General features: G+C 40.5%; 13 protein-coding genes, 2 long non-coding RNA genes and 1 other non-coding gene across 27 annotated transcripts; 10 read left to right on the forward strand and 6 right to left on the reverse strand.

Moving 5' to 3' along the window:
• Positions 1-2,886: 2,886 nt before the first annotated feature.
• Positions 2,887-4,816, reverse strand: LOC116714904 (uncharacterized). The gene is made up of 2 exons (XM_032555703.1): positions 4,625-4,816; positions 2,887-3,612 (listed from the first exon to the last, which is right to left on the reverse strand). The coding sequence occupies exons 1-2, from the start codon at positions 4,814-4,816 to the stop codon at positions 2,995-2,997; spliced, it is 810 nt and encodes a 269-aa protein (XP_032411594.1). The 3' UTR covers positions 2,887-2,994.
• A 20,256-nt stretch (positions 4,817-25,072) lies between these two features.
• LOC116714178 (uncharacterized) lies at positions 25,073-27,644 on the forward strand. The gene is made up of 3 exons (XM_032554546.1): positions 25,073-25,802; positions 25,897-26,067; positions 26,274-27,644. The coding sequence occupies exons 1-3, from the start codon at positions 25,517-25,519 to the stop codon at positions 27,299-27,301; spliced, it is 1,485 nt and encodes a 494-aa protein (XP_032410437.1). The 5' UTR covers positions 25,073-25,516; the 3' UTR covers positions 27,302-27,644.
• On the reverse strand, positions 27,558-30,075 carry LOC116714181 (uncharacterized). Its single transcript, XM_032554550.1, has 3 exons — positions 29,096-30,075; positions 28,899-29,007; positions 27,558-28,688 (listed from the first exon to the last, which is right to left on the reverse strand). The coding sequence occupies exons 1-3, from the start codon at positions 29,249-29,251 to the stop codon at positions 27,745-27,747; spliced, it is 1,209 nt and encodes a 402-aa protein (XP_032410441.1). The 5' UTR covers positions 29,252-30,075; the 3' UTR covers positions 27,558-27,744.
• A 5,650-nt stretch (positions 30,076-35,725) lies between these two features.
• LOC116714183 (uncharacterized) lies at positions 35,726-39,474 on the reverse strand. The gene is made up of 3 exons (XR_004338020.1): positions 39,429-39,474; positions 35,925-36,019; positions 35,726-35,848 (listed from the first exon to the last, which is right to left on the reverse strand). It is a non-coding gene; the product is annotated as an uncharacterized LOC116714183 (long non-coding RNA).
• A 6,101-nt stretch (positions 39,475-45,575) lies between these two features.
• Positions 45,576-49,018, forward strand: LOC116714182 (short coiled-coil protein B-like). The gene is made up of 4 exons (XM_032554552.1): positions 45,576-45,722; positions 46,129-46,197; positions 46,293-46,373; positions 47,327-49,018. Exons 2-4 carry the CDS (start codon positions 46,182-46,184, stop codon positions 47,467-47,469), a joined length of 240 nt encoding a protein of 79 aa, XP_032410443.1. The 5' UTR covers positions 45,576-45,722; positions 46,129-46,181; the 3' UTR covers positions 47,470-49,018.
• Positions 49,019-49,223: 205 nt separating this feature from the next.
• On the reverse strand, positions 49,224-72,944 carry LOC116714177 (alpha-1,3-mannosyl-glycoprotein 4-beta-N-acetylglucosaminyltransferase B-like). 2 transcript variants are annotated; one of them, XM_032554545.1, is made up of 15 exons: positions 72,725-72,944; positions 70,280-70,438; positions 68,958-69,089; positions 68,338-68,471; positions 66,821-66,867; positions 64,814-64,927; positions 62,582-62,657; positions 61,016-61,130; positions 60,792-60,922; positions 58,176-58,283; positions 57,221-57,414; positions 55,375-55,453; positions 54,039-54,114; positions 52,267-52,379; positions 49,224-50,177 (listed from the first exon to the last, which is right to left on the reverse strand). In XM_032554545.1, the coding sequence occupies exons 1-15, from the start codon at positions 72,813-72,815 to the stop codon at positions 50,160-50,162; spliced, it is 1,587 nt and encodes a 528-aa protein (XP_032410436.1). In that variant the 5' UTR covers positions 72,816-72,944; the 3' UTR covers positions 49,224-50,159. The 2 variants fall into 2 exon arrangements, with proteins under 2 accessions (XP_032410436.1, XP_032410434.1); XM_032554543.1 differs by having other exon boundaries at positions 70,280-70,441; positions 72,725-72,942.
• A 537-nt stretch (positions 72,945-73,481) lies between these two features.
• On the forward strand, positions 73,482-73,553 carry trnaa-ugc (transfer RNA alanine (anticodon UGC)). Its single transcript has one exon. It is a non-coding gene; the product is annotated as a tRNA-Ala (tRNA).
• Positions 73,554-76,889: 3,336 nt separating this feature from the next.
• Positions 76,890-96,924, forward strand: mmp17b (matrix metallopeptidase 17b). Its single transcript, XM_032554539.1, has 12 exons — positions 76,890-76,976; positions 85,517-85,735; positions 86,167-86,299; positions 86,395-86,545; positions 88,342-88,450; positions 88,720-88,897; positions 90,266-90,442; positions 91,836-91,929; positions 92,372-92,445; positions 93,228-93,377; positions 93,677-93,958; positions 94,692-96,924. The coding sequence occupies exons 2-12, from the start codon at positions 85,607-85,609 to the stop codon at positions 95,075-95,077; spliced, it is 1,863 nt and encodes a 620-aa protein (XP_032410430.1). The 5' UTR covers positions 76,890-76,976; positions 85,517-85,606; the 3' UTR covers positions 95,078-96,924.
• Positions 96,925-113,344: 16,420 nt separating this feature from the next.
• On the forward strand, positions 113,345-115,230 carry LOC116714184 (uncharacterized). Its single transcript, XR_004338021.1, has 3 exons — positions 113,345-113,473; positions 113,904-114,056; positions 114,360-115,230. It is a non-coding gene; the product is annotated as an uncharacterized LOC116714184 (long non-coding RNA).
• A 693-nt stretch (positions 115,231-115,923) lies between these two features.
• On the forward strand, positions 115,924-138,925 carry LOC116714174 (F-BAR and double SH3 domains protein 1-like). Its single transcript, XM_032554538.1, has 21 exons — positions 115,924-116,123; positions 121,384-121,481; positions 121,632-121,677; positions 123,701-123,774; positions 124,524-124,668; positions 124,759-124,895; positions 125,591-125,654; positions 126,062-126,190; positions 126,370-126,492; positions 128,282-128,377; positions 130,178-130,294; positions 131,573-131,677; positions 132,454-132,609; positions 135,313-135,441; positions 135,899-135,982; positions 136,084-136,228; positions 136,817-136,917; positions 137,091-137,198; positions 137,279-137,426; positions 137,506-137,561; positions 137,670-138,925. Exons 1-21 carry the CDS (start codon positions 116,103-116,105, stop codon positions 137,715-137,717), a joined length of 2,130 nt encoding a protein of 709 aa, XP_032410429.1. The 5' UTR covers positions 115,924-116,102; the 3' UTR covers positions 137,718-138,925.
• Positions 138,926-139,540: 615 nt separating this feature from the next.
• rell2 (RELT like 2) lies at positions 139,541-157,609 on the reverse strand. Of its 4 annotated transcripts, XM_032554536.1 has the most exons (8): positions 157,473-157,609; positions 147,353-147,401; positions 145,038-145,241; positions 144,532-144,594; positions 144,284-144,347; positions 143,005-143,181; positions 142,537-142,914; positions 139,541-141,311 (listed from the first exon to the last, which is right to left on the reverse strand). In XM_032554536.1, exons 3-8 carry the CDS (start codon positions 145,225-145,227, stop codon positions 141,194-141,196), a joined length of 990 nt encoding a protein of 329 aa, XP_032410427.1. In that variant the 5' UTR covers positions 145,228-145,241; positions 147,353-147,401; positions 157,473-157,609; the 3' UTR covers positions 139,541-141,193. The 4 variants fall into 4 exon arrangements, with proteins under 4 accessions (XP_032410427.1, XP_032410424.1, XP_032410425.1 ...); XM_032554533.1 differs by having other exon boundaries at positions 139,541-142,914; XM_032554534.1 differs by lacking the exon at positions 157,473-157,609 and adding an exon at positions 147,797-148,245 and having other exon boundaries at positions 139,541-142,914.
• Positions 157,610-157,656: 47 nt separating this feature from the next.
• Positions 157,657-176,160, forward strand: trappc11 (trafficking protein particle complex subunit 11). Of its 3 annotated transcripts, none has more exons than XM_032554528.1 (30): positions 157,657-157,767; positions 161,743-161,968; positions 162,794-162,963; positions 163,104-163,174; positions 163,391-163,505; positions 163,588-163,687; positions 164,176-164,249; positions 164,392-164,488; positions 164,612-164,745; positions 165,482-165,623; positions 166,002-166,095; positions 166,480-166,559; positions 167,134-167,212; positions 168,588-168,642; positions 168,723-168,868; positions 168,952-169,013; positions 169,688-169,820; positions 170,197-170,327; positions 171,045-171,170; positions 171,253-171,446; positions 171,524-171,672; positions 172,466-172,587; positions 172,668-172,787; positions 173,900-173,965; positions 174,157-174,313; positions 174,398-174,509; positions 174,587-174,678; positions 174,776-174,909; positions 175,400-175,567; positions 175,664-175,713. In XM_032554528.1, exons 2-30 carry the CDS (start codon positions 161,765-161,767, stop codon positions 175,706-175,708), a joined length of 3,372 nt encoding a protein of 1,123 aa, XP_032410419.1. In that variant the 5' UTR covers positions 157,657-157,767; positions 161,743-161,764; the 3' UTR covers positions 175,709-175,713. The 3 variants fall into 3 exon arrangements, with proteins under 3 accessions (XP_032410419.1, XP_032410420.1, XP_032410418.1); XM_032554529.1 differs by lacking the exon at positions 157,657-157,767 and adding an exon at positions 160,298-160,617 and having other exon boundaries at positions 175,664-176,160; XM_032554527.1 differs by lacking the exon at positions 157,657-157,767 and adding an exon at positions 160,638-160,874.
• Positions 176,161-177,581: 1,421 nt separating this feature from the next.
• spdl1 (spindle apparatus coiled-coil protein 1) lies at positions 177,582-186,303 on the forward strand. Of its 3 annotated transcripts, none has more exons than XM_032554540.1 (15): positions 177,582-177,860; positions 178,590-178,634; positions 178,789-178,950; positions 179,545-179,712; positions 179,798-179,992; positions 180,079-180,228; positions 181,020-181,118; positions 181,570-181,680; positions 181,757-181,897; positions 182,848-182,954; positions 183,413-183,533; positions 184,073-184,139; positions 184,226-184,408; positions 184,553-184,727; positions 185,971-186,303. In XM_032554540.1, exons 3-15 carry the CDS (start codon positions 178,789-178,791, stop codon positions 186,107-186,109), a joined length of 1,818 nt encoding a protein of 605 aa, XP_032410431.1. In that variant the 5' UTR covers positions 177,582-177,860; positions 178,590-178,634; the 3' UTR covers positions 186,110-186,303. The 3 variants fall into 3 exon arrangements, with proteins under 3 accessions (XP_032410431.1, XP_032410432.1, XP_032410433.1); XM_032554542.1 differs by having other exon boundaries at positions 177,704-177,860; positions 184,553-184,634; XM_032554541.1 differs by lacking the exon at positions 178,590-178,634.
• Positions 186,304-187,317: 1,014 nt separating this feature from the next.
• Positions 187,318-192,573, forward strand: sil1 (SIL1 nucleotide exchange factor). 2 transcript variants are annotated; one of them, XM_032554547.1, is made up of 12 exons: positions 187,318-187,523; positions 187,660-187,754; positions 189,484-189,640; positions 190,006-190,111; positions 190,207-190,291; positions 190,368-190,454; positions 190,582-190,677; positions 190,757-190,878; positions 190,983-191,079; positions 191,149-191,313; positions 191,567-191,731; positions 191,839-192,573. In XM_032554547.1, exons 2-12 carry the CDS (start codon positions 187,665-187,667, stop codon positions 192,034-192,036), a joined length of 1,368 nt encoding a protein of 455 aa, XP_032410438.1. In that variant the 5' UTR covers positions 187,318-187,523; positions 187,660-187,664; the 3' UTR covers positions 192,037-192,573. The 2 variants fall into 2 exon arrangements, with proteins under 2 accessions (XP_032410438.1, XP_032410439.1); XM_032554548.1 differs by having other exon boundaries at positions 187,319-187,414.
• Positions 192,574-193,444: 871 nt separating this feature from the next.
• Positions 193,445-228,135, forward strand: uvssa (UV-stimulated scaffold protein A). Of its 3 annotated transcripts, none has more exons than XM_032554530.1 (15): positions 193,445-193,726; positions 193,962-194,079; positions 194,655-194,808; positions 194,896-195,072; positions 195,768-195,888; positions 195,963-196,385; positions 196,472-196,581; positions 197,280-197,408; positions 213,339-213,450; positions 218,590-218,797; positions 218,918-219,043; positions 219,598-219,781; positions 219,866-219,977; positions 227,014-227,191; positions 227,297-228,135. In XM_032554530.1, exons 2-15 carry the CDS (start codon positions 193,970-193,972, stop codon positions 227,388-227,390), a joined length of 2,238 nt encoding a protein of 745 aa, XP_032410421.1. In that variant the 5' UTR covers positions 193,445-193,726; positions 193,962-193,969; the 3' UTR covers positions 227,391-228,135. The 3 variants fall into 3 exon arrangements, with proteins under 3 accessions (XP_032410421.1, XP_032410423.1, XP_032410422.1); XM_032554532.1 differs by having other exon boundaries at positions 218,590-218,794; positions 218,921-219,043; XM_032554531.1 differs by having other exon boundaries at positions 193,448-193,726; positions 218,590-218,794.
• A 1,553-nt stretch (positions 228,136-229,688) lies between these two features.
• On the reverse strand, positions 229,689-237,679 carry nkx1.2lb (NK1 transcription factor related 2-like,b). The gene is made up of 3 exons (XM_032554549.1): positions 236,839-237,679; positions 234,862-235,090; positions 229,689-230,821 (listed from the first exon to the last, which is right to left on the reverse strand). Exons 1-3 carry the CDS (start codon positions 237,133-237,135, stop codon positions 230,088-230,090), a joined length of 1,260 nt encoding a protein of 419 aa, XP_032410440.1. The 5' UTR covers positions 237,136-237,679; the 3' UTR covers positions 229,689-230,087.
• Positions 237,680-288,358: the final 50,679 nt, after the last annotated feature.

The raw sequence follows: 288,358 nt of genomic DNA on the forward strand, positions 1-288,358 counted from the left end.
TCTTTCCTTTCATCAATGTCACATTGCAGCAAACCCATGAACACAAACCGCACTAGACACATCTGCTCATAACTGCCACTAAAGACGTGTCTTTGCTTCAGATCATCCAGAACTGGGACTAACAACAAAGCAAAATTATAACAAATGAAGGAAAATTTCAGCAGGAAAGACAAACAGTCTAGAATGGCATCATTGGTTTCCATAAAATTGATACTTTCTTTCATTTGCTCTTCACCTTGTGCCAAGAACTGCACATTTTACCCACATGAAAAACAGAACACTTGAACTGTCCTGGATGTTGACCACAGAAGTCACAAAACATGGAACATGGCCACCTTAAAAAAAAAAAAAAAAGATACAGTTGAAACAGATATTTATACACCAAGAGAAAGATACAAACATCTCTCTCTGTGTCTGTATAGATAGATTCACATCCATCTATATGCCTGGTACGGCATGACCTCAGGTCATCTCCTCTCTCGACCAGAGTCAGAGAGCGTTAGGGCGGTGGTCAAGACTAGATGAGAGGAGTAGAGCTTGTGAGTTTTAGGTCTGGTTCACACGGCACGATTTAACTCAGCCTGTTGAATGTGACAGGTAGCCAATCAGAAAGAGTGGATTCTAGTCAGTGCTTTCTGAGGGGAAATGACGTCGGGGAATCCCAAACAGCTGACACGGCGCAACCCGAAGTCCAGCGGACATTGGAGATGATATGTGGAAACAACATTAATGTTTATTCAACATGTTGTCCAAACAATACAGAAATGACAAGGGGAGGAGTTGGAGCTAAATTGCTACTGCAGTTGATAAACCCGGTAACTTTTCAGCTGTTCTTCGTTAACGTGACATTAATAGGTTCTAATGATTTTCATTCAGTCAGGACTTTACGCTGACACTAGCCACATGCATTGCAGGTAGATTGTAGTAAAGCATTGATTAATGCCTGGTTTTAAAATTAGTTCACTGAACTTGTAGCCATTATTTTGTGCCCATTGTTGGACACCACATGTCAGGAACGAACCGTTATACCTAGGATTTCTGTCAGCTAATAATGTGTTGTCTCTCAGGTTTCGAAAATGGGCAGCTCTAAGATCGTGTGTCCGCTGGGCTTTACACTAAGGAAATGAGGAAGGGAGGAGTCAGTGGAGAGCACCGGAGTTGAGCCTTTTTTCATTTAGTGTCATTAACAGAAAGAGACGATAGTGCCGATAATTAAAATGATGTCGATGGTTTTAATTTATCGTATGATTAATTGATTTATCGTTTATGCAACAGGCCTAATCATAGTATTAATTATTACCGCAATTAACTATGAAAACTCAACTTTCATGATTGAAAATTTTCATAATTTTCAATTTAATATGTGTCTGGGCTGAGGCCACATTTCATGAACACTGTGACTTTAAACAGATCAAATGCTGTTTAAAAGTATATCATCCAAGGTTATTTAACATGTTAATGGCTGTGTAGGGATTAACTCCTGTAGCAGTCTGTATTACTGCAGATCTGAAGAAGCCTCTGACTGAAGACACTGTTGTATGATAGTTTGATGATGAGGATGCTCCAGGTTGTTCATAATGTTCATCATTTCGTAAAGAATCTCCACACGTCCCGTTACGACGGTTGGAAGAGATGATTTGAACTTCCTCCTCCTCCTCCTGGATAAACGGCGTAACAGCAGGTACAGTACCATCAGTGAGTCCACCTCTGCTGTTTCTCTTCCTATTTCATCTTTGTGTGTGGTCAGAACATTGGCTCCATTGTGTCCTCAAAAATTACTTTTTTGTTTTTGGGTGGGGTGGGGGGCAGTTTTGGAAATTCAAGCATTCCCCATGATAGTTAAACTACATCCAGAATATGTCGGATTGTTGATGAATTTTTATTTCTCTGGAGGCATAGTTACAGATTTATTGTTCAAACTTTGGTCCAACTTAACCAAAATCTAGATTCTTTTTTAAACGAATACAATTGTCTGTTTAGTCATGTTTTCAATATCTTTACAGTGACTATTCATGGTTCAGATTTTGGGGTTCAATATTTGCAGATATTTCCATAGAATGCTATTTCAAATTATTTGTGAAAACCACAAATATTTTTTTTCTGTAAAGCCCAACTAAGTTATTATGAAGAAAATGCAGCTAGAGAAGTTGAAATGTCTTGATGCAACGCTGCTTAGCAAACAATTGGCTGTCGATTACAAAACTGTCAATCCAAGAGCACCGTTAAATTACACAGTATTGATCGTAAACTTCAAAGTGGAAATACGGAAGACTGGATGTTAGCTTCTGTGGTAGTGTCAACATGGCTTCCACTGTGTGTATTAATGCATATTAAGGTATATTTGATGTTTGAACTATTAAGATGCAGTTACAAGTGTTTTATGAAGGGGTCTCAAGTATTTATAGATTTTAGCCATTCGCAGACAACTCTGGTTCTTAACACCCACAAATCCTGGAGGTTCACTGCATACCAAAAACACATTAACATATCCTTAACTATCATATTAAAAGTGGATTTTACATCAAATATCATTTTCTAAGTCAATTTGAGGATTTAGCTAGAATATTTATCTGGACATCAGTACAGGCTGGTGAAATTGTCAGATATTTAATAGTGATGATATCATATTCTCCAATAAGGAACGTTACCCTTTGACTGATTAAAAAACGTTACAAGTCAGTTAACTGAAAATTATTTTAATCACTAAAAAGAAAAAAATATTTTTTCTTTTTCTTTCGAAAAATATTTATTGTTACTGTAAGCATTTTAAAAAATTTACATTTTTTCAATTATACAGAAATTTTCAAGAACTTACAAATTCATCAGTTTAGACTAAAAGAAGCTAAGAACAAGAGTATAAAATACAAAATCTCTGTGTATTAAAAGTTGAGCAGGACCGGGGTGACTCCTTCCCAAGTCCGGAGCCGTCCCGACCTTCCAAACAGCGCTGGTGCTCAGAGGGGAAGCCTGCCCTGAAGCTCCTTCCCTCCTGCCTCACCCGGAGGGCCAGGCCGCCGCTGCTTGGACCTCTGTTCGTGGAGCGCCGGCTCCTTCGTCCACGGAGGCGCAGGCGATTCTTCTTGGTGGCTGTGTCCTTGGCGCGCCACCTGCAGCCCTTGATGTTCCTCTTTTTGCTGCCGCCATCCGGATCACAGCCACGGGGGGCATCTGCCTGCGCCTGCTCACCAGCAAGTTTCTGGAGGTCCAAATGGCGTCTTTTATGGTGGCGAGGGTGAGCCACATCTCAGCGAAGTCCTTTTTCGTTATTTTCTGCTGGCTCACCCCGTACAGCACTAGCTGCCCATGGAGGACCTCCCTTGCTAAGTGTGGGAATTGCAAGGAGCCGGCCTTCGCCCACAGGTCCACAGCAGCGCTGCACTCCCACAGCAGGTGCCTCACCGACTCCGGCGCGCCACAACCGGGTCGGGGGCAGATGGACGTTGCAGACATGCCGCGGGAGTGCATAACGGCTCTGACCGGCAGGATCCCATGAGCCACCATCCATGACAGGTCCTGGAGTCTGTTTGAAAGGACAGGATGGCTCACGTTGCGCCAAACGGTGGAGGCGTCTCCATACCGGAGGCCGCGCACTGGAGTCACTGGTTCCCGGTCCTGCACAACAGAAATAATAAAACGATGATTAGTTAAAATCTTGCTCTCCTCTCCTAGTTTAAAATGTTCTAAAAATTTCCGTATAAAAACATATGCAGGAGGAAGGTTAAAAGCTACTGGAGTTCTAAAATCACTTTTTATCATTTTTAATTTTCTAAGATAGGACCCGCACCAGAATCTGGTCATCTTGTTTGTTTTGTTATTGCTGGAAAGGTTCATAGCTTGTTTCAGGTGGGTGCTCGTATAGTGGCTGCCTAAAAACAAGTGAAGGTCTGGGACTCCTTTTCCTCCTTTTTCTTTAGGTTTGTACATAATTTCTCTTTTTAACCTTTCCCATTTGGAGTTCCATATGAAATAAAAAAATGGCTCGTTGTAGTTCTAAAAACACTCTCCTAGGAGGGATAAAAACAGCACTGGTGAGTAAAAACACTGGTAAAATCACAGCTTTAACTATTAAAATCTTTCCTTCTATTGTGAGGTTCCTCATCCCCCAGAATCCCAGTCGCTGTTTTACTCTTCTTGTTATTTCAATCCAGTTTGTCTTTCCCTCTCCATGTTTGTCAAATTTTACTCCCAGTATTTTTTTGTTCTTCTTCTGTTACTTGAAACTGACATCCTAATTTTTCATTCTCTTTCCATGGTCCATAAAATTGTGCTTTTGTTTTTTCTTTGTTTAATTTTGACCCTGATGCTTTCCCAAACCAATCGGTTAATTGAAAAATCCTATGTATTGATAAAAGATCTGTACATAAAATGTTAAAATCATCCATGTATAAAAGACATTTCGCTACCTGCCCTCCACTCCCCGGTATCGTTACACCTAAAATCTGTGGGTCCCTTCGACGCAGGCCACATAGAGAAGGGCGGATAACGGACAACCCTGACGGACACCGCAGTTCACTTTCACTGCTTTTGTCAGAAACCCGTTAACCATAAATCTGCTGGAGATGTCTCGGTACAGCAGTCCCACCCACGCTACGAACCTCCCAGGAAAACCCATTTTTTGCAGTACCTGGAAGAGGTACTGGTGCGAGACCCGATCAAACGCTTTCTCGAAATCTAGATTTAGGACTATCAGCCGAATGTTTCTGTCTCTCGCAAAACAGATGGTGTCTCGGATCAGTATCAGGCTGTCCGTGATCCTCCTTCCCGGGACGGCGCAGGCTTGATCCGGGTGGATTAGATCCCCCAACACTCGACGCATCCTGGCTTCTAAAAGTCTACTAAAAATCTTACAATCAACTGTCAGCTATTTTCAGATTTTTGCAGAGATATTCAGTCAGATTCAAGTCTGGATTATGAATTGGTCAGAATTGAGTTTTTAAATATAAAAAAATAGTAGAGAAGCTGGTCCTCGACCAGCCCTGAGCCAAGTGTCTTGATTTTTGATTTGCTTCTTACTTTTGCCTCTCTTGGTCTTCAAACCATGACCATAAGATTATGTGTAAACAACTGATATAAACCTGCCTATCAACCATCTTACAATTTTGGGAAAACTAAAATATGTTCTGTGGATATCTATTGTAAAATAAATATTTTTACAAGCGCAGTTATTCCGTTTCTATTTAGCTCACCCAAAATACTTCAAAATATTCTGCATCTCTGTGTGTACATTCAATGTCAGCGAATTAATTTCATCCTTTATTTATTGCCCTAGTAATTTCTTTGCTTTTGTCGATATATTCATTTTTCTCTGCAGGAGCAGTACCACATGTGCTACAGGGCAGCTTTGGAGTACCTGGGAAGTTTTGATGTCTACGCAATGTAACCTGTCCTATAAACACACAAAGCAAAAAGCTGGAACCAAAGCCAAAACTAATTTTTTTGCTTAATGAATAAGGAGTCAGTGAGGGGCCAGTGAGGAGATGACCACTGCAGGAAAACAAGACCATTACTTCTATGTGGACTGGTGGTAGACAGTCATTGCACCCATGCCTTCCCAAAAATAACCCTGAATCCCCATTTAGTCTTTCTACATATACAGAATATATATTTGTTTACAATCATCATTAACCTTCCTGAGATAGAACCTAAAGAAAGCCTAAAAGAAACAGTGGATATAGTGCTTGTTTATTTTAATTGTGCCAGACAAATTACTGGATAAGAAATGAGACAAGTTAGTCACTTCGAGGAATGTTAGAGTTGGTTTAACCAACAATTTTTTTCACTCCTACATTGTTTATGGATGGTGTCTGGACAGTGTCAACCAAAAGCTACAATATAACTGAGCAAGGTCTTTTGTCTATCTGCATCTAGGGATGATTACTTCAGACATAAAAATTGATAGTAATATTTTGTGGTATTTTCTTGGAATGATGAGATTCAAACCCCTGCAAACATAACTATGGGTCCTAAAAATAAAACTAAGTCATTATTAAAAACAACTACATACTTTTGCACACCAGGCCTGTGAAGTAGAGAAATTGTTTACTAAATAGCACATGCTAATTGTACTGACAAGACAGAGCAAATACTTGTTGCATGAATGAGTATTTGCTCATGGAACAAATACTTGTTTGGCAATGCCTTCTGGCAACAAATGGAAGGACTGAGATCTTACTGTCACCCCTCTCCAATGCAAAATAATTTTCCATTATTGTATGTATATTGCTTATGAGCATGTAGTAGCTCTGGTTTTTCAATAGAATCCATAGATTCTATATATGTATTTCATAAATGTTGAAAAAAGGAGAGCTGTTAAGAGATGTTGTAAAAAGTAGAAGAGAAAGAAAACTTCTAAATCTTGGGTGAATTCATGAACTATATTTGTAGTATATTTTGTACTTAGTTATTGAGATTTCATAGGATCTCAGACTATCCATCCATCTATCCATTTCCTTCAGGTTTATCCAGGGTCGGGTCGCGAGGGTAGCAGCTTCAGAAGGGAGGCCCAGACTTCCCTCTCCCCAGCCACTTGTTCCAGCTCCTCCGGGGGAATCCCAAGGTGTTCCCAGCACCCATAAATTTTCTGTATTTTACAGCCAACACTTAAAGTAGTTGGCTGTTCAATGCTGTTAAATTTCCGATATACACGCCTATATCAACACTAAGTGTAACAATAATAGATAGATAGCATTTATTGTCATTGAACAGAATTCAACGAAATTTCCATTGCATAATGACCAAAATAAAACACAGGAAACATTAACGTCAGCTAAATTGTTGTGGTGGGACCTTCACAGGACACCCCAGAATGCTATGGATCGACGCTGCCATCACGGTTGCCTAGAGACCTGTTTCCTTTTTAAATGTCCTCAACTCGATACTCCACCATGTCATTAGAAGCAAAAACTCTTGCAAAAGTACAGACGTGAGTGGGAAGACGTATATCTAATACTAAACAATTTCAGTGAGGATGAATACAGGCAATTAAAAAAAAAACATGTACCAGCGATGAGTATGATTTCGGACAGAATGGATCAGGAGAGAAACACTATAGACACAGCAGAACCTAGAAGAACCATAAATCAGGCTAGGGTTAGGGTTAGGGAGAACATTTTCAGTTTTTGTGCTCTTAGTCGACTACTATGGTTTTATTATTTGCTTATGTTGAGTTTGGATGGTACATTTTTTAGATATATAATAGTATTAGACAAAATGATATATATGGAAATTTAAATAAATCCTACTTATAGATTAACAGTAAATAAATAAATGTGAAGAAAAATTTTTGTTTGTCCTACATTTCACATTTTTTTAGGGATTTCTGTGTAGGAAATTTTTTATCTTTTATAAATAGTGTTCTGTGATCAATATTATTTCACTATTATTTTGTTAATGTGGGCTGCCAGTTAAGCTATAATATATTCCTATCTTATAAGTAGCATATCTTATAGGAATATTAAGCTATAAGAAAGAAGGAAGAACATGCTAACAAAAATGCACCTAACAAATTCTCTGTAAATGTGGGTATTTTAGTACAAAAAACTTCTCATGAATTCAATGCTTGAGTCTAACGCAACCTCACCTGTTCTTGGTCAGGTGCTTCTGTCATGACATGGGGGTGAAGATGGTGAGGATAAAGCGGAGAACCCATGTGATGTGGTTTAATGATGAAAAAAGGACAAAACTTCAGGCAGCACAGAGGAGCAAACGCTAGTACCTAGACTCTGGTAGCAACTGGTAAACAGTAATAGGCCGACAGCAGACACAAGACAACTACAGTTTAGACAAGGACCTGACAGAGAACAAGAAACACAGATGGGTATAAATACACAGGGGGTAATCAAGGGAACTAGACACAGTTGGGATTAATCAAGGGTAGACAGGACAACATGGGAACTCAACTGACACAGATACCTATATAAACACACAGAAAAACTAATCCTTTCACAAAATTGCTGATTTCTGCCACTAGTCTTTCTGACAAACTTCTTGGCTCCAGTCTCACAGCTGCTTGAATGGCCTTTCTCAGTTCCTCTAAGTTCTGTTGATTGGCTGCTGTCCAAACCCAGGGTCTTTTTCCCTCTTTCTCATCGTCCTCACTTTTCCTCAGGCAGTGGTACAAGGGTTTGGCATATTTCTGATAGTTGGGTACATGGTCCCTGACATAGTTACACAATCCCAATATTTTCTGCAAGTCATTTTCTGACTGAGGTGGTTGAATGTTTGCGAGCTTTTCTCTGTATCCATCCGAGAGTCCTAAGTCCGACGTGACTTCGAAACCCAGATAGTTCACTTGGAACTGTCCAAATTGACATTTCTTGAGGTTTAGTTTCAAACCTGCCTTGGTGAGGTTTTCAACTACTTTTTGTAGCCTTTCTAAGTGTTCTTCTTCTGTGTCATCAGCAATGAAAACATCATCAATGTACACAGTTGCCCCTACGTCCCCCAGTACTTCCATCACTGCTGACTGGAACACATTTGGAGAGTTCTTGTAGCCCTGGGGTAACCTTTGCCACACATAGCTTTTGCCTTTGTGGGTGAATGCAGTTTTACCTTGCGATTGTCTGGCGAGGCGTAGGGAGAAAAATCCATTAGCTAGGTCGATGCAAGACTTGAACTTCTTGACTCGGAGAGTTTTCAGCGCTCCTTGTGGATTGATTAGACTGGCTCGGTTTGCTATTGTTCTCCGATTCAGGGCCTTGAAGTTGATGACTGGCCTCCAACCCCCTCCAGCCGATTCAGGTTTCTTCACCGCCTGGATGGGGCTGTTGGTGATCGGGTTGAGTTCCTCTCTGATGATCTCCAGGGCACCCAGTTCCTTCACGATCTTGTCCATCTCCTCGACTGCTCCTGGGTTCAACGGGTACTGCCGAACAGGTGGATGAACCCCACCTTCGATGTGATGAACAAACTTTGGGCCCAAATCTCCACAATCGTTCTTGAACCGTGCCACCTGCGCCGTAACGATGATCTCACGCAGCTTCTCTTTCCCAGCCGGGGAGAAGTCACTCTCTTCAAGTTTCTGTTCTATCACCGTTGGTATGTCAACTGGTTTGTACCAGTCTTGCTTTTCCGATCCTGCTTGGGTCGGGCCGACTTTCACTAATCTTGCTTTCAAGCTCGTCAGCCTTCGCTCCAGTCGGCGATGTGTGCCTTTCTTTTTACTGAGTTCGTCTAAGTCTTTTACTGTGAGGAGATTGTAGGGACCTTTCACCCACACTACTCCTTTCCAGGTCCCATACGGCATTTCTTCTATTTTTCCATTAGCAAACTGAACCTTCAGGTGTCCTGCTGTTTTTAGGTCTTTGCGGGTCATAGACACCTCCGCTCCTGTGTCCACCAGGTAGGGTACTCCCTCCACTTTAGCGTAGATTTCGTCCCCCTCCCAGTAGGCATTTTCTAGAATGACCCGCGACCTGGACGCCATTACTTTGGTGACCCTCCGGCCCCGGCTTTACGGGACTCACGGAGGGCCGTCCTCTCTTCTGGGCTCAATTTCCTATACTCCTCATCTGTCAAGAACTGACCTTTTCCTGGCTGGTTTGATGAAGCCGGCGGGTTGGTCGGTTTCCCTTGTGGTCCTGGTGGTTTTTGCTGGAACGGCCGGTTCCGGAAGTTGGATGGCGGTGCTCCTTGTTGAAACGGTCTGCTCTGGAAGTTGGATGGCGGTGCTCCTTGCTGGAACGGTCTACCCTGGAAGTTAGATGGTGGTCTGATGTTAACCCGTCCAGGTGGCTTTGCCGGTTGGCTAGCCTCCTTCTTCCTTTTGTCCTCGTAGTACTGCTGTTCCAGGTCGAATCCTTGCACTGCTACATCCATCTGAGCGACTGTTGTGCTTCTTACTGGCAACTTCACGAACACGATCTCTCCTCTGCGTCCTTTTGTCACCTCACGCAGCACCTTCACATATCTCGCGGGGGAAACGGTCTGCTTAAGTGTGTGCCACAGCGGTTCCAACCTGCTTCCCTTGTCCAGCCGTCCTCTAGCTCTCTTCACCTGGGACTCTTCATCATCCATGTCCTCCAACACCAGCCTTTCATAGTTGCTCTGTGCTGAATCTGTTCCAACCATCGGGTCCGAGGTCACGCTGGTCAGCCACAACTTTTTGGCTCCCTCGTGGTTGGTGGTGGACAGCACGGTTGGCCAAACATCTTTCAGATACTCCTCATTGTTTTCGTCTGCGTTTTTACTCCTAATCACCAGCCTTAGATTCTTCAGCTCGGCGTAAGCGTCCTGTCCCGTATTAGTGGCAGGTAGCTGAGCTGACACCTCTGGTTGTCTCGCCGGGATCTGCGGTCCTGGCTCCGAAGACGTCGCCTGAGGTTCCTCTTCATCAGCCGACACTTCGTCCAGCTGCTGTTGAGTTTCTCTGGAGAACTTGTAGGCGGCTTTCTTCAGTCGTCGCAGCATCACATCATACATAATTCCAATGTACGCGTTCCTGAAGTTGGTAGTCAGGGAATAGTGTGCTGTCAGGGTGGAGCAGGATGGTGTCATCAGGATGTTAGCCCATTCTCCGATTGTTGCTTCCACCTCGAGCTGCACCCGGTCTCCCAACCTGCTGGCCCATCCTGCCGGGATCTGGTACTCGGTTTGGCCGATCTCTGGTACATACGTACGCCGTCCGTCCTTAGCCTGCACTGGACCCCAGGTCACGTCTCTCGCCAGTCTTTCAGAAGATTTCTCGATGTCAAAGGTCTCCATTTCTTTCTTCTTACCCCGGTGCTGTCCTGTTCGGAGTGTCTTGTACTCTGTCGGTGGTTGCTTCGGGTCGGAGAAGACGCTGCCGTGATCACTTTCCTCCTCCTTTCCTCCAGGATGTTCGATCTCCGGCTGCTCCTCTTCGTCCTCCGAGTCGCTGAAGTCCTCATACTGTTGTTGTCGAAGAGGTTCTCTCCCAGGGGAGTTCAGCGGTCGAATCTTAGCTGGTTCCATCGGTCCTTCTTCTTTCGGGACCGTCGGCTGCTCATTCTTGACTCTTCCCACATTGGGTTTTTTCGGTTCACTGCGGCTCTCTTCAAACGAGAACTCCTTAACGTACCTTGCTGCGGAGAACCCTGGTTCAACAGATGCCTCCTTTATCTTTATCCTGGGTGGCTGCACGGCCTTGGCTTTACCTTTCTGGGTGGTGTTTGAAACCTCACTCTGGGGAATTTTTAAGGGATATTTCCTGATCTCTTGTGATGGATGGCTAATGCGGCATTGCTCCTCCATCTCAGCTGCCAATTTCACCCCTTGCTCAGTGCGGAGTCGATGCAGACGGGGGTCAACCACCACCACCACTTCTTTGAGCACAAAGAAATGACTGTTGGTTCTGGCTATATTCACCACTCCGTTCTCCGCAATTGATCTGGCGGTGTCCCTCGGCAGATCCGGTGATCTCAGTCCCTGCACACTCACTATTACTCTTCTCATGCATTCGTTGCTGGCTGCCGTCAGGCCCCGCTCGAGTCCGTGCCACATTTTCTTCCGATATTCCTCCAGACTCTCTCCTTCTTGGTAAACGTCAATCGGGACTAGGATTACAGCACCATAAGGGAGATTATGGCCTTTCATTATTATTATGCCTCCTCGAGTTGCTGCACTACAGGAAGCTTCCAGCAATTTTGAGTCTGTTTTGTAACACTTTCCTGCCTGGCTCTTAAGGTTGCGTCGGAAGTTTTTATTGTGGATCTTGTACCTGTCGTTAGTGAACACAATTAGTCCATCACCCTCAAGATCCCATATCCCTCCAATAAACTGATAAATCATGAGCCCGGATTGCAGTCTTATGCTGACGGTCCCTGGTGGTATTTCGGCCAGTTCTCGGGCCATCCTCCAGGTATCCGATTTCTGAGTCTTCTTCTTGGGGCGGCCGGGGCCCCAATGCTCCTCGTCCGATTCCTCTTCGTCCTCGTCGGAACTGCTGGCCGCTGAAGTTTTCGTAGGTGGCTGTGGAGGCCTCCTCTCCGTGCTGTGGACTCGGGGATGAAACCCGAGCTCCGGGTTCCGTTGAGGGGACCATTCCTTGGCTGCCTCCTCCCACTGCTCCTCTGTGAGTCCGCCGACGAGCGCTCCCTCGGGGTCGTCTTCATTGGCCGGTGCAGGTGGGATGTCCTCGTTCCGCGATGGACCCGGTGGAGCTGAGGGACCCTCGTCGTTGTCGTTGCTGCTGTCGTAGCTGTCACCGCCGTCGTTGTCGTCGCTGCCGCCCGTCAGGTCTATCAGAACCCTCGAAGGTTGCTTCTGCTGGTGGGTCGGTGTCGTGGCTCTGCTGGGCAGTTGGGATGGAGCCTCAGCCACCTCCGACTCTGCCCTGTCCGGGGCTCGCTCTTTTTCCTTAATCTCCTTGTATAACTTAAGTCTCTGCAGGGCTTCGTTATATTCTTGAAACTTGCGCACCCCCTTGGCAAGATGGTCTACTAGAATCCCGTCAATGCCCGCTGCCAATGTAGCGGTTTTTACTACGCTGTCATACTTCTCGGAGGGACTGTAGACAGTCCGCAGCTCACCAGCCTCCCACTCTTCAAGGAGCTTGGCGAACCATTCCAGCCATTCTTTAACCTCCGTCTTCCTAGCAACCTTCACCGGGCATTTGACGACCCCCAGACGGTGACCGTGTTGAAGCTGGGTGCAAAAGTATATCCGAGTTTGCACTAAGTGCTTCATCATTCTCTGGGCCACCTCCTTGTCGAGGGTGTAGTGGGATCCATAGAAAGCTTTCTTGTTTATTTCAGTCCAGGAGTCCAATCCATCACCGAGCAATATCAGCTTCGTAGGAATTTGTGATATCGTGGATTGGGAAAGACTAGGTCGATGACTCCCCTCGTCTCGGCTGATGTTGCTCGCCCCTTGTCCCATTGCCGGCCCTTGCAGGGGATTCAGTTCCCCTCCTTCTTCGTCTTCACTCATAGTTGTCTTTGTCTTCGAGTCGCCTATCCCCCAAAGCCTCTCTTTGCGCTTTCGAGTAGGGATGGGTCCAGGCTGTATTGGCTACTGGCTTTACTGTCTGGATCTGGTCATTCTATCCTCAGTAGAAGCTTTCCCTCACCTGTATGCTATACAGTTACTGCGAGGGTTGTGACTGATGGCCTTATCAGTCACCACTAACTCTCTTCCCTAAGAGTTAGCAACCCAAGTGAGCTATTCAGAGTCTCACATCTGTTTTTACTGACTTGGTGTCTTTGGGGCCCGCCTACTCAGTTGTGCGCCGCCCCACGTTGGGCGCCATGTAGGTTATCCTGCAATAGTCAGCCCCGCCCACTCCTCACTACTCCCCAGGGCTGCCTACTGACCAGTTCTCCGTCTAACAGGTCCGGAAAATCTCTGAGTCCTGGGTATTACCCTAAGAGTACTCTATAAGAGATAATCTATTTAAACTGGTAGCGAAAGTGACTCGTCTAGCTCTAACTACCTCCAATCCAGAAGTTATGACCCTTTACAGTTTAAGAAACAATCAGCTGAGTAGCCCTCGCAGCTGCATAATTCCAATAACCACTTCTGTTAACGGTAGCCCACTTTCTAAATCATAACTTGCACTTGGAACCGGCTAGATTATGTTTAGTGACTTAGATGTAAGTCCCAGGGTCATTATTTACTCTCACCAAAGGAAATTATGAAGCCCCCTATTTACTGGAATCATGTACATTAGTTTTACCTTGATTAAAGGAACTGGACAAAGATTAAATGACTCTATTAATTCCAATGTCCACCAACCTCATTAGAATTTTGTGGTATAAATTTATTAAGCAAGCTTAAGCAGGGATATGCGACATACAAATCAATTATCAATCGTATATAGATCAAAAACAGTGTAATAAAATTTACATGTACAATCCCACTACTCTGTCTCCTTTCCCTAAGAATTAAGTCGCAAGTTCTGAAATGGAATTTCAATGAGCAGATTCAACTCATACCCAGACGATGATGGATCTTTTGGCAACAGGAATTTCTTGCATCCTTGGTTGAGGTCTTTGTCTCGTGTGGAAAAATCCTCCTTAGAAAGGAAACAAAGCAGAACGGGTCTGAATCCTTTTTGCAAGACCCAGTTCTTCCTCCTTGTGGGACCTTTGTCCTTCCTCCAAGTCCTGCTGCAGAGGTTGAAAGTGCTGAGTTGAGACGAGACCGTCTGTCAAATAAAGAACTAGAGATGGGGCAACGGGACCCAGTCCTTTCTTCGCGGTGTGAAGTCTGAGCTTCCCCGTAGTTCTGAAGTGCGGTCCGTGTTTCAATCTGCTCCTGCATGCTATTGCAGGTGTTGTCTCTTCTTCTCCGCCGCCGGACTGGGAACGGCTGGTTCCTCTTTTCAGCCCCTTTTTATGCCTCTCCTCACCATGTGTGTGTATGGGAAGGTTTGGCCTACGTGACTTTCTTCACGGCCGCTGTGTCTCATGAAAAAGTCCCCCTCATTTCTCAACCTGCTTGCTGACCACAGTGGAAGTTCCCGTACTTCCCCTTTCTTCCTGTGCTTCTTGGCCATCTGTTCAGAACTGCTTGCGACATTTCCTGTTCTCAGAGCTGTACTGCACATTCGTCTCTCCTATATTCTATAACTCACTTTATCTATTAACTCAGTAAACACATTCAACCTCTTGTTAAATTGATTTCAGATGATTATAACTTCATATTCATTAACAATACATCACATCTTTTCCATATTGTTAATTATTAACATAATCATTACATATTTAAATCATTACAGATCATTAATCAGAGATGCTTTGCAGAAAGTTATTGAGTGATTACTTATATTCATGTTATTCAGACTTATTCAACTTAATTAACTTTTAATCAAACTACAGGATTACTTTATTTCTTCCAAGCCATTATGCATCTTTTTCTGCGTGTGCCTGGAAAGATCTCATACCCTTATGCCAGTTTTCTTGACACTTGTTTCAGGTGGGTGCTCGTATAGTGGCTGCCTAAAAACAAGTGAAGGTCTAGGACTCCTTTTCCTCCTTTTTCTTTAGGTTTGTACATAATTGGGGCCTGCCATGCAAAGCAATGGCAGGAACCTATTGTTATTGTCGGAGAAAGTGTTTCTTTATTGGGGCCTGCCATGCAAAGCAATGGCAGGAACCTATTGTTATTGTCGGAGAAAGTGTTTCTTTATTCTTCTTTATTTTTCTTCCGTAACCGTTAATGCGGCTCATACCGCTTGGTGCACACCTACAAATGAGGTATCAAAACCTGCAGAAAATTCACGCCATTCCAGCTATTACTTCTGGTGGGATTTGGGCTTAACGTGGCGACATAATTCGCAAAAAACTACGAAAAAAACCCCATTATAAGTCAATGGGAAAAATCCTAGAAATACCCTATTTTTGAGGATTTTCTGTGTCGTCACAAATTCACCTAGAAATGCCATTCAAATGTCATTTTGTAGATACGTCTGTGATCTCTTCGAAAGTGAAGACGGCTCGTCGATACCAGTTACGGTTTGTCCACAATTTGCCTCTAAGCGACCCAAAGTTTCTCATTTTTCTTCAAATTAGAGTGACAGCCCATCTCGGTTCATATCTGGGCACAACATTTCTTTCTCTCATCACTGTAAATGCTCTGAGTGAGGTACAGATATGAATCTCGGGACTATCGCAGAAGACACATTGAACTGTCATACGCTTAAAACGCTTTTCGAATATGTATTACGGTTCCCGAACAAGAAGGATTTGTTTCCAATGCTTTTTTTCAGTAAAGTGTGTTTGCTCAAACACACTTGTGTGTTTGAGAGCTCAGAGCTCAGAGCTCACACCTGCTGAGACCATTATTTACCATAGCAACGGAACTCAAGAGGCTATTGGCTGCTGGTTAGGACTACGAATACGCATCGCTGTAGTTCTATCTATAGTGGAATACTCAGTTGAAACAGATCAGGACTGAACTGGCCTTTACAACTAATTGCTGCTTTGGGCTGTATATAACTGATTTAACTCAGTAACTGTTACACATGGGATTAGTTTTACACTTTAAAATTAAGCATATTGAAAATTTCACAATAAAAGCCCTGAATATTTTTACATGACGTAATTGCTCTTTTTTGGCTTTATTTGACTTTTTCATCCAAAGCACTGTTACACATGGTATTAGTTTGGCCCTTTAAAATGAGGCTTAACAAAAATTTCAAAATAAAAGCCTTGAATATTTTTACATGACATAATTGCTCTTTTTGGCTTTATTTGACTTTTTCATCCAAAGCACTGTTACACATGGTATTAGTTCAGAACTTTAAAATGAAGCATACTGAAAATTTCAAAATAAAAGCCTTGAATATTTTTACATCATGTAATTGCTCTTTTTGGCTTTATATGACTTTTTCATCCAAAGCACTGTTACACATGGGATTAGTTTGGAACTTTAAAATGAAGCATACTGAAAATTTCAAAATAAAAGCCTTGAATATTTTTACATCATGTAATTGCTCTTTTTGGCTTTATTTGACTTTTTCATCCAAAGCACTGTTACACATGGTATTAGTTTGGAACTTTAAAATGGAGCATAATAATAATTTCAAAATAAAAGCCTTGAATATTTTTACATCATGTAATTGCTGTTTTTGGCTTTGTATGACTTTTTCATCCAAAGCACTGTTACACATGGGATTAGTTCGGAACTTTAAAATGAAACATACTGAAAATTTCAAAATAAAAGCCTTGAATATTTTTACATCATGTAATTGCTCTTTTTGGCTTTATTTGACTTTTTCATCCAAAGCACTGTTACACATGGGATTAGTTTGGCCCTTTGAAATGAAGCATACTGAAAATTTTAAAATAAAAGCCTTGAATATTTTTACATGACGTAATTGCTGTTTGTGGCTTTATGTGACTTTTTCATCCAAAGCACTGTTACACATGGGATTAGTTTGGAACTTTAAAATTAAGCATACTGAAAATTTCAAAATAAAAGCCTTGAATATTTTACATGACGTAATTGCTTTTTTTGGCCGTATATGACTTTTTCATCCAAAGCACTGTTACACATGGGATTAGTTCGGAACTTTAAAATGGAGCATACTGAAAATTTCAAAATAAAAGCCTTGAATATTTTTACATCAGCTACTTGTGTTTTGAGCATTATATAACTATTTTAACCCAAGGACTATTACGCATGGGATTAGTTTGGCCCTTTGAAATGAAGTTTAACAAAACTTCCAAAATAAAAGCCTTGACAACATTTTAAATCGTACTGAATGGTGCACGTCCGCCTCGCTTAACGTTCTTGTGGTTCTCCGCGTGCCACTGGTTACGTTGCGGCGTCCTTTGGCGTCGACGCCGATTTGTGGCGTGACGACGCCGGGCCCAAGCCCGACGGGCGCGCCTTGGCAGGCCCCGGCTAAATTTCTTCAGAAATTTTGTTTTTCTAGTTTCTCTTTTTAACCTTTCCCATTTGGAGTTCCATATGAAATAAAAAAATGGCTCGTTGTAGTTCTAAAAACACTCTCCTAGGAGGGATAAAAACAGCACTGGTGAGTAAAAACACTGGTAAAATCACAGCTTTAACTATTAAAATCTTTCCTTCTATTGTGAGGTTCCTCATCCCCCAGAATCCCAGTCGCTGTTTTACTCTTCTTGTTATTTCAATCCAGTTTGTCTTTCCCTCTCCATGTTTGTCAAATTTTACTCCCAGTATTTTTTTGTTCTTCTTCTGTTACTTGAAACTGACATCCTAATTTTTCATTCTCTTTCCATGGTCCATAAAATTGTGCTTTTGTTTTTTCTTTGTTTAATTTTGACCCTGATGCTTTCCCAAACCAATCGGTTAATTGAAAAATCCTATGTATTGATAAAAGATCTGTACATAAAATGTTAAAATCATCCATGTATAAAAGACATTTCGCTACCTGCCCTCCACTCCCCGGTATCGTTACACCTAAAATCTGTGGGTCCCTTCGACGCAGGCCACATAGAGAAGGGCGGATAACGGACAACCCTGACGGACACCGCAGTTCACTTTCACTGCTTTTGTCAGAAACCCGTTAACCATAAATCTGCTGGAGATGTCTCGGTACAGCAGTCCCACCCACGCTACGAACCTCCCAGGAAAACCCATTTTTTGCAGTACCTGGAAGAGGTACTGGTGCGAGACCCGATCAAACGCTTTCTCGAAATCTAGATTTAGGACTATCAGCCGAATGTTTCTGTCTCTCGCAAAACAGATGGTGTCTCGGATCAGTATCAGGCTGTCCGTGATCCTCCTTCCCGGGACGGCGCAGGCTTGATCCGGGTGGATTAGATCCCCCAACACTCGACGCATCCTGGCTTCTAAAAGTCTACTAAAAATCTTACAATCAACTGTCAGCTATTTTCAGATTTTTGCAGAGATATTCAGTCAGATTCAAGTCTGGATTATGAATTGGTCAGAATTGAGTTTTTAAATATAAAAAAATAGTAGAGAAGCTGGTCCTCGACCAGCCCTGAGCCAAGTGTCTTGATTTTTGATTTGCTTCTTACTTTTGCCTCTCTTGGTCTTCAAACCATGACCATAAGATTATGTGTAAACAACTGATATAAACCTGCCTATCAACCATCTTACAATTTTGGGAAAACTAAAATATGTTCTGTGGATATCTATTGTAAAATAAATATTTTTACAAGCGCAGTTATTCCGTTTCTATTTAGCTCACCCAAAATACTTCAAAATATTCTGCATCTCTGTGTGTACATTCAATGTCAGCGAATTAATTTCATCCTTTATTTATTGCCCTAGTAATTTCTTTGCTTTTGTCGATATATTCATTTTTCTCTGCAGGAGCAGTACCACATGTGCTACAGGGCAGCTTTGGAGTACCTGGGAAGTTTTGATGTCTACGCAATGTAACCTGTCCTATAAACACACAAAGCAAAAAGCTGGAACCAAAGCCAAAACTAATTTTTTTGCTTAATGAATAAGGAGTCAGTGAGGGGCCAGTGAGGAGATGACCACTGCAGGAAAACAAGACCATTACTTCTATGTGGACTGGTGGTAGACAGTCATTGCACCCATGCCTTCCCAAAAATAACCCTGAATCCCCATTTAGTCTTTCTACATATACAGAATATATATTTGTTTACAATCATCATTAACCTTCCTGAGATAGAACCTAAAGAAAGCCTAAAAGAAACAGTGGATATAGTGCTTGTTTATTTTAATTGTGCCAGACAAATTACTGGATAAGAAATGAGACAAGTTAGTCACTTCGAGGAATGTTAGAGTTGGTTTAACCAACAATTTTTTTCACTCCTACATTGTTTATGGATGGTGTCTGGACAGTGTCAACCAAAAGCTACAATATAACTGAGCAAGGTCTTTTGTCTATCTGCATCTAGGGATGATTACTTCAGACATAAAAATTGATAGTAATATTTTGTGGTATTTTCTTGGAATGATGAGATTCAAACCCCTGCAAACATAACTATGGGTCCTAAAAATAAAACTAAGTCATTATTAAAAACAACTACATACTTTTGCACACCAGGCCTGTGAAGTAGAGAAATTGTTTACTAAATAGCACATGCTAATTGTACTGACAAGACAGAGCAAATACTTGTTGCATGAATGAGTATTTGCTCATGGAACAAATACTTGTTTGGCAATGCCTTCTGGCAACAAATGGAAGGACTGAGATCTTACTGTCACCCCTCTCCAATGCAAAATAATTTTCCATTATTGTATGTATATTGCTTATGAGCATGTAGTAGCTCTGGTTTTTCAATAGAATCCATAGATTCTATATATGTATTTCATAAATGTTGAAAAAAGGAGAGCTGTTAAGAGATGTTGTAAAAAGTAGAAGAGAAAGAAAACTTCTAAATCTTGGGTGAATTCATGAACTATATTTGTAGTATATTTTGTACTTAGTTATTGAGATTTCATAGGATCTCAGACTATCCATCCATCTATCCATTTCCTTCAGGTTTATCCAGGGTCGGGTCGCGAGGGTAGCAGCTTCAGAAGGGAGGCCCAGACTTCCCTCTCCCCAGCCACTTGTTCCAGCTCCTCCGGGGGAATCCCAAGGTGTTCCCAGCACCCATAAATTTTCTGTATTTTACAGCCAACACTTAAAGTAGTTGGCTGTTCAATGCTGTTAAATTTCCGATATACACGCCTATATCAACACTAAGTGTAACAATAATAGATAGATAGCATTTATTGTCATTGAACAGAATTCAACGAAATTTCCATTGCATAATGACCAAAATAAAACACAGGAAACATTAACGTCAGCTAAATTGTTGTGGTGGGACCTTCACAGGACACCCCAGAATGCTATGGATCGACGCTGCCATCACGGTTGCCTAGAGACCTGTTTCCTTTTTAAATGTCCTCAACTCGATACTCCACCATGTCATTAGAAGCAAAAACTCTTGCAAAAGTACAGACGTGAGTGGGAAGACGTATATCTAATACTAAACAATTTCAGTGAGGATGAATACAGGCAATTAAAAAAAAAACATGTACCAGCGATGAGTATGATTTCGGACAGAATGGATCAGGAGAGAAACACTATAGACACAGCAGAACCTAGAAGAACCATAAATCAGGCTAGGGTTAGGGTTAGGGAGAACATTTTCAGTTTTTGTGCTCTTAGTCGACTACTATGGTTTTATTATTTGCTTATGTTGAGTTTGGATGGTACATTTTTTAGATATATAATAGTATTAGACAAAATGATATATATGGAAATTTAAATAAATCCTACTTATAGATTAACAGTAAATAAATAAATGTGAAGAAAAATTTTTGTTTGTCCTACATTTCACATTTTTTTAGGGATTTCTGTGTAGGAAATTTTTTATCTTTTATAAATAGTGTTCTGTGATCAATATTATTTCACTATTATTTTGTTAATGTGGGCTGCCAGTTAAGCTATAATATATTCCTATCTTATAAGTAGCATATCTTATAGGAATATTAAGCTATAAGAAAGAAGGAAGAACATGCTAACAAAAATGCACCTAACAAATTCTCTGTAAATGTGGGTATTTTAGTACAAAAAACTTCTCATGAATTCAATGCTTGAGTCTAACGCAACCTCACCTGTTCTTGGTCAGGTGCTTCTGTCATGACATGGGGGTGAAGATGGTGAGGATAAAGCGGAGAACCCATGTGATGTGGTTTAATGATGAAAAAAGGACAAAACTTCAGGCAGCACAGAGGAGCAAACGCTAGTACCTAGACTCTGGTAGCAACTGGTAAACAGTAATAGGCCGACAGCAGACACAAGACAACTACAGTTTAGACAAGGACCTGACAGAGAACAAGAAACACAGATGGGTATAAATACACAGGGGGTAATCAAGGGAACTAGACACAGTTGGGATTAATCAAGGGTAGACAGGACAACATGGGAACTCAACTGACACAGATACCTATATAAACACACAGAAAAACTAATCCTTTCACAAAATTTATTTACAGAAAATGAGAAATGGTCAAAATAACGAAGAAGATGCAGTGCGTTCAGAACTCAAATAATGCAAAGAAAACAAGTTCATATTCATTTAGAAATAACTATATTAATGTTTTAATTCAAGAAGAGTTAATAAATCAATATCTGGTAGAATAACTAAGGTTTTCAATAGGGTTCAATGCAGTGATCTATGAATTTTTCCAGGGCTGTATATATATACACATTTACAATAAAAATCTTATAAGCTGGTATGTATATTTGATCATTTGAAACTCATCATCAGTAGTGAACCGCAGGATCCCGGGGTGTTTTGGCCATTACCACAATCACCCTCCCAATGATAGTCAAACCAAGATTGATCAAGGTTTATAACAAGCCACTTAGGGGTCTATACATTAAGTTAAAGCATTGTTTAACCCTCATGTGTATCAGTCTGAAGCAATATACACTGCTCAAAAAAATAAAGGGAACACTTAAACAGGTGTTTAACACTTAAAGTGTTCCCTTTATTTTTCTGAGCAGTATAGTTGATGCTGACTCAGGGTCCGAGCAGACCCCACCAAAGCGAAAACGACAGTTACTTCTGATGCTGGGTAGAGAAGTGGGGCATGGTTGAGCTCCTCACTGAAGTGAAAATGACACAGTTGATGCTGACGCTCTGGTGTAAGGGTCCGATTGGACTCTGAGGCGAAAACGAAACAGGAGCTCTTGCATCCCAAACAGTGAAAAAACGTACTACTACATCTTCTGTGTTACTGGCTGTAACACAGAGGAAGCCAATCTGCTGCTGCAACACTGATGTAGTGCAACACAAAATACAAAGACCAGAGTTTACGTTAGATGCCTTCATGCAGTCGAGTGAACACAGTTAGATAGCTCCTCTGTGTTCCTGGCTGTAACACAGAGGAAGCCAACCTGATCCTTGTTATGAATTAATACCACCACAACACATAACAGCATGCCAGTAGGCCGTGTTAAGTGGGGTTTGATACACCACCAGCATTGTTAAGTAGGATCTGACCCTCTGTAAAACAGAAGGAGACCTAACACAATCCCAAGTGGACGGATTAGGGTAAATACTGAAGAATTAAGCGGTTATGTGAGGATTTGGATTTTGTGTCTTTTCAGTTAATTGAGTCTCTTTGTTGTTGCGTCTTCCCCTTGATTGTTTCCAGCTGTCCCTTGTTTTTCCCGATTACCCCGTGTATTTAACCCTGCTTGTGTCACTTGCCCCTCGTCAGATCCATGTTTTGTGCATCTACTTGGGTCTATGTTCCGTGTTTCCTGCATTTTGTGTACTTTATCATTAAAATCAGAATTTCACACTACAACCTGGGTCCAACCATGTCAATCCTCAACACTACAACTCTGCCATTCATGACAGAAGGATCTGACCAAAAGTACTACGGTGAGGATTGCTGTGTCAAATGACCAGAAATGGATACAGACCGAGAGAGATGGATCCTGCAGCAGTTGGAGTTGGTCCAGAAGGATTTATACCAGGATGCTGAGATCTTGCCTTCTCCACTGCTGCTGGAGGAACTGGGACTGGAGTCAAATTATGATCAGCTGAAGAAAGTGTTTCCCACCCCTCAACAGGATTACTTCACCCCTTCAACAATCACGGCGGCTTCCACTGACATTTCCCCGGTGCATCAGAACATTTTTGATTTAGCTTCAGAGGAGGATTTTTGTCCACTCTTTGAACAGTTTAAAAATGACTCTTTTATGTTAGAAACAGTTTTCGAGTTCTATGACTGATTCGTTCAGCGAAAACTATTGAAGTGGAAAATTACAATAAGGTCACATCTGCTAGTTGTATTGCCATATGTTAATTCTAAGTTCCTGTATGGTCGAACTATTTGGGTTACATGTACAGGGTTGGGAGTTGTTTTCCACAGCTGCATTAGAACCAGACTGTCTTGCCTCTTGTTTTGGAACCTTTATCCTTGGTATAAAACTCATATGTTGTCTCTGCCTGGTAGAGCTTTTCATCCAGAATTGCTTCATTATTGATTGTCCTACGAGCTCTCTGAGTTGTGCACAATTCATAAGTAAACCTGATTGAGTGATTTTACCTGAACAGTGTTTGGCAATAGTTTTTTCCACAACTCTATCAACAACAGAAACCTCGTCTTCAACTGCTCCAGATTCCTCATCTCTTGCAGCTAAGGTCTCCGTGTCACCTGCAGCAGCAGAAACGCCAGCCCTGGTAAGCGGGCATCCAGCTAAGCTTCTTCCCAGCGTTCTTTCCGAGACCCCCAGCGCTCCTCCCAAGCCATCATTTTTGTTGTGCAGGCAGAGCCTGCGTTCTGCCTGCGGCTAGCTCCTCCGAGCCTTCCTGCGCTGGTTCAAACCAGCCTCCGGACTGCCTTCCAAGGCCCGAGCTCCTCCATCGCCAGCCACCAGAGCCGCCGACTACCCTCCACAAGCTGCCAGAGTAGTTAGCTACCCTCCACATGTCCGTGCATATACCTGTGCAGTCTGCCAGCATTCTAGGTCCTCCTAGAACCGGGGGGGACGTGTCCCCCACAATACTGGAGGCAGGCACATTTGTCCCCCCTAATAATTTCACAGCAGTTGCGAAAAATATTTGATTTTGAAATTTTACTGCTAACTTTGTCTAAAAACATAGCTACTCTAGCCACAATGTTCTATTTCATCACAAGGAAATGAAACAGCAGCAAAATTTGCCTTTTTTGTTGTTGTTTAAAGTTTAATGTCACTGTGAGCAATGGCCACACAACACCTGATAATACTGATCACTTAACATGTGAATTATATTGTATTATATTATATTTGATATTCAGGAGAATAGCAGTGCTAGAATAGTGATGCTGTTGAAGAAAGGTGAAGAGACCGAGGAAGCTCTGGTGAGGTCTTCAATTAGTTTATTGAATATTAACTGGTTTTAATTTTTAAATAAACTAAACTATTTTATTATGAGAAGAGCAGGTCAGGGATAGTTTGTGTGTATACGTTTCTGTGAGGCTGCTTATCTGAGCATTATAGTTTTCTGTACATTCTCCCTGCTAAGATATGGGGGAATTTTTCTGCCATAATTTGAGAGTCAATATTTTCAATTTGAAAGCAGGATTACATGTCTTTTTTTGTCAAAATGTGTAATGTTTGTACACCAACCTTTGTTCTTGTGCTCTCACAGAACTCTGCTCATCAACGAAACATTCTCTGCTTGCTTTTTGAACAAAGATGTAAGTGTTGTACTGGGTGCATTTGTTTCCTTCTAGTGGGTGTGCCTGTGTGGCTACTATAGACCCTTTTCACAGTGACGTCAGACAATGGCCGCCATAACTCAAAACTGGGTATCTTTACTTCCGGTGTGATTTTGCCTTGGGAACCAAGCTGAAAACTTCCCGCATTCTCATAATCTTAAGGATATAATAAAAGGTAAGTTTAATAATAACAGCATTTATGTGTTAGATAGCTGTTACTAATCATTGTAAATTCACCATTCTCTATCTGTGTATAAAATAAACAGCCTCCGATCGGAGAGTAAACCACCTAGCAGCAGCTTTAGCCACATTTAGGAAAAATATACTCTCTGTCAGCGCTGTAACGTTTAGAGGTTCACTTTCTGTGTTTTATAAAACAGTGTTTACGTGCTAGATAACCGTTATAAGTCATTGTCAATTTACCATTCTCCAACTGTATTCAAAGGAACCAGCCTCTGATCATGAGTAAACCAGCTAGCAGCAGCTTTAGCCACAGTTAGGAAAGATATACACGGCCGCCTGTCAGCGCTGTAACGTTAGAGGTTCACTCTCTGTATTTTATAAAACGGTGTTTACGTGTTAGATAACCGTTATCAGTCATTGTCAATTTACCATTCTCCAACTGTATTCAAAGGAACCAGCTTCCGATCATGAGTAAACCAGCTAGCAGCAGCTTTAGCCACAGTTAGGAAACATATACACCGCCGCCTGTCAGTGATGTAACGTTTAGAGGTTCATTTTCTGTATTAATGGAAAATAAAGGGCAGCTTCCAACAACGTTGTTTAGAATAGTATTTTAAATATTGACTTAAAAGATTTACATGCATCATTCACATATTCTGATGTGATTCATAATTTCTCTTTTTGTTTTGTTGTATTTTTCCATCTTTCTCAGCAACGACCCATCTATCAAACAAGCATGGCACAATCATCAAACCGTTGCTATTGTAGTGTGCCATGCTGTTCAAATAACAAACAAAAACAACCCTATTTGAGCTTCCATGACTTTCCTGTGGATGTGGAAAAACGTGCCCGCTGGGTAAGAGCAATCAGGAGAGATGAAGGAAAAATGTTTCAAATCCTCAGAGGGAGCACCTTTGTCTGCAGCCAGCACTTTACCCCAGAGGATATAAGTACAACAGCCAGTGGAAGAAAACGGATTAGTCAAGGAGCTGTGCCTTCTAGATTTCACTGGAATGATTGGGGTAAATGAAGGAGAACATTGTTGAACAGTTTTTAAAAATATAAACAAAAATGTATTATGATCATGAAGTGACTCAACATATTTTTCACATCTAGGGAGAAGTTCACAAGCTCATGAGTCTGTTTACAGGCGAACCAAAAAGTCTCTCAGTGCTGCTGTTCAGGATGACTCACATAAGATTGCTGACCCTGAGGACTCCTCAAAGGAAAAATTGCCTGCAGGTCCAATGGCAAAAGACCATGACTATGCCTGTCATTCTTTTCCGGGTTAGTATTACATAAAGTGTCTTGTAGAAAAATTATATGGCAATGAATCACATTGTAACCGTCTAGAAAATATAGTGTTTTTTGAGTTTAACACAAAAAATGCATATATACGTACACACACGCACACGTGTATCCTGTAATGAGGACAGTGAAAAATTATAGATGTTTGTGTGAAGTCTATTAACATTTATTTTTCTTTCCCTTAGGTGAACTACACGGTGCCATACAGAGAATTAAAGAGTTGGAGTTCCAAGTGTTATCACTTGAAATGGAAATCCAGGAGCTAACTCTTCAAAAGAAGCAGCCAGTGATTTTCAGGTTTTGTTTGACAGATGAAGATTTCCGTTATTACACCAAATTCACCTCAAAAGAGGTCTTCAATGTGTTTTGGGAGTCAGTTTACCCTTCTGCTTCAAGGCTAGTGTATTGGTCCAAGGCACAGCGGACTGCAGAAGAAATACCTAGTCCACAGCGAAAACTTCCACTCATTGATGAACTGTTTATGTTTCTTTGCCGTGTTGCAGCTGGACTTCAGGAGAAGACTTTGTCGACCATCTTTGAGGTCAGTTTGTCTACAGTTAGCCGCACCATTTTAACATGGACTAGTTACCTTTACCTGGTTCTTGGTTCGCTGTCATTGTGGATGACAAGAGAGCAAGTTCAGCGCACCATGCCTGACAAATTTAAACAGTACTGCCCTCACGTGCGTGCGATTATAGACTGCACTGAGATCCGTTGTGAAACTGCATCCTCACTCACACTACAGTCAGAAACCTTTTCAAACTACAAAAACCACACCACCTTTAAAGGTCTGATTGGCATTGCTCCTTGTGGGATTATAACATTTGTATCCAGACTGTACACAGGCTCCATCTCCGACATAGAAATAACTCGAAAATCACAGATATTAACGTTACTTCAGCCTGGAGATGGGGTTATGGCCGACAAGGGTTTCCAGATAGAGAAGATTCTGTCAGAGGTGGGAGCAACGCTTATCATTCCTCCACTTAAAAAATCCACCCAACTCAGCATGGAGGACACCCAGAAGACCCAGGCTATTGCTCGGCTGAGGATTTTAGTTGAAAGAGCCATACGAAGGGTGAAAGAGTACCATATCTGGGATGGTCTTGTTCCTCTTTCTATGGTAGGCTCAGTCAATCAGCTGTGGGTCATCTGCTGTCTACTTTCAAACTATCAGGGACCTCTGGATCTAAAAGGCGACAAACCTGTGTAGAGCCTCTTCTCCTGCAAGTCACAGCCCTTGGATGAGCATTAATGTAAACAGTTGTGTTATAAACAAAATCTCTCCATATATATGACCTGTATTTGTTTTTATTATTGAATAAATGAATAGATGTGTACAGTTCTATCAAATCTATTGTAAATAGCTTATCTTGAGGAAGCTACATATGTACAACCTTTACATTTAAATTGCACTTTCTTGTACATTTTACACATCTGTCAATGAAGTATTTGAATGAGAGAAAATGTTCAAATTAACGTTTTTATTGTGGAACAAAGAAGATTTGTGGCCATCAATTGCAAACATTAATAGAATAATTATATTACAAAATGAACATGGAGCATACACAAATGGCCTCAAGTTCACAACTTTAGCCCATTTGTGATAGGGAGAGTATTTACAAAAGGCCTATCAATTTTATAACAATCATTTTCTCAAGGTTTACCATTTAAGAAAACATCCATGTAGATGTCATGATAGAAATGATCAAGCCTCTGTCTCATTGAGAGGATAAGCTCCTCATCCCTAAATATTCTCTCAACTGTGAAGTCAGTGTGGGTATCTGTAATAAAATCACACCACTGAAGTCCGCTTACAGCCAATTGGCCCTGAACCTGATAATAGTATTTATGACTCTTCTTAAGGCAAGCCTGGCCTTTAATTGTAACTAGGTGATTAACTTGTGCCACATTGTCAACATTGCAACTCTTTACCTCAGCTAACCCAAATGGAGGCATTTCCTTAGGGTTGAAGACTTTAGCATCAGGGCTAGCTCCAAGGTGAGGTGCGTCAGGATGAATGATAAACCCACATTGCATCACAGAGACATCAAACAAATCAGAATATTGCTTCAGTATTTCAGGTTCCAGATCCAACCCTCTTTTCATAGCAGCTGTCTGGGGAGTTCTTCTGAGAATACGAGTTGCCAAGGCCTTGGCAGAAGACTGACCACGCACATGGCATACTTCACGGAACCTGCTGGCTGTAAGTCGGGGTTTGCGTACCTCTGTCCACAGCTGGCATTCTGATTGCTGTCTGGTTTCTGCTTCAATAGCAGCACAGATCTTACGTGATATCTTAAGGCTCTCTAAATGGCAAAGTTGCCTATAATTAGGCTCAAAATCTAGTGGAAACCTAAAGCTGTAGCCGTCAACAGGTAATTGAGGGAACTCAGGGGCATCTGGATGTTTGATTATGTCTCTGCTCATTTCAGGAGGACACTGATATGAGAGCACAGAACCAAATGGCACAGGACCAAATTTAGAGTCCACTAAAGTAAGGTTTTGCAGTCCATAAAGCAACTTGCATATTCCTGGTTGTGGACGGATTTCTTTTAGTTTCTCCCCGCTGGCTTCAATATGAGGATCTGGAAGAGGACCTGGCAAGTGAGAGACGTAAATTTTTATGTAGATTTAATTATGTCATGTGACCTTTCACACCATAATGAAAAAGCTGTTACAAATGTTAATAATAAAATGTTAATAATTATGTAAGCTAATATGAAATACAAAGCAATACATGCTATTCATTCTTATCTATGTTAGGAAGGCATTACCACCTTTGAATAGCAGGGGACTCATTCCCTCACCTGCATACGCTCTGTACAGTGTGCACTTCACGCTAGTCCTAATCCTGGTTTTTTCCCTTGCCACAGGTTTACACACTGTCATATCATTTGTAGCCTCTGGTGCAACTCCCTATAATCACAAATGATTTATTTAAAAATAAATCAATACAAGTGATTAGCCTAAAACCTAAAAAGTTAAAGAAATATTAATATCTGACCTTTGTCCTTGGACGGTGCCAGGTCTGCAGTGAACTGGTGCACGACAGAGGCAATGGTACGGTCTTGTAGCCCATTGTACTGTAGTGAGCAGTTTGAAACAGAAGACCCACCATGTGATTGCACAGGGCTTTCCCAGCTGTGCAAGAACATGACATGTACTTCAGTTCCACAGGCACCACAAAAGAATCAAGTGTAACCTGCCAATAGGGACATAAAAATTATTAATCCTGTTATGCTGTCATCAATTTTCTACTGCCAAGTGTGCAACTGCAGCAAAACAAAATAAAATAAAACTTAACCCTAATCAAAACATCTGATAATTATTCATCTGAGAAACCTGAAGGTAATGAGCTTCCTCCTTTTTCTTCATTGACCTGTGACATCGTCCTCTCACTGACACCTCTCCCTCAACTGCAGTCGAGACTGTTCCAACAGTGTTTGGGAAAAACATTTCATTAACACTACTCTCTCTTCTCTTGCTCAAATTTTTGTAGTTAACAGCAGAAAGGTGGTTGCACAAATAAGTTATAGTCTTTACTGGAGTTGCCACTTTCCAGATATACTCTCATGGTATGAGGACCCCACATTACATTGAGCTTTGCCAATACTTACTAATTGCTAGTTATTTTATAATCATAACATCAACAATCTATGTCCACTTATAAGTAAGTAAGTAAAGTTTATTTATAAAGCGCTTTTAACATGGAATCACAAAGGTTGAACTGAGGAGGAGATTGGTTTAAGATGATGGACAGGGAGAGTTTGACTGAAACTAAATAGATAGACATATTCTGGGGCTGATTATGTATCTCTGCTCATTTCCAAGCTCAAATGAGCAACTTCACGTTCAAACACAAGTCCCCCAAAAAACGCAACCGGTGAATCATTATTTTTTATAAGTTTAGAAAAAACAAGACAAAAGCCACAAATAACAGTTGGGCTTGACGATATTTCTGTTTTTCCAGCAACAAAATGCGCATCTCCATGCACTGTTCATGTTTCTGTCACTGCTAACTGTCACAGAGTCTCTCCCAAAGACGCAAAGAAGGAATAAAAATAAATACACAAGAAAATATTAATGTGCAATGATTTGGATAAATAACTTTAATCTGATTACTGGATTTGAAATACGAACTCGTTAGATTATTCGTTACCGAAAAAGTGGTCCGATTAAAGGCATTACAAAGCAGCGGCGGCACCGGACATCTCTGCTTATAACAAACAAATCCCTATTTTATGGGATGAGTGGCAACTCCAGTCTATAATTTAATAATCTGATCAAGATTAGAGCCTAAAACGTTATAGTTCAAAAACAGTAAAAAGTTCTGGTTAAGGAACAGTTATGTCACGTAGTTAGCTAGCTAACAAAATTCACTAATGCTAAGCTAACGGTTACGCAAAACAAAAATACCTACCTTCATAGTCAAACAGGTATTGTTCGGTGAAGAATTTGTAGCCTTTGTCTAATTTAGATTTTTTTGTCAGAGAGAACTGGTTTGCAAATCGTGATATATCTTCAAATCTTATTTTAGGCAAATGTTTTAGAGACTGTGTAAACTCCATGCTCCGGTGATCTGTCTGATCAACATATGCTGTCACATTTATACATCTCTCTCTCTCTCTCTCTCTATATATATATATATATATATATATATATATATGACATATATATATATATGAAATAGACAACTTTATCATTACTTACTATGTACACCGGAACTAAGGATACACAGCTTCGAGCCAAAACGGAAGTTGTGTGACGTCATGTGAAAAGGGTCTATTGATAGCCAATATTTTAAAGAGCACACATTTTCAGGTTGGCTTGATATCATGTCATGACTATGCTGTAACACAGTTGATCAGAATACTGTTAGCATCTGCTGGTGGGTGTTTAGTTTAACATGGAGCAGAAAGCGGAAGCTGTTTCTTCCTACATCTGGTGAGTGGTTCAGGTTGCTACAATTGAAAGTAGCCATATTCACCCATACACAGGCTCACCTGTGCTTGAAGGAAACAAATGCATCCAGTACACTTTTTTTCTATTCACTGAGAGGCTGCCAGGTGATGGTGCCTTTTTGTTCCAAAAGCAAGCAGAAAGTTTTGCGTATGCTAGCATAGAGTTTTGCAGGAGCTTGAGGAGCAAGGTTGGAGACCAAACACTACAAGTTTTGAGACAAAATACATGAAGTCCTGCTCTAGGTTCCTCTCACAGTCAGGTTAATTGGGTTTTCTAAATTTCTCGTTTGGTGTGAGTGTGCATGGTTGTGTTTCCTGTCTGTGATGCCCTGCAACAGACTTGTCCAGGGTGTACTGTGCCTGTTGCTAATTGGCTGCTGCAGATAGGCACCAGCAGCATTCCTGATCCTAGTGGGATAAAGGTGTAAGAGAATGAATGGATTAAATTAAACGCAAAGAGAAAAAGAAGAGGGAAATGGACAGGACTGAAAGGCAAGGGGTTCTTCCTGGATATCGAGGTGAGGAAAGTAGACAGAAGAAGGCGGCTCAGCAGAACCTGAAGACACAGAACAACGTTACTGAGCCAGGAAGAGCTGTTCATCATCAATCGGTCGTTCTAGATCGTGACAGTCACTGTGACATTGCTGACAACAACACAAGTCTTGAAATGCGTCAAAAAATCGTGTACGACCAACTTTCACTGATAAAGAAAAAAGAAGATATGAAAAGGACTTCTATGGAGGAAAAGTTAATGGAAGACATTAAACATCGGGAAGCTGCAGAGCAGAAGCTTGAAAAACTGGAGGAGAAAAAAGCTGCAGCTAACATTTGTCTGATTGATTCGTGGGGTTCCCAGATACGACGCAAACAGCAGGAGAAAAAGGAACTTCGTGAGGCTGAGAGGAGAGACATGCTGTCCTTAATTGAGCTGGACAGAGTGTGTGGAGGTGAAAGTAGAAAAATCAGCAATCAGAAATGCAAACAGCCTGTTCAGGGGACTCTGCCAGCAGCAAGACCAGGGAGAAGCAGCTCCAAGTCCTGTGCGGGAAGAACCAGCAATGCTTGCAGATCTTCAATGAGTCGTCAGAAGGTTAGCAGTACCACGCCTGTCAGACTTCCCTCACTGGACTCTAGCTCTATACACCTCCCTGAGGATTGCCAAGAGACTGAGAATGACATTGTAAAACTCCCATCCATTCCCATACAAAATGAATAATTGTTTCTCAGCTGGCCAAGGAATGTGAGGGGATTCCCCTGGAGCTGAGGAGAGGGAAGTCTGGGCCTCCATACTTAGGCTTCCGCCCCCACGACCCGACAAGCAGAAGAAAATGGATGGATGGATGGATGGATGGATGGATGGTTCTTCAATATAGTTGACCGAACACGGTACTATCACTTAGTAGAAGTTAAATTGGCTTGTTTTGTCTTTTTTTCCTTGTTTATCAGTTGGAAAATTGTCAGACTCGTCCGATTCCGACCCGGAGGTTGTTATTAGAAAAAACTCCGAGTTTGATCTTGCTGATACACTGGTAAGTACAACTTAAAATGTATTTGGTCTTTTGTTTGTATTTGGTTGAGTGACCACAACAAGAGCATTTTACCTAAGCTTCATAGGACTATGCCGATGTTTTTATGTGAAATTGTGTTTCATTTTCTTCAGCCATGGGAACCTATGGATGAAAGCAGTCCTTTGCAAAAGGTGGCAGAAACAGAGTAAGTTATATTTTAGGTACATGCCATAGCATGGTGTGTGTGTATCAAAAGTATTATAGCCTTCAGTGAATTTTCATACAGTACGTACTGGTGACATGTTGAATGTGGATATTTTTAAATTATGTGGTTATGGGAACATGTCCTGGGAAGCATTTGTATTTTTTTTCAAGATGTTTGTTTTTAAATGTTGAATATACTGGCGTGGAAATAATTATTACACTACCCTTGCTTTCTTCAATGTCTTATACATTTTACAAGTATACAGTTGTTTAGATAAATATAACAAAAAGGTTCACAAGAGTTTCAGCAAATAACTTTTGTCAAATAGTTTTGCATGTTTTTTGCGATAATGAGTAAAATCACTTTGCTTCTATAAAGATGGCATTGTACTGCCAAAACTGCTTTTAGGCATTCCATGTTTTAAATTATGTCTGTTTTAGTCAGATGACGGACAGAGGAGTTACAGTGCAATAAAATGATTGAGACATTGAAGAAAACTGGGTGATCCCATAATTTATACTTTGACAGCATATGCTCAAAATACCCATTAATATGTTTTTTCATTGTCCTCTAAGGAATGGCGTTGGGGATCTTGTACTTGCAAATGAAGTACAACAGGTACAAACTTTTTATTATCTCACACAACAATCCACAGATTTTTATCTCAAACCTTTAAGTAAAATATTTAAATATTAAAAGAACTGCAGGTTAGTCAATCATTAAGTTTTACTCTTGTCTTTTCTCTGTTTTCAGGTTATGGACTTGGATAACAATGGCAACAATCCAGGCACCAGTCAATGTCTCACTGTCCAGAGCTCCTGTTACAGGTGTGTAAGGGCTTCTGTCATAAAAAAGAAGTGTGTTTGTAGTGTCATCATGACAAAGTAATACTGATACATCTATTGTAAACTTATGTACTTTGGATGTTGTATATGTAATTTCTGACATAAATTGAATGTTTTGTGAAGGAAAGTTGGAAGTACACCTTTATGTTTTTTTTTTTTTTTTACCTCATCTATATTGTGCATGTTTTTTCTCCACAGAGACTACACCACTCTCTTTGAGCCCATTGTTATTGATGATGATGATGAGATTGAATATTTTACAGAAGACAAAAAGCAGGACCTGCCCCCAGAAGAACATTTGTTAGTAATTTCAATATTTTGTATTAAATTAATCTGCATCCTGGTCCTGAACGTAATTACATAATGCTAAGTGTAATCAATCAACTGTTTTAAAATAAGTTTATTTTTTTCTAGACAAACAAACGTGCAGCCACATGATATTATTGCAGAACTGGCCAAGAATATTGACCACAAGAAAGTCAGCCGGTTCAACATATGTCGTACTGATGTGTGGGATGGAGCTGAGCTGTTCGGGGCTTTCAGAGGAGCACATACTCCGACAAGAACGACATGTTCATCAAATTTAGCGATGATGCTGGCTGTTTGGAGGAAGGGTTGGACACAGGTGGCCCGAGGCGTGAGTTTCTCACACTTCTTATGGCCATTCTGAGAAATCGTCCTATCTTTGATGGACCCCCAGAAGCTCGTTACGTTGGGTGCAATTCGAGAGGCGAGTCATTTTTGGGTTAGTGAACCTAACTAACCTTAGTTAGTGAAGTGGTAGTACTTCTAAAATAAAAATTTGCAGAAACATGTGCTTATGTGTCTGTCATAAGCAGATCTAAGATTTAATTACCCACAGTAATAATTTGCTCTGTACAACAGCTGCCAGGGAAGATGAGTATTTTTTAGCAGGAAAGATGATTGCTGTATCAATTGTACATGGGGGACCGGCACCACATTTTCTCTCAAAGAACCTGGTCAACTACATGATAGGGAATCCAAGTTTCAGCGCCACTGTTGAAGATGTTCAAGATGAGGAGATAGGGAAAGTTCTAAAGCAGGTAGGAAATGACCTAGGTTTAGGAAATAGATTTATTGTATGCCAACTGGAGATTATTTTCACGTTCAGATTAAGATTAGGAAATTATTATAACAAAATAGTAATTTCGTTTTCTCAAAGCTTGACAAATCTTTTTGTTTTGAAAGGCCTGATTTCAGCCTATCTCAAGAAATGTGAAATCACAAATGAACAAAATGTTTATGCTATTTTTGTATTCATAACGAAGAAGTTGTCAAATTGATAGTTCTGTACTTCTTCTTATAATAAACTGCTTGTTTTATAGGTCCTGGAAGCTGAATCAGATGAATCTCTGCTAAATATAATTTTTCAAAACAGCGGGATGTTCCAAACTGCTGGTTGCTTCAGAAGTGTGAAGATTTCTGAGAAGAAAACTTTTGTAGAGGTCAGGTCTATGACATCAGCTCTGAAACCTCTCAAATAGTTTGTCACTTGTGTTCTAGAGCCAGACCTGCAGAACCCAGCGGATTTATAGTGAATTGTTCTCTTTGCACCGTGAGACAGAAACGGAAGATGGACTCCCCTCGTTTACCCAAGATTATTATTCCTATGGTAAGGACAAAGAAGATACAACCAAATGAAGAACTGTACCAAGCTTTGCGACTTCGAGAGCAGGAAGAATCTTCAAACACCGTTGTTTCATACTGGACCATACATACAAAACATGCAGAACATGAACGAAAAATGAGACAAAGAGCTGTGTCCACAGCTAATTGCAATGAGGTTACTGGGAAAGACAAACATGACAAACAGTTTAAGAAGCCTTTGTCATGTAAAAAAGAACAGAAACCCATCGTACAGGACCTGAAGAAAAAAGAACTTGCGAAAGACACTTTAGAGGAGAACATTTTTTCTAAAGAAATGGCTATGCGGGAGAAAAATGAAGACTTTCCTTCTATATCTGTGTTTCAACACCAGCGTGAGATGAGGCTTCCTGAAAAGGTCCTTTCTCAACAGGATTGTAAGAAGATTGTTTACGACAATTGTTACGACCTGACTCGTGAGCCGTAACAAAAGCCAGAGAAACATGGCCATCAAATAAAGAATATGTTCTTTATTGAACAACCCAAACACATAAACAAAGCTAAACAGCGACAAGCGGGTATCCCCCTCGGTGGTCGACGACATCTCTGAAGTCAGTGATAACCGGAGAAGTTCTGCAAAAGAAAAGAAAGGTCAAACAAACAAAACATAACCAGAACAGGGTGGCCAGACAGGTAAGGGAAGAGCCACCTCTGTAGAGCCTTGCTGGGTGGAGAAGCCGACTCCCTTTTATAGCGATGACGCGCTGTTCCTGGCGAATCCTGGTCCCGCCCACTCTGCTCCGCCTCAGGACAAAACACAATAACTGACCACGTCAAGTGGAGGGGGACGTCACAACAATCTAGACAAAATAAAGAGGAAAGAAGCTGCCAAATACATTCTTCTGGAGAACAAGCGTTGTGCAGAGAGGGCCAATCGGCAGTTACTCCAGAAGTTGCAAGAGGAAGAAGAAAGGAAGCAGAAAGATGAAATGAAACAGTCTCTGACTGATACCTGGGATGCTCAAATTCTATATAAACAACAGAAGGAGGAGAAACGAGCTAAACTTGAAAGGCAATACAGGGCTGCCATGATGGAGTCAGATAGACTCCATCAAACTGAGGAAATTGAGACGAGGAGACGGAAGAAAGAGCAATGCCGGAAATTTTTGAGACAGAATGAGACTCTGCGTACCAAAGAAAAAAAGAAATCTAGTGATTACAGTTTAGAGGACGTACTGAAGAAATGTGATGTTCTTTTACAGGAAAAGCGTTGTGACATGTTTTACGAGGATGAGACTGCCACATTGTCACATAAAATACAGCAGCAACAGAACACTCCAGCGCAAAACCCTCTGGCTGATGAATTGGTTGCCAGACATAAACGCAAAGAGAAAAAGAAGAGGGAAATGGACAGGGCTGAAAGGCAAGGGATTCTTCCTGGATACCGAGGTGAGGAAAGTAGACAGAAGAAGGCGGCTCAGCAGAACCTGAAGACTAGGCCTGTCGCGATAAACGATAAATCAATTAATCGTACGATAAATTAAAACCATCGACATCATTTTAATTATCGGCACTATCGTCTCTTTCTGTTAATGACACTAAATGAAAAAAGGCTCAACTCCGGTGCTCTCCACTGACTCCTCCCTTCCTCATTTCCTTAGTGTAAAGCCCAGCGGACACGACACGATCTTAGAGCTGCCCATTTTCGAAACCTGAGAGACAACACATTATTAGCCGACAGAAATCCTAGGTATAACGGTTCGTTCCTGCCATGTGGTGTCCAACAATGGGCACAAAATAATGGCTACAAGTTCAGTGAACTAATTTTAAAACCAGGCATTAATCAATGCTTTACTACAATCTACCTGCAATGCATGTGGCTAGTGTCAGCGTAAAGTCCTGACTGAATGAAAATCATTAGAACCTATTAATGTCACGTTAACGAAGAACAGCTGAAAAGTTACGGGGTTTATCAACTGCAGTAGCAATTTAGCTCCAACTCCTCCCCTTGTCATTTCTGTATTGTTTGGACAAAATGTTGAATAAACATTAATGTTGTTTCCACATATCATCTCCGATGTCCGCTGGACTTCGGGATGCGCCGTGTCAGCTGTTTGGGATTCCCCTCCGTAATTTCCCCTCAGAAAGCACTGAGTAGAATCCACTCTTTCTGATTGGCTACCTGTCACATTCAACAGGCTGAGTTAAAGCTCACGGTCGGTGAAAACCCCTGATTTAGATCGGAGCGGCAACGACGATCTACCGCAGGGTGCTCAAACTTTTCTAGACCAAGATCTACTTTTTCTCTCACCAGCCGGCTGAGATCTACCTCTCATGACAGGAAGACATAAAAATTGTAAATTAAACTTTATTGACTTATTTTATATGCGAATATACATCAGTTATAGCAGAAATAATAAAGTGATAGAAAACCTAATGCAGTATATTTCTTCCTCAGTGAGATTCTCCTACCGTTTTACACTCTCTCTCTCTTTTGTCGTTAAGCACGCCCGTTGCCGTGGCAACCGCCTGCGCCCCGCAAGCGGAGCTACGACGTTAAAAACATAACATTCAGTCCGTTACGATGTCAAGTTTCCAGGCTTGATATTTATTTCTCCATTATTGGTTGATTAGCTAATGTAAACTCCTGCTCTGCTAGTCAGTCGGTCTTTGAGTCGCTTTTTTTTTTGCTAATGGAACTGAAACGCACTGAATTGCGCAACACGTTGTTGAAACAATAATCACTGAGAATATAAATTTTAACAGGTTTTGTTGATTATTATTTGTTGATATAATTCTTTAATGAAGCTACAAACGTTTAGGACCTTAGTGAATATTTTGATAAACGTGTCAGAAGAGGAAGTTCTGGTCTCATCGTCCTGGCGGTGTTCAGTTTGTCACCAACTGTGGAGATCAACTCAAAACCTTCCAGTGATCGACGTATTGAGCCCCCTGATCTACCGTAACACACCAAACACTACAGGATGATCGGTTACGAAATCGTAAGCGACAATGTTAGAACGGCCGCCGTTCTAACATTGTCTTAAGGGGAAAAATAGGGGCAAAAAACCTTGTAGTGTGAATTATTGCATCAGGTAGTCGATGTGCCCATTTTCTCTATTTAAATCTAATTATTACTGAAGGGCAACACAGTATACAGACTTCATAATCTGCACTCTTTTGGTTGAATGCAGTATTTATTTCCACTTTGGCTTTATGTTGTTTAGTTTTTTTTCAAGTAAATTTTTTGTTAATGGAGACTGAGAATCCATTTTATTTTTGTTTTTGGTAGTTTTGTTTATTTTGTTTATCAGTTCCAGTGTTTAGTGTTCTTTTGAAATTAAAGTGTATCTATCTTTGGCAGGAAATCGCATGCATTATTACGTCATTTCCATTACATCAGTGTAAAAAGGTCTTCAAACAATATTATCGTTCATCGCAATAATTTCTGAGACAATTAATCGTTGAGCAAAATTTGTTATCGTGACAGGCCTAGGAATACCAAAGAATGACACGTGCCAGCTATGCTAACACTGATGTTTGAAAGCAGCCTAAAATGAACAGTAAAGCTCCTGTATCTGCGATGATAATAATGCTCCATACTCTAAAGTTCAACATTGAATTTCCGCCACTTCCTGGACACACAATTATCACGTTTAGACAAGGTACGTATCACGTCTAAGATAAGTATCACGCTATAGCGTGATAGCATTGAAAATATTTTTTTTCCTGTGTGATAGCAATGCGCTGCCATACAAATCAAACCAAAATTAATACTGTTCCATCTGAGGACAGTCGGGAATAAAACCCACTTCCGTTTTTCAGTTGAATGTGTTTGGCTCATTTGTCTACACTGGGCCACACATATATACAGGCATGAACAGCAGCACACGCCTAATAGGATTAAAGATAAAAAAAAGTGTGCAACACCCCCAGCCCCAAATGAAGGATTGTTTATTGGAAGTAAACCCTGAGTTTCACTGTAATAGCTGTATGCACAAACACACACACACACACGCACACACACACAAAAAGGACAGTGTAAGCTACAAAAACACACTCTTACAACCAGAACGTTTCAACTAAAAATAATGTTCACCTCTAAAAATATCAACTCTAATTCAAAACTATGCCCTAGTGTTTATATACAACAAATTCACAATTTCAATCGATTAAAAAATTAGAACCATCCTCATTTACAAAAGAAACATACCTTGTGCCTCTATCAATAGGGCCGCTAATCTTCTGTTCCTTTCTGCCGTTAAGCTGCCATTCTACAACATATATAGAGCAAAATAAAAATAAAATAACATCAAATCAAAAACTGGAAGTCATGTGTCATACAAAATAAAATGAGATAAAGGAACAAAGCGCTAAAGATGTCTAAATGAGAGACAGTTTAACCTGAGTTCATCCAACACTTTTCCTCATCAAAAATGTCTTTTGATGAGGAAAACACTGTTGAGCAGATTTAATGGGAAACCAGGTGATTGTGTTTTGCATTGTTAAGCCTATTTAAATTACAGCCACATTGGCAGAAACTAGTCTAAATTGTTGGGAAAAGTTTCATCTGTCTTAATATGAATGAATTTATTTGGAAATGTTTTAATGGTTTGAAACATCTCCTTTACTAGAAGGTCTGAATCACTTCAGAGCTTTTCCTGGTTACCATAGCAATAGCAACTAATGTTACACTTATACCTAACTGATGATGTCATTAGGATCAGATGCTTTGTGTCATAGGTCTATGACATCAGCTCTGAAACCTCTCAAATAGTTTGTCACTTGTGTTCTAGAGCCAGACCTGCAGAACCCAGCGGATTTATAGTGAATTGTTCTCTTTGCACCGTGAGACAGAAAAGGAAGATGGACTCCCCTCGTTTACCCAAGATTATTATTCCTATGGTAAGGACAAAGAAGATACAACCAAATGAAGAACTGTACCAAGCTTTGCGACTTCGAGAGCAGGAAGAATCTTCAAACACCGTTGTTTCATACTGGACCATACATACAAAACATGCAGAACATGAACGAAAAATGAGACAAAGAGCTGTGTCCACAGCTAATTGCAATGAGGTTACTGGGAAAGACAAACATGACAAACAGTTTAAGAAGCCTTTGTCATGTAAAAAAGAACAGAAACCCATCGTACAGGACCTGAAGAAAAAAGAAGTTGCGAAAGACACTTTAAAGGAGAACATTTTTTCTAAAGAAATGGCTATGCGGGAGAAAAATGAAGACTTTCCTTCTATATCTGTGTTTCAACACCAGCGTGAGATGAGGCTTCCTGAAAAGGTCCTTTCGCAACAGGATTGTAAGAAGATTGTTTACGACAATCTAGACAAAATAAAGAGGAAAGAAGCTGCCAATTACATTCTTCTGGAGAACAAGCGTTGTGCAGAGAGGGCCAATCAGCAGTTACTCCAGAAGTTGCAAGAGGAAGAAGAAAGGAAGCAGAAAGATGAAATGAAACAGTCTCTGACTGATACCTGGGATGCTCAAATTCTATATAAACAACAGAAGGAGGAGAAACGAGCTAAACTTGAAAGGCAATACAGGGCTGCCATGATGGAGTCAGATAGACTCCATCAAACTGAGGAAATTGAGACGATTAGACGGAAGAAAGAGCAATGCCGGAAATTTTTGAGACAGAATGAGACTCTGCGTACCAAAGAAAAAAAGAAATCTAGTGATTACAGTTTAGAGGACGTACTGAAGAAATGTGATGTTCTTTTACAGGAAAAGCGTTGTGACATGTTTTACGAGGATGAGACTGCCACATTGTCACATAAAATACAGAAGCAACAGAAAACTCCAACGCAAAACCCTCTGGCTGATGAATTGGCTGCCAGACATAAACGCAAAGAGAAAAAGAAGAGGGAAATGGACAGGGCTGAAAGGCAAGGGATTCTTCCTGGATACCGAGGTGAGGAAAGTAGACAGAAGAAGGCGGCTCAGCAGAACCTGAAGACACAGAACAACGTTACTGAGCCAGGAAGAGCTGTTCATCATCAATCGGTCGTTCTAGATCGTGACAGTCACTGTGACATTGCTGACAACAACACAAGTCTTGAAATACGTAAAAAAATCGTGTACGACCAACTTTCACTGATAAAGAAAAAAGAAGATATGAAAAGGACTTCTATGGAGGAAAAGTTAATGGAAGACATTAAACATCGGGAAGCTGCACAGCAGAAGGTTGAAAAACTGGAGAAGGAGAAAAAAGCTGCAGCTAACATGTGTCTGATTGATTCGTGGGGTTCCCAGATACGACGCAAACAGCAGGAGAAAAAGGAACTTCGTGAGGCTGAGAGGAGAGACATGCTGTCCTTAATTGAGCTGGACAGAGTGTGTGGAGGTGAAAGAAGAAAAATCAGCCATCAGAAATGCAAACAGCCTGTTCAGGGGACTCTGCCAGCAGCAAGACCAGGGAGAAGCAGCTCCAAGACCTGTGAGGGAAAAACCAGCAATGCTTGCAGATCTTCAATGAGTCGTCAGAAGGTTAGTAGTACCACGCCTGTCAGACTTCCCTCACTGGACTCTAGCTCTATACACCTCCCTGAGGATTGCCAAAAGACTGAGAATGACATTGTAAAACTCCCATCCATTCCCATACAAAATGAATAATTGTTTCTCAGCTGGCCAAGGAATGTGAGGGGATTCCCCTGGAGCTGAGGAGAGGGAAGTCTGGGCCTCCATACTTAGGCTTCCGCCCCCACGACCCGACAAGCAGAAGAAAATGGATGGATGGATGGATGGATGGATGGATGGATGGATGGTTCTTCAAATTTGTTTACATAACATCTTTGTAAGATTGTTAGCTACGTCAGACATATGAGGCCTTATCTTTGAAGGTAGCATACACGGTATTAGTAAGTTTAAGTTATTGGTCGTCATTTTAACAAAAGGTTTTCTCTGGGTGCTCCAGTTTTCCTACAAAAACGATAGACAGACTGATAGATAGATAGATAGATAGATAGATAGATAGATAGATAGATAGATAGATAGATAGATAGATAGATAGATAGATAGACAGATAGATAGACCGATAAATAGATAGATAGATAGATAGATAGATAGATAGATAGATAAATATAGATAGAGATAAATAATTGTCTTTATTAGTAAAATTAAGTAATCCTACTTCAAATATAAGTTTTCTCTGGGTGCTCCAGTTTCTCTAAAAACACAAGTCACAGACAGACATTGTAATTTGCTCTCTTAGTAAAATCAAATAATCTTGCTTTAAACAAAAGGTTTTCTCTGGGTGCTCCAGTTTTCCTACAAAAACGACAGATAGACAGATAGATAGACAGATAGACAGATAGATAGATAGATAGATAGATAGATAGATAGATAGATAGATAGATAGATAGATAGCAGTGGCGGGCCGTGCATTTCACACCTAGGCCTTCAGTAGTGCTCCGTCTGAATCAATCCAACCCTCAATAACTATTTTATGGCTATAAAACTTCTACTGCAGGTACAGCTGCGACACACATAAAAAAAGCATCAAAAATAACCTGATAAAATTGCAATATTATTTAGGAATATAGCAACATTTTACTCACCAAAAATCCTGATTATTTGTACACAAAATCCATCCTCCTTTCTTTCCTCAAGATTTCAATTACTCTGTTGTGCAGATTATCCTTGCGTTTCACTTCCATGAAGAAGTCCTTTTCTATCGCCATCGAAGCTAATGCTGAAAGTCGAGCCTCCCCGGTCCTATTTCTGGCATAAGTTTTAGTTAGTAGACTGAAAGTGGCGGACAAATCCTTTTCCCGGTTGTGACAGGCTTGCTAGCTTCGGAGTTACCCGACCTTGTTTAACAATGTCCAGCTTTTCTTGAAAAGTCCGTCTTGAAAATGGCTTTGACAGTAAATCTCCAACCAAATCCATTTCTTCTCCTCCTTCACCATTGTGGGTTGACAAAACAGCTATTAAATCAACACAACAATATCTTTGCTTGCGCAGCAGATGCAGTTTGCTAGCTCTGCCTAGTACACGCTTTGACTATCCAATCAGAGCGTGTGAATACGCTGACGTTTCCGCCAACTCAAAATCTGATTGGTTGAAGCAACAGTTTGATGGACATTTATTTTATTCTACAGGCCCAGCAGAACTGATTGTGAAGGCCTCCAGGCAGATTTCTTTGACCCTGGCAACAAATAGTGGCTGAAATGTGATTGGTTAAATGCTTAAATATGAAAATCAGTCTGTGATTCAGATATTTTTAGGCCAGCATAGATAGATAGATAGATAGATAGATAGATAGATAGATAGATAGATAGATAGATAGATAGATAGATAGATAGATAGATAGATAGATAGATAGATAGATAGATAGATAGATAGATAGATAGATAGATAGATAGATAGATAGATAGATAGATAGAGAGCGAGGGAGATAGATAGATAGATAGATAGATAGATAGATAGATAGATAGATAGATAGATAGATAGATAGATAGATAGATAGATAGATAGATAGATAGATAGATAGATAGATAGATAGATAGATAGATAGATAGATAGATAGATAGATAGATAGATAGATAGATAGATAGATAGATGTGAGGCCTTTTAATTGTTATAATTAAAAAGCCTCAAACTTTTTATTATGACATTAAAAGTGTCATAATAATGACACTTTTAATGTCATCATTATACATATTTATGTAGACATATATACATATAAGTCTTTCCAATTCAATATATATATATATATATATATATATATATATATATATATATATATATATATATATATATATATATATATATATATATGTGTGTATGTGTATTCTACAGGCCCAGCAGAACTGATTGTGAAGGCCTCCAGGCAGATTTCTTTGACCCTGGCAACAAATAGTGGCTGAAATGTGATTGGTTAAATGCTTAAATATGAAAATCAGTCTGTGATTCAGATATTTTTAGACCAGCATAGATAGATAGATAGATAGATAGATAGATAGATAGATAGATAGATAGATGGATAGACAGACAGACAGACAGACAGACAGACAGACAGACAGACAGACAGACAGACAGACAGACAGATGTTTTCTTTATTAGTAAAATTAAGTAATCCTACTTCAAATATAAGTTTTCTCTGGGTGCTCCAGTTTCTCTAAAAACACAAGTCACAGACAGACATTGTAATTTGCTCTCTTAGTAAAATCAAATAATCTTGATCATAATAATGACACTTTTAATGTCATCATTATACATATATATGTATACATATCACTCTTTCCAATTCAATACAAATGTGAGTGAAAAGACGCACATTATAAGCTGAACAATTTCAGTTAGGATGGATAGAAGAAAAGGATTGCAAATATTGTTTTTATGCACATAGCAATCCTGTGTTCTCCAAGTGAATAATCTGTAGACAGAAGCTGTTCTGGTTCATCTGAGTAATTATCAGTAATTGTCTAAAAGTGGTTTCTGACCAGTTTTCGCTGCTGCTGGGTTCTGAATGAGGGCAGACCGGTTGCAGTTTTCTGGCCGATTGTTGATCTATAGAAAGTCTGCCATGCCGATTCTGATTTTGGCCAGTGCCAAATTATTATTTTTGTCTGAAATGTTGCTAAATATAACAAAAAGTCGCTGAAGTGGTAACAGTGGAGTGACTATTGTTGACTGGGAATGTGCAGACATGATCTGGTGGATGGGTGCATCACTCAAACCTTTCAGATTAGTGAATAAGATTGGCTTCACATTTAAGTATCGGCCAATCACAATCCTCCAAAATTAGGTTTAATAGAGTGTAACTGACAAATTCGTATTAAAGTCAACTTTGTCAAAACCAATAAAGTTTTTTTTCCCCCTCATCCAAGTATGTCTTCTCATTTGAATTTGAATTATTGCTGTTAAAACATGATTCATATGCCTGGCAATTTTTGAATTCCTTTCATTCAGTGAAGAAGTCTCTTTAATTCTGACTGGAAATGAGACAGTCTTCTGTTAAAAGGTAACACAGTGTAAACAGATTGTAAGTTTAGAAAATAAAGTCTTTATTTAAATTTTCTTATCATGCATTAATACTAGTGGTGGGACTTTGCTAGAATTTTTTGTTGAGTTAATTGCAGGGTATGTAATTAATTGGGTTTTAAAAGAAAACTACATGTTGACAAAATAAGTAACATTTTCAATTAAAAAATCCATTTTGCAGTTTTTGAGCTCAACAACAAGAGTATTTATTGTATTTGTTCTGTTATTCAACCATCAGATTGGTGCAAAGTGCTATTATACCCATTCAGTCTGTGCTGCTGCAACACACACACAAAGATTCTTTTGTGTGTGTGTGTGTTCACGAAGTGAAATGTACCACCATTTCACTTCATGGTGCTGCATCGCCCTCCAGCGGCTAAGTTGAGTATAACTTGTCTAAATCAAACAGATGGTGTCAAACATCAGCTAAGCTAACACGTACCAGGCTTCAAATTTTCCTTCGACGCTTCGCAGTTTAGCGCAGCGCCTCTTCTTTTCCCGCCATAAGGTAGGTTTCCTGGACACTGCTACAGCAGAGGACATGTTGGTTTGTTGACACCGATGCTAAGCAGCCTGCAGCTAGCCTGTTAGCATGCTCACAGCTAGTTAGCAGCAGCAGGCAAAGCCCTGACAGCTGCCCTCTTCTTTAGCTTCGGCTACCAGGGAAGCTAACAGCTTTCAGACAGCGGGTTTTTAAAGGATGGTGACCGAGTTAGCTTGTAGACTGTCGGCCTACAATCGCACAGCGTTTAGTTAAATAACCCCCGTTTGTGTCAAGTTTTAAAAAGAATACTATAAACAGCAGTGATTTAACGGCATTTGGTTTGGTATTTAAATCACACCAGGGATAAATCTTCACATTCTGCTCCAACTGTAAACTCTTTGTAAATGGTTCATCTGAATGTGTGCTCCAGTGTCTCTGAGAGTCGCAGCCCTGCATTCCAAAAAGGAAGACGAGTACTTCACCATGAGCTCAGATGATGGTGAGAGAGCACACACTCACACACACACACACACACACAGATTATTAAGCTGAATGTAAAGAATTCAGTGTGTGAGTAAACTGCTTCAACTGCAGGTGACCTGGAGAACCAGGCTGAGCTGGAGGAGAAGACCAGGCTCATCAACCAGGTGCTGGAGCTCCAGCACACCTTGGAGGGTGAGAACGTCTCCCTGCACTCACTGCTAACTCAGGACAGCACCATGAGAACAAGCCTAACGCATCCATTCTGAGATTATGAGTCCACATGGTCCTGGTTGGCATGGTGACTGTGCAACATTACCTGAATCCTGAGTCAGTTATCCCTGGAATATTATTCCACATTTGTGTGGATCAGCCAGGAGGAAGTGAGGAGTTGAGAGCTGACAGAGTGATCTGGTTGGTGGCAGGCAGCGGCAAACAACGAAACGTGATCCAAACTCCAAAACACACAAATACAAAGGCTGCAAGCTCTCTGTAAAACAAGAGCTCCTGACCACTAGGGGGAGTCAACCAACAAATCACCTGGGATCAGACTCTCAGTGAAGATGGAAGGTAGAAAAGGTGCACTAGTCTTATTGAAATGCAATCTTTTACAATATTCTAGAACAGCAGGATATTTATGTACATAATATTAGCTACTCTAGACTGCCCCTAGTGGTAATGGGGGTCTGCAGTTTTTCATGTTTGCATTTGTTGAAGCCATTTGTCCCATTTTTCCCTTTTCTTTTATTTCCTGTGGTTGCAGTGTTTTCCTGTTCTATTTGTGTTTGTGTGTTTTGGAGTTTTCATCATCCATGTGTGTGCAGCAACACGTTTGGCTGTTTGCTGAGTGTTTGCTCCTATCGTCCTATGTAGATCTGAGTTTATTTATGAAGATCACATTCGGGCTAAAATACAACCTGGAAATGAGCATAAGATGTCTTTTTAATCCAGGTGATATTGCAAAGCACATTAATTGGTTATGTTTTTGTAACTCAAAATCTTTTCCTCCTCTCAATCAGTGCAGCTACTTTCACTATAGTTGCACATTTCCACCTGACATTATTTACTACCTAGTCAAAGTTTTTCTCCTGTAAGGCAAACAGCCTTGCAGACTGACGTCCTAGACCTGGACCATGTGTGTGTTCCAGACCTGTCTGCCCGGGTGGATGCAGTGAAGGAGGAGAACCTGAAGTTGAAGTCGGAGAACCAGGTTCTGGGCCAGTACATCGAGAACCTCATGTCTGCCTCTAGTGTCTTCCAGACGACCGACACCAAGAGTAAACGGAAGTAGGCAGAACTTCTGACATCACTGAGCCCAGTTGGACCCGGAAAGGTCGCAGCGTCTGGCCTCATGGACTCTTTAATAACAGCTAGTCTGGGACATAAAGCCAAGCCTGAATGTAAATATTGGTATTTATCTTCACTTGACCACTAGGGGACAGTGTTGCTGTGTTTCGATAGGTTCTGGAGAGGAGTCAGCCAGAGGATCAGCAGGGGATTGGACGAATCATGTTATGATGTAACGACCTGTCATTTCTCATAATTTTAGTTTACATGACTTTTTTTTTTCCTAGCATAGATTTCAAAACAAAGTTTGATCAATTTACACAATTATGCGAACGTTTTTTCAAACACAGGTGGAATTTAGGAAATCCAATCCATTTTTAATACCTGAAGCACTCAAATTGTAAATACTGCGTTATAACCAAGATAATGACATCACTCAGGTAAACTACACATTTGCTACAAAATTTAGTTACGAAGCAGAAAAAAGAAGGGATAAATATAAACCTGTCGCCTTTATGGCTGCTTTCAAAAATCTGCAGAGTTCATCTCATATGAGAAAGATGTAGGGCTGCAACTAATGACTATTTTAGTAATCGATTAATCTATCAATTATTCCGATGATTAATCAGACAAAAAATTGGCACATTCTACAGATTTTTCATTTAATCATGCAAACCTTTTTATACATTAAGAGACAATTAAACAATTCAATACATTTAAAAATAACTTTATTGCCACAGATGCAGTGCAGTAGCATTCCTTTAAATCTGAACCCGGTTGAAGCTAAAACACTTGAGGAGTTTTGTCTAAACATTTATAATGGTGCTTTTATCTTAAATTTAAAATGTATACATATTGTACAGCACGTTGTTTTAATAGCCATATTCACTTTTCTTGAGTCTGTAACTTCTAGTTAACGATTAGTTGACAATTATTTCAATTAATCACAATCAGTCCAATTAATCGTTTCAGTCCTAGAGAGATATCAATGGCAGAAAATCAACTGAAGATGCTGCTGAAGGTGAGTGCAGCTGGACAGCCTGTTTTCTTCATGCTGTCTGATCAGAGCGGCTCGGTCCGTTGCTTCCACGGTACCAGCTGCTCGCTCTGAAAGCACACAGCCTGAGATCTGCCCACATCATCCTGACGGTCTGCAGAGCGCTGCGGCTGCAGTGTTTGGAGGCGCAGGTGGCTGGAAGGGAGAGAGACGGTTTATCTGCTGGTTTCTCCACTCTGCTGCCGGACACCAGCAGAGACAACACTGCCCCCTGGTGGTCGCGCATTCCATTACGTTCTGTTGTCTGAAACATGGAGCCTCTGTCCGTGTTCAGGAACCGTCAGTGAGTCAGTATTAGTTCTGTTGTCCAGGTGAAGCAGTCAGTGTTTCCCGCTGTGCTCAGTAACGTCTCTGTCTGTGCTTCTTGTGACTGGCAGCCATGTTGGATTTAAAGCATCCAGACTCTGAGGTCATCCACCCTGTTGTGCTTGTGGATTGTTTTTATTATTTCTGATATTATTGACTGAATAAAGTTGTGATGGTTGTTTCTGATGAACATTTGTCAGGCTGTTTTTGTGGATTTAATAAAACATCAGGCTGCTGGTGCTGATGGTTCGACAGAGCTGCACATCATCTCAGCTTCCACTCATAAAACTTAAAGCATTTATTTTGGATTTCCTGTCTCAGACTGACACAGATTAGACAATTAAGCATGTTTTTCACTTTTTTAAAATAAAAATCTGTCAGAAAGGTGGTTGATGCAGATTGACTATTTTTCTTTAATTACAGCAAAGTATTACTGACAAAAGCTTACAACAAAAAATGTTAAGTACAACACAAATATCTTTTAAAAACCATGTTTTTTGCTTTCTCTTTCATAGTAAACAGATTCAGATTTATCGACTGACTTTAGATAACTCAAATCTGCTTTTAATTCTTTTGTTAAAAGTGGCTACATACAGTAAGTATTTATAAAAGCAGAGTGACCCAAATACTGTTCTTATGGCTCAGAAAAGACTTTTTGTTTTGCAAACTTGATCTATTTTTAATAAAGTGAAAACCTCGTTAAGATTTGGATCTACAATGATTTAAACTTCTATTTTCTGTTTGTGTCTAACTTGTTTGTAAGTAGATTTTAAATGATTTAATCTTGAATCATGGTCTCGTGGCTGCAAGAAAACAAACAAACAAAAAGGATCCAGGGGTTTCTAATTGCCCCTGGTCACTACTTTGAGCACCCTTACTTTAAATGCATGACTTCAGGTTGATTCTCATTGTTTGGCACATTTTCTGGGTCACTAACAGACTGGAAATCTGATCTGTGGGGAGTTAGTCTATATGAACACAGGCCTTTTGTTCACTAAAGGTCATTTTTAACATGGTAAACAAAAGTAAGTCTAGAAAAAGCCTAAAGACATGAAAGGGAACCCTGGTGAGGCAGTTTGATATTTCATACATGTTTATTTCATAGAATAAAAATCTGTCATAGTGCAAAAACATGTGTGACAGGTTATGTTGGTGTAAACCCGTCAGTGGGGGGAGTACTTCTTCCTCCACATGGTTACTCAACATGAGTCAGATTTCCGTCTGAAGCTCCTCTCAGATCACCAACAGGCGATCTGCTCGTCAGGCTTCAGAGCTGCTTCAAAATGTCCCTGTAGTTAGAGTCTTCGTCCAGCAGAGGGCGCGCCTTGTCTTCATACCTTGATGTGGATCTGACGGGCAGAGGAAACCAGAATGAGTGATCGTTTCAGTTTGGTTTCAGCATCACTAATGTTTGTTTCACATTTTTCACAGCTTTGCAACAGATCCGGGTAGAAACCTCCAGCCACCAGCAGACATTCAGAGAAGAAGACAATATAATGTGATATTTATCTGAAAATGATCAAATAATCTGGACCAGAGCAAATTTAGATATTTATGAGAACAAGTTGAACCGGTTTCTGCTGCTTTACCCGCAACTACTGTCTAAGTAGCAGCCAGGCATTTGCCAGAAGGTAACATTTCCTTATTTGTGCAGTATCTAGAACCTGCAGACCAAACAAGTCTGAGCTGAAAACATGGCAGGCAGGAGAGAAGTTGAGAGCCGTCTTCATCAGACACACTTCCTACATGTTTCTGAGCTCAGACATGTTGGATGTGTTTCTACTTGCCCATCTATGCATTATCTTTCATCCCAACAAATGATACCCTGCACAGCAAACGCAAGACAACAAAAACCCAACAGCAGCTGAAAAATGTTCATCTTCATTCTGCGTTTGGTTATTAAGTGACCAGACTTTCAGTGTGTCCGGTGTCTGGTGAGACGTAGAGAATAATTAGCTAGATTAACTCAGGAGTAGAAGAATGTAGGAGAGTAGGAGAGGGGGATTGTATCATAACAAAACATCAGTTGAAGTTCCAGTAAAACGATGGGCACCTTCTCTGTGGACTCCCTCAAAATACTGACAGCACAATGTGTCGGTTGTTATTACACAATCAACACATTTGTGGTTTGGTTGTGTAATCTGGTGAATGCAGATCTATCTGGGTAGATCGTTTATGTGTAGATCTATACCAAAGCTTATAGGGCTTCCTCAATCACTTTCAGTTAAGGATCAAAAATAAACGTTGTTGTAACTCATACCATTCAAGAAACTTCAAAACGTTGGGTAAGAAGGATCTCCAGTAGCAGTCGGAACCTGAAAGGCCTCTGACTGAAGGCAGCAGCTGTACGACAGCCTCATGACTGTCATGACATGCTAACAGCTCAGTCTCCAGGCAGACAGTAGAAACATGGCCTGGATGACATCATCAGTCGTTATCAGATCTGCTAAACCACCTCATTTGCCTTTGCTGCTCCACTTTAAACCATCTGGTTGGAGATGTTGGAGTAGGGGATAAGATCCCTGCTCATTATCAACTTCCTGCTCTGAATCCTGAAGCTTGGTCAGCTTCTCTGTGATTTGTCACTCAGTTTGAGTTTATAAGATGCTAGTTAGCTCCTCCTGTTTTCTAAAAACCATACGTTGTTGCCATGGTTACGCAACATAGCAACTGTCCAAGAGTAAAAAGAAATACTTCTAGTTACATAGCATCATAGAACTGAGGGAACATTAATCTAAACATTCAACAACTCAACCTGAAACTGATGAACAAAGTCCAGAAACAGAAGAAAGCAGAACTAAAGTCACAGAGCTGATTCAGCAACAGAAACTTTTAAAGGAAGCTGATTCTAACAGGAAAGATGATTTTGTGTTAAATTCAATGCCACCAGTATTATTGTTATCATCACACACCCAGCCGGTCTGAACAGGATGCTGAAATCTGATCACTCAGTGTTGATGTTGATGCCATGGCTGAACAAACTGAACAAACCTCTCTAACATTAGGTCTTCTTTTATTGTGTGTTTTTTTTTTTTTTGTACATTAATTACAGTATTGGCGGCTTGTATACTTGTAACGCCATAGTGGTGAATTAAATTAAACTTGTCTTTTGCTCTTGTCACTTGCATAATTTAAACACAAACTCCAGACTGTTTGGATAGAAACATTGGTTTGTGAGTTAATTCTGAATCGAATCGTGACCCTAAAGATCAGAATTGAATCACTAGACATTGAAAGGTTTGTATCTCTACGCCTCAGTCACCAGTCTGTGATGTCATCCTGTCAATGTGGGCCAAAACATCTCTATGCCAACAAAAACCAAAGGCGTATATGAAGGGAAAATCTTTGCACATCCTCTTTTTCTTTATATATATATTCCACAACCCAGGTTTGTTGATGAACAGTGACTCGGCGTTCCTATGGGAACCGGGTTCTGACCTCGCTCAGCAGAGCCCAGACGTCTGAGTCGGAGTGAACCACCAGGCGCAGAGCTGAGATGGGCTGCAGAACTTCAGCAATTTCTCCTTCAGCCACTCCATTGTAAAATTCACCTGCAACAAACACAGCTGGTTACCAACCACAGTGTGTCAGGACCACAGCTAACCGGGCTGCAGCTCAGGATTGACTAGTTAGCCATCATTCTGACAACTAGTCAGATAAGAAATCGGCACATTGTGCAGATTTTTAATTGAATTAAAAATATATAAATTATAAATATATTTAAATATGCAAATAAACAAATAATTCAGTTCCTATTTTAAATAAGAAAAATATTTTATTGAGTAGAAATACAATAGTAGCCTTTAGTACACGCTTGATCATTTGTAGATTAATTCAATCTGGAGAGACTCAGACGGAGATAAGAAGACAATTAGAAGAGTTTATTGACAAACAGAATTTAAAGTCTTTGGCGCTCGGGCCCCGGCTGGGGATAACGGTTATCGCAGCGTTAGCGATAGGCTTCAGATGAGCATTCCCGATGCTGTTAGGAACGTCATCCCCCAGGGCCCGGCCCTGGTGGTGGAGGTTGAAGAAGGGTGCGGGCCTCAGGACCGGGCGAATGGAGGAGAAGGGGTGGTGGTGGGTTGAGCTCGGCTGGAGAGCGAAGGACACCATGAATGAAGGTCCTTATCAGCTGGGACTTGGTCGATGATTGGACGTGACGTGGCTTGGTCCGGCGTTGATAGGTCGACGATTGTGGGCAGGTCGCTTCAATTAAAGGGTCCCGGTGGGGATAAAAGAGTCTTCCAGTTTGAATTTACGCCTAGGCTTCATTTGGTTAATTTTTGCATTAACCAATTATTAATTAGACAGCAAAAGGTTAATAGGAGATTTTTTTACAGGATTTTTGAATCCGTTTACTCCAGTTAATTAATAAATTACTAAATTAGTTGACAATTACTTAAATAATCGATTAATCATAACTAGTTGTGTCAGCCCTAGACTCTAGCAGGGTTTAGCTTTTCGTTTTTACACAATATTAATATCACTGCTCTTTGTATAGCCCACAGCAGTTACACAGACACCGTTTCCATGCCGATACTGAGCCTTTCTTTCTTTTTGGAGATGATAAATTACTCCTGATCAACAGCACCTCTAAAACAACGCTGGTCTGGAGGATATTTGGTGTAAATGTTGCTTTTATCCTCAAACTTCCACTTCCTGTCAGCTTATTCTTCTGGAACAGGAAACAGTATCCGTGGAGCAGGCCTGGCATCGGAAAGGTCCGACTCCATCCAGTATCACTGTTTACAAGCTGCTCTGCCTTCACAACATGCATTCCCACAAACTTCCTTCTGTCCACAGAAGAACCTCCATGGCAGGTGGCCTAACGCTGCTGAGTAATCAGTTATCAGGTCTGACTTATCCTGTGGATGAGGTTCATTAGAGGTTCAGGTCTGTGTTTTATAAAGGGGCATGCAAACGTGATGGCACCTATTCCATAAAGCCAGGCTGTTTATGATCTGCTGCACACCACAGAATATGACTGGAGGAAGTGTGTGTTCAGTAAATGCCGTGCTCAGAGACAACGGCTCCTTTCAGTTTAGTCTGCAGGTTGAATGCTGTCTGCTCCTAACACCTGGAGACAAATCAGCTTATTAACACTAATTCTGTCTTTCTTCCATACGTTTGCTTGCAGTGGTGCAGAGTAAGATCCACCTGACACATTAAGGCCACCATGTGATGGATTCAACATCTCATTTACTCACCAATAACAACGAAGTTGCTGTCAGACCGCTTGTATTTAGACGATGAGCCATCCAGGAGCTTCTCTGCAGCCGTTGTCTACGAGACGCAAACACAGAGGAGTCAGAGGCTGGAGAACAGAAAGATGCCTAGTAACCATGATCTAATCTACTACTGCGAAGTTATACACTATACCATTTTAATATTCACTGAGAAGGGTCTGACTGACAATCCCACCCATCAGATCACATCTACATATGTGCCCTTAATAACAGTCACCCCACTGTTGCTAGCATAGAAAATTTCTGTTCAGCCAAAACATTGGTGTTGATCAATGTTATAATCAGGCAGGTCAGGGTTTGTAAAGATCGGCGATCAGCCAGAAAACTGCAATCGGTGCACCTATAATCACCATGGTAACTAATAGTACTCCTGGACAGTTTAGTTTACAGATCAAACCCAAGAAAGCATGTCCTGATAAATGGTTAAGGACATTTTGTTTTTGTTCGATGTTGAAAGATCACATCGTTCATCCAACTAAAGTCGTTTTACCTGAGGCCTGGGTTGACTAAGTGCTTAATAGAACAACTTAAATATGATTGAACATTAGGATTTGTTAATCTGGATCTCTTAAAATGAGCCTGAACATTTTAAGAGAAGCAACATATCAGTATGCAGACAGACTGAATCCTCCGTCAGGCTGATAACGCCTCCATCTTCTCCATCGTCACCTCCAGGTATTTTTTTTGTTCAGAGGAAGATTCTCAGAATTTCCAATGTTTTCAGCAACTTCAATCAAAAGAAGCTTCACTAAACCGCTTTTTTTTCCTTTTTTGTTGTTGCTGATTTGGCCAAATTACTTTTGACTTAAGTTTTGTCACTTTTTTAAAAATACCCAATTTCTAGAATTATTTTAATATTCGGATGTAATAAATTTAGAGACCATAGTTTTCCTTGCCAGATGTTCCTGCCGTGCAGCAGTTCCCTTTGGCTGCAGTGCAACCTGAAGCCTGGGGACTAGACTTATCTCCTGTATTGTGGTTTCCCTCTTATCTTCCACTCAGGGATCCAGTGTCTGTCTAACTTTACTCAAAGGTCAGCTGTCACGTAAACACTTTTCCCTTTTAGCGTGCCTCAAGTGTGGCTGAACACACACACACAGTGCAGTGGGTGGTGCAGTGATAACAGATAGCTTGTTCTGGTGGGTGTTTCCTGTTACATTGCCACTTTTTCCTAAGGCATCAACACCTGCAATGAAAACCAAGACTCTGGGCGCCGTCAGCAGGTAGAGCAACCAGAGAACACGCATTCATATGGAGCACACACGCCCACGCCCACGCACGCACACGGGTTACTCACATAGCTGGAGAGGACTTCCACTGTTGTGTTGTGAAATTTATCCCCCACTGCCTGGCTGTTTCCACTACGAAACACATACCTACAGGAAAAAAACACACATTTTTATTGACTAATAACTCAGTAATAGTGGTGGACTAGATATTACCATAATGCTTAATTGAGTTTATTGAAGGGTCTGTAATTAATAAACTGCAATTAATCACATTTTATCACAAACTATCTCGACAAAATGAGCAACATTTTCATTCAAGTACCCTGTTTGCTGCTAAATTATTGAGTAATGTGACATCTCAACTCACCAACAAAGATATTCATTGTTTTTATTCTGTTATTTAGATTATTCCACCATCAGATTGGTGCAAATTTATTCTATCCATCCCAGAGTTTCAGGAACTCCTGATCATTCATGGAACGTCTTTAGAAATGTGGACTGTAGACGATGACATTAGCGTCTGTGCTACATGTTTAGCATTCAGATGTCATTGTAGGCTTGAATAGGTATGCTAATAAGCTAACTCATTTTAGCGCAAGCTGAACACAACAATAGTCTCTTCCAGCGTTTCATCAGATTGTTTTTTGAAGCAGAAATTAACCCCTAGTGGTCCAGGAGAAGCAACTTTGTCATCTATTGACGGATTTCTCCATGCATCCGATTCAAGGATGAATCAGAAACATGCAAGTAGTTTTATTCTTGTTTGTGGCCTTTGGCAGCAGCTTTGTGACCCTTCCACTGCATATGACCCTCTGCATCGTTAACCTCCATAGTGCCAAACTTTAATTTTTTCCTCCACAGAATGCACCTAGTGAGTCATTGGCAAAAACTATTTACACCCTTCATAGGTACCAAAAAAACGCTAGCTAACTAGCAAGGGTATGTTAGAGGTTGGCTAGCGGTAGCCTCAACTGCCTCAGGAAACAGAAATCATTGGCGGCATCTGCAAATCATTCAAAGTTTTGCCTGACAGAAAAAAAGAAAACAGAAAAAAAACTACGAGATTAAATAGTCCTGTCACGACAAAATTTAATAGATGATATTAATGTATCTAAGGCCAACATACAGATTTTTTTTTTTAAATGAATTTAAGACATTTTAAGGCATTACTTTTAGATACATGAAGACCTTTTAAGGATGTGCAGACTCTGAATACCAAAGAAATGCAATGTGTCATTTTACGTTTAAACCGTACAAATAACACTGATGGTATTAATTAATATGTTTGATGTATCAGACTGGGACTCTTAAGTGGCAAATGTTTTTTTTCAATGGCCCAGGTCAGTTTGTTGGAGATAAAAAGTCCTTATCCTTATCCCTACCTCAATATGCTCAGTTATGATACACATAAAGTACAAGAAGTAAATAAAAACCTAAAACAGTTGATTTATGATTAAATTGTTTTAGTTGAATCTTAAATCAACTGTTCAGTAAACACACAGTTTACTGAGAACTCACTAAACTGACTGTATGTTCACAGCAGGTAAATTGGGTTCAATTTAACAGGATCAATATTTTCTACTTGCTGTGTAGAGTTTGCCTTTAAACTTCTTGTCCTTGAGCATGAACACTAAAATTTTATATCAGAATCTTTATAAAACCATAAATCATTTTTTTCCCCACAGATTATATCTTTTATTTGTAATGTGTTATTTATTTATTTTTTGCTTTTTAAATTTTAATTCTGCTTTAAATTCAAGCAGAATTTAAAGTTCAGAAGCTTTAAATTCTGCTTCCAAGACTGGCTCAAAGTGCAGAAAGTATTATCTGCTCACACTTCCAAAGCTGTAGTGTATGAACTGGCTGTTAATCACCTCCCCATCAGGCTGATCAAAAGGCTAAAACACGACTGACCCAGCTATGCGGATGGGCCGAGAGAAGCTGAAGAGGATGTAGTCGCCCTGGACCGGCGTCAAAGCCCACATGAAGTCACTTCCTTTGTAAAGCCGCTCCAGGCTGTGCTGCTGGTAGTGTTTCATGCTGCTGTTCACCGCAGCAGCTGGGTTACTGTGAGCCTGAAACAAACTCTGCTTCCCAAAGTCCTTATCCTGCAGCGGAGGAGAGACAGGAGGGAATAAGATGAACGTGGTGTCAGACGACGAGGGCAGCATTTCCACAGTGTGAACTGTAACAGGGGAAACACTTCCTGCTGCCTTTTCGAACACCTGGAGTTCTGCTCTATAAAATATTTTGCAGAAAATTTGCAGCTATTTTTAAAAATTATTATTAGTATTTTGTTATTTTTGAAATTGTGTGAAACAAAGACAGACGGGTACCACAGATTTTTCCTAAGCTCAGCATCACTTTCCACAGATTGTAGGATGATAAAAGTTACAACAGGGGTTGCATCATGCAGCAGCCCTCCCCCTCCCCAAGTCCTGCCTACAGACCATTCTCCCACCAAGCCCTGGTAAACATAAACTACAACAAAAAAATCATCAAAAAGATAAGAGACAATGAGCTGAGTCACTGCTGTCCTTGTATAAACAGTCTGTGTTCTTTCTGGCAGTCATCCTCTAAATTACTGAATATGAGCAAAACTTTATCCACTCAAACATTTGCTCTCTTTGAGACTTCAGCTCTCTGTCAGGATTTTAATTTTTCATTCAGAAAATGGTTTTCTGATCAAGAGAGAGATATAAGTATTATTGGAGGTGTTTTACATTTTTGTGATTCTTTCTCTCCATGGAGTCATTTAAATGTAATCACTGCAGCTGTCTGCTGCTTTTACCAACTGTGGCACTCTGACGTTAGCTCCACACAGACGGCGCTCATCGTGACAGAGGTCAGAGGTCAGAGGTGCACTCACCTTCAGATGTTGTAGTTTTCCAGGCAAAGAGGAATGAAGACCAACATGCTGGAAGAGCGAGGGCTTATATCTCCTCCTCATCATTGCTTTCTGAAGATCACAGTGTTTCTGCAAATGAAACCCACTGATGATTAGTGAGAGCAGAGATCACGTGTTGGAACACCCATCACAGTCGTCATCATGCTGATATGCTGCATGCAGAATCTGAAGAAGAAATGAAAAACCTTCAAAAAGGGTGAATGTGCACATCTGGAGAGATCCAGGACTGGTAGTCTGAGACTCAGACGTGCTAACAAACGGCTAGCCAACCACATGCAGCTACTCTCTCTCTCTCTCTCTCTCTCTCTCTCTCTCTCTCTCTCTCTCTCTCTTTCTCTCTCTCTCTCTTGCGCCTCGCTGAGACCAATCTAAATAAATATTGACTGGTCTTATTTGGAAAAGTATCAACTTCCACCTCCGTTCGACTTCTTTCCAGCAAAGACACCTAGTGGTGCAGTCATTAGAGATGACTGCAGTTCAATCATTTATAATGCACTTACTTGAACTGAACCACTAGCACTACAGCTAAACCAGAAGGTTTAATCATTATCTAGGTCTTAGCAGCCTGCACTAGCGATTCACCTGTTTATACTTGGAGCATGTGGTGGGGTGAGCTGTCAATCAAGAAAACCCGGAGTGGAGTTTTATGGTATGAATATTCTATCAATAAAGCGGAATGGATTCTTCAACAAAGCTTTAGAAATGTGGTGGGAAGTCATACTTTATGTTAAATGTGGGCAGGGGGGATCCAAACAAACACCACTGGCACAAGAATTGTACCGGCGGAGCACAGCTAAAATCCACAAACTGGATCCTGGTGTCGGTTCCTGGGAAGACCAGATGCCAAGGGATGAAACGGAGTGCATTGGACCTGCTGGATCTGTTGGTAAAGGGTGAAGGAGGGCTGTGTTGGCTTTCAGGTGGGAGATAACCAGGCACTCACAAGACTTCATAAGAACAGAGGTTAGAGTAACAGGTTTGAAGTCCTGTGGTCCTCAGGTTCTGGGGACAGGGCTGATGGTGGAGGTCTTGTAGCAGACTGGAATATAGCAGGATTCAGTGAGGTATTAAAAATGCTGCTAAAGACTGAGAACACATTGCTTCAGGGTGGAACACAGACCAGCTGGGCTAAATAAAAGACTCAGGGTTTATACCCGAGTGGCCACAGGAGCCAAGAAGAGAGACGTTGCCATGTGGCTCCAAAGTTTTCCTGAAGATGATACATTTTCTGGCTTTAAGAGGAAGTTTTGTGATACAGCCATCCTGAGAACAAGGACAAGGATTTCTCTAGAATTGTTTTAACCACCAGACTTGCAGACAGAAGTGTTTTAGGCCCGGCGGAGAATATGGTGTAACATCCTGTTCTCTTGTTTCGGTTTACATCAGAGATGAGATATTTTGGGCTCAGTGTTATTTCTAAGCACCAAACCTTGCAGGAAGATTTACATCAGGGAGCCTTTGTCTTCTACAAGGACTGTTACATGTGGTGACTATGATCTGGTCTTTGTCCCTGCTCACACATGCATCTTCTTTTTCCCTTTTCTAGACATCTGAGTTTGGATGAAAACCAGGGTTTGTCATTGTTGGGACTCACCCTGGTGTGTGACGGTACACAGCAGTCCCTATCAACCAGCCTCTGTGTATTTCTCCAGGCTGCAGTCCTAAGCACATCCCAGTCAGAGCATGCCTGCAGGTCCTCCACTGCTGCTATGTCCTCACAACAGGTTTAGAAAGCTGGAAGTCTTGTCCGTATCAGGGCTGTACCCATAAACCGTCCCTGAATTCTTTCTTTGGGGAGAACAGGAGATATTGATCTTGTTCATCAATCTTCTCTACCTCCACAAAGGTCTGAAAATCAGCCACTGTTTCCTTCTGACAGACCCGCCCACCAGGTCTCATCCTCCATTAACAGTAGTTCGTCCACTGTTGCCAACTTAGTTGCTTAGACTTTGTTGCTATATTTAAGCAATTTCTCAGACCAAAAAAAAGAAAAATTAAAATTGGTAATTGGCAGGTCAGGCTTTTTATAAGCAGGCGATTGGCCAGAAATGTGCACTCTGCACCAGTACAGCAGGGTAAAACACAGAAACAGCGTCACAAGCATGGTCAAACATGTAGGAACAAGCTTTACTTGTTCAGTCAGTGCAGGTAGGAGTATAAACAGCTAATATTAATGTAAATAATAAGGAAACTGACAAAATAATAGATTGACTACTTTGGTCAAACATGCAAAAATAAACTACAACAAACCAAATGGTTCAGAAAGTGAAATTAGGAATTATAGATATAATGTAAAATAAATAATAGAGCATGACATCACTCAGAGCACAAAGCATAGAATTAGACTCTAGATATGCCCTTGTGGATCAGACACATTGTCACTGATGTGGAATATCTTTCCACATCAGGACCGATATAGATATTAATATTAGATTGGTGCCTCTCTAATAATCATGTAGTAAATGAGATCATTCTCAGCAGACTGACGGGACATTAATGTTTTAACAAAGTGAAAATAAACAGAGTATGACTAAAGTATCAAAGCTCTTGGGGTCTGGTTGGGGCCAGCAGACTTACGTTATCCTTCTCCGGGTTGCAAACCTTCACCCACAGAATGTGATCCAGCAACCAGTCGATGGGCTTGTCTTTGTGGAACATGAGGAAGAACTCGGCTATCATCGGGAGGTCTCTGGTCTTAAACATCTTACCTGGAAAAAAAACAAAAAAAAACACAGACGATGCTAGAACCAAGCCTCTGAGTTGGTTTCCCTCTGCAATGCTGTGTGGAAAAACAAACACACCTATGAACCCAAGCTGGGAGAATTCCAGGTAGAGCCATTCGTTAGAAGACGCCAGCGTGGCGAATGCCTTCATGTCGCTATAGTAACCGCTCTTTGCAAAGACGTCGTCTTCCAACTAGAAAACAAACACACAGATAGTTAGAGACTCACTTCCAGAACATTCTGCAGAGAAATGTAGTTAGTGCTGGAATAGAAGACAGTGTAGTATTAACTGATGAGTCGAAGAAACGCTGAGGGAAACATCACGCCACTTTTGGAATTCTAAAAGTCCCGTAGCTTTAAGAAAATGTTGACCGTCACCTCTTCAACTACATCACAATAGAGTTTTTCATTGCTCTGGGGTCAGAGGTCAGTGTGACGGGCCTGTCAGGTAATTAATTGTTTGAGCTGCTAAATGTTAGTCATTCAGGGCCACATTTGTTTGCCTTCTGGTTTGCTTTGGCCATTTTAATTCCCATACTAAATATTTGCAAAGTGTTATTTTGTGTCATTTCTTTTGTCATAACCCCAGAGCCAGGTTGTGACATCAACACACACCCTAATTTCAAATATTGATCAGCATAAGCCAGAAACTATTCCAATTTTTTCCTGTTTTTTTTCATGCTTTTGTCAAACGTCTCAAAGCTCTGCTTTGTGTGGCGTACTTTAACTGAAACGTGCGGACTGTTAGGAAGAAACATTGTTGGCTTACAACATTAAATCTATAGGCCCATTTAATAAATTAGGATATTATAAAAAAGCAAAATTATTTCAGAAACTTTAACACAAAGTGAAATTATATAGATTACACACAGATGGAAGCCTTTATTTCTGTTAATAATGATGAGTTAAAAGAAACATGAAATTTAGAGTCAGACTATTAAGTCAGACAATAAGAAAAACATTTTTAAAAGTATGTTCAATATCTAGTTAAAGGTTGTTTTATTCAAGAGATACTTTAAATTTGACAATCAGGCTTCCCTCATCTGAACTCATTCAAATTTATTGAATATGACTGTATGAGGCAGATCTACATTTTTTGTACAAATTTTTGAACAAACTGTAAAGTGTGGCATTTAGAAAACAAAGAAGTGTATATGGATGTTTGACTCTTAGACCTATTGCATATGGTCCGCTACGTTCAAACTGTCCGTTCCTTGGTTGATATTTGAAAAAAAATAATCTCATGTTTTTCTATAATTTTTTTTTATAGATGTGGTTTTTTGAAATTAGTGTGTTTCGCAAAACTGCAATGGAAACCCTTTTTTCGCATAACACAAGTCACATGATCAACAACCAGGTGTTACTACTGGCAGAAAAGATGAAGGCTTCATTTTTTAATGACTTATCACATGAACAAACATATTCATCTGTAATTTAAAATGTATTTCCTATTTAATGGAAACACCGCAATTGCAAAATTGCGTTTTTTCCAACAAACTTTTGTGCACATTTGTAATAGAAACGCAGCTGGTGAGTCCACAGCTTTTCCCACACCACTCACAGGCGACATAACTCCAGTCATGATGTTCAAAATGTCCCAGACATGAAATCTGAAGTTGCTTCATGGTAGAAGTCTAAAATCACCTGAACATAGTAAGTTCCTTTGTCCTGAGCGTACAGCATGAGGAAGCTGTAGTCCAAATTCTGCTTAGTTCGCCATCTGCAAAACAAAACAAAACAAATGACCGTGTTTTGTTTCTATCTGTGAGATAATGACACATCATTCTAACATTCTTATCAAACAGTAAAGTTTATGATCAGCCTAGCTGTGGCAAGACACAGGTATGCAGCAGAGCAGGAAGTGATGTAAGCAGACAGCGAACCTCCTCATCAGTGTAACCGTGCTCAGCTGAATGAAGTGACAAAATAAACAGCAGAAAAGGAAATTTTCCTTCTGATCAAATCAAACGGACATTACACCACTAACCATTGGGGGAAAATGTATGGAGAGGGTAGCTGATTTCCGTTTCCTGGGGGTCCACATTGAGCAGGGCCTCACATGGAACATGAACACCTTCGAGCTGATAAAAAAGGCCCAGCAAAGACTGAACTTCCTGAGGGTTCTCAGGAGGAACAACATCAAGGAGAAGCTGCTGGTGTCCTTCTACAAGTGCTCCATAGAGAGCATACTGACTTACTGTATCTGCGTATGGTATAACAGCAGCACTACGGCTCAAAGGAAAGCTCTCCAAAGGGTTGTGAATACAACCCAAAAAATCATTGGCTGCCCTCTCCCCTCACTGGAGGACCTGCACAGTGACCGCTGTCTAAGAAAAGCACAACACATCACAAAGGACACTTCTCACCCCGGACATTCTCTGTTCACACTGCTGCCTTCAGGCAGAAGATACAGAGCAATCAGAACAAGAACCAACCGTCTCAGAGACAGTTTTTACCCGATAGCAATAACAAAACTAAATGCAATCAAAAACAACCATTAATCATCATAAATGATGTATGTGAGAATGTGGCTGTTCTTACTTTTTTTTTTTGCCAGTTGTTTGTTGATTCTTGCGTTGTGTGTGAATTGTGGGACAGTTATTTTTTGCTTTTGGGCATGTGCACCGACTGATGGCACCCTTTGAATTTCGTTGTCCTTGTGACAATGACAATAAAGATTTATCTTATCTTATGCCTAACAGCAGAGCCACGCAGGAACGGGTGAAAGGTTAACAATATGCCATAGAAACGTGACTCAGGTTTTAACGTGGCATTTAATGTCGACTTAAAAAACAAAAATCTTTGGAAGTTAAAAAGTGAAAATGATTGAGAGTGGATATTTTCTCTGTATTGTTTGGCAGCCAACATTACTGTTACAGTATGAAAGCTGTCTGTGTGTCTAATAAAAATCCAGTTCACTCAACCATAACCCTGCAGAAACATTACATCTTACCAAGCATTTTTGGTAAGACTTGAATCTGTATATTTGAAATGAGACAACTAAATTACAAGTAATTTGTCAGTAAAAATTTCTTCTTTTAAGAGAAATAACCTGCCAGTGTTCAGGAAGGTGGAACATTTCACAGATTCAGCTGCACCAGAGGAACAAACTTGTTTCTATTTCTTTATTGTAAGTATTAAGTACAACCGTTGAGTTTTACAAACTGTTGGTAAAAACTGACTAAACATAAAACATTCATATTTAACCCTAACCTGTTCATGCAGACAGGATGCAAATACTTTACTGACACTATCAAGATACTGGAAATGGTAGGATTAGCATTAGGGCTGAATGATTAATCGTGATTAATTGATTATTACACTAAAGGAATGCTGTTATTGCATTACAGGCAATAAAATATATATTTTTTTATTTAAAAAAGGATTTGAATTACTTTGTTTATTTGCATATTTTGTGCTTAATATTTACAATAAAAAGGCATAAATGGTTAAATGAACATCTGCAGAATGTGCCAATTTGTGGCGTGTTCTGCAATTGATTAATCAATTAATCATCCAAATTGTGAATGACTAAAACAATCAATGCTTGCAGCCATAATTAACATAGAATTCAAGCATTTTGCTGGAATTTCAGTAATCATTCTCTTAAATTTGTTATTCAGTTGTTGTTTTTTTCGTTGTTTTTGTTTGGGGTTTTCTTAAATCGTGCTGACATCCAGACAGACTCAGTAACTGTTCAGAACCATCAGCAGGGGCTTCAGAATCAGACAGAGTTCACCATGACTTCGCTAAATGTCCTGTTTGATGTTTGATCTGTTGTATTTCATGTCAGAAAACACTCACATTCGTTATGTTTGTGTTTTTGTAGCAGGGAGGGAGTACGTATGTTTATGCACGTAGATTTTTGATGCATACTTGACTCTGTCCTTGGAGTCTCCAAACGTCTCTTTGAGGGTGTTGAAGTCGGGGTAGTAATGCTGCGATGGGGAGACCACCTCCAGTAAACCAGACTGCACCTCCTTTGGAAAACTGCAGAGGACAAAACACAACAGGAGTCAGATTTTCTTAAAGCAGTGCATTACTTTGAAGTCAAAAGGAATATGTTTGATGCGTTTTATTTTTAATTTGCGGAAACAAAATAAATGAACAGTGTGGTGAGCATATGTATTCAGCCCCTGTCATTTCCATCAGCATCAGTGATGTCTTCCCACTATATATTAAGACAGTGAGTAATGATTCCATATCCATGTTGGACTTGCAGAAGGCCTGCAGCTCCAGGTCACAGACAGATGCAGTGGAAATAATATGCAGGCCAGTGATTGTTATTATTCTGGGTACTTTTCCACTTTCTTCAGCTTCCTTTTGTTTAGTGTTGAACAGGCCCTCAGGCAGCAGCTCATATTTCCATAAAAGTATCGACTTATGTAACCATCACTCAGCAAATTTATGTATAATTTAAGAATCATACTTGGCATGTTGTACAGAAATAAAACTTTCTGTACTGGAGTTCAAAGCAATGATTCTGAAGGGATGACTTTACCGGCCATCACCTCTGAGATGGAGGTGACAGAACTCATCCACGTGACATAGGCACATTAAAACCACCCAACTAATACAAAAATAAAGCAACAGCTTCATAAACCTGAACTATTAAAACAATAAAATAATCACTAAGATCCCTGTATCAATAAAGAATAAAACTATGCTCTAGTGTGTTTCAGGTATTCCTTGTTCAGAAAGAGTTTGTGCAGCGTTTTGTTTTTATGAGTGGGACCATCAGTCCTCTGTGGGCTGCCTGCAGCTCAGAGGAGGATTAGCAATAAGCAATAAATCAATTAATCACATGATAAATGAAAACAAACTCAATAATTTTCATTTGCAAGATTTATTGTTTTTCTCTTTTCTCCCTTTCTACCAAAAACTGGATGACAAATGTCTTTAGTCTGGTGCTTTGCTCTCTACTAGCCCTCTGCTTGAAGGACAGTTTTGTCTACAGAGACTTCATTATTCATTTTATTTGTTTTGTTATTTTGTATATTTAAAAAAGTCCTCCAGTTCCAGTCTAAAATATCCATAAGAATTTAAAGTTTATAGATCTTTGAGAATGTGTTCTTGCATTGTTATGTCATTACCTTTATATTACTTGAAAATGGTTTCAAAACAACAATATTATTGTTCATCACAATAACTTCTGGGCCAAATGATTATCCAGCAGACTTATCTATTGTGTCAGGCTTAAGGAGGAAAGCTGTTGGGTCTTTGTAAATCTGGACACATTTTTTTTCATATGCGGTGCCTTCATATAAAATCAGGACAATACATTTTAAGATGGCTGATTACACTGGGTTACAGAAAATATGTTTTGAAAGTTGTTTATGTTTTTTCAACTGAATAAGGACAATTTTTGCACCACTGAACCCAAAAATGGCATCCATTTTTCTCAATGGTTTTCATTCTAATTTGATTTAGAGAAATTCAGTCTTCTGACTAAATTGATGACATTTTTGTGGCATTATCAGTTTATTTCGGTTAATATTTCTCATCCAAAAAATGGATGAGAAATGAATTGAACATTACGTCTTCATTGTGTCTCTTTTCTGTCCTGATGGAGTCTCTCCTCCTGCTCATCACTCATTGATCCAGATCGTCAGGAAACCGATCCAGATGTGAGAACAAGTCGTGCATTTTGATGCTCATGTTGCTCCATAGTTCAGAAAGTTGACCTGGTTGAGCAAAACCGATGTGATTTTTGCACTCAGCTCATGAAAATGACCCTAAAACAGTCGAAAAACCCCAGACAATCTTTTTGACTGTTGACCAGTGTCATTTTACAGCCTGTAAGATAATTGTCCATGAAAAATAAAAGAGGTTCTCGTTTTAGCAACGAGTTTCTCTCACTGGATGCAACTAGAAGCCACTCACTTCTCAGACAGGCTGCGTGCGATGCCCTCCACATACTGTAGTTCCGTCTTAATTAACAAAGAAAAAAAAAAACAGGTTAGTGAAGTTCATATATGAAAGGCATGAATAAAGCGAGGAACTGCTGTGCTGTGACGCGGCCGCCTCACCTTGGTCTGACCACACACAATGACTCTGTTCCTATTTAAATATATTCAACACTCCACAGCAAAACATTCCCCAGTGAACAATGGTTCGCACATCAAAACTGGTTTTACATGTTGAAACCTGTAGAACCAGCAGGAGGAGTGTGTGTATGCCTCCCTGCCAGCTCCGCTACACACCGACGGCTTCTGGACCTGCAGGCTGGAAGATTCTGAATCAGAAACGTTCACGTCATCACGCAGCGTCCGTCTCAACGGAGAGGGACACGTTATGTCCCAGAACCACTCTGTCCTCACACAGCATGAAGAGCAAAAATAATAAAACCTGAAGATGGACTTTGCTCCAGATGTTTCTTGGTGATAAAACATGTTTTATGAGAAGCAGGCTGGGAAAGTTCAAAGGTCTGAATACAAACACAAACGTGAGCAGAACCATGAATGGACCGGTACCAAGGTCTGTGTCAGTCCCTTCATGTGATGCCAGTGATGAGGTTTCTACACTGATCTGCTGCTCCACTGCTGGTCAGCTGGCTGAAAGAAGGCCTCTACACTCGACTGTCATGGAAACAAATTCAGCTGCTAGGGAATATTTTCAGTTGTGAAAAACACTGAGAGTCATAAGGTGGAATTATTTCTTTTTAAATATTTATTTTAAATATTTATAGAAAGTACTTATAATATATAAATAATTTATCTGAGGGCGACCCTGTTCTGTGCTACATAATATTATTTGCATTTTTTTAAATTTAAATTCATTAGCTAAGATTACTACAATTTTAATAATCAATATGTTGGATTATTTTAGCAGTGGTTGGGAAAAATTGCTCCTAAAATCAGTTGGATCATTAGAATTATTAATCTCACACCATCTATGCCTATTCTGGATATTTTAAGTGGGGTTGAAGCAGTTAATTGGATTAGTCATGATTAATTGATTATTCACATAATTGTCAACTAATTTAGTAATCGAGTAATCGTTAACTGGAGCATACAGACTCAAAAATGGACATTTGTTGAAAGAACAACACAGTCAGAGCAGCAATTGTACAAAATATTATAAATTTTGCATTAAAGATAAAAAAAATGTCTGTAAATTTGTTCCACCCAGAACTCTGTTATTGTATTTTAGGTAATAACATTTTTATTCTTCTATTTAAAAAAAGGAGCTGAAGGATTTGTTTATTTGCATCTTTTAATGGATTTCTAATACTGAATAAATAAAAAATCTGCAGAGTGCACCAAGTGTTTTATCCTACTAATTGTCAGATAATCGTTTGCTGCAGCCCGACTTTAAAACAATGTACTGGAGCCATAGTGGTAGGAAAAACAAGAAAAGGATTGGTTTAGCATTCGTTTGAATAAAAAGCTGCATGCAACCTCAGCGACAAAGACGATGATGAGGAGATCCTGCGTTTCTGAGGAGGTGAGGCCGGACAGCAGGGAGCTGAGGGTGTTGACCAGGTAGCTCTGCTTCTCACGCTTCACCGTGGGAATGCCCAGCACCATGCTCACTGTGGGAGGAGATGGACACCCAGTCAAACCCGATCACTGCCAAGCACACGTCACAGGACCTGTTCTCATGGAATGTTCAGAAACGTCATGCCAGAGACAGACAGAGCAGCCAAACATTATACTCAAGTAAGACTAAAAATACTTTATAATTAAATTACTCAAGTAGAAGTAAACTTCCTAAAAGTAAATTTTTTGAAAAATGTTACTCAAGTAAATGTAACTAGTTACTACCCAACTCTGTATAATTCTAGTTGGTAACATCCTGAGAACTAGAAATCGGTTCGAAACAAATAGGAAGTTTGGATCATAAAAAAGTCCTGATACATTTGACTTTATATGGATTATGTGGTATTGTGTGTGCATGGGGGTGCGCACGCATACTTGCACACCTATCAAGTGCACGCGGGCGTGTGTGTGTGTGTGTGTGTGCGTGTGGGTGTGTGTGTGTAGGTGGGTGGGTGTGCGTGTGTGTGTGTGCTCCGTACCTCCGCTGCGTCCCTTCCCCAGCACCACATTAGGCACCAGGCTGTTGGGATGCTCCCTGAGGTGAGGCATGTAGAAGTGAATGCTGGCCTGGGGCAGCGGCTGTCTGCTCAGGTCATCCATCAGATGCTTTACTGTTGTTGCCACACAGAAAGACCAAAAACAAAAACCACAGTATTTGAAAATCATTATATATCTACTGTATATATTATATTTATATAGATTGCTAGGATATATACTGTATATTTAGCAATTTTAGCCCTAATTGCTAAAAGTCACTCGCTACGTTTCCATCTAGTTGTCATGCAAAGTTTGAGTGAACTTTTAAAGTGTTGCAAAAATAGAGAAAGGAGGCGTGTTCCATCTTTTTGTTCGGAGACAATCAACCAGGCAACGCTGTTGACTAAACATGCTGTTGACTAAACATGCAGTAGAGGTTGCGAACTGGAGGAAAATGAAGACATTCGTTCCTTCCAAACTTGAGGTGTTGACTTAGATATTTTTCAGAGTTTTGTGCCTCTGGTAAGGCACCAGCCGGCCAGTGGATGGGAGAGTTTTCTATGTCAGAGTTTATCCGGTAAACACGTTTCCATCTCCCTGTTAGCATATGCACTCTTTTTCAATCAAGCCCAAAAACCACCAAAACTTTTTTCTTTTTTTTGCCAAACTGTGGAAGATAATTAAAAATCTTTCCATTTCCATCAAAATTTCTAAAGCAATACTTTAAAATGTGGATGAAAAAAAATGTTGATGGAACAATTGCTAGAGTGATGGAAGCACAAATGAGAGAGACTGAAGAAAACAGGCCACTGCTGTTATTGCAACAGTTGCCTATTAGACAACTGTTGGAATAATGTTTCCTAATGTTCCTAACAGTTACATTAGGAAAACATATTTCCTAATATTGTGCAGCCCAACCTGCATCCTAGCAATCTTTAATCAGTTAATACAGGCACTGCAGTTTGACTTTGTACCGTTAGCTAAGGAACAACCAAGTGTATTTTACCCAAACAATACACACCAGTTCACTGCAGGGAAGTAATCACAAGCAAACCCAGCATATACCAGGAAGTAGCCTGTGACTTGATACAAAGAGCCTCTTGGGTTAAATCGTTCATGCCATCTTTTGTCACCAGCTTCTGCAAAAGTGAGCTAACTCGTTCTGCTTCTACATTCTTTTCATTGTGTGTGTTCACACTGACCGAGAAACCTCGGCTGCGCTGGAGCAGAACCTGTTGGGTGCATTTGCTCTTCTACAACACGCCATGTATCTACTAGTGGCAGAATGTGATGGGCTGGTCCGGCTGAGTGCTCTGCTACCCACCCATGGTGTTGCTGCTGCTGGACATGTTGCTCCAGAGGTGGCTGACGTTAGCGGCGCGTGTCATGTTCCCCAGCTGCTCCAGGATGATGCTGAGGTCCTTGCTGACCTTTCCTCCCAGCTCTTCTGCCACCAACAGTCTCTTGTACAGCACCTGCAGTTCTGCTGTGGTGGGGATAGGAGTGTACTCTAGTGATTCTGCTGACTATATGGCAGAAGTTCTCATCTTCACTCAGACAAACCAGCCTGGACATTCACTAAGAATAATATACTTGTGTTTTGGGCCAGTTGTATTCTCTTTTCCTGCTTTAGCTTTTGAGTCTAAGTGAAGCTACAATGATAAGGTGCTCAAACTCATGTTATTATCAGACAGAGATAACCAGTGTGAATTTAAAAAAATGCAAAATGTAAAGGATTCCCTCAGTTAAGAGACAAAGCTACCCTATGTGGAAAACTAATTGCCTCCTGTTGTCACCCATGGCAGCAAAAACTCCCAAACATTCGCAAAAACTGACATTTTATTGCTGTGGAGGAATTGTGGCCATGACCACCACCATGCTTGACTGTAAGTGTGGGTTTTTTCTGAAAAGTTAGATTTACAATTTCCATAAGTTCCACTTTTGTCTCAGTTCTGTTGTTCTTTTGGGTCACTGCTGGTCAATCATTAAACCCCTGTCTTGTGATTGGTTGTTTAATATTTTTAGAGATAAATGCAGGATAAAATAAACCCAGGGATTTGTGACAATCTCAGTTAGCAATTGTCTTCATTTACATTTAAACTGAGTGATTTCTTAATTTCTACTTTTTTATATGTCTTCAAAATGTGACTTATCTAAAGACACAATAAGACTCGATTACTCTTGGTGGTTATTATGAGGAAAATAATCAAAAACTAGAGTGTGGCATAAAGTACGGAAGTCTGTGGGATTAGCAGGCAAAGGGGTTCAGCTTAGATTAGGTAAACTACCTGTTTTAATTAAAAAAAGGTTTAAAAACACATTGGAAAACCACATATCTGTGAAAGTATGTTATGGGAACAAGGCAAATCTTGGCCCGGAATAAGCCAGGAAATACATTCACAAGTTAGCAAAGAGTTCAGATGGTACAGTCACAGACAGAGAAGATTTACAGTAGTGACCAACTTAAAAGCTTCCTGTCACCAGTTTGACCCATCAGTCCCCTAAATGCCACTGTAACATTTTCTAATATTCATGTTCATCAGTCCACTGACAGAAAATAGAGAAAACTGGAGAGTTTCAGTCAGGGGCGCTGTATGGGGGGAAGTTATGACAATTCCAAGGGCCCCTGACCAGCAGGGGGCCCTCCGCAATTTTATTTTATCATTATTATTATTATTATTATTATTTATTTTTATTTTTTTTTGTTAATAGAAATTTTAAAAATGGGGCCCTGTCAATTACAAAATTAATTACATTGTGTTTTCTAAAATTGTTTTTAGTAGTAAAAATTCAATGTTGCCCCTCCCACTCCCAGACCAAAATCCCAGACTGGATCTGCATGAAATGGTTCGTTCCTGCCTGGAGCGCTTGACGGTGACGGTTACTATGCTGCTAAGAAAAATAATAAAGTTAGGTTTTCAAAAAATAGAGGGACAGAGAGAGAAAAAGGTAAAAGTGTCCATTTGTAACCCAGTTTTTCTCCAAGAGAGGTGGGTAGACTGTGAGATTATTAACCATTCAGCATAGTTAGCTTAGCTACAGAATACTGTTTGCCTCTTTTTTACTAGCATTTAATGAATTAAGGAAAGAAATGACCAACATATTCATATATTTAACTTGTCCCTGTAATTAATTTTTTTTTGGTCATGGGGCCCAAGATTCCTGGCAGCGCCCCTGGCTTCAGTAGCTACTATTGGCCGTTTCATGATCTGTTAATTTTTTAAACCTCAATGTATCATTTACAGTATTATTTAGCTGAGTTAGACATGTTTTTGGAGTGACATCTTTCCTGACATTTGATCAGCTTTGTCAGGAGAATGATGTCTCTGGGGTCTTCCCTGCCGCAGCTGTTCATTGGCTGAAATTGGGAAGATGAAACAGAAACCGATCAGGTAGAGAGGGGAAACAGTAACTGGGCAGCCAAGCACAACATGCAACGGTTATGAAGGACTGAAAAGTTTTACGTCACTCATTAAAAGTATAATTATGCCTAATAATTAGGGCTAATCGCTCTCGTGGGTCGTGGCTGTAAGAGAAAACAGTTGTGTTGGTCACTACACTCCGCTGCCGGGTGCAGAGAAAATACTTAAAGTCCGACACGGTTGAACAAAATCTAACTATTTTAGCATGAAGATCCCAATAATCCGTTTTATTTGATGTAATTTGCCGTCATACAAACCCGCACTACAGGGCAACGTAAAAATTAAGCTACTGTCTTTTTTCTTTTTTATGACTATTATCTTTGTTTTGGAAAAATAATTGGACCTACCTCCATCATCCGGAAATGATTTTATCCAAGAAAGTGACAGAAAACACACGATCACCAACAAACATCCAACTCGTAGGGGGTAAAACCTCATCTCATTTCGCACTAGCAGTCCTTCCTCTCAGCCACTGTACGTCTGCCCCCTTCACTTCCCATGGATAACAGGTGGACAGCTAAAGGTGAATGCTACAGGTTAGTGTTAGAGGCTTGTTATTGGCTCTTCACGGCTCGCAGCTGACCACGTCAAAAAGTACTAAACACACCTACTTCATGCGGGCCAGGTATAGACTAGACTTTCGCGTAAAATGTAAAGTTTTGGCAGAACTGTCATTACCTTCTAGGTAGGCAGGTGTGGACTAGAGCGACATCTTGTGGTTGATTATGCAATAACGTTCTCAAACATTTTAATGTAAGCACAGGTATGTCGTTTAGTGCTCAAACAGCAGGAGTTTGATTAAGTTTCTTTATTGTTCAGGCGATGTTTAGGAGACAAAGGGAATTTGTTCCGTGGGTGTTGGCAGTCTTGATAGTGCAGGGGAAGACGACGAAGATCAATTCTCCGTTTCATGTGATGTCACGTGATTTATTTTATTTAAATAAAAAAAAAGAAAGAAAGAAAGAAAGAAAGAATGGAAGGAAGGAAGAAGAAGACAAAAGCAGGAATCACATTGCATGGAACCAACACAGCCATATGAATTTTCGGCGTTACACACATGCTGTGTATCTTTATAATGCATGATTCCGCCATGTGCTTCCGCCAGGGGATGTAGCTCAGTGGTAGAGCGCATGCTTTGCATGTATGAGGCCCCGGGTTCAATCCCCGGCATCTCCAGCGGGAATTTTTTTTAAATGTTTTTTTATACATTTATTTTATTTTAATTTTTCGCACAGTAAATTATTCGACTATTAAAACACTTTATGTCATTAAATTACTATTGATAGTTCTTTTGGAGAACTTTATAACTTTATCCAGTACACTCTAACTCCAAGTGGATAAATAGCAAAAAGTAGAAGCCCATTGATGTCTGTTTTTTTTTAATTGGTCCGATGTTATGTTTTAACAACAATGTCGTTTATAGCGAATGAATGCATAACTAACAGAGCTAAAGGTGGAAACACCTCATTCTATGTGCAATAAATCTTTATAATGTGTGTCATTAAGTGAACTGAGTTGCTGAAATACGCTATGGAGAAAGTTACAAAAAATCTCTAAAAAATGTTCTTTCCAAGTTTTTTTTTTTTTTTTTTTTTTTTTTTAGCATTTAGCAAACAAAAATATGCTTGGTAATTCTAATTGACCTAAAACAAGAGAAGTTTGGTCAGATTTAACTTCAGACATTGAGAAAAAAATATATGTGTCTATTTATACTGAATATACATTTGAACTTTTAGTTGTATTTTTTACCTGTTTTCAATGTTTCAAGCTCTATTTTTTTGGCAAGGCTTTGCTCTGGACACACAATCAGGAGCTATGAGTTTTGAGTAGAACCAAATGCTTGTCCACATTGAACAGTCAGTTGAGATGGTTCTACCTAGAACTCAGGGAAAGAGGTTTCCATCTCTTCCCCTTCTCAGTTGGGAACATTTTGCTTTGGTCCAATGAGCAGAAGAGCTGGAGACGTCACTGGGGAGAGTCTGGGTTTTCCAGAACTTTCAGAGGGCAAAGACAACGAATAAATGGATGGATTAAACAGTTCTGACATGCACATTAATAATCACAGTTCAGTCCCACACTGCTCTTATTGTTGGTCTGAAGCCCTGACCCTGGTCCTCCCTGGCCCAGTGCATCACTGGTGGTTCACCAGCATTTGATCATCAGCCGCAGGGTTACATCATCACAGATCTGCGTAATTGTTACACCGATGGACACTGAGACAATATGCCGTCCTCTGACCCACCAGCGGCTTTATTAGTAAAATCGTCATGTGGCCCTCAGAAGGGATCCATCTGTGGTGAACTTGGGAGAGGGTCATTCAGAGCAACAGACGGAGTGTAAAAAAAAAAGGGCGGGGGAAAAGAGCATTTTCGTTGCTATGGGCAACAACTAAATGAGTCCTTCACAGTCACAGACACACAACTCCTTTCATATATATAACAAGATCCCCCATCCAGCTTCCATCACCCATTAACCCCAAGTCACCTTTGACCCTTCCCAGCAGCTGCATTCAGGAGGAAGTAGTCTGTTGTCACGGTGACAGAGGAAACGTTTAATAGACTTTTGACTTTCAAAAAGTTGCATTGTGAAAGGACCCAAGCATCCATCCTGATCAGGGGTTTTTTCACTGACATCTGTTTATGGCAATTTTACACCTGCATATGTGTGTTACATTGTCTGAGCAGCTAATATTTCAAAATTAACAAGCAAATCTAGTGCAATCCATCACTTTGTTACTGTTAAAGATGCATTAAGCATTTCCATATTTCTGTATGACTGGGTAAACTTTTTTCATGTAGCTGCTTTCACAAGTCAAAAATGACAAAGTTTTTTTTACAACAAAAACAAGCATGGAAAACGTAGAAGATTAAAACATAAAAAGAAATGATAAAACAGCAAATGCAATGGTTCTGGCTGAAATCTTTGTATGTAAGGAAAATTTAAAAAGCAATAATTATTTTTTACTCATTAAGATCAGATCAGCAAGTGACTTGATTTTTTTTAAGTAAGGTAAGTGTGCCACACATTTCTTAAGAAAATATGAAGTGTGGCAGCTGGAACCTGCAGCTGTACATTTCTTTATATTACTTGACAGGGTGACCAACAATAAGAGATGATTGAAAATGCAATAAAATCAGAGAAAGTCCAACTAACAGATAACCTGTTTTTCCAAGTGACAATTAAAATAACTGAATAGATTTGTAAGAACGTCAAACTTAAGTAAAAAAAAAAATTACTGTTTTAATATTGTGCAATTTCTGGAGTGAAAGTGTATGGCAATTTACATTGGGTAGAATTAATCTATTATTTGATATTGTTGACCTTACTGATCAAATATAATCTCATTCAACTTAGTCATTTTAAGCTGGTAGTATTTTTACAGAAGTAGGTAAAATGAATACATAAATACCCTGAATTTTACAAAAACAATATAATTAGTATCCATGGATAGGCTACTAGTATTTATTCTATAGACATAAATGTAGCCAGGTCAAACTTTTTTGAGTGCAGCATAAGCTCAAAGTATTACACTTAATATCCCAAAGATATACAAAGTCCAAAAAAGTCAGAGAGGATTGAAAAGTTTTTCAAGACTTTGTAAAATCTACGCTGAAGACGAGGATCTGTGTGTGAAGGAAACGTGTCAGATGTGTGTGTGAAGCTGCAGAAAGAGTCGGGTTTCCTGCTAAGCCACCATCCAGCTCCACACACAGATGAGATGGAGCGTAATGATCCCAGTGGGACTGGGCGGGAAGTTAATAGGCCAGGGAATCCAACAATGGAAGAAACAGTATTAGCATCGATGTGCCCCAATCTGTAGCAATAAAGAAAATACCAACCAGGAAAACCAGGAACAAACGTTTTTATTACAGAGACACACCCAGTCGAAATGGTTTTCCAGCTTTGCGTCGCGTTGCGATGCTTTCATAGAGAGAGGGAGCTGCATGCGAGCGGTGAATACAGAAGCAGGTCATGGCGCGTTGCCGTCTAACAGTTGGTTCAGTAGCTTAAACACGAAGAAGCAGCACGAGAGGCCGGAGCAGACAGGAAGGGATGGAGTGACAAATCTGTTCGACTTCATTTTACTTCTGTTTTAATCCTCACGTTAAGAGGATTGGGAGGAAAATGTTGATGGCATCATGAGCGAAGATACATGCAGATGTTGCACACACACTCACTCGCAAAGCCTATCTTTTCTGTGTAACACACACTAATCCTCCCTGCTGAATCCACCGTTTGTTCCTGCGTGCGGGGGAGCATTCTGCCTTCTAACTAATTGTTTCAGATTTTTTATTTCTATTTATTTATTTCATTTCTATATTGGTCAAATATGCTCTGATGTTCAGGAAAAGTCAATAGTGCAAAGTGACCAATGAAGGACACGAAGTGAGGCTACATTTGTCACCATGGTTTTGACAGTGGGTGGGTTAGAGGCAGAGGGGGGCAGTCAGGGTGTGTGTGTGTGGGGAGGGGGGTTAAAGATGAAGCTTTGACAGAAAGAAGAAGCTAGAGAAGAGAAAGGACCCATCTGTTCGTCCCTCAGCAGATAAAGAGAGCTGGAGAGGGGGTCAGACGCAGAGAATGAGCAGGAGCAGGAAGGTAAGCAGGAGAAACGATTCTGTAGCTTTCTGCTTTGGTTCAGGCTGGTTGCAGTGACCGGGGGGTGAGGGGAGCGGAGGGGGGTCTGGGGGACAGTTTGGAGTCTCTACAAGAACCAAGTTTATGTCTGATGGCAGCATGGTGTGTCTGGAAGACTCGGGCTGTGTGATGTGAGACTGCAGCGGCAGACGGTGACAGAACTGTTAGCGTCTGGGCAGATAAAGACAGAATCACTGCACAGCTGATTTACAGTGGCTGTCAGTCTGTTTGCATCATTTTATATTTCACTTCTTCACTTCCCCACATTTTAACCACACACTGAAAATGATGTCAAGTAATGCTAAGTATTGTAAAGCAGGTGCTACTTGGGCTGCCTTCAGTGGTGTGCAGCAGAATGTTTGGAATCAGTGGTTTACAAGTCAAAAACTAACAAATGAATTGTGACGGGGAGCAGAAAACCATGAGCCTCTCAGACAGCCAGCATGAACTGACAGGATTCAGGAACGAATGCTGGGGGCTGCTTCACCGCGTTCTGTTGATCTGTACAATCAGACTGGACCAGGGATCAACTCCAAGGTCAGGGTAGGACAGGAATCTCTGAGATCCAAGTTGGAGTTTGTAGTTGGAATACTGATGTTTATTTTGGACATGTGATTTCAGTTTTAAAAATTGAAACTTATTTTAATTCCAGCTTTTCATTTAAGTTGACTGTTTAATTCCAACTAATACTGCAGTGTTAGTAAAACCATTTAGACTGGAGCAGACTTAAAATTGTACAAAAATCTGGATGCTAACAAAAATCTGGATGCTAATTCTTTTTGTACATGGTAGAAAACATGACAGGACATTTTCTCCATGGCTACCAATGATTAGATATCATCTCCAAAATTCAATATTTGATTGCATCTTATCTAACTTATTTATGAAGTATATGAATGTTTATCTTACTTTGTAAAAAGTGTTTGCTGCTAAGCTGCAAATGCTCCTATGGTCTTCAGTTCTTGTGATTGATGGTTGCTGTCCGTCTTCTTTCCTCTTCAAAAGGTTTATGATAACGTGACAAGTTTGGTTTTTGTCCTCGTCTGTTTGGGAAGCCGACTATGCAGCTTCCTGTGACTGTTTTTACAGTGAAATTAACTAAATAAAAGCAATATTAGTCTACCAACTGTCTTTTTTGACAAGTTAATGTACACATGGGTAGTTTTACCGTCCATCATGGCGGAGTGGGCTACAGCACCAAACTCTTCTGTCCTTTTCCCCTGAACAAAATAATTACCTAAACCTGACAGACATTTTACTTCCCTCAATCTGTAAATCAAGTAAGAAGAGAACTTTGAACTAGTTTGAAACATGTTCTGTATTCCTCAGTAGCCTTTGCTAGATCATGAATGCATGACTTAGCGTGACGGGACCTTCACAGCAGCACAGGTCTGTGTGTTGTGTTTCAATGGGATGTTAGCTACCTTCTGACCTTCTCTCTGTTCGCCTTTGGATTCATTTTCTCAAAGCTGCACTCGTTCATTCATTCATCTTCTTTACCTCCCTCCCATCCTTTTTGAAACTGGGAACCCTCTAACTTAATTAAATGAAGCATCTTCAACCCGACACAGCCACACACACGCCCACACACACGCCCACTCAGCAGCACCCTCCCCTCTGTACTCTATGCTAATTCCCTTCCATCTTCTGATTGCATCCCCTTCGTTGTCGACCCCCCCCCCTCACTTCTCCGCCCCCAGTGGGGCTACAGTACAAATGTTTCCCGTCAGCTTCTTTCACTCGTAGCATTGACTCAATTGTGTTGGAGTGACATTGTGAGGTGAAGGTGTTCTAGCTGATATTTCCTGGGAAAAACGGAGACAAAGACGCAATAAAAGTTGGCATGAGATCAGGAGAGAAAGCAGTGATTGTTTTTTCATTTCTTTTAATCCTGCAGAGTGGAGCCAACTGAAAGGTGCTCCCTCTTTATCTGAACGGACAAAGCTGACACACAGACTGGGGCCAGAGGGGGCCAGGAGAGAGTAGATGAGTGGTCTCCTCCTGTTTTTGAACATGTTTCTCTGCTTCCAGGAGAGTCAACTCTGAGGACTTCAGTGAAGAACTCGTTATTTGGTCACTTTCGTATTAAAATATATTATTTAAAGTGGGGTTCTGCTTTCTGGTGCTATAGTCACATGACATTTTATTCAAATCAAATAATCATATCTAACATAAAAGTTACATTTTTGTGAATCCTTACAGAATATTTAGGCCAGGACCTACTTTGGCTTGGTTGATATATGATAGAGCCCTGCCTGTTTGCTTTCCATTTCTGCTGATTCAACCATTTGCAGATTTTTCTGCAGAACGCAACTCTAAATTATTCATAAAAAATTGTCCAGTTCCAGATTTTTGTGTAGCTGACCCCCCAAAATACTGACATGCTATTGGTGACATTTCATTGTCCTTTTGTACTGATGAGCTGTACACCCAAGCAGTAACCTTTGTTTGCTGCTGAATCAGGGATGTGCACCCGCTAAATTATTGAATAAATATACAGATAAACTCAACAACAAATATACTGAATCTTTTTAATCTGTTATTTAGATTCAAAGTGTTAGTCTACCCATTCTACTTTCCTGATCATTCATGGAACTTCTTTGGGAATGTGGACTGTAGCTGCTAACATTAGCGTTGGGGTTGTTTGTGCCGCGGCTGCATGTTTAGCATTGAGATGCTATTTTAGGCTTGAAGAGCTGACAGGCTAACTCCATCTAACACAATTTGAACACCATAGTCCAAACAGATCGTTTTTTGAAGCAACAATTAACCCCCAGTGGCTCAAAAGGAGAAGCTGTGACTTCCATCACTGTTGTTAGCGGATAACGCTTGTGAGTCAGATTTATGGGCGAATCAGAAACAACACAAAAGTTCAGAGGGGGCCAGTCAGATGTCAGGGAGGGCCAGTGAATTTTTTCACTGTGGCCCAGTCAGAACTAATTTTGTTTTGCTCTAAACTGAATCAACTTTGAACGCTCTCAGTTACATCATGGAGGGAATTACATCTATATTAACAATTTTTTAGTTTTCGGATGTCAAAAAGCTGAGGTTTGATGATTTGTTGATCTTAAGAAGTGACTAGAAAATTTCGGAAGAAATTTAGCCGGGGCCTGCCAAGGCGTGCCCGTCGGTTTGGGCCCGGCGTTGTCACGCTACAAATTGGCATCGATGCTAAAGAACGCTGCAACGTAATCAATAGCATGCTGAGAATCACAAGAACGTTAAGTAAGGTGGACGTGCACCATTCAGTATGATTTAAAATGTTGTCAAGGCTTTTATTTTGGAATTTTTGTTAAACTTCATTTCAAAGGGCCAACCTAATCCCATGAATAACAGTCATTGGATAAAATCAGTTATATAATGCTCAAAACACAAGTAGTTGATGTAAAAATATTAAAGGCTTTTATTTTGGAATTTTTGTTAAACTTCATTTCAAAGGGCCAAACTAATCCCATGTGTAACAGTCATTGGGTTAAATCAGTTATATATTGCCCAACAGAGCAAATATCTGATTTAAAAATATTCAAGGCTTTTATTTTGAAATTATTATTATGCTTAATTTTAAAGTTCCAAACTAATCCCATGTGTAACAGTTACTGAGTTAAATCAGTTATATACAGCCCATAGCAGCAAGTAGTTCTAAAGGCCAGTTCAGTCCTGATCTGTTTCAACTGAGGGTTCCACTATAGATAGAACTACAGCGATGCGTATTTGTAGTCCTAATCAGCAGCCAATAGCCTCTTGAGTTCCGTTGCTATGTTAAATAAGTTTCTCACCAAGGTGTGAACTGTTAGTGACAGAGCCTGAGACAGCCTAGAAAATCCTGTCGCATGACTTTGCTCTGAAGCACCGTGACAGAAAACCGTACGGTCTAGATAAATTTCGAAAACATTTTACCGGAGCAGACAGGCGTATCAATGTGAGGACCGATTTTGATACCAATCGTGCGATATTTGTGGGCGTGATGGCGATTTCAAAATTATTTTGGGCTCAAAAAATCTCTTCATTTCTCACTCTAGCCGAGATCTAAAGGCCCTGGCTCTCACTCTAATTTTCGGAAAAATGAGAAACTTTGGGTCGCTTAGAGACAAATTGTGGACAAACCGTAACTGGTATCGACGAGCCGTCTTCACTTTCGAAGAGATCACAGACGTATCTACAAAATGAAATTTGAATGGCATTTCTACGTGAATTCGTGACGACACAGAAAATCCTCAAAAATAGGGTATTTCTAGGATTTTTCCCATTGACTTATAATGGGGTTTTTTTCGTAGTTTTTTGCGAATTATGTCGCCACGTTAAGCCCAAATCCCACCAAAAGTAATAGCTCCAATGGCGTGAATTTTCTGCACGTTTTGATACCTCATTTGTAGGTGTGCACGCAGCGGTATGAGCCGCATTAACGGTTACGGATGAAAAATAAAGAATTGGGAGAATAGCAATAGGTTCCTGCCATTGCTTTGCATGGCAGGCCCCAAATATACTCCTAAGGAAAGACGTCACAACAGTGATGGTTCCACATCGTTACAGACAAAGTAGATGTTGATTTGGTGCAAAAAATAGAAAGAAAATATCGGTCCTGCAGTGGCTTTTTCCATTTTTTTCAGCTCCACCCTTCTCTTTGTCCTTTCCGGTTTTTGGCATATTGACTAATTGGGGCCTGCCATGCAAAGCAATGGCAGGAACCTATTACTATTCTCCCAATTCTTTATTTTTCATCCGTAACCGTTAATGCGGCTCATACCGCTGCATGCACACCTACAAATGAGGTATCAAAACGTGCAGAAAATTCACGCCATTGGAGCTATTACTTTTGGTGGGATTCGAGGTTAACATGGCGACATAATTCGCAAAAAACTACGAAAAAAACCCCATTATGTCAATGGGAAAAATCCTACAAATACCCTATTTTTGAGGATTTTCTGTGTCGTCATGAATTCACGTAGAAATGCCATTCAAATTTCATTTTGTAGATACGTCCGTGATCTCTTCGAAAGTGAAGACGGCTCGTCGATACCAGTTACGGTTTGTCCACAATTTGTCTCTAAGCAACCCAAAGTTTCTCATTTTTCCTAAAATTAGAGTGTCTCTGTCTGATTGCCCCTCTGCTAGAGTGAGAAATGAAGAGAATTTTTCACCCCAAAATAATTTTGAAATCGCCATCACGCCCACAAATATCGCACGATTGGTATCAAAATCGGTCCTGACATTGATACGCATGTCTGCTCCGGTAAAATGTTTTCGAAATTTATCTAGACCGTACGGTTTTCTGTCACGGTGCTTCAGAGCAAAGTCATGCGACAGGATTTTCTGAGGCTATCTCAGGCTCTCTCCCATGTATTTGACTAGAATTTCAGATCAGGGCACAACATTTCTTTCTCTCATCACTGTTATTGCTGTGAGTGACGTAGAGATATGAATCTCGGGACTATCGCAGAAGACACATAGGCCTCTCATACGCTTCAAACGGTTTTCGAATATGTATTACGGTTCCCGAACGGAAAGGACTTGTTCCCAATGCTTTTTTTCAGTTAAACTGGCTGGCTGAAACAGAGTATTCTCTGCCCCAGCCTCTCTCACTAACAGCTCACACTTTGCTGAGAAAATTATTTACCATAGCAACGGAACTCAAGAGGCTATTGGGTGGTGGTTAGGACTACAAATAAGCATCACTGTAGTTCTAACTATAGTGGAACACTCAGTTGAAACAGAGGATGACTGAACTGGCCTTTAGAACTACTTGCTGCTACGGGGTGTATATAACTGATTTAACTCAGTAACTGTTACACATGGTATTAGTTTGGCCTTTTGAAATGAAGCATACTGAAAATTTCAAAATAAAAGCCTTGAGAATTTTTACATGAGATTATTGCTCTTTTGAGCATTGTATAACTGATTTTATCCAATGACTGTTATACATGGGATTAGGTTGGCCCTTTGAAATGAAGCCTAACAAAAATTTCAAAATAAAAGCCTTGAATATTTTTACATCATGTAATTGCTCTTTTTGGCTTTATTTGACTTTTTCATCCAAAGCACTGTTACACATGGGATTAGTTCGGAACTTTAAAATGGAGCATAATAATAATTTCAAAATAAAAGCCTTGAATATTTTTACATCAGGTAATTGCTCTGTTGAGCATTATATAACTGATTTAACCCAATGACTGTTATACATGGGATTAGTTTGGACCTTTGAAATGAAGCTTAACTAAAAATTTCAAAATAAAAGCCTTGAATATTTTTACATCATGTAATTGCTCTTTTTGGCTTTATTTGACTTTTTCAGTCGAAGCAATGTTACACATGGATTTAGTTTGGCACTTTGAAATGAAGTTTTACAAAAATTTCAAAATAAAAGCCTTCACAAAAATTTTAAATCATACTGAATGGTGCATGTCCACCTTACTTAACGTTCTTGTGATTCTCCACATGCTATTGATTATGTTGCAGCGTTCTTTAGCATTGATGCTAATTTCTAGCATGACAACGCCGGGCCCAAACCGACGGGCACGGTTTGGCAGGCCCCGGTTAAATTTCTTCAGAAATTTTCTAGTTTGACACTCTTCTTTCTCAGCTTTCTTTTTTTCAAATTACGAGGGGATGTATATATCTCCCTCTAGTGGACAAAATATCGAACCCTGTCTGAGGTTTTGCTACATATGAAGCCCCATCCATCCATCCATCCATCCATCCATCCATCCATCCATCCATCCATCCATCCATCCATACATACATACATACATACATACATACATACATACATACATACATACATACATACATACATACATACATACATACATACATACATACATACATACATACATACATACATACATACAGTACATACATGTAGTAATTTTGTAAATTGGTTTCCCTTCAAAAAACACAACATAAGCTATTTGCGCAGTAGCTTGATCCACAAACACGTCTTAAAATGCCACTGAAACTTTAGATGATATCTGGGGTGCTGTGATGGCGCCGGGGTTAAGTACAACTCTCATAAGGAGGCCTTAGTCCTTGATGCAGCAGTCACAGGTTTGATTCCTGGAATGGTGACCTTTCCCACATGTCTTCCCTTTCTCTCTTTACCTACTCTCCTGTTTCAGCACTTTCAAATAAAGGCCACTAGTGCCAAAAAACATGATTTTTAGGGTTAGGGTTAGACCAAAGTGGTCAAGTTCAATTCCCCATATGGAAAATAGAAAATCATAACAATCCCTTTGGTAATATGCAGCATGTTACAAGCTTCTAAAATCAGCCTAAACTGCTGGAGCAGCTTCAGCATAATGCCAACAGCAGCTGACGACTTAAGTCATGCACCCAGAGGAAGAAGAGCTCTTTGGTAGATGAGATCTCAGCATCACCATGGCAGCAGTACTGGCAGATTGAAGCCAGACAATATGGATCACTGTGTGGATTAAAAAAGCAAGTTGACAAACAAACCAAACACTGTGCTGATGCTGCTAGCTTTAGCAGGCGCATGAACCTTGTAGCTTCTGATCTGAACTGTCAGTGAAAACCTGTCTGACAGTTTGATGGTACACCAGAGGGTTTAATACAACCATCCAAATGTTCAAGACCCTTCATAAACAAAATGTCCTGGTCCAAATTCAGACGGTGCTCAGATATGAGGTCATCTTAAAGTTTTAGACATTGCAAACGACTCAAATGTGTTTTTTCTTCCAAAGCCTCCCTGAAGATTAAAAGATTCTAAGCTTGCAAACAGACTTATGGAAAGTAATTTTGATTAAAAAAAGAGGCTTTGTCCTCATTTGACCCATAGATGACTTGTAATATGTGTACATGGATTTTCCCTGTTTTACAATGAAAGGGTTCATGTCTACTATAACTACATTAGCAAATCTGACCGAAAATACCAATTTGTATTTTGGGGCCATTTTAGAACATTGCTGATACCTTACTATACCATAATAAGAAAATGTTTTATTGTGCCACTCATGGTGGAAGCATGTTGGAGCAGCTAGGTGTTCAACCCTATGATATAGGACTGAGGCGATTAGTCAGATTAACCCTGATTAATCCTGATTAATTGATTTTTTTAAATGAGCATCAACTAATCCAGTAATCCATTAATCATGAACTGGCCTTTCTTTGAGTAGCCTCAAAAAAGACTATTTGCTACAAGTAACTAAGCAAACACGGTACAAAAATATATATACATTTAGATTTAAGATAAAAACTTTCTTTGTCTGTAAATCTGTTCTACCCAGAACTCCTCAAGTTGTAGTTTTAACTTCACCTGGTTTAAATTCTATAAAAAACAAAATCTCTTATTAAGCACATTTTGCTATACAATTAATTCTTGGTTAGGGCAAAAATTAATCAGTTAATCCTCCCTAAAATTGATAGAGTAATGGATTAATTAAATAATGGTTAGTTGCTAATATCTTATGTTATTTCACTTTATTTTGAGCCAAATAGCTGAATGATGAACATTCGGACATTAACGCTACAGTTGCTTTGTGTTCCACCAGGGATGGAGATCTGGCTGACAGTCCATGTGCTTCTTCCTGTCCTCTGAGAGTGAGCGCTGAGTCTTCCTGTACAAAAAACATGCAACCAAGATGAAAATGTGGATTTTCATCCTGTGCCTGAGTAATGAATGGATGCAGACAGCTTCTGCTGCCAGTGTGACCCCAACTCCCTCGTCTCAACCCGCTACACCCACCGAAGATGAGAGCACCCAGCTGGTGGTAAAATAACAGAGATAGTTTTTATTAAACAATATTTGATCTGTGAATTTAGGTCACATTATTTTGATACAGTGGCGCATTTATGAAATATATCTGAAGACAAATAGTTTCACCAATACAGACAAGAAGTACGTCTTATTTGGTAGATGTACAGCGTTCAAAGGTAATCTACTTGTTTTTGCAGGCTGCTATGGTAGCCTAGTTCACAAAGATAGACTTACACTGAGAAAAATGAACTCATTAAAGTGAGAAATAATCTGAGAATCACTTTCCACAAACAGATTTCTGACTTTAAATTGAAGTTTCAGTGATCCAAAGAGACATTGTCCTACCAAGTCTGGGGTGGCTCATTAACCAAAAGCGAAGACAAGGATTTTATACGAGAGGCCTAATTAAATAATTGAGGCAGAAACGACTGTTCTCTTCTGCAGGATTGGCTGATCAAGTATGGCTACCTGCCCCCGTCGGACTCCTCCACCGGGCAGCTGCAGGCCTGGACAGCTGTCACTGACGCTGTCAAAGCCATGCAAATATTTGCCGGCCTCAAAGACTCTGGAGTTTTAGGTGAGGACGACGCCCAATGTTGGACTGACGGTTGATCTGCTCCTCTGACCCAAGGTTTAAATGTGAATGTGTCTTTCTGTACTTGTACTGTCTAGATGAGGAGACACTGGCGCTGATGAAGAGCCCACGCTGCTCCCTTCCTGACCAAGACGGATCATCCAAGTTACTGGTCCTCCAGCAGGGGAAGGAGATACAGAGGAGGAGGAGATCTGTCTCCATGTGGACCCGCAGGAACATAAACTGGAGGTTGGATGGAAGTCTATTATAACTCTTCTTACTCTGCCTAATTGCACATTAGTGTGTATCATTCATGTCACCAAAAAAGTGGTAAATATCACATTTTTAGACCAATGGAAGGCATGCTAGGTCTGGCTTAAAAGAGAGTGTTAAGATTGCATTTCATGTTGGAGTCAAAAGGGTCTGATCAGATTAGAAATTGGGGGCTCGTCCAGGATACCAGAACTTGCAGTGTAGCCTAAATTTAAGAGCAGCAATAGAGTTGTGTCCTGTAGCTGTAGTGTTGGGTCTATTTTAGTTCCTAACCTGCAAGGAATCAACCAGAGACACAAATTACTTTTCTGCAGAAGAGGGGAGCAGAGCCAGACGCGGAGAACCGCCGTCAAACACTGTCTGTGATCAACTCCGCCGGCTCTTTGTCCCCAACTGCCTTTTATTATGATTACAAGGAAGGAGGTTGGGCTTTTTCACACAGTCACACAAAGAATTGATCAAAGACCTTTACTACAGGATATTCTGGAACCTTCTGTGGACATGCCCTTACAAGGCACGAGGCTGACCGTACTTAGATAATTTTTCTAACATGTAGTGAATTCCCAGCAGCTTGTGTGTCTCTACTTAACCTTTGCACTTGACATCACTCTCTTCAGAAAGCATCCCATTTCATCATGAAGGACGTCAAAACAACCCATGCCTGTGTTAACTCCTGTAATGATTGTCCAAAAACAGACAGTTGACTAATATTAATTTTATTTAGAAATGGTCGCAGGGTGCTCAACAGAGGCACAAACAGATGAGGATGCAAACCAAGCTTGTCATTTTATCATAAACCTTCTGATGAGGAAAGAAGACGGTGATGGATAACAGCTGTCAATCATAAGAACTGGCAGCCCTCGGGGTATTTGCAGATTTTCAGTAAACACTTTTCATAAAGTAAGAAGATTAATCTTCATATACTAAATGAGTCATCAAGATTAGTGAGATGCAATCATATATTGCATTATGGAGAAGGTACACATCTAATCAATAGTAAGAAAATGCCCCACTATCATGGTACTTCTACAGACTTGAACAATTAGAAGCCACGGCTAAACTGGCCATAACAACTTAGGAAAACAATTGCATTCTGTTCCCTGTCCATCATGGTGCTTCAACGTTAGGTGAAGTAGTTGCAAAGTGTCAATAGCTCATGACAACCAATGTTGCTTCATTAAAGAAACATGACAACGTCTATCACACTGTATGTTGTAGTTATGTGTGGTAGTGTTTATTTCATATTACCTTTGGTCTTTTCGAGAGGTCTGGACACATTTAGTCTTTTAGTGGACTCATGTTTGGATTTAGTTGTCTAGCTAGTAAAAGAGTGAAAAGTCCTGAACCCAGATGGAATAACATTATCCTGTAAACTAAAGCCTCTTCCTGGTCACTTTTAGTTACTTTACAAATAAAAACTACTTCTGTCTTTTGAAAAAATAGTGACTGAGGAAAAAAAATTAATGTCGATGTCATGTTGACCTCAAAATAATACAGAACTGACATTTGTGTTGTGTTGTGGTGGTGTGCTTTGAAGTACCGTTATTATTAATAAATCACAGTTGAGGCTGATACATTGTCCTTTCTGTTTATTTTGGTAGATGTTTGAATGGTTGATAACATTGCTGAGTCTATTACTGAACACAGATCCTGTGGCCTATGTTGTATGTAAAGAAAACATGTGCATTGTGAAGCTCTATAAAAGGGCAATTATTATTTTTCTTTCACTTTGCCCTTTTCTCCTACTCACATGAGTATTTTCACCTTCTTAGGTTGCACTCCTACCCTTCCTCTTCACACCTGTCCAGGGAGATGATTCGTTCTCTGGTCTTCTACGCTCTAAGAGTCTGGGCAGAGCCAACGCCGCTGGACTTCCATGAGGTTGGTACATTTGTTTAATGGTGCCTGTCTAAAATAAAATAAAATAGTAAATTCACCTCTTGGATTTTATGAAACAAATAGGGACGAACCTCTAATTGGATAATTAAAGCCTGGATTAGTAGGTTTCAGTGAAAGAATGTTTTACAGATTATGGAGGCAGGAGGCCGAAATATTTCTATCGACTAAAATGCCAGTGAAGTGCTAAAGTTTGTGGTTGCCATGGATACTTTTGTTGGGTGCTGTACTCTGCTTATTTGTCTTGCATCCAGGTGGGCAGCCCAGAGGCAGCTGACCTGCAGGTAGACTTTCTCCAAGGTTACCATGGTGATGGCTATCCCTTCGATGGAGCGGGCGGAGCAGTGGGTCATGCTTTCTTCCCTTCAGATCCTGCCAGGGCAGGAGGAGTTCATCTGGATGCAGAGGAGCAGTGGGCTTTCAGACAGCCAGGTCAGGCTGCACTTATTTATTAATAACAAAAACATAAATAATACCTTCATTTTAGAGTGTTTATGCTCTCCCCCAAGAGAATGGTGCCCTGGGCAGATGGCATTTTACACATATTAATCCGCCATTGCACACCTGTTGGCAAAAAGACTCCAGCAGTCTGGCTTTAAATAGAAATCTGCATGATTGTTTGAAGACCAGAGAAGTATTGTTTTACTATTACGTGCAAGTTAATTAGCTATATTTAAATATTTTTACCAGGGCTGGAACTTTAACACGTTCATTTTGATTTGAAGTTAGAAGCTTATAGTGTTAAAAATTTTAACGCAATTAATTGCATTTTTTTTTTTTTTACATACACACTGTATCATTTTTGGTACGCCATAAATTTGACGATCAAAACCATGTTGTTTGAAAACAACACAAGCCAAGCGCACTCGCTACACTTGGATCATATGATTAGTTTTAGCTTCAAAAATCGATCTGATTGGACGCTTGTGTTCAACTTGTGCTAAAAAGGAGTTAGCAGGCCAGTAAAGATACTCAAGCCTAAGATAGCATCTCAATGCTAACCACAGATGTCCCCAATGCTAACGTTCCCAACACAATGGCTTGTTCGGTTCAGTGTAGATGAAAAAAAGAGAACTAATTGATAATTTTTGAAATTTTCTAGAACGAACAAGGAAACATTTCTTTTTTCTAGCTATTTTTTCTGAGAATAATCTCAAGCTTGTTTTATGTAAGTGTACTGCTTTTTTTCTATCTACAGTGGCCCCAATATGCCGTTGGACCATCTACGGTTCACGCTTCCAAAGACAGATTTGTTCATGAAGTTCCATGAATGATCATGGAACCTCATTAATTTTGTTCGTATGACTCTAATACCACTTTGCACCAATTTGATGGTTGAACAAACACCATATTAAAATCAACAAATGTCTTGATTGTTGAGCTCATATGTATATTAATTCAATCATTTTTACAGCAAAAAGGGTTTTTTTTAATTGAGAATGTTGCTTGTTTTAACGTATCATTTTCAATTAAACAGCAAGTAATTAATTACAGACCCTGGAATTAACTAATTTTTACATTATTGGTTGTGAATATTTATGTGTGATTCGGAAACTGGAAATGTTTTGGAGGCACAGTTTAGTGGCTGTTAGTGGTATTGCGCATAAAAACAATCTCTCCACTCACTTCATGTGCAAAACCATATTTTTTTCTGTTGTCTGCCTTAGATGACCCCGAAGGTTCTTGATTTGTAGTTGGTTCATTTCTGTCCAACAGCACCATCTTGTGGTCAGAAACGAGCTTTAAGAGACACATCTACTTTGTAATAACTCTGGTTTATCTGTGTGTATTCCCCTCCAGCTTATGAGGGCACGGACCTGTTTACAGTGTTGGTCCATGAGTTTGGCCATGCTCTCGGACTGGCCCACTCTTCGTCCCGCCACTCGGTGATGAGGCCATACTACCAGGGTCCTGTTGGAGACCCTTTGCACTACCGCCTGGGACAGCAAGATCTGGAGCACATCACTCACATCTATGGTAGGAACATCACTGCATCACTACCATGACATGACGACCTTTAATGTGATTGTAAGGAAGCACAAGATAGATGAACCAAAGCATAACTTTACAACCTCTAGACCAGGGGTGCCCAAAGTGGGTCCTGGAGGGCCGGCATCCTGCGTGTTTTAGTTCTCTTCCTGGTTTAACGCAGCTGGATCAAATGATGGCTCATTAGAGGCCTAAGAAGAACATTGACATGCTGAAAAGGTTGTTACTACAGGGAGAGAACTAAAGCATGCAGGATGCTGGCCCTCGAGAACCGACTTTGGACACCCCTGCTCTAGATGGTATAAATATTATTATACTTGAATTATATCTGAGCATCTTCCTGCACTGGAATGAAAACAGGCAAGGGTTTAGACTACAATAAGGGTGCTTTCACTCCGAGTTCAGTTGTCAACTTTGGGACAAAAATTATGTTTGTTCCATTTTCAGCTGGTGCAGTTTGCTTTCACACTGCACTGAGTCAAACAAACCAAACCCTTTGAAGAACCTGTTTACCCCACCTGAGTGGTGACAGGAACCACTCAGAGAAGCAACACAAAAACCTCTGAAGGTTTTTGTTTGAAGACACTGAGAGCAACTTCCTTCTTTGCAAAATGTATATGAAAATAGAGTAGTGTCCGCTTTTCAGCGGCTATAGGATTTCTCTTTTGTCGTTGGTAAAACACCATGAGCCAATTCTAGTGCTAGACTTGCTTGTTTGTATTTTAGTTGTATTTACCCAGAATTCCCTGTGCTAGTCTGATTCCTGCTCTTACAGCGGTCTCCGGTTTGCTTAGTGTTCACATATGCATTTGAACCGCTGCACCAGATCACTTCAACTGAACCCAGATCTTGGTTTTTAGGTGGACCAGAATTCATGGTTTTGATCCTCATCAGAGTTCGATTATACATTCACACCTCCACAAATGTACCGAACTTTCTACGCAAATGAACTAAAGTTAAACTAAAAGGGGCTGATGTGAATGCATCCTAAGAGTTCAATAGAGTACGTTAGCGGATCTGACAGCTGCTGTTACTGACTGCTGTTTGCTGTCAGCTTTAACCTCCACATTACCCTGCCATCCCATGTCAAAGCCTTGTATTGTAAAGCATGAGAGGATCAGAGGAAGGGAAATGTCTGGTGAAATGTGGAACTGATTGCACCATTTCCTTTCCCAGAATACCCTGTAAGCTCTGCAGACACAGCTGCCTGTCTGCATGTTTTCTAGCTCAACATTCCCTTCTCTTCATTGCGGTTGCTTTTACCGTGTTTGCAGAAGGTGTTGGCTGAGTTTTTACTGTGGTTTTAAGGGTTTAATGTGAATAATCCCATCCCTGTTCTGTGAGGTTTAACAAGTTCAACATATTTTAAATTCTGCTGCAGGTAAAAGGAACCAGCTTCTGCCAACAGATGCTCCTCGTCTTACAACGGAGCCTAAGCTGCACCACAGAGCCCATCACCATCATCACAGACATGGGTACGACCTGTACAAAGACAAACTGGGAGACTGTCACAACGTGGAATCATGGAGTTGGGATCAGCCATTCATTCAAAATGCTTGCAGCGTTTACAGCTAAAATTCTATATAAGTTAATTTTTCATAGTCTTTCTTGAAGGTTAGTGATAGCACTGAGCTCAGAGGAAGTTGTACATTCAAGGCTTAAGTGAGTGTAAACGCAGCCAAGGAAACCCAGGGTGAGTTCATTGAAGTAGCTGTGTGTAACGCAGTATAGTAGAGCTGGAATGGAACTGAACGACACTTTGACAGTAACAGAAGTACTTTGCAGTGACCACTTGTAGGATCAGCACAGAGTCATGAAGTGTGTGAGTGATGGAAATGGACACAAAAGAAAGTTTACTTAATTTATGGCACCAAATGAATCACCATGAGTCCTTTGACTCTGTTTTTGTCCCTTCAGCCCTCCCATAGATCGCTGTAACACCAGCTTTGACGCTGTGGCAAAGATAAGAGGAGAGACTTTCTTCTTCAAAGGTTTGAAAGCTGCTGTGGCTCCATCAGAAATGTTGGAAACAATAAATAAATTCAACATGTCATTATCTCCTTAAATACAGTATATACAGCTCTTGAAGAAATGAAGATCCACTGCACTGAACGCCATTGAAAACCTCATGGTTATTCGACCAAATATTAATTTCTGAACTCTTCCTCAGTTAAAACATTAGCATTGTTGTTTCTAAAGGAACATGAACTTTTTTCTTTGCATTATTTGAGTTCTTTTTCATCATTTTGACCATTTCTCATTTTCTGCAAATAAATAAAAAAAATTTGATTGGAATTTCAGAGACATGTTGTCAGCAGTTCATAGAATAAAACAACAATGTTCATTTTACTCAAACATAAACCTGTAAAAAGTTAAAACAGAGAAGCTGATCATTTTAAAGTGGTCTCTTCATTTTTTCCAGAGCTGTACATTGAGCTTGTAGCTTATAGTTAGCTACAAGTTGTAGCTAAGTATACTTAACTACAACTTGCATGTGCTTCTGAAAACATTTATAGCACAAAAAGACAGAAAGACTAAAAAACAACAAACAACAGTAAATAAACCCTATATATCTTTTATATAAATCTCTGTCTTTATAAACATCATCCTTCAGTGTGCTGAAGCTAATATTTCCTATTTAAGCTGCTGAGCTGCTAATGTTGCATCCAATGAAGACCTTCTGGAGGGACAACTAGAAACTCTTTCTCCAGTTTTGTACCTTCCATAATAATAACATTTGTGTGACATCATGTGTCCGTTGGTGTCGCTGCAGGCCTGACGGTGTGGCGGGTGAACGGTGGGGGTTTGGTGTCAGGGCGTGGCGCTGCGGTCAGGAGGCTGTGGAGGGGTCTTCCCCCTGACCTGCTGCGCCTGGACGGCGTGTTGGAGAGGCATTCAGATCACGCCATCATCTTCATCAGCGGTACACCCCACCGTTTTAACATGTTTACTTGTACAGTGTTCTGTCCTGACCCTGTTCCTGATATCTGGACTGATCTGCTGAAATATATAATATGAATTATAGCTATATGTAGAAACATCAGTTGGTTCTTTATCACTTTTAGCCAAAGCTATTTAGAGCCATTGTGGGAGGTTCAAAGAGCCACTGGTCTGTGGTTGGCATGTGATAAAATGTTAGAAGGTTCAGTGGGTGTGAACTCTTTTACAATACACACATACTGCTTCTGCTGCCTTACCTGGCTACTGTGTGTGCTGCTGCAGGCTCCAAGTTCTGGCTGTTCAGGGATCTGGCCCTTCAGGACGGCTACCCTCGGCCCCTGACTGCTCTCCGGATGGGGGTGAGCCTGACCCGAGGAGAACCTGATGATGATGAGGATGATGAGGATGAGTCAGCGCCGGGATCTGGACAGTGGGCCCTGGTGTGGGATCCAGAGGAAGGACCTGTGTGGGGAAAAGTGGGAGATTTAGAGAAAGAGAAGCAGGAAGACAAGTGGAGTCAGCTGCTTAGGGACGGTGTCAGCGGCATCACCACCGACAATGACGGTGAGGAAGTGAATGGTCTTGGAACGTGTTGCAACCTCTGCTCTCATTTTAAATATGAATAGAAATCAATTGTAGTGGGATTCAGTTGGTTAAAGGGGCAGTATTATGTGTTATCCAGCCAGGCACGTGGTTTCATTTTATAGCACAATCAAGTAACTATGTTAACTTCAATTGTTAATAAAAAAAGCTTTATAATCAATTATGACTTAAAAGAAATTTGACTTCATAATTTAGCGCTTTGAAATTGGTCCTCTGTGTCTTTAAAGCTCCTGCTCTTTCTGAAACTTCAGAAACCTTCAGAAAGTCATCACATCATGGCTCTTCTATTAACCCTTTAGCAACCTTTTTTCTTTTTTTTTTTACCAGCGTTTCACTGAGAACTAGCTCCTATAATGAGCTCAGCAGATGAGCAGTCCTACCAGGTGTTTGCTGATTGCTGCTGGCTAGTCTGAAGGAGCTGAGTGAGGGAGTTGTGGGGGAGCAGAGAGGCGGAAGCTTATAAACTGCAGCTCTTAGGAGGAGCTGCGTCTGGTGTGCTTTAGATGAGGAAATAACATTATGACATGATGTAAAGCTAAGAAAATGTGATTTTACATAATACTGCCCCTTTAAGAACAGAAATGTAAAAGGTTAGCTGAGTTTTTCGTCTAGAAACTGCTGAGTGCATGGTTACACTGATACACAGTATCAGTGTAACCATGTCCCTGTTGTAACTTTCTTCTCCCACTTTCAGGTTCTGTTTATCTGTTCAGAGGAGATTCCTACTGGAAGTTCATGTTTCCAGGCTCTGCACCACAGGACGGATACCCACGATCCTCCGCTGCAGACTGGTTGGACTGCGTCGACTCCTCGTCCCCGCCCGCAGTGGATGACTTCTCCCTGTCTCTGTCTCCTCCTGCGGGAAGACAAGAGCTGCGGGAAACACGGAGGGAGGACGGGCAAGATGGGGACGTGGGAGGGAGCAGGAGAGACAGACATCGGCATCAACCCAAATACAGACAGGACAGCGGGTCACACATCTGGACACAGTGCACATGCCAAAGTAAAGCACCAGGTGGCAGCAAAGCATCTGGGTTGTTGGTTTGTCTGCTGGTGACATGGGGTCTGACCAGGCTTTAGAAAATCTCATGTTTTACCAGGAAAGTGTTTGTGTGACTGTAACAGAATAAATCCACACTGAGCTGTAAAGATGTGGTTTTAGTTCAGGTTAAGAGAACTTGAGCATGTCCGTTGGAATGTTTCATGATTGTCTATAATTTGCCTCTAGTAGAGAGATCTTGGCCCAAAGTACATCACACATTTCATGCTTTTGTTCATGCAGGATGGAAACGGTCCTTCTTGACACTCGCCCAACTGCTCAGTTGAATTTTTCTTTTTTCATTTTTATGTACAGCTAAAACCCGATATTTACATACAGTGATTAAAATGACACCAACGTATTTTTCTTTCTCGTTGTCTGAAGTTAAATCAGATCAAACTTTTCTTGTTTTTGCTTAATTAGAATTATGAAAATAATTTCTATTTGCTGAATGCCAGAAAATTTAACAAGAAATCTTTTTTAGATTTTTATTTTTATTTTTGTAACTTTCCTTGAATTCAAAAGTTTTCATACATTTGGTCAGTATCAGGGATATCTGTCTTTAAAAACGTAAGACTTGGGTCAAACTTTCTGGGCTTCCTTCCATAAACATCTGATAGGTTAATTGACACATTTGTGTTAAACCTGTGGATGTATTTTAAGGCCACACCTGAAACAGGCTGCTTTCTTGTTTGACACGATGGGAAAGTAAAACACAAAAATCAGCCAAGATATCAGGAGGAAAATTGTGGCGCTGCACATGTCTGGTTCATTTGTGGGAACAATTTACCGATGCCTGATGATTCAGTGATGTTGGGGGCGAATTCCTGGCTCGCTGTCTCCACTCTAATTCATCCCAAAGCTGTTCTGTCAGACTGCCGTCAGATGAGTCGTTCTGTCCTCAGTCATCCCTGTCTTTACTTTGTTTTGTGTCCTGGTACACAATCACTGAAGGAACCATCCACATACTGTTCCCACAAAGTTTGAAGCTGTAATTTTCCAAAATGTCCCGTATACTGCAGCATTAAGAGTTCCTCTCACTGAAACTAAAGGGCCTAGCTGAGAACAACTCCTGAGAACTGCCCCACTTCGTAATCCCTCGTGCACCAAACGATACACTTGACAAACACAGACATGTTGGTTTGATGAAGGTGTTTATTATTAAGGGAGAAAAAAGTCAAACCTACATGGACCTGTAGGTTTGAATTTTGAATTGTTTTGTGTGTGAAAACAACTCAAAACTCAAGGGAAAAAAGTGAACATTTCTGTAAAATTATGGGAAATATTCTTAATCAGCAGAACATTCCACCGGACAGCAGAGGGTGCTGTTTGGTTTACGTATAACTAGGTGCTGCAATAAGCTATTTTGGGCTCTGATTAAGCTTCTACTATTCAGTGTTGGGATCAAATCTGAATTGTAATTTCTTTCTATATTTGTCAATACATATAACTGCAGGTATGAATGATGAGATGACATGATTTCATGTAATAACTCAGCAGTGTTGTGTGTAACGTGACTTTATTTGGAGTGATGAAAGTGTATTGTGTCCAGTGCAAATGTTTAGCCATGAGTTTTTGGTATGTGATAAAGTTATTACACAGCAGACGCCCACATTTTATCATATGGTCATGTATTAGAACATCAGTCAGTATTAAAACAATTACCGACTGTAGGGGGAAGACTCCTGTCAGTTGTCAATGTACCTCTGAGCAAGGCACATAACCCCAATTTGCCTTCCCATCTGCGTACCAGTGTTTGAATATGTGCGTGTGTGGGTGTGTGTGTGCGTGGGGGTGGATGTGTGTGTGTGTGGGCGTGGTTGGGTGAATGTGACTTGTAGTGGCACTCTGCATCCCAAAAGTTCGTTGTACCACCTTTGCAGTTTGTCTAGCAACAAATATTTGAATCACTCGACTGAAACCAAGTCTTCTTTTATGATGTTTACTTAAAGAACTCCAAAAGTTCACTTACAGAAAAAACGAAAGGCTCGGTACAGATCGGTCAAAAAATTGTGTTGCTTCCACCGTATCCAACTGCAATCTGCCCTCAAACGTGCATACGGGCAATATTAATGTTATGCATTACGTAGTGGAAGCCAAAATTACCTTTCACAATAAAAGTATCCCTTTACATTAACGAAGTTATACATTCCAGAAAATATACTCATCATGAATTTCTTTAAATTAAATTAAGCATATTTATACATTTTTAATCTAACTTATTATTCTATATGAATTCCCCATTAACTGGCTCTTACATGACTGTAGCGTAAAGCACTTTGAGTGAGTGGTCATGTGAGTAGAACAGCGCTATAAAATTTACATCCATTTACCTGATAAACCCTAATCCAAGAACACAAAGACATTAAAAACTGGATAGAAGTTGAGTCACAACATCTAGTTCCATCTCATTGTATCAGAACCAATCAGAACCTGTAGTTTTATCTCTTAAGAAGCCAAATAGAGAGGTGGGGTACAAGCTGTTGTGTGATTGGTCAGAATTATGCGGGCTGCTATTTAGCTTCCACAAGCTGGTTTCTCAGCCACAGAGCAGGATGGATAACTTTGAGGAGCCGAGACCTTGAGGAAGTACTTAGTGAAACATTAAACTCCCCCTGCTCTGTTCTGGTCCGATGTAGCAGGAGAATGTCTCACCGATGTCTTTAGTTCTTATTTGCTACTAACATGGAAATAAAAAAAATAAAAAAAATTCTAACTCATTTTAGAAAAACATCTGTTTTTATTTACGTTTTCCTGGTGACTTTTATTGAGCGGAGAGTTCACATGGACACAGCAGGTGGCCCACTGTTGGGAATCAAACCCAGGACAGTAACCTAGCAGCTACATGGAGTGCTCACTCTACCCACTGAGTCACTACTGCTCTGAACTATATTTTTCTAAAGTTCGCTGAGTTGAAGCTGGCTTTCTATTGGGAGTAACTGAACCATCTTTGAAGTTTCTACAGTTCAGTTTGAACTGAGTTATTTGCTCTTGTGATATTAAAAAGAAAGTGCACACTTTTTGGGTTCCAGGATTTTATGTTTCAGCAAGAATGAAAATAATCTACCTTTAACCAGATTGTAAAATTATTCAAATAGGACCTCTACTGTAAAATAACAGTCAGGCTCAGCTACCATAACTACGCTGTGTTGAGATACACAGCTCTACATGACTGAACAGATGCTTAGAACAAATCAATGCTGTGGTGCAAATCAATGTTTGGATGTGCCATAACTTTCTCCAGCTGAACAGAAACAAAGCTGAAGTTATTATTTTTGGATCCAAAGAGGAACGATCTAAAGTCAACGCACAGCTTCAGTTGTTACAGATAGAAACTAGAGATCAGGCTGAAATCTGGGAGCAGTGATGACCTCTGACCTGAACCTTCAGAGCCACATTAAGACAGTTACAAGGTCGGGCTTCTTTCACCTGAAGAACATTTCCTGGAGTAAAGGAATAATGTCTCAGCATTAGAGAAACTCCTTCATGTGTTTACCTGTCGTTGCACTGATTAATTCACAGGTTCTGACTAAAAAATCAGCCAGACAACTGCAGCTGATCCAGAACTCTGCTGCTAACTTTCTCACTAAAACGAGAAGTAAAGTAAGGTAAGTAGTAACAGTTGTTTCACTCTGGAGAAGGAATGGCTCAAATAAGTCAAACATGACTTCTTTGTCATGTTTGTGATTGATGGCTGTAACATTCTGACCAGAGTTGTAAAGTTCATTCAGACAACAGTCTTCACCTTTACTATAGTTGTGGCTGGAGACCAGCCTCAGCCTTATGACCTTCCACATCGGAACTCCCCAGCCTGGATCCGTTGGCTAAAGTGGAAGCCTTTGATTAAACATTATCTACACCAGTTACTGCAAGTTCAGAGGCAACATTGCTGTGGTTGCCCCATTACACTCATAGAAGGAGCTGTAGTAAGATAAGCAGAAATCCTTCAAACTCAGCTCAACATTATTCGTTCCAGATAAGCGCAAGGAAAAATGTGTCAGCTATCGTAGAATACGCTGAGGTTCAGCTACACCCAAAAATCTGAAGTGCTTATGCAATTATCTGTTCTTACCAAATTCAGTTTATTAATAGATTCAATATCAAGAAAGAAAGATGCAAAGGAAAACCTCTGAACACAACAAATTCTGTTCTTCTGTGTAGAACAGGAATTCTCTGGAAGAGTACAGTTCAGTGAATTGACACAGTTCAGAGGAACGCTGCAAATATTCACTTTCATAACCAGGCCTGTGGAAAACCACGTGCTGGTGTCTTCTGAACTCCTCGTCACGGCACCCAGATAAGACAGGCGACTGCTCTCTCACTTTCTCTTCCTCTATCTCAGCCATCATATTTTGCTCGGGCCACATAAATCCCTTTCCACCTTTAAATTAGTCAGCATTTCAGAGTTAACAAACAAGGACTTTTCTCAATTTTCAGGTTGACTAACAATCTGTGTTCCTTTGTTTTTAAGATTTATTTGTCAAGATACCGGCTAGCTCAGACGATGAGAAAATGTTAGCTCAACATGATTCCACACTGCAAGCGAAGAATACTCTATGTGACAAGAGAATATGAAAAATGAACAGTTCCCTGAGATGACTTATTGTTCATGGGATGCAGACAGTGTCCTACGCTATGTTGTTGTGTGCTAATCTCCATTCTAACAGGTTTCATTATTTTTCCTTAATCTTTGACACAGAAGCAAAGCTTTAGTTCAAATAAAATACAAAGATATCGCCATGGTAATCTGGACTCTTATGGATATTCATGAAAATAGAACTTTCCTCAGTTCTGTTCCATTTGCACACAGATTGATTTGGACAAAACTTTTCAGGGGGTAGCAGGTCCGTCTGAACAGCAGACAAAATTCTCAACGGTGCGCTGATCGACACTAAATGATAAATCCAATCCAGAAGATACAATGAGCACTGTGAGAACCATTCCAACAGGGGGAGTTATTGTTTTAATCCGATTAAAAATGATTTATGATCTTTAGGGCTCATAAGAAACCTGCTCAGTATTAACAGAATTATCGAGTAAATTAGACGACGCATTCTGTTGAGGCTTGTTTGCCAGAATCAAAGTAGCTTTTGAAAATAAAAACCTCTAATCAGATAACATGCTTTCTTTGCGCTGCATTTAACTTTTATATTGGTCTGATGTAATATTATAATTTTTCAATTAGTTGCAAGCAGAAAAATATTGTCATTAACAAATAAAGACTTGAAAACATCAGTCTGTGTTTAATTCTATAATGCGTTTCACACTGTGTGAGTTAATTTACTGAAATGAATGAATTTAAGCTACAGTAACAGATTACACAGTCATTTCACTCTCCCTTTGTCTCGCCTTAAAGCTCCAATATGTAACTTTTAGAATAGAATAGAATAGAATTCAACTTTATTGTCATTGCACTGTCACAAGTACAAGCAACGAGATGTAGTTTGCATCTATCCAGAAGTGCTCTACGAGATATAAATATTTATTTACAAATTTATTTATAAAAACAACATGCTTTTACATATTTGTTAAAATTGTCACCATGTTGTAACAGCATAAAATGAAACAGATAATCTGTGAAGAGATTGATCTCCTCCACCTCCTCCATGTGCTGCTATCACCGTCTAAAGAAATTCACACCAAAAACAACCAATCAGAGCCAGGAGGAGGGCCTTAGTGCTGTCAATCAAAATCATGTACTCGATGCAAAATGTGTGAATGGCAGAGAAACACCTTACTGTTACAGAAAAACAGTTTTGCTGCCGTCCTGGGTGACCATGCTAACTAGCAGGAGCATTCATGACAGATGGGGAGAAGTTGTTTTGTAACAGAGAGCAAGGGAGGAGAGCGAGCCATCATATTTTGCACAGGCCATATTTGCAGAGGGTGATTGACACACTAAAACCCGCCTCCTGGCTCTGATTGGTTGTTTCTAGTTAGCACTGGCAGAAGGCAGAGGAGCGCAAGTTTTTTCACCCACTTTCTGTCTCGTCCATACTGTCACAACATAGTGGCAGTTTCAACAAACATGCCAAAATTTTTTTTTTTTTAAAGTTACATACTGCAACTTTAAAACACACCCACTCAACACACCAGTTTGTTGGAGATGCGTCTGCAGTGGAGTGGCCTGTCATGGTGTCAGTTTACTGAACACTGGATGGTAACGAGTTAAGGGCAGTGGTAGAAAGAACAAGATTGCAGAAACAAGTGGCCCAAATTAGTTTTTTCCACAAGGTGTCTGGGCTATTCCTTACAGATAGGATGATAAGCTTGGACATCCAGAAGAGACTCAGAGTAGAGCTGCTGCTTTCACTTGTTATGGCTCGGTTCAGAAGACTGCAAAAAGAAATAGGAGGACACAATACGGAAAGACACTTTAAGCCCTTTAGAGACATTTAGTCACAAAACAAGTCTAGGGGAAGAGGGCAGTCGCCCAGGCCACTGGCATGTGCCCAGGACCCTCTGCACAGGCATGTGTGTGCCTCAGTCAGGTACAGGTCTTCTTCAGACATGGACCGGCCAGCCCCCACAAGTATCAGACACCACTCCATGTGGAGAGGAGGCAGGTTAGGTGGTATCTGACAGAAATCAGTTGCCCAAGCATCCCACAGAGGAAGACCCAGAGGAATCCCCAGTTGGTGGACATATGGCCCCTGGAGGGACTGTATATTTTGGCCTGGGAACACCTTGGGATTCCCCGGGAGGAGCTGATCCAAGTGGCTGAGAGGGAAGTTTGGGTTGCTGCCTCCACTACCCGGCCCCAGATAGGCAGAAGATAATGGACCGACTTGAAAGTTTCAGAACATACATCAGTCTTACTGAAGCATCACACTGGATCTGAAATACGACTAATTATAGCTTATAACAAATTATAACAAATTTGATTGTTTTTGAGTCAAACTGACACAATACCTGAGTGATGAGTGGAATCTAGAAGGACAATACTCACTTTCCCTTAATAAGGACCCAGATAGACTTCACAGATCCTCAAACTATCAACAAAAGCACTTCAAAAACATTTTCATTATAACCAACATTATAAGTATCCAATTTAGCACCATTGATTTCATTTTTAAGTGTTTGTGTTAAATCATTAAAGGCACAAAATAATCATAAAATAGTTTGTCTTCAAAGGTGTCTGAAGAAATATGCTGTGGTGTTCCCAAGGTTCTAAATTCACTGAACTCCAGCAGAAAACATTCTCTCCAAGCCAGAATATTAGGACGACATTCTGGACATGATCTGGGAAAGAATTTTATACAAGCTAATAGACATCACTGTGGAGTAATTTCAGGCCTTTTGTGTCTGCAGAACCGTTTTCCTGCTGCCACACTGGAGGGCCTTTGAGCACGGAGGACCGGAAAATAATGAGAGGATGAAATTGCCTACACAATCATATTTCTCATGTGCGACGCATCACATGTAAAATTTAGCTTTGCTACACCATCCTGTTTTGTTTTTCACACTCAACATCTGATATCACACCAATCTCTGTGACAGTCAAAATAGCAGCAGGGAAAGAACATGTTTATTCTTGCTGTTAGTGAAACTGCTGGCCCAGATCAGTATAAAACCATATTGGTGATTAGACTTGTAGAGATTGAACAGCATGTATTTTCCTCCAAAGAAATGAGTAAATTTGTATGTTGCTTAGCAATCATTTATTTTCTTACCCTCAGCCTGTTCACTGGTTTATACCTTTCAGATTTCAATCACCTTATCTCAGAAAATGGGGAGCTGAGTGTCAAAGGTAGAGCTTCTGAGGTCAAGCAGGCTTTTCTGTTCACAAATAGAAATGATATCCATGCTTGGTTGGTTGGCTATTTCTTTTTATCTAACAATTCTTCTTGGTAGTAAATCTTTTATTATTTTTAGTTCTTATCCTACATTGGAGAAACTGAACAGCAGCTACACAAACTGATGTCCCAACACAGAAGATCAAAAAATTATTAGGTCTCATTTAAAGATAGTGAAGATGAGTGATTCAAGAGAGGGATGAAAGAAGGAATCCATGATATGAACAAACGGCCTTAAACTGAGGGGTTGGCCTCAGGTTTCATCTTTCTAACACCTCCTCTGCAGCCCTGACTCATCTCCCCAGATGGTTTTACACACATTCACACCTTGAAACATGTGACCAAAATGCAGCATCATTATTTGTGTTTGGGTTGTTAAGTGAAGATGATCCAACCACTGAACCTGATGGAGGTTATGGTTAGTGACTCATGTGACCCTATTATTGTGCTTGTTTTAAATACTGATTATAAACATGATACTCTCCACAAATAGAACGTAAAAAAATGAGCTGAAATCTCTCTGAATAAAATGACACAATTTTCGTCAATGTCAACGAGAAACAATTTTGGCAGTTTGCATGAAGTATGTGAGAGCCTTCAGTCTGCGTGGGGAAGGCAGCGCTCAGTTCCACCAGGTGTTTGGACTCCTCTCGATGGTTGCATGGGAGAGTACAGATTTCTCAAACTCGTATGAAAGAATCAAAGCAACACTCCGGGTATGTTATTAATGAGGGAATAACATGACGACATGATGTAATGCTCAAAAAGGTCACTTTTAGATAATGCTACTCTTTAAACAAATAATTGCTGTGTGGAGGTTCATGATTAGTTTTATTACATAAAAATCTTTTGATTTCATTTTATTATTTTTTTATGTCAGGGTTGAATAAATTTAATGCTACAAGTTGTAGAAGTAGTGATCTGATACAGGTGATGGGAGACAGAAGAACTCTGTCTAAGTCAGCATCACAAAGTGTACCAACACATGCATAAAGCTGTAACTGAACTCCTTCAGTGACAGACTGCTGCATGCCATGTGCACTAACGAGCGTTACCATACAAGTGGGTCCTGGGGGGCCGGCATCCTGCATGTTTTAGTCTCTCCCTGGTTTAACTCACCTGGATCAAATGATGGTTCATTAGAGGCCTAAAAAGAACATTGACATGCTGAAAAGGTTGTTGGTCCTACCAGGGAGAGACTAAAACATGCAGGATGCCGGCCCTCCAGGACAGACTTTGGGCACCCTGCCATAGATCTTTCCTCCCAGAAGCCATTACACTTCATAACCATCAATGCTCCCAAAGAACTCAGTATTTACTTTTCCATGTGACGTATTTCTTTTTCTGTTATCTAGTCACAGCTGGGGCTGAGCTTCTGTGAGTTTCAGTTTTCATTTCTGCAGTGACAGCTTTTCATTGTGCCAGAATGTGTTTCAAGACCTTCGATGTATTTCTCTCTTGTGTTTTAGAGTCTATCCATACATCCCAATCTTCCAAAGTCACTTGAAAAAGGGACGTGCCATCCAGCTGGCGCAGCTCGTCTTTCCCACGCTGCGTTCTAACTTCCTCAGAACCCCACTGCTCTGCTGGACTCACTTTAACCAGTTAATGTCTGTCTCTGCCATGAAACTCTCTCTGATCATATCTGTCCTCAGTGGGCATGGAGTCAAAACTGTATCCTTCACACAAATGTCAGAGCAGATTTATTACTCATTCCCCAACTCTCTATATAATTTGTAACATCTTATGTGTTTTTTTTTACTTGGAACGAGTGTTAAAACTTAAGATAATTGTGTTTCATTCTGGCGAAGAAGAACAAACTTCAGTATCACCATGAGTAATACTGCTGACCCTCCTGAGGAGATGCCTTAAGTTTCATCACCAACATCAGTTTGAGTTTCCATTTCACCGGTGATATCTTCAGTGGATGTTTTTCTAAAGAAACCTTTGTACCTGTCATGTATCTACAGTGATGTGACAACCTATTTGCCCCTCACTCTCTCTTGGGGGTTTTTTTGTTATACAATTAAATGATTTCAGATCACCAAACCAATCCCAATGCTACACAAAGATAGCCTGAGCTGATGCAAAAATGTAATGGTCTTTTACAGAATTTAAAAAAAATTTAACAACATTGAAGAGCTGAGCAGAATGTTTAAGGTCCTGCCAGAATGTCACATTGGGTTCAGGTCCAGGCTTTCAGTAGACCTCTCTGAAGTTTTCTCTTATTTTGCTTGTTTTGTGTTTTTTTTTCTTTTTGAAGTGTTTTGGACCATTGTCCTGCTGCATAACTCAACTGTATTTGAGTTTAAGACAACAAACTGACAGCTGGCCCTTCTTCTTCTGTAGTTTTTTGGTAGACAGCAGCAGTGCAGTCAATCCGGTTTTGAAGCAGCAGAGGAACCCCACACCATCCCACCACCATGTTTAATAGTAGGTACCATACTCTTGTGTTAGTTTTACCCCAGATAGTATTGGAGAGAATTTTGTAAAAGCATAAATATTTGTGTTCTCAGGGTGCAGAAGTTTTCCCTTCATTAAAATGTTTTTTTTTGTAGATGTCAGATGATTGCTTATGTTCTTTTTGGTCAGCAGTAGTTGTGGGTCGTTGAAGCTCTCTGGTTTTTATCTGTTCTTGAGTTCCTTTAGATCGGAGCAAGGTGGGTTGCTTTTTGAGCTCTTTAGCCTACTTCATTTTGTCAGACAGGTTCTGTCCAAATGATTTATTCATTCTACCAAGTTCAAGCTGAACTCAGTCTTTCTGTTTTATCACAAAATTACAGATACTGTTTTTTTTCACGCAGCCATCTTGGATTGGGTAGGTCTTTTTTCTCTAAAACGTGAACACATGATCTGAAAACATCTTAGATTTACTTATTTGATGTTGAAATTAGTTTGAAGATCTGAAACGTTAAAATGTGATAAGCTAGCAAAACCAGAAGAAGTCTGGCAGTATGCAGCGTAGTAACAAATAAAATAACAAACTATCAGAAACTTTCTCAAAAAATGTTTGAGTCCAGCTGTACTGAACAAAGTTGTTGTTAGTCACCTTCAAACTGTTAGTGTGAGGGTGTGAGGAAGTTATTCTTTAGACACAGACTTTTCTGAACAAAGGAAGAGTTTAAGTCAATCAACCCAACATCAGAAATTACAGACAAACTGAATATTAAAGGATTCCTAACCATCTTTGAAACACCTTCTCCACTCCTATACAGTAACACGTTACCAGACACTACAAATGTAACGACTGAAATTTCTAATGCATCACTGACTTATTCACATGTTTTAAATACAAAGGAGGTATATAGTACTTTAATCTCATATGTGGAGCAAAGATTACAGCATAAAGTAACTTATATGCCCTTATTGTTTGCATCAATGTCGCAGGGATAATTATAGAAACTTAGATTGTGTTTCATGAAGCAACATGAAAGTATGGACTGAAGAAGCCAGGTGAAGGAAGTGACTAATTGGCTTGTTAATATTAATGCTCTGCCTGCCCGCCTTGTTGGTTGAAGTGGACGGTCATATCTTGGTAGGCTGACAGTTGTTTCATATTCTTACCACATTCAGATAGATGGATATGTTTTAGAAGCTAAACTGGTTCGAAGTTTTTTTCTGATACGTCTTTGTCATAGCTGCTTTAATTTTCTGACCCACATTCACTACAGAAATGGAGAGACAGTGTTCCTAATTCATGAAGAAGGAAATTGAGTTCAGTGTCTTCTTTGGAGGTTTTTATTTCATTTCCTTTGGTGGTTCTTGGTGCAGCGCCCCCATAGGCGAGGGGGGGAATGGGTTTTTCAAAGGCTTTGGTTTGTTCGACACAGTTCAGTATGAAAGTGAAATACTTCAGCTGAAACTGTTGCTCGATATTATTCTGGATACCTTTATGACCTCTTGGAGGATTTATTAATGCACTCTAGGACTAATTTTGGTTAGTCAGCCATTTCTCTGTTTGTGGATAATGACTGTCGCTTTGGTTTGTTGGAATCCTAAAGCCCTAAAAAAGGGTTCTTGTTTCACTGGACAAATCAAAATGTCTGATTTAACAACACAACATTTCCATTTCCGTTAGTTGAGGTTGGGTCTGAATGCTTATTTTGCCCATTTATAAACGACACCATCTCAGCCCAGGTTATCTTTGACTGATACAGAAAGTGGTTGAATCATCTGAAACCTTCAAATCTGGCAAAATCAGAAGAAATCTGGAGATTTAGACAGACTGACGTCAGGCAAGTTCAGTTGGGTACTAGACCATGTGTGACTGTAGGCCAATCAGGTCAAACTCCAGGCCTGTTAGGCTTTCAATGTAACAGTTGTGTGCTCTCACATCATTTTATCAATTTTATTTGTCTGGATACTATCAAATAACATCAAAGATGTAGAATATTATTTAAGTCTATGTTCTCATCAAAAGCTTGGACAACTATATATTAATATTTTTACAGGTTGTTAGTGGGTAGTTTTATTGATATGTTGTGCCACAACTGACCCTTTGAGGACATACGTCATCTTGATGTAACTCAACATGAAAATGAGTCTGACACCCTGATCTAGCTCACATGTGTCAAACTCAAGGTCCGGGGGCCAAATCTGGCCCGCTGTAGCTTCATATGCGGTCCTCTGGACTCCAAATTACATCAATAAATCCTTCCAGTTTTTCACAAATATGCTAAATTCACACAAAATCAACAAATCTCTACATCTCTTTCAGATTTTTACTGATTTTTTCTCATAATTGGTCAAAAACATCAAATTTGATTGACTGCTGACTCAGTCTCACTTGATGTCAAGTCGTAATCTGTTATTGATAAGGCGAGTAATAAAAAGTCACATTTAACGTCATACATTCCTTACAAACATTTCCAACTTTCTAACTAACCACAAAGTCTGTGATTCTGATTGCAAAAAAACACAAAAACAATCACGAAATCCTGGAGTTACTGATCAGTGTGAAAAGATGTTCATTATTTCATTTTAAGAAACACTTATTGAATGGTGAAACAAACAGCTAGTAATTGATATTTTTTTCAGTTTAATGGTTTTATCAATACATTCTGGCACAACCGGCCCTTTAAGAACATTCAGATTTTTGATATATCTGTGAATGTAAATGAGTCTGACATCCTGTTCTAGGTGATGCTGCAAAGACATAAGGAGGGAAAAGTTATACATCTTCCCAGCGCTGAGGGGAGGGGAATCAGAAAACCATTTTCACTCCTTGATGATGTGAACCTGGCAACCCTGGCACCACAATCAGTTTGGTCTGTAAATAAACAGCCCTCTTCTGCTTCGGGAACCTCTGAAGCAGCTCGCCATGTCAGCTAAATTTAATATCGAACAACTACACCCAGTTCATTTTTTAAAAGTGCTTTTGTGGACTTTCTACTCATGGAGAGATCGCTGTCAGTCATTCTGTCAGCAGCGTGCTCCCACCTAAATGTCCTCTGACAGCAGCGACAGCCTAAGATGTGGTGCTGTGGTTTTACTTTCCAAGAAAACCACTTCACAGCGTAATCTGCTGCATCGCCGTTGCTGTCTGAATGTGTTCCCCGGCTGCAGCAAGGCCTTGCTTATACTGATTGATGTGGAAATTTGTGAAAACCCAATTGTTTTAGACAACAATGTCATCTGCTTGGAAAAAACAAAAAGTGACCTTTAAAGTATTTTTTGGGGGCGATTATTTCTCTCTATCTCCGGTGTAAGGCTGTGTGGTTGGGAAAAGGGCTGGGAATTTTTCTCACACTTTTCTTTCATGTTTATCAACAAAAGCAACACTGGAAAATAAGGCAACGTGTTTATTACGTTTTCTGTGAGTGGAATTCTGCATCCTTTTGAACCTGAACTGTTACAACTTCCCCAGCTGATAATAACCGGAGAATGTAAAGAAATAACATGAGAAAAATCAACAGAAAATTAAAACCAAGCAATTAAGTGATATCTGATCAAATCAGTGAAGCTTGATTAATTGACAATAAAGTAATGTTGAAATGTAAAATGTATTAAATGTGTCCTTTTTGGCAGAGCAAATTGTGTACACTCTCAGGATGTTCATTTAATTGACTGCAGAGTTCTCACTTAAAGGAGAGGTTCAGTTGTTACCTGTGTCAAACTCAAGGCCCGGGGGCCAAATCCAGCCCACCACAGCTTTTTAAGTGGCCCTCTAGACTCCAAAGGGACACATAAATATGACCTTATATGCTTAAATAAAAAGTTATTCAAGCAAATCAAAGCCGTTTTTACTTGTATACATCATTATGAAAAGATGTTCAATATTATTTAACTTTAAGAAGTACTCATCAAGTGCTGAGACCGGAATAGGTATTCATATTTTAATGGTTTGTAAACAGGTTTTATAAATACATTCAGCCACAGTTGGCCCTTGGAGGATCTTCATAATCTTGATATGGCTCAAAATGAAAATGGGTTTGACACTCCTGGTGTATATGGTGAGTTCTCTTTGTAGTTCCCAGTTGGAAAAATCAACTGGAACTCCCCCCAAAGTCAAGCTTCCCACTCAGAAAGTGGGAGCAATTCCACAGTCAGACTTATACATTGTAAGTGATGGTAGTATCAGTGATTTTGCCTTTCAATATGGCCGCTATTCATATCAACACATTAGTAAGTCATGGTGAAAACATGTTTCTTTTACAACACACACTAGTAAAGTACTATAATAAGTATTATATGTAATGTAGCGCCTCCAGCTCTAAGCCGAACTGAGAGTTGTGTTTTCTGGTGGAAAGTGAAGTTTTAAATGATGTTTATCAGATATACTAAGAACAATGTCTACTTGTCGCCATGTCGAAATTCCAACTTCTCTGACTTTGTTAACTGGAACTCTGAATTTGGCGCTAACTGGAATGCAGCAACAGATCAGTAGGCAACTTACAGTTACGGTTCTTTCCTGGGGCCCATTGAAAAATGCACAGATGGGTAGAGAAGCCAAAAATGTCACTTTAGTAAAAGCGTGCTCCCACTCTCAATTTATTTTACTCAAGCACAAGAAAAAGTTGTAATCCAAAACAGAAAACAAACAAAAAGAACTTGAGTAAAACAATATTTGGCAAAACCACTACTTTGATCAGAACATCAGATTTCATTTGGGGAAAATTACATAATGACAGACAAAAATCTAAAGTTATGTGCAAAGTATGACATTTTTTCAGAAGGATTTTTTCTTGGCTCTCGTGGCCTTTATTTCACAGCAGATTGACAGGAAGGCGGGTTATGAGAGAGGGCAGAAAACATGTGGCAAAGGTCAACTGACCAGGGCCGGGGCCGGGGCCGGGGTTGAGACCGGGGCCGGGGCCGGGGCCCATGATGGCTGCATCCAGGATTGAGGCCTCTGGTTCATGGGTCGGACGCTCTGCCCCAGCGCCACCGCCCCTGCCAAAGTGTGGTATTTTTTAAGAATAAAGTAAAACATTTATAAATTAAGCAAAGATTTGGGGTCATAGTATCAATGCCAAGTATTTAACAACCCGACAAAGAAGACTGGTTCTGTTCTTGGGTCGACTCTGGGACATCTGGAGATGATGGGGCACAGAATGATTCTTTATAAAATCAAGTATTATTATCAACTCTATGAAGAATGGGGCGTGGTGTGGTGGCGCAGGGGGTTAGCACGCCCCACGTTTGGAGGCCTTAGTCCTCAACGCGGACGTTGCGGGTTCAACTCCCGGTCCCGACGACCTTTACCGCATGTCTTCCCTCCTCACCCTCCTTCCTGTCTGCCTACTGTAGAAAAAATACGAGCCACTAGCGCCGCAAAAACTCTTTGGAGAAAAAATAAAAAAACTCTATGAAGAAGATTTTATAGTATGAGTTACCATTACATTTATTTAGCATCTGAGATTAATGAAGTGTTTTTGAATTGAATTGAATGTTCAAATTAAGTAACCTCATTACAAAATAAGTTCGTTTCCAAATAGGAATGGAGTATATTGAGGGTTATCTATAATATGAGATGTATAAATGAATTCTTAGGGAAGTAAACATATTTATTTGACAAGCCAAATGTGCAGACCAGTCAGGAAGCAACAAAACCAGTAAGAGTTCTTCTTCATTGTGGTGGAGGCAGCAGCACACAAACAGCTTCCAGATCAGGCATCATTATGTTCGACCATCACTGATGTACATGGAACCTTGAAGCAGTCCTCTTTGCCAGGACCCATCTTCAGATACACAGTAAAACTTTAAATGAAGGAAATAATTTGGTTGTTGGTGAATATCTTACAACATATATGGCTGAAGGACTCAACCAGCATCATAGTGCAGCATTCAGAGTATTTTCAAGGACAAGAAAAATGGTTTCTAATCCAACCTGACCTCATATGAAAATGGATCAGACAGTTCTGTGGATCCGGCTTGGGACTGAACTCAGTTATAATTCAGTCCTAAGCCTGATCCAGTGTGTGCTGTAACAGTTGTAGCAACAGTAACAGTCACAAAGAGCGCCACAGAGAAGAGCAAAAAAAGCTTCAACATTACTTCCTTTTTATTTCTTCTGGTATGTTTTTACCAGAAGAATTGATTAAATATTATTTCCCACCAAATTCACATTGTGCAGTAGAAAGCAAGAGCAATAAAAGCACACAGAGTTACAGAAAAGCAACATAATAGAAACGCGGCATTATTGAACTCAGTGACACTGAAACACATGTTTAAAAACATATTTAATACCAGCTTAGATACAATATAATTTTTTCTGGAAATGATACTGTGAAGGAGCTGTCTGCATTCCTAAAGATCAAATCGTTTAGGTGCCAAAATCTAGTGCCAAAGTTCAACCTGAGCTGATAAATCTGTCCTGTTGAGTATCTGTTGCCTTGGGTTGCCCTCTACGTCAGCGTGGATGACGGAGCCTTACCTGGCTGGGCACTCTGCCCACTCATGGCCGCAAAGCAGCAGGAAAAAATGTCTGCTTCTGACTTTCCTTTGTGCACAGGCCGCCATGTTTTCAGAGAGGTGAGGAAATGCCGCAACAGTCATAATCAGTCAGATTTGACTGATATGTGGCTGACAGTGCAGCTCTCTTGCCGTAGTGTCAGGGTCCTGTTGACTAAGGACATCCTGCGTGGGAGCATTCTGAATGAAAATGATCAAACCAAGGACAACATGGGTCGGGATTCCCCACAGGTTAGGAAATGACCTAACCTGTTTGTATTTAAGGCCCTCAACCTGTCACCTATCCATCGACAAAGCAGCAGCAGAACCTCCATGCAACAAGAGCATCAGAACACCAGAACCTTGCATTAGCTGGATCTTTATAGTGACAAAATCCAAGTCGATAACAGAAATACGACAGGCTAAGGCTTAGTTTTAAGTTTATCATCTGGACGTTGAGCGGAAGCTGAGTCTGTCTGCAAGCCATGGCCGGATCATCTACCTCCACGTGGACGCTGAGCGTCCTGCTGCTGCTGCTGCCTTTCTTCATCTCTTTTCATCAGACGTCCGCTGCTCCTCCTTCCAATCCTTGCAGTGCGACAGCTTGTGAGGACGTTGGTGTCATGGAGTTTGAGATCAATTTAGATAGACTGAGATCACTGAAAGAGGTAAGGAAGACACTGGGAACGCCGTACTTCAGATATCTGTGCTCTGCATCATAAAGACAGCAGGAACTGGGTGCAAAGTTCTGCTTTGGGTTAAGAGATGCACTTCACAATCTGACTGACTGACAAGATGTAGCATTCTGGTCGTCATGTCAGCCACTGAGAGCAGATGAGTGTGTGTGTGTGTGTGGGTTCAGCGATGCAGAGATAACTTTGCATGCAGTCATTTAACTGTCATTACGGCTCCTTCACTGTCTTCAGCTCTTTGGTTGTAACGCTTCTGGTCTGATGTGTCTAATCCTGTTTTTCTGTCTTGACAGAAATGCTCTGGGAGCTACAACTTGGTAAGCACAACCGATAATTTTTTAATTTTTCTACTCCTGAACATATCTGATGTTTGATTTTTTTAAATGCAAAGTTAAAGTTTATGATGGTTGCCCTGGAGAGAACAGTTCTTCACTATGCTTGCTAGTTTCTCTTTGGAGCTAACCTGATCTAAGAATCCTACTCTCTGCACTCTCCATTGCCTTTAAGCTGACTTTGAAAAGACTCCATGCTTTCAATTAAAAAAAACCTTGAAATATTAAAAAATAACCTTTCTATATTGAAATAAGTTTTCTATATAGTGTTTATCTTGTTAACTCCTGATTGTAGGTCAACAGGGACTTTAAACAGTCACACAACTATTTTAGTGCAGTGTGACTTTAAAATGATCCAATGTGTGCAGAAAGCACAGCAGCAGCACGGAGAATTAGGAGAACTATTCCTGCTAAAAGATTCTCCTTTTATAATGAAGAATTAAAAAGTGCCAGATTAGCAGTCTGCATCATGCAGCTGAGGCTGATGTGCAGGGCCACCAGAGAGGCTCAGCATCATCCCCATGCCTTCACCACTTCCTCTTTCCTCTGCTGCTGTCACACGTGAACCAGCTGAGGCGGTTAGATGAAGACCTGTGTTATGGTTGCACAGTTAGCATTTGCACTCTCTGGGAGCGATTTGATGGTTTCATGCAGTAACGATTAACACGTCTGCTTGCTTTTTCCTGCAGAATTCATCACTAAGCCGCCTCTCTACAGCAGAGGAGGTAAGGGTTCCATTTCATTTTTTAACCTTTTACTCATATTAATTCAAAATTCTTCAGAGTTATACAAAGCTATTAATGAAACTATGGCTGATTAAAACACGAGCATTTATACATGTAGTGGATTTTCCTCTAGAAGCGTTTACCACAGATTTACTGCTTTCACTTATTAGATGCTGTTGTACCTGAAACAGATAAAGGTGCAGATTAAGTAAAAAAAAAAAAAAACTTACACTTTAAATGGACCTTTTGTTAAATCTCCACCCAGATGGAAAGCTTAATTTCCTTGGAACTACCCAAATATTAAGTGACTTCATGAAAGAGCTTTGCAGTAGTCTGGGATCAGTGGCATTTTGTGGTCAAACAACTTGGCAGCTGTCAGATAACTGTGTGTGAGTTTATTTTATAACGCCGTGTTTCTTCCTCTGCGCAGACATGTGCCTTTCCTAGTCATTTCAGCCATGGAGTCGGAAACCTGCTCAGCCTGAATTTAACCAAATGCAACTTACAGAAGGACGATGACGTTGTCGAACACCTCAAGCACTTGGAAGGCCGGCTGAATATCACTAATAAATGCCCACTTCTGGTAAGTAACTATGACACACTCGCTGTCTCCAATCGGGACGAGTAGCATTTTACACTGACGTTTTCATTCGGTGGTTGTTCTGTCGACACATCTGGAAAGGCTCAAAATTAAAAATGACATACTTGCCAGGAAACCACTGGATTTCCACATAATGTAGCAAACAGATAGGGAAGCAGTGGCTAAAATCTTATAAGTGGGAAGGAATCATGCAAGAGGAAAACAGAACAGGCTTTATAGCTTTAGGAAACATGATTTGTTTAGAAAAATGGCAGCATTGGGTCTGACTGCTGTTTCTCCCTGTAGGTGGACCTGTACTGTAAAGACACGAATCTGAGATCTGCTCCCATCGCCTCACTAGAAGGTTTCGTTGAAAAACTGACCACCCTGCTGCAGAAGTACCATGAGAAATGCGACCTTTAAGGCAGACCAGAATCCAGTAATCCATCAGATTCAGAGTTTTGGGGATCACTGCTAATGTCTTGAAAAGTGGGCATCGATATATTTCTCAGAATGTTGGGGAAGACACTTTCCAATGTTTTGTACCTCCTGGCTACCTTCCTAAAATTATTCTTTCTGTGCAAAAATCAATCTTTCATTGTCAAACATGTTGTTATTATTATTATTTTTTTTACAATCAATCCAGTTTCTACCTTATTTGGTCAAACGATTCGGACTAAAACAAAGAAAGACGTAATCTGCCTAAAGAAGTGATGAAGGAATGTCTCTGTATTAGTTTGTGACTGCATTCTGAATGTTATCAGTACTTTCTTACAATTAACCAGGAGCTGTTGATTCCAAAAAGTACAGTTTATCAAACACTATGCAAGTATAAAACAGTACTTTCGTAAAATCTAACATTATGAAGTTGATCATGGTATGTGCTATGTGATTTTAAAAGGTTTGTGTATTTATTTTATTTATCATTAATTTATCAATATAGTGCAGACGCATATTGAGTTTTTATACTTTAGTTTTGTGTATTTATATATGTTAAGAAAAGTGTTGAACCTATGTGATTTAAACATGTAACTGAATGTTAACATCATACTGATGTCTTATTGAGATAATATGTAAGGATCCCCTTCTAGTTTGGTCATATTGAACAGTCTCCTCGTTTCTTTACTTTTTGTTTTTGTTGTGTTACTTTGGTCCTGAAGTGTTATTTTATAGTCCATGAATAAAGTCATCTTTAACAATGTATCCTCTTTGTGAGTGTATATTTCTGCTATACTCTATCCTGAATAGTCATTGATTGGATCACTCCACGTGTCACCAGGTGGAGGCAAAAAAGCTCTTAAATTGTCAGTCACACAGAACAAGGATGGAGTCAAAACTAAATCCTAAAGTTAGTTATTACATCCTCAGTTATTACAGCTAGAAATTAGTGATCAGGCCCAAAATCTGGGTGTGGTGATGGAGTCAAAACAACCATCCTCCCCCACAAAGAGAGATGAGGCGGCTGTTAATACTAACTCAGTATTCGGCCAACATGGACTGAACGGCTTCGTTCACTTCCTCCGCTGCCATTGCTAAAATTACAAACAGAAAATCGACGTCATCGTTCACAACTTCTTCTTCTGTTCGCTGATTGGCCCGGTCAAAAAATCGACCGGGAACAATCGGGTCAAGTGGAGAAAGCGTATTCATGTCTATGGGAGGAAGTCCAGACTGTGTTGGAAGCGAGACCTTTTTCGGCGATGGTCAGGCTAGTAATTCACTCAACAAATATTAAATATATTTTTGGTCAATACGGTACTTATTTTACAATAATAATAAATGTTTGTTGGGCCAACAGCAATGGAATTTGGCAATAAAAATGAAGCTTTGAAGAAAATCCTTCAAGATGTCGCCTCTGCTTCAGCTGCGTCTACTGGTCTTTGGCGCCCTCTACGGGATCCTTTCCAAATAACAAGTGAGTAAGAAAGAGAGAGAGAGGATAAAAGAGCGAAGGGCTAACATAACTGTGGGTTAACCTACGGAGGAAGTCGCAGCTAACCCAAACTACGGCAGTTCCATAGAGGCAGACCCTGAGGCACCGACCGCAGCATGCAGCCGCCACCCAGGAAGGTAAGAGAGTCTGATGAAGGAGAGCTGAATATTTACTCACTCTAAAACCTACTTTCACTTTTCTGCTTGCTTGACTTGGATCACATCTGAACAGTTCACACTGAACTGTTATTTTAAGGCTGTTGCTTGATTATAAAGCAAAACTGACATTAGGTTACTGTGTGTGGCAGTAACCTACTTTTATTTGGAATATTTGAAATGTTTTTGCTCTTTGGGGAATAACAATCAATGCTCTCCCAGCTTATAAATATTATTCAGTTAGCATCAAAACTTAGTAAAATCAGATGTCTGATGTCCAGTATAAACTGGTTTAAGAATATCTTCATGAATTTACTCTGTTGATTAAGTGCACATTAAAATGAGATAATATTGACCTTTTCCTGTAAAATTACTGAGTTTTCTCATGTCTGAAAATAATCATGTTAGTGAGGAAAGGGTGCAGTACAGATTAAAAGTGCGGGTTATTGTTCTGACTTCTTCTACAGCATGCTAAATGAAAGGGAGCTACATGTTGGCATCTCTGACAAAAAATGTTTGCATGAATCTGATTTTGATTGGCTTGAAAGTGATACCAGGGAAAGTGTCTTTCTGCCCTACCATCACAAACATAAAGAAATACATCTAGCTAAACACCAGTGAAACTTCAGCTGCTTTCTGAATATGTCAGGTTGGTTGTGTGTGAAAACAATGCATAATATATTGAGCAGCTGCTGTTTATCAGGTGGAGTGTGTAAAGTTACACTGTCAAAAATTAACAGAAACAATTTGAGCTATTTAGCTTGTCATAACAATAAAAAAAGGAGATTCAGTTTTCAAAGTCATATTTTCACCATGTCATTCATTCATTTATAAATGCCACTGTTTCAAGCTACATATTTACTTAGCAAGCTAAAAGAGCTTACAAACTAAATATTTAACACCAATTTAAATGCTTAGTTAGCAATATAATTGATTAACTTCAAATTAAACACTTTGTTAGCGAGCTAAATGTTTACTTTTGAGGCTAAATATTTAGTTTCCTTATCGTTTGTTTCTAGATATCTGACTCCATCTCCCTCCTGCCGACAGTGTGGACATGCTAAGCTGCTATCACCATGTTCTCTGTTTCCATAAGACTCAGTAATTCAACCTGCGGCACCAAACTTCAGTGCAGTTCAGGTTAATCAGAAGGTTCCGGTTTAATAAACACTGCTCTTTTTCTATCAGTGTCAAATGTTAAGAGGTGGTTTTTCAGCTGCTCTCTCAGAGTTCCTCACCACAAACACACAGCAACCTGCCGGTCGTTTCCCTTCACTGTCACACCGACTATTCACATCATAAACACAGGCCACAGTCTCTACATTTTTGGATGGTGGAAAAGGCCGTGCTCTGTCAGCACTAGCATAGCGTCATCGCTGTTCTTTGTGGCATGCTGGTGACATGTGAAAACTCTTCTGCCGTGGGGGGCAGGAAGGAAGATGTTTCAGCTAGCCTGCAGACGTTAGCTCTTCTCCATATCTACTCATACGTCACTTGAACTGGGTCACCGTAAACAGGATGTTTAGCAATGGCAAAACCGAGGCTACGATTCTGTTCTTTAAGTCATAGGAGGAGTCATAAGAGCCAAGCGAGACTATGATGAGAAAGTTCACATCTCACTGTTTGTGGTTTCTGCTGGTCATTCATTGTAATATTGTATACGCTATCGCTTTAGCTGGCACCATTGCATAATGGAGTGAGAGAGCACAACAAAACTAACTGAACTATTCATTTATACTGTAATTAGGTAATTAGCACAAATTACCTTTGAAATTAAAGTATGTCTGTCAGTTGATCAGTGACGGATAAATGCATGGATAAGTTGTGCTGCAGGGAGAAAAGACAAAGTTCAAACCAGAACTTGGTGGTGTCGACAGAATCAGAGTCCATCTCTCCATACAAGGTGAAAATACAAAACAATTCAACCTGCATATTATACACCATGATAGGGAGATTGTAATCAATATAACACTGCTCTTACTGTGCACCAGGATCACCACAGCAGACTGTGTCACCAGGGCACATACTGCAACTCCATTCCAACAGTCCTTTAAACAGTGATAGTGTAAAAATGAAGGCTTTGATTAGGACATATCAGAGACTTGGAGGAAAGAAAAGAGTTGGTGGGTTTGGATTAGGAAAAAATCAACCAAAACCCACACAGCATGTTGGAAGGACTCAAAGCCAGAGTCTCTTTTTCAGCCACAGAACGCCCGAACCACTGCACAGAAAAAATACCTGCTGATGAAGTGGAGAAAAATAGCATCCCTAATAACATCAGCAGTTCTGTTTTCTAATGCTTGCAGAGGAAATTGCTCTTTGGTTGGTACCTCTGGATGGACTGGAGCACACTTGATGCTGGCTCACCACATGTCACACTGACATGATGCTTTAGGGCGACTGAAGGAGCAATGCCTCCATCCTAAATTAGCAGAAGGACCTATGTTGTAGAAAGAATGTGACATCACTTTGTCCTGTGTAGATCTGCGTAATATTTTGCTGGACAGCTCAATGCAAACAATTTTTTATGTCTCCTGTATGCAGTGGTGGGAAGTAACGAAGTACAAGTACTTCGTTACTGTACTTAAGTACAATTTTCATGTATCTGTACTTTACTTAAGTAGATTTAATAATGGGTACTTTCTACTTTTACTCCACTACATTTTACAGTAAGTATCTGTACTTTCTACTTCACTACATTTCTACAAAAGTGTCGCGTTACTCGTTACATCCAAGTCGCACTGCTCTCTTTTTGTCCGTTAAAATATGAAGTTCAGGGACTTTAAGGTGGCGCCGTAAAATCCAAGCAATAACGTGACTTAGTGTCTGTTGTCACCCATCGCCTCCCCCTTTACTAGCACGCAGAGCTCCAGACATGCGCAGTGGTTTCCTCTGAGCGGGAGAAGATGTCTAACTAATCGATAATAGCTGCATAAATCATAAGATATGACGACATGTAAAACCAGCAGCGCTTCGCTTTCACAGACGGTGGGACTTTGTCCAACTTTTAGCGTCACTTGGAAGGAAAGCTTAAAGAAAGGTAAGATCTGTGGACGTGATGCTAGCAAAGCTAGCTGTACTGAGACACATGTTGCATCTGCGATGAAAAAAAGTTGTCACTCATGCGCTGAATTATTGTGTGGATTCAGGAACGATCCGATTCTTCTGGACGGATCTTTACTAAGGTTGATGGGACTGAAGCCTCACTGAGAGCTGTTCTTTGTTCTTGTATACACTGCAATAGCTATATATAGCTATATATATATATATATATATATATATATATATATATATATACACACACACATTTATTTAATTGCCGAATAAGTAAAAGTTGAACGTATGAACACAGAGCATGCTCATTGATTGATTTTGTCTCCTGTCATGGTGGCAAACATGCAGTGGGAGGGAGGATGAGAACAGTCATGGTGCTCCTTCTGCTTGTTGCGCCGTTGGACAGTGTTCATAGTGTTGTTGTAATGTTACAATTACAACTGTAATTGTAACATAACAATTACAGTTAATTGCTATGTTTCATGGTTTAATGGTGCAGACAGTTGTGGTTTCCGACATGGGCAATATGGGCAACCGCCCAGGGCGTTATTTTTATAGGGATGGCAGGCGACCTCTGCGGATTGTAGCACAGCGATGAAAGCAAAACAGAATGAAATGAGTTGTAATTGATACTGGTTAAATATATTTCAGCTCTAAGTATTTATATCTAGGTGTTTTTATGGAAATGTGGATCTTTCAGATCAATCTGAGAACCAATTTTGATAGGTGCACTTCATTTTATTGTGTCATGTAGTGCAGGGCGCTGGTCTTGGTCTCGTGTTCAGTGGTCTTGACTACAACTCTGCTACGTGGCTCCTCGATTGCATGTCTTCCCCCCCACACCTTCGTTCCATCCCCTTTCAGTTGGATTTCTTTCTAAATAAATGTCACTAATGAAGTTCATGCTACGTTAGGACAGGAAATAAGATGTTTCCATCCCTGAAATTATGATGCATAGAATCACATATCTAAGTCTAAACTCTTACAGAGAATAAACACAATAAGAACATGTTTAATCTGTGACATTGTTTATTAAAATGGCACATTTATGATGTATTCAAATTAAATACTATTGGCACACTTAATGATATTAGCGATTAGGTTATGTATTCAGCAAGTACTTTTACTTTTAATACTTAAGTATTTTTAAAAGCCAGTACTTTTTTACTTTTACTTAAGTAAAATGTTAATGTGGTACTTTGACTTTTACTTGAGTACATTTTTGCCTGTGTATTTGTACTTTTACTTAAGTACATTTTTTGAGTACTTTCTCCACCACTGCCTGTATGGCAGTGTGGTACTCTGAATTGTTGTCTGAGTGTCGAGGTGAGGCCCAACAGATTTACTTCCAGTGGTAAAGGTCTCGCCATGATGCTCCTCTTGATACATATGTGAAGCTTTATTAGAACTCACTTTGGGCTCAAATGTAATGGACATGCAGACGGTAAATAAAGGAGAACGCAAAGGGAGAAAGGTGGGGGAAAGTTTTAAAGGTAGAGCCAAAGATAAGAGGAAAGAAAGAAGCAGAGAAACCAAGTCCACATCCCAGAAGTCTGCTCCTACACCTGCAGAAAGAGAAAAAAACTGGAATTGCTGATAAATCTAATGAACTGATCTGGGTCTGAAGGCTGACAGTCAGAAACCCATCCCGTCTAAACTGTAGCTGCTAAATATTTTTGCTTGGTAAGAATGCTATTAAAATGCCAAGATATATGACATATTAAGAGACATTATAATTTGTTCAAACTACAAAAAAGCTTTTATAACCCCTTTGTTGTCCATGTTAAAAGTTGTACTGACAGATTCCTAACAACATGGATGAAGAGTTCGATTACCTGTGAAGTTGTGGATTTGAAAATACAGGAAATGTTGCCATCCGGGGGGCTATAGGTGGACTGAGGATAGAGAGGTAGAGAGAGAGAAACTACTGTCAGAGAAGGGTGAGGATGGGGGGGCATAATACGGGATATTTACGGGAAAATAATAATACAGCAGCACATATTATAATGTATAATAGCTCATACATTGGGATTGGCTGATAAGTTTTTGCTAAAGGAAAAAAAGTCCCTTTGTGCATACTCAATAATAATAAGCGACAGACAGGAGGGACAGTTTGGGCACGCTAAGCTGCAGCTCTGAAAGTCTTGGAACAAACTTACCAACTTACCGTCTCTGAACCTGTGTGCAGGTAAAGGAAAGCCAGCAGGTGAAGCTGCTGTTCTCAGAGCAGCTCAGCAAACTGCAGTCCAAACATCACCAGGACACCGAGCTGCTGGAGGAGATCAGGTGGGTCATAACACAGATTGGGGGACATCTGTATGAACCCCGCCGCTCCCCCCTACGTACCCTCCAACGGGATCGCTGATAGGCTGACGGATCAATACTGACATTCAGTTGAAGCGGTGTCATATTCTGTTTGTCTCTGTTTTCCCCAAGGTCCTTCAGTAAGCAGAGAGCAGCTATAGAGAAGGAGTATGCTCAGGTGAGGACACATGGTCTATTTCGGTCCACTGCTGGCCCGTTTACTGGCACCTTTTATGGTTTTACTAGGAAGCATCATCTTTATTGAATTCCTGTCCTATATTTGCTTCTGTTGTGACATTACTGGGCCCTGCTGTCAGGAATAAGACAGTGGTGGCTTCCAGCTTCAACTCCCCTGTGAATGTTAGCTTTGCACGGCAGAGCACAGTACAGCAACTACTTTTGTAGATGTGAAAAAAATTAGGATGCCTCATTAAATATTCAGCCTTTTAGAAAGAACCTCTCACATTTTGAAGTCTAGTTTTTATTTGTCACTGGAAAGGAAATGATTTCATTACGAGTAAACAGCAAAAATAAACCCTGTTTTGTTCAGTAAGCAAAAATGCATTTCCTGACCGAAAATTAATACACCAAAAATATTTACAAAGTGCGATGAGTTTGTGAGTTTCACCTTTGTTTTCATGCTGAGTTTTTAAAGGGGTAGATTATGTGTTTTTCAGTCACATACCGCCATCTTATAGCAAGTAACTGTGTTACCTTCAGTTGGTATAGAAATGCTATAGATATCGAATATGACCTAAAAGAAACGTGACTTTTGAGCTAAACGCCTTAAAATTGGGCCTCTGTCTCTTTAAAGGCTCCTGCTCTTTCTGGAACCCATCACAATATGGCTCCTCTATTAACCCTTTAACAACATTTTTACCTTCGTTGCACTGAGCTCAGCAGATGCGCAGTTCCACCAGGTGTTTGCTAATTGCTGCTGGCTAGTCTGAAGGAGCTGGATGGGGACGTTGCGGGGTGGTGGTGGTGGTGGTGGTGGTGGTGGTGGGTTCTATAAGCAAGAAGCTCAGACACAGCAGCTTCAATGACGAGCTTCGTCCTCAAAGGTGGGGCTACGTCCACCCAGGCGTTTTGCACACCTGAATGGTTGTCATGGAGATCAAAGGATATTTTGTTGTCATAAATATCTCATTAGAAAAAAATTATGACTTCCAGTGCTTTCAATGCCATGGAATGTCTTTTCAGCACATAACCTGTAAGGATTAACATCTGCAAAAAATGTCCAAATAAATTTCCCTTTTCATGTTTACATATTATTTATTATTATACAATTCATTCATATATCTATCTTACTGATGATTTACATTATTTAATAAATTGACTCTTTATAAGGATCCTCATTCCTGGAACACATACAGGACCTTCCCTCCATTTCCTGCCAGAATATTTCAGAATTCTTCATAAAATCTATCAGGACCTGGAGGGTTTTGATCAGGCATGATTTCAGCTTCCTGGAGTTCAGCTTCAGGAAGAGGTTGTTTTTTTTTCTCTCTGCACCACAGAATTGAACTTCTAACAGACGTTTACACACACGTGTGTGAGAAATGGCTCACCTTCATGTGAAGGCACACAAACCTGATTTCTTGTAAAGATAAAAACTAAAAGGCCTGGAATTTCATGATTTATAACTTGCTGCATTAGATCTTCATTAGATCTGCATTAGACAGCGTGTTAAATGCATGGTCTGCATGTTTGCAGCCTCTGATGCCTCTAGCTTTCTGGTGAGGGAATTTCTGTATATTAAGCTTCAAAACAAGCTAAACAAATGTTACAGTGTGGATTAATAACTCAGTTTGTATTTATCACCACATGCACACATACCTGTACCTACCCAGAATTATTTTTAGAAAGAGACTTCTGGTTTTCATGTCTCCTCCCTGTGTGTGTTCTCTGCTGTGTAACACACAGCCTGACTCTTTAAGCAATTTAGATTCTTGAGATCAGATTATTTAAACATAAAATGTTATGCAATACTTATTAAACTACTGCACTGAAACATCAGATAAAACTATCAAGCAGCGATACCCTTACAGATGGAAAACATACTTCCTGCCAAGCTTTATTTAATTATACAATTATTTATTTTGGTGGTGGTGGGCGGATTGGTTGCCAGTAGAAGTTAAAATACCTTTATTTATTTTGGGGGAATAAATAACGTATTTATGAGGTTGTCTCGTTTTCAGGCTCTTCAGAGGTTAGCCGTCCAGTACCAGAAGAGAGACTGGCAGAGAGGAAATACGGACACTGTGATTTCTGGGTGACTAACACACACGCACGTACACACACACTCAGATACTGTACTTACCTATTTTACACAACAACACTTTTTTATTCCGTCTTGTTATGAATAGCAAATTGTAATGCAAGTCAAAATTGAGGGTCATTTTCACCACACAGGATAAACATGGTTGTTGTTGTAAACTATGCAGCCATTGGTGTCTGATTATGTTACACAATGAGCAACAAAAGTAAGAATAACTGTATGACTACCTCCATCCCGCCTCACTTAGCAAAATATTTCATTTTTAATAAGGTGAAAATGAACAAAGTTTTTGGTGAATTATCAGAATCACAAAGTTACTTTTTAAACTTTCTTCCCATTGTTCAGACTCCTAAGGAGACAGTACTAAATCAATAACATGACTAATGCAAACATGATTATGGCGCAAAGATTAATAAGTAATATAATAGAAATCCATTGTCTTTCTGCTCAATATGTCTGCACAGAACAGATGTGGGAACACATTATTTTAACAGTATATATAATTTATTCTTTATTTAATATTTTACTTGTATGCCCATATATTCAGATCTATTTAATTAAAGCAGGGACGATGCATAATAATTTGGAAGTACACCAGTTTGCAGCTCTAAGCCTCTTTCATTTGTCCCACAGTGAGGCTTACCTTATTAAAGCTCTTATTCAGCGACTTTCTGTAAACTCACACAGTATATTGTTTATATTGTGTAAGTGTGAGTTATTGATGCTGGTGTGTGTGTTTTCAGGAGTGTGTTTGGTGTGTGGCGATCGGTGGTGGACGCCACAGCTCAGACTGCCACCTCTCGACTCGCTGCTGCAGAAGAATACCGTCGGCTTTTTGGAGACGCTTCCAAAAGCATCCACAACGCCAAGGAGATCCGCGCTAAACGAGTGAGATGGCATGCGAACCTTATGCTGAGGATCATTTAGCAGAGCGAAGTAGCCCCTCAGAAACAATGACGGGGAAACGACACGTTGCAGGTTCTGGAGCAGCTGCAGAGGGTGCAGGGCGAGGTGGTGGACGCCCTGCGAGAACTGCACAGGGTCAAGAAGAACTACCACCACCTGAGTCACATCGCCGGCGTGGCCAGAGAGAAAGCGGCTGATGCTCAGACAAGGTCAGAGTTTCAGTAAAACATCGTCTACATCAGGGTTTCCTCCAGTGTATTACAAGTCACCAGGCTTTACTTGGCCCCCCACCAGGCTAAGTGTTTTATTTTATATGGATGTACTGTATTTTTTTTTTTTTTACAAGTAACAGTGACAGTAAAGACGGATTTAGCTAGGTTTATAGTTGACACATTGAACTGGGCGTGTGGGCTGTCCCTGCACCTGCCCGTTGGCCTCACATGCTATTTTTCCAAGTCATGATGCCGACTTGTTCACCTCCGAATTTGTAACTTTTAACATTTTTAACACAAAAACCTGGTGGTGGATCGCCATAGTGTCCCTGCCATTGGGCTATGCAAGTTTTCTGGGGGGAAATCCTGTACGTGTATATGGTTTCTATTGTCTCAACTGGCTGCAAATATTCTCTTTACATAGAAATCCAAAAAGCTGAGGGGCTGTTATCATCATAAAAGCTCCCGTTTGGCCGTGATGTGACAGTCAGGCCTATCACAATAATGCATTTTGCTGGACATCAAATTGTCCCAGAAATGATTGCAACAAATGATAATATTGTTGTTTTGAGCCCGTTTACTAATATTGATAATGGTATAATAATGCAAGTTTGCTCTCTCTAAGCCCAAACACAGTTTTCCTATTGTTTTTTACTCATTTGTAACATGTATTCATTTCTACCTGCTTATAGAACTAGAAAGAGTGAACATGGGATTTTCCATTTCAAATCAGGTCAACATAAGATGACTGCTAAGGTATGAACCTGCTGTAGCTGTTTCTTTTTTTTCCATATTTTTTCTGCATTTTTGGGGTCTAAAATGTGTTGTTTGATTCAATTTGATTTAGTTTGTGGGAACCTGATTAATCTACAATTGAAACCAGAAGTTTACATACACTGAATACAGAAAAGACGTCTTTTTTTTCTCATTGTCTGAACTTAAATCGGACCAGAACTCTCTTGTTTTAGGTCAGTTAGAATTACTAAAATATTTCTATTTGCTAAAGGTTGGTCTGATTTAACCTGAGACAGAGAGAAAAAAACATTGTACCTTTTTATTCTATCAGTAAATCGGTTTTCTTGTGAACCTAATGATTTCCACTTCTTATTTATACGCATGTTGTGCTCCGTTGTGTGTATGTGTGTGTGTGCATGTTTTTGCAGCTCAGTGCCAGGCTGAAAGAATGTGAGGACCGTTTGAATGAAGCTCGTAATGAATACCTGTTGACCCTTGCAGCCGTCAACTCACATCACCAGCACTACCACACTAAAGACTTACCTCTCCTAATGGAGGTGAGAAACTCACACACTGACCAAGTGGAGACGAGGGCTTCTCATATTTGATACATTATAACCAACCAAGGACGCGACTAGTTTTTCTTGTCGTAAACTGCAGTACAACAGACATCAAATGTCTGTTTAACCATTAAAATCTAGTAAAAGTGTCTGGTTTCCTCTGCTTTCCTCACCAGCAAATGGACGGAGACGTTTACGACGATTTGAGGCACCACTTCACCCGGCTGTGTGGGACAGAGATGGACACCTGTCTGGCCTCGCACAAGCAGTTCAGCAAGACATGGGATGGTGTTGCTAAGGTTTGTATACACACACACGCCTACGCGCACACTCACACACAAAACCTGGAAATTCCATGGTAAAACTCCGGCATTTGCCATTGTTGATTATATGGCTAAAAATGCTGCTGGAGTCAATGTTTTACTACAATAAAATGTTTTGACTTATGGGGAAAAAAACTATGTTTTCTCCAAAAATGAACATGAAAGCAACCCATAAAATGAATGTACAAATGTAAAATGTACAAAAGACTCTTTTCACCGATTAATTCATGTGTGGCAGCTTCACATCAAATCAAAAATTCTAAATTGTTTTACAGTTTACAGATAATTTTCTTGCCCAATTTTATTGTTTACAATTGTGAAATAAATAGACATTTTTACACTGTAGGCTACTGTATGTGAGCACATGTAAAAACAGAAAAAGACACTGTTATCCCACAACACCTGCAGTGGAAACAGAAAACAGAGATGTTGTATAGATGATTTCTGCCAGATGTCAAAGTCATATTTCAGTTTCAATGGTTATCTTATCTTATCTTATCTTATCTTATCTTATCTTATCTTATCTTATCTTATCTTATCTTATCTTATCTTATCTTATCCTGAAACTAACAGATAAAAAGAGGGATATTCTCTGGGGTCAAATATGGTTCCGAATTTTATTTGAGTGCTATGAAAGGGGGAGTATTGTGTGTTCTTGAGTCACATAGTTCCACCTTATAGCACAATCAAGTAACTATGTTACCTCCAGTTGTTATAAAATTGTTGTAGATATCAAATATGACTTTAAAGAAATTTGACTTTGTAATTAATGATATGAAATTGGGCCCGTGTCTCTTTAAGAAGCTCCTGCTCTTCCTTAAGCTCCACCTTCAGGAAGTCATCACAACATGGTTCCTCTATTAACCCTTTAGCAACGTTTTTATCAGCGTTGCACTGAGAAATAGCTCATATAATGAGCTTAGCATGCACAGTTCCACCAGGTGTTTGCTATTTGCTGCTGGCTAGTCTGAAGGAGTTGAGTGGGGGAGTGATGGGAGGGGCTGCTCTGTGTGGTGAAAGCTTGGAAACTGCAGTTTGGAGGAGGGGCTTTGTGCTCGAAGGCAGCACCAGGTCCATCCAGGTGTTAAACACAAGTTGCCATGGAGACTAAAGGATTTCTCAAACATGCAAGGCAACACTCCAGGCATGTTTTTGATGAGGGAATAACATCATAGCATGATGTTAAAAGTTGATTTTACATAACACTGCCCCTTTAACAAAGGATCACTGAAATAAAGAACGAAGGAATGTAATAGAAAATTGCATATTATAATGGTATTCATTAATATTTTTATCTGTATTTTAGCTTGGGTTATTAGAAAAAGTGATTATAGGATTGCTAAACTAAAGCCTTTCCACTTCTTCAGTGTGGGGCTTTCCAGGTGGAACATGCCAGAATGTTGTCTGAGTCCAGACATGAGACATTCCTCATTCCCATGCAGCAGCAGAAAAATAAAAGGCTCACATAGAGGAGAGAGAGCAGAGCAGGAGCAGCCAAATAAGGGAAAGACAAGGTCGCTTGTGTAAATAAGACAAAGTCGGGCCAAACGGCGAAAAGGCCAAAATAAATATGGTGCCGGAGCGCTTAAAGGAGAGAGAAATCCAGCACCACATCACTTAAGACGAGAAATTTGTTCTGAGTCGTTCTCTGAACATCTGGAGCCAAAATTAAACCATCTGCAACCCTGAATTATATGTGAGGCAGGATGAATGTTTTTCAGATGATCAGTGAACAATTAATTTGATGCACACTATTTGTTTTCAGGTGACCAGAGAGAGGAATGTTCAGCAGTTTTTGCAGGAATCCATTTCCTTCACAAGAACATCAGATTTCACCTTCCAGCCTGCTCTGCGGGACGTGGTGTGTGTTCCTGCGCTTTGTCTCCTCCTTCACTCATTGATTTGGAGGAGTTGTGAAAGAAGTTTTGCTTTCTTACAGATTTATTCTTGTTTGGCAGTGAAAAGCTTAAGATTATGAAACAAACTTAAATATCAGACAAAGTGAATACTAAAATCAATTTGCAAATGATAATTTTGTTTATTAAATAAACAGAAGGTATCCAAACCAGCATGGCTCTATGAGGAAAGGTAGCATAGCGACCTAGTAGCTGACTGTGTCACGCTGGTAACGCTCAGTGAGCTGCTTACTTTGTTGTGGAGGACTTGTGGCGCGCTCTTGCTTGCAGACTTGTTTTAATTCAGCCATTCTGACAGGTTTTGAGCGTTGACAGCCTTTTTAAGGTCAAAGCTCATCATCTCAGTTGGATTTGATTTCAAACTGACTGGAAACTGAATTTAGGTTTTCAAAAAAAACTGTGTTCCTTCTGTCAAAGATAGAGTACAGGGACCACATGGGCCAATGAAACAGAATTTAACAAGAGAACCGAACAAACTTATATTCTCTCTTTATACTTATAGAGAGAACACAAGAACACAGAGGCACTCATGAACTTGACTGAGAGTCTTATACAGTCCAGCAATGAAAAAATGAAAATCAGGGAACTTACATAGAGAGGAAATGGGATCAGTGACAAAGGAGCCTAAAGACCAAGACACACGGGATCCAATTTGTCTCCAATCAGATGGAAACTTGTCTTGGATGACGTGTGCAGCAGTTAGAAAACGGTGAAGTTAATGGGACCTCGTGACTGACCTGATGTCTGTTTTGATCTGAACTGCTGAACTTTGTTGAGTTCGAGAACTTTGAAATTCAGAAGTTCAAGTTTTACTGTGGGACCGGTTTGTGTTTGTGCTGGCAGGATTTCCATTACATACTGGTGTGAATACTTGATCTCACAATTCCAGTGGTCTGTAGAGGAGCCGTGTCTCAACGTTAACCAGAGGAATGTTGAACAGCTGTGGGAGAAAACTGAGCAGAAGCAACTGACTAATCCAGACAACACTGAGGGAGACAAATCCACAATACACAGAGAACAGAACACAAGAGATAAGTAAGGTTCTCAAAACAAAAGGCATAATAGCATTAATGACAGCAACAAAAAACAGGAAATTAACTTTGAATGGCCATCTTTACAAACAAAAGTTGACAGGAAAGCTGAAAATATCACTTGATAATTATGGGTTACTGGAAGATTAATATCTGAACACCAACTATAAAGTCTTAAAAAATGCAAACATCTCAAAAAAACTTAAATAAACAAGCAATGCTTAGCCTGGGGGTACAAGTAAAGCCTGGTGGCCCGCCAGACTTATCACTATAAGTGATAAGTCACTTATGTGAGGATTGTTTTCTACTGGAGAGCTTTTCTAAACTAAACTCCGAATAATAATTTTTGCAGATGAACAGTTTAAATTGGGCTTTAAAAGAATCAATCATTTCAATTTCTCTTTCAGACCACAACCCAACTTCCTCCATTATTATTATTATTATTATTATTATAGTCACAGTTCTGATTACAGGTGGAGACATCCTTATCTTACTGTGCAAAGTGTAACATTTTCTTGTAAACTTTTGCAATATTTGGCCTGAAGCTGTCTTAGTGCTGTCCTCTTTGTGTTGAACGGTGGCTACTGCAGTAGTGTTAAGGAAATAAATAAGTCTTACCTAAGGTGAAACACTAGTCAGCAGCACACAAACAGCTGTTGTTCCTCTGACCCTGCAGGACTCAGGAAAAATGATTTGAGTTTGTTTCTCACACAGATGACTGCACTGCAGGACATGCAGGGCTCTGAGGGAGAGAACTGCTTGGTGAAGGAGGCCAAGAAATGGGCTGCCAAGGCTGCCAAGGATTACAAGATCGCCACTCATGGGCAAAGGGTGAGCAGAACACAGAACCACAACTCTGTGCTTTACCTTTAACCTTTCCCCTATTTAGATTTTTTTTATCAGCTGTATCATTGTAACCCTTTTCTTCTGGAGTTAAAGATTGCTCTATCTTTGTCTTTCCAACTGGTCCAACTGTAAATACATAGCTGAATATGTGTTCACTTTATTAAAAAGTGCATGTATGCCATAAACAACCGCTTGTTCTAACATCTGAAGAAATACTGCAGAACTGAAAGAATCCAAAGAGGAACAATTCAGTTCAATTCCAAAATATGATCTAAGTTTCTTGAAAGAGTTGTTGTGCATGGTGATGCTGTGGATGTCTGACTGAAGACTGTAGCTGTATGACTGTCATCACATGCTAACAGTTGAATATCTGGGCACCAGAGATGATATTCCACAGTAACATGTCCTGGATGAAACCATCCGCTGTTAGGATTTATAACCTTTATGTTTACACTGTGCAGAATGTAAGGCGCTGAAACTATGCTTTACTTATTATCAATTTGAGTCCCTTTAGAGAACACTGTGGCATCTTTAAGAAGTATTCATACCCCTCTATCTTTTCCTTATTTTGTAGCATTCTGACCACAAACTTTGATGCATTTTACTCAAAGTTTATTAGGCTCCACAATTTAGTGCTGAATTGGAAAGTGTTTTTTTCCTAAAACATATAGCAAAAACATATAGAAAATGAAAAGTGTGGCATACATTTGTATTCCTGAAACAATACATTGCATAAGCACTTTTTACCACAACTATAGCTGCAAGTCTTTAGGTCTAAGAATCATTTCACATTTTTCAGGTCTACAAACTGATATGTTGTCCTGCAAATATCAGTCAGATTGAATGAAGAGTGTTTGTGTACACTGGATTTCAGGTCTTAGCACAGATTGCTAATTGGAAATAGGTCTGGACTTTGAGTAGGCTTCCTTTAATATGGTTTGATTTTCTAGTAAGGATCAAACCATAATAGCATTGGTTGCAACCAGAACAGAACAACCAAAGCTCTAGTTGGATGTAGGGTTTCTGTCCTGCTGGAAGGTGAACCTTCATCCCAGTCTCTAGTGACCTCTCTTAGGGTTTCTTGTTCTGTATTGTCGTGTATTTACCTCCATCCATCCCCCCATCACCAGCTGAACAAATCTTTTTCATTTCTTCAAAGAGTTGAAACCAATAAACACTGAATGTTCAGGCACCAGCATCAGCAATACACACAAATGTGAAGAGATTTTCTTGCTCCCAGTTTAGTCTGGTTTTCTTTGCCAGGCTCTGGAGATGCTGGAGAGTCGACAGAAGCTGTTGTCAGGGGAGACGGGGCTCAACGTGGAGCAGAAGCTCACAGAGGTTCAGGAGACTGTCAGGAAAGCAAAGGTTGGTGTGAGATAAACACATTGACTTTAAGTCCTTCTGGTCCGCCTCTCTGTGACTGTTAGTAACAGTCTCAAAGTTGATCAGAAATTCTGACCTTCAGAAATCAATGAAAGTATTGATCAACATCAGGTTTCAACATTATTGGACCTTGTTCGGTTTAGCTGAAGGATCTGAGCACGGCGCAAAGCAAAGGCGGTGTTTGAAAATCTGGGAGTATTCATGACCTCTGACCTGAACCTTCAGAGCCACATAAAGACAGTTACAAAGTCGGCCTTCTATCACCTGAAGAACATTTCCAGGATTAGAGGTCTGATGTCTCAGCGTTAGAGAAACTCCTCCATGTGTTTATCTTTAGTTCCACTGATTACTGCAGCAGCGTCTTCACAGGTTCTGACTAAAACATCAAAGCAGCATTCAGCTTCTATGCACCACAAATCTGGAACAAACTTCTAGAAAACTGAAAAACAGCTGAAACACTGAGTTCCTTTAAATCTAGACTAAAAACCCAGCTGGTTAGAGCTGCATCAAATACATTGATCAATGTTCCAGTTATTGATTCATAATAACTGAAACATTGATCAATGTATTTGATGGCGGCATTTGACAAAATGTAATGATTATTGCTTGTTTCATAATTGGTGATGTTTTTATGATGTAAAGCACTTTGAGCTGCCTTGTTGCTGAAATGTGCTCTACAAATTAACTTAAACTGGAACTCGACGTGCTGTGATGTCCTGATCGGGGCCGGCCCGTGTCGGTGTGTGTCGGTTTCTCAGCTCAGCAGGGTGAAGGCGGAGGCTCGCCTGGCTCTGCTGGCCCTCAGCGTCACGGGGACCCAACAGTGGCTCCACAACGCCATGAAGCAGGCGGAGGAGGAGCTGGAGACAGAGCGCCGTCTCAGCGAGCAGAGAAGATCCACAGAGGAGTTTTCAGTAAGGTCACTCACACACATACATGCACACACACACACAAGATCTCTTGGAGACTCAGTTTGTCCAACAATCAGCCATTTCAACCAGAAAAGGGGCAATATTATGTAAAATCAACTCGTTTGATTGATATCATCATGTAATAATGTTATCCCTTCATCAGGTGTTGCTTTGATTCTTTAATGCATGTTTGATCAATTATCTAATCTCCATGGCAACAATTCAGCTGTGCAGAAGGCCTGGATAGACTTAACTCCGCCTTCCGAGTTGTAGCTCCTCCTCAGAGCTGCAGCTTCCAAGCTTCTGCCACACAGAGCAGCCCTACCCTGTGACTCCCCCACTCAACTCCTTCAGACTAGCCAGCTGCAGTTAGCAACCACCTGGTGGAACTGAGCATCTTCTGAGCTCATTATAGGAGCTACTTCTCAGGGCAACGCTGGTAAAAACATTAAAGGGCTAATAGTGGAGTCATGGTGTGATGACGTCCTGAAGTTTAAGGAAGAGCAGGAGCTTCTCAAAGAGACAGAGGCCCAATTTCAAAACATTTAATTATAAAGCCAAATTTCTTTTAAGTCATATATGATATACATATCATTTTATAACAACTGAAGGTAACATAGTTACTTGATTGTACTATAAAACAGCACTATGAGCCTGGAAACTATGTAATACCGCCCCTTTGACATAGACTCCCTCAGTAAATATGTTCGTCTGATTTAAGAACATCAGTGAACTGGTTGAAATGTTCCAGTTTTTATTCTTTGAGACTTCTTGCATTATATCAGAGTTTTTAAAGCCCCCATTCCTCGTTTGAATTGCTGCGGATAATTACTGTTGTTAAGATCCCTGACTCAGTTGAACTTTCCAACTTTCTCTTTTTCCCATGAAGAGGGAGAGAAAGTCAGAGCAGAGAAGGCCTCCATGGAGCCGCAGTCTGAAGAGAAATTATGTTAACTGACCAGCAGCATGTGGTCGTTACGCTACACATAGCATGTTCTAAATGGGTTTTGGCCCAACACTGGATTTGATTGTTTAAGAAGCTCTGAAAATGCTCTGTTTCCCCCGATATACTTTACTTTTCCACAGTTAAAGGAAAAGGAAATCCATTAGTCAGTATTTAAGTAAAAACAATCTTATTGTTGATAAATGTAGCAATAGAAGGAGACGAAGGGAATTTCTCGTTTTCCTGATGCAAAATACACTTTAATGAGTTTTTATTATAGTTTTATTGTGCATTTTCTGTCTGTATTTTAATATTCTTTTTTGTACCTTGTTGTATTTTCTTAAACTATCTATATTTTTACTATTACAGTGTACTTTCTTTGGTTTGTGTTAGTGTTTCTGTCACCCTGACCGGCCGTAACTGCATAGGCGTAAATCCCCCCCAAACTTGGAAAAGTCTAGAATTGTCCCCCCCAAAAAATAACTGAAGAAACATTTGCATTTAAATAATATCAATATAAAAAGGCAAAAGAAACAAAGAACAAACTAAATCTGCCATTTATATAGACTTAAGCTTTTTTTTGTCAAAGGTAGCAAACATCTCATTCATATTTAGCTCTTTAACTTTTAGTTAATTAGAAGAGTTTGAAGCGGGAGGGAGGGAGCCGAGAACAGAAGAGAGAACAGATAGAAAAAAGAAAGCTACGCCTTTATTTCTCACAGTCTTCAACATAGAGCCTTTAAAACCACAAAATAAAATCTGAATATTTTTCTATATAAACCCTGGTGCTTTAAATGTTACATTTAAGTTATAATACTCCCCAGATATTCATTTCTATCTACCTGCTGGTTCTCCATCACCCAGGACATGGCAAAACTAAAAAAAGGCTTAAAATTAAAGCAACTTAACAAGTTATCATTTAAAAAGCCCATAACTTGTATTGGGAGCCATTACAATAAATCAATGTTTCTGAGGAATTTTATTAAATTTTATTAAAGCTTTTTTTAGAACCTTAAATTTTTGTAAAGGTGTAGGCGTAGAGATTAGATCAGTGAGACTGAACAGAACTCGTCTTTTGTTCAGTGAGACTTTTTTACTTTAAAACTTTGCTTTGAAAAGTAACATTTTAGTTTTGTTAATTTTTAGTTTTAGTTTTACAACAGTTTGCTTACTTAGAAAAACACATGTTTGATATGCATTACTAGTCATTTTTGGTCCTGCAACTTGAATGTGATTTAAAAACTTCTTAAACCACATTTTACATTACTTTTCACTGTAACTTTGCTGACCCCCCCACAATTGGTCTTAAGAAATGTTCCTGTTTATGATCCCCCCCAATAATGAGATGGGATTTACACCCTTACCCTTGGACAGATCCCTCTCAAACGTTGCCCAGTCGGTAGACGCTTGGTGTTTTTGTCTCAAATAGTCTAAAGCAGGTTTTTTTCTTAAGATTTTAGCAGCTTCCATCATAGCTTCAGTTTAGCATAATGTCTCAGGCATGTTGACGAAAATACATAACCATAATCGTGTCTTTTTTCAGCATCGTTCATTCAGTTTCCCAAATGTATCCCTGTCCTTTCACATTTCTTTGTTCCTGCTCTCTTCTGGAATTTCTTTGGTCTCTGTTTGATGATGTCACACACAGAGCCAATCAGAACAGACGTCTTTTACCCTCAGGCCCATCAATGCAGAGGCAGCAGAATGTCCACAGAGTGGACCTGACCCTCCTCTCTCTGATCAGCTGTGTTCCTGTTTTTTAGGAGGATGAATTTGAGCTGACTGACTTTGAGGACTATGACGATGAGAACGGAGACATATTTGCAGATCCAGTTTCTGCCTCTAGAGTGTGTGTGTATCCTGCAGCCTGCAGAGTTGTCTACAGCTACCAGGTGGGCAGCACCAGACCAGCACTGACCGCACTTTAACGGAGGGATTGGAAGATGTTACCTCATAACATAAACTCTTTACATCTTATTGTAAGATATGTAAATATATAACCAGGAGAGCTGCTGCTATAGAACTGTACTTGAAAAAATGATATTTAAAAAAGATCAATTTAATATAATGTGCTGTTCTTACTGCTATTAAGAAATTATCTGTCTGTAAAAGGTTCAACTCATTTAACAGATCCGAAATCTGTTATTAAACGTTTTTAGCTCATTAGTTATTTTTTTAATTGAACTGTGTTTCTTTTAAAACAAACATCTGACTGGACATTATGTACACAAGACAAACTGGGACAAGAAGATCTCTGCAGAGATTCTTGGTTTGGTGTAGTGAATTTATGCTTTTTGCTCAAAAAAAAAATATATAATAATTTGTTGCCGACCGGTTTTCCTCATGAAGGCGAGCCAATCAGATGAGCTGTCGGTCACAGAGGGCGAGGAGCTTCATGTGGTTGAAGACGGAGATGTGGAGGACTGGCTGAAGGTAGCAAAAACAGCAATTTATACAATCATATCAATATAATATAGAAAATAAAAAAGAGCTGCGGGCTACGAATGCACATATCTGCTAATGTCACTTCCCAGGTGTGTAACTCCTGTGGCCAGGTGGGGTATGTTCCTGAGCGCTATGTGCAGTTCCAGTGTCTACCAGCAGAGGACGCTGCTCAGCTGGACAGCTCCTTCAGCTCCAGCTCATCCTCAGGGATTAAAGATAGAGCAGGGGCCACCGGTCAGTAAAGTGAGCCTGCTGTAGGGATGCTTTATGCTTGGGCTAGTGTTGGCATGTCACTAAAGCATAAAACATAATTTATGTTTTAAATTATGTCATAAAAACATAATTTCACAACTTTACTGGTAATGGAAGTAAAAATCTTAAATATTTTCTTACTTTTATTATTGAAACATATAGAAATGTGACAGAAGTGGGATTCTTGTGTAACATTACAGCCCTAATTACTGCTATTAATGTAACATTAACATTTGATAGCAAACAAAGAGGACGCCCCTTCATCCACTTTTATCAGTTTTGTTTCAACAAAGACTTTGTTGTCCAGTTAAAATGACTCTGCACAGTAACACCCTGACAGTCTGATGCTGTACCAACCTGCTGGGTGATTTTCCTGATAGTTTGCTGTGAGGTGGGAGAAGGCCATGAGCCAAATGTTACGAGGATCAGCTTTTAAAATACCGTTTACAGAATATTCAAATATAAAAGTTACTTGTTATGGACTGGCGTTTGTAAAGTGTGTAAAGTGATCATGTTCTTGATCACTACATTGAACAACATGGGACTAAAATCTGGTTGCATCTGTTCTAGGTGTTGTCAAAGCTCTGTACTCCTATCAAGCTCAAAGTGCAGAAGAGCTTTCCTTCCAGGAGGGGGCGCTAATTCGTCTCATACGCTGTCCACATGGAGAGGTGTGTAAGCGGGGAAACAAATGTTGTTGTTTTAACTCATATGACCCAGTTTTATTCAAAGAGTTGTCATAGATGCTGATGACTGTGAGCAGGAAGGATCTCCTGTAGTGGTCCATGTTGCAGCGGCTCTGAAGAAGCCTCTTACTGAAACCATTCTAACGTGTGTTTTTTAGGTAGATGATGGTTTTTGGGAAGGAGAACTAGATGGGCGAATCGGTGTTTTCCCGTCATTGCTGGTGGAGCTCCTGCATGAAGAAGAAGAAGAAGAGGAGGGGAAGGAGGTGAGGAGGAGTCCTACAGGATTCTGATGGAAAAATGGCTCCAGAATTCTTCTTTTTCTCATGTTTTGTTTTCTGTCTAGCCTCTCCATGCTGCAGCTATACCTCCCTGCTCATCCCCCATCAAAATCCCCTCAGCTTCTGCTGGTGACTCTGCAAACACTGCTACTCCTCCTGCTGGTGTGGAGGACAAACAGCAGTCTGTTCACATAGAAGAGTCGAGGGTTTCTGGTAAGATGCAGTGTTTCCTCTGGAACGTGATATATTGGCAGTGCCAGCTAAATCCATTGTGTGTCTTTTGGCACAATAGAGGCTGACGCTAGAGGCCCCACTCCTCCAGAGTTCCCCAGTGATCGATTAAGACCAGTATGTGTCATCTTACACCTACCTTAACAATAAGACAATTATATATTCAAGTTTGAGCTGACAGAAGATGTGAGGACCAATACTTTGACTGTCCTTGTGTGGTTTCAGTGTCGGGCTCCTCCTCCTCCGCCAACGAGCTCCACGTGGGACCGTTGAGCTTCACAGGAAATCGTGACTTATTTTGAGCCAATCAGCAATGGTTCATGCCTCAGCAGACACTAGTGGTGTTCTCACTGCCAAAGTTGAGAATGCATCACAGACACTACATAGGTTTCTCTGCGATGGACCTGTTTAAAAGCCAGTATGTGCACACCCTTTAACAGGTGAAATATTACGAGGATCGGTGTTTAAAATACAGTTTACAGAATATCAAATAGAAAAGTTACTATTTATGGAGTGTCGTTTGTAAAGTTAAACAATTTAAACTGTCATAACAGAAAAGAAATCAGGGTTTGTTTTTCAAACTCATATTTTCACTATGTTATTTATTATTTTATAAACATCACAGTTTCAAGCTAGATATTTAGCTACAAGCAAAGTATTTAGCTTGCTAACTACAACTACAAATTTGGCTTTCTAATTAAATAATTATCTTAGAGCTAAATAGCTAGCTCCAAAATAAATATTTAGCTTGCATATGTTGCTGCTAATTAAAGCAGCAACGTATGCTAATTTAGCTAAACATTAAATGTTTAGCTAAATATTTTTACTGTAAATAAAACATTTACATGACTAACTAAAACATTGATTTACAAAGTAAACATTTAGCTTGCTAATTAAATATATCATTTGACACTTATAAATGAAGGAACAACATGGTAAAAATATGACTGAAAAAAATGCTTCTTATGGTTGGCTAAATTAGCGGAAGTTATTGTTGTTAATTCTTGACCAAACTTTACAAACAATATCCCATAACAGTACATTCCTTTAGCAAAGGCATAATCTACATTTAATGGCAGTTATGCATGTGTAGTTTTTAAAATATTTGATGTGCTTTGTACAAAATATTTGTAATTCTTTTTAATGTAAAATCAAATAATTTTGTAGTGGAACTGGTGTGGTTGAATGTGTGCCTCCTACATAGATTGTTGGTTTTACAGAAAAGAAAAAGGGGGGAAAGAAAACCTCTGGTGATTGTTTACATGTTCATTTTATTGGTATAGTTTGTATTACATCCATTTATTGGCAGCTCAGTTTCTTGCTCTAAACAAAACATCTGGGTTGATATAATAAAGAACTTGACCTGGAGGGAATTCGATAACCGTCCACCCGATTGGGTTGAAGATGAGAGCTAAGGTGGTGATTGTTAAAGAATTTTCACCGCTGTTATAATAATAAACATTCAGATCTCTGGAAAACTGCTGATGTCTGTTAATGGCTCATAACTATCTGTTCATGTTAGCTGTAGCTTCATAATAATGACAGTAATGATCACTTGCCATAACATTACAAAGACACTTCCAGCTGAAACGAGAAAATAAAAGCACTTCCTGTTCCTTTATTTCAGAAGTTCGAGACCCATTCATGTACTGCCCACACTTTGTCTCGTTCATTATGATGTAATGTATACCTTAAATTTTTAACATTTCTTATTCAGAACTGAGAACAAAGTTTTTAAATATGGAAACAGAAAATGATTTTCCACTATATATATGTATGTATGCGTGTGTGTGCGTGCGGGCGGGCGTGTGTGTGTGAACCTCCAGCTCAGAGAAAGGAGAAGAAAACCCTCCAAACCGTATTTAGTGCAATATATAATGATATAATGGACAATATGAAGACAGACATAAACAGATGTTAACTGCACTTTGTTTGATTCATTCAACAGGATTTCTGTTAATGTCTTTGACTTTATGTAAGTGTTGTGTTTCTTCCTTCCTCTCAGTTTTCATCCTCACACATGCAAACAAGACACAAATTATTACTTCACAAATTAGATGAGTAACTAAGAGTATATTTTAGGAGACATCTTTCAATGCATTTAGTTTTTATTTAATTTATACATTAAACATGCATGTGCATGCTGACACTTTGGAGTAACATCAGCCGTAAAGTAAATATATTTCCACTTTTAACTACTTTGTTTAAATTTGCTCGCTTTGGCAAATAAATCTACCTGTTTTTAGGTAGTTGTAGTTTAAGTCAAGTGTTATTATATTACTCTGAAACTGAATGACATATTTGGTAAAATGACTTAGTAAGAATGAAAAAATTAAGAACTTAGAACAATGAACTTAACTCTTGATCTTGACTTTGCACCTGAATGTCTTAACTTGGGACTTTGCTTAAAACTTGCAACTCATAATGATTTGATCTAACCTCTGCTGTCAGCAGCTGTGTTTCCATTGAAAATAAAATTGTGCAAATTGGAATAACTAATTTTGTTTAATGGATACCAATTTTGAAAAAAAATAATAATGGAGTACTATAGAATAATCTTTTGTTGTCTGCTTTCACAGCCCACAGTCCAATGGTAACACTGCAGAGACACAGTGTAGGATCTTCCAAGACACAACTGTTTGTGGTTTGCCAATTGATTATAAACCGATGCTCTATTTGGTAAAGGAAGGGACTTTGTGCTACTAAATATATGCTGTAATTCCTGTAATACATGAGGAATTTTGCAGGCATGTTGTATGGTATGGTATCTCTGTAGAGATATTTTATGGACCATTGAGGATTGTAGGCAGCTTATTTTGGGTTAGGACTCTGTTTGGATCCAGAGGTAATAGGTGGACAAGCTTCTTCACTATTTTTAATATTGCACTAACATCTTCTGACAAAAAGTTTATATTTTGCAAAACTGCAATGGGAACACTTTTTTTTGCATCATGATCAAGAGCTGGTTGTCGGTTGGTGGAAAAAACAGAAGACCACAGGAAGTGGTAGGAGGATGATAAAGACGTTATCACATGAACAGAATTATTCAGATGTGGATTTAATTGTGTTTATCTAGTGGAAACACCACTATTGCGAATTTGGGGGGGGTCTTTTTACATCGACAAAGTTTTGCACACATTTGTAATAGAAACACAGAAACTGTTCCAATAAACAATACTGTACTCTTTGGAGGCATGACCTAAAGTTTGTAAAACTTGTAGTGAAGAAGGTATTAGGAAATATTCAATGGATGATGTAGCAGCACAGAAGGGAGCTGCCAACAGGCTATTAAAGCAAAGGATCCCAACATTTTCCCCTACTGGATCATTTTATGTGTGAATATGCAACAAAGCACAGGATGATACTAAGGTCAAATCTCGAACAGACCTGGAGACAACGGTGTGGAAATGTGGAGAGGTTACAATATGCTATATATGTGTGGACCAACGTTGCTCCAGTCACTCCAGTGTTCAGACACATTTCAGGGCATTAAGTGAAACTCTTAAACTGTTAGTCAGGAGCTGAATGCCAGTGGCATTGTTCATGCATATCCAAACACCATACCACCAGCCCATTGGTGGTATGGTGTTTAGTGGTAAACCGACAGAACAAAACTTACATTAACAAACCATAACTTTTACATTAATATAAATATGAAAGTCTGGTGTCAGTTTCACTCTTATGGCTAGAAAGGGAAAAAAAAAACTTCCAAAAAATCATCTGAGGTTAAATGAATAAAAGAATGCTCATCATAGTATTTTGTCATTGATCTTATCACTTGTCTCTGAGTGTAGTTCAGTTTTTGGTATCGTTTGTCTCTCTGCTTGGATCATTTCTGGATGCAGTAGAATCTTCATCATCTTGGCACTTCCCTTCTTGGTTCTGTTGTGATTGGTTATCCAACATCTTATCAGTGTCCTTTCTCGGCCCTTCAGCTCCTTCCACCTGTGTCACCTTGCAGTCTCTAATGTCTTCCATTTCCATCATGTCATCCTTGTCTTGACCTGGATATGATCTGGTTTCTCCTCCTGAGGTTTCCTTTCTCTGAGTCTGAGATTCACCAATAAAAATCTGTTCTTGCTTTCTAACAGTGGGGTTTGTTTCCTCTCTCTCTGATTTAAATCCATCTTGGGAACTCTTCAACCTCTGGTCCGATGAGGAGGCCTCTTCTTTGTCCACCATAGTGATGACAGAGAATTCCCTCTTGCTGTCAGGACTGGCTTTAACAATTGTTACACTACTTACTCTCCCTCCTTGAAGTGAGGATGAGGACAACAGGCTGGGGGGCGTCAAAGGTAAACTGCTCAGTCTGTCTTTTAAAACCTGATCAGATGAAGAGGCTAAATCTCCTGCTGCAACTGGAGACAGTTTGGGTGTCCTTATGATTCCAGGTCTCTTTTTTTCTATATTTTCTTCAGTCTGTCCTTCTAGCTTGTGTTCCTTCGTGGAATATGAACTTGGAAGTATGTCTCCATGGGTTGTAGATCTCACAGAAGTCAAACTTTCTGACTTTAGGGTTGAACGGGGCGAGGCTGCAGTTGGAGAAGAACATGGGGGGAGTGGTGCTAATGGCTTGCTCCTGGTAGCCTCTGTTAAGTTTCCTAAGCTGCTTTTGGGACTTGGTGACTCTGCCAGGGATGAGGTAGGCGTTTTTAATGATGAGACAGATGAAAAGGTCTTGTTTTGGAAAGAAGATGCAGGAGATGAACCCAAGCTTATCAAAGCAAGGCCTCCGCTGGCAGCTGGGTCTGGATCTGGACTGGAACATGGGTCAGAGGAAACCCTGGCAGTCGTAAAGTCTTTGTTCCAATGGGACTGACCAGTGGGCATAACTGAGGTGAAACCTGGAATTGGTGCAGGTATGGTGTCAATGGGGGTTGAGGTCTGTAGTGGTCCAGGATCTTCAATCTTTAATATCTTATTGTTGACTTCTACAGATTTCCCAGGTGAAACAGGGAGGGAGGAAGGGACAGAGGCTCCTACGGCCATCTTTCCTTGTAGGCCAAGCCTGGAACTTTCCTGGGAACCAGAGTTAGAGTTGGAGGATTTTTTGAGAATAGAAGTTATACCTTCACGCTGAGCTGATGCAGACTCAGCTTTAGTACCACACTCTGGATTAGCCTCTACACTCTCTGCCTGGACAGGTTCCTCCAGCACAACAGGTGGCTGCTGAACAGCAAATCTAATCCCCCCAGTGTCTCTACCTACCCTCTCTTTTACTCTCAAACCTGAAGGATCACTGCCCCGCCTCAGCCCAAATATGGTCACACTCTTCTTCCTTTTCCCCGCATTTGCAGCAACACCATTAGCACCATCTGAAGGCGGTTGAACTTCCTTAAACATATTCTTCAGATTGTACCCATCCTCCTTTCTCTCCTCACTGTCTTGGGACTGGTCCAGCTGGTCCCCCGAAACAGCCAATAGGTTAGGACTTCCCTGGAGCTTCTTATCAGAGTGTGTCACCCGAAATCTGAGGAGATAATGACAAAGAGAACAATGTTTCACTTTACAGCTCTTCATGCATTGAACTTGACAAAATGGCTAAAGTCTATGTTCCTACCTTCCAACGGAGAAGACGGTCTGCTCTCTGGGTCGCTGTTTGAAGCGGGGTGTCCTGCTCTGTCTGCGGCCCCTCTTCGCTTTGACCTGGGCGCAGAGGAGGCAGGAGTTGAGGTCGGTTCCTGAGTGGACTGTATGGAGATGGGGAGGAATGCCACCGATGGACTCCTTACGCAACCTGGATGTCAACATGCAAGATTATTGGTGTGCAATTAAGAATTACTTGTTTTCATGAGAGCTTGGCCTAAAATACTTCAAATACCTGAGATTATTATGGACAGCAAAGACAAAGATCCAATATATGCATTTGTACAAACATAAGCAAGTAAATCGGTGATGCTGTTAGTTATATAAACCTGGAACCTTGGTCCTTGTTTGGAAAAAAACAGTTAGGTTTTCACCTTTCGGATGTAATCCCCAGGTCAATCAGATATCTACTCTTTCCTTTCACACCTCACAGAAGTTTATGTTTTTTATTATTTCATGAATTTGAAAGAATTGATGAAGATAGTTCCTTTGTGAATTTCTTGGCAGAAACATTACAGTGAGAACACGGCTGGTGACAAGAATTATCTGATGTAATGCTTGACTGGGAATGGTCTGGTGTCTAAGCTGTAGCAGGTCATGCTAACAATATGGCAGTCTTTGGTGTTCAAGTTGCTGCTGAATGAAAAACACAATTTTTAGTATCAGTGTGGTCTTCAAAAACCGAGCACACGAAGTGCCAGAATTTTGACGAAACTACATTTGTTCGTTCAAGCTGCCACTTTAGCCGATGATACAAGAACGAACCGCAGGAAAGCTGCTCCTGGTTCCCTTCTGAAGAATCATGATCTATCTGTCATGGACCAGGCTGGAGTAGGAAATATTGGCTTATCCTCCGTCAACCTACTTGACAGGGAATGTATACAGGGAATGATGTTTATGAGTAGTAATGCTAACTGTGCTAAAAATAACTAATAACAATAACTAACATGTAACTGTAAATCAGAGCTTTTTATCTTCATTAAATATGAAGTTGAAACAGTGATTATTTGATTGTCTGATTTTTGTTATCTTTAAAGCTAAATAGTTTTTGTCCCCTACACTGAACCCTTGTACCGTATTTGTAGATTATCCACAGTTCTATTATCATGAGTTGCTCTCTAGTGTGCTGTTGTGTCATCATTAGCAGATCTTAAACTATCACAATAATTAAATGAATTTAAAAAATTGCTCATCATAATTTAAAAAAAAATCTGCTGCCATGTGCTCAGCGCTGGGTTTGTGTGTGAGCCTACCGTGGATCATGGCGCACACAGACGCTGTGGTTCCCCAGCATCTCATTGAAGGCCTCCATGTTGGCTGCAGGAGACAAGATCACAAATCCACTGACTCAAACGGCTTTTCTGACAAATTCTGAGAAAGTCCCACGAATGGTAATGGGATACACACATCTGATCAGAAAAGAGCCGTTTGATATAAATCAACACCAGCATCACAGCACGGAATAATAAATTCAGCTTAGCAACATTCCAACTTTTGTTACCTTCATTTTCCATGATGCATTTAAGAATCTGCTCCACGGTGTCCTGGTTCTCATCGTTCTCGTCTGAAAACAACCAAACAAGATATGTTTTTATTTATTGAACACTAAAGTGTCCACAAACTGAATGTTTTTTTGTTTTTTTTACATTTTCCAGCGCCAAATGTTATTACTGTCAAAATTAAACAAATGAATACTTTGATGGTAGTGCCATATTAAAATCTATTGTCTATTCAAATGCTTTTGAAACATTTTCACCAGCACTGCCACTAAATCTGAAGCCTGGTGTAACAACTAAAACTACTAAAATGATTCATATTTGCTTTTTTGCAAACAACTAAAATAGAATAAACCAAAAGACTCTGTGTGTGTATAGTATGTATGTTTTACTATATGCCCTGCACCCTTAGCTGATTACACCAAGAGAATGACTAATAGCACAAGAAATCACTTAGGAAACATTAGAAAAAAATGTAAAACTGATTCCTCCATTTATCTTCTCCACTTACCATCTTCATCTTCCCCAAGCTTGTCCTCTTCATCCTCCAGGTCTCCGGTTCGGCAGCGGTAGCCCTTCTTCTTCAGCAGGTGGCAGATAAGGAAGCCCAGCAGACCCGTCAAGAAGAAGAGGAAGACCACTAGAAAAATAATGTAGGATGGGGGATGCTCCCCTGCCCCAGAAGCTGCTAATTTAGTCATAATGTGGCTGAAACCTGAGAGGGAGACACAGGTCAAAGGTCAGTGCTGCCTCTGTCAGCTCTGTCATGTCAGTAAAAGAACAATATGGTGATGAAAGTTAATTGTAGAAACGGCCATTGAATACAAACTGACAATAAAAGTCAAATGATTGAAACAACACAATTTTTATTTTTATTAGAATCAATATATAATTAAAAATGAGATTCTGTACATTTCATCTGATAAAATACTTTTGTAGCTGCTGAGCAGCTGGAAAGCAGTCAGTCTGTGTGTGTAATGAAGCTGCAGTGGATCTCTAAAGTGTACACACACACACACACACGTTAAACTGTCAGGATGTCGCAATATTAAATGGAAACTATGATAAATAATTTCTATTTATCATAGTCTTTACCATTCACCATGATCTTTTTACATGGTGAATGGTAAATGGTTCTCCCCTTTCCCTCCAGTTTTTAAGACTTTGTTGGACGTTTCTCGGCCAAGTTTGATCAGTTTCTCCTACGTTGTTTTCTCTGCTTGCTGCCAGTGATCTGACCCTCATGGCTGCTTCAGAAATGAGAAGCTGTTAACTTCAGGTGGTGACCAACCAGTGAACTGCTACACTGTGCACCGGTTGAGCTAATTTCTACATTTATTCTTCTTTTACACTCAACATAAATATAATAGAATCAATTTAATTAAATTGATTCTATTAATTTAATTAATAGAATTAAATTAATAGATTAATTTAATCTATTAAATTAATAGATTAAATTATTAATCTAATTTAATCTATTAAATTAGATTAATTTAATAGATTAAATTCATCTATTAATTAATAGATTAATAGATTAATTTATTAATTAATCTATTAATTAATAGATTAATTAATCTATTAATTAGATTAATTAATAGATTAATTAATCTATTAATTAATCTAGATTAATTAATAGATTAATCTAGATTAATTAGATTAATCTATCAACTTGCGATTTGGAGAAGTTTTGCAAAGAAAGACCTTTCAAATATTACCAAGTGAAGATGTGGTATGCTGATAGACTTCTACCAGAAAAGCAAAACAAGCCAAATATGGTTTCCAGATTAAAATTACTTCTAGAAAGTTTTCATTTAGGACCTGGACATTTGTCCTAATGCAAATGTCATAATATTTGCACTTTTTACCTTAAGATGTTTGATGTTTACAGACAAATGTCACAGTAGAAGGTAAAACAGTTTGGTCTGTAAATATTTTAGGGAACTGCATAAACTAAGTAAGAAAAACAGGGATAACTTACCTATTTGTATTTCCATAATAACATAAACTAAACATGCATGCAGCATGAATGGGAAGAACATTTAAACTCTACCCAATAGGGCTAACCAAGGATCCAAAACATGTACGTGCACTTGATCCAACATTTGCGGTACGGCCTATTCAAACGTAAAAACGTTAACTCTCCTGGTGGAACTGAGATGTTATTTCCACTTTTCTTGTTTTGGTCCCAATTTACTTACATTTCAAATTCACATTCATCTTTCAATAGCCTTTTATAGAACCAGAGGACCTGATCTTATTTGTAGAAGTTTGATAATTATTTCCAAGATTCAGTCGCAAACGTAGCTGCAGTCGTCCAGCTAGATTTGTTGTCATAAGCCGCATCTATTTTAATAAACCCCAGCCACACACCAAATTTTATACACATATACAGCCAATTCTGAAATAAACCATTAACATTTATAAACCCTCTTCTGTACAAGCTTTGAAACTTGGAGTGATATCTCGAACTGATGTTTCTTGTTTGTGAAAATTACTTGAGGCTACATAGAAAATATGTATTATGAGCCAGTCATAACAGAAGCTAAACTACAGAAATAGTTGACGCTCTACCCAGGTAATAGTTTGTTACAGCTTAATAGAAGCTCACTCTGTCTCTAAAAGAACGTTTCTCCATAAAGAATAAGGCTTGTTGGAACTTTTCTTGGGGAAAGAATTTCTAAAAATATGTTTACAGTCAGACTAGATCTGTTATTGGTCAAAAGCAGGAACTATTACACCTGGATCACAGTCCCAACAGAGAAGTAGCCCAACCTCAAGCCCTGAGCCTCATGTTTTTGCATAAGCCAACAAACAGACGAGCCTTACCGGTTTCACAGCCTGTCAGCGGCGGACATGCAGGACGTCAGCATGGTCACTGGAAAACATGCCAAAAAGAAGACAGCAGAAAATCCAGTGAGATTTGGTCGGTGCTGAAAGTCCAACTGTTTGCATCGGATAAAAGAGCCAGAGCCAGAAATGGAGCCGTGTGCCCCACCAGCCAGGGTTCCCCCTCAGCCACACCTTCTCTCTGCCTCCACATGTGGAGGCACAAGGACAGAGAGAGGAGAGAAAGAAAATAATAGCCATCATTGGAAAAGATGTCTTTTATAAACAGAACAAAATTCATGTAGTCCTGAAATAAGATTAAACCAAGACACACTCCTATTTGCTGCCCACAGACACATTATTACAGCGTCACACACCTGATATCAGTAAATATGATTACATATGTAAATATAGATAATAAACATGTAGAGCAAAGGTGCTCACAACTTAAAGGAGTCAACATGCAAGAGCTTATCGTTGTTGTCCTCTCTGCCTCTTATCAGCAATAATAACAACCCTCACACACACACACACACACCCCCACACACACACCCACCGTCATTTATCTACACTTGTTCCTTCTGAAATGTCCTCAGGGTGGCTGAACAGTGATAGCTCATATCATCAGCAACCAGCTCTCCACATCCTCCAGAAGTCTGTTGCATAATGACCATTTGCTCACTGATGTGCTGAAAGTTTGTCACTTTATTAAAAAAAATGTGAGTTAATATTCAATATTAGGGAGATATTTAGAGCATATTTTGACAGTAAAACTCTGACACCTATTTTTTGTTTTGACTCCTACCTGCAGTTAGCCACAGGCTAGCTTGGACAAGCTGCCTGTCCATCCATAGAGCCAACACAGAAACACATCTGACCTCACTCCAGGTTGGCTTTATTCACACAGAAATGCAGAGAGAGAAAGAGAGAGAGAGAGAGAGAGGGAGAGGGAGAGAGAGAGAGAGGGAGAGAGAGAGAGAGAGGGAGAGAGAGAGAGAGAGGCATGTATTTGATCTTTTCACTGTTGATTTTTGGGGGATACTTTTCTTATGCAAGGATGTGGGAACAATTTCATGGAAGTGACATGTGAACAAAAAAACAAGTTAGCTTGGAAGAGATAAGCTGCAGAAATACAGTCAATATATTTCATAATTTATTTACAGTTTCATAGAATAGTGACATTTATCCTCTTCCAGCCTACTGTATGTCAGTGTTTTCTCAGGCTGTCAGACCTTCACCTTCCCTCCATTCTGCTTTTGTAACCTCACTCACTAGACTCTCATTGCCAGGACTGACGTAACATTTTTCCTGTCACAATCTTCTCCTGTGGTTCCTGCTGCAGCTTACTGAGTTTTGTGGTGAAATGTTTTTTCTATGCAATTTTCAACAATTGAAAAATCACTTGATTACATACCACTCACTGAGGCACCGCAACCAATGACCTCTTAGTTTCTGACAATGCTAATGTTAGCATTTGGTTTAGCTTCATATTGACGATAAATCAAATTCCTAGTTCACAATTATTTTGTTGACTTTGGAATGCAGTAGATCTGATTTAAACATAGAAGCTACACTTTGACTTTATTTCTTATGAGGCATTGCTAAGTTTATACATAGTCTTAATATTAAACCAGGGGAAACTGCCTGGTCTAAAATTGGTTTGTAGAAATTCATAAGGTCCATAATAAAGTCTGTAAAACATGTAAAAATGCCAGAAGTCATAAAAGTGTCCAGCTCCAATTTGAGTTTATTAAATAAAGATTTAAATGGTGATTTATGCTTTCTTTCCATCTACTGGTGGATGGAAAAAACAACAATTAAAACTAAAATGTCACTGAAGATTTGAGCTGTAAAGGCTAAGCACTGACAACAGGAAGCTGTCTTGTTGGGTTCATAAGAGGAAATTTATCCGTTGTTCAGCACGAATTGTGATTTCCAACAAGATCTACTGAGCTCTCACAAACTGGCTGTGTCTTTGTGACTGAACTGAGAAGAAACAGAGCTGACAAAATATATCTGAGGCTCCAGAGGAACAGTCTCACCTGCATTTGTAGATAAAGTCATTAAATCTACAGCAATGATAGCACAACCTGCCTCACATGGAAACGCTGAGCAGAGGCATACGGGTGTGCAGCTCTTCCACTACAGATTATGTCTGTAATTAGGATCCCAGCTCATTCTCCTTTTAATTAGGTCTTCATTTACATCTAAACCTTCCACTCATAAATCAAATGTTAGCCTGGATGCCTACGGATCCTGCAGACATTATGCAGATAGATATTCAGAACAGAATGCTGATTGAACTTTAACACTGTGACCAGTGTGGATAACTCTACACTGATCACAAATTAAAACACTATTTAATTGGACAAAGATTAGAGCCTACCTAAACATGGACTACATTTTTTAAAAAAGATTCTATAAACAGAGTTTAGGATTCGTAAAGCTTCTTTTTGTCAAAATAGTGAAAAATATTTTTCTCAAAAACATGAGAATCTTTTTCGACGTATCATGACATGTTAGATTGTGCGCGATGCATTCAAGTGACCCTTCTCAACCACAGTGAAGTCATTTCCTGTTTCCTCAGGGGCAGTTAGAGGTCAATAACACAAACACGCCCAAGCATTCCATTAAAACACAGCACAGCATCACATCCTTCTAACTCTGGCTGACCTTCAGGAAAAACATACTTTAAATGAGGGAAATGCTAATTATGGAGAAAATTCATGTCCATGTAAACACTGAATATGGACTTTACATATAAAGCGTTTTGTACTGTTTAGTGAGTCAGCACACAGTCTCAATTGTCTCACAAGCAGGGACAAGATGAGTATTTTGTCTGCCTTGTATGAAAAGTGAAGCGTCAGCAGAGGAACAGCTGTAGTCCTCTGTCGGTGTGACTGGAGTCTCTTCTCTTCTCTTCTTTCTTTCTTTCTTTCTTTCTTTCTTTCTTTCTTTCTTACGGTGTTCTACGTCACAACTGTCCTGCAGTATGAATGCTGTTTCCACCAATTCAATGAGAACACATTTGTCAGTTTAAGCTGCTGTCACTGTTTCTGACCTTATTTCATATAACAATAAGAATACTTTAAAATCTCAGAGGGTGGGGGCGTGCCGTGGTGGCGTAGGGGTTAGCGCGACCCGTATTTGGAGGCCTTGAGTCCTCGACGTGGCCGTCGCGGGTTCGACTCCCGGACCCGACGACATTTGCCGCATGTCTTCCCCCCTCTCCTTCCCCATTTCCTGTCAGCCTACTATCATATAAGGGACACTAGAGCCCACAAAAGACCCCCTGGAGGGGTAAAAAGAAAAAAAAAATCTCAGAGGGTAATGACATGGTTATATCAGCTCAGTTTTGACTAGTTCCAAGTCAAAAATTGGAACTAGAACTTTCTGCAGGTCTTTCTGTGTGTCAACCTCTTGGTATTTCTGTGGTGTGTTTCAGTCAGATGTCCTTCCTCATATTCTCTATAAACGTTGATTAGTTGTCCCACTGATTAATGGTCCCAGTATAGTACTGGATCCTGTGTGCTCTCGTTCTGACAGTTAACGCTGATACAGTGAGATCATTTTGATCTTTTGGAAGCTTCCTGCAAACAATGCCTCAAACTAAAGGATGGAAAACCAGACCAGCTCATCTTTTCAGGTTTATCATTAACTGGTGACTGAAATGAATGCAGAAATGAAATCCAAAGTTGCTTCAGCGAGGTATTCATTTAAGGCTTTGAACACTCAGGCAATCAGGCTGTTGTAGATTTTTATTTTTTTTTTTATTCTTTCTTCTGAAAAATTCTGAGGTTTTACAGTTGAAGGCCCTGCACCATGAGAGTCGTTCATTTTACAACATTCAGCTGAGACTAAATCATCTGCTAAATAATTATGTTTGCAGGCATGCAACACTTAATGATAACCATTACCACTGTGGAAGTTTACCAGATGATATTTATTATTGATTGTGCTAATCCTACTCAGCCCAGTTCTCTGCCAGTCAAAAAGCCTTTGACATCAGCAAGCTGCAGAGCGTTAGACTGAATGACTCACCCAGAGTCATTCCCAACCAACACTAGTCTATCAGACAGAGGTCCAAAGCATCTGAGCAGCTTTTTGGATTTTTGTGTTTTACCAAAAGAAATGCTCAAACCAACTGATGGTAAAACGACACGGTGTGTGATCTGCAGAGAGAAGGGCGACGCATTCACAGTCCCAGTTTGTCACTGCTGACAGAGACAGCGGGATGACTCAGCACCGTCACGACCTCCACAGGATCTCCTCTCTACAGCAGCAGCATGTTGCTCAGCAGGAATGCAGACATGCAGCAAATGGAGATGCAGTGAGTCGGCTTTAAGAACACATGGTGTGTTTGTAAGTCAACGAGATCACAGTCATCAGCAGAGCTGTGCAAATATGTTGAGTCGTTGTTTATTTTTCATACATACAGTAACCTCCAAGCAGTCATTCTTTCATGTTAAAACGGTCCTGAATATCAGACCATTAGGGTTTCTAAAGGTCTTCTAAAAGCTGTTTGTTTCATTCACTAGTCCAGCACCTGGTCAGACCTAAACTGACATACACTGGCTCCTGCGCCTAACAGGAGAGAACACTGGCCAGACTTATTCAAGAACTGAACCCAATTCAGCTTAGAAAAACATCTAGTGTCCCCAAAGAATGGCTGTAGCCAGCCTGATATCATTTTTCAGTTCATAGATTCTTGCACCATTACATTTGATAGTATTCCCCGCTTGTACTGACTCAAATTTCTTGACCTTAAGATTGTGCAAGGAGATGAATCTGTAGTCTTATATTTCTCTAGAAATGTAGGACTTACTTTCTGCTTGGAATTTCAGCCCACTTTACTCTAATATAGGACAACTATGAGAATGTCCTCCACAAATCTGAGGGAGGCGTGTCAGGCAGAAAGCCTCTGTAGAACAAAAGCCACAAGTCATAATAATGGGGTTTTCCCACAAGACATCCAGGGACAAAACAAAGACATGCAAGAAGCTGTTCTGTTAATATGAAACCATTAAAAAAAATTGTTTTTAGCTTAGATGTAAAACCTTGTGCATGTAAAAGACATACAAATAACATAAGACAGCACAGACCATACTCATTAGAAAGACAGACAGACAGACAGACAGACAGACAGACAGACAGACAGACAGACAGACAGACAGACAGACAGACAGACAGACAGACAGACAGACAGACAGACAGACAGACAGACAGACAGACAGACAGACAGACAGACAGACAGACAGACAGACAGACAGACAGACAGATAGATAGATAGATAGATAGATAGATAGATAGATAGATAGATAGATAGATAGATAGATAGATAGATAGATAGATAGATAGATAGATAGATAGATAGATAGATAGATAGATAGATAGATAGATAGACAGAAACTTTATTATTCCCTTTGGGATTTTTCCTCAGAAAAATTGTAGTTCCCATCTCCAACACAGACATCAAATGCTTAAATTGATGTTCTGCTCTTGTTTTTTATTACACTGACAGCCCAATCCTACTGATACATGTTGGTAACAGCATCATGCTTTGTTTGTTTGTTTTTTTCAGCAAGGACAGGGGAGAAAGTCAGGCTCATTGTGAAGATGGAAGGAGCTAAACGGAGGACATTTCTGGAAGAAAGGTTCCTGTTACAGCCCTTTCCTACAAGCTCATTTCATAGCAGTGTGCAAACGTTGCATAGCATGATGTTAAAATGCATGAGTTTCCTAAGCTAAAGTTTGATCATGGTGGAGAGATGTTAAACTTCTACAGCTGCTGCATTAGCTACACGTCTACCTGCAGCCCACAACCCCAAATGGATCTCAGTGCCAGTAAACTGATTTTGCTTTCTAAACCCATTTAACATTTCCAACAGTCTGAAGGTTACTTACAGCTCAGATGTCCCATGCTGCAGTACCAAAGAGTGTTAGGCTTATTTATTTCATTGTTTCCCATTTGGGTAGGATCAGACATACTGTAATTCTCTGTTAATATTCATTCTATACTTTCCATCGCACATGCCTGGAAGTAAAAAGTGTAACTGAAACTACTTCTATTACGGGAAGAAAAACAAATTTGTTGATCAGTTTTAAAACTAAAGAACTCTGCAGGAAGAGGGAACTACGTTGCCAGAAAAAACAGATCTAAAATGTATTCACAAGAGATTTGGTTATGTTCAGTCAAAGCAGTGCTGGGTTTTTTTGTAGTTGTTTTTCTAAACCGGCAAAAAAGCTTCCAACATTATATTAAATGAGAAAGCTTTACAAAATACAACTTGAGAGTAAAGAAATAGAAAACTGTGTTTTACCTTTGCAGACCTGGCTCCCTCCATCATCGCTAGTTAAATCATAAGAGCACATAGATTTCTGAACCTGCAGTATCGCTTCCATTATCATTATCAGTCCCTTTGCAAGGGCAGAAAAAGGTTCCACAAGCCGCTCAAACACTGGCATGACAAGGAAATACAGAAACGTATGCTCACCAATCAGAAGACTGGCTGTATTGTAGGACATGTCCTAATGCAAATGGATCCTTGTGTGGTTTGAAGGCACTGAGCCACAATAAAGTATCAGGCCTGATACAGCGCCGGCCGTGACGGTATGCTGAGATTTTAAATGTGTCTCAGTGCAAACCGACGTATTGTAAAGGTTTGACTCGGTTGCGCTCCATGTTGACACGATTGCTTCACATTACTTCTGTACACACACCAGTGGCACGTCCATGCTAACAATGCTAACTCTAAATGGTTTCCTGCTACCAGGTCAGGTTTCTCATGACTTTTCCTTTGAGATTTGCGGCATCGGCGCGCAGAAAGACAAGTTTAGACAAGGCGAAACAGCAGCCATGATGAAAAACCCACAGTGGCTTAAACACAGGAAGTTATTTTATGACTGGGTCACACTTTAGCATGCCAGGCGCAGTTCTCCAGCCACCACACACACATGCACACACACACACACTGAACTTTAACTTCTGATGGAAATCAAAACCTCAGAGGTTAAAGTGACATTCTCTGTCAATTAAACATCCTACAGTGGCTGGATGTTTACAGGTGGGTCAGTAGGAACTGATATGTGTATGGTTGAATTTGTTTTCTTCATTCTGTTCCTAAAAAGATGTACTGTAATATCATCATTTTCAAATATTTGAATAGTATTTATAATCACAAAAATCCAACAAAAGCAATACAAGGTACCTGACATGGGCCTATGAGTTTTATATACAGAACATTTACACACTCACACTCATTCATTAAAAAAAAAAAAAGATAACATAATCCGAAAGAATGCATTCAAACAGAAAATGCATTTATGTAGCTGTAAAAATGATGTAACATTTTGATTATTGCAGTAAACAATGTTATATATAACACTGGGTTGTTATTCTGATTTTCAGAAATGACTTAAAGTAAAAACTGAAAAATGTATGTAACCACTGACTGCCGTCATTGGATGCTGACAGAGACCTGACTGTTAGCAGGCTGAATGTCTGTCCTACTGAAGGTCGTATCCTCCAGTCTGGCTGGTTAAAGCAACAAGAGATAAACTTCAATTACATATTAACATTTCATCTTCAGGCAAATAAGGCAAGATCATTTATTAGTCTCCCATAGAATAAATTTGTCTAGGAAGCAGGGGCAAAAACTGCGGTACAACAATAAGAACAGCACGTCCATAAAGAACAATAGCCGTAAATAAATACATAAAAGCAAAACATACAGTATATAAAAACTCACGTCAGATCGGCAGTACTTCCCCATAACCATTTCCATTCACATACATACAATACATCGTCTAAATGCTACTCTTGAGCACCGTCTGGGCCTCCTGTTAGTTTGTCCAGGCCCTGTCGGCCATTTATCCGGCTAATGGAGAGAGATACAAATGAATGTTTCAGACGGTTATATTTACATAAAGGAACCCTGTACAAATTGCTCTTTAATCCCTTTTGCTCATACAGCATTTTATGAAAGATCATTTTTATTTTTGCAGCATCAAGTCTCTGCAGGAACCGGCAGATGAAAGTGTGGTCAGATGTTGGTAAAGCTTGAGTGTGAGACACTGCAGCCTGCAATCAACAGCAGTAACATGAGTACCGTCTGATAAATATTTGACTGACTTCCTGTGGGAAGTCTGTGAACTCTGCCACTGCAGCTCCACCTCCCCCACCCTGCCTCCATCCACATCACCATATTTTGTCATCTGAATGACACTGACTTTAACGTCTATTCTTAGCAACACACTTTTATGGCCATCAGATCAGATTCACAGTAACTGAGGGCAAATATGAACGAAGAAGACTAAATGATTGAATTAAATCTAGAGTTGTTTCAGCTCTCTGCAGCTAATCCAGAATTCAGCAGAGGTCACATTTGTCCTGTTGTGAAGTCCCTGCGCTGGTTACAGCATCCAACGACCTTCACAGTCATCCATTATCTCAGTCCTACACAGTTATACGATTTATGTTTACTGTACAAAGCATCCTGATCTATCAGGTTTTCTGAAAGAGACATTTTAATAACAAACCCAGCAGTGAGTCAGTGTTCTCATATCACAGCCCTGACCTGTGGAACAACCTTTTTCTTCCTGTAGAGCAGACAGCAGCACAAACATCAATGTTTTATAAGGGGAACTAAACACTTTCCGTTAGTTTGGGATTTAGTTGAGTTTTTGTAATTAAGATGATGTGTTTTCATTTTAACTGTATATCTGCAGTTTTATTAGTGATTTTCTTTTTTATCATTTCAATTTTAGATACTTATGCGTTTTGCTTCAGTTCTGGGATTAATAACGTCTTACACCTTTAAAACAAATCAGCAAAGAGCACAGCACAAAGCTGCTTTCAGTCCAAGACACAAACCCAAAGTTAGAATCAGATTCTCTTAAGATCGTACTGTCAGTCAAGTCAGTCTGAAAGAGCAATCATTGCTTATTAATATTTATTTATTATTTAATTTGAGAGAAAACCTACTGCTGACTGTCAGAGGTCCAGTCAGCAGCACAGTTGGAGGATCTAACCCTGGGTGTTCAATTATGCTTTGAAAAACAACCTGATTGGACGCTGGAAAAGACTATTGTTGTAATCAAGTTGTGCTAAAAGGAGTTAGCCTTTCAGCGAAGCTATTCAAGCCTAAAATATCATCTGAATGCTAAACATGTTACAGCAGCTCAGGCTAATGTCAGCTCCACATTCCTACAGAGGTTCCAGGGATCAGGGCCCCCAGAAACTCCTGAAACCTGAATAGCACTTTGCATCAAACTGATGGCTGAAAAATAACAAATTAAAAACAACAAATATTTTTGTTCTGGAGCTCATGTGTGTCTATTCAATAATTTAGCAGCAGATAGGCTTTTTGAAATGAGAATGTAGCTTATTTTGTTAATAGCCTATTTTAGTTTTCGATTAAAGTATGATTAATTTCATACACTCCAGTTAACTTGATTAAAAATAATGATTTAGTAATAAATCATTACTTTTATTAATGATTTATTAATAAATCATTAATAAAAGTAATGATTTATTACTTTTATTAATAGTAATAAATCATTTACTATTTATTAGTAAATGATTTACTAATAAATAGTAAATCATTACATTTATGCATGATTAGCTTTCATTTGGCAGGTTTGCTGTCCGCCTGTTCTTCTGTTGGAAACAAACTGTTCTGTAAAACAGGTGTTCATTTCTCTGACAACGTCGAGTAGCCACTTGTTATGACGTTATTCGAACAGCCGTTATATCAGCAGCAAATAATCGTAAGGTGATATTTGCCCTGAGTGAGATGATCAGATATAAACAAAGCCGAATCTACCAGGTCAGTCTGTCCTGTAATGACTTTGGTATTAGATAATAAAATAAGAACAAGCTGCAGAGCGGCAAACCCCAGGCTGCGATCGCTCTAGCGGGGTTTACTTCCTCCTTAGGCATCCATAACAAGTCCCAGGTCCTCCCAGCCGTATACCGTCACCTTTTCACCGCATCGTCACCCCGCCCGGCGCCTGCTTCACTCGACCCCCAGGGGCTGTGAGCCGGTGATACCGCGGCCCAGACTCTGAAGGTTAATGACTCGATGAAGCAGTTTATCAGGACAGAGACGCAGCTGCTTACCTGTCACTCAGGTCCGGGCTGGCCGCTCCCCTCCTCCCCGCTGCAGCGATGCTGCCCATGGCTGCAGCCTCTGCCTGCGCGGAGGCAGAGAGTCTGCTGGGGAGGACAGGGGGGCAGGAAGCGGGGAGGCATCTGGATGTGCGCTCCGGGCTGCTCTCGCTGCAGACCTGCGGATCCAGACAGAGTCGGCCAGGCTGCAGCTTCGCTTCAGATCTGCTGCGGTCTGGGCTTTTATAAATAGACTGCTCCCTCCCCTCAGCTGCTCGGGGCTCCGCTCCTGCGTGGAAAACAGAAGGTAATTAATTGATTGGCTGCTGCATCAGAGTCATTCCCGGGTCGGTTTAATAATCTTTGGAATGTGATACCTCAATGTTTCCTAGAAATGTCAACAATAGTAGTATAATTATTATTATTAGAAGATAAGCCAACAGCTGGGATTATACTGTAAAGTCAATGTCACTTGAAGGTTTCATTGCTTGTGAATTTCACATTCTAACAGTAACCTAAAAAAAATTCAATGGGCCTGATGTTTTTATGTCTTGCAGGTTTTTTTGCAGTTGATTTCTTACGGGTCAAACAGAGTTTCATGATGTGATGCTGAGGAGTTGGCTGCATGTTGGCGCCCAGATAGAATGCAGCTTCTGCAAGTTAACAGATTCTTTCCTTCCATGCATGAGGCTGAACGATATCAGAAAATCTCCTGATGCCAATATCATATTTTCTTCTTCCCTCTGCTTATGATCTGTGATTTTATCACTCTGTGACCTTCAGCGTTTTGGGCAAGGTCATCTGTGTCCAACGTGACACTTTCTCCAACTATCAGTTCATACAATTGAATTGTACTCTAACAATACAATTCAAATTCAGTTTATCTATATCACACCGACTTACAACAAATGTTGTCTTCAGGCAGTTTACAACAAATGTCATTTCAATTCAATCAAATATACATTCCATCTGATCCCAGTTATCAAAGTCATTATCATTAAGCTCAGTTTATTATTCAGATTAGTTAAAAAAAGTTTCTATCTAAGATTGCATGGAGTCAGTGCCTTGCAGCAGTCAGTCTTCCTGGACCAACATGTAGCAACAATTGTTTGTGTTGTGTCATTCACTTTGCAGCAATCCCTTAAACTGAACATGCATGTAGCAACAGTGGAGAGGAAAAACTCCCCTTCAACAGGAAGAAACCTCCAACAGAACCAGAACGTGGCTCAGTACAAGCGGCCATCTGCCACAACTGACTGGGGGGTTTGAGAAGACAAAGCAGAGACACAAAAAAGAAACAGATGAACTGAGAGGAGCTTGTTCATGAAAAGCAAAAAGTTAGTAGCAGTAGTTGTTGGCAGCATTCTCTGAACTGAAGCTCTTCTACAGGAGGCCAAACAGAATGCTCAGACTGCAGGTGCAGCTTCTATTTAGGAAAAAATAACTGAGAGAATACAAATAGTTAAAAGCTGAAAGAACAGTAAATAATGCAAGTTGAAGAGTAAGAAGAAAGTGAGAACAAAGTGGTCAGATTGTCCTCCAGCTGCCGTCTACAGCAGGCAATCCACTGAATGGAACAAAGCAGATTCTTGAACCACTGGATTGATATGTTCATCATCGTGTTGGGAAGACATTTAACAGAAAGAGGAAGACTGAGGTCTTCAGTAAATAAGGCTTTCTTCTTGCATCTCTCCTTTAAATCGTCCTGTCAGTCAGACTGCAGTTGTGATGCCAGGCTGTAACACAGCTGGTCTCAAAGCTTTAAAGTGCTCCCAATGCAAGATGGAGAGGACTCAGGAGAGGGTTCCCATGCACTCCAGTGTCCTGAGGAAGTTCATCCTCCACAAAGTTTTCTTGAGCAGATGTGTACTGGCTGGAGTGTGACTGAGCACTTCAATGATACAGACTAAGAAGTGTACTCCCTCTGACCCTCTCAACAGCAGGACAAACACATCAGTGTGGTGAGTCTCATGGAAATCAGTAATCCCCAGGGAGAGGAATGAACTGAGTCTGGAAACTCCAGTTTTTGTGTTGTTTTTCCTGAGCCTGTCTCTGGAGAGTGGATCGGCTCCCACAGGGAAAGCTGAAGACATGACAGAGAATAGCTTGTTTATTCTGCTCAGAGTCCCACTCTGTGACATGGATCCTGTGGCTGCAGCCAGAAACATAGTCAATATGACTGACCAAGGCCACTGATGGCCTTCCATTATTTATTTATTTATTTATTTTATTTTATTTTATTTTATTTTATTTTATTTTATTTTATTTTATTTTATTTTATTTTATTTTTTCGGATGTGCTGCTCCACAACTTTTACTGGCTTGGTCTGGCCGCCTCTATGAACATGTTTTGGGGCTATAACTGGATCTAATAAATATGAATGCATCTCATAATGACACTTTAATTACAATAAATAGTAAAATGTTCAATTGATTTGAGTTAAAAGTTCTTCATCCCAATAACAATCAGTTATTCCGTTTATGTAACACTTTTATTATGTTGCATTTTGTGACTTTAATTGATTTGTTTAGGCTGTCTGTGTATTTCTGCAGTTATTCTTATCTTTGCCAATCATACTTCTCGACAGCTTTCCTTCTTTAAAAAAAACTTTATCGGAGATATAAAAACAGTATGACAAGGCACACTTCACAGATAAACTGAGCAGAAAAAGTCTATGACAATACAAGGCTAGAGGAATTTAAATTCTAAAATCAAATAATTGTTATATTAGCATAAAGTATGGACATTTGTCCAAAGCAGCGATAAGACAGCTGTCCTTATTTTTTTTTATTATTTTTTAAAAACTTGTACAATTTGTCCCTTTTATTTTGACAAGTTGAACCAGAAGTAATAATTAACCGGAGGTAGCTAACTAGCTCCGGAGTTTGTTGTTGTCACTGCCGGCTAGAATAGCTGGTATTTTCAGTTTGGTTGAGGTTGACAGGTTAGTGATGAGCTGTGCGCTGATGAGCAGAAGAGGAATTAACCGACAGCAGAACCGGACAGCTTCCGGTTAGAAGTGCGTTGAGGCTCAGTGGCCTCGCCCAGCAGTAGCTAGCTAGCTAGCTAGCTCCTAGCTTCTCTGTTTCAGTCCATGAAGTGCAGCCTGAGCCTGCTGCGCTGCTGTCAGCAAGTCGCCTAAAAAGATGTCACTGAGGTATTCTACTCCAAACCTTCTTGATCACGTTTAGGATAAGGATTTTTTTTCCTTCTACATAATGACCAAACGCTACGTGTTAGCCTAGCCCGGTTATCTTAGTTCCGCTTTCGCCATAAGATTTGAGCTTCTGCACGACTGGATTATCCCTATTATCTAAAATCCCCATTGGCAGCCTCTCTGTGGAGATCCTGCAGGTTTCCATGTTGCTGTCACATGAATTGTTGTAACCCGGGCTGGGCTTCGGGCTGGACCAGGTAAACAGACCTGTCACTGTTAGCCTCTCAGTCTTGTGACCTCCTGTTCACAAACTCTGCTTAGCTGCTGTTCGATTGGACTTTTCTTCTGTCTGCTATATTCCGATATGCCATTGACTTAACTCCATCCAATACCGCTTTTGAGTCAAAAATGTTTATTTTTGTGCTATTCACCAAACTGTTGGAAAATTAGTATGCAAAAATTGTATATAATTCATTTTAAAGTGAATGAATCTAAAAAGTGTTTATTCCCTTGAAACGTGTTTGTAACGATTTGTGTTCATTTACCTGCCTGTTTACTGTTAGAATAAATGACGCCTAATTAACTTGTAACAGTTCCTTTATTTAGCCAATCTCGCATTAATTCATGCAGGATATATACAGTACAGACCAAAAGTTTGGACACACTTTCTCATTGAATTCAATGAGAAAGTGTGTCCAAACTTTTGGTCTGAACTGTATATATATTGTTATCAATATCTATTAAAATCACATTGAAGTATATTCTAAGTAAGCACATACTCATGTCATAACAATAGATATTTTCAATATAGTTGAAAACGTTCTGTTTGCTTTATGAAGTAATCAGTTATTAAATGAAGCATGGGTTTGTTGGATCAAAATATAAGAATGATAAAAAGATGTAATGCATGATACTCTGATTATGTTTATATTATTATCTGAAATTTTCAAAAGTTCATCCAGTAATAACAAATAATAAGGATTGTAAGTAGGGGTCCACGGATTGCACTTTTTTTGTCTGAAATTCTGTTAAATATTGTAAGAAACAGTGGGGTCTCTATTGCTAACTACAGACATGACCTGGTGGGCGGTCAGCCTCCCTGTAATGACATGTTGCTCTCATCAGGTCTGTCTGCTGAACCATTGTGATGGCAGGATCCCAGTGGGAACTTCCCCCAGAGCTATGCTGCCGGCCCATGGCTTTCGTAGCTTTAACCGGTCTGGATGTGGTGTACAATGCGGTGCATCGCGCCATCTGGGATGCTTTCTGTGCCAACCGGCGCGCCGACAGAGTCCCCATCTCTTTCAAGGTTCTCCCAGGAGATCATGAGTATCCCAAATGCCGCACTAAGGTGAGCAACGGCTTCAGAGATGTGTTTAGTGACATACAGAGGAGCCTAACTTTCTGACCTCTGATCAGGAAGCTTTTAACCAAGGTCAGATTAGTGACATGCTTTCAGGAAGATAGATTTAAACAGGTATGTTTAATGGTGGAGGCATGTTGGAGTAGCTATCTTATGTTAGTTCTGATTAGTTCTTTTTCTAGAATTTGTTAATTTGTTTTTGGGTGGAGGAGTTGCTGTTTGTACAATTATTCTCTCTGATTCTGGACATTGTGCAGCTGGAAGGAATTTTGCTTTAAGTTTTTTACTTTTCAGTGGTTGCTATAATGTGTAACCTTTGCAACAAACTACTGTTTTTACAACTTGGAGTAGCTGAATAGCATCTCAAAAACCCAAATAGTACCTGATCTATAACAACTGATGGAGTCATCCAGGACATGTTAATGTGAAATATGGTCTGCTACACAGATATTTAGCTGTTAGCATGTTAGCAACAATCTTCTGTCAGAAACCTCTTCATATCTGTTGCAAGACTGACTGCTACTGGAGATCTTTCCTTCCCACAACTTCACCATCCAGAATGACTCTAAAATACTTGGATAAAGAGAGTTACGGCAACATTCAATTTACCTTTGGGTAATAAAGAATTTCTGAATTGAATTGGCTTGAATATCTCAAAATTATAACTACATTTCTATATATGATCTTTCTACATCACTAGCAGTAGTTTAACACCCGCTGATTACTGGATCAACATTTAAAAGCGGCCAAAAAAAAAGGAATACATTTTATTTTCTTTTTAGTTGCCATGAATATTTTGTCTTGTGTGCCCAGCGAACGTCGTATGAGTGGTACATCCCAAAAGGCATCGTGAAGACCGGCTGGATGAACAAACACCTGAACCTGGTCCCTGGCCTGGTGGTTCTGTTCTACGAGCTGGACTGGGACGACCCGCAGTGGAAGGAGAAGCAGTCGGAATGCGCGACTAAAGTGGAAATTGTCAGGTGGGGAGGCGTGGTTATTACTGTGCTCAGGTTACAGTAACACTGTCTGTTCCACACTAACATGCAGTATGAGTTAGCTTAGGTGTGTGGCTAACAAAGCGGGTTTTAACCGAACTGGAACTGGTTCTGTTCGGCTGTAGGACCAGTCTGCAGGGCAGAAACACCAAAGTGGCGGTGGTTTTAATCCAAAAGAAAACTCCTCTACCTCCAGGTAAAACGTCTCGCAAAAGTAATCACACCCTCTGAAGTTTTTTCACCTTTTTTTATCGGTGTGTGTGTTGATTGGGAACTCATGTAGAAACCCAGCAGAATGTAGAGCATGGTTGGGAAGTGGGTGTGCTGTGTTTGTGTGTATGTGTGAAGCTGATTACCTTTGTATTTTCCCAGCATTCCATGTAGTTCCTGTCTGAATCATGTGTGTTGACAGGAGAGGACCTGGTGGCGTCAGAGAGAGCCTCAGCTCTCTGTAGCTCCTGCGACCTGTCTGGGAAGAGCCTGTTTGTCCTGCCTCACACCGACCACCTAGTGGGCTACATCATAAGGTACAGGAAGCGCCTGCAGCTGGGTGGGTCTGATTGGCTGGAGTGTGAGCTCAGCTTCCTGTCTGTTGGTGTCACCTCTAAGGTTGGAGAACGCCTTCTATGAGCACGCTCAGACCTACTACTACACAGAGATTCGTCGGGTCAAATCCCATAAGGAGTTCCTCAACAAGACCACCCACCAGGTAGGCCTGGCTGCTGACTCCCCGCTCTGCCACCTTACAACCACAGACTTGCCAAGTAGAGGGGGAAAGGCATTTAGTTTTCAGGTCTGAAGAAAATAAAAGTAGGGAAAAATATGGATATTTCCAAACTTTTTTCCTTTGTTGTCAAAATGCTGTATCCTCCTCTACATCTTTCATTCCTTCCCTTCTTTCCTTACAGTTGTCAGTAAAGTCAGCCTACTGTACAGATATCTGCCATATTTTCACAGTGAACAGTATTTAATGCTTTAAAGCAAACATGAATTGCTTGAACTGGTGTAATGTGGACAAACCAAGGATAAACTGTGGCAGTAATATATCGAGCTGAAGTAGACAGAAAATGAAACATGGGTTTTCTTTTTGTTTTTTAAATCAATAAAGTGAACAGTGTTGAGTGTGTTATCATGCACATATAATGCTCCTCTCTCCCCCGGTGTGTGTGTGTTTCCTCCTGGTGTTGCTCATGGCAGCTGCTGTTCGTCAGACATCAGTTTAAAATGGCTTTCCTCAGTGAACTGAAGCAAGACACCCAGAACGCTCTCAAGTAAGTTTAAACCATGACATTTAAACCCTTTTAAATATTTCTACTGTTTTAAGGGGGAAACAAGACTTATCTAAGATAATCATGTAACACTGCTGTGACCTAGAGCTGCTGAGAAGTGACCCATTTGTCTCTATGGCTGCAGGTACTACAGAGCTGCTTACAGCCTGGTGCATGAGCTCAGAGCGCATGAGACCAACATGCTGGAGATCAAGACCATGGCAGGATTCATCAACTACAAGGTCCAGTCCTTCTCCTCTGAGTCCAGATGTATCATTAGACTGAGTGGATCGGTTCAGTTTGATGTCTGGAGACCCGGGGTGTTCATGTTGGGGTGTGTGTGTGTGTGTGTGTACCGTCTGCAGATCTGCCGCCTGTGTTTCCAGCACAACACTCCTCTAGACGCCATAGCTCAGTTCAGGAAGCACATCGACCTGTGTAAGAAGAAGATCGGCTGCGCTGAGCTGGCCTTCGAGCACTCTGCATGGATGTCCAAACAGTGAGATGCACACGCTGCACTTAAACACATCACCATGAAAGCTAAGGCACCATCAGGAGAGGGAAACCTGTACACTGTAGTTAGGAGTGTTAGTTCGATAATTAATAACACTTTTGCACATCTCAGGATGTATTCGCCCCATTTTAGAATCTGGCAACAACATGACTGTTTCCTGCAAGCTTAGAACTATATCTGGAAAATATCTCGTTGAAGTGTTTTTCATGTGTAAATGGGAGTGCATGTACACAATGAACAAATAGTTGCTTTTTTTATTTATCATATGATTAATGGATTTCTTGCTTGTTTCAACAAGCTTACTGCCTGAGGCACCAGGTGACTCAGTGTTGGTGCAAAAGCCTAAAAGAAGCTCCTAATATATCTTGCTAAAAAGTCTCTTGTAAGTTAGTTACTCTTATTTCACGTGTACTAAGATATTTGCAGTAGAAATTAGACCAAAAATACTTGGTAAGACTTTGTGCTTTTGCAGTGTGTCCTACATATTCTAATAGGAGAAAAAAAAACAAACTTATGTATTTCTGTCATAGATGCGTATCGGAAAGCCTTGCATGATTGTATGCGTGTGTGTGAGCCTTAATGAGGTCAGAAAGGTGCCGTGGGAGATCGAACCATTGACTGGTATCAGAGTCAAAGACCTGATGAGTCCTGGAGCCAGACAGTGCTGTGAACATGTGCAGGCTGTGCATCAGGCCTCAGACAGCGTTTTGCTCTCCACCAGGTTCCAGTCTTTTGGCGAGTTGTTCGATGAGGCCATAAAGTTGGGACTGACCGCCATCCAGACTCAGAACCCGGGTTTCTACTACCAACAGGCCGCTTGTTACAGCCAGGAGAGGAAGCAGATGGCCCAGCAGCTCTGTCAGGTCAGACACACACCGCTCTGTACACACCTAGCCTGGTGTTTTCAAATACAAATATATCCTCCACATCATTCTTGTTTTTATTGATATTAAATAGAGTTTTTGTGTGGATGAAAGGGCAAAATGCATAAAAAAAATATTTGTTTTTCCAAATACAGTACAGACCAAAAGTTTGGACACAACTGTATGTCCAAACTTTTGGTCTGTACTGTATGTATTGACCAGGCCTGAGTCCACCTAGGGGAGGAGTGTCCAAAGTGTGGCATTTTTAATTTAAAGAAAATACCACACTGCCTGTAGTTTAATTTTTGCCAGTTTTGGCCCCCATGTCATAACGTTTGGATACTTTTGACCTGAGGATTTCACTGTTGGTTTCTGCAGGCGGGGACGACCTATCCTTCCCCAGATCCTCTGGACACCCAGAGTGGAGGACTGGACTTCTATGGACAGAGACCTTGGAGACAAGGACACCAGAGTATGTTTTTCTTTTTAACCTGATCTGAAGCAGTCCTGGACCAGATCTGGACTATAAAGCAGCATCACTAAATCTAAAATGTCCTCACAACATGTCCTACACACTCATTCACCCCCCCCCCACACACACACACACAAACACATGGAGACTTTTAGTCTATCTGTGGCAAACTTGGACGATAAGAGTTGGAATAACATTCACTTATCTTTAGGATGAATAAAGTATTTCTGAATTGAAAACTTTGAAAGTTGTTGCTTCAGATCACTTTGAAGGTCTTCAGTCAATAAACAACAATTTAAAGTAAAGTTCTCCACCTGATTAAGAAGCTAACACAGGGTTTGAATGAAAGGCCTTCTGTACTCACACCATTGTTGTGATTTCTAGGTATTGATCCAACAGATCCAGAGAAGGAGAAACTGGGGATCCTGGCTCTGCAGATTAAGGAGAGAGATGTCCCACATTCTGTAAGGAAACTCCCATCTGGCTTTATGGAAGCTGCTCTTCATCATAGTCACAACTCCATCTAGTTAATAGCAGCAACAGGTTTCAAAAAATGACACTGAATCCACAGACATTATTTATGAAACATAAGTGAAGTGAAATTATTTGAGTCATCTATATAAATCTATTCATTAATTAGTTGTTACAAAACTCCTGCATGTGTGGAACAGCAGAATTTAAAACATGTTCTTTCTTTTTACCACATCTCTATGTCTATCTCAGTATAGAACTAGAAAAAGCATTTCCTGCTAAAATGCAGTGTGAATGCTGTAAGCCGAACCTTTTTGCTGAAAACTGCTGAAGTTCAAAACACTTTCTGAAAATGTAACAAATAAGCAGAAGCAGATGGAAACACCTTAAATAGCTGTAATATCCCAGTGGATGATGGTGAGCATCATCCTCTGGATCTCCTGCAGTTTGTGTTCTGAAGCCCAGTCCTGGTTTCAGGTAGCTTCTGATTTAAAGAACGGTGTGAATACCTTCTGCTGCTCCGGTCTGCTGAAGTAAAACCCACTGGGTCTGCGTCTGCCTTCACAGGAGCTGATAATAGCACTTCTCAGTAACGCTGTGGCCCAGTTCAAGAAGTACAAGTGCCCTCGAATGAAGAGTCACCTCAGTAAGTGTTTGTCTCTTCTCCATTCAGCCTTCCTAACAGCGCCGTATATCAGCACTGATGTCAGTGTCAAACATTACTAGCCATTTTTTAACGTATCGTAAATAAAATCGAGCTGATATGAACAAGCAATATTTATTTCCATTTTGTTTGCTTCCTTCTGGAGAGGGAAGGATGGAGGTAGGACATGTGATAGTGATGCAGCAAAGGATTGTGGGGAAGCAGAGAAGCAGTAGTGAAGTCAGAAGTATGCTTGTGTTTTTCAAGGTATCGAAAGGGTAGTGATCATGACGAATCGATTATCGAAATAACCGTCAACTAATTCAGGAATCGATTAATTGCTGACGAAAGTAAACAGACTCAAAACGCATCTAAAAACAACATTCTTAGAACAGTAATAAAGTAAAATTCTCTAAAATTATTAAGCACCTTTTCTGTCCACTTATTAATCCAAATAATAATCCCCAAATCATCCCTACACCTCAGTACTGAAAGTGCTGAGCTTTTCACATGTTGATGTAAGAAGGATTGTTTTGCTGCAGATTCATCGTTTACTGTAACTGATGAAACATTCTCTAAAATAATGCTGTTGTTGCATTTTAGGCAATAAATTGTTTCAATCAATCAATCAAATTTTATTTGTATAGCACATTTCAGCAGCAAGGCATTTCAAAGTGCTTTACATCATAACAAACACAGAAACACAATGCAACATAGAATCAATAATCAAAACATTACATTGTCAAGTGCCATCATTAAATTTGTACTTGATTACCTTTCAAACAGAACTCTAAACAGCTGGGTTTTAGTCGAGATTTAAAGGAAGTCAGTGTTTCAGCTGTTTTACAGTTTTCTGGAAGTTTATTCCAGATTTGTGGTGCATAGAAGCTGAATGCTGCTTCTCCTTGTTTGGTTCTGGTTCTGGGGAGGCAGAGCAGAACCAGAAGATCTAAGAGGTCTGGAAAGTTGATACAACATCAGCAGATCTTTAATGTATTGTGGTGCTAAGCCGTTCAGTGATTAATAAACTAACAACAGTATTTTAAAGTCTATTCTTTGAGCTACAGGGAGCCAGTGGAGGGACTTTACAACTGGCGTTATGTGCTCTATCTTCCTGGTTTTAGTGAGAACGCGAGATAATTCAGAGTATCTGATAACTAATTGATAGTATTTGATAACTAAAATAATCATTAGTTGCAACCTTAAAATATTTATTATGTCGTAAATATTGTTTATCAGTCATAACAGCATTGTTGATATTGGTTATTGATATCGGCCCAAATTTTCCAATTGGTGCATCTCTACTTACTGACATATGTAGATTATGACTCCTGCTGACTATCTTGTATCTAAGTTTTAGTTTCTTTCTCCTTTGCAGTGGTGCAGATGGGAGAGGAATACTACCATGCTAAAGACTACACCAAAGCCTTAAAGTGAGCCCCGTGCTGCACGTGTTCCACTGTTAGCTTGTCAAGGAGGAGCTGCTACATGCTCTGTGTTTGTGTTTGGTCAGGCTGCTGGACTACGTGATGTGTGACTATCGCACAGAGCGCTGGTGGCCTCTGCTGACGGCCATATTGACCACAGCTTTGCACTGTGCTTATCTGATGGCCAGTGTCAAAGACTATGTCATCTACTGCATGGAGCTGCTGGGCAGAGGTACCAGGACCCCGAATCACCCTTACAGATGACGCTGGAGGGTTTTACTGAAACCCACAAACTACTTTTGTTTTGTCCTTCAGCTTCTACCCTGAAAGAGGAGCAAAAATCCAGGATAGAGAAGAACCTCTTTAAAGTTTTAATGGTAAGAGAAAAAGGATAAACCAGAACCTCCTCTATTAAAGGGGCAGGATCATGTAAAGTCAACTTTTGTGAACCTTAGATTATGTTATAATATTATTTCCTCATCAAAAACATAACTGGAGTGTTGCCTTAATTGTTTCATGCATGTTTGAGAAATCATTTAATCTCCATGACAACCATTCAGCTGTGCTAAATGCCTGGGTGGACCTAGTGCCACCTTCAAGGCACAGCTCCTCCTCAGAGTAACTCCCCCACATAACCCCTTCAGACTAGCCAGCAGCAATTAGCAAACACCTGCTAAGCTCATTATAGGAGATACTTCTCAGTGCAACGCTGATTTAATGTTGTTAAAGGGTTAATAGTTGGGATGACCTCTTGAAGGCAATGTTTCAGAAAGAGCAGCAGTTTTTAAAGAGACATAGGCCCAATTTCAAGGTGTTAAATCAGGAAGTAAATTTTTTTTCAGTCTTACTTGATATATATAATATTTTAATTTTATTTATTTTTAACTGAAGGCAACATAGTTACTTTATTTTGCTATAAAATGGCATTATACGCTTGAAAAACCTAAACACTGCCCCTTTAAAATAACTTAGCCATTGAGTGCTAACACACATGGAGTGCTAAACAGCCCACAATGCACCAGGTGTTCATATTGTGTCCTCCTGTTTGCAGAACGACATTCCAGAGGCTGAGTCTGAATGTGATCAATCTTCAGTTGGTGCTGCCAGGTCACTATGGACCGACCGCATGGCTTTGTCTGGATCCAATGAGCTGACGGTGGAAATGCAGGACTACATCCCATTCAGTTAGTAAACACACACATACCCGTTTATTTCCAACAGCTGCTTAAAATTAAACAGGGATGTTAGCTGCTTGTCTTCAAAGCCAAACCTAAACTCCTTGGGAACTTCAGTGTTAAAATTTTTTAGAATGAGAGGCAACGGACCAAAAACTCTAGAAATGTCCAGTTTTATCATAGAACCTGAAAAAATAAGTACAACAGTGGAGCTTGTTGGAACTAAAAGGAAAAAGACCAGTAGGTTTCGGTTTGGTTCAGAATCATCACCCCTAGTTTTAAGAGGTTTCAATAATTCTGAGCCGCTCTATAAGTCTGTCTCCCTGTAAGCAGCATATAAGGAAGCTCAGTATTTCACATGTTAACTTTCTTTCTCTCACATCAGTCCAATGCAAAGCCCGGTTCCAGTCACCCAGCTTCCATGTGGACCAGCCCATCCAGCTGCAGGTGTTCCTCAGAGCTGACTGTCCGCACCCCGTGTCATTCAGCAAGCTCACCGTCAGCCTCAGCAACCAGGTGCCCTCCACACTCTGAAGAAAGCTCATTTAGGTTATTTAAGTAAAGAAATGTATACTGTATAGTCACTGTACTCCACACTGAATTCTGAGGATAGAATAAAAACAGCCTTTTATTGTCCCACACTGGGGAAATTCAGGTGAAATTCAGGTGTAACACACAAATGTTTGTATGTTCACACAAATTCGCATTATTTACAACTCTTAAGAGACCACTTAAAATTATCAGTTTTTCTGATTTTACTTTTTGTAGATATATGTTTAAGTAAAATGAACATTGTTTTTTTATTCTATGAACTACTGACAACATGTCTTCGGAATTACAAGCAAAAATTTTGTATTTATTTGCAGAATATGAGAAATGGTCAACATAACGAAAAAGATGCAGTGTTTTCAGACCTCAAATAATGCAAAGTTCATGTTCATTTAGAAACAACAATACAAATCTTTGAACTCAGGAAGAGTTCAGAAATCAGTATTTTATGGTATAACCAGGAGGTTTTCAATGGGCTTCAGTTCAGCGGATCTTCATTTTTTCCATAGCTGTATATTACAATATTTAATGGTGTACATATTGTTAACTTTAAAGTTCACCCCTACTTTAAATGTAACACTTTACCTGAATACAGACAGAGCGAGGCATCCTACTGATGCAAACAGTTTCTGGATGAAAACTGTTCATCCAGAACAGTTGGAGTCAGTCTGGTTTCATCCACAGGAATACAACCAGTGGTGTGTGGTGGAATCATCAGGTCAGGACAGCATGACGCTGTTACCAGGGAAACCCAGATGCTACAACTTCAGCTTTGTGGCTAAAACTGAAGACGTGGGTAAAAAAGTGGAGGTAAGCCGATGCTTGTATGTATGCGTGTGTGGGACAGAGAGGGAAGCTGCAGCAGGAGACGTGACCGATTGTGTGTGTGCAGATGACAGGTGTAGAGATGATGCTGGGCGGTGACAGTGGCCGCTGTGTGTTCCTGAGCTGGAGAGGCGCCGGTGGAGACGCTGCTTCCACCCAGGAGGCCCTGCAGGCCAGCAGGTCGTCACGGCGATGGGGGCGGGGCAACGAGGCACGCCAGGAATTAGACTGGGACACCTTGACGCTGCAGCACAGCACCATGTAACGTCCTGACCTCGGCTTGCTGCAGGCCCGTGAGCTGGCCGTGAGCTGACCTGCTGCCGTCTGCTTCTGTCCAGGATCATCTCCAGAGTTCCCAGGATCTGTGTCCAGCTCAGCCACCAGCCTCCTGCACTCACCAATGAGATGTTCTGCATCAGCCTCACCGTCCAATCACAGGAGGACATCGTGGCGAAGGATGTCAAACTCACTGCCGGTCTCAAACCAGGTTCACTAGTTTATCCTCCATATTTAGTTGTTTGTTTTAAATATCTGAAGGACTGTAAAATTTTATCCACAGTTTTCTCTCCATGCGGTTGTTGTTTATTTTTAAGCAGTGATGAGGCACTGCTCACGTTACTCAACAGGTTGTTGCTAGGTGACCAAGGAGTGAGTGAGTTAGTTGATGCCACCTAGCTTAGCTTGCTGCAAGAGGTTGAGCAGCTAAAGACTTTCCTCTGCATACATCTCCCAGAATGCAGTGCGTTTCTGGTTATTAGTTTAGTGAAAATTCAGGTGTGTTATATGTTGATATTGATCACTTGTCTATTGCGATACATATTTCTAATGACTTATTGTCCAGTCATGTTCAATATGTTAGAATATGCTTTCTGATGAGGCTCATTGTCAGATTAAAAGTACCTTTTTAAAAATATCAACCTTTAAGCAGGTATTAAAGACACTTTTCATTAAGCCCACATTTCTGTTTTTAGAAATAGGTTTTTTTATTGGTCTGATTTTAATTTTAAATGTTTTCGTTAATAATTAACAGAAAATCATCATAAATAACAAAAATAAACGCTGGAAAATCTCCACCTGTGTATTTAATCTACATAATGTCTTACATAATAATAACGTTTCTGAAATAAATATACTTTTCAGTAATATTCTAATTCATTAACTGAATCTGTAAGTTTAATCTCTATAAATCAGTCACAAAACATCATATTCATATTATATTTTGACATCATAAAACAACATTCTGTGACTGTGTGAGAATGAGCTTCATTCTGTGTTTTCAGGCCAGGAGGCTGGTCTAGGACAGACCACCCATGTGACCCTAGACGGGTCCAGTGTGTGTGACGACAACGCGCCCGCTCTGCTCACCGATGTGCCTCTGGGAGATCTGACACCAGGAGAGAAGGTATACACACACACACACACACACACCAGAGGCTCTACAGCTTCTCTCTTCCGGTAACCGTGTCTTCTGTTCGGCTCTAGCTGGAGAAGTGTGTGTACATGAAGTGTGTGTCGACCGGACCGAGGATCTTCCTGTTCCATGTGGCCTACAGCATCGATACCGCCGTGGAAGGACGACATATCGTGTGCAACTGTCATAAGGTAGAGAGCCTCCTCTGTTCTGCAGCTCAGCATAGGAGATCATTATTTATGTATTTCAGTAATTTGGTTCAGAATGGGGAACTTACATGGACTCATTATACCCAGAGGGAAATATTTCTTGCTTTTTTTTCTGTTGATGATGATGAAAACCCAGCATTCAATTTCTTAGGAATGTAAAATCGCTCCAGAGCAATAAGGAGGAGTTACTTACTTTCTGAGAAACTTGAAGCTCTGACTCCAGCTTCTGTCCACAACCTGTTTCCTCAGCAGCTTTTTCTACCACACTTTTTCCTTCCACTCAATTATATATTAATATGCACTCAGACAGCTCTCTGTGAACAGCCAGCTGTGTTAGCAGGGAGGATTTTTGACTGTCGGTTTTCCTCAGAGGTTCTTAAACGTTTCCATGCCACGACCCCCAAACAGCTTCAGCTTCTGGCTGGGACCCTCCTCTGATAACCCACAGACAATGTCACACAATATATAGAGAGACATAGACTTTTAAAATGTTTTTGTTCACTGTTCAATAATTATTACTTTGGTTTAGCATAAATGAGCAGAACAGCTTGATAAATTTGACTGGCAGCCAGTCAGAAAGATTACCACAGCAAATAACTCTTTATTAAATTACACCTATAATTTTAAGTGTAATTGAAAAACAGATTAGATTTTATAAGTAAAAGGAAATTATGATTAAAAGTTTATTGGATTCTTTTTTTTTCTCGCTTTTTTCCCCTCATCTTCCCTCCAGCTTTCTGAGGCCCTCCTAGCGCCCCCTAGTGGCCCCCACTTTGAACACTGGTGTAGATCAAAACGTGAACATAACATTCCTGGCATACTTTTTCATATTTTATGTTCTGTTTCTTTGTATTTGTAAACAAAGAGGTTGTCTAATAATTTCTTTTTATTGATATATTTGGAGTTTTCATTTCCTATAAGACTCAATAACTAAAACTGAGATATATCATTGTGTGTATAATGAATCTTTTTTCTCTTTTAATTCCTGAAATAAGAACTTTTAAATTATTTTCTTAATTATTTAGATGTACATGCATAAATAGTGTTTTCTGTCCTGTGTAGAGAAATAATCAGCTGTTTTCTGTGTGTTCCAGGATGAGACGGTGACCGTGGAGACCGTAGTCCCATTTGAAGTGTCGGTCAAGTTTGTGTCTACAAAGGTCTGGAGCTCACACGAAGATGTTTTTAAACGTTTTATAAATGTTGCCATATTGACTAGCACAGATTGCAGTTATGAGGACTTTATGTTGAGGTTTGTAGCAAGCAGAGGACTCCGTCATGATCCTAGTCTCTCTGTGTGTGTGTGTGTGTGTGTGCGTGGGTGGGTGTGTGTGTGTGTGTGTGTGTCCAGTTCGAGCCGTTAGAGCAGGTAGCAGTGGACATCCCCTTCCTGCTGATGACGGACATCCTCTCGTCTTCACCCTGGCCTCTCCTGCTGAGCTCGTCTTCCCTGCAGCTGCTGACGGTGACCAGCAGCACGCCGCAGCTCCAGTCCCAGCTGCAGCAAGGTACCAGGGCAGCTCAGGGTGATGGGCTACAGGGTTACAGCTACTACGGCTACAGGGCTGACGATGCTGCGTTTGTGTGTTCAGTGGTTCTGCAGACAGGAGAAAGTGCCAGTGAGTGCTTCTGTCTTCGATGTCCTGCAGACACTAGCAGCAGCAACACGGTGGCGACAGGACAGTACGTCGTCTCATGGAGGAGGTATGTTGAACACACACATCCAGAGGAACACCGGTGTGAATGAAGGCGTGTCTAAGAGGTCTAGTTGTGTCAAACAGGAAGTGCTCCAGCGCAGACAGCCCTCTCATCCAGACTACAGTCACGCTACCTCATGTCATCCTGGAGTCTGTCCCTCTTTACATCTATGCTGGTCAGTATATGCCTCACTCCTCTCTATGTCCTACCAAACTATCTGTTTTCAACTCTGCTCTCAGCCAGTCATGTTTGTGTGTGTGTGTGTGTGTCAGATCTGCCTTCGTTCGGGCGGGTCAGAGACTCCCTTCCAGTTCGTTACCACATCGAGAACAGGACGGCTCAGGTGCAGGAGGTGGAGATAGCTGTTGACCCATCGGATGCCTTCATGTTCTCTGGACTCAAACAGGTGCGACATCATACCTCCACCCACTTCAAAATAAGAGCATGGATATAATGTCAAACTACTTGAAGATTTCTCATCAGACAATAACCAAAGCTTCAATACAATGTTGAACTATATTCAACTGAAAGCTTATAAAACAGCCAAGTAAATTAGCACTAGGGGTGCACCAATTGCAGTTTTCTGGCCGATCCCCGATTTTGATTTTGGCCGATACCAATTTTTTTGGTCTGAAGCGTTGCTCAATATAGCAAGAAAGTTGCTGAGTCGCAGCGGTGGGGTAACTGCTAACTGTAATTGTCAACTGTAAATGTGCAGCCATGACCTGGTGGTTTGGTCTATCAGTCAAACCTCTCTCACGGGAGAGCAGAGGACAGTGCTCCTCCCATGAGCACCGTAGATTAGATCAGTGGATGAGGTCAGCTTCATGTGTAAAAATCGGCCGATCACCAATCTCCCAAAATTAACAAAATTTTCTGTGTGCATTGCTACACAGGTGCGCCTGCGGGTCCTCCCCAGCACAGAGCAGCAGATGCTGTATAATTACTACCCACTGATGGCTGGTTACCAAACTCTACCACAGCTCAACATCAGCCTGCCGCGCTGTCCAACGTCCAGCAGCCCCGCACTGAGACGCTTCCTGCCTCAGCGTATCTTCGTCAAGGTAACCGGTGGTGCCGCCCGCCTCTGAGCCCTTTCTCCCCTGAACGTCAGCGTTTCGGGTCTGACTTGAAACGCCGTCTTGCTTCTTTGTGTCCAGCCTCAGGGTCGACAGCCAGACGACGCCTCCATCGCCGCAGCCTGAGAAGAGAATGAAACTGTTTACTGTAAATACCACCAAGCAACATTGTGTTTGTTCTTTCAGATGCATCATTCCACAGAGACGTCATGATGAACACTATTTGTTACTTGTCATTCTGTAAAAAATGTCGACCAAACTTTAGGAGACGGTTGTTTCAGCGTGAAACAACCAGCAAGTGAAAGTGATGACATGAATTGTGTAAGCAGCAAAAACATGAACTGATGCCGTCTTACCCGGGAGAATCCTGGAGGAATCTGATGTGATGTGAGCTGTGTGTTGATTTGGGAGATTAATCCATGACTTGAATGTGTTGAAGGAATGATTATACTGAAGTAATGGAAAACTTGCCGTGTCTTATTGTTGCATGTGAAAATGTGACACAGTTAAGGCTTCGGCGGGGGAAATAAATATTTAACACATTCATGTTTTTATCAGTAAATATATTTCTGATTGGCCGTGCTTGGCTCAGGTGTGTTTTTGAACCACTTTTCCACAAAAACGAGCTTCATGTTCTGAAGGTAGGGTTTCTTCTGTGATCAGCTCTTTCTTTAGATTTCTGGTTTTACTTTCAGATAATTATCAAGAATATCTCTGGGCCTTTCCATCCTTTCTTTAAATATATAAAGTCTGTCATATGGCAAAAAAACATGATGTTCCACCTCCAATCTGGAATTTTCCTACCAAACATTCAGTTCAATTCAAAAATGTGTTATTTATCCCAAACGGAAATTTAAGTTTTGGAACTTATGTCACTCAAGTATATTCAAATGGATGGTGAAGCTGTGGGCAGGAAGAATCTCCTGCAACAATCAGTCTTGCCATTAGTCTGAAGAGACCTCTGACTGAGATATGCTCAATTTCCATGTAGCAGAGGCAACATTCCCCCGCAACATGACCGGATGACTGCTGGTCCAACTCATTTGCTTTTCCCACTTTAAATCTGTCAGGCCGCGCGGTTAGAAAGCCGAGCACAGAGATGTTGGAGTTGGGGATATGACCTTTGTCCAGTATGAATGGTTCTGGTATTTTATTTTTGAGGATGCCATCGCCTGCTCCCAGTTGTTCAAATAAAACCTTGTTGCCATCAGTTATGCATCATAACTGTCCCAAAGTAAAAACAGTGAAAGCAGAAATCCTTCCAGTATCCAAAAGCGTGTGAAATAATTGTCCAGACATTCAATATCTCAAATTATGAGCACAAGTCTAGAAAAAGAACAAATCAGACCTAAAATTCTAAAGTTTCTCCAACATGCTGCCACTGTGGGTTATTTTAGACTAGTTAGAAGCCTGGTGTGTGTTACAGAGAGTTAAACCCTTGTCTCACCTGACCACTGACCAGACTATATTGCCAGTATTTAAATGCCTGATCTCACTGTTTGCAGCTTCTGTACTTCATATGTTAAATACTTCTTCCCCTGTGTCATTTCACAGAGTTATAAAACAGACATATTTATGTGTTGATCTTTTTGGTCCAATACTTAAATCTGCTCTGGATTTCTTCTCAACACTATTGGGACTTTTTGCCATGTTCAATACTTATTTTCTCCCTTGTAATTTCAAAGTGTATTTTGAAATATGATTTAAGATATGCTTAGAAGTTCTCTATGATTTTGGTAAGTGTGGGGTTTCTTGATTTTTGATCTTCATTCACAAGGTGCTGGTACAATTTTTGTCCATTCTTCAGGTATTGCAACAAAGTTATCTAAAATACTTGTCTGTCTAAATGTTTAAATACGTTTTATAGTTATAAGTCACAAGGTTCTTCACAGTAAGAAAAGGAATAAAATACAATAGCGAAATTATTAAAATATAAATGGTAAAAAAAAAAGAGGAAAGTGGACAGACACAACACAGCAGAGAAAAAAATAGAAAACGATATAAAAACGTTAGTTGAATGCTTGTCCAATGGGGGAAAAGCCTTCGAGTACCTTTATTAATTATACGTGATATTTTGGACTAAACGTAACAACATAGGATTGGGATTTGTTTTTAATTATTTACATAAACGCTGATGGAACGGAAAATTGACCGTTAGAGGTCGCTGTGGCAAAAGTTAATCGCGTTTGGTTTGTTTTGAAGCAAAATATCGCGATATCTCACCGGAACTCGATTCAAACTGCGGCGCGTTGAGACGGAGGATAGGTTTGTGGAGAAGGTACAGTGCTTTTTAAAAAAATATATGTTATAGCAGATGTTTTTTGTACTCAGTGAATAATAATGCTCAATGTGTTTGTCATATTGAAACTGCTACCAGTTTAAAAAGAAGATAAACGTTAACCGACAACAGCTGGCGAAAACAGACAGTGTTTACTGTCTTACTCGAAAGGGTTGCTTTCTTTCGGCGGCTGACATTTTTATACGCTTAATTATTGCTGAATGGGTTCATAAACCTTCCTGAGGATTCAGTAATATTTCCATGGTAAACTGAATAAACCAGGTTTGTTACTGTCTGTGAGTCCGCCCATGGCTGCCACAGAAAAAAAGTCTGTTACTGACTGTTTTGAAGTAAAGTTCCGCAAATTGATATATCATACAACACATTTTAATAAATTCTACTGTGTTGAATGTACAACAGACGGTCAAATAAAATGTCACATCTCTTTGGTAACACAGACCAATAAACAAAAGAAATCTATATTCTCATATTCAGTAAAGTAAAAATAATTGTAATAGCTTAATATCTCCAAGAAGGAATCAAACAATATGGACAAAAAAATGCATCTATGAATGTAACCATTCATAAATAGAGCTCCATTTAGTTTAATTTGGTCTAAAGGAATAAAGTAAATGTTTGTTTATGAGCTATGTGATATTTCTTTACCTTACTTTAAATATGTATCTAAGACATTGATTGAAAGGATAAATGTTTGTACTTTTGAAACAGATTCTCTGACGCTTCCAAGGCCAAAGCCACTGCTGGAAAACCAAGGTCAGCTCATATTTGTCAAAAACACTCTCGATCCTCAGGCCTGCTGGAAAACATTCTGTGAATTGATGAGAATACGTGAAATGTGGATGGCAAAGACGGGATAATAATGACACCACTGCTGAACTAACCCAGTGTTTTTCCTCTATCCTCTCAGATGCCTCCAGAGGAGGAGAATGAGCTGCTGCGTATCCAGCTGAAGCAGAGCGAGGAGCAGGCCCGTCGGGCCGCCCAGGCAGGCCTGGACCTGCTGAAGCAGCAGGACGAGCTCCAGGAGCGGTTGGAGGAGCAGAGGGTGGAGATGACCAACGCTCTGGAGGTGTGGAGCTGGGTCCTTTCAAAAAACACAATCTGAAGTCTGGGATGTCTGCATCGGAAAATGTAGATTTAAGATATTTTAACTAGAGTTGAAGTGATTCATCGAATTAATTGTGGTTAATCTGTTATTAAAATGATCATCATCCAATTATTTTACGATCTATTAATCGATCTATTGATCTATTAATAATTAAGCTTCACCTGCTTCAAATTCTGTAAAAACAAAAGAAACATCTCCTTTTAAACCTATTTTGCTATCCAATTATTAGTCGGTTAATCAAAAAAAATCTACAAATAATCAAGCATACACTGAAATATTGTGTCAATGCGTTTTCTGCAATAAAATGTTAATTTTCTTATTTAAAACGGAACTGAATTGTTTTAATGTATTTCCAATATTGTATAAAACAGGCTTAAAAATCTGCCGAATGTAGCAAATATTTTATGTGATGAATCATCTCAGTAATGGATTTCCAAAATAATTTTTAGTTGTTGCCCTGATTTCACTTTTTGTGAGAGAGTTGCAGTAATAGCCAAAATGTAGGACGCAGTTTCCACCTCTCAGCTCTGTTGTGAGCAGCTGTGTGTGCCGTAGGCTCTGGAGCAGGACAAGTACTCCCTGCAGAAGGAGGTGGAGCTGAAGACCCGGATGCTGGAGTCTCTGCAGTCGGAATACGAGAGCATGAAGAACCTGCAGAAACAGCAGCTTCAGGAACATCTGGAGAGGAGCCACAGCGTGGCTCTGACTGAGCACCAGAACAAGGTAGGCCGGAGCAAACCATCACACACTCCTGCTCTACTGGCCCAGGGGAGACATGGGAGATCTGAGTCTTAACCACTGTGTGCAGATCCTGACGCTGCAGTCTGCTGTGGATGAGTTCCAGCTGAGTGAAAAGCAGCTGAAGCACAAGCTGGAGGTGCAGGCTGAGCTGCTGAGCAGCAAGATGGAGGAGCTGCGCGCGCTGAACGAAAACACCCATAGCTCCATGACGACGGAGATGATGGAGGTGCAGCTGAAGACCATGGAGCTGGAGAGCGCTAAGGTGAGGCTCGGTGAGGCTCATCTGGACAGCGGAGCGTGGGTTCTGCTGGTCGGTACCGAGCCTGAGACGGACTCCTGCTGGTCCAGGTGGAGCTGGAGCAGACCTTGCAGGAGAGTCACTACAGAGGGCAGCAGCTGGAGCTGAGCAACAGCCGTCTGCAGAGACAGGTGGAGCGCCTCACCGAGGAGAAGGAGGAGAGGGAGAGGGAAGCCGTGTCCTGGTTCAACGCCCTGGAGGTAACCTGGCTGCCTGGCTCATCTGCTCTCTTCCTTAGCTCCAACTGACTCTGAGTTTTAGACCTTAAAGGGAAAACAGAATCTGCTATAAAAGGTGGGGATGCACCGATCCACTACTTTCACTTCCAGAACTGATACAGATATCTGAGGCGTAGTATCAGTCTATATCAATCCAATACAGAACTATAGCTGAATTAATTAAAAGATTTTTCTTTTTTTAAACACATGCATAAATGTACTGAATTACAAATTAATTTGTTAACTCTGCACCAGTACAGCACATTTAAATACATCTATAAATTCACAAGCTTGGTCAAACATGTAAAATCACCTTTCATTTGTTCAGTCAGTGCAATTAGGAGTATAGCATTGAGTGTAAAATAAATAATAAAGAATCTGAAACAGACAAAATCAATAGGTTGACTACTTTGGCCAAACATGTAAAAATGAACTACAACAAACTTTATGTCGGATGGTTCAGAATGTAAAAGTAGAAATGTTAAATATAATGTAAAATAAATAATAAAGCATGACATCACTCAGAGCATGAAGCATAGAATCAGAATAGATCTGCCATTGTGGATCAAGCACGTTGTCACTGATAACCGAAATAGAATTTTTTTCAATATCAGGAGCGATACAGATATTAATATTACAGATTGAAGCGTCTCTAGTAAACATCCAACAAAAAGTGTTTCTGTTCTGGATCTGTCAGCTTGATGTGATGAGACGTAAAGCAGTGGGAATCTGTTTCTGTCCCTCACTCAGATGTCTGCTTTGTTTTTAAACAGAAATCTCGAGAACTAAACCGGGATCTGCAGATCCAGTTGGATCAGGTTCTTCAGCAGGCCCAGGATCCAAACAGCCGGGGCAATTCTCTGTTTGCTGAGGTAAATACAGAGACGGCACACACTCGCTGTGTTTCTGTTCAAGTGTCATGGGAATCTTGAGCAAACTTTTAAAGGGGCAGTATCATGTAAAATCAATGATATGTTGTAATGCTATTCCCTCATCAAGCACATACCTGTAGTGTTGCCTTGATTCTTTCATGCATGTTTGAGAAATCCTTTAATCTCCATGGCAACGCTGGTAAAAACATTGTTAATGGGTTAGTAGAGGAGCCATTTTGTGATGACTTCCTGAAGGCAGAGCTTTAGAGAGGCCAGAAGGTTTTAAAGAGACAAAGGCCCAATTTCATGGATTTTAAATTAGGAAGTCAAATTTGATATGTGCAGTATCTTACAGCAACTGAAGGCAACATAGTTGCTTAATTGTGCTATAAAATGGCACTAAAATAAAAAACTAAAGCTCCTCAGCCGAAGTATGTCTGTTGTTTTCCAGCTGGAGGATAAGAGAGCTGCAATGGAGAGACAGCTCATCAGCATGAAGGTGCAGCATCAGTCGCTGCAGAAAATGCACACCTTCAGTAAGCAGCAGATGCAGCGCATGAAGGTAGAGTGTGTGACAGAGGACAGCTGGGTAGAGCTGATGGTGCATTTCCTGGAATGACCGTGAAGGTGGTGTGCAGTTCCAGATCGCTACTCTGATGCAGCTGCAAGGCTCCAGGGCCGACCCTGCTCAGCTGGAGAGGCTGCAGTCCATGCTGTTGGAGAAGAACGCCGAGATCCAGAGTCTGATGACCAAACTGCAGAGGCTGGAGAAGATGGAGGTGAGCACAGAGCTTCAACCTGTTCAAATTCCAACTAGAAACATCAACAGGAGAGATTTTAATTTGTAAACCGACGCACAAAGTAGAGCTGACAAAAACTGTTAGTGGTATATATTTTTCTTTTTACAAATAAGTCTGAAAAGTGTACGGTGGATCAGTATTCAGCACCTCAAGTCAAAACTATGTAAAAAATGTTTTTGACTGCAAGTACAGCTGCAGATGTCTGGTATATGTAGTGACAACCTGTTGCCTTTACATTTAACTTGGATTATCAACATTTCAACATAATCAATTCCAAAAACTTAATTAAAAGAATAATTCGGTATAAACTGATTAATTCACATCTGCCCAAACTGTCGCACTTCTTCGGGCTGCAGTGCTGCAACAACAAAGACACTGAGCCCCTCCCCTCCTTGTTGCTGCCCACCTGACCAAAACAGTGAACTGCTGCTGCCAGTTTTTAACTCTAACATGGTGAAAATATGTGACCATCTTTATCCAACAGGGAAAACACAAAGAATTCACAAAGGATTCAGGGCCACAGGAAAAAACAAAACAAAACAGGAGTTTGAATTTCTAAAAAAAACATGCCAGGTTCAAGTGATTTTCTTTTTTACGTGACCAATTAAAGTAAAAATTCTGGGGGCTGGAGAGAGAATGGTGTGGCACCTAGTCCTCTTCCATATGAGGCAGACGGACAAGGAATAATTGAAATGCTGAAGGATTCCTCATGCTAGCTGTGCTAACGCTACGACACTGATGTTTGAGAGCAACTTCAAATGGTCAGTAAAGCTGTAAAGCTCCCGTCCCTAAACTGTGACAGAGTAAACCTCCTGCATAAGGAAGAGATGTGAATATTTGTACAAAGGAATTTGTATTGATAATGATTACTTTGGCTTTATTTACTAAAAACTTATATTTATGTTGTGTGTGTGTGGGTGTGTGTATAGACGTTGCTGAAGTCTCAACCAGCCAATCCCGTCCAAGCAGAATCAGTCGATGGTCAGGATGAAACGTACTACACTGACCTGCTCCAACTCAAGCTCAACAACTCTGTGTGAGTTCAGCCTTCGTCATCATCATCATCATTACAATGTTTGATGTTTACAGACTGAAATTAAATTTAGTTTGTAAACGTGTCACTACTAAACAACATGAGTCATTTTTAACATATTGGTATGAAGTAAAGCTGGGCCAATGTTCACAACTTCTGTTTATTTTCATCTTGTTGCTTTTTGTTCAGTTCAGTGATAATGATCCAGCAGAGGATTATCAGATGTTCAGCTAATAATTTTGACCCAAATGTTCATATCTGTGCATCCCTAATAATTATGCTGCAAATATAGGATTATGAAAATGTATGGATATTTGGCAGTTTCAAAAGAAGAGGAACACTGTCCCAATTTAACCCACTGAAAGAGCTTTGTTCTAACGTGTGTGTGTGTGGGTGTGTGTGTGTGCGTGGGTGTGGGTGTGTGTGTGTGTTTTTGTGTGTGTGTGTGTGTGTGTGCTCAGTAAGGATGCCGAGCGGCTGGGAGATGAGCTGTCCTTGCAGAGGATGAAGTCTCTGTCAGAGAGCCAGAGAGCTCTGGAGCTGGAGAGGAAGCTGTTTACGTCTGAGCGGCTGCTCAAACAGGTAGAGGGTGGCTGGTTCAGTCAGTGGTGGGGATTTATTGTATCGTTTATCATTTACAGTGATACATTTCTTATCATGAGAAGAATTTTGATTTATTGTTGTCACTATAAATTTCAGCTAATGTCTAAAATTGCCTAATACTGTCCGTATTGTTGGAGTTATTAATTTTACTACATTTTTCCCACTGTTTTTAAATTGAGAGTGTCAATACATTTGAAAATATAATTAAATGCAGTTACTTTGAGCAGTTTAGTGATACAAATCAAACTTCTTCATATGACTAATGTCCTAAATAAATGGATTACAATTTTTTTTCAAGCGCAGTACTTGTGTTTGTGGAACTTTGACAGCTGTACCATTCAGTCACATAAAACTAGCTTAAAAAAGGAGTAATAAGTAGTTATAACAATAGTACTATGACATATTGTGATAAAAGTTTCCGTCCGTTTCGCCCAGCCCTTCAGTGTATAATCTGAGGAGAACAAATCTTCTCCTCAGGCTGCGACGCCTTTAGGATGTCTGAGTTTCTGTTCCTGCAGGCTCAGAGTGACAAGATCAAGCTGCAGCTGCGTGTCGAGGAGCTTCAGCAGAAATATGAACCCAAAGGTAGTGAAGCAAACCTCCAGCCTCTGTTAGCTTGCTGTCTGCTGTCTGCTGCTCCGTAACACTGCTGCTGCCTGGAATCTCTGCAGAGGTGAAGAAGAACCCTATCCAGAGGAAAAGAAAGGAAAAGCTTCCTGTCGATGTGAAGCCGGAACCTGACTGGAGCACTCACGGAGAGCAGGTTGTTGCCGTGGAGACTGAGGAGACGGACAATACGAAAGTGGGCCGTGAAGATGAAAACAGCCCTGCAGAGATAACAGCTGCTGCTCAAGGTATGTGGTGAAGTGAAGGGAGGGTCAGAGGTGAACCGTGTCGCCTTCCATCCCCCAAACACACCTAGAGAGGAGAGTGTAACCAGCATGTGAAGCTCAGGCCATCATGTGTTGCAGCTGCTCATGGTTTCCTCTATGTTCCAGCGCCTGAGCCAGAGCCTGAGCTGAAACCTGCCAAGTGTGTGAAGATCAGCTCTGATCAGCCTGATGTGATCCCCAGTCCCAGGTCAGTACTGTCATCATACAACATCAGCTTAGAGCCACAACTCAGGTTTCTACTGCTGCTGGGAGCTGCGGATGAACCGGCCAATACGACCCGGTACAGAGGAACGGATCTGGATGAACTTTAAACCTTTATTTTTTTTCAACACAGACAAAATGTACTGAATTCTACAGTTATTTAGATACTCTATGCCAGCAAAGTACACTAAAATATACCAATAACTTCACAAGTTTGGTCAAAACATGTTAAAACCACTTTCATTTGTTTAGTCAGTGCATTTAGGAGTAGAACAGCCAATAGAAAATGTATAATAAAGAATCTGAAACTGACAATAATGATGGTCTGACTGTTTTGCTGAAACGGGTAGAAATAAACTACAATAAATCTTCAGATGGTTCAGAAAGTGAAACTAGGAATTCTACATGTAATGTAAAATAGATAACAACCCATGATGTCACTCAGAGTACAAAGCATAGAATTAGACTGGATAGATCTACGCTTATAGGTCTGGCACATTGTTGCAGATACTTGATCTAGAATATTTTTCAATATCAAATCGGTGCGTCTTTATTTAAAGCACCGATTTGTTTTTGGTTCAGTTTCTAAAAACTTCAGATTACGTGAGAGAGTGAATTTATCAAATGACAAATGTGCTTTTCATATTCATTCCAGGGGAGTAAATATTGTGATTGCCATCATATGTTATGATTTATCCTCAAATGTTAGTAAAACCACAGAGAGCAAGCTACATTCATAAAAACGGTTTTAAAAACCAGTATGGAACATTTGCAGCATTGAATGTATAAACCCTAAAAGTCCCCCATGATTGTAATTTTTTTTACTTGTCTCCATTTCTATTGGACATGTTTAAACAATCAATCCCAAAGGGATATAAATAGGCCACTATTATGATGATTTCTTAAGTGTATGGCATGACATAATGTAATTGGGTCAAATGACATATTTCTAGTCTGGATCTGTTTTTTTTTTTCATCCCTTCTTGGGTAAATTCTTGCGACATTGTAGTTGATAGAAACCAGAAAAAGGCTGCAGTTCATAAAATACATCTGAAGGATCCCTTTGGTGTTTTACCCAGCAGAAAACACACCTGCAATTAATTCAATTAAAATTTTGGTCAAATCCCACAACTAAGACAAATAGGTCGCAGAAATGTAAGTGAATAAAAATGGCACCTGGAAGGGGTGGTGATGATTCTGAGCCCCTCCTCCCACTCCCCACACAATCCACACATTAAACCAAACACACCATGCTGCAAACACTGTCCTGCTGAGTGACTAATAATCTGTATTTCTGTGTGTTTTTTATGGTTGACCGTCAGCTGGCCTGTAATTGACCAGAAGGAAGAGACAAAGAACAATCAGCAGAACAACCAGGAAGTGAGGAGAAAGAAACCAAAAACAGAGGTGATCTACGTCACTTCTAATAACACCATGGAGAACCAGTGCGCCCAGCAGTAGATGTCTCCATCACCCCATTAAACATGGATGTGTGTGTGTGTGTGTAATAATCTGGGGAGGCTCTAAAATGTTTGTCAGATATTTCTGTTCCTAAGTTATAACCATGTTTTCCAGAACTTTACTGAATGTGTTTTGTTAGCTCTGTGTTTACATATTAAAGAAATTACAACCTCTAACACTGTGGCAGGTGTTAACACTTTTACTTTCATCACTCCTTCGTGGACACAGGGAACTCCTTTAGCTCCATTATAACACATGGAACCGTTAGATTTTATATTATAAAAGCTTTTTTCCACTTTCACTGTGACTTTGAAAACTTGACATCCAGACATCATGACAATTCGTTTCTAAATGAACTAGATTTTCTTAAATAGATCTCAGCAAGAGAAGCTACACACTTTTTGTAGCCATCTGTACGTTTCTGGAATGATCCAGTGTTTGATCTCTTGTTTTGATCAATAGTGGATCACTGAAGTTGCCTTGCTGGGACGGGCCTGAACTCTGAGAATAGTTCAAATCGTCACCATCCTAAAATAATGGCCTACGTCATTTTTTTGCCAAAAGTGATTTTTTTTTTTTTGCCTAAATAATCTTTTGGCAAAAAATGACTTAGGCAATTATTTTAGTACAATGTTTCTGTTTAAATCAGTTGATATTGAACTGAAATCAACTTGCTTCTGTTTTCTTTATTGTGATTCAAATAAGAAACTTAAGCTAACATTAACATAGAACTTATGCTACTTTCTTCTAAATTCTTTAGATTTAGATCAGAAAAATAAATGTCTGTTGTCTGTTTCTTTGGCTTTGTGCAATGACAACCTGACTACAGAAAAATTGGAAATCGTCCTCTGTATTATTACAATAAATTGTGAGTTTTGTCGTCTAAAGTCTCGTGATGCTGGAGAAGATCAGGTACACACTTAATGTATACAGGGACAACAGGAGCAACAATCTGACCTGAGTTAAAGTGGATTACATTTAGCTTACAGTTCCCGTTCTGGAACATTGTCCCAGTCCGTCCCTAAGGAAGACAAATGGCCCGAGACCGAGATGGTCTGTTCCTGCCTACTGCGCGCGCTTCAACTGAATCCACCCAGGGCTCCTACTGACATTTTTATTTGCCAAAATAAAGCTCCAAGCCGGCAGGGGGCACCATTAAGTAGCTTTACTGCTGAACAACTGAAGAGAGGATGCGTTTTAATTACGTGGACCAATGAGAGCACTGGAATCATTCCGGCGAATGTGAGACAGCTGTGTTGATGTTTACGTGGTGACAGGTGGATGATACACGACTCTGTTCAGCAGGTGAGTTCAGAGTAACATCTGCGTCACATTTTCCTAGTCGGTGTTCGAGAAAGCTGCTCGCGAGGCCAGCCTGGGTAGGAAACCACCGTGGAGCCTCGAGTCTTTCCAGGTTGGTCCAGCATAAGGAGCTGAAAGCTGAACTAACTCCCACTGTCAGCTTTCTGCCCACATTAAAACAACGTGGGAACAGTCCGACGTATTTCACGTGTCTCTCGGCTCACTGTCCTGATGTTGTCCTGTTCCAGTCATTATGAGGCTGATTTTCTGTTACTTTGGAGGAGCTACTCTCAGCTGCTTGTTCCTGGTTCTGCTGCAGCTGCACTGCTCTCTCAGCCAGAAGGTGAGTTTTAACCAGTCAGTTTCTGAAATATCATGAACCTCTCCAGGTTACAGTGTAGAACTGTTCACTCGGGTAAAAACCAAGCTAAACAGAATTTCAGAAATTGCTTTACATAATATATTTCTAGAATTGCGCCGCTCAGTTTGGCATGTTGGAGAAGCTCTGTACTTTCACTGAGATTTTTCCCCCCCAAACTTTCATTTCTGTGTTTCTTGGGGAAAATTGCTTTTTTTGGACAACCGTTCTTTCTTGATTTGGATGCGGCGTAGCCGGACTGATTTTTGCCAATCGTTTTTATACTTGGCTATTTTGTTATGATGCGTAACCATAACAACAGGGTGGCTTACAGCAATTGATTAACATTGGAAAAACTGGAATAATTCCACAACTGAAGCCAGAAATTTCAGAGTTGTTGAAAAGGAGGCGTGGTGGGGAGAGAGAGGAGGAAGTTCAAACCATCTCTCCCATCCATCATAACGGGCAACGTGAGATCGTTAACTAACAAGATGAATGAACTTCAAGCCCTGACAGAGACTCAGAAAGAATACAAGGAATGCAGTATAATATCTTTTACTGACAATGGCTGCAGGATTATATCACCAACTCCAACGTCCCTCTGCCAGGCTTCCTGACTACACCAGCAGACAAATTTAAAGAGCAGCAGGAAAAGAAAGGTGGATTAGCAGTGCTTGTGTCATCCAGGACATGTTACTGTGAAGCCTCGTCTCTGCAGTCCAGACATTGAACTCTTGCCGTTAAGTTTCCATCCATATTTACCAAAAGAATTCACCAGTGTTATTTTGGCAGCTGTTTACATCCCACCTTTTTTTGTGTGTGTACCTTCAGCTGTTGCTGATAATGCATGTGATGTCATTCGTTCTGTTGTTGCTAAGATACAGACACAACACCCCAATGCATTTATTGCTATATGTGGTGTTTTTAGTCATGCCTCACTCTCTTCTACACTGCCAACGTTTCACCAGTTTGTCAGCTGCTCCACCCGGGAAAACAAGATTTTGGATTTGTTTTATACTACTGTCAAGGATGCATCTCCAAACCAAGACCTCCTCTGGGGAAATCGAACCATAATCTTGTTTTTCCCTGCTTTGAATACAAACCCCTGGTGAAGAGACTACCTGTTAGGAAGATGGCTGTTAAAAAGTGGTCACAGGAAGCAGAAGAGACCCTCCAGGGTTGTTTTGAAGCAATTGATTGGACTACTCTCTGCCAGCCACATGGAGATGACATCAATGCCAAGACTGTGTGTGACTGACTACATGTACTTCTGTGTGGACAGCACCATCCCCACCAGAACAGTGGGATGCTTCTCGAATAACAAATCCTAGATCACCAGTGACCTAAATGAACTTTTAAACAGGAAAAAAAGAGCGTTTAGGGAACGAGACAGAGAGTTGTTGAGGAGAATACAGAAGCAAGATTACAGACAGCAAGGAGAAGTACAGGAAGAAGCTGGAGAATAAACTGCAGAATAAATTTAAACTGTTTCACATATGAATGAAATAAGAAATTTATTGTAAAAAAAGACATTGAAACCTTTCTCCTCCCATATCTCAATCAGATTGAGTGGTTCCTGTTTTTGTTCACTTGGGATTACCAAAATGAGTTCTATTCTCTTACATGCCACAATAAGTATTTTTTTTGTATTATTTATTCAGATATCATTGGTATTACTAAATGATGATTTTACATTTATTTCCTGTGTCTGCAGTCTGAAGGTGCCTTAACCGTGGTGGAGAACACTGAAGGAGGACAGGGTGTTGATGAAGAGGAGGAGGTGACGGTTGATAATGATGATGATGATGATGATGATGATGGAGTTTTTGAGGTTGTTCAGCCTAATGAACAGTGGCAAACACTGAAACCAGGTGAAGTAACCAGGTCTGTTCAGCTGCTTTTAGCTCGTTATGGTGAAGCACGCTTTAAAACGCCATTTGCACATACCTAAAAAATAACTTAATATTGGTACAAAGAATAATGAGATCCTGTTAATTATGCAGGAAAATCAGAAAGCATAACCTAAAGTATAGATTATTATATTATATTTGGTCTTTGACCATCCAAGCATTCATTTCCTTTTCGTAAATGTCAACCGTCCATACAAACATAGACAACTCTGTCTGTGTCTGCTTGATCGATGGACACCGAGTCGTAACGTTGTGCGTGTGTGTGTGTGTGTGTGTGTGTGTGTGTGTGGGTGTGTTCGTGTGTGTGTGTGTGTGTGAAAACCCAGGCCAGGCCGTCCCAGCAGGCTCCCATGTGAGGCTGAACCTGCAAACCGGTGAGAGGGAGGTCAGGCTGGGGGAGGAACAGCTCAAGTACTGGACCCAGCAGCACAGGTGGGTTTCTGCTAGCACATATGCATTCAGGAAACATTTTCTCAAGGTTGAAGAGCAGTGGTCAAAGGATAGAAATGGTCATTCTGTGGTGGCAGGGAAGAGGAAAAGAGCCGGTCCTCCATTGATCCCGATGAGCTGAAACGAGCCATGAAGAAGATCAAGGAGGACCAGAGCGGTCAGGTAGTGAAGCGCTGCAGAACACTCTGTACTGACAGGGTTCTGCTCAGCACCGTCCCAACCCTCACTGTGTCTGCAGGACTCGGCGCCATCCAGGTTCCGGCCGCTGGACGAGTTAAAGAAGGAGATGGCTGACCTGGACCTGCTGGTAGAGACGGATGTCCAGGTACACTCTGTTGTCAGCCATCCTGTTCACTCCTGGAAGTCTTGCTCTCTCTCGCTGGCTCCCAGCTGGAGATCAGATGATGGATCAGTTTGTTCCCTTGATCTCATGCTGTTTCCTGTGTTTGCAGATCATGAGGCGCCTGTTGGATCAGTTCAACAGCAGCAACTCCACTATGGAGCAGAGGCTGAGCATCCTGCAGGAGCTGGAGTACCTGGTGCATCAGGTAGCATGGCACATTCCCCACGAGCTCACTGCATGTTATCATGTCAACCTGCATGTTGGTGTGTATGTGTGTGTTTTAGGTGGATAATGCTCAAACCCTGTGTGCGATGGGGGGCCTGAGCTTCGTCCTGCAGGGTCTGAACAGCTCTGATGTCCGATTCCAGGAGAACTCTGCGCTGGTCCTGGGCTCCGCTGTGGCCAGGTAAGTGCCGGCACTGAGCAGGACTCACACCTCCATTCTCAGCACATCTTAGGACGAATTTGTCTTCAGCTTGTTTCTTTGATGCATCTGTGTTGGTCCTGCAGTAACCCGGTGGTCCAGGTCCAAGCAGTGGAGGGGGGGGCTCTGCAGACCCTTTTAACAACGCTGGCCACCACTCAGCCGCTCAACGTCAAGAAGAAGGTAGCTTCCTGTCTGCACAGCCCGCCGTCCAAACAGAGAACATTTAAATTTATGGTTCTGTGATTTTAGGTCCTGTTTGCGCTGGCATGCCTCCTGCGTCACTTCCCCTACGCACAGCGCCACTTCCTGTCCCACGGCGGGCTGCAGATTCTATCGGAGCTCTTCAGGGCAGACGCTGGAGGAATCCTGCGAACACGAATAGTCACCATGCTGTACGACATGATCAGCGAGAAGGTACAAACCAACTAGTCATTTTTTAATAAGCACTGTCACCAAGTGCAGCTTTAAGTTCTATGAGGAATAAAAATGATTGTGTCCAGTCAGTCTGCTTGATATTTTTCTTCTGTATGTAGATTTTTGAAGGGGTTAAATGAAGGGGTTTGCACATATTTCTACAAAGACCCCACAAAACTAGTAGTTTTTAATTTAAAAATAGTACTGTAATGGTGGAGTGGCTGAATCTGGTCTCTGTGTCCTGCTCCACCAGGAGCTGATCTCCCAGGCCGGCCTGGACCCGGTCCAGGACCCGGCCCATGCCGAGCGGCTGCGTCAGTACTCCCAGGTGTCCCTGCAGGAGGAGCTGAAGGAGGAGGGCTGGTGCTCTCTGGTGCCACAGCTGCTCCAGTCTACTGAGCATGACTACAGGGAGAAGGTGGGCCGACGACCCCCAGCCTCCACTCTGTCCCTCTGCAGCTTCAACTAACAGATCCAATACAACCAGAGGATCTGTGTGCTTACTTGGTACCGTCTTGTTTGCAGGCTCTGCGGGCGCTGTTGGCCATGACTCCTGTGTGTCTGGATCAGTACCGCTCAGACGGTGCTCTGCTGGGTTCTCTGCTCGCCCTCAGACTGCAGTACTCAGAACTGATCCAGTCAGAAATGATCCTAGGAGAAGAGACCAGCTACTTCACAGAGATGGTGGAGCTTATAGACTCTCTGCAGGTCAAAGTGAAATGACCAGCACTTCCTGCTGAGAGGAAAGTAAACAGTAAACAACCAGTCCTGGAGTCTAACATCCTTCACAGGTTTTTAAACATGATCTGTGGATGCAGATGGAAGAGGAAATGTTCCTGTCTGGGATGCATTCTGTATGGCAGTGTAAAATGGTCCAGTTCATACATTTTAGACCCAGCAGGAGCTAAATCCTATGAGTCTGCTGCTATAATCAGACAGAGCTCCTGTTCCAACATGTGTCCTGGCTGATGAAGATCTAAACAGACCGGTCCAACCATGACATTAGAACCTCAGTTACCTGCTTTGTATCCGTTGGTGCCAGGTGTTGCTGGGCCACCCAGACGTACCAGAGCATCCATCCATCTTCCTCCACCAAAACCAAGAGGTTCTACCTCAAGTTTCTCTCTGGATGATGATATTGCACTCTGAAGTCTGTTTCAGAACCAAAAAATAATGAGGACTCATCTGTTGGTAACTGAAGTGTCTTATGGAAAATATTTATTTTTATTTAAAAAAATAAATAAAAAGTTTAAACACTAATGTTGTGCTTTTGCCATTTTTGCAGTGCACGGTGTAAAGCAGTGGAGATGTCTGGATTTGGCAGTAGCCTGTTTTGGTGTGGGGCTTTATTATTTATGTGTTTAAGTTTGGCTTGACCTGTTTCTTACCAGTAGATAAAACATTGATTTATTTAGTGATTTATGTTCGTGCTACCAGCCTTGTAGAGAAGTTTGTTGTGTTGGAACATTGTTATGCATTAGACTACAACCCAGGTGTCATCCAGCATCAGTGTCTGACCTCACAAATCACTTCTGGAAGTATGGTAAAGAAATTCCTTTAAACACTCTGAAACCTTGTGGGTTGTCTTCCAAGCAGAGTCGATCTGTTCCATATGTGATCGGCCTTTGGGTAAAGATTGGAATGGCAGAATAGTGAATATCATTAGGAACAGTTTTGAGATCACAATTTAAGAATAGCCTAAATTTGGTTTGCCAATTATAGGTTGATTTCTAAAACGAGCAATTATTTCTTTCTTTTGTAAATCTTTATTGAAGATTCAAAATCCAGTATGACAACACATCAGAACAAAAAGAATAAATGTTCTCTCTTTAAGCTGAGCAGATAACAGACGATAAAAATACACAAAACTACACAAAACAACAGTGTCAGGAAAATAAAGCAGAAAATATTACAAATGCAAGAGGAATTTCACATTTTTGATCTATTTGGTATAAAAATTCGGCGTTCTCTAAATTCTCCTTAGATGTGCGTGTGCCTTCCTGGTTGGTTGTCCTGTCTCTGTGTTGCTCTGCGATGGACTGGCGACCTGTCCAGGGTGACTCCGCCTCTCGCACCGCTGACCGCTGGAGATGGGCATCATCACCCCTCGGATAAAAATAAGGCTTTAATCCTTCAAACTTCTCATTTGTACCCGCAGTTTAAAGAAAGCTGAGGTTTAACGACACTTTTATTTTGAAAAGTCAAACCGGCAGTTGTTTTTGACGGACAAAGATGGCGACGTGGTTGTTATTTTCCTCTGATGGGTGTATGAAATGATTTTCTAATAATAGTATTATGAAAAGAAGACTTTTCGACTCGGTTCTTATGAACATTGTTATTCCTGGATGTAAAATAACCGATAATGTCTCCCGGAAGTAGCCGCTGTAACATTTGGACAGATTCCCAGGCATCGGTGAGTGACTGTTTACATGGAGACAGAAGATAAAATCAGACTGTAAATGTCTCCCTGCGGTTCACGCGCACTGTTCCGTGCATTAAACAGCGCGTGTGTCCACTGTCTGACTCCCCAGAGGGAGGAAACGCTAAACTATGATAATTAAAGGGAAGGTTTGGGTTCTAGCTGGTGTTGGTGGGATGTAGAGCAGCAGCGGTGAGCCTGAACTCTTCTCTTGTCCACTGCGTGTCAGTGACAGGGATGGAGCTGTCCCAGAGGGAGCGGCTGTCCCAGCTGGTGGAGGAACTGACCACATCTGGACAGCCGCAGCTCAACCAGGACAAAGTCAAGGAGCTGAAGAAGATCTGCAAGTATGAGCCACACAGGAGAGGAGAGCCTCTGGAAAGCTTTACTGACTGATTCCTCCATTTGTGTTCTTTGTCCTTTTAAAACACCCACCTATTCCTCAGTTCATACCAACATACACAGGCTTATGAAAGTTATTTATTGTTACCTGCATGTATTTGCTATTGTTAAAAAGAGGAGTGCACTTTCTCTGCTGTAGAAGTTAACACAACCTTCTGCTTTAGCGAGTAAAGTACAGTCCCAGGTCCCACATCTCCACAGCCTGGCCAGTTTATGCAACCAGTTTATGGTCCAAACCAAAAGCAACTCTGTGCAAAACAAGCAAGAAGATATGTAAGAGAGTTATTGTTTGGAGTTTGCCCCTAACAATAACAATAACCTGAATACATCTATCCTGTGGAAAAACACGGTAGTGGCAGCATCATAGTGCTGCTTATCCTCAGCAGGGAAAGTGAAGCGGAGAGACGAATGGAACCTGTTAGAGACTGAGGGAGATATGACATTGTTTAATATTTTTATTAGAGACTGTACATTGAATATATCTGGTGCCAGTTACTGATTGACTCTTTGTTTCTGCCAGAGCGTCCAATGACTGCATAGACCATGTGTACCATTCAGTAATGTCCCAGCTAAACCAAGAACACGCTGAGATCCGGCTGTCGGCCTTCCAGATAGCCAGCGAGCTCTTCTCCAGATCGCATCACTTCCGGACGCTGCTGGTGGACAACTTCCAGGTGAATCCCCCTCCAACGGCCCAAACCCCAGCTCCTGTTTCTGCTCCTCTAACTCCAGGCATTTGAAACATTCTCTGTGTTCCTCAGGAGTTCTTGGAGCTGACAGTGGAGACGGACTCGGAGCAGCCCCTCCCTCCTCCTAAAGAGGTCGCCAGGAAGCTGAGGTCACTGGCCGTCCAGACGGTCCAATCCTGGCACACCTCGTATGGCTCGGCCTATAAGAAGCTAGAACTCGGCTATCACTTCCTTAAACAGGTTAAGAAGGTGAGAAAGACCTGGAGGTGTTTTACATCGCCACAGCAACACTGTGCTGCTCACTGACATGCTTCCCTGGCTACTGGATAAGTATGATTAGAGTCAGATGAGTGGAGGAGGCAAGATCAAATATGTGTGTTATTTATTGACTGACTTATATACCTAAAGGCACAAACATCACAAAATGTGTACAGCTGCACAGCTTTTTGGTACGTCTCTGCCAGATCGTCCATCTGCAGACCGCAGTGTTTTTCCTCATTCCTGTTTGCTAGATAATTCAGACTGGGTGGAGAGAGTTGGTTGACTGAAAGTTTTGAGTCTTGCCACAGATTCTCAATTGAATTTAGGACTGGACTTTGACTAGACCATTCTAGCATGTGCTTGAGTTTGAGTTGAGTTGAGTTTGAGTTTCCCCCCATTGTGTCTCTGGTCATTGACCTGAGCTACATTCAGTAATCAGACCTCCTGTTAACTTTTCTGTGTTTGTCTGTCACATGAAATCCTAATAACTACACAGGGACACCTCATTGTGCTTCTCCATGGTAACAGCATGAGGTTTTAAATCCGATGTCAGCGGGTGACAGCAGCAGTACTTTCACAACAACATGCTGTTCATATGTACCGTTTTCAGCTGAAGATATGGTTTCTCTGGGTTAATTTACACGACAGACGCTTTTCTGGATTTTTGTTGTTTGTCTGTTCAGGTGGACTTCCAGGACGCCGAGGCCAGGACAGTAACAGAGAGGAGGAGGGAGGAGGAGCGGCAGAGGAAGATGGAGCGAATCTACAAGGCCAGAGTGGAAGCAGCAACCAAGGAAATGGAGGGTAAACGCTGCGTCACAAGGTGCATGCACACTTCTGAGCTGTAACGGTGATGCCTAACGCCGGTTCTGTGTCAGAATCCTACCAAGACATCGAGGCGGCGCTGACTGAGATGGAGTCCTGCATGAAGCTGCTGTTCCCTGAGTTTGGCCTGGCAGGTTCCCCAGCAGATAACAGCGGCCCCTCAGACGGCCAGCCGGACAAAGGCTGCCAGGCCGATGACGATGAGCCCTGCTGCAGTAAAAATCTGAGGGAGAGGAGGGACTGCAGGGAGGAGGAGGAGGAGGAAAAGGAGGAGGACTCTGACACGGAAAACAGAGAGAAAAGCTGTGAAGAGGAGAGGAAGGAGGATGAGGAGGGAAGGACAAAAGCAGAGATGGAGGAAGCCGGAGAAGGAGCGGAGGAAAGTAGCCAAGAAGAGTCGGATGAAGAAGACTCGTTCATCAGGAACTCTGGGCTCATCTCTCACACCTACAGCCTGGACGTGAGCCTCAGTCCTGGTGGGTCCGGTGGGATTATCTAATCCTGATGAAGCAGCAGAAACAAGCCGGACCATCTGATGGTTTCCTCCATGTTCTCCCATCAGTTCTTCATGTGAAGGAGACAGAAGACAACGAGCCGGTGGTTTCCACCATGATGGAGCTCCACAGGGTGATCAGCTCCAAACACCTCCCTGCCGTCCAAGGCTGGGTCCAGGTCAGCCCGACACACACACACACACACACACACACACACACACACCCCCACACACACGCCCACACACACACACACACACACACACACACACACACACACACACACACACCCACACACCCCCACACCCACACACACACACCCACACACACACACACACACACATACAGTATACACAACCCTCAAGCTGTTTTTTAGGTCTTTTAATGTCCCAGTCAAAGTCTTGCGATGGCGTAATACGGCCTTTATAGACACAAACAAAATGAGTAGTAAAATTCTGCCAAAAACCAGAAATTTTAGGATTAATCTCAGAACATTTCTAGATAAAAACTCACATTTCTGAGTTTCAAATGCTGATTTTTACTTTTTGCTTTTGAAACTTTTTCTAGAAAACTTCTGAGATTATTCTTTTTTGGCAGAAATTTCCTCCTTCTTTCTATCTACAATAGCATTAATATACCATTGTAAAATCTAGACCTTAATTGGAAACTTAAATCCTGGCAGCACTTGAACATTAATGCTCACTGTTGGTCGTTTTGCGTAATGAGTTTTCAGACAATACATATAAACAAAGGAAATGGTCAGATCCAGATTTTTAAATCTCGGTGATTGGCCAGAAAACTGCACTCTTGCTGCTGATGTGATCCTCAGACAGCTTCCTCCATCTTTGTTTCCACCCTGCCTGTCCTCCGTCTGTGCAGGTCTTCACCAAGTCCCACGCCGAGCCACAGCTGCTGAGGAGAGCGCTGAGTCTCAGGAAGTCTTTAGAAGCTGCGCTGCAGAAACACAGAGAGCTTCACATCGACTGTAAGACCCGAGTCCGCAGAGTGGTGAGTTTTAACCGCTGACCCCGGATCAAATCGCCTCATTCAGGCGCTGAGGGAGGGGATTCTGATGCTGCTTCACTGAACCTGTTGACCATGGAAACATTTCACAGTCTGTGCATAATGAACAGAGGAGCACACTGGTTTGATTATTTTATTACATCACTTAAGCCACACCCGCTCAGAGAAATAACTGTGGGTTTCTGGGAGACTCCTCCAATTTCTCCCTGTGAATGAAATTGAAACCCTACTCACAGAGGTCACATATTATGACATTCACTGATACGTGGGGAAATATAAGCAGATACCAGAACGAGAAACAGCATGAGAGCTTCCATTTACCCTAGTATACTTTCACCCTTTAGAAGTATAAAAATGTCCAGCAGGTGGCAGTGTGCTACCACAAGACATTACTGACATTACTGATGCTTAGAGCAGAACGCCAGACTTTGTCCTCTCATCAGGTGAGAGCTGCCTCTGCATTCACAGAACTTATCTTAGTTTGTTTCCTTTTTTGTTTTTGTTTTTTTTCCTCCGAAGAGTTTTTGCGGCGCTAGTGGCTCGTATTTTTTCTACAGTAGGCAGACAGGAAGGAGGGCGAGGAGAGGGGGGAAGACATGTTCTGAAGGTCGTCGGGACCGGGAGTCGAACCCACGACGTCCGCGTCGAGGACTAAGGCCTCCAAACGTGGGGCGTGCTAACCCCCTGCGCCACCACAGCACGCCCCAGTTCCTGTTTCCTTTTAATACAATTTTGTACAATGAAGAATATGTGAAATTGGTGCCTCAGAACAAAACCAGGGTCCATTTGAACATAAAAAGCTCCACTGAACCATATATAGCATAGGAAATATAACTACATATGAAGGCAGGAGGAGATGCACTTATTTAGCCCAATCAGAATAATAGCAAAATGGTCACATTTGAAAAATGTGAAATCATTTTAAAAGCCTGGTTTTCATCAGCACCATCTAGTGGTTGTTGGCAGAAATGCAGCTCCACATTACTACTGAGTCCTGAGGTCAGAACAGACCAACCAGGGAGTTCTATATGAAGCCAACAAGACCATAAAGATTATTTAAAACTATAAACAAAATGAATCTGAGTGTCAAGTGTTGTTCTGAAATAGAGCTGACTGGTGTATTGTATCTATATATGGCAGATTACAATATGAGCCTGTGCAGCAAGGCAATCACTAAATACTATTTGCATTGAATACTCATTAGGATTTAAGTGCCATGCATTCATAAACTGAACGATCATTTAAGTTGACAGTAGTGCAGATTTTTACACCTGATGCTCCAGAGGAGTGAGGAAAATTCAACTCAACAATTCACACTGAGTTGTGTGTTTTCTAGTTTTGTGTAGGCAATGCTGTTAATTTTAATTTTAATTTGCAACTTTGATTGATTGAAATAAACTCACACACACATATATATATATATGTATATGTGATGTGGATATTTAAGAATGTTCTACATGCCATTGGTAAGTTTCTCTAACAATTAAACTGGCAACAACTGAACAGTGTAGCAATGCGACAGCATCAAATTTGACCATAAGAAGAATGATCTATGAGACTAATTTCTGTGGCATATGGCAAAAATTACTCTTAGTGAATTAAGCTTAATGAGATTAACTGAAAGCCCTGAGAACTGATACAAAATTAAAAATGTGTGGGTAGCTGGTAATAGAGGCTTTTAGTTTCAGAAGTTCTATCTTGGGCTACACACAATGTTTTAAAAAAAGATTTCAGAAGGCCACTTTTTTGATAGATACATCCTTTTTTGAGGAGAAAATGATCTTATCACTTCCTAGTGTCTCTCTGTCCGCCTCCCTGCTAATAAAGCTAATATTAGTAACTATTTAAGCTCCGATATCTTCCTGTGTTGTTCAGGAGCAAAGTGTCACACCAGCGACAGAGAAACATGGGATGGATGTGCTGAAGGTCAGGACGTTTGGGAGAGGTGAGGAGAGCAGAGGAGCTTGAATGCATAATGCATCAGAGGCAGGGAGGAGAAATTGGGGAGCAAAGGGGGAGGATGTACCCATTCATTTGCTCCAGCAGCACTAATGTGCCCCATGGCTTGACAGCTGATAGGTCTATCTTGGTGCCTTCGTATCGAGCTCAGCATCACAGTGTTGTGTGCTCCAGCCTCTTACCGTATGCATGCGTGCGCCTCCATTCTGGGCTGTCCCAAATAAAACTTCAGGTGTGTATGTAGAGTTTTAGAGGCATGCAGCATCACTGCAGAGACAAACATGCAGGAACTGCGGAATATCTGAGGGAGCCGATGGTTCTGATGTTAGAGAGACAGAAAAAAAGCTGCAAACTGCTTTACGCTTTTGAAAAATAGTGGTGTGTGAATTCATGTTTAGCTGAAGGGAGAGCAGCAGAGTGACAGTGACAGAGCGACGGGCGTCTGGCGCTGCCTGGTTATCACTGTCAGGGACCAGTCTGCTGCACCAGCAGGCCCAGCTCTGTGATAACCACACAACTTACAGCCCCTTTATCATAATTAGCTTTTCCTTTTTAGCCTTAAAAGGCCTTCCATTACTGGGTCCTTTTCTATCGGCCCGCTGACACGCCACACGATTGCTTTCTCTGTCTCAGCGGGCCCCTCAATCTAGACTCACGTACCAAGGGAGCCTGGAGAGAGAGAGGCCGGCATTATGGATGCAGATAGAGGCTTGTTTATTGAATAAGAGAATAAAAGGTAGGAGAGCTTGAGGAAAGAGATCTGCATCAGGCTGGGAGACTTTTCAGTAAGGGTGTGGTTTATTACTTTTGTATTGTTTTTATATTAGCACAGTGATTTTAGTAATTATGGTATAAAAACTTTAGGTTCTGTGCAGTTTTGCCTTCCATCCTTTTTATAACTGGGGTAACTCAGAGTTAGGCTCCAGTAGATTTGACATGATAACTCATTTTGTTGGAGAATAAATTGTCTCAGTAAGGATTGCATTATTATTTCACTCCCTTAAATACCAATAAACTTTAATTTTGTAAAGAACACTCCACACTGGAACAGGAAAATATTTTAAGTGTCTAAAATAAAACACAAAAACAATACATAAATGAAAAAACACTAACTAAAACCATAAAAATGGATTGTGTAAAGAAACCTGCCCTCTCAAAAATAATCATCAGTATAAAAATGATTGATTAACTAATGCATCAGTTGATTAATTGATTATTGCAACAGGCTTAGGGTCCCGTTCCTTTCACAACAATCCAAACAGAATCCAGTTTAATCCAGTCAAGGTAAGTGCAACTCGATGCAATAATATTACAACATCTCCAGATTCATCAGATCATAAAATACCATTCCTATGAATCCAAGTATTTCTGTTGATACAGACTGAAAACAAACAATATTTATAACTGTTTATTTAGCTTGCAGCAGTTTTGCTGCAAGCTAAACTAGGATAACATCATTCATGTATAAACAAGTGGAAAAAAATGACTTTCTGAACTCGAAATGTATTGATATACAAAAGTTAGAGTGCAAATACTTGATGCAATTCTTAAAGAAAGTAAGTCAGGCTTACACTGACTGCTGTCCGTTCTCCAGTTTGAAAAGGTTCCTCAGTAATGATGGCCTCACATATTGCCTATTGGGCAGCTTCATCAACACTATTGTCATTTTCTGTTCCTTGATAAATATAGTTATTGTTTTATTACCAATAGTTTCACATGCACTCATAATTGGTATGAATGCTACATACATTTGGGGCTTTAATGTTGAGACATCAAACAACTGCGGTAGATTTTCAAAACTAGAATGGGATTCACAAGTTAAACATTCTGGCAAATACCTGGAATGTTTTGCTAAGTGGAACTGAACGTTCTAGATCATTGAAGGTCTTTGAACTTGATATGTTCAAGCCCGAGACCACTGCAGCTGGTCACTTCTTTTTGCCAGCATAAAAATGACTGATTTGACTGTCCTCGCTGGATTTACCAAAACTCAGGACACCAGGGAAAGTTCATAGAACCTAGTGAAGACCTGAGGACAGCTCTGGAGTATTTCCTAACTGTAGATTCTAAGATCAGATGGTTGTATGTAAGGACAAATTATCTAGTTATGTCACTTCTGTGCTGAAAACTCTTAACGAAAACACCAAATATTTCAGTCTAATGAAATGTAATTGACCAAGATACTCAGGAATTACCCACTAACCACCAAGGCTTACGCCTACCATGTACTGGAAACTGCAGGCACACAATTGCCCATGTTCAGAGTGAAGCCAGTTTACCATCTGTATGAACTGAGAGGATGCTGAGCAAGAAAGTAGTTCTGGTTTTATAATCAATACTTTGAAGCATTGCAAAAAGGATGTTAAATTGGAATACAATAGGATGTTCCAGCAGCGCAATGATCCCAAAAATAGATCTCAGAAGCGGTTTGGGAATATATGAGGCAGCGTGTGGAGGAGCCCAGACCTCGGTCCTATAGTAAATCTAGGGACAATGCTGAAAAGATACCAGCAGTGGAAAAAGGAGTGGCAAGATATCCAGTTAGAATAATGGCAGGAACTTTCTGATGGCTACCAAAAGTGTGTGAGTGGCAGCAAATTGATAGTGAGGTAGTATGCATATATCTTGACCCTGTACAATAGTTCTATACTTTTCTATTCATGCTTTCGCATATCTTAATTTTGTGAGTTATATTGATTTTTGTCCCTCATGTGGAAAGACTTCACTTGCTCTTTTCTAAACATGGGTTGTCTCCCAGGAGATATTTATTGGAAGGATTTGGATTTGTAATGGCACACTGGTGCGTGCATCCATTGGCACTGCTAACTGAACACATGGACTTCTGAGGAATGGATAAGACGTGCAGACTTATTTAAGCACATCTGTTTTTGAGAGTGTATTCAGTCACTCTGGGCTCCATTCATACGGGCCAAGGGCTTGTTTACTGCTGATAACCCATCTTATCGCAGCACAATGGATGTGGTCGCTCGTTCTGCACTGGAGATAAACAAAGAAAGACTATTCCTCTATTTCTTTCTTCCAGTGCTCCCTCCTTCTCATATGTACATTTATTGCCTGAATGACCAATAACATGCTTTCCTGGGTCAATGTACATTTTTTCTTGATTTTACTTTCATTCGATTGCTTGTTTACAGAAAGTCTCTTTGAGTTTAGCGACTTGATTTATTACTTATTTTATTTTTATCTGTGGGATGTAATGAAAGACGTTAAAATATCTTGACAATAAGATGCACAGTGGTGGCCAATCAGAGGTTTCAGTCACTGAGCAGGGATAATGACAGTTTAACCTGGACACAATGTGGTACTTGATGGAAGAGGTCCAGGGTAGTTATTATCTTATCGGTGTGTATGGTGGTCACAAAGGATAATAAAATGCAAAAGCCACAACACCACAACAATTGCCAAAGCCACCAGGCAGCAGCACAAAGTTGCAAGGCAACAGCACACAACCACAAACTAATAGGAAAAAGCCACAGCACAATAAAACTAACAATGGAACAGCAGCAGGTCAGTCTTTCACCAGGATAATCCTGGAGATTGATGCAAAGAATCATCTTTCAGAACCTCTAAGCACAGTACTAGAACTACAGTAGAATGGTTTAGATCAGGGGTCTCAAACTCCAGTCCTCGAGAGCCGCAGTCCTGCAACTTTTAGATGTGCCTCTGCTGCACCACACCTGAACAGAATAATTAGGTCATTAAGGCTCTGGAAAACTGATCTACACAAGGAGGAGGTCATTAAGCCATTTCGTTCCAGTGTTTTGTACGTGTGGCACATCTAAAAACTGCAGGACTGCGGCCCTCGAGGCCTGGAGTTTGAGACCCCTGGTTTAGATCATATGTTGATGTGGCACAGTCAAAGTTCAAAATACAGTCTGTTGGTAGTACTGAAAATTGTTCATATATATCCACTTTACAGTCTGACTCAGTTTAATAATTCCCCCCTGTCCTACCTAAAAAAATGGCATAATTTCTGGATCTACAGAGATGGAGGCATAACAAAGCAGATTCACCTGTGACTGCAGTAACAGATCATTTTTCAAAGTATTAACTCAGGGAGCCTGAATACACTTTTATGCACACAAAAGATTAAGACATGTCTACATTTTCTTTATTTTAACATACTGGTCTGTCACATAATGTAAACATTTCCTGGTCATGAGGACTTTTGGAAGGCACTTTATGCAGCAATTAACTGCAGCATTATTAAAAAACAATAATTGGGTTCATAGGTTCGAATTTCGGGTTGATTTTCTGTAATTCACAAAATGTAAGAATGATCCATTCAGCAGTGTCTTGGAGTTTGTTAAAAAGAGTTAGAATATGCCCAACATGAGTGGATGGAAATGGGATCAGAATAAAGGCTGGCTCTGCTGTTAGTTATAAAATGGTAAATCACAGTCTGGTTCCATCTGAGGTCTCTTGATAGTGGGAAAGAAATGGTTTCCAAATTGGAACTGATGGATCCACTGGGACTGTCCTGGGGGAATTAGGACGAAGGAGGAGAGACTGGCTATTGCTGAGATAGTCTTATATCCCTTACCACAGGGCTAAACTGGGATTGTGGGCTTCAGAAGCCCAGTTGGGCCTCGGGACACTCTGTGTGGCGTGATCGACCTTTCAGGTGTCGCTCAGAATACACGTTGAAATGAAACGGAATAATCTCCCCTTGGCAGGGGGGCTAGAATGTATCATAACGACTCTTTTAATCACAGATTGAGACAGACCGGGAGGGGGAAGTGGAGCAGACAGTTGAGAATAAGCTCTTTGACAGGAAAAGGTTTGGGAAGCTCCGAGCCGGCTAATAGACCTGCCAGGATAGGTTAGTGAAATAAAGATGTCACCTTATACATCATATAAGCTGACTGCTCCCCAGAGACAAAGGCCTCTTCAGTGTGTTTTAGGTAGAGAGGGGGTTGAGAGGAATAATGTGGAGACGTTACATAGAGAGATAGAGAAAGAGCGAGCGAGGAGTGCAGAGCTTTTTCTCATTAGAGGGACATCCCAGGGGATCTTTTCAAGGTAGTAATGAATAGAAGTGCAAGGTGGTAATAGAGATGTGGGATGTTGTGGCAAATCAAGCCTTGAATAGGTCAGACTCCATGGGAAGCTTTAGGCCTAATTAGTTTGTAAATATGTTCAAATCAATTGCATAGAGCACACCTCGAGCCTAATGAACAGAACAAATATTTCAAAATGGCCGAGTCCAGGTCAGGGAGTGAGATCTGTGTAGATTAAGATGAGGGAGGAGGTAGAAGAGATACGACAGAGTGCCTGAAAGTGTTAACTAGGTAGTAGGTTGGAGGTTGAGAAAGGCCACATCAATCCACCGCTGTTCCTAAAGGCTCCCACATTCTTCATCTAAAGTGTTGGAATCGGCTCTCATTGACGTAGACGTGCAACAAAAACTGCATCGTTTTGTTCGCAGCCTTCCACCAGACCCGAGTCGAACTTTTACAGCAGAGCTCTGTGTGAAGTGTTGTGTGATTGGTCAGAAGTTTGTGGACATATTTTATGCAGAAATGAACTCGGACAGCAGTGTTGATATTTCGCTTCAACTAGTCCACTTCAACTATCTGTTTTTTTACCTGCAGGAGACATGAATACTTTTGAAGAATGCTTTTGTGAGGTAAAAAGGAATTATGTACATTTGTATGAATCTTCACTAAAGAACTATTAACTACTGTCAAATGATTAAAAACTCCTGAATGGAAATTGTATCGTTGTTATGCATGGAGGAAGCAGTCTGCAGAACAATGTGGTGCTCTGTCTGTGACTGTTTTATGAAAACAAAATAGAGAATGCAGGGGGCAGTGGGAGCCCTGAACCCCTTTGGGTAGAGGCATAACATATACTGGAGCGGGGGGAGTGTCCTCCAGGTGGTCTGAGCTGTTGTATGAAAGGTGTGTTTCAACTGCTGGACTTCAGGTGAAGTATGCAGGAGCCTTAACTCAATTTTCATGTTGAAATAATGATTACCCCACTTCCTTTTTCATCGTCAGACTCTTAACTGTTACCTTCTTTGTTGTCCTTCCATGACCAGTGTCCCAAACAGAGGGACTTTCTATGCATTATATTTGTATCATTGACCTTTTTGAATGGCATTGTGGGGAGTGTGGTCTGTCAGAGGTCTTTATTAAGTTCATTGGCTCTCTACACCGTGTTCCAAATTGTTTTGCAAATTGGATTTAAGTGTCATAAAGATTACATTTTTTGTTGTGCTATTAAATTTATAGATGGTATTGTGTGTCAGGGCTCTTTGAATCACTATAACTAATTTCAGAGATCTGGGTTGATTAGTTTGTCTGGTGAGCTCAATTAAAGGAAATCTACTTAAGAAGGATGTTCCACATTATTAAGCAGGCCACAGGTTTCAAGCAATATGGGAAAGAGAAAGGATCTCTGCTGACGAAAATCATCAGATAGTGTAGTGCCGTATGACAAGGTATGAAAACATTAGATATTTAACAAAAACTGAAGCGTTATCATACTGTGAAGAGATTTGTGGCTGATTCAGAACAAAGATGGGTTTGTACAGATAAAGACATAATGAGGAAGGTTTCTGTTAGATAAATTCATCAGATTAAGAGAGCAGCTGTTAAAATGCCCTTACAAAGCAGCAAACAGTTATTTGAAGCTGCTGGTGTCTCTGGAACCTCAAGGTGGAGGATCCTCTAGAGACTTGTGGTGCATCAACCTACTATTGGGCCACCACTAACCAGAGCTCACAAGCAGAAACTGTCACAGTGGGCCCAGCCGTACATAAAGACTCATTTTCAAACAGACTTGTTCACTGATGATTGCTCTGCAACCCTGGATGGTTCAGATGGACGCAGTAGTGGATCGGTGGTGGATGACCACCACATCCCAACACAGCTGTGACATCAGCAAGGAGGTGGTGGAGTAATTTTTTGGGCCGAAATCATGGGGAGAGAATCATTGGTCGGCCCCTTCAGAGTCCATGAAGGTGTGAAAATGACCTCAGCAAAGTAGATGGACTTTCTGACTGATCACTTTCTCTCATGGTTCACAAAGAAGAGCCAGACCTTCAGTAGCAAAATCATCTTCATGCATGACAATGCACCATGTAATGCTGCAAGGAATACCACTGTGTCATTGGCTGCTATGTGCATAAAAGGGGAGAAACTCATGGTGTGGTCACCATCCTCCTCTGACCTCTGACCTCAACCCTATTGAGAACCTTTGGCGTTTCCTCAAGCAGAAGATCTGATGGTGGAATGCAGTTCATATCAAAACAGCAGCTCTGGGAAGGTATTCTGACATCCTGCAAAGAAATTCAAATTATACTGACCATCATTTGCATTGACCATTTAAGAAAATCTGAGAAAATATCACTTGCATAATAATTTGGAACACAATGTAGAGTTCCTGTGTTTTAGAAATGGTGACACCGGAGACATTCAGTTTCCCAAAAAGACATTTTCCATTTTAGCTTTTAAATGTGAAATGAAATCATCTAGGCCCTGAGTGTGTGTGTTAGTGTGTGTGTGTTCAGCCAGGTGGAGAGCTTTATTAACTTGTCAGAAACGACAATGGAGACATCTCCAACGTCTTTTTCACCTCCTCATGCTCTCCGTTCCTCTCCTCCTTCCTCCTACTCCTCCCTCTCCTTTTACTTACTTCTCGTCCTCCTCCCCCCCTCATCTGCTTTTGCCTGTGCTATGCATTGCCCACCCACCCATCCCCCCCGCCCCGTCCCCCTCTGCCATACACCTGACTTATGGCTGTGCAGTAATAATTTGCCAGACCTTGGCAGGCCAAGTGTACATTAGCATATAAATAGCAGATGCACTGAGTGCCCATCACAGTCGACTACATTTAATTTTTGGTTTATAAGATTGAATGGGTTTTTAAACACAGTGCCATCAAACTTGCCAAGAGACAAATGAAGTCAGGGAAGCAGTTGTCCGAGGTGGCGCCCTCACATCAGCTCTGTAAAGCAGAGCTTACTGAAGGGGAGGGTGGAGGCAGAGGCAGGGTGAGGTGGTGCTGAGAGGGAGACACCTGTGGAGGCCAAATTTAGATGTTAGAATATTTGTGACAGGAGTGAGCTTTTCCTCTGATCATACAGTGATTCCCCTCCCTGACCTGTTGCTGCACACTATTACTCAACTGGGAAAAGGCTGCTATACTTTTCACTCGCTTAAAAAAACTATTATAGTCAAGGTGTGAACATTTTTAAGGTAATTCCTAAGAAAGATGAATTAATTAGATCTTGTTATGATGATCATACTCTACAATTTTAAATATTTTAATCAATAAGTTTGTAATTAACTATGTTAATTACAAATTAACTATGTTATATATATATATATACAGTATATATATATATATATTTCCATCCATCCATCCATCCATTTTCTAACACCCTTGTCCCTAGTCGGGGGTCGGGAGGTGCTGGTGTCTATCTCCAGCTAACGTTCCGGGCGAGAGGGGGGTCACCCTGGACAGGTCACCAGTCTGTCACAGGGCAACACAGAGACAGACAGGACAAACTACCATGCACACTCACACCTACGGAGAATTTAGAGAGACCAATTAACCTGACAGTCGTTTTTGTACTGTGGGAGGAAGCCGGAGAACCCAGAGAGAACCCATGCTTGTACAGGGAGAACATGCAAACTCCGTGCAGAAAGATCCCGGGCCAGAATCGAACCCAGGACCTTCTTGCTGCAAACTGCTCCACTGTGCAGCCCTATATACAGTACAGACCAAAAGTTTGGACACACTTTCTCATTGAATTCAATGAGAAGGTGTGTCCAAACTTTTGGTCTGAACTGTATATATTTAATATTGTATTTTATTTTTACATATGTGATACAGGTTATCTGCAGTTTTCGGACAGTCAAATTTAAGACTTTTTAAAACCTTTTCAATGCCACCTTGAATGAAATATAAGACCAAAAAGAAATGATCAATATGAAGGAGTCATATGTCCCTCAACAGCTTTAACATAGTGCCAAACTTGAAAGTTTTTTTCCATAGAATACACCTACCCTGGTTCGGGCTGGCAGCAAAAGTGAGCCAGTGGGAAAGACAAATGAACAGAAGCTCTGAAAGGGCTCGACACGCGAGAGGCGACTTTGCTCCTTCTTCGTTCATTTCCTATAGAACTTCCACCATGAGGTGACAATCGCTTCTTCTCCTTTAGCCAAGCAACCGATGACATTACTCATGAAATTTTGAGCTCATTCCTCGTTGTCATGCACACATGGGCTGGTGTCGCAACGCAAGAAAGTCTAAAGATTTTATGTCACTTATGGTGTGTTGTGTCTCACACCAAGTGGCGATGACTTTTTCCTGTCACTGCCGTTCTTTGCCCCCCACTCCCCTGACCCCCAGAGCAAACAAAGCCTACTTAGCAACGGCATATTAGCAGCAAGTTACCAGTTGCCAGAACTGACTTGAAACAAAGAATGCAATTAATAACACAAAACTCAAACCTATACCTGACAGAAAAGTTCCACCCAAAAAAAAAAATCTCGATTAAATAGTCTTGTCACAAAAAAATGTAACACCTGTAGTTAACAAATTTAGGATAAACATACATTATTTCATTGGATTATAGTCTTAATTTTAGATACATGAGTATAAGACTTTTTAATGATCCATGGACACCTTGTTGTTTTTAGGCAGCAGCTGGACAAGCAGGCAAAGTGATTATATGGTGTTATAATAGGTTGAAGGTTGTCATACTGGACCGTAGTCTCTTTGTGACATCCAGATATTTGGTATCAGCTGATTCGTAGTTGCCTTTCTTGTTCACATTAGAGTAATTGAATGAAGTTCAGGAAAACAACTTAAGTCTCTCCATACCAAAGTTGGGGAATTCATGTTTACCTATAAAGCCCTCTGGGGCCTAACTGGCTTGTCTGTCTGGCCCTGAACTCCAGCAAATCTCTTAGAATTTTCTGCTGAAGATCTGATTGGCTTTCTCTATTCCTTACTTTCCCTTTTAGGGTCTATTTTATCTTTGCCATTACAGTAACGCACCATCCTGTTTTACTTTAACAACTTTTCTTATTTATTCAGCTGGATTCTGGAACTCTTTATATTTCTACCTGGCCTGGTTTTTAATGTTAGAGTAACCAATATTTGTTCTGTCCTTTTCCTATTATAGTGACTCATGGCTTTGCTTTACCCAAAGCATCACTTCTAATTTGTCTGCTGAATCTCGAGTTTCATTTACAGCAGCAGTTTTTATCTCCTGCGTGGGGTTTTCTCCCCGCGAGCGTGTGTCCTGGAGAATAAACCAAAGCTTCGTTAAAATGCAAAGCAGCCCCTCGCGCAGCCATGTGGGGGAATGGAGGCCATATTTTAGCCGCGCCGGCCGTCAGCAAAATGTTTCTGGAGGAAAGCTAATCCTGCTGTAAGACTTACAGCTCTGCCAGGCCGCGCGACAGCACTCGATGCTATCAGGCTTAAATTAGGGTGAATTAGAGACAAAGAGGCAGAAAGCAGGGGAAAAGGGATGATGTTAGGGCAGGATTTTCCTCCAGCTGGGTGATCACTTCTTAGTCTTAGGTCATTGATCAGAGCAGAATAAACCAGCTGGGATTAAAGTAGACAAGCACAAAACCTATAGAGACTATATCAGCGTGTATGGCTGTGTACGTGTGCTGGAAGTGAATCCATTGCTCTCTGAGGATAAATAATTGTTGCAGAGGCATGGAGTAATGGAGAAAGTTTGCTCTGGTGTTTAAAATGTTACACGTTGTTTAACAGCTTTGTCTGCTCTTTCTGTAGGAGAATAAATAAGACGGAGGCACAGTATCTCAAACCTCACTTTCATTCACTTAAACAGATTTTTCCCCCCCCAGAAATAAAAGAATCATTTGTATGGATGTTGTTTGAGTCAGCAGAAATGGAGTTTGCTTCTTTGAGCTGCCCATGTCGTTCAATCTGAAACTGGAAAAACTTTGAAAGTTATTGAGGAAAAATACCAAGCAGACAATTGGAGCTCAACATGCGGCGCCGTGCAAACGCACCTACACCCTTGTGCACAAGCGTCAGTGAATGTTGGGGAGGGGATTTTATGTGACGCAGCATCAGAAATCATTGCAAAATGATGCATAAAAAGGCTTCAGCCTAACTATAAGAAAAGATGAACTAGAGAAAAGGGCTCCAACGCAGACGACTCTGGATGAGCTGAACAGATCCTGAGCTTAGATGGCAGAATGTGTCTGTAGAGCATCTGTTTACGGTCCACTGAGGGTGGAAATCGGTCCTGATTTCCTTTAGCAGATCAGCCCATATTTACATAGGAAATGGATATTATCTCTCTGCAGTGGTCTGCTGCTGTCCCCTTTTGCTCTTTTGTGAGAGAGGACTGACCCCAAAGGTCACGTCAGCATCTGTGGTTAACTATTCTCATCCCACTGTAGCCAACTTAGCAACTTCGTTGCTCTATCTACTGTAGTAACTTTTAAGACAAAAACCAGGACAATCCGGAAAGGAAACCAGGTAAAGGGACTCTCTGGTAAAGGGCTACTTCAGCAGTTTTCTATAAACTGGAGTGGCTGTAATCAGCTGCAGTTTCCTCCAGTTCCAGTTTGATTGCTGCAGATTGTTATAGATCATATATGATGTTTATTCTCAAATGATGATTACAGACAAGCCTGCCAAATGAGTGTACAACTGAACAGTAAGTACAGAGTTGGCAGAGATTTACACAGGGTGTGTAGGGGTGTGTGTGTGTGCACACTTCACATGTCATAATATCTCTGACTCATAGACCTCCCTCAGTGTGTGTGTTGTGGGAGCGTTAATGAGTCCTAATTAGCCTTTAATTGTTTAGTTGCTTGTTAACTGAACAGCAAGTGTTGTAATATAAACGGTTTTAATTGTTCTCTGCATGCCGCCTCGAGAGAGCTGCCCATCCAGGCTGGTGACATGGTTAGCTGACTCTGTCCGCTAACCATGGCTGTGTGTGTGTGTGGGTGTGGGGACGTGGGGGTGGGCATGTGGGGGTGTGTGTGTCAGTGTGGTGGGGGAGGGTGTTTTTACTCATCATTCACAAACTCATCATTTGTAAACTAATTCAAACATGTTAATGGTCTTTATCTGCAGAAACGCAGCAGCCTTGTAACACACACACACACAACCCGACACACACACACACACACACACACGCCTACACGCACATGCTCACACAAATGAAATGAGTGAATGATAAAGGAGCCTGTGGGAATAAGATGTTAGTTTAACGTTAGGTTTTACTGCTCCTCATAACGCTAATCACCATGATTATGATGCTGCTGAGCCGGAGTGCGTGTGTGTGTGTGTGTGATGTGTGTCCATCCTCAGCAACCACCCCCTCTCCAAACCCCCACACACACACTCATGCACATTTGTGTAATGGAAATGACCCTCTCTCTGTACAGGAGTGTTGTGTTCTGCATTGTAGCCCAACCATCGGCTAACAACCTCACCAGGAAATTAAAAACCATAAATTTAGCTTCCCGCTGATGGCTGATCATCAAACACACACTCACACACACATTCAGACATCATTACTTCCCCCCCCCGTTCCCTCCCCTCTAACACAAAGACATCACACGTCCTGTGTTTCTGTTCAGCCTTCTCTGTGTCATCTGCTTAGAATGGATTTCTGTTCCTTTTTTTGATGCTATGAGTATTTAGAAGTAAAAGTTGGAGCATTTTTCTCACTGTGCCCAAACTTCCTGAAACAACCACCTTGTCTGTCTGAAGCCAGAGGCTGTTTAAAGAAGAATAAATCAATGACACACAGTGTTGTTTTTCATTACCATAAAAACTCACACTTACAGTAACAGTTTATTGTCAGTTGGAGAGCTTTAAGGGTGGCCGAGGTGGATTGATCTGCTGGAAACGGGTTGAAACTGCTCTCCTTCATTACAGCGCTCCATGCTTTGTGAAGGAGGAAACCCTCCATCTTTACACAACCAGCACTCTACCAATAAAGACTGAGCTTACAGTCCAACATCTCAAATACAAATCGGACATTGGATTTATTTTAACATTAATATCAACTTTCTTGAATGTCTTCTGATAAGGATGCACCAACTGTAGTTGTCTGACCAATATTTAAAAAGCCTGACATTATGGGTCTGATTTGGTCAATACCAATTTTTTGTAAAGTTGCTAAATATAGGAAAAGAGTCACTAATTTGGCTACAGTGGAATAACTCTTGTTAACAACATGCATAACCTGGTGGGTGGTCTGTCTGTCTGTCTGTCTGTCTGTCAGTCTGTCTCATGGCAGAGCAAATGTTGGCAGTGGTTGATTTTCAGACCTTTGCAGAGGTAGATAAGATCTCCCAAGATGAAGGAAAATCGGGGTTGATTTATCAGTGCACCCCTACAAACTGATAAATAAGACTGCTTCTGTTTTGGGGGACTGCTCTAGAATCCCCTTATTGACTATTGTACAATAAGGATTGGTCCAGTTCTACAAAGAAGAGAGCTCCAATATTCAGCCAGAAGCTTGTTGAAGGCTGCAAAAAGAATTCTGTGTATCTGTATCCTGCTGAGGGATCAGTGGATGTATATTCTGACCCTGTGTGGATTAAAGAAAAGAGATGAATGGTAAAAGCTAAACATATACAGGTATAAATATGTATAAAACATATGTTACTATCAGTAACAAATCAGTAATATGAGTATGGATATCTTACCTCTAGTTCAGAGTTTGAGTTTCCTGATCTAGACTTCATATTAAATATTCATAGTTCTTGCATTACCACTTCAGTTCTCTGAAACATGCTATACTGTACCTGGCAAAGTCAGTGATAAGAAACAAAGTTACTAATATGTGGGCATTGTTACATTGATGTACACTACACAGCTTTCCTTTTGTATGGCAGCGATTTTTTATTTTTATTTTTTTATCTTTCTAAGGTTAAAAACCGCTACGTGTTTCCTTCTCTTCCTCAGATGAAGGCTACCTCAGACGGAGAGGAGGACGATGACGAAGACGAGTTTGAAGAGGTTCCAGAGAAAGAAGGATACGAGCCACACATTCCTGAGCATCTCCGAGCAGAGTACGGTCAGTTTACCAGTACAAACACACACACTGATCCACACACACGTGCATAAACACTGAGCGGCAGCTACAAAAGGAGATCTGAAGCTGCCTTAATCTGCTCAGATCTTCACACGCTCGGTAAACAAACACTCAGTCGGGCTTCAAAGAGGCAGCTGACAGAGAGCAGGTAAAGAGTTTAAGTGAGTTTCAGCACAAGTGTCTGAAAACCAGGAACAAAGCTGCTCTTTGGCCTCATAATCACAATTAACCATACAAATAAAGGATGATTTCTTCTAGCCAGAAACCTCATTCTATGTTTTAATATTTGAATCACTTTTTGAATATTGTTGTTGTTTCTAAATATCAAGAGGGACAATGCACATCACATAACATGCCAGAGTTAAAGGCCAGTGTTCATTCGTAGTCAGTCAAGGTACAATCAAGACAAAGATTTGATATTTTTGATGTTTTGTTTCCCTCCAACATATGAGACCGGCAGACATACAAATGACCAAAAGAACCGAGGTTAGATAGCAGAACAAAGAGTAGCTCTAAAAGAGACTTTCTAAACCTTTATTTTACAGATGCCCTGATGTGAAAATTTGGGCTGATATCAGCATCCAATATTAATATTGCTGTTATGGCCTGTAACTGATAGATTTTACATTTTATGTCTATTTCACTACCCTTTTGACACCTGAATAAAAAAATGACCACCACTGCTTCTCTGCTTCAGTTTAGCACCCCACAATCCTTTGCTGCATCAATATCACTGCAACATGACCAAATAGATAATACATGACCAACGTCTTCCCATCCCCCCCCAGAAACAAACGGCAACAAGATGGATGTAAGTATCGGTTGTTAATATTGGCCCAGGTTTATCGGAACAATACTGATACATAGAATACACCTTCACAGCGACCTGGTCTGTATGGAGCATGTTCAGCCTTCAGGCAACACTCTGGGTGAGAGGTCATGTGTTCAGGTCAATGACCAAGTGCGTGTTTATGTAATTGCTATGTCAGCGCTAGAACAACATGCTGTTTTCTAAGTATGAGGTGATGTTGGAGTGTCTTTACTGTTTCTCTTAGAAAGGAGGTAGAAGCTCCAGGCAACAGGAAACACCAAAGCCACTGTGGTGCTGCAGTGTCAGCCATATTGAACAATCATTCACATGGGTTGTATGGAAACTTGTATGTTTTCAATTGTGAGGCTTCTTTTTATATATATGTCTTTGTTAATGGCACAGTATTAGTTATTGCTGGGTCAGCCATGTTATTTTGGCCTGGGGCAGATGACCTTCGACCTATGGCAAAAACTCCTCTCCTTCTCAGCGAATCATTCCTTTCAGGTCGAGGCTTTACTTTACCTGCGATCCCGCCCCTCTCTACTTCCTCCTCCTTCCATTACTAATCAATTAGAAGCCAGAGTAATTAGATTGTATCTGCTGGGCCCAAAGCAGCTGTGTCTATGTGTCTGTGTCGGGGTGATTAGTAGGGTGAGGTAATGATCTAGAGGGGCCATACCAAATTAACAATGCAACCTCTTTAATGAGCCCCTATTAGCCCTGCACCTAGATTGTACCACCCACTCTCACACTCTCTCTCACATGCCATCCTGCTGCTGTCTTGCTTGAATAACAAGGAATGGTCCTTTCTGTTGTTGCCTGTATTTTATTCATTATATGTAGTTATGAAAAATCTTTTAGGTCCATCATCAGTTTTGCTTTTGTCAGTTTTTTTTAAAATAAAAAGATATTGTTTGTTCATTAGACTTCTTTATCCAGGACAAAATACAGTTATTTGTGTAGCTCATAAGTCCATTGCTTTGAAAACGTATTAACATACATAAAAACCCAGTCAGTTTTGTTTATGGTTCCATCTTGCTGCTGTTGGCCACGACCAGCATTTTGAAAAACCTGTAGCCACCTGTTGTATTTTTGTTTCTACTGGTACCAGTGAAGACACCAATACGGAAACTTAACCTAGTTAATGTGGAACTGTCCTATCGTCATCAGTCCTGATTGTGGTGTTGGTGGCAGGATGTCAGGGTGTAGTGAAAGGTCCCCTTTCGAAGAACCACTTTTGTTCAAAGTGCTCTGTCCGTGAGAGGATCTGCAGTTTGGAACTCACTTCCTGTTGATTTAAAGTCCGTAACCAGTTTTAGTACGTTCATGAAACAAACAAAACTCTGGTTATATCAAAAACAGAAATATATCTATTTTTAATGTTTTATGTTTCACTGTTTGTTTGTACATGTTGTCAACATTATGTTGTGCTATTTTAAATGATTATCACTTCAGTTTTTAAGAGGTACTTTTTAAAAGCCCATCTATGGACAAGTGCTGCGAATTAGCTGTTGCTATTGCACTAAACATGGGACTTCTGTTTTGCTCAGTTTGTCTATGTCGATGTGTGTCTGTCCCTATCAAACAAACTTAATAATAATAATAATAATAGTAGTAGTAGTCACAGAGAGGAGAGAATATCCGTTTATCATCTTTCCTTTTGCAGATAATGTGTTTCTGTTGGCATCTTCAGGTCCTGACCTCCAGCATGCACTGGAGTGGAAAACGTCCTGTAAAAGGCCCTCATGATTGGGCCGATATGTCAGAATCTGTTCTCATTGTCACAGTTATGTGACGAAAATCTTGTCACAGCCACCCGTGTGAAGATCCCGACTATTTGCATGGGAAACTATTGTGTGATCGGTCAAAAAATTAGGGGTGTGTTTGTTTATGCAGAAAACAGCCTCAACTACTTAACTTCTATAATTAGATTTTTCAGCCAGAGAACAGGAGAGACAGTTTTGAGGAGCAATGGTCAGAGGCCATGAGGAAGTGCATACAGTTAGACCTCTCAGCTCGGTGGATCTTGTGGACCATGCAGGGTTAGTTCGAAAACAAGCAACCGGCAACCACATGACCTCATTTCGACTGTTTGACTTCAGACCAACCATGCTGGTCTCTAAAGTCTGAGGCCATGGATCTCGCCAGAAAAAAGGTGGGCTGACCCCATTGGTTTGGGGATCAGTCTCTGCCTTATGCAAAGGAATTTCAATATCTAGCTGTGATGGTGGGATGAAGTGGGAGATGGACAGACGGTTTGGGGCTTTGGCTGCAGTGTTTCGGTTTCTGCTGCATTCAGTTTGGGTGCCGAAAGAGCTGAGCCAAAAAGCAAAGCTGGACGTTGTGCTCTTGGCAGCTGGTGGGGGTTTAATAGAAAACGATACGGGCGTGTTCTTTGACACACATCAGATGCTGTTGGTGTGTTTTACCCTTTAGGTTTCTGTGTCAGTAGCAGTGCTTTTCTTTTCCTCTAGATTTTTGGGACTAAACCGATAAAGGTTTCTGAGGAAACCCAGATGAGAATCAAAAAAGCCCAAATCTGAGTCTACCTCTGTAGTAATTCCCCCTTTGGTACCACATGCTTGTTACCACATTATTACTGAAGTGCTGTTCTGTTTTGTTTTCCGTGACTCTGCAGCAGCTTACAGTTTCAGAAACCTACAGCAGCAATTCTGCTTCTTATCATATCAGTGTGTTGACTGCTTTCATCTCTGTCTTTATTACTTTATAAGTAAGTATATTTGCAAATTTCATTCTTGTCTCAGTATTCCTCCTTCTTGTCCTTAGTCTCTCTCTCTCTCTCTGTCTCTACCTTCCTTTCTGTTCTGTCTTTCTGGTTATCAGGTCTCTTATCCCTCCCTCTGCTGTCAGGACACTAGCTCTCTTTCTCAAATTAACATTTTAATTACAGGCCCTGCTTAACCCTGGAAGATCAATACTTCTTTTTGCTTTTCCACCAGCTTTTTCTTGAGCTGTGGTAACACCGCTCCCCACTCCCCTGTTTTCCACACTTTTTTCTTCAACAACCTTCTTGCAAACACACATACCCACACACACATACAATACACATTTCCTACATTGATCTGTGCGTCTTAACATCCACAACATCCAGTCAAAGCCGTGCCATTCGGCGCTCTAAAAGGAGCAGATTGAGTGTGTATTTTACCCTCTGACAGCGAGAGAATGGGGTAGGGGGTTAAGGACAAGTGAGGTGGGGATAATAGTCTCTTAACCATTGACATATATGCTGTGTTTGCTATAACTTTCTAGTGTAAACTGTGTAAAAATAAACCATGTCCTGTGACAAACACTACGCTATTTTGCAACTTTCATCCTGATTATGAATACATTGGGACATTATGAACATGTATTTTGGGTTTTGCTAATTGGTCACAAGACTGTAACATACAGTATAGGTCTGTAACAGGACTGACAGCCAGACCCCCCCCCCCCCCCCCCCCCCCTCCTCCCCACACACACACAATGCCCATATTTTCGGATGTTGATTGGGGAAAAGTTCCACGTTTAGACGAGATCACCACGAGACCACCTTAAGTCAGCTGTAGTTGTCATGCCAGGCCACTAGAAGGCGCTGTGATTTTAGCAGGTGAAATGTGCATTAACTTTTGACCATAAGCTTCCACCTCATCTAGAAAACAATAACCCGTCTGCGATGAACCAGGTCCTGATCAGAGGATGTGTTACACAGTACAACGCTTTCGGCGTATTTCCTTACTATGTCTGCAAATGCTTCTCAAAAACTGGCTAGTGAAAACGAACCAGTTGAAGCGAAATATCAACATTTCTGTCTGAGGACATTTCTGCACAAAACACACCTACAAACGTCTGACCAATCACACAACACATCACACAGAGCTCTGTACAAAGTAATTGACCCAGGGCTGGTATGGAGAAGGGGAGGACGCCTCCCTGCCAATAAGATGACACAATGTTCATCACGCGACTACGTCAGTGAGAGCTGATTTTGAGACTTCAGATTAAATATGGGAGAGGCCTAATAGAGGAAGATCTGCTTCCTGTCTCTGGATTTTTAAGTTCCTGACTGAGAGACCAGAAAAACATTCCCAACTGTATTGAGTATCCCAGTCCCTCAGGATTGTGTGTTTCCTCACAATGTCTTAACACATGACTGTAAAGCCAGTCATGTAAAGTTTTTTGGGCACTTGTGCGCTTTTCACGTAATTCTGCATAACTAGGTTAATATTTTAGTGCATGAATATGTTGGTGAAGCTTCTGGTATGTCGCTAAGAGAAACTGACGTAATGCTGAACCACATACCCTTCGTTTAGGTCTGGATCCCGTTCCATCCACCTCAGCTGCAGCATTTGCACCCAAAGCTCCCCCAGTCAGAAGACCTCCAGCTCCCCCTCTTCCATCCAGCTCATCTTCCTCCTCCAGGAGGATGAGGAGGCTCCTAGAGGACGAGCAGGACCCAACTTCTGCTGCAGCCACACTGCGTGTCCTCAGACAGCAGATCCCGCTTCCAGAATCCAGGTGGTGACTTCCCCCCTGACTCTCCTTCTATAGACATTTCCCTTCATTCTTCTCACTTGTTTCATCTCCACTGTTTAAGCTACAAATTGTGATTAAACTCTAATCCATGCATCTTGTCTTTAGCAGCAGCAGCAGCACTACTGGCCCTGGTTCATCTCAGCAGAACGCTGCTGAAGCTCCAGTTGTTCCTTTCGGTTTGGATCTGTACTACTGGGGCCAGGAGCAGCCCAACGCCGGCAAGATTCTCAAGTAACACACACACACACACACACCCACACACCCACACAGACACACATTTCCACAAGTGGACATGAGTAGTTTTGGAAGCAGCTGTCCAAAACTGCACCCCATGCAGTAGTGTTCACACCACCTGAACTTTTTCTACTTCAACTGCAAACTCCAACATGTGAACTGTTAGGAAAATGAAATTTTACTGTACTTATACAGTAAACTCCTGACAACCACAACTGTTGGTATTTTACTGTAAATTAGAGATTTTATTTTACAATGTAAAATCTGATGTTTTCAGGTGCAATTAGAAAATTGTGACCATATTTTAGTTTAGTGATGATGATATCAGTTGTAGTAAATCCACATTTTCTCCATTCTACTGCACTGAAACTCAGTCTAACAGGCTGCGAAGCATGAACTTCTGATACTTTGTACAACCAACAGATAATGCCGTCCAAACAGACTTTTCAGATGTCCACACTTGGTTTTGGTTATTTTTTTAAGTGTTTCATTTCTCCCTACTCATTTGAGCGTCTAATGCTGTAAAACCTGTGTGTTGTTTCCTGTGGCAGGTCAGCCTCTCAGCACCAGTTCTGGGTTCCTGCAGAGGTGGAGGAGGAGGTGGAGAACCAGGACCTGTTGGCTCAGAGTAAGAGCAGATACATCTCCTTCCCGGGGAACTTTGTGCCCGTCAGCCATTCCTGCAGAGCCCCGCTGGGCAACGGCACGCTGTGTCAGCGGCAGGACCGCGTTAAGGTACCAAACCTGACTGGTTTCAGCTCCGGTTCAGTTTCATAAAGCGCTCTGCGACCGTCCTGAACTGCTGCTGTCCGCCCTCAGTGCCCTTTCCACGGCCTGATCGTCCCCCGCGACCAGGAGGGACGGCCCTGCAGAGAGGAGGACCGGCAGAGGGAGGAGCAGGAGGAACGGAGGAAGAGAGAGCAGCAGCCTGGTGAGAGAGGAGATGAACTAAACAGAATCCAGAATTTGACATTGATGGGATTGTTTATTTCAGCAAAGAACCTCCAAAGATGAAGGTTCCTGCTCACCTTCTGATTCTGTCTGGCTTTCCTAAACCTTCACAGAACCTTTTCAGGATTTACAGAGGGTTTCTTTTACCCACTTCTTGCTAAAATTCTCTTCACTTTTTTCTAAGAATGAGTGCAGGACAAAGTCCTGATGAGATTCTGTAACCAATGGCAACCGCATATCTCTCCTCTAAGGGCCAGACTCCATCCTGACCCCCACTGCATCGTTTACCAGAGACCACCGCCACTCACCTGACCTCAGCGTGGCTCTGGTGTTGATGTGACCAACACAACCGTAGTGACCAACATTTGACTAATGCTTGTAGTAGAATGAGAAGCACGTCCCACAGCAGTGTGTGACCAGCAAACCAGGAAGAGGTCCCAAACTGTTTTGGTTTTGTACATTCCTCCCTCACACTTCACTCGTCCAGTCCAATACACAGCAGCAAGCTAAAGTCAAAATCACATGAAGCAGTTTCTCATTGGCTGAGGAGTTTTAGCAGGTTGTTCCTGTAGTCCACATGCTCAACATAGCTTTAGAAAAGTGGCACAGCTTAAAGGAAAATAAAAGGTCATATTTTGATCTTTTTACAAAGAGTTCAGTGTTGGAAGCTTCTTTTCAACCATGATCCATTCTCTGAAGCAACATCAGCTGGAGATAGTGAGGCGTTTGTCTTTCTGTCTCAGTTGAACAGATGAGGCTTCATCACGTTTTCTCCACATTTTACCCATATTTAATATTTAGCAGCATGTTACCACTTTTTGCTGTTTAGAGTTGTAGTGTGTGTGTCTGTGTAAAAGAGAGAGAGAGAGAGAGCTCAGACACACACTTCCTGCAGTGTCCTGCAGTGTCTTGTTAACTGCCAGCTCTGTGTATGGGTGGGGGTGCATGTGTGTGTGTGTGTGTTTGGCAATGCCACGCAGTCCAGTGAGTTGTGAAATAGCATCTTTTGTTACCAACTACACTATCGATCAGTGAGTCAATCTCGCACATAAACCTACACACGCCGACACACACACACACACACACACCCCCACCCACCCACCAATACCACACACACACACACACACACACCCCAACACAAATCAATCTCACAGTAGGGGGCTGTGGCCTGACAGAAACTGATGGACCATTGGCCTCTGCTCCCTTGGTCACACATTTATACAGAACACACACACCCACACACACACAGCAGCATTCATAGTGTGATCAACACACCATCTGCTCAGAATCAAAGCAAAGCTCTGTCATGTTTGACTCAGTTCCCAGATTAACTTCATTTGCAGAAGAAGAGCCACGGTCAGGCCTGTGTGTTTTTACCAGGTCTGAAAGCTGCTGGTCTCATAAGACAGGAAATCAAACTCTTCAGGTTTGTTCTGTGCATGTTTAAGGTCGCTGAAAGATCCAGTAAACGTTTGCACAGAAAATAAAGAATCAATAGTTTTGCTTGGTTCCTTATATCACCATTTCAAGAAGACTGAATGCTGAAGCTGAAGCAACACTGTTGGTTTCAGACAGAGTAATGTGTGTAATCTACTTAGATGGTTAATACTTAAATTTAATGTTGTGGAAAGCAAAGCTTTGTACAAAACTCCACTGATGTTAAAGCTGTTGCACTATGTTGAGCTGTTAGATAAATAGAAGAAAAGCTCGAGTCTCACTCCAGTAAAGTGAGAGTTGGCAGCGCTGCATAATACCAAGTAATGAAACTGTACCACAATTATGCAACAAAAGCATAAAGGCAGCGTTTATTTCTGTTCTTATTTCTCTCTGCTGTGGAAAATGGTTCCAAACATCAGTAAATGGTTTGCAGTAGAGTTTATCAAACTGCTGTTGTTTATTTTTAACATGAACAAATATTTAAGGTACATCAAAAATGATCTCATAGTGTTTTCTCCACATTTTCTGATAACTTTGATAACTTAAAAGATAATGGCACAATAACACTATCATGACAAACAGTAAAATCAATCTAAATGTAGCCAGAGTTACTTGGGAAAAATAACATGGTGACTATTAATTACTGAAATGTGATGTTGAAAAGTCTTCAGTTAGACTAAACATTAGTTCATAATCATAAACATTAGTTTATGATTAGACTAAAACACTAATCACAAACATTAGTTCTTTAGCTCCTGCTAAATACCAACATGGTATTTTATTGTAGAACTGCATTCTGGGTACAGAATAAACGTAATTTGCTGCACTGCATCATGGGTAGCGATTCTGAGGAGACAAAAAGAAACTGAAATATCTTTACCTACTTCAAAATAAGAGCCTGAATATAAACATGGAACTAGTCGAAGAATTCATCACAGCCAAATAAGCAACTAAAACTTCAACACAGATGTCGAACTTTATTCAACTCAAAGTTTACAAACCAGCTGAGTAAATTAGCGCTGTAGAATTCATCCAGAAAAATTAATTTAGGGGATGGCAAGTGCACTGCATGTTTTCAAAGTTGGCAAAAATGCTACAACGCTAAATGAAGAGTTGGTTCCTGAATTAGCTCTTTAGTGGATTAGCAGAAGTGTGCCCACCACTGATATTTGGGAAGAACAGTTCAACTGGCGCTGGAGAAGAAGCCTACAGTCTGATACAGCACTGACCTAAACAGCTTGGTTATCATAGATCATAGATTTAGACGTTTTAGATGTTTCTGAATGTGTCACTGTGTTTCTCTGTTAGAAACTGTTCTGGGCTCTGCTGCATTTAATTACTGCATATATTTAGTAGAAAGGTGATAGTTGGTGCGTAATCTGGACACATACTGACTCTTTTCGGCTGATTCTTAAACACAGAGGCCATTATTGGTTTTAGCTGGTGTGGTATAATGTGAATTTTCCCTAACCCTTGTTTCCCAAAGTAAAGTTCAATAAGGCATATGGAGAACCGGTTGATGTTGCTGTGGTGACAGATGAATCAAAGCAGGTGGTGAAATCCATCAGAGGAAAACTCCTGGTGACCTCAGAGCGACAACAGGACAAGCTAACAGCCGCAGGCACTGATTAGAGATGAATTTAACAGGAACAAAGGGAAACTGAAACTATTAACTGTCTGACTTATGTTGTTATACAATCAGTTAATAAAAATATAGGTGAAAGTGAAATTAAGATGTATAAAGTTAAAATAAGGCCACAGATTAGCAAGTTATGGCTAGTTACTGAGAAGGCTAGGCCTAGCATGATCCACTGTGGTTCTCAACAGTGTACACACCTCTGTTAATCAGCCAGTGTATTAATTACCTAAAAACAAACTTATTTGAGGAAACAAATCTGAAAAAAATAAAGGTTATCCACATGTTTATTTGTGTTGCTATCTGCCATTAGCATAAATTTTCACGCTCATAAACTAAACATTTTGAATTAGTTTCAGCATTTAGCCTGGCTGAGTTCAGACTTGCCATCAGGTCCAGTTGAAGCAAAGGTCAGCTGTCCCAATAGGATTATCCTGACATTTGCTTCCTTTATATGAAGCCACAGTTAGCAGAGAGGCTACAAAGAGTCAGAAGATAATCATACAAGATCAGAAGAAGGTCACAAAAAAACTCCATATTATTGAAGATACACAATGAGAAGCAATAGGTGGAAATATTTATAAATACCTGGAGAAAATCTGGGGCAGTAGAGACATTAGAGAAACTTAACAATTGTAATTGTAAGAGGATCTTGCAGTTATCTTAAAGCAATGATTAAGTAATTTTTTAGTTAACATTGAAAGAGCTGAAACCTAACCTTAGGTGACTTAACACTAGACAAGGATCGTTTCAAGCTAAGGCATAGAATGGATTCTTTTTTTGTCCCAATAGGGAAGTTTTATTTTGAGTGAATGTATGACACTGGTCACATTTCAATGAAGAAATACAAAAACTAAGACTATCTTCCAAAGAGTTACTACTGGGACTTTATAGAAAAGCTCCAGGTTTAGCATCCATTATGACTGTCGAGTTTATAACAGTAAAAGGAAAAGGTATAAATTATTTTAGGGCTTCTGACAATTACCTATTAAACTATTTGCACTCAGAGTGATTTGCAACTCTGTCATTTTATTGTTTGAAGTCATAAAATAAAGAGAAAAATATTATTAGCTTGTGGCGCTAATAGTAGTTTGCACCCCAACAAATCACAAACTTTATTTTTTTTAACTCTGCAGATAGAAAGCACTAAATTCAAATTAAAGGCATCATTACCTAAACTGACATTTTCAAAACCAAATGAAGGTTATTCAGTGATAAACTGAGGTTGAAAACTCTAAAGGATAAAACGGAGCAACTTTGCTGTAATACCAGCCTGGCTGTTGCCTTGCTGTGAAATTCTGCTCAATTCTCATCACCCTTCAGTGATCCGTCTGGGATTTCTCCCATTGAGCTGGATTTCCTGTTTGAATTTCAACCGACTTGTGAAATTCGGTCTATATAGAGATGTAGTTTGGCAATGGCAACGGAGGAAGTGAATGAAACCATTTAATTGGTTCTAGAAAATTTAGAAAATTCATGACCCTTAAAACAAAATCTTACCTATCTACTTCCTGCGAGACTGAAAATGTTTTCGTCTGCTGCACTCAGTAACAGCATCCACACCTTGTCTTGTCTTGTCTGGTTCCAGTCACCAGCTGAGTCCCAGGAGCTTCTATGCTGAAATGTGCTGCTTTGGGTGTTCTGTGTTGTAAAAGCTGTTCAGGTTCATGAGGGAAGGTTTGTTTTACAGGATACTTTTCAAACAAACAGATTTCAGGCTGGAATGTTAACGATCTTGGCTGCTGTCTATTCCAACCTTAACAGACGACAGGCACTGAAATGCTCGGATCCATGAAGCTGACAGAGATGAGAGGAATGGATGCGCCTCTACACTGGGATGGTCTGGATTTATTCTCCCACACACAGACAGGCAGGGCCCCTGTGCTTAGCAGAGCGTAGCTTAGAGATGAACCAACCAAAGACCCCAGATACCTCAGAGGATGAGTGTGTGGGCTGGCCCCTGCCCTAACCCCCACAGACCCCATCTGGATGGGCTAAAAGGTGTTGACAGAGAAAAGAGCCCTGCTGCAGTTCTGATTGAATTCATAGGCTCGCTTTCCTTTCTTCATATTTCTTCTCCTTTACCCTCTCATCTCAAATCTGACCTTTTGTTTTTGTTGCTTTTTCTCTTAGACTTGAGCAACAAAAAACAACATACAAACTGAATGTTAATGCAGCCCCTCTTTTACTAGCAACTACTCACTTAAACTCAATTACATTCGCCTTCGAGTGTGTGTGGGCGTGGGTGTGGGTGGGTGTGTGTGTGTGTGGGTGTGTGTGTGTGTGTGAGAGGGATAGTTGAAGGTCCAGTCAGACCCAGGGTCAAACAGCTGATGACTAACCACACACACACACGGAGCTGAGGTCAGTGTTTTGACAGAGCAGTGAGCCAGACCTCAATCCCATCACAATCACAGTGTAATTACTTTGAATTACTGCAGGTTTATCTCTAATTCTGCCGCGGTCCATCATTAACGAGAGGCTTCTCTTCGTTTAGATCGTCATTACTCTGCGTTCCAGCCGCTTTTACTTTATCAGCCAGCATTATGGCACTACACTTTTCATTAACACCAGAATAGGATCCAAATTAGCCCAGAGGACGTTCGCTTCCCATGCTCTGTGAAACCAAGCAGTCGGAGCTCATTTACCTTATCAGCTGCTATTACTTCATTACACTTCTCTGTCAAATTGCTTTTTGTGTAATTGTTATGAGAAGAAACTGGAGACATACTCAAGTGCTAACCTTTTGATTTTGGCATGTGTTGCATACTTCCATTGCTGAATGGATGGAAAAATCAATTAAAACTGATGATTGATTGGATGTTGAAAAGCCATAGATGTTGTCAAATCACCTCGTGATTAAATTGGAAATAAAAAACAAAAGATGACTTTGGTGGCAAAAGCTTTCACCAGTGGTGGGCGCCGTTTTGCTAATCTGCTAATAGCGGAGCTGATTTTTTTGTTTAGCACTTTAGCATATTTGCTAACGTTGAAAACGCTGAGCGCACTTCACTTCCTCTAGATTATTTTTTTTCCGGATAGATTCTAAAAACATTAATTTACTTGACTGTTTTGTAAACTTTCAGCTGAATAAAATTTGACATCTGTGTTGAAGTTTTGGTTATTGACGATTAAGAATTGGGCAAAATCAGCAACAGAATTAACAAAACTCAACAACTCTAAAACTGAACTCTAAAAGTGAAAGGTTGTTCCAAAGAACCACTTCCTGAAGTGCAACTGTCCAGGTTGCTGCGTAATGACAAACCTGGTTGTATTGTTGGTTAATGACAGGTTGAATTTAGTGACTTAGCATTAGCTTCTGCTAAATACCATGTTGGTATAGCATTTAGTGTTAGCTTCCATTCAATAACATGTTGGTATAGCGCTTTAGCCTTAGCCTATGCTAAGTAAGGTGTTGGTGTAGAGTTTTAGTGTTAGTTTCTGCTAAATACCATGTTGGCACTTTGGCTTTAGTGGAACTAATGCCCATAATCGGTGCTTTAGGGTTAGCACAACTAACTTTTTAGTTGATGGTGTCCACCACTGACTTTCATACAAACAGATCATTGGATTCAGACGTACCAATCACTTCCACGGCACTGTGTGTGCAAGATCCAGGATGCTAACTCTCAGTACCTCAGACTCATTTATGATGTCAATCTGATGTAAAAACCCATCTCTTAGAAAGATGTCTCAAGACATGACAAAGGCTACATAAAATAATGTTTATTAAACTACCAACAAAAAGGAAATTCCAAATAGCTAAAGCTAAGCTGAGTAGTGTGTAAGTGAAGTAATGAAGGTGTTGAAGGTGGATGCATTAAACAAAGAAGAGGAAAGATGAGCGGTGGAAAGTGTTAATGTTTCAACACCTCCAGTTTGTTTCGTTTCTCTCCCGTCGAGCTTCACTTTGCTCACTCTGTTGTGTGGAAATGTGTTGCAGACTGGCGTGATGTGGACTTGATGCGTGACATCGAAGCAGCAACAGGAGAAGACCTGGGCTCCAGTCGGGTGGGAGGTAAAAACCGGAAGGGGAAAAAGAAGAAATACCCCAACCTCAGCGATCTAAAGCAGAGCAGCAACACGTCGCGCTCCAGACTGGAGAGAAAAGTCTTCAACAAGTACGACTTAAGCCTTCTCTGAGCTGAGCTATGTGGTAGCTATGTGGTCCTGTCAGGAAGTTGTAAAACTCTGCCTTTGTTTTCTTGTCCACCTCCCCTCTCTAGGAGCACCATGCGCAGAGTGGCTCAGGTGTTAAGTAAAGCCGACAGGAGAAAACACGACAAGTTCTCCAACCAGTTTAACTACGCCCTCAACTGACCGTGTTTCTGTCGCTGTGCTCTATACTGACAGCCTCTTTCACAATGATCAGGGACTGTTAACATCTGGGTAAAGAAACTGAGTCACAGTTTTTAACGTAATGATGTGTGTGTTTATGTGCCTGCATTTCATGACTGACGGAACATTCACAATATTCATGTTTTTGGAAGGACTCACAAGAAAGTTTGTGGGATAATTTATGTGTTTGAAACAGTGTAGTAACCCAGTGGAGGTAAAAATAGGCATGATTTCATTGAGTCACATTATTAATATTAATACAAAGATTTTTTTAAGCTTCATAATCTAACATCTCACCAGCAACTCAGCTTTTTTCTACACTGTGACTGTATTTTTTCTTAATTGCAATATTCACAAACATGTTCCCAAAATCAATATCAGTCAAAATTGCAGATCAGACTTTTTAAGATCAGTGATCAGCCAGAAAACTAGAGTCGGTGCAGGCCTGGTACAGTACGTACTGCCCATCTACCTCCACTGGTCAACACCAAGCTAACAAACATTCACACACTTCCTGTAAAAAAGGGCATCCTGCTGATAACAAGGACATTTCTGTTAAATATCCTAAGTCAAATATTGCATTAATGTGTGTATGATCCTGTGTCTCAGATTTTTACGTTTTTTCTACTTTTGCTGAATGATTCATTTATGTATTATGGGGTAATGCATGAGTTAGGTTTAATACTACTGTGTGCATTAAAATGATTTGTACCATAGGGAAAATATCTTGGCTTGTTGTCTTACTGTCTCTGCTTCAAGTGGAGCAGTTGTTTAACTGTTCAGAAGCTACAGAATCGAGTTAACATGATTGTGAAGGTGAGTTTCTACCTGCTGTCACATATGATGATACTCACTCTGCCATGCTGAGGTCAGGTTGGAATCCTGATGAGTTAGGAACGTCTTTGCCCACCACAAATCAATATTTTTAAGGTTTTTGTACATATTTTACCACATTTACCAATAAGAGTACAGAGCATTCTAACTGGGTTAGTAGTCTATAATTATAGATATTTCAACTATGAGACCCTCAAATGTTTTTCCCCCAGATTTGATCATTTCCAGTATGAGGTTCTGTTAGGGGCAACTCCTCCCACTGCAGCAGTTTGAAACAGGAAGCCACTCAGCAGCTCAGAGTTGGAGCAACACTTTCATCGCAGATATACAAGTTATGATTTTCAGCAATGAAACTTTAACTGAGTACTCTGTAACAGCGATTGGACTTTATATCTATGGAGTGAGTACATAAAAATCTAGGCTAATGTGATAGAAGAACGCCGTCAGTCAGAATCTTTAGGTAAACATGAAGAAATTTAGAAATCTACTCATCGATAGACTGGACCCACTAACAACCATTTGTGTGTCATTAGGCAGTAATAACACAATACAACTGCTTTTTACAAGAAAACAACAGTTCTCTAATGTTTTTCTGTTCCATGTAGGTAGTTTATGAAGCTGTCAATGGGAATTCCTTTAACCGAGGAACTTTAAAAGAAATATAATTAGTTCATTTATGCTCAGATGGACCTTTAAAGTGTTGATTTTACTTTGAAGCTCATCCGTCTCTCCCTAACAGTGCAATCTATTTTTAACTCCAAAGTTATCCTGTGGTTTTATAGGTTTGGGTTAGGCCAAGCTCTCCGCATGGTTGTGTGTTCTGTTTGGTCTGGGCTTTGCTTCCAAAGTTTGTATAGATCTTTATTTTTATTTTGAAAACTTTGTAGAATATTCCAACCCCAAATCTGAAGCCATTCCTTTTTTTTTTTTTAACATTGTTATTTGTGCCAAATAAGGGACTGTTTCAGATTTGGGGGCTTGTCCGGGATGTTGGGTACCATATTAAACAGATTTTGGTTTTAAATGGGGAAACAGAACAGCTCAACTTCTGTCTTTAACTGTTCTCATCTCTGGTGAAATATATGCACAGAAGTAAAAAAGATTTTTCAAGCTAAATTTGGCAGCATATGGTCAATTACTATCTTAAGTACATAAAGATGGAGCAGAATTTACCCCCTTTTTATAATAAAGACAGCTTTCTGCCTTACTCTTTTAGAAACTCCTGGTAAGAAATACTGATCTATATGTTTTTTAAAGCTCTTTTTATTTATTCTGCCATGTGTTTGAGCTCAACAGCCTCATCCTATTTGTGCCCTATCTCATCTTTAAACAGAAGTACAGTAATGGGGAAAAGAAGCGAGGTTGTGAAATGGAATTATGATTTTTCCGCAACCCTCTGTAGGAAAAAAAACAAAAAAACAGAAGAAATCCAAAAGCCTCCATCTCTGCATTTAATTATTCATCTTTTTAATATCAAAGAACAGTATCATGTTGGGCTGAGGATTCGGTACATCCAGGGATTTCATGGCAACTGGAACAAATTCAATAAATAAGGGAAATGAAAATGATCACAGCTGGAATTACACAGTACTGACGATAGATCAAGCCATTCCTTACGTCTTAAATAAACATTCAGTATTTGTACAGACGTGAAATCAAACAGAAAGAAATAACTCAATTCTTTGTCTATCACACAGGTCCAGACAGCATTCAGAGGAAGCTACAACATAGATTTATGTACAAGTTCTGGTTCATATTCACAATCTATCAAAATAATCCACTGATTTAAAGCCTTCAGGTATTGGTAGTAAAAAGGTTTGCTGCTCTGCAGTTCACTGTGTGGCTCTACAGGTGTGTGCTGTAGAAGGCAGGCGCAGCGTAGCTCTGAGTTCCCAGCATGAACGGAGACAGGACATGGCTGGCTGTGAGGAAAGGCAGCTGCACCAGGCTCCCTGTGGGGGGGTGGTGGTGTCCGGCGTAGCCAGCGTGCATGGCCAGGTGGCCGCTGACCGGAGGAGACGGGCTCAGAGGACTCAGGCTGCCCAGGCCTCCCCCTGCTACCCCACCTGCCCCCCCTGCTCCTCCGGCTCCCCCCGCCGTGGGGGCCGAGGTATCGGCCCCAGGGTTCTGCTTCTTCCACTTGGTCCGGCGGTTCTGGAACCAGATCTTGACCTGGGTCTCGGTGAGGGACAGGGACAGGGCCAAGTTGAGGCGCTCGCACACCGACAGGTAGCGTGTGGACTTGAATTTGTTTTCCAGCGCCACCAGCTGCTCGTAGGTGAAGGCAGTCCGGGCCCTGCGGGGCTTCCCCGACTTGGAGTCCGAGCCGGAGCGTTTCCTTTTGGGCTTGGTGCCCTGCCCTGTGTTGGTCTGACCATTGCTGATCTGAGCCGGGGGGCCTCCATTCGGGCTCTTTGTGTCTCTGCTGGGGTCAGAGTGGCCCAGCTCTCTGTCTCCGTTGCTAGGCAGAGCGGAGCTGCTCTCCTCGCTGCTGTAGGTCCCATCCGGACCCTCAGAGTCTGGAGTCCCAGAGCGGTGGTAGTCCTCCTCATCTGGACTTCGGTATACAAAACTGTCCTCTGAAAGATGAACACAACAACAACAGTTTAGGTGCAGGAAGCTTGAACCTGTGGTTCAACCAATCAACCAGTTCTCCATTATGCCACAAACAAATGTAGCTAACACTTCAGGCAGGAATACAAGACAAAATGAGGTCTGCTGTCCTGCTTATGGGATGAAATTGCATCCAGCAAACTGGATATGAAATCATCAAATACATGTCAATCTGGAATAACTCAGATTAGCCAGATGAAGGGAAGGAAATGAAGCTACTGATTTCTGTTTCCACCTTTTCTCAACTGTTAACTGAGCTACAATTGTAGCTTTGTGCTTCTCAGAACTAGTCAGGTGCTTCTTGTCCAAACATCTTGATTATTTGGCTGAGTATGTATGTATGTATGTATGGATATATGGATGTATGGATGGATGGATAGAGAGGTCTCATTTCAGCATTAAAATCTGTATTTATATTAAGTGAATCAAAAAATTCATTTTCTCAGAAATTATATCGGCCAAAAAAAAAAAGATTCTTAATGCAGAAATATCTGACAGTTACGTCCACAGAGCCATTCAATAAATGTGAATATTACTGAAAAATCCATTTATTTCAGGAACTTAATCACAAAGTGAAACACATTCTATATATTAATTACACACAGATGGATGTTTGAATTATTTCTGTTAATTATGATTATTTTTCACTTAGAGCTAAAATAAACCCCATGACATTTAAAATTAGAATATTACATCAGATCAATATAAAAACTATTTTTTCTTTTTCACAGAAATGTGGGCTGGGCTTAATTCATGTTTACTGCCTCAGATGGTGATTTTAATCTGACAAACTGGACTCATTGGAACACATATTCTAATTTATTGAATATGACTGGATATACTATACAGTATTTCCCCCAATAGTTGGTTGAGGTATCTCTAACAGCAGCTGTTGTTTCAACACTTTAGCTCAAACTTGATGACAGAAACCTCCAGAAGGTCCTAGTTAAAGTTTGCTGCGAGCCACCAGATAGAACCAGAATCAGGGGTTTTGGCCTAAATGCTACATGCTGTGTGTGCCACACCACCCTTATGGTGAAGCATGCTGGTGGCAGTATGATGCTGTGGGGATGTTTTCTCTTCAGCTGGCCAGAGCTGACTGGAACACGGATGGAGCCAAATCATGAAAATCCTGGAGGAGAAGCTGTTAGAGGCTCCAGCTTAAAGCAGGACAACCAGCCTGAACAGCTACACAGGTATTATGGGATGGCTTAGATCAGGGGTCTCAAACTCCAGTCCTCAAGGGCCGCAGTCCTGCAACTTTTAGATGTGCCTCTGCTGCACCACACCTGAACAGAATAATTAGGTCATTATCAAGGCTGGGAGAACTGATCTACACAAGCAGGAGGTCATTAAGCCATTTCATTCCAGTGTTTTGTACCTGTGGCTCATCTAAAAACTGCAGGACTGCGACTGGAGGACTGGAGTTTGAGACCTGTGGCTTAGATTAAAGCAGATCTCTGTGTTAGAGTAGCCTAGTCAAAATCATTCACAGGTAATCCCAACAAACTACTAGACTGAAGTTTGTTGGTTGTAGTTTGAAAATATTTAAAGGGGTGTGAATACTTTTGCCAGGCTCTGTAGTTAAACATGAAACACAGTTCAGATATGATGAACTGAGTTATGGCTGCAGATGCATAGCCTTCAGCTACAGATTAAAATTCTTCCATTTATTTAATAAATATTTACAGCTAGATACAGGCTTTGGTTAAAGATGATAAAACAATGTGAAAGGAGCATTGATACTGAAAAAAGTTATTCATTCACGTTTTTGTAAAAAAAATAAATAAATAAATAAAAAGTCAAATTTTCAATAATCAAAGGAAAAAAAATATTACAATTAAATCAGTCAAATCTATATTATAATTGCTGCTTTTTGCATGTTTCCTATACTAACTTTGCTATCAGCCTCATCAGCTCCCTGCACAGATTATCTGTCAGATCAAAGTCAAGAATATCTGAACCACTAAAATATGAATATTACTCCAGTCAGAAGAAACATGTTGGTCAATATTTAAAGACAAATCTAAACCTGAATCAGTCCAGGGTATGAAGAATTATGGGCTTAATTATTTATTTATTCATAATTAATTTTCACCTGTCATGAAAAAATAAAGGAGAAATTAGAATATGTATCCCAATGAGTCTCGTTTGTCAGATTAAAAACTATCCAATAATATTTGGATAATTTTCGTTTGAATTATGCCCAGCAAATATAGAATTGCAGTAAAACATAAATAGAAATGAAATGGGGCTTTCAGGTTGGTTGGAGGCTCTGGCCTCCAGGAGTTAGTTTCTGTTCATTTATCTCTTATGTACTGCAATATATAACAGAAATTTAGAAAATATTATGGAAATTACAACTGTAGCCAGTTTAAAAATGAAGCTGACATTTAAACAAAAATAATTAAAAAGCAATAAAAGCTGCTGGGCTTCCACAGTACCCAGGTCTGACCGGCAGCAGGCCTGATCAGACTGGCAGCAAAACCACAACACAAATATCAATGAAAATGTTCTGAATATTCAAAAAAAATTATAAATATTTTGACTGAACTTATTTTAAATATTTCATGGAAAAAATGCTTTGAACGCTGAGAACGGAAACAGATTCACAGGCTCTGAAAAGCATTTCAGATATGACAATTATTATTATTATTATTATTATTATTATTATTATTTATATGCACAGATTTTAATCAGTTATGCTATAAAACAATACTTCAATTTAGAGTAACCAATTCATTGAGCACGTGACAATGAATGAACGGAAATGCTATTTAGTTTAAAACGTCCCTGTGCTCTGATTAGCTAATGTTTAATCAATAAAAACAACAAAGGTTATATGAATATTTGTTATTACGGGGTTTAATTATTATATAATAGCTGAAATGTTAGCTTTAGTTTTTTAACTGGAATCTGATTTATAAAAAATGAGGATTTATTTATCAATCTCCAACACCAAACATTTATAGCATCAATGATATCTAGAGTAATTATTATCGAATTATCGACTGATTTTTCTGCAACAGCTCAAATTAGATGAGAGGCATTCGTTATTTATTTAGTAAAATATCTCGTGAATTTTTTTAAATTTAATCTCCTCTAAATATGAATCAACAATATTATTATTACCATAATTATAATCATTATGTTCGTCTTGTTGGAAAACGTTTCCAAAGTGATTAGGATCGCTAGGATTTATTGGTGTGTCTGATTTGTCTAAGTGATTGTAAGACGCAGCAACACGTCTGTTAACAAACATGATGATAAAAATAATAGGAAAATACATGTTCATGTTAAAAAGAAAAAAAAGAAAAGAATACGATCTGACTGCAGTTTAGGTGAGTTCTATTAGTTCCCTCAGTCTGCTGCTGGAAACAGATATTCACCAATCAATAACACACACCTCCGATCAGATCTAAACACACACACACACACACTGCAGCCTGTCAACTTTATTTTCTCTAGTTTAAACTGAGCTCTAAATAGAAGCCAAATTGATTTTTTTCCCCTTTTGAAAACGAATTATTAAGTCTTCAACTAGAAATACACTTTATTTTCCTTCCTGATGGATTTGAGTGCATGTTCCAGCTTTAAAATCCATTTATTTTTCAGTGATTAGACGGATCCCATCACAGGCAGCGGACACGTCCTGGAACAATGATTCAGCTGGGATTCATAATTCTGTCCTATGAGATGGAAATCCTGCTTTATTTTTCTGTTGAAGTTGAACCGTACGAACGGGAAACTTAACAATAGTCTACCTCCCAACATGACTGTAGTAGTGATTAAAAATGCATATCATAATAAATAAGCAGTTTATAAAGCGATCCGACGGTAAAATATTTACCACTCCATAAATAGTAAATATCTATAAAAGCGAATCAGCACTCTAATTAAAAATAGTTTAGTAAAAGCCTCCATAGTTTTCTTTAAAATATATCCCCCAGAAAAAACCCCGAAACTAAATAGCTGAATAAAATAGCTGAGAATGAATCCCACTCACTGCTCTGGTATTCCTCCGCGACGTAGCAACTCTTGCTAGGCTCCAGGCTGCTGAGCTCGCGCTCCCCGGGCCCTGCTCTCCGGTTCTCCGCATCGTAAGCGATCAGCTCGCGCTCCCCGTGGTGGCTCACGTGCTGCGGCGGAGACGTGTGTCGCCGGTTGCTCGTGAACTTGTTGGGGTCCAGGATGTCCAGGACGGAGAAGGAGGTGGTACGGTGGCCGGTGGGGCCCTGGCGAAGAAGAAAGGTCAGAGTTAGCAGGTAGTTTTTCTTTCCTCTTCTTTTCTTTTCTTATGTTTTCTTTTAATTTCTTTTATTTACGTGAGTTTTCGTTGGGGTTTTATTTATCTTCTACATTAAAAAAATTCAAACATTCAATTAATTGTATTTCCTTCTAAGGAAATACAATTAATATTGTATTATTAATTAGTATTATTAATATTAATGAATGAATAATAATATTCCTTCTAAAAAGGAATATTATTATTCTTAATAATATTAATAATATTTCCTTCTTAATAATAATATTAAGAAGGAAATACATTATTATTATCTTATTAATAATAATAATAATAATAATAATAATAATAATAATAACTATTATTATTATTATTATTATTATTATTATTATTATTATAGTGAGAGGACATTAAATCGGAATATTTTTCTAAATAAATGACTCATGCCTCTGATCTGATTTGAATAATAGTAATTCTGCGTGAACTGTATCTGTATGACAATTACAACAACCTAAATTTACTGGATCTTGTCTCATTGGGCGACCAAAGAAAGAAAAAACAACAACAACAAATCAATCCAATGTTATGATCCTCTGCATGTCTACAGTGGTACAAAATAGAGTGGGCCATGAAGGCAAAACGTTATTCTTAATCTTACGGCGGAAACAGGAGCTGAATGTTTGGATGATGTTTACTGTATTCGTCCATCCTCCTTTCGGTGTGACCCTGATTGTGCGCAGCGTGTTTACTGTTGATTTGCACATCCTGATTTATGTGGAGCTCAGAAGGTGTCCGTGCATGTAGGCTGCTGAGCTGATAAGAGTTCCCGCCACGGCTACAGATAAGGATCGTTCATTTATTAATGAGGCCAGCCTGGAGCATGTCCACAGCAATAATCCCACATTAATACCATCAACATTCTCGGTTGAAATAATATGAGCGAGTGGGAAAAGGGTCATTGACATTCCATGAAAAGATTATTGCAGCATGATCACAGCAGGGATTAAACAGAATGATCTATTGATGAGTTTATGGCAAACCTGGACGAAATGTAGCCGATAAAGAGCAAATGAAGAGGGGAAAAAATATAACTTAATTTGAAATATTAGAGGTTTAAGAAAGACGTTAACATTTTTAGATTTTTTTTTTCCACATTTCTGAAAACTTCCGAGCAAAAATAGCAACATTTTTTATTGTGTCTCGATTAGTGTGAGGACATTTTTGTTATGGCTATAATAAAACAAAAATAATTCTGATATCTTGTAAAATTTCACAGTTTTCTGTTAGTTTGGCAATTTAAATCAATTTCACTTAAATTTATTGTGTGTGTGTGCATGCGTGTGTGTGTGTGTGTGTGCGCGCGCGCGCTTTGGTTGTTTTGCAGTTGTTGTCATGTTGATTAGCAACTTTAAAAAAAAAAAAAGCACAGTGAACGCAAACATACCCAAACTATGAGAAATCTTTAACATAATCAAAAACAAGACAAACATGAATGCATGTAAATAATTTAAGGACGTTATCACGTTTTCCGGGTGGGACAAAGCTTTCCCACTTCATGTTTCTGTCTCCTGTCATGTCACTAATCTGGCTCATTTGAAGCTTTCCTAAATAATAATAATAATAATAATAATAATAATAATAATAATAATAATAATAATAATAATAATAATAATAAAAAGTTGCGATGGGATTAACTCTCTCCACAGAGACCCTCCATGAAGTTTGGCCCCCGCCTCTCACCTGTTGTGGCGGAGCTAACACCGGCGGGGGCTCCGTGTGGTTCTCTACGGCCTGAGGATCTCTGCTTCCGGTCACTGAGAAGAGCCGCTTTTCCGCGGTGGCGCCTGCGTCCAACATCTCCCCGCTCTCTGGGCCCACCATCGTCTGAACCCCGTCCCCGCTCCCCGGTCTGTCCCGACTCATTGCGGGCTGGAGCGTGTCCACCACGGGCCCTCCTGCTGCGGCTCTGTCCCGTCCCATCACCGCCTGGATCCCGTCCGATCCAAGCCCGGATGCCGCGCCTCTGTCTCGGTTCATCACTTTACTCCGTCCTTCCCATAGACTTTATGGAATTTGGGAATCCGGAATTAAATGTGAAGAAGAGGAATAGGTGAAAAAGATAATAATAAAAAAAAAATAATAAAATAAAATAAAAAGAGAAGGCAAAAATTGAGTCCAGTTGGATTTAAAACGGATATATGATATTCATTTCAGAGGATAAACTTCACTCGACAGGCCAGCTCATGAGTCCCGTTCACGTCCAGGTTGAGGTGGAGTTTTCTGCTCTTGGAGGTTTTCCATGGACACTCCGGGAGTGCGGACAGCTGAGGAGCTTTAGCCTGACTGGAAGCTTCTTTTTGTCCGCTCAAACTTTAAACTTCTTCTCTCTGCCTGTTTGTCTCCGGCTCTGTCGGCTGCATCCTTCTTCGCTTCAGCAGAACTTCTCCAGAGACACGGCGCGTGGCAGTTAGCCCGCGATGACACGCACGCACAGAGTCCGACCTCTGCCCGGTGACCACGGGGCGCGCGCTCTGGAAGCTTGACAGTAGCTGGAGGCGGGACGGACGCTGATGTATCTCTGCGCGAGCAACTCGAATCAGCTCGCGCTCTCTCCCGCTCCTTCAGTTTTGAGAAGCTCTCTCTCTCCTCCCCGTCGCCTCTCGTTTCTCGCGCCCCCCCGGTCGAGCTTTCAACACCCTCTTTGGCTTACAGCCGGCCCCTAGAGGACCCTCTATCACACACAACCACACACACACACACACACACACACACGCTCACGGTGTGTGTGCGCCGGTCTCTCTCCTTATTTATGCATTCCCTTTCAATTCACGCCTTGTAATTGGCTACAAATTAATCCCACTTGCACTAATAGGCTATTATCTGGCTGGTGCGCGCGTGGGGCGGTGCGGCCCGGGACGTTTCTCTGTCCTGGCAGGAGAGAAGCAGGGAGCGGGAAGCACGCGCCAGCTCAACGTTTCGGATTTTAATTTGTTTACACATAGCTAACCCCACACAGTTGCGCAGCAATAGAACTCAGACTTTACTGACAGGTGTAAATACAGATTAGCTCTAGTAGGAGCGAGCGCTTCCTACAGTCAGGCCAGGTCAGCAACAGTCAATTCTAACTTATGAGCGCGTGTTTATTAGTTAGTTACAGTGTAGTAAGGCTAATATGTTGCAAGGTTGAGGGATGTGAAGCTGAGGTGTAATGGCCTCCATGAACGGCAGCCCTTATCTCTAATGCAGATTCCAGGGCAGGGCCTCTCCTCAAAACTCAATTACGGCCTGAATAAAGACGGTAATGTCCCCGCTGCAGTGAAATATTGATTCCTAATCCTTGGCAGTCATTACTATGCCAGAAAATAATAGACCACAGAATTGGATTTTGATTTAACACGCGACGTGTTTATTCTAATGCCGGGGACTTAATATTCCGTTGACTCTCATTTTCAACCAGAGGAGGGGAAGGGGCGGCGGTGATGGGTAGTGATGGTGGCTCCGACGCCCGCACTTTTTTTTATATTGTTGTGAGAGACAATTAAAAAAAAAAAAAAAAGAAAGAAAGAAGGATGTGATGGGACATCTTCCCTGTCCTCCTCTCCTGCTTTAATACACAAGGTCAGCTCCATGTAATTGCCTTGCTCAATGATCCTTAAGAGGGAAAAATTAAAAGTTGAGGAAAATAATGGCCGAAACAATGAGACATGATTAGCCAATCACAGGGCCCCACCTCTTTGATCTACTTCCTGCTTCCACAACAGTCTTTATGGCTTTATTTAAAAAACGCCAATATATTAAGTGCATTAAATATCCCAGCACCTTACTCACCTTGGGAAATATTTGCATTTTAAGTGGAAGGGAACTATAAAGCACTGCCATCACACGCTGTTACAGCGGGACTGGAGAGAAGTGGTGGTAGGGCAAAACTGAGAAGCAGGATTATTAAACGGGACTTCATCAGTTTATCTGCAGATGAGGCTTTTTTTTTGGGGGGGGGGGGGGGGGGGGGGGGGGGGGGGGGATTGGTTGTTATTCGGCGCAAATAAATCTGACATTTACCATGCCTAATTAAATGTAATGGCTGTGTTCTTTAGAGAAAGTGGACATTTTAGCCGCCACCTCTGTGGGCACCTGCATTTTCTGCTTATGACTGAATTTACTTGAATTTGTAAGTCTGAACAAAATACAGATAACAGCAGCACTATGACAGGTCGTAAATAAGATGAGTAAAAGCAATGATCACTGGGGGGAGGGTTTAATAAAGTCAGGCAGTGATGTTAAAGATCCAAAATGCATTAGGGAAACTGTAACAATTTAGTGTAGTAAAAAGAAAATACAGAATACAGAGTTTGATCAAAGATGCTGAATATGATGCACCAGCTGGCTCAGCAGGAGAACCACAGAGGCTGCAGTCTGGTCCCTGGTTTGATTCTGGGGCCAATTTGTACACTGCATGTACAAATACAAATAACCTGAATAAAGAAAATCCTCCAAATGAGCTGACCTCATCCTCCTTTCTGACCAATTGTCAAATATCAGCTGTGTGCCACAGTGACGTGTCTGGTCACATACACAGGATGTGGCTCTCTGCCCAGGGTGCCATTGTGTCAGGGACTAATATCAGCAGCCATAAACATCTGTCTGTTTTGTATTGGTTCTTACAGTGTCCAGTCAGAAGGGAAGGTTCCTGTGAGAAAGTGAAGCTTACAATCCTGCTGGCTAATGACACTGTGGTTGCTGGTTGCTGTGTGATTTGACATTGCTGTGATGGATTGTATTTAAGAGTGTTTCCTTTTTTAAGGAATCTGAATGCATTTGATCAACTTGAGTTCAAAGTCTAAAACATTGCTGATGAGTGCTGTGTGCTGAACAGAGGTTATTAATAAAATAGTAGGAGATTTATGAAACATTTATTCTATTTTGGGGGAAAATGCATTTCTAGTGCTTTTTAGGCTATGAAACCACTTCTGAATGGCCATGATGTAACTTTGAGTGAATTATTTGACACTAAATACTGATATTTCTAAAACACACACTTGATTTGTTAAATTGTATTTGTAAAACTACAAAACTTGCCATCCTTTTTGTCTAAAAATTTGGCTAAAATTTCTTTCAGAACAGTTCACTGTGGGTGTTTAAGGACGGACTCACACACAGCAACAATGATGCAAAAACTACAGGTACACACACACACCCACCCCTACACACACACACACACACACACACACACACACACGCACACACACACAGTGCCCATCCCGCGCTTCTCACAGTTCCAGCAGGTGGCTGCTGCGGGAACACTCCCAAGCCTCACACTGCTGAACATGTAGGGGTGTGTGCGTGTGTGTGTGTGCGTCTTGTGTCTACAATTATTCTAATGAAGGTTAACGAGCTCTGCTCAGCCTCCTCTTTATTAAATTAATCTGAGCCAGTAATGAATCATAATTACTATAATTAGCAGCTTGAGCTGCCTGATCTGGTGGCTGGTCAGAGACGCTTTCATCACTCCCACAACCTTCATCTCCTTCCTCACCCCCACTCCTTCTCCTTCCTCGCTCTGCTCTCCCTCCCAGCTCAGAGCCTGCTGCATTTAGACCACAGAATGTTGTCCTGAAATGGAACATTTAAAAATATTACTGAAGATTTCAATGTCAGCACATTTACAACAGAAACGTATAAATCAAATATAATAGTTAAATGATTTGAGCTCCAGCAATGGAAAGGCAAGTTTGTTTGTAAAGCAACGTTCATGCAGCTTTCTTTTGAAATTCACTTGTGCAAACAGAGAGTTGTTGCAGTGATAAATCGGGACACTGAGAGAGTTTTTACACCTAAGCCACCATTACATTAGTCTACTTTACTGGAAATGAAATAATCCTCCTGGTTTTCCATGTCATGTTTTGACAAGAAATCTTGTGTGGCTGTTGAAAATGTTGATCTGGATCAGCAAGGTTTCTGCCATCAGCTAAAACAATGACTTCTGAGAAAGTTCTGGGATTCTTCTCATGATCATGGGAAACATACTTATGTAAGGGGTTGCAGTAATGTACAGATTTAAAGTTGTATGTCATCAGCATATAGTAAGAGATTCTATATATATATATATATATATATATATATATATATATATATATATATATATATATATATATATATATATATATATATATATATATATATATATATATATATACATATATAATTTTGTATTATGTAAAATTGACTCTTTTGAGCTTTACATCATGTCATAATGTAGTGTAATTGTCTAAAACATACCTGGAGTATGATACTTTCATGCATGTTTGAGAAATCCTTGAATCTCCCATGGCAACCATTGCGGGGTGCCTGAACATCTAAACACCTAAACAAAGCGTTGTCTTTTCCACAGAGCTCCTCCACAGAGCTGCAGCTCCAGCTGAGCCTCTGCTCCACAGAGCAGACCTCCTCCCTCCTCCCTCCTCCCTCCTCACTCAGCTCCAACAGACTAGTGTCAGCAGCAGTTGGCCTTCACCTGATGAGTTCATCATACAAACTACTTCTCAGTCCTCCTCTCCCAAGAATGGTTGTAAACAGCATCATGTAGGAGCATTGTTGCGATGATGTGCTGAAGATGGAGTGTTGGGAAAAGCAGGAGATTCTTAAAGAGACAGAGACCCAATTTTAGGCGCCAAAGACTTTTTATAACACCTGATCAAAACACAGTTACTTAACTGTGTTATAATGGCATTATGTGCTTGGAAAATAAACTATTACACCTTCTTTAATAGTTTATTGTCTGAACTAGAGACTGATTGTTGTTGCATCCTAATGAAGGTTTTAGAAACAAGTTGTCCACATCTTTGTGTCAGGAAGAGCAATTAAGTCATTTATTTATATGTTTTCAATATGTGTTTTATATTTGAACAGTTAATAGGAAGTCTGTGACTCAATGCACTGACACCAGCCTCTCTTTATGAAACTCCTTCAAATACTTAAATCCTCTAGCTGACGCATCTTCTCCTACCAGACCTTTTCCTTCCACTCAACTTTCGGTGAATATGCTTGGGTACAACTTCTTTAGCATAATCTTTTGAGGCTTCCCTTCAGTGACTGTCTTTTGTCCAGTCAGCAGTCAGACTATGTGAGCCATACAAAACATTTATACATTAAAAATCTATGCTTTATGGCATATTTTGATTTTCAGAGACAATAAACTTGGAATTTTAATTATATTTAAGGCATAATCATCAAAACTCTATCTATACTGAATCTACATGATACATGTTTCACTTTCTGAAATGGGTTCATGTGAAGTTCTTTGTGATTGGAGGCATTTTACAACAAAATAGGATGTCTTGAATTTGTTTGTTTTTTTCTCTCTGTGACTCAGATGGTCAGTTGTTGTCCATACAGTGCGGACAGTCACACGCTCTGCATGACCTGCATGACCTGCAGCCCAACCCCTCATGCCTTTATAACTACTGATGGACGCTCTTCTATACTCTGCCATCTGCTCAGAAACAAAATGTTCTGACTGGAAGGCTGAGCCTGCTTAACATGTTTTTCAGAAGGAGTCGGTCAGTGCCAGTCGGTGTCTCTGTGTCCTTTAAAGCCGATCTAACTGCTGTCTGTGAGCCCTGCCAGAGCTGACACAAAACGCTGCTCACTCAGGCTCATATTTTAAAACTGTGAAAGCACCGAATGCTCCCGCAAAATGCCTGCGATAAATAAATAAATGCATCTAAATCGAAATAAAAAAGCTCTGCTCCCTTGCAACCCCAGATCAACGCAGCCCATTTGTAATGTTGAACTCATACTTTAACGTCTTCCTTTACTTGTTCCGTCGTCTGTCTCTCTGCGTCCTCCATCCCTCTTGTTTTTCTATTTTGTCCCATTTTAAGGTTCCATATTTTAGATCAGGCCCCTCCTCTTCTCCATTACAGTAGGAATCGTCCACCCCCACCACCACCCTTCCCCCCCCCCCCCCCCACACACACACACCTCCACACACACACACACGCACAGACATTCAGATAGCATCTGACCTGAAGAATTAATTAAATATGATAGCTGATTAAAAATAGCATAACTAATAGTGTAATATCTCAAGCTGTCGTCTTTAATAGTCAACATTGTGTGTGTGGCTCTTATCTGCTGCAGACAGACGCTCTCACTATTGATTCCTGTTCATTTCAGTTGTCAGGCAGAGCACTCATCTCATCTGGAATCATTAAACTCTCTGTCTCTCTCTTCTCTCTCTTCTCTCTCTCTCTCTCTCTCTCTCTCTTTCTGACTTTCTCACCTGATTTTCTTACAGTTCATTATTTGTGTATCATTTAGTTGCTGTTGTGTGTTGACCTGACTGAAGCAATGTAGTGGCTCTGCATTAAACAAAGGTTGAAAAGGGAAAAGGTGATTAGCTAAATGTCCTGCTGTTGTAGAAGAAAAGAACCAATAACCAAACATTGACTCTTTGCTTTTATTTTGTGATAATGTACTCTACAGAGTTTACAAGAGTACCACAACACCACAAATTGTTTTTTTTTTTTTTTATCGTCCAATCAAAAGATATGAGGCTAAATATTTCATTTAGTAGATGGTCCATCTGCCCTGCAGCCCCATATTATCACTGATCAGATATCTGTATATGTTTCAATAAGACGGCACCAACCAGAAATCCCAGCATCATTTCATTGGCCAAAGCAGATTCTGGATTCATAACTTCCATCCAGTCATCCACTGGACCCGGTTCCAGTTTGGCTCTAAGTACATCTTATCTCCTTCTGCTGGTATCTCAGTTTCCTCTCAGACCTCCACTCCTCTTTCTGCCTTTGAAACAATTCTGTACTGATGCTTTGATGTGTTCCTTACCACGGCTTATTAGAGTCCTTGTAGATAGGAAAAAAAGACAAAGATTTCTGAAAATGCTCAACTTTTGAAACTCATAAAATTCCAAGGTTTTTCTCAAATTGCTTTTAGATTAATCTCAACATTTTTGACTTTTTTTCTAGCAAATTTGGACTTTTCATCTCACAAATGTTTATGATTTTTCTGAAAAATTCTGAGATTAATTTGAAAAAATCATAATTTTTTCTAGCAAATTTTCAACATGTCAAACTCTAGAAACTTTTGGAGCATGTTTGTCTTTCTAACACTGATCTGCAGAGTCACAATGCCATGACAATGTGACTCTGCATCACAATGTCATGGCAGATTGTTTTCAAGAAAACAATCTGTTTGTGCTAGCAACATCCTACTTGTTTTTTCCCATGGAGCCATTTTCCACCTGTGGAAGATAAATGTTTTCATCAACCAGATAAAACTTTAGTGATATTCTTATCCTTGTCCTACATTTATCAAAACTTTGTATAAACTGTATTAATTCCTGTTTGATTAGGAGGGGTCCTGGGACTATGCAGAGAATAGTGAGGAAAGCATGTTTTATTTTGTGGAAGCAGTAAAGCATTGCTGGAGAGACTGATGAAGGATTAATTGATTAATCAATTAGCAGACAATGAAGGGCCTTTTCTAAACCTTAGACTATACTGACATAATTTCTTGCTTTGTCAGGAGCATGATAGCTCATAAATATTGATCTGCTGGTCCACTGTGTGTTTGTGGGGATGTGTGTGGGCGTGGGCGGGGGTGTGTGTGTGTGTGTGTGTGTGTGTGCGGGCGTGTGTGTGTGTGTGTGAAAACAGTGCCTGGTCAGCAGCTTAGATGTCATTGTTTGTTAGATCACCCAGAACCAGGCTGAAGCTTCATACAGGAATATTAGAAACATTAAAAGGTTCAGATCATCAGATTTGACCGCGAGCTAAGAAGGCCAGATGTCAGACGTTTTTCATTTCTGCTGAAAGTGTTTCTTTTTGCTCCCAGTAAAACAGGAATGACAGATATGTAAGTATTTTTTTATGATTTGGTTTATTATTGTGTATACGATCCTCACACAATGTGCTTTTTTTTTTCTCTTTATCACTTTCTATCAGCACCATGTCTCCATCTGGTAGTCAGTGTCGTAGCACTCCAGACCATTTTTTGATGGTCTCGGTTTTGTCTCGGACTCGGGCGCTGAGGACTCGGGATTTTATTTCAAGACCAGTCAAGACTGCAACTGTGAAAATATCACAGTTAAACTTACTTTCTTAATGATTTAACGCGTCATTAAAAAACAAACTTATTCAGTGTGATTTTAATTGCATTTCCTATTTAATGGAAACACTGCAATTTATGAAACTGTTTTCTCCACATTAGCAAAAACATTGACAAAGTTTTGTGCGAATTCGTAGAGGAAGCTCAGCTGCTGCAGGTTCTCTAACAGCCTGATGGACCATGGACAGCCACACACCGACTCAACTGGAAACATTTCCTTACCCATCACTGTTCTGCATGTGCACCGCATCACTTCCACATCAACGTCTTCCTTCCTTTAAGTGTGTTTCTTCATTTTAGATATGTATTCATCTGAGTTTGTTAATATTCCCGCTCGTTTCTATACATTTGTTCTTGCTCGAAACATCTGAGGAAATCAGATGGTTACTAGAATTAGAGCGTTGAGCCTCCTGAGGTGAGCTGAGATGAGCCGTCTGGCTTTTCAAAGCTGAACTCACTGGAAGGCCTTTGTGGGGCCGAGCCTAAACGGCTAAACGTAACAGCTCTCTGTGAGCGGCTCTCTCACACTGTAGCAATGATATCTCTGCTGCACAGTTCCGCAGAGCGAGCGTGAAGTGTGTGTGTGTGTGGATGATTGGTTTCTGTTTTATGGACTGGCTAGCAGAGAGCTAGTAATCCGTAGAAATAAATCTGCTTTATTTGACCTCAGTGTTAACTCCAATAAAATACACTTTACTGCGGTGAGAACGCACGCACATGCTCCGGCAGACATGTGCACACGCAGCTATCAGGTCAGAGCTGGCCATGAGACAACATTTATAAGGACACAGAGAGTCCACTCTGTGTCCCCCAGCGGCTGGCCTGTATTCACACATTACACTGGATGCACTTTACACACTCTGTAACAGCCTACAGTGGTTTGGGTCTGTTTGTTTAGCATTTAGTGTTTCTATTCCAGCTTTAAGCTGCTCTGATGATGAGCTCTTGCAGCTTTGTTCTCTAATAATTAGTTCACACGGCTATTCTGAATGCATATTAAACTGTCTCACAGCTTGTATAAAATAATATATTGGGTTTACTGGATCATGTGAACCTAAAGAGGAAAAGTTCACCCTCTCATGTGAGGATGAACTCATAGGGGAGAGATATGGAAGGATGATAACTCCCAGGTTAGTGTTCTGGTTCCCTGGTAAAAACCAATTCCTTGTTTTAGGTTTTGCTTAGTACAAAAGAGTCTGGGCTCTAAGTTATGGATTTTAGACCCAGTAAGAAGAGGTGCAGGAAGAAAAGAGCAAACTACAGAAAAACAATATAAAAGATGTGTGTAATGTAAAAATTAAATACATTTTTACGTTGAGAAACGATTGTTTCCTGGAGGAGTGGACTGTGTTGAAGTTTTAAATGTTACTCAGTCTCTAACGTTTGGCCCTAACGTATGTAATGCACCAGGTTGACCTTATGAGAAATTACCTGTAAACAACCATCCTCCACTGCAAAGACAGAACAAGATGTTAGTTCAATATGTGGAAGCCTGACCAACACGGACTAAACGGCCATTATCCAAATGAAAGACCCAATAAGGATCCAGTTTAGTATACTGGAAGAGAATTTAAAAAAACATCTGGCATTTCAAAACTACCTTAGGCAGCACTTCACCCAGGCTCACTAATGGCCAAAGGATTTGCGCAAAAACAAATAACAGAGACCCAAACCCAGAGCTGTGAGGTACTCCATGGTTAAACAACCACTGCTGTTTAAAAGGAATGTTTTAAAAGTGAATGCTGTGATCTAGTAGAATGAAAGCAGACATAAGGTTATAGGACATTTATTTTGAGTCAAAATAAATCTTGAATGTCTCTTAGATACACAAGACTCAAGGTATTAATATGAATAGTTTAGGTTGCTGTTCTGTCTTTTTTTCCATATATGTTTATAGATTTTTTCTCTTATACAACACAAACATCTTAACATTAAATACAGATATTAAAAACACACTTACATTCTCACCCCCCCCCCCCCCCCCCCCCCCCCCACACACACACACACTCACATCACTAACCTGCACACATCAGAAATAAAACATTTCAGGATGAGACAGAAAAAAACTACAGAATCAAGACTCACTGTTAGCCAGTAGCCTTTAGCTGTTCGCTGTCCCTGGTGCTGAATTACATTCTGCTGGGAAACCAGAAACAAGCACAACATTATGACCACCTGATTAACATGAAGTAGGCCTTTTCCAAAGACCGCCGTTTCTCCTGCTGAGAGTGTGTGATGTAGAATTATTCTGCTTCCATGAGAGACTTCCTCCTCATTAGCTGACCGCTCAGGTTGAAGTTATGTTTTTTTACAGCTCCAGCGCTGTCACCTTTTAGCGGTCATAATGCTGGAGAGCAGGTGTGTAAATATAATGAGACGTTGTTTAACTTTTGATTCAAAGTTTCATTACCGGTGGTCTGAACGGAGATGAACTGCTGTGTTGATTTGGAAGGAGGAGGCGGTCACGCTGCCTGCTGCCTTTAAGGTGAATGAGTGTGAAACTTGAACGCTCATAAAACACAAACACGAGTCTGTTTAAGACCAGAGGAAATCCAGTCACTTCCTCTGAAACTTGTGAATTAAACTGATAGTCATCAGTTTGTTACAGGGCTGAACAGGGTGCTAAAGAACTGCCCTGTTACACACACACACACGCACCCGCACGCGCACCCCCCCCCCCCCCCCCCCCCCCCCCACACAAACAGATACCTGGAGTTCACCTTTTTGTTTTTTAAGTCCCTGCCTGCTGATCAACACTCTTGATTTATTCCGACACATTCATTCCCATTAAACTCTTCTGGAAGTTCTGGACTTTACATTTTTAAGTTGCTTTACAAATGTCGACATTTTGAGAATACCAACACACACACCTACACACCCCTACCTACACATACACACAAGTTTGTATTTCTACCAATTTAAGACTTTGTATTGACTTTCATTCATTTTAGTAACTGTATTTATGCCTAACCCAGACAGTTTCCTTATCCCTAACCTTCACTATTATATAACCCCAACCCTGACCTTAACCAAAGCTTAATTCACTCCTTACCTCTAAACCTAACCCCTAACCCTAAACAAGAAGGTCCACCGTATTGGGCCCAGCCTTTGGTCCCCATAAGACCCCTCAGTCTTCAGAAGGTTAGTAAATATGCCAGAAAAGGTCCTAAATAGTATAGCTAAACAATTACACACACACACCTACACATGCGCACACACACTCAGATCTAAAGCATAACATCAGAGCTGCAGGCAGTGCGATGCAGCATGTGTGCAGCAGCAGAAAAAAGCAAATAAAGCAAATAGTGTTATCAGTAATTTAACAGCAGGCTGATATGGCCTATTGATCTGTCCACTGGAATCTTTTATCTCCACAACACAATGTATCCACTCTGCTGTTTATGACCTCAGCACCGCCGTCACCGCCACACACTCATAGTAAAACATGAGCCATGGTCCTATCAACATGCTGAGGTCACACACACACACACCCACCCCTGCACACACACATACACACACACACACGCCCTCACACAAATACTCACTTCAGCAGACAAAGGAAGCAGAACAGAGCAGAGCGGTTTGGGTCAGTTTAGCCATCAGCGAGTTTACACAGTAAGATAAAGTCCTCCACCGCACAGTCATTTACCAAAACTATGAGCCCAAAATCACAACACACACACTGACCAGCAAAACACCAAACACATTTTTCAGCTTTAAGCTCAGAAAAGATCACAACTCTTCTCTTCTGTTCAGATGATCTCTGCCATGAATCCACCGCTTCAACACATCCAGCAGAAAAAGCTCTGTGTTCAAAACCGGGCCTGAGCGATCCTAAAAAACCACAAACATTCTGGTTTCTGGGTGGAGGAGTTGTTAGCAGGACGGACAAAGACAATCAGGAGTTTGGATCAAAAGCCAGTCTTATATAAACCAGCCCAGACTCCCCAGTGTCTCGGTTCCTGCAGTAACTTCTGGGAAGATGTGCATCCTTTTCACGTTTCTGACTCCAGGCTTGGGCCCCATGTGTTTCCTGGTTCCTCCCGCTAGTCAGAACAGGGCCTGTCAGCTGACCTGGTTTCAGTGGTGGTGGAAGGTGGTGTAGCGGTGGAGCACATCAGGAGAATGTCTGATTTACTTTAGATCGGTCTGCTACCTCTGTTCAGGCGAGCCTGAATGCTAGTTGAAGCCTTGTTGTGGTGATGAGCTGAAGGCGGAGTGTTGGAGAGAGCAGGAGCTTCTTAAAGAGACAGAGCCCAATTTCAGGGTGTCATATAAACCATGTGATGCAAAATTACATTCATTTTAAGTCATGTTTGATATATGTTTTTATTACAACTGAATGTAACATAGCTACTTGATTGTGCTATGAACTGGCTCTATATGTCAGAAATAAACATAATACTGCTCCTTTAATCCCAGCTGATGTGGCAGAAGTGAATGGACCGGAGTTCAGATGCTGTCAGTAATCTGGACCTGGAGGAGCTGAACCAGAACACGACCTGCTCAGATCATCATTAGATCCCCATCAGGCCCACTTGTTTCTCTCTGAGCCCCTTTTTCACTGATTCTATCCATCATGCAAGTAAAGGACGGCGCTGTCGTTAAAATGCCTAATAAATCCATGTTCATCAACCTCCATGTAGGAATCCCTCCCACAGCAGCCCTGCCACCAGCAGCAGCTACAAACCTTTTGTTAATTAAGATCATCCCATTAAGACGCTAATTAACAATTAGCATAAACATAATTAGTGAATGCTGACATTTGGCATGCTCTATTGTTGAAATAATTTCTAGAAATTGCCCTCGGAGAGATTTTTGTCAAAGAGAGATAATGGTGTCAGTTCATCACAGACACGCAGAACGAGTGGGGCGGCCGAATGTCACAAAACATATCTGCGTGTTAGAAAGGGTCAACTAATAAAAACGTACAAGAAATGAATAAAAAAGTTTTCTTCTTTTCATTCTTCCATTCTGTTCATCACAACACAGAGAAGTCAGGAGTTTTACCTAAATGTTCCTTTCCCTCATGTGTGGGGATGTCTTCTGAGGCAGACATGGACTCAGTGCATTTATGAGTCCATGTATTTATGTATTTATGTGATGCATGAACAGGAACTGGCTGGTATTTTCTCCCCAGATTTACATATAAATATTAATAGATTTTTCAGCCAAGAAACCTCTGTTTGCAAAAGTGAAAAGATTCAAATAATTAGCTCCAGTAAATATCATGATTCTGATGTGTTTGTGTACGTTTGAGAGAGAGTGAGTCTCTCAGGACGCCTTCTGCAGACCTCCAAAGATTTTCTGGACATCTGTCAGCTGCTGATGCATCCCGTCTGACCCTGGAGCAGTCTGGAGTTCTCCAGGATGAGAAATCCAGAAAGTTTCAGGATCTGAGATAAGCAAATAATGATGGATGGATGATTATGTGTAATTTTCAGAACCTCCTAAATGTGACGTTTTAGATGTTTGATAGTTAATGATTTGATTTTGATCCCGTCAGTTTTTGTTTTACAGTTTTCTTTGGTAACAGTATAATATCAAATGGATAATCTGAGCTGCTCTGACTCTCCCTTTCCCCCAGTTGTCTTACTGCCATCTGCAGAAACACACCACTCCATCAGAAACAACCAATCACTGCCAGGAGGAGGGGCTTAGCATTGTCAATCACACAGAAATGATTCGAAGACAACAAGGTGGATGTTCTGGAATGGCTTAATCAAAGCCCAGACCTCAGTCCCATTGAGAGTTAGTGGCTGTTCAGCTGAACCCCCCCACCCCAACCTGACGGAGGTGGGAGAGTTTAGCAGGAAGGCTGGAGGAAAAATGCAGCGTTCAGATGATCAGCCTGACTGAGGCCACAGGTTCATCTGCTACATACTGACTGGAAGGGGTGAAAGTTTATGTTTTCACTTACTTTATGTTACATATTCTCATCTAATTGTCAATATTTTGTACAAATCAGTTTTTTTAAATAAATCATTATAAAGGTTTTGTTTTGTAATTCTTTTAGACAAAAAAAAAAAACAGTTGTTGATCATAAGCAGTAAAATGGGGACCTTTCACAGCCACTCACCGCCTGTCCTCTGCCCAGTTCCAGGAGCAAAGCTCCATCCTGTGCTGCTCTTCCTCTGTTAAGTCAGGATTATTCACTTTTGGACTCAAGCAAAAGTCAAAGTATGAATTTAAAAAGTGCTAAGAGTGCAACAACGATAAACCAGTTTTCACTCACACAACATGAGTTCTTATTCCGGGGGTTTGTTTTCTGGAGAGATCGTCCTGCGTTCCTGAAAGTGGTCTGATCAAGAAGCTGCCGAGGTGAAAGAGTTTTAGCTGCTGGTGGGATTTTAACCATCGATCAGTCGTTTCCCCTCGGTGGAGCAGGCAGACATAAATACTAGAGCAGGAGCTGTAGATCTGTGGAAACCCTCACTGAGGAGCACCTCTCCAGCTCAGCCTGTAGCAGACGAGGCTAACGCGCTCTGTGACCAGACTCACATTTATTCTATTCTGTCTTTTTTTTTTTTAAAACTCAGAATAAAAAGAAAAAAGACTTATGACATCATAACCGTTGTCTATTTAAAAAGAAAAAGTCACCTAGTGAGATTTAAGTTGTTAAATCTGCATTTCAGATTTTGAAGTGGTTTGGTAAAATACTTATGAATAGTCAGTATCTTACCAGTAGCACACAGCAGTCAGAGTATCTGTATCCGGAAAATGAGCAAGGATTTTAGCACAGCAGGTGATGAAAAATGTGTGAAAAACAGAAAATTACAACCTGATGTAGTGAAGAGAATATTTCCAGGTCTGATACTGAGCAGATCGGCTGTATGGGCCTCTCCTGTCAAATCCACAGAGCTGTGTTTCTCTTTACCTTCCCTCATTGCAGGGTGTGAAGCAGGTAACCAGGAGGAGCGGGCTCCCTGAGGCTGATCAGACTGTTTTGCTCTGATGTGTGTTGATCAGGCATCTTGTCTCCTTGACATTTCAGAACTTGCCTCTCACTTCTCTTCATGTTGAAACCAGTTACTCTGAGAGACTGTGTTACAATTTTTTTTAATTTCACTGAGCAAAAAGCTATATTGTTGCTTTCCACAACAAGATTGTTGTCTGGTCCATGTGATCATCCAATCAGCATGAGGGAAACTGATACACAAACACCAAGCAGTGGCACAAATGTAAACAATGAAGGGAGGAGACAGGAGCCCGGTTTCTGGAAGTAAAAGCATTATTTAGAGTTTGTGTCAGCTAAAGGTGACAACATCAAGGTTGGTTGTTCCCTCTGTTCCGGAGACAAAGTGCTGCTACTACACCTTTGACAAAAACGAGAGTGATTTTCTTTATTTCTCTCATGCATCAGTTTAAGAAAATGAGGAGAAGGTGACAAAGCCCCCTATTGGAGGGTGGAGGTACTGCCAATGGATCCCCGGATAGGCTTACTAGCTGACAGATAATGTACAGATTACAATTTCCGTGAATAAAATAATTCAAACATTAACATGAAAAATAATAACGTTTCAACAATTGTCTTACTTTATTTACATTGATATCACATGAATGAATCCATCCGTCCACTTATTATCCAGTAAGGATAATAAGTGTGTTTTCTGAACACATATTATCCTTGCTGGGCCACTAGGGGTGCTGGTGTCCAGCTGCAGCAGTTACTGGGCAAGAGTGACCCTGGACAGGCTGCCAGTCCAATATGAATTAATATTTATTTATGTAAACCTATCTTTTTTTTCTTTTTTACAGTCAATTGTAATTCTATTCTTTCTTTTTTTTACTGTCAACTCTTGAAGTATGACATCAACTTCAAGAGTTGAATCTTTTGTTCTGCACTGAAGTTATTGTAATAGTCTTCCACCCTATCAAACGACCTACCTTCAAACTACTGCAGCAAATTGGAGGAAACACTTGGAACAGGCCACAGTCAAACTCAGAGCGGAAAGCTGCGACTAAAATGAATGAAGGTCCCGAACAACAAAACATGAATTTTGGTGCAAAACCAGAAAGTGGGGAAGAGTTGAAGAAGTTGGTTGAACAGGATATAGTAACGGAAATCCTGCCATTTAACATTTTTATCTTCAGGCAGCTGAGAGTTTGCAGTGGGGGAATGTGACTCATAAAGTAGCTTGTAATCTAACTTACCTTTAAAATCAAATGATCTGTAAGTAACGATGATTTCATGTTTCAGTGTAGCTTTGCCGTTACTGCCTGATGCACAGTAGTTTAACTAAACAATTCAAACTTTTCTTGTCCACAAGAAAAGTGGATAGGACAGACATGGTTACTTTCTCCACTCTGGGCAGTACATGAATGAAAAACACCGCAGAATGCTGACCTGTTCCGCCTACATCATATAATCTTTCACTTTTATTTATCTAGTAATGGAAAATTGTGCAAATGAAGGAAAATCTTGGTCTAAATAGCTGCCATCACTGGCTAAAGCGTCCCAGTTGAGTGATACTGACATCTTATCCTGCTCACACACACACTGACCACACTCCCAGCCTCCTATCATCTCCTCTCCTCTCCAATGGGCAGCAGTCTTTAGAAAATTAACTTTGAAAAGTCTGGAAGAGACATACAATTCATCACATCCAACTCTGTCAACCACAACACTATTAGAGATAGAGTGTGTGTTGCTGTGTGTGTGTGTGTGTGGGGGGAAGTGTGCGTGCAGAGTGTGTCTGTGTGTGTGTGTGTGTGAGACACTGCCACCCTAAAGAAGCACTTACTGTAGGCAAGGCTGAGGTACTGAGGGTGTGTGTGTGTGTGTGTGTTTGCGTGTGTGGGTGGGGGTGTGTGTGTGTGTGTGTTGCCATCTTCAGAGGCTTTGATGAATGTGTCTATTTGGTGGTGTGTTTCAGGCACAGTGACTGTGTGTGATGGATGGATAGAAAGCAGCTACTAATATGTGGGATGGGACTAAACACTGCTAGACTGCTATCACCTACACCCATTCCACTATTAACACATCAGTTATACATACACAGTGCAGGAGGCCACCATAAACACCAGCTTATACTCAGGAGGCGCCGTTCTTATAATTTTCACTTTAGATGAACCACCTGCTGCAGGATTCATTAGTTATTCCATTCACCTTTCCACAGCTTTAGAAGACAGTTAGGGTTTATTTTTCATTGGCTCCCAAAATGGAATAATGAGATTAAGCATACATGATGTAGGACATCCAAACACTAAACAGATGCTTGGAACAGATAAATGTGTGGATGTGCCATAACTTTCTCCTACTGAACAGAAACAAAACTGAAGTTATTATCTTTGGACCCAAAGAGGAATGATCTAGAGTCAATGCACAGCTTCAGTTATTACAGCTGGAAACTAGAGATCAGGCTGAAATCTGGGAGCAGTGATGACCTGACCTTAACATTCAGAGCCACATAAAGACAGTTACAAAGTCGGCCTTCTATCACCTGAAGAACATTTCCAGGATTAGAGGCCTGATGTCTCAGCGTTAGAGAAACTTAAAGATAAACTTGTTTATCTTTAGTTCCACTGATTACTGCAGCAGCGTCTTCACAGGTTCTGACTAAAACATCAGTCCTCCAGCTGCAGCTGATCCAGAACGCTGCTGCTGGTGTTCTGACTAAAACCAGAAAGGCAGAGAACATCACCCAGTTCTACAGTCCTTCACTGAGAGAATAGACGTTAAAATACTGTTGTTAGTTTATTAATCACTGAACAGCTTAGCACCACAATACATTAAAGATCTGCTGATGTTGTATCAACCTTCTGGACCTCTCAGGTCTTCTGGTTCTGGTTCTGCATCTGACTCTACTGAGAGGACTAAAAATGTGTCCCTGCTTCAACATAACCTGAATCAAAAGGCTGAATTACCTCTTTGGATTGTCAGCAACTTTTGCAAGTCTATGAAACCAATCTATTTCCTGCATATCTCAGTGTAACATCCCTAACCATAATATGTCTTAAAAGACATTTGCGTGTGGAGAGCAGAGTGACAGGGTTTCAACGGGAAGTCAATAGAGTTTCTGTTGAGTGAGCTGTGTGTCTCAGCAATAGATCTGCGCTGTAGTTAAATGTTGCTGCCTGTTGTGTATACACAAAAGGGAATTGTGTGTTTATCTTTTAGCACATCTTCAGGTCAACAAGGTCTCTATGACCTTCTGCCCAGTCCACTGCCACCGTCCCCTCAGTCCTAACAGAGACCTCACTGTCCGCAGCCTGCTTCATTAACTCAAACAGATTTTAAGCCGCCGACTGATTGGTTTATGTATCAGCTTTTCATCTCTTTCTTCACATTTTTGCTCTTTTAACAAACAGCCCTCCCTGTAAAAGCAGTGAAATTTGCCAATTATTGTCTTTCAGCCACATCGCTTTATGGTACGAGAACTGTCAGTGTCAGTCTGAGGAGACTATTGATTTTAATTAGCGAATGCCCACAGGGAGCTGTCCGATGATTGGAGAAGAATAGGATGTCCTCAAAACAATGATAAAAATCACACACACACACATGAACACCCCCCCACACACAACTAATTATTAGGTTTAATCAGAGGTGGAATGGCTGTAGGTCCTGTCCAAGGTGTTTAGAGGTGGAAGGAAACACAGAGGGAGAGAGAAAGACTGAGAGACTCTACTGAGAGTACTGTTAGCTTTGGTCTTCCATGAATTCATCATATCAACTTCCTTTTGATACAAAATCAAAAGCCAAAAATATAATACAATACCTACAATGCCTTATATTTTTGAATGACTCGTGTATCTTTAAAATTTATTGGGGCTCCAACTTTAATGTGTTATGAATTAATTCATTACATTGATTTTGACACGTTAAGAATGTTAACATAACAAATCACATTTTGTTCTACATACATTCCACACACATTCCACAATGCAAAGATTTCAACTGGAACCGTTGCATTCCCACGTTTCTGGTACACCCACTAATCTGACGCATCCGTGATGTCTGTCATACAAAAGCGTTTCCATCTCCTGTTTCTTGAGAGAAAAACTCTTAATCAGAAACGCCACGAACCACCTCAAGTGAGCGTAAATTCTTTGTTGCTAAGTAGAGGAAGTTATTTCTAATTTTGTCGTTTCCATTAACCTTTCTAATGCAATACTTCAAAAATAAAAAAAAGTTGATGAAAACATGCCTACTCCTGTATTATGATAGATATTATGTTTTCATTATAATACAGGATTTTGTTACGATAGTCGTTCTTACGTAGCTACTTATGTTCACAGTTTCCGTCTCTTCTGGCAGATGCCTTGGTTAGTCTGAAGGTCACATGATGTTTGGAGACCTGTAGCTAATGATGCCTGTAGCTTTCAGTAAAAAGCTGGCTGTTTTTGGCAGACTGTTGTCTGCTATGATCCTCAGTGTGCTGTGACTTGACGTGACCGTACATGGTTGTACTGGTGCTGTTTCCTTCCAGTTCTACGTTGTTATGATGCTGGTAAGAACAGTCACAAGGAAGTTTGAAGAACGCATCTTGCTGAAGCCTCCAAACAGTCTGCATCTGTGTCAAATAAATAATAGTTGGTACAAGTCTGCCTCCATCTTGAAAATTATGCAGGTATTGTTATGTGATTCTTTAAGAAGACAACTGTAATGTTTGTCTCTATTGTGGCCATTCATGCTGACTTCTGTTATATTTAGTTGTTTCTTTAGGCAGTTAGAATACTTGGAGATGTCTTTGGTGTGTCAACGGGAGGTTTTTTTAAAAAGATTTTTTGAATTCATAACAGGAGCCTCACTTACTTCGATCAAAATAAGAGTGAATAGGGAATGTCAGCAAGTCAGGTCAAGTTTTAGGTTTGGAGCAACAAGATAAGTCTTTACAATTTTTTGTAAACTGTTTCATTTCTTAAGTTGTTTACTAAACATAAATATATTCCTTTATTGCTCTTCTCATTTCTCCATCCAAGGAAAAAAAGTATTGGGATTTGCTTTCCTGTTTTATTTGTTCCTTTCAGCACCAGGAAGTGTGAGTGGTCATAGTGTGTGTGGGTGTAATGTCCTCATCCAATCAGAGCGAGGGAAGGAGCGAATCGCTTTCGCCACACACTTACTGTTAAATGTCAATTTCACGGAGACAATATTGAGGAGATTAATTCTTGCTCTGTCTCACACACACTGATATACACCAACTCCCAGACAGGTGAAATGCCAACAAGACACACACACACACACACACACACACCCACACACACACACCCACGCACGCACGCACGCGCACGCCCACACACACGCCCACACGCCCTCACACTGCAACACTGCAAAGATAGAGTGAATGTTAATGCATGGCCTGAGGAAGGGCGAAACTGAAGGTGACTGAATGCTGTTGGTGCTAATGGAAAGCTAGCCAACCTTAACCCTATCACTCCAAATCACCTGCGCACCAAAAATCTGCTAAACACACTCATCACATATGCCTCCCCGTGCTATAAGTCACAGGGAATATGACCCGGCCTAGCATCCAGCTATCAGACATCCAGCAGCGCCTCACTTTCACTTCCTATTCCAACATCAGGCCCAGGCCCTCAGGGGCCCTCAGGGGCCCCACATAATCATATGAGGTTCATTCTTTTTTTCTTTACAAAAAGAAAATAAACAACCAACAACTCAATTAAGCCTGTTGAGTGTGTTCATGAGTTTGTTTGTTTGTTTGGATCCCTATTAGCCGTTACAATGGCTACTCTTCCTGAGATCCAAAACACATTTATTGCAAAATGTTACACACACTTAATATAACATCAATAACATAGCATGTTGATTCAAAAATGTACAAACATAACACTCTATATAGTAAAAATAATGAAGCATGACTCTTTTAAAAGCAATTGTTACATTTAAAACATTTTCATTCCTCTTTTCATTCCTGTTGCCTGGTGGAAGAGTAAAACAACCTTTTATTTAGCAACACTTTACAATTTTAATATAAGTCATGCTTTAAAAGTTGGTTATATAAAACATCTGGTATCTTAGATACTACAAAGTTTCTCAAAGATTATAAAAACTCATCTTTTCCACAAAAGTATCACCTAATGAAGTAGATTTTTTTGGGGCCAACCTAAAATAAGCATAATTACTGTAACTGTGACAGTTTGACATAATGTTCTATTGGAGAATGAACAAGTGCAAAGGAGGGGAGTTCAAGAGTCTGTGGGGCCACAAGTGGTGTGGGCAGCTTCATGCTGTGAGGAAGTTGCAACAGGGACAGGAAGTTGTTGAAAGTTGTCCCATCCAGCTGCTCTGTAAAACACTGGATGGAGATAAACACCAGACGGCGCAGGAAGGAATCGAACCAGAGCTGCAATGGAGAAGCTCAGATCAATGCACATTTAATTTTGTTAATGGTCTAGTCAAAGTCTATATATCAATCCATTTGAGAATCATTGACAAGCCAAATGTAATGTTTAGCGTTTTACTTTGTAAAAAAATAAATTAAACCATGTATTATTTTTCTTTCACTTCAGAACAGCTCACTACTTTGTATTGATCCATCACATAATTAATCAGTTCAAGGGATATGAATATGTTTATATGGCTCCTTACATCAGGAGGTGGAGCTGGAGTCCTTCCATTAGCAGAGACTAAAATGAACTCTGACATTATTAGACGTCTCCTGATGAAGCTGATGGAGGAAAAGATGAAGATTAGAGCGCAGCGAAGCAGGAGATGGAGAGAGGTGGTGTGAAGAAGGTGGAGGCAGATGATCTGCTGTGGCCAACACTAAAAGAAGCAGCAACAGGAAGTCAGTTTTGTCACCTCAGCTCATCTTTCTACAGTAAATGTATTTCACAGATAATTTAGAAAGTTGAGTGTTTTATGTAGAACCAGCTGCAGCTTCTACTGCAGAGTTTATTTTAAAATAATCTGAAAACTTTCCTTCACTGGTGACTCAGGATGGATCATGAAGTACATTTGTGAACCAAAAGCTAAAGCAGGCTCATGACTGATATTGTTCTTATGACATTGCTCTAAAACACACACACACTCAAACACACACATTGTGTCAGCACAGCACACTTCCACTCCCTCTCATGGTCTACCAGGCCTGACTGTGGGCTTCAGAGCTTTGTTCTGAGTGATTGACTGGCTACTGACTGCCTGTCTGTGTACATGTGGGGGTGTACATGTGTGTGTGTGTGGGGGTGTGTGTGTGGTCTGAAGTTGTCAGTCCACCTGACAAACGCACATTTAGAGTACCTGACTGATCCCACAATCCATTATGGAGGCCTTTCTTCTTGGATGAAATGGTTCACAGCGTTGACTGTGGTGTTAAGTGAGTGTCAGACGGCGGCTCAGCCTCCAGCTGCACTGTAAAACACAATAGGTGGAGTTAACTTAAAGGATTTATGCAAACTCATTGCCTCAAAAAAAAGTTTTCAAAATGTAAAAATGTTTGTATGTCTTTTGTAGTTCCCTTTATGTATTTATAAAACATATGCAAGATTGTTGCCTCAAAATTTTTTTGTTTAATTGAACTGATTGAGTGACATTAACTTGTTAAATGAGCATAATTTAAGTTAACTTAATAAATCTTGTAATTAATGTAACATCCAAAGCTTACTTCTTTTTTTTTTTAACAAGAAACTATTTATAGAAAAACAAAACTATGTGATCAGATCTGCTCTGGAAAAGGTTCCTTCCTGATGAACTGGAGAAGCATTGGAGGACGTTGTGATCTGTTCACTGCTCTGCCTGGTATCAGTTCTGTTAAAGACAAGATAAAATCAGGGCTTTTATGATGGTTTTTAGACCCATAAAACAGTTTCAGTAAATATGAAGTGAAGGTTCCATCCAAATGATTTATTTTTGTTAACTACTGGAATGTTTTCATTGAGAAATTTTGTTGAATAATAATTTGTAGTAACTAGTGATCCATCTGCAGAGGGAATTTTATCCCATTGTGCTTTATAGAATTGTATAAGATTAAGTCCAAACTTTGACTAGGTCTCTCCAAACCCTTCCATTTTGCCATTCAGTGCTTTTGAATTCCAAGGCAGGTTGCTGGTTTGTTGGGTTTCACAGCTTCTCAAACAACTTGGGTGCATTTTGCATTGAGGATGATCACCGTAAGAGTGGTTTATCCCCTTAAAGCTCCTTCGTACACAACACATTTCTTCAAAAACCAGGTCTTGAATCCGGCGGTTATGTTTAAGTCTTTACTGGACAATAAAAGAAAAAGTTTTGGTTTTAAAATCTCACAGAAGAAGGTAGAAGCTCAGCACTGGCATTCTTTAGACAGTAAGACAAACAACTTCTCTCCAACATACCAGAACAGTGCCGATGAAATCACAGGCTCTGTCGTTTTAGGAAGTTGTAATGATGCCAGAACTAGAGTGAAGGAACGGCACAAATAAGAGTTCAGGATCCAGCAGAAACCCTGGATCAGATCAGATGCTCTTACTCAGGAGAAACTGTGCTCCTGTGTCTAACACACAAAGCAGCAACTCATTAACAGTAACACACACAATGTGTGAGGGTTCATGAACCAGGCGCCTCTCTGTAAATGATCTGCGCTTCTCTAAGCGAAGTCTGGATTTCTCAACAAGCGCCTCAAAGCCTCACAGCACCATGTCCCGTCTGTGTAGCGTCTCTGTTGGACTGGACTGTTTCATTGTCTGTCTCTGCTTTTACAGAATCATATTCAGTCTAAAGCGGAACTAGAGTTATAACTCTAAAGGAATCTATGAAGTCATGCTCTCTGCTCACTGTGCTGGCATTCAACCCTCTTTTATATAAGACACAAGCCGCTCTGGTGATACACAAAGCCGTCAAGGAAAACAAAACCTAGTGAGTTTCCAAACATGTGGTGAGCTGTTGTGATGCTGGACCAGCCGTGGAGCGGAGTGGACAGCAGAGGCTGCAGCCTGCAGCTAAATCTGCTCCATATCTTGACGACTGGCCGCAGTCTGAAATCTACAACATTCTGTTGAGCACAGCTCTACTAACCCCAGACAGCCACCTCAGTGGCACCGCTATCACTCACTCTGAGTGTGTGTGTGTGTGTGTAAGAGAGAGAGAGAGAGAGAGAGAGACCAGACCATGCTGCAGATAACCTGATGTTATTGATGCTCAAGACCACAGAGCCACTGCTATCTACATGTGCTGCATAAAAACAACACCCCCCCCCCACACACACACACACACACTCTGAGGACATATTAGCAGGCATTAAAGGTGTGTGGGGTTTAGTTGGACAGCCTTCCCTCCTGCCTTCAGTTTTCCCTCTCAGATCTTGGTTTCTCCTCCTTCCTGTTGTCACATGTTGCCATTTTTCCTCTTCCTGTCCTCCATTCATGTCATCTCCTTCTGAAATCTCCTCATATTATATTTTCCTCTGTTCTCTGCCTCCTCTGATCCTTCCCTTCGACTCTCCTCCTCCTCCTCTCTCTCCTACCCATTTATCTAAATCTGCGCTCTCCTTAACCACTTCTTATCAGAAGTGGCGGTCGCTCTCCATCCTAAACGCACCGCTCCAGATTTTAATTTTCTTTAGATTAATGTCCTCCTCTCCTCTCTTAATGCTTTCAGCCTTCAGCTATCCTGCTCCCCGATGTCTATCTGTGCGCACACACGCACACCCACCCACACACACACTTGAAGCATCATGCGCTCACACAGAATTTGAGCAGCTTAAATACACACATTTGTCTCCCGTGCGCTTCACCATCTCCACTGAACACACACGGCCACAAAAACAGGCCTGGAAAATGGAATGGAACAATTTCCTCAAATTTCCTGTAAATTAGAAAGCGTTGCCAATCTCTGCTGAGGCTTAAAGAAAACAACTCACCCTGAATTCTTTTCATTACGAGCGAGCTGGTTGAAGCCAATAAAGCCGAGCCGAGCAGAGAAGATCAAATGAGACCAGAGGGACATTCAGCATGTCGCCTTTAAATAGGCCACTTTTAACAGACCAGCACAAACTCTGATGAGAAGCCTGGCTGAGTGTTACCTTACGTCTGTTTATCCTGTCGCCATGTTTTACATTTTACTGTCAAAAAGTGATGTTTGAATTTAAATATTTTGGGAAGGATTTTAAGCAAACTTTGTAGAAAGAAAATATCTTTGCTGTAAAATGTCATCTGAATGAATCTGAAATGTCTATAAAAGACAATTATAATAACAATAGTTCAACAAAATGAACACATCTGTGAATGACAGCTGTGATCATAAATGGTAAATCAATCCGTCCTGTTCAGCAGATGAAATCATCACAGATGGATGGACCTGATGTCCGAAAAGGAAACAGTAAATTCTCGCTCAAATTTCACTAGATCAAAAGAAGAAGGAACAGTTAGAGAATAAAATTATTTATTGTGTTTAATAGCAAAAAACAAAAACTATAAATATATTTGCTAAACAAATAAACGACTAATGCAATGCAGCTAATGTACAGTATTTATCCTGGCTTATTTTATGTTTCGTCACTCTTCAACAGATTTTGACACTCCAGTCATTCCGTACAAATTGTCAAACTTTTGCCAGGAAATTGTATTTACATTTTATGATTTGGTTTACCATTTTGTTTTTATTTTTCCATTTTGCAGCAAATACATTAAACAAAAGTCTCAGTATAAGTCAACACATCAATCACAAAACTTATGAACTAACATCTCACCTTTATAATCTCAGCTGTCCCTCCTGAGGCCCCACCAGGGCCTCTCATTCAGGGGCCAAACTTTGCAGCTGTTATCAACCCATTTTATGGAAAAACTCCAGGTAAAAGGAAGCCGAGTGCAGAAAAGGAGACAAATACAGATGCAGATTTTTTTCTCAATCACTTTTGAACCATTTTTTTGTAAAGATAACACTAACTATGTGAGCTCCTAATTTCCCCAGTGGAGATCATTAAAGCTTTTTAAAAGTGATTACAGGCTGATTTCATTGTCTGATTTGCTATTCTAATACATTAAGATAACAATGTTTCACTGTCCTTATCACTGGGCTATAAAGGAGGAATCCTCACAGGAAGTAGTTCAAATAATACTGCAAACCCAACTGTTTAGTGACTAAGGCAGACATTATTTGTCAGAGTATTTTTGTATGGCAGACCCAGCAGGTGAAACAGTGTTACTCTACACAGTGGTAGATCTGTATCATTTGTAAGAAAGTAGAGAAGTCTGAAATCTGTTGTCTCCATGGAAGCCAGTCTTCCGTCATGTGATTGGTCTCCTCTTTGCTGCTCTAACCATGTAAACACGTCCACTCACCAGAAGTGTTTCGCTACTTTTACTGGCTGCCCAATAATGTCCCACTTTACTGCTGATGCTGTGCAGAGACAGTAACAGGAAATGTATGCTTGACTTAGGACAATTTAAAATGACTGATAGTCACAGACTTAATTTAAATTCCTTTTTTATTTCATATTGTTGTTATTTCATAGGCCTTGAAACAAAAGTAACTGCACTACCTGCTGTTTTTGTGTAGTAAAAACTTAAAGGTGCAGCTAAATAATCCTCAGCCAGTCAAAGGAAAGGCAGAAATGGGACTGACTGTAATGAGAGTCTACTAATATTTTACTGCAGGTATAGCAGGTTATTATTGTACTGATGCGTGGAAACAATATGTCTCTATTTCACAAATAATAAAATATAATTATATTTATTTGTTCTTTTTTCCAGGGTGTATAGAATAAATGGCACAATGAAGGGCAAACCAATTTAGATTAGGGCTGGGACTTTAAGAAGTGAACTTTGATTAATTAATAGCATTGACTATAAGAAGTAAAACATTTTAATTCAATTAATCACACTTCTTTTTTTTTGCATTCAAAAGTTCAGAGCTGAACGTTGTGTTTTCTGGTACACATGGAAAATGTCTTGAGACACGTTACAAAAAAAAGTCATTTCTATTAAAAATTCACAAACATTCAGATGTCAGACAGGAAATCTCGCAAAATCTCTCAAGATTACATGAGTCAATAAACATGGCTGATGAGGAAGAAGCTGGGCGATAGTCTGTGGACTGTTTAACTGAAAAGGCGATCGGAAAAGAAAAGGTATGAACGAGTGGAGACAGCGTGAGTGGAGGCTTTACTACACTGACATGGAGGTGAGGTGTGTTTTCCTTCTTCTTCTTTTGTCTCGGGAATTATTATTATTTGATATGTATTTTGGATTATGTCCCCTGCCCTTCTGATTGGCTACATACCACATCCAACAATCTCACAGATGAAAGAGGTTTGGTCCAACAGTGTGTGGACCGGTGTGCAGCCACATGGCATGAACACACACTCAACACACAGAAGAAATATCTCCTATGATCATCTTTAGAGCCATCATGATAATCAGAGCATCCGTAAGATCATCAGAAAGTTAAAAGCGCCATAAAAATGTAAACCAGCCAGAACATGTTGCACCATAATCCTTAATATGGATTATCTTTGGACATTTAGCTTCACATTTTGTCCTCCCTTTTCCTCTTCCAGCCTATCAGTGGACTGGTCTTTTTTCATTAAACGGGTGAAATAACTTGTAAGTATTTAAGTTGACGCCATCATAGCAGCTGATAAAATTCTTAAAATTGTTCTTTCTAATTTTATTTTAGCAAGTCTCTGCAGCTGCTTCACTCATCAGAAACTCTTAAGAAGGACTGCTGTATAAAGCTGGGCCTCCTGTTTACTGACACACATCATCACTGTAGTGCAGGCAGACATGGCAGCAGTTCAGTGTTTTTCACTCAGAACAGCAGAACACGCTCTGTCTCGTTTCAGACCAAATTGTGTTTCTGACAGCCTGTGTTTGAATCCTCATGTTCTCATACTGAGAAGCTGTACGATTACAGTATGATTAAATCAAGGACTAGGCTTTAACGCTGACGCACTGCAAAACCTCTGGATAGTTGGGAACCCACTGATTTGTAACTATAAACTTCAGTTGTAATAATCAGTTCATATGGGACTGGGTTATGACGCAAGTTTCTAAAACACTGCACAATCAGGAAGAAAAATATTGCTTAGTTACCTTTTTTTTTTTTTTACTTTCCCAGTTGTTTGGAATGCAGTGAGAATCCTGAAAATACTTCAAAAAAATAGAAATGGAGTTTTTGTTTTAAGTCACTGAAATTTGATTTTGATCATTATCTCAGAGAGGAAATGACCAATAATTCAACCTTTAATCCTAAAGTTTTGACGTGTGATACTTCAAAAAGCAATTCTTCTTTGAATCACTAATGAATCCCCTGGAGTCTATAGTGCTGCATTCAGATTAGGTTTCCACTGTTGATTGTGTTTTATTTATTTATTTATTTATTTAACCCGGTTAGCAATTAAAACCAAATTCTTGTTCACAGTAACAACCTGGCGGGAGGGAAGGACAGATAGATTCACACTTTTACAGCCACTTCTACGGTAAACAGCAAACATTAGCGACTCTGTTGCATGAGGTCATGTGGAGGAGACATCACTGGCTTGTCCAGCCACTTGAGGACAGAAAGATCGGGATGATCTTCGTCTCACCACCATTTCAGATGTCCATTTTCTTTCTTTCTTTTGAACTTTTCTGAAAGGCGGTTCTTTGTGCCTGACAGCCCTTCTGCCACCAGAGTGCCCAGGAAGTTGACATTGGTTCAGAACTTCTCAGAGTTCCTCGGTTCCTCAGGGAACAGGTTTGGCCGACTGAAGAATATTTTGTCTCCATTGCCATGTTCTTCTGTGACTCTGAAGGAGAAGATATTTTTGGCTGAGTGTGCCTCCCTGATAAACTTATTCATGTGGCTTGCAGACCCAAAAACCGGATAGTGGAAGTGGGCGAGTTGAAGGGGAAATATTGACATTCCTGTCTGAGTGCATTTCCTTATAAACCATGCCCACAAACGTCTGACCAATCACACAACACACTGCACAGAGTTGTGGCAAATCGTTTGACTGAGGCCCGGTTGTCACATCACTAGTCAATGGAAACCAATTCGAACTCTTCAGAGCCTTAATTCTCCACCAAAGATGTCTTCCATCGCCACAGGAGATTCAAAGATTTCTCAAACATGTGTCAAAGAATCAAAGCAGCACTCCAGGTGTGTTTTAAATGGAATAACATTATAACTTTATATAATCCTCCCCCTTTAAGCCTTTTGACTTAAAAACAAAAATGATTTGATACATTCTTAAATTCAATTATTGCTTTTCTGTCTCTACATAAGCAGTTAAAGAGACGCATACATTTCTACATGCATTGAGCTCCCTCTATTTTATAAGCAAGGTACTTGTTTAGCTCTGACATTTTCGATGTAACCTGCTATACAGCTGTCTGCAAGTCAGATATGATAGTTCAAATAGTCAAATAGTGCTACAATACATTTTCATATTTCAGGGATTTGCTGCATTATTGACGGATTCATGGTCAGGATTTAGCCAGAGCCTCACAGACATGCTGACAGCAGTACAGACGGGTTTGGAGCAGATCCACCTGTGGTGCTCTTCAGTAAGACAATCATTTTGCAACAATGTAACTGTTTAATTACATGTGGGAATAATTATTTCTTAAGAGGTCTGGTAGGAGTGAATGTAGCAGCAATACATTCTAATTAAGGCCAGAGCTGACGAAAAGCAGCAGTAAGATTAGCTGGCAATCACTATTAGTAGAGTCAATTACTACACATTAGTAAGTCAAGGACACACACGCACTCACCCACACACACACACCCACACACACGCGCGCCCACAAGCACACACAAACACCAGTGTTTGGCCATACCCAGCCTCGCTGTGTGTCTCTATCTTACTTTCTTAACACACACACTTACACACATACTGCTGTTCAGGCCTCTATAATTATTTTAATAGGATTTTCTTTCTATTCAGCCTGAGCTTGTTGCTTTAATAACACCATTACAACCTGAATATAACCTCAATATATTACCGGCCCATATCGCTTTGCAGCCCTCCGCAGCGCTCCGTGTGTGGGTGAGTGTGTTGGGGTGCGCGCGCGTGTGTGTGTGCATGTTGGGGTTAATAAGCTGCTGTGTGTTTTAGAAGAGGCACTTGGCCTCGCCGCTCTCCGTCTTTGTCTTGAACGTTGTGCGGCTGGTGAGGCAGAGCGCTGACAGCAGCAGAACGGCCTCCAGAGAATAAAGCGGCGCTCATTGTTTTCTATTAGCCAACTCTGCGCCTCGCGGCCTCTAACCCCGTCGCCTTAGTTTACATTGAAATGAAATTGGCTAGGGGGGGAAATGTGAATAAATGTATGTCCGTCACAGAGAAACACACTCCTCCTTTTATCTGGCCTGCATATTAAAGCGGCTCCCACCAGCGCCGCTCTTTTCTCCACAATGATGTTTAATTCCCTCAAACACGAGAATTAATTAGCGCAGATCTGCATCTGAAAGGCCGGTATCTGGCGGCCGCGGCCCGTCACAAACACGCTGCGCCACACAGCCACAGCCACAGAGCTGCTGAACTGAATCAGCACTCTGGTAGAATAAAGGCTGTACGGATCCTCCTGTACACATCGATAATAGAGCGAGCTATTACAGAGGGAAGCTCTGATTCTGTGGAAATAACTTTTTATTCACCGTTTTATACATCTGTGGAGACATCATGTTCTGGTCCAGTGGTCGTTTGCTCCTTTTCCTCTGCCTCACCCTTAAGATGTACAGAAACCACATATTTACATACATAAGAGCAAATTATTTCTACCAACATACCAAACCAAATCAAATGTCATTTGTGTAGCACATTTCAGCAACATTTCAAAGTGCTTCATATTATGAAAACACAAAAATTAACAATTGAAACATTAAATTTTTCATACGTGAGAGGATGCTACCTATGAGTCTGCTCGTGGATTTCCTCTATACTAAATGTTCCACAGTCGACTGTTCATACTTCAATGAGTCAGACCTACATCAGTGTCCGACCTCACAAATGTGCTTTTGGAGGGAGGCTCAAAAATTCCTTCAAGAAAGCCTTTAAAGAAGCTACAAAGCACAAACCAACATCTCAGTGAACCCTGTGGATTAACAACAGGATGCGACTAGAGTTCATGTGTCTGTGAAGGCAGACAAGCAAATACTTTTGGCAACTTCAAAATCCTTTTCTCATTTATTTCAACAGACCGAAAAAGAACGGACCCCGATGTCTTTGCTCTGAGTTATTATGACATCACCTCAGTATTTTTCCTGATCATAGACACAGTATCAGCAGACACTGATCATGTTACCATCACTGACACTTTTCCTACCTTTTCCCAGAGCTCCACAACTGGAGGTCAGAAATCCAGCAGCGTTTGAATCACACATCAACCCAACTACTTTCAAAATGCCATGTTTGTAACCACGGCAACATTCAGCAATACAGTCATGCACTCTAAACAATCAGCAACAGAGAAAGTTTGCTAGTCCATTGTTATTTTGCTAGGAGAACTTTGGATGGAAACGGGCGTCTTTGGTGAATCTCTTCTTTAAACAGACCTAATTGGAAAACATACAGGCAGATAATTATAGTCAGAGCTGATGCCGAACGTTTCCATCCCCTTCATAACCATCCAGCTGCCACTCTGGCTGCTGTAATGTACCGGCCTGGCTGTCATTTTGAATCAGAGTTCATCATTAAGTGGCTGCCTGCTTAAATAAAGGTTCCATTAAAGGAGACAAATTAGAGGAAAATGTTTAATGAAAATAGAAAATAATAAAGATATTCAGTGCTGAGTTGTCAGAGTTGATCATCCCTTTTAACTCCACTTTGATCGTCCTGGTTCATTATCATGGCAATACTCCCCCTATCCCGGCCTAGTCAAAACACATTATCTACCTGCAATGACATTATCACTGTCTACTTCAATGATATTAACATGTCACTTCGGCTGAGAGGCGTGCAGCCAATCCAACGCATGATTGCATCTGGAGGAGACTCCGACAGCCAATCAGTTGTCAGAACTACAGATGTCTCCTTCTCTTAGGTTGATCAGCAGCCAGTCAGTCAGGTTGGCTCTGTACTCAGAGCTGCAGCAACTTCAAAAGTTTTCACATCCCTTCAGCTTGAATTTTTTATATATATTTTTTGAGTGTGTGAAATTAGAACTACAAATATCAATTTCTTCTACAGGGACTTTGTGTGGCAAACATTTCTATTCAGTAAAGATTAGCAAAAAAGTTATATCTACGTGCACAATGCTGGTAGAGACACTGAATGAACGAAATCTTAGTATTTTTGTCTAGTTTCTACTACTGTCTTAGTTCACTTGAAATTAAAAACGATCTTACTCCTTACTTGTACGTTTTTGAGAGTATCAGACAGAATGCAATTGCTGTTTTGCCAGTGTAGCCATCGCTTCTACTTGTTCAGGTCTGTGCATGTAGCACACCTAGTTGGGTCTGTAGACAAATTTTTACCAAACGTTTCCATGGAAACCGATCCATACCTTCTCTCTGAGGCGTTAGTTGATTTGATCAAACTGCCAACTTTGCCTGAATTCACGACACATAACACTATGTTATAAACATAACACTATGTTATAAACATAGTGTTATGTTTCCCCTTAGAGCAGAGAAGACTTAATAGCATAAGCCTAGATGCTAACCAATTCTTTTAGTAAATTCTATGGATACATGAGCGGGACATTTTCTCCATGTAACTAATGATTAGATATCCTCTCCATAAATGCAATATTTGGTTGCATCTTGCTAATCGTACTTAATTATGAAGCATATTAATGTTAATCTTTTTACTTTGTAAAAAGTGTTTGCCTCAAATCTGCCAGTTCTTATGATTGACAGCTGTTATCCATCACCGTCTTCTTTCCTCATCAGAAGGTTTATGATAAAATGACAAGCTTGGTTTGCATCCTCATCTGTTTGTGCCTCTGTTGAGCACCCTGCGAACATTTCTAAATAAAATTAATATTAGTCAACTGTCTGTTTTTGGACAATTATTACAGGAGTTAACACAGGCATGGGTTGTTCTGACGTCAGTCAGGGCAGAATGTGCCCCTTTCTGAATAGTGTGGCATCACGAGCGAAGGGTCACTAGTCTGTGATCTACATGGCAAAAACTAAAACTTGAGCTACTGAGGTTCAATCTGTCTGCTTGTTATTTTTTTATTTTTCGCTTTATTTCTTCTAAATGTAGAATTGGAATGGGATTAACAAGCAAAACAATATTGCATAATTCATCTCAAAGGCAGCATCACAAAATCAATTAATTTGATAAAAAAAAAAAAAAATCACAAAAAACCATCATGAAATTTTGGACTAACTTATTAAATTATCGGCTGATAACCGAGGCTAATTCTACACTAAACAGTAGAGCTCCCACATGCCTTACCAATGAATCAAATCTTGTGTTTTTTACATTCCAGCTAAAAACATCCGACTGCAGGCTGAACTCTGTCTGGTTCCCTTTTACTCTTCCTGATTTCAGTATCCTGTGGCTCTCATGGTGTTCTTTAGTCAGACCCAATGCCGCAGAGAAAAGTCAAAACAAACAAAAATAAGAGAAAAATAACATTCAGGAGGATAGAAAAGGATAAGCATTCCAGGTTTAAACATTTCATTTTCCTGTGTAAGAGGATTCCTTCAAAGAGCTTTTAAACACTGTGAATCAAGCTTTCTGGTAAAATGCACAACCTGTTTTCATGCTATTAAATCCAACGTTCGGAAAGCTTAGTGTGAACCAAAAGCGGTATATTTCTACTGCTGGATCTCCCAAAGCAAAATATGGATTTTACATCAAAACATGGTCATAAGGCAGACAGAATGAGATGAAGTTAAGCATTAACAGAAACGCAGTTTACAGACCACACATGCAGCAGAGAAAAACAAAGGCAGGCTATGAAATGCTTAATTCCCTTTTGTTGTTTAATTGAATTCATAAAATGGTGAAATCAGCTGCATTCTGAGGAGAACTGTGTGTCCTGCCTGTGAAAATGTCCCATTAGCTGCCTGCTGACTTTCATCTCAGCATACTGATGTCTGACTAATGTCAAACTCAGCAGGAGCTGAAATCTGGAAAAGATTAACAAATTGTTGTGAAGGTAGCTCATCCTCAGCGTGTAATATCGTTTGAGGCTGGCGTGCCACACATATCCGAGCCGTTTAGAGAACCGATTTGTGGATTTCGCATGTCTGTGGAACATTTCATTTTGGTGATCGGTGTGTGGGGGGGAGGGGAACATCACAAATGTGATCAAAAATCATCAAATAGAATGTCAGGACAGACTGATCCTTCATTTCTACACCTTCAGGTTCATTCATTTTCAGCACAACACGATGAAGTTATACATCCAGTTAAAGGTCGATCTGTAAACGCAGTGTATTAATACTGGAATTATTATTTCCCTGTTAATGTCTGACAGTAAAACGGAGTGAACTTTTCCTGTTTTAACACAATGATATTTTTTATATGAACAGTGAGAGGGTGGATTTTTAATGCTTTCTTTCAAGTCAGAAGTTTTTATACACTAAAACTGGAATTATACTAATTGAAAAAATACTAATTATGTTGTGGTGATTACTATCACAGAATTTCCTTTAAAGTTTATGACTCAGGTTAAATCTTGTCATGTAGAGAAAATGAATATATAATATTTCTTTAAATGAAAATTATTTAAAACTAGGACGGGACTTTAACGTGTTAACTTCAATTGGTTAATTGCATTGGTTTTAATGTGTTAAAATTTTTTTTAACACAGTTAATCACAGTTTTCTTTTCTCTTTTTTCACATAAGGAACTTTTGTATTCCCACGTTTCTGGTACATCCGTAAATCTGACGCACAAGCAGCATCTGCAAACGATGGAGACGATGAAGCTGCTTCTCTTGCCGCTGAGGATTCAGTTCTGTTTCAGAAACAGATCTGATTGGACACTAATGCTGAAAAAACATAAACGAATTGTTTCCACAAACAGCTTTCCACTGTCTTTACTGACAGTTGAGCTTGTGAAATGAGCCCCATACCTTCACGTAAGGTATGGGGCTTTAAACACAAAGTCTTTATTAAAAAAAAGCCCCGGCACCAATACTTTTCTTTTTCGTCGCGTGGCAACACTTGTCAACGAACCCTCATTTTCAGTCTATGCTAAAACTCAGTGGCGTTTCTAGGCCTAAAACTGCAGCCCTGAATCAAGTTGCCACCCTTCCCGTAAAATACGGAGTCGTCTCATATTTGGCCGTTAAATGTGCGTCCCGTATTGAACCGATACATAACTGTCCGATAGAAACGCCTATCATACACACATCAACACTAAGTTTAACAATAATGACCAAAATAAAACACAGGAAATATTAAGGTCAGCTAAATTGTCATGGCGGGAGCTAAAGGACCCCAGAACGCTACGGACCGACGCTGAACGTCACCGTTGCCTAGAGACGGACACTTCGCAGCCGCGGTGAGCAATGACTAGTTTTCACTAGTGATTAGACTGAACTTCTACCTTGATAATAAACTGGTTTTAGGTTTATTAATCCTATGAATTTGGTAAAATGTTCTTCAAATGACTTTAAATTCATAGTTTTGAGTAGATTTTATTTTAATTTCCACACTAGGACTGTGTGACTCCACAGCTGCTTGTGTCTCATTAATGTTGGCAGGTATGATGTGGTCTTGAGATTCTGTTTCAAACTGAGTTTATACACCTCCGGGAAAAATTGAAAGTTTCTCTGATTTTACTCTATAGGTATATGTTTGAGTAAAATGAACATTGTTCTTTTGTTCTGTGAATTACTGACAACATGTCTCTTAATTTTGTTTGTGAACATATATAAATAAGAAGGTAAATTTAGAAAACCCCACCAACCAATATCTTCTCATGGGTCTTGGCCCTGCTGGGGCTAAACACCCCTAAAAGTCAGATCCTAGAATCGCCCCTGAGGTACAGTACACTGGCAGTACAACATATAGAATAAATAATTGAGGGCAAAAACTCCTCCCCCAACATCATACCTTACGCTTCCTGCTGCACTGCTCCTTATGTAGATTTGAATATCTATTTCTACATATCTACACCATATATATCTACAGGATGGGCCATAAGTTTCCATAGAAAAAAGAAACATTTTATATTGGACAACCGTTCTTATTTATATAATGTGCGCTACATGATTAGCATTGTTTTGAATACAGAAACCACCTGTTTCTGTGGTTTCCATGCTCAGCCACAGAAACAGGATGAGGGGGGCTCGCAGTGAAGCTGCTGTTCCTCTTCGTAGAAAGGTTCCCTCTGGGTGCTGGAGACATTTGATCAGGATGGACACTTCCCTGGAGACGTTTTCTGGGTCCATCCGTCTGGGAGGAGACCCTGGAGAAGAACTCTGTCACCTGTGAACCTCTGGAGATGCTCCAGAGGTAACTGGAAAGTGTCACCAGTGACCTGTTCCCTCCACAACCCCTCAGATGGACGGATGGAATCTCATTCATTTTTCTACACAAACTAACAAAAATGTAAGAAGCAGATTAAAGGCTCCCACATCATCTGAATCCAAACAGTTAATGAAGGATCACCTGGGGGAGACCCCTTCCACCTCAGTATACGTCTCCCCCGACTACTTCCCTGCTTCCTATATTTTACTTTTACAAAATGTTGACAGAGAGCCTCACTGTTCTGCAGACGGCCTCCTCCATAGACAACCGTGTTACAGTTTCCATCCAGAGTTTTTATCTGTTAGTTAGATAAATGTTCCTCCAACTGACAGTAGTAGTGGACTAGTTGAAGAGAAATATCAACCCTGCTGTCTGAGTGCATCTCTGCACGAAACACAGAAACAAACTTCTGACCCATCACACAACACTTCACACTGAGCTCCACTGAAGTAGTCTGGCCTGGACCTGATGGAGTTCAGCTGCATGGCTCTCTGTGGACAAAACGATTCAGTTTTCGTCACACATCTGCGTCAACGAGAACTGATTCTGGCACTTCAGATGAAAAATGTGTGAACCTTTGTTTTGTTCTGTAAAACTTGTAAAAATGAAGAAGTAAAGGCCTTTTCTTCTGGTTTGCAGTACTAACAAAAATACTCAAATATTCTTTTCAGTTGAAATATTGTCGTTAGAATAATTGTTGAGCTAAAGACGTTGTGAAGTTTTTTTGAAGATACTAAAAAATATTAATTGAAAAATCTTGCTTAATTGAAACTATACTGACAATGAAAACACATGGAGCTGACGACTACATTTGTTTTCCTAAAAGAACAAACCGCTGCTGTTCAACATTTACCATAAAGTCAAACGCTGTGAAGCTGAATGCAGAACACCAGCATGGCAAGCATGACGAGTCCAGAGTGGTTTTGCAGGAAGGTTCACTCAAGTGTTCAAATGAACAGCCAGAGAGAAGATAATAAAGGAAGAAATGAAAGGAAGTTTCCACGGCTGCATCTGGTTAGGGAATATCTGGATGGGAGTGCGATACCGGTGCTTTAGGTAATAGACTTAGCCCTGATATGCTATTTCAGTTAATCGTCTAATCCAGTCTCTTGCCTGATCTTGCCAGGTTATAGCCCCATCCCTGCCACAGCCTATTCACAGAGATAATAAACGAGCATGGTGATGGGCTGTATATCCCTCCTTAGCCTGATAAGACACCGGCAGGGAAATGAAATTCTGCTTTTGCAGAAACATTATGATTTATGGATTGGGAGCACAGCACCGGTGGCCTGCACTGTGTTCACGAGTGCTCCTATCTGCGTGTGTGTATATGTGTGTAAGCAAAGACGAATGTGCACATATTGTGAGCATGTGTGCAATGGAATGTAATAGTGTCCATTGTTTGGGTGAGTGTAAAATAAGGGAGTTCATTTTACCCAGCACTGCTTTCCACTATCTGACCATGAATGGACTTGATTCCCACTGGATCATAATAATACAGAAAGCTTTATTGATTAGAAAAACACATGATTAATCTGCTTTTAACTGAAGTAGTAGTATTCTAATAATAATGCTTAAAAAAATAGTAATAGTAACAATGCTGGTTGATGGATTTCTCTCAAAATTGATAAGTAGAGAATCAGTGGGATTATCTCAGAGCTTCTTCCTAAAACCTCATCCAAGAAAAACCATGGAAATTAATTGATGACATAATCATTTTTTATAGTAATTTAATACAGTTTAGAAGCAGGAAGCCTAACTGTGGTATTTACAGAGAATTCAGAACATGTGTTAGTGTTGTGGGAAATGTTGGCTCTGGTTCATTGGTGGTGAAACAACAGAAGGAGCATCCAGAGCAAAACCAGCAGGCTGAGGAACAGTTTCTTTCCTTCAGCCGTCAGACTGCTGAACTCAAGCTGCACCAAATGCAGCTTCACTTCAGAGTGTATTTATACACATACACATAACTACACATATCTCTTACATTTCTTTATTGTTCATCTGTTTATTTATTTAATTTAATTATTTATCTACTTATATTTTTAGTGCAGTGGATTTCTTGATCTGGGACTTGAGTACTAATGTTGGACCACAAACTATCAATGACAATAAAAAAAATCTTTGAAAGCAGCAGCAGAACAAAACATATGGAAGTAAATATGTGCCATCAGAATTTGAATAAAAAATGCCTCTGAAATTTGAATGTTGTATATTAGTACTTACTTTTTCAGTGTTAAAATAAATTCAGAATATATTTTTAACCTAAAAAAAAATTCAGTGTCATTATTTATACATGGTTGCAATTTTCATTTATTAAAAAAAATTCACATTCCTATTTCAAAGTGATCAAATTTTCAATATACATATTTTTCACAATTTAAATTTTCAGTGTTAAAAAATTCAGCATATAAAAAATTTCAACTTTTCAAAATTCGAATGCAATATTTTCAGTGTCCTCCAATTCAACTTGCTCAAATTCGCTGTCTCAAATTCAACGTCTAAAAATTCGCTGTAAAAATGGCAAGGTTACTTCAGGTCACAGACATTAGTAATGGATGTCAGATTCCAGGACCCAGATAATCACGTGACACAACCGTCATATTGAAGAAATACCAGCATCACCCAGGCTGGCGACCATGGAGGCGACCGCAAACCCAACGGTGAGTTTAATGCTTTCATGTTTCTGTAGTATATTTTATTTTGCGCATGAAGTTTGATACATTATCTTAAATCTTGATTTAAAACACGGGTTTGGGCCGTTGTTAATCTTACACCATGTAGTGCTAGCAGTATTTTGGATGATGTTGTAATGACAATAAATTTCTTAATTAATTCATAAATGAAGTCACCTGAACAATACAGTAGCTGAACAGAATGTGGTTGTGGTTATAATTAATGTTGGTAGTTATCACAGCCCCTCCTTGAAACACACAAGGCAGCAGCCATATTAGCTTAGTACATTAGCGGTAGCATCTCCTGAAAAATTACCACCTTACTAAGACTGCCTGTCTCAGTCTCACCTAAGACAACATCAAACAACCCAGAAAGTCGCCACCCATCAGTTCTCTTTCAAGATTCTAGACTTGACGCAAGTGGTATTTCTTTTAGAAATAAAACGGGGTAAATTGGGTGTGGTACAGCGGGGAGGGGCTGGGGGGGCTAGGAGGTAGCGAGAAGTAATATGCTAGCACTACATGGTGTAAGATTAACAACGGCCCAAACCCGTGTTTTAAATCAAGATTTAAGATAATGTATCAAACTTCATGCGCAAAATAAAATATACTACAGAAACATGAAAGCATTAAACTCACCGTTGGGTTTGCGGTCGCCTCCATGGTCGCCAGCCTGGGTGATGCTGGTATTTCTTCAATATGACGGTTGTGTCACGTGATTATCTGGGTCCTGGAATCTGACATCCATTACTAATGTCTGTGACCTGAAGTAACCTCGCCATTTTTACAGCGAATTTTTAGACGTTGAATTTGAGACAGCGAATTTGAGCAAGTTGAATTGGAGGACACTGAAATTATTGCATTCGAATTTTGAAAAGTTGAAATTTTTTATATGCTGAATTTTTTAACACTGAAAATGTAAACTGTGAAAAATATGTATATTGAAAATTTGATCACTTTGAAATAGGAATGTGAATTTTTTTAATAAATGAAAATTGCAACCATGTATAAATAATGACACTGAATTTTTTTTAGGTTAAAAATATATTCTGAATTTATTTTAACACTGAAAAAGTAAGCACTAATATACAACATTCAAATTTCAGAGGCATTTTTTATTCAAATTCTGATGGCACATATTTACTTCCATAAAAACAACTCCAGCAGCATGATCAACACATTTTCAGCTCTTTATTTCTTAGTAGTTGGTGTGTGTGTGGGCGTGTGTGTGTCTGTGTGTTTGTGCGTGCATTCGATGTTGTAGAAGTGAGGCCAGCGCTAGTCAATTGATCTCAGGGTCAGACCACTTGACCTCTGACCTCGCCTGGTCTCTCCTGGCCTCTGGTGGCTCGGCCCTCGGTGTGGATGAGGAGCAGCCTGTGGTTGCTGTAAAAACTACTGATGACACGTTTAATAGTGATGCTGATGTCAGATGTCTGAGTACAGGCAGAGCCGTGGCCCCGGGGTCAAAGGTCACATTTTGGAGGAATAAAACCGTTGTTACAAGTTAACTGAAGGTTAATTCTACGCCATTTATCAAAAGTTGTTTGTTGAATCTTTGTGGGAACATAAGTACATATTTTACATAAAAATGTTTAATATAAACTGAGGGACACAGAGTCATATAATCATCATTAACAGAAATAGAGGCTTTCAAACATCAATCTGTGTGTATTTAATCTGTATAACGTGTTTGACTTGGTGATAAAGTTTATGGTATAAATGAACTTTTAATATTCTAATTTATTGACCGGCTCTCTAGAATATCAGCTTTTAAACTGTAACTGTGAACCTACATGAGAAATCCTGCTATTCATAATCTAAACAGAAATTGAGATAAAAAAATAAAAAAAACATTGTTATGGTAGCAATGTTGTAGTTGTGTAATTATTATTTATATAATAATTATTGTCAAAAATTATTTCAGTATTGTTTGTTAAATATCAGTAATAGGACATATTCTGTAGTGTATAAGGTTTCTTACATTCTTTAGTGATATTTAAACTATTCTTACAGGGATAATAATAATAATAATAATAATAATAATAATAATAATAATAATAATAATAATTACCATGATGTCATTTTGTGTCTGAAACGTTTCTACATTTCTTGATCCGTCTTTACGTCTCCTTATAAAATCAGACACACACCCGTGTGTGATGTTTGGGACTTTCCTCCTACAGTCACCTCCTGATTACTGCTCATGTTGAGCTGCTGAACCGCTCACTCTGCTCCACCTCTCCCGTTCTGCACCTCCTTCCTCCATCCTTTCTTTCCTCTCCCTCCTCTTTACATTTGTCTTGGCTCTCTTTCCACTCTCTCCTGCATCCCGCTTTCTCACATCACCTCCCTCCTCTTTCTCTCTCTCTCTCTCCCTCGCTCCTCATCTCTGTCGCTGTTGGCAGCCTATTTAAATGCTCCATTGGAGAAGGATTAAGGTTTATGCAAGGTCAGTGTGGGATGTGATAATTATAATCACAGCTTTTTGCCTGGCCAATGACGGCCATTTGTTATTCTCAGCTCAGTGGCTTCAGAAGCCCCTGGGGGGGAGCTGGTGGGAGGTGTTGACAAGAGGCTGGCTGATTTACTGGGCCTCCTCCTCCTCCTCCTCCTCCTCCTCCTCCTCCTCCTCCTCCTCCTCCTCCTGCTCCTCCTCTTCCAACACAGAGCTGGCTTTAGGCTCTGCATGCCCCTGCTCTCTTCCTCCTTTTCCTCCTCATCCATCTCTTATCTCTCATGCTTTTCTATTGGAAGACTCAACTCAGCGTCTTCTTTCTTCCCTGTACACAACTTTACTCCAGAGCCAGCTGCGTTGCCCACCTCCACGGCTTCATGTTGTCTGACCAAGGACATTCAGGCTGCAGATGGATCCAACTCTGAGGACAACAAGAAAGCTTAAAGATGAGAGCAGGTACAGCAAAGGGAAGCAGTAAAAAGCTGATTTCAAATTAACCATAAAGTTGTGCAACTTAAAATTACAAAAGTTTGTTCAATGGAGAAATGCCACGTCGTTTTTCAATAAAGGTTTTTACACTAGAATGAGGTGGCTTTTCAGCCGTATTGAGACAGATGTATTTTGCAAAGCTGCAATGGAAACACTTTTTTGTATCACATACGTCATGTGATCAACAACAGGATGTTACTACTGATGGAAACGTCAAAGAAGGCAACAGGAAGTAGTAGTAGGATGACGATTTGTTTTTGTTTTATTGGACAATGTTCAGCTGGCTCCACCAGAGGTCTCACAGCATCACAGTTCAGAAAAAGTTGTGTCATTAGAACACATTGAACCTGCAATGGAATCTCGCCCGTTGACCACTGGAGATAAGCACCAACACCCCCCACCAGCAACCCCACTGGAGATAAACATGTAAAATCATGGATGGACGGAACATGTTGAATCCATAACTCCTCTGTGTAAAATGGTCGACTACAACGTCTCCAAAACGCTGCATACTTAGCCGCTCCAACTAAGCAGGGCTTGTTTACGCCAGCGTCTCCTCTGATTGGCTGATAAATGATGAGTGTTAGAGCCATGGCTGAATTATGAATACTGTATATCTCATGTGACTGTTTACATCTGCTGCAGCCATGATTTTAAAGAATTTATCACGTGAACAAGCTTATTGACAGGCGATTAAAATTTTATTTTTTATTTAATTAAAATACCGCAATTGCAAACTTGAGTTTTTCTGCATTAGCAGAATATAAATAAAGATCAGTGCACATTTGAAATAGGAACACAGCTAAAAAGACGGAGTTTTGTCTTTATTAATTTAACTGTGATCCAACAAAAGGAGACATTACTGACCTTTAACCTGATTGTTGGTGTTGGTGTCTCAGGTTTTTACTCATATTGGACCTTTATCAACTCAAAAATATCAATAAACATACAGTACAGACCAAAAGTTTGGACACACCTTTTAATTCAATGAGTTTCCTTTATTTTCATGACTATTGACAATGTAGATTCACACTGAAGGCATCAAAACTATGAATAACACATGTGGAAATATGAACTAAACAAAAAAGTGTAAAACAACTGAAAATAGCCCTTATATTCTAGTTTCTTCAAAGTAGCAACCTTTTGCTGTGATTACTGCTTTGCACACACTCTGCATTTTCTTGATGAGCTTCAAGAGGTAGTCACCTGAAATGGTTTTCACTTCATAGGTGTGCCCTGTCAGGTTAATAAGTGGGATTTCTTGCCTTATAAATAGTCATGAAAATAAAGAAAACCCATTTTAATTAGAAGGTGTGTCCAAACTTTTGGTCTGTACTGTATGTAACTGAAAAGTGGACTAACTAAACCTAACATTTTGTTTAGGTTACATTTGCACATAAATATAGGGTTAAAAAAGCTTCATTTTGTTTTTCTTCCTGATTACGCAAAGAGAAACACTGACCAATCGTAACTATGGAAACAGTTCCTGGATGCTTTCTGTTTGGAAGATCACGTAAAGATTTGATCAAAGTTTTTTCCGTTTGGCTGCTAGGATTCATTCTTAAAGGACAATATATCACTTTCATAGAAATAACCTTCTTTTCTTCTGAATCAGTCAGCATTTACTAGCTCACATTTTTGTCCAGACCATCTCTTTAATGTTTAATCTCAGTTTAACCTTTATAAATAGGGCAGCGCCGTCGTAATGGAGCTGTGAGCAGCAGAGTGTTGGTCAGCCTCCAGGGAGCTGTCCCTTCCAGCTTCAGTCTCTCACCGTCTGCTGGGAGCGGCCCAGTTCACAACAGAACAACTCCAGACTACCCACTGGGAACACACCAATACACTTGTCCTTGCTCAGTTTGTAAGCTCATGTTTCCAAAGGAAAGGGGCTGAACGGGTCACTGCACTTTGTCACCTTCAGGTTCACTTGGTGCTTTTGCCGTTCTAACCCACCGAGGGCCTCTAGCAGCTCGCTGTTTGAGCTCTTTATGTTCAGAATGTGCTGCAGAGCTAGCCAAGCCTCCATCCATCATCCTCCCAGTCAACCAGCCCTGGCAGCCATGTTTGACTGGTCAGAGCGACTGCCGGGAATAGATTGGTAGATTTGTCCGGCTCTCTCCCACACATGCACACAAACCAGGGTACGAGTCTGAGTCAGGGATCAGAGCGCTTTTTAGCTGATGTTAGAACACAAACTAAGCACAGCAGGAAACGGAGGAGAGGGCCCGGGGTCAGAGGAGGATTTGGGTGAATGACTTCTTTAAAGGCCCAGGACTGCAGCTCAGCTGTCAGTTTCTGTCAGTAACCATGGCGATAGCACTACCTCAGAAATGGGGCTGAGAGGACGGGATGGACATCTGCATCCCTACAAGATACATGAAGCATAGAGGCCGGCAGACTGGCTGAAGGAGGTAGAGAATCAATGATTGTTTCCATGTAACTGTGTTTTTGATAATATTTTTAGATATAAAAATGAGTTTTTTAGTAGTGGTATAACAATGTGTGTGTTTATATCTTTGTGTCTGGGGCCCAGCATTGTTCGAGCGAAGTCGAACTGTCGATGTGCGATCACGTGGTTGTGGGACGTTTGTTTTTTCTCACACCCTTCAAGATCCACAAGACACACAGAGCCCAGCCCTCAGAAGCCCCTCCCACATGACGTTTTGTTTTGTGTGTGATCTACAACAGTACAGTAAACACAGCGATCACTGCAGAGCTGTTCTATACCGGCTGGTCAGCGAGGAAGCTGAGGAAAGTTAATCGATCGACGAATTAAAAATACAAGCCTTCACTTAGCAAAGACCACCAACAGACTGGTGGAGAGGATGAGCATCTCTCATCTCTGTACCTGACCCTACAGCCAATGAACCGGTCAACAGATGACTGTAGCCCAAATGGATCCAGAGAGTGTGGTGGAACTGGGACATAATGCAAATCAGGCCGGGCCAGATCTGGGCCTTACAGTATGAAACGGCCTAAAATAGTAAATGGTAGCTTTTTTTAAAGTAGTAAAGAAACAAGAATGACTTTTTTTTAATCGTTTTTTCCCTCTTCTCTCTAATTGTCTCCGTCTGTGTTCGACAGAGCCTTTTTGAAGGACAGGGTCTCTCATTAGGCATTCACACCCAGGGCTCCCTCCAATTGGGCTGCCTAAAGAATCTGAAGGCAATGCAATTGTGTAATTTGCACACAAAGTGGTCGGGATTGATCCAAAATAAACCTCTCAACTTTAAATGTGGGGGTGAGGAGAGGGAGGGCGTATAATTGCATCATTTAGTGAATTGATTGGCTGAGAGTCGATGGAAGGGAATCAGGAAGCAGCAGATAAACGGTGACAGCAGTGCCTTTTAGAGCGGGGAACCGTCGATGCAGAGACACACACAACCTGAGATGCAGAAACACACACGGAGGGGTTAGGAACAAGGATATCCACGCAAACACAAACCGAGAAAGCACGCGCCAAGATAAAGTGGGACACAAACAGACGCGAGAATGACCCACACACAGAGTCAGATTAGACAACACAAAGAGAGCCCGGGTCCACATCACACACTCAGTGCTGCAGGGCCGGACAATGGAAGACAGAATTAGAGGTTACAATAGATTTCATTAAGTCAAACTAGACTTAACGAGACAATCGATATGTCATAATTAAAGCGAGGAGGCTGAGAGCGACTTAGACTCTAAATGATGACTGCTCTTATTAAGATGGAGCAGATAGAGAAAGGCTGTGTGACAATGGAGCTCTATAACTACCTACCACCGCTGGCCTTTGTGTTCACACTGGCCTTTCACCAAGACGGAGCGATAGCGGTGGAGGAGAGCAGCCGGGAGGGTACAGGAGGAACATGGCTTTCAGCTGGCTGCAGACGGAGAAAAGAAGAAGTGATCTGGGATGATGTGAATGATGATGCTTCGTCTTTGTTGAACTTCTTATTCCTTCTGTACTTGATTTTTCGCAGAGCTCTGGTAGTCCATATCTGTCCTTCCTGTATAGATCACTGAACACCAACAGAGCAGAGCTTGATCACACCAGATCTGTTCGGCAGCTTTAGGGTTAAACATACACCCAGCAGGGTTATGATAGTTTGGGATTTTTCATTTGATTTCATTTAGATTTTTTTTGTTTGTTTTAGTTACTTTTAATTAGTTTTTAGAGTATGTTTGCTAGTTTTTATTAGTTGCTACTTGCTAAATATTGATTAGTTTCAGTTTAGTGCTATAGCAATAGTTTTGGTTTTTTCATACTTTGGATAATTTTTAGGTGCAAAATTCAAACAGGTTAAAGTATTGTATTTTGATTATGGGTACTCAACAGAAGAAACCATTTTAAAAAATGGCTTCAGTTATTGCTGAACAATAACTGATTCATTTTATCTCAACTTTTAAGAGCCCATCAAAAAATCCAGGAGGATTATGGAGTGTTGTAATTTGCCCACAGCTAACCTTAACTGCTTGTGTGAGAACAAAAAAAAAAAATCAGTTCAAAAGGATAACAAATAGATTCATAAACAATAAAAACAGAAGGGTATTCTATTTCTATGTTTTAGTTAGTTTTATAAATGCACAATGTGGTTTCATTTAGTTGTAGTTTTTATTAATTACAGTTTTTATTCTTTTCATATGTTTTCTCAATTCCAATTTTTGTTATTTTGTGCATAAAAGCCTTGATAATGAGTCTACGAAGTCCTTTCCTAAGAATACTTCTGTGTTCTAGTTGCTTATGAAATCTTTCTCAAGGTTTTTGCTGTCTGTAAATTACATTTTGTGACAGCATTCTGACGTTTATGCAGGTATCACCATGGAAGCAGTGAGTGATGGCACCACAGTGTGTCAGAAAAGAATCCGGTCTACACCTCAACACCATCCTACAGCTCCATGAGAAGCAAAGTTGTCTAACGGGATCAACATGAGAGGTGATGTTGCTCCCTCTAAATTCATTCCCTGCTGAACTTGGTGATGCGACAATCACTTGTCCTCCACCAGTCAAGTGATGGAAGAAACTGGTACATGTGAAATTTTGATCTTGTAGACCTAGACATGCATAAACCTTTGGGCTTTCTGTCACCAGACCAGAGTCTGTTTTCTGTTTCTAAATAGTTGCACAACTTGGCCTGAAGTTTTCAGTCTGTTGAATGTTATCGTTGAGGGAATGGAGACTAAATCAGGCCTAAAAAAATCCAATCTGAGCTGGCCTGGGTCCATAGGGATTGTGTCCAAACCCATTTAAGTAAGCAGTGTAACTTTGCCAGTTTTTAGCTTCGGACATCCTCCAGCTCTGTCTTGATGCTTGAGGTAACCTCAGGCTGAGTCAGGTCCAAGTCTTCTGGGCTGTTTGACTGAAGGGATCCTCTCTCTACTGCTGCTCAAACGGAGCAGGGCACTTGTTACAGTCTGACTACTTACTTTATTTAACCAAGTTAATCTATCTTCTCCTCTATTTACGCTACAATTGTAGAATAAAACTCTATATGGTTCATTCGTATGGGCTGCACAGTGGCACAGTTGGTAGAGCTGTTGCCTTGAAGCAAGAAGGTCCTGGGTTTGATTCCCAGCCTGGGGTCTTAATGCACCGAGTTTGCATTTTCTCCCTGTGCATGCGTGGGTTCTCTCCGGGTACTCCAGCTTCCTCCCACAGTCCAAAAACATGACTGTTAGGTTAATTGGTCTCTCTAAATTCTCACTAGGTGTGTGTGTGTGTGTGGGGGGGTGTTCGTGGGTGGGGATGTGTGTGTGTGTGTGCATGGTTGTTTGTCCTGTCTGTGTCTGTGTTGCCTGGCCCTGGCGACCTGTTCAGGGTGACCCCGCCTCTAGCCCGTAACGTTAGCTGGACATAAACACCAGCTCCTCCCGACCCGACTAGGGACAAGGGTGTTAGAAAATGGATGGATGGTTCATTCGTGTTTGGTTTTCTCTGCTGTATGTATTGCAGGCTTATTAAAGGCCTATAGGATTGGGTTCAGCTGAGGCTTGGGTCATAAATCTAAACTCTAACAGGGTATCCAGATTTATTATTAACTGCTAAGTGTTCCAGATGTTTTATTATTGCAAAATATTACACAATGTGGGCTCAAATGAGCAGAACCTTAAGCAGTATTTACCTGATTCCACATGTCCTATTGCCTGTTCAGGTTAGCTGCTGCTTTCCTCTGATGGTGAGGAACAAACCGTTAGAGAGGAAGATCAGGGAGAGAGGGAGGAGATGGGGGTTAATTAGGTCAAGCACAGGTCAAAGAGCTAAACCTTCAGGCTAAATGTTACACCAGTGTACACACACTCAGCTGGACTTTCTCCCTCTACTGCCTTGATCCTCAGGTTCATTAGCTTTCATCACTAGCATACTGTTTAAAGCTCCTGTAGGCAACTTTTATAAAAATATAGTTTCACATATGCACATTTCATTGGTGCAAAACTCTTTCCTGAGACAATATTTCAGTCTTTCAGAGCATTGATATGAACACACTTCAACTGTTTTAAAGACGCTGAGAAGATTCTGGTTACAACAACCTCACTGTAACCTGCTGTCCTTTTAAATTGAGACATTCATACACTGTTAAGTCTGAAATTGAAATTTGCCCATAAAAGTGTTGTGACCTACATGCTGATGTGTAAAAAAAAAGTTTAAGTATCACGGTTAAATATGTTTGATTTTCAATTTTAATTAACCCTCCTGTTATGTTCGTTTCTAGGGTACAGCAAAAATGTTCATGGGTCAATTTGACCCAGGGAGTGTTTAATCATGCAATAGTGTCAGAAACCAAAAAATTCCTCTAAAACATTTTTGTATCTGATTATTAACTCCAATACTAACCATTTCAATCAATATTTGTGCAATGATGTTTTATTATTTCTCAGAAATTAAGGATCAATGACGACAACCTGCTCATTTACTCATTTGGACATAAAAAATGGAATTTAGATTTTTAATGTCCACTGAAAAAAACCTAGACACAAAAAAACAATAATTTCCTTGAAGTTGACCTTTGGTAAATTATTTTATATTATACTTTTTTTTTTTTACCAAAGGGTGATCTTTATAATTGAACTTGAGACACACATACTGTTCTGGGTCAAATTGACCCGCTGATTAAAATCAAGATAAATGAGTCATGCAGAGAGTATTTATGTTTTCATCCACTTCTGCTGAGTGTCACTCAGTGTGGGTGGAGTTTGTCCACAGGAACAGAAAAGATTCCCGTCAAAGGTTGTGTGTGAACACCTGCTTTCTCGCAGTTTCCTAGTGAAGTAAAGAGAATAGTGAGAAAGTGGGCTTGTGTGTGTGTGGTTGCGTGTGTTGGGGTGTGAGTGTGTGTGTGGTGAAATATGGTTCATAACTGCAAGGAAACATATAGAATTGGACATTTTAAAATCTTTTTTTGCACTTTAACCTGACTGCTGGGTCAAATTGACCCGAACAGTATCGATGTAAAAAGTAGACCTAGGGTTTGGTACAAATGTGTAACATGAATAAATTTTCAACTTATGTCTAGAGTGCACCTATTAAGACAAATAGAAAACGTTTCATGCAAAAAAAATGCTTCTATTTTTTTTTTTTAATTTGTAAATTTTAAAACGGGTCAATTTGACCCGGAACATAACAGGAGGGTTAAGCATAAAAAACATAAAACACAGAGCAGCATTTCATTTGCTCTAATACACAGCATATTACAGGAGGCATGGAAACCCAGCTGACAGGCGGTTCATTCAGAACCTCTGCATTCCCATTTGATCCAATCAGATCGGTTTCACCCATCACTGACTGCGCCATGAATGCCAGTCCTGACTGTGATCTGCCTATAGAGAACTGAAGAGAGAAGGTGTTCAATTGTCCCAGTGCAGCAGGTCAGCCTGCAGAAGGCAAGGCTGGATGAAGTCGCATGAGGTGGCGCATTGAAACCCACTGAACACAACCAAATGTTCATACAAGAGTCTGTCATCTTCCAGCACTGTCTCTTTTATCCTCACAGCAGCAAAGAATGGACTAATTAAGCCAACATGAAAGGAGGAATGTAAGATAGAATACATTTCTTTACATTTCATTAGCGTGTGAGCAGGAATCAGGGGGAGAGGGTGTGACTGATGGATGACAGAGCAAATCTCTATCCAAAACGAATACATCCAAAAACATATCCATATCTTACAGCACGTGTCAAACACAAGGCCCGTGGGCCAAATCTGGCCCGCCGTATCTTTTTACGTGGCCTCGATTCTTGACTAAACACTAAGTGTGCTTAAATATTATGCTATCCATCAAATCAATGCAGTTTTTATCTGTTTACTGTGAAATTATATCACTCAGTCACTACAGTCTCTTGAGAATTGTTGTGGAAATTCACGCAAAATCACCAAATTCTTGCACTTTTTTGCACAAATACATTATTGGGAGTTTTTTGCAGATTTTTCTCAACAAATGTCAAAAACTTTCTTTCTTGTGCTAATCAGCACCTTCAGCCTTAATTGATGTCAGATTATAATCCATGATCTGTACAGCGAGTAATAAAGAGTTGCATTTACTGTCATGAATAAGCGCAAATATTTCCAAATGAGTACCACAAGTAACACTTTGATTTTTATTGGAAAACTCACAAAAAAAATCAGAAAATGCTGAAGGAACTGAAAATATGTTCAATAATACCATTTAATTTTAAGAATTTATTGATATTTTATTAGTTTCTGAACAGGTTTTCTCAATACATTCTGGCACAACTGGCCCTTGAAGAGCATTCATGATATCGATTTGGCGCAAAAAGAAAAAGAGTTTGACATCCCTGTCTGACAGTATGTCAGACATTTGTTCTATGCGAGTCATTTCTCAATATCTCCCTAAGCAAAATAAACCTTAGTGAATATTTTCCACTTGTTTTTATGTTGGCTGTCAAAAAAACAAACAAAAGCTAAACCTTATATGGATCCTTGGCAGATAAAAGGTATAGATTCCACTGCAGAGCTCAGGTTATGGGATCATTATTTCCTTTGTGTGTGTTTTTAAAGGATGTTGATCCATTTCTGAGGGCTGAGTGATTTGGCTGATCTGGAAACACCACCGACAATAAACTGTCATTGTTCTCCCGTATCTCCATCTCTCTATCCCTCTCTCTCTCGACTTCCATCTCTTTCGGGCAACTATCGTTTCTGAATTATATTTTACGGCTCATTAAGCATCTATAGCACAGGAGCAGCGGCGCAGAGGGAGACGGGGATGAGGACGATTGA

The sequence above is a fragment of the Xiphophorus hellerii genome, chromosome 23, assembly GCF_003331165.1.
Source record: "Xiphophorus hellerii strain 12219 chromosome 23, Xiphophorus_hellerii-4.1, whole genome shotgun sequence".
Lineage (NCBI taxonomy): Eukaryota > Metazoa > Chordata > Actinopteri > Cyprinodontiformes > Poeciliidae > Xiphophorus > Xiphophorus hellerii.

Bases quoted from the DNA above. Each gene is read 5' to 3' on its own strand.
- spdl1 (XM_032554540.1), top strand. From the start codon at position 178,789: ATGCCTCCAGAGGAGGAGAATGAGCTGCTGCGTATCCAGCTGAAGCAG. The intron at 184,140-184,225 runs GTAGTGAAGCAA...GAATCTCTGCAG, and splicing joins GCAGAAATATGAACCCAAAG to AGGTGAAGAAGAACCCTATC. The intron at 184,409-184,552 runs GTATGTGGTGAA...TCTATGTTCCAG, and splicing joins GATAACAGCTGCTGCTCAAG to CGCCTGAGCCAGAGCCTGAG.
- trappc11 (XM_032554528.1), top strand. From the start codon at position 161,765: ATGGCAGGATCCCAGTGGGAACTTCCCCCAGAGCTATGCTGCCGGCCC. The intron at 168,643-168,722 runs GTGAGCCCCGTG...GTGTTTGGTCAG, and splicing joins GACTACACCAAAGCCTTAAA to GCTGCTGGACTACGTGATGT. The intron at 171,673-172,465 runs GTTCACTAGTTT...CTGTGTTTTCAG, and splicing joins CACTGCCGGTCTCAAACCAG to GCCAGGAGGCTGGTCTAGGA.
- rell2 (XM_032554533.1), bottom strand. From the start codon at position 145,227: ATGACTAAATTAGCAGCTTCTGGGGCAGGGGAGCATCCCCCATCCTAC. The intron at 144,595-145,037 runs GTAAGTGGAGAA...GGTTGTTTTCAG, and splicing joins GCTTGGGGAAGATGAAGATG to ACGAGAACGATGAGAACCAG. The intron at 142,915-143,004 runs GTAGGAACATAG...TTATCTCCTCAG, and splicing joins ACCGTCTTCTCCGTTGGAAG to ATTTCGGGTGACACACTCTG.
- LOC116714177 (XM_032554543.1), bottom strand. From the start codon at position 72,815: ATGAGGTTTTACCCCCTACGAGTTGGATGTTTGTTGGTGATCGTGTGT. The intron at 66,868-68,337 runs GTTGCATGCAGC...TTGTTAATTAAG, and splicing joins TCATCGTCTTTGTCGCTGAG to ACGGAACTACAGTATGTGGA. The intron at 61,131-62,581 runs GTGATTTTAGAC...TTTGTTTTCTAG, and splicing joins AAGGAACTTACTATGTTCAG to TTGGAAGACGACGTCTTTGC.
- LOC116714904 (XM_032555703.1), bottom strand. From the start codon at position 4,816: ATGCGTCGAGTGTTGGGGGATCTAATCCACCCGGATCAAGCCTGCGCC. The intron at 3,613-4,624 runs GTACTGCAAAAA...TCTGTTGTGCAG, and splicing joins CGCACCAGTACCTCTTCCAG to GACCGGGAACCAGTGACTCC.
- mmp17b (XM_032554539.1), top strand. From the start codon at position 85,607: ATGAAAATGTGGATTTTCATCCTGTGCCTGAGTAATGAATGGATGCAG. The intron at 90,443-91,835 runs GTAGGAACATCA...ATTCTGCTGCAG, and splicing joins GCACATCACTCACATCTATG to GTAAAAGGAACCAGCTTCTG. The intron at 91,930-92,371 runs GTACGACCTGTA...TTGTCCCTTCAG, and splicing joins CACCATCATCACAGACATGG to CCCTCCCATAGATCGCTGTA.
- LOC116714182 (XM_032554552.1), top strand. The intron at 46,374-47,326 runs GTGAGAACGTCT...TGTGTGTTCCAG, and splicing joins GCTCCAGCACACCTTGGAGG to ACCTGTCTGCCCGGGTGGAT.
- uvssa (XM_032554530.1), top strand. From the start codon at position 193,970: ATGGAGCTGTCCCAGAGGGAGCGGCTGTCCCAGCTGGTGGAGGAACTG. The intron at 194,080-194,654 runs GTATGAGCCACA...TGTTTCTGCCAG, and splicing joins GAGCTGAAGAAGATCTGCAA to AGCGTCCAATGACTGCATAG. The intron at 194,809-194,895 runs GTGAATCCCCCT...TGTGTTCCTCAG, and splicing joins TGCTGGTGGACAACTTCCAG to GAGTTCTTGGAGCTGACAGT.
- LOC116714181 (XM_032554550.1), bottom strand. From the start codon at position 29,251: ATGTCATGTTCTTGCACAGCTGGGAAAGCCCTGTGCAATCACATGGTG. The intron at 29,008-29,095 runs GTCAGATATTAA...TTGTGATTATAG, and splicing joins GGCACCGTCCAAGGACAAAG to GGAGTTGCACCAGAGGCTAC. The intron at 28,689-28,898 runs GTGAGGGAATGA...CTCACTTGCCAG, and splicing joins ACTGTACAGAGCGTATGCAG to GTCCTCTTCCAGATCCTCAT.
- sil1 (XM_032554547.1), top strand. From the start codon at position 187,665: ATGAGGCTGATTTTCTGTTACTTTGGAGGAGCTACTCTCAGCTGCTTG. The intron at 190,292-190,367 runs GTAGTGAAGCGC...CTGTGTCTGCAG, and splicing joins AGGAGGACCAGAGCGGTCAG to GACTCGGCGCCATCCAGGTT. The intron at 191,080-191,148 runs GTAGCTTCCTGT...CTGTGATTTTAG, and splicing joins CGCTCAACGTCAAGAAGAAG to GTCCTGTTTGCGCTGGCATG.
- LOC116714178 (XM_032554546.1), top strand. From the start codon at position 25,517: ATGGCACAATCATCAAACCGTTGCTATTGTAGTGTGCCATGCTGTTCA. The intron at 25,803-25,896 runs GTAAATGAAGGA...TTTCACATCTAG, and splicing joins ATTTCACTGGAATGATTGGG to GGAGAAGTTCACAAGCTCAT. The intron at 26,068-26,273 runs GTTAGTATTACA...TCTTTCCCTTAG, and splicing joins TGCCTGTCATTCTTTTCCGG to GTGAACTACACGGTGCCATA.
- nkx1.2lb (XM_032554549.1), bottom strand. From the start codon at position 237,135: ATGAACCGAGACAGAGGCGCGGCATCCGGGCTTGGATCGGACGGGATC. The intron at 235,091-236,838 runs GTGAGAGGCGGG...CTTCTTCGCCAG, and splicing joins TGTTAGCTCCGCCACAACAG to GGCCCCACCGGCCACCGTAC. The intron at 230,822-234,861 runs GTGAGTGGGATT...TTCATCTTTCAG, and splicing joins CGCGGAGGAATACCAGAGCA to AGGACAGTTTTGTATACCGA.
- LOC116714174 (XM_032554538.1), top strand. From the start codon at position 116,103: ATGCAGCCGCCACCCAGGAAG. The intron at 137,427-137,505 runs GTAAGATGCAGT...TTGGCACAATAG, and splicing joins AGAAGAGTCGAGGGTTTCTG to AGGCTGACGCTAGAGGCCCC. The intron at 137,562-137,669 runs GTATGTGTCATC...GTGTGGTTTCAG, and splicing joins CCAGTGATCGATTAAGACCA to TGTCGGGCTCCTCCTCCTCC.